Below are 288,358 nucleotides of genomic sequence, written 5' to 3'. Positions count from 1 at the left end.
ATTAAAAAGAGTAAAAAACGTCATGAGGTTGCAAAGAGTGGTAAAGGACGTGGCAGTTTGGTTACCCTGATTTCAAAAACAACAGTAAACTCTCTGATAGATATTATTTCCTCATTAATAAAAGAGGGTATTGCTGAAGAAATAAGAGAAGCAGAAATGTTCTCAATACAGCTGGATACAACACAGGACATAAATGTTGTAGACCAGTGCTCTATTATAGTCAGATATGTCACCGATGTTGTCCACAAACGTCTTGTGGCTGTTGTTAATTGCACAACGACAACTGGAAAGGCATTGTGTCAGCTAGTTTGCACTGTACTTGAATCCATGCACATTAGCGTTGCAAATTGTGTTGGTAACTCAACAGATGGATCCTCCAATATGCAAGGACAGTATAATGGGTTCACAGCATGGCTGAGTAAAGAAGCACCTGGTCAGATTCATGTCTGGTGCTACGCGCATGTACTTAACCTTGTTATAAGTGATGTCACTAAAACCTCAGTATCTGCAATTTCACTGTTTGGGCTGTTAAATTTGTGTGCCGTATTTCTCAGAGATTCATACCTTCGAATGAATGTGTGGCGAGACAAAAATATTGAATCACGGTTTCGCTCCATCTCTATAATTGGAGAAACAAGATGGTGGGCAAAAGATGTAGCACTCAAAAAAATCTTTGTTCTATACAATGACCCAAGCAAATCTGTGTACATTGAGGTTCTTCAAACTATGGAAGAGATATCCACATCAGATAACTTCAATGATGAGATCAGATACAAAGCCATTTCATTTCTAAAGTCACTAGTTACATTTGATACCATTTTGACTGCACAGATGTATCTATTTATTTTTCATAACACCACTCCTTTATCGCTGTACTTGCAAACACAAGGTCTGGACGTACTGCAGGCATATCGAATGGTGACTGAAACCATTGGCTCCCTACAGCAACATGATCGGGATTTCAGCAGCATAATGGATGCTACAAATACATTCATCAATTGGGCACAAGAAAAATTGGTTCAGTGTGACAGCGAAATTTTGATTCAAGTTGACTTCCCAGAGGTTCGGGTACGCAGGAAGAAGATGATGCCCGGCGAAACTGCGACTGATGAACCCATCAGGTCAGCTACTGATAAATACAGGATAGAAGTTTATAATGCTGCAATGGACAAAGTAGTTACCAGCCTTCAAAGTCGATTCACAACTCATGGCCAGTTGTTTGCAGATTTGGCATGCCTGGACCCCAGAAACTTTAGAGACATCCTCCAGAACTTTCCACAAAATGCTCTTCAACGACTAAGTGGCTTGTTAACTAGATTTGATCCAGAAGCATCTGTTGAAAAACTGCAGCATGAGTTGCTTGATTTTGCATCTAAGTGGAGCAGACTAAAACTCAGTCTTGAAGAAGAGTACAGTATCATCCAAGAAGTTGAAGATGAGCAAGACTTAGACACACATTATCTCAACTTTGATGATGAGATAGTACAGTCCGCAAATGTTGGGCAAAAAAAGTATAAGTGTAAGACTTGCAGGGACTCTATTGCTTGCTGCTATAGTTTATTATTGCGTTATAACCTGTACAGTAAAGCCTACACTTCTCTTTTTAATGCCTATAAGTTGGCATTGACTCTTTCCTCCTCTCAGGTGGCTTGTGAAAGATCTTTTTCTAAGCTCAAGTACATTTTGAATAGGCTGCGTAATTCTCTCTCACAGTCACGTTTGGAAGCCTTTATGCTTATGTCTGTTGAAAAAGATGCTTTAATGCGAATAAGCAATGAGAAAATCATTGATCTTTTTGCCTCCAAAAGCAAATTGATGCAAGGGATGTTAACACTTTAAAATGTGAGCTCAAGTTACCACATTTCTAAGCTGAGCACTTCTAATACAATATTTTCTTTGATGGTTGCACTCTTGACATGAAAACCATTTGACTTTTGCACGTTACCGTCAATATTTTGAGGGCCATTTATAAATATGAAACAATGCAGTGCAATAACCAGAGTTGACCTCCTTGCGTTGGCTCTCTTTGAGCCTGCTTTACACCACGCACACACCTTTGTACCATAGTAAAAGCCTGTGAGCATTATGTCTACTGTCTAGCATAGGCTTTGCACTGAAACAACAAGTAATATCCATCCAATACAAAACTGTATTTATGCAGTACTTTACAGCATACATGCATTCTTGGAAAACCTCAAGAAGGCGTCAGCTTTTGTTTTAAATCCAGGTCTACCTTTGTTAGTAGGTAGGACTTTACATCAAAATCCCATGGGTGGTTGCTTGGGGACTTGCTCCGACATCTCATCTGCGAAACACCCTCTTGACACAAATGAATGCAAAGTGCAATTGAATATAACACTTGTTTGAGAAGAAGTATGTTGTTATGTTTTATAGTATATAAAATCATATTAAGGATTTGCTACTACAAGCAGGTCATGTTAGCTGTTTACAATGTCAATATACCTAGTCATAATGTTGTGCACTGTTTCACTTTACATGAGATCCTTTATTTAAGCACTGTTTACAAAACTCAGGATATAAAAATCATTTAATGTTTGCACATTGTCTTGTACACTTTTTACTCTGAACCTTTGCACACTTGTTTGAAGTTCAGTGTGTTTTTAAATGTTTTTATCCTATTTCATATGAAGAATAAATTGGTTATATTTAAATTCATGTTCAATGCTTGACATTTCATTTTTTAGTGTTCACTGTAGCAATGTCTGTGATTTATGATTGGGTATCCTGGTGCTCTATAAGGTAATCATTTACTATGCTTTAAAAGTTAATACAATCTAATATGTAATGAAAAATGTGTTGAACAATGCTTTGTTTTGGCCTTTCTGTCTCCCAAATTTTCTTGGGGGGGTTGAAGCTCCCCCTGGTCGTTGCTTACAGCGCTTGCTCCCTACACACCATATGGGGGTTGGTCTCACTTTTACTTTGTTCTCTCTGATTCACTACTTGTGTCTATTTTTGATGCTCTCTGAAAGAATGCCTATGAATACATATGACTGGGTGGGTAACCTGATGTTCTTTAAGGTCATCATCTACTGTTTACTGTGCTTTGAAAGTTGATACAATTTGAATATGTAATGAAAAATATGCTGTAAAATTCACCATTTTGGTCTGTCGTTTTTCAAAATTTTCTTGGGGGGAGAACCCAAACCCCCCTAGTGGCCGTCGGGCTCGCTCGCTACGCTCGCTCGCTACGCGCTGGACGGGGGCTGGTCTGCTACGCGCCGGACGGGGGCTGGTCTTGCAAAATTTGCCAGGGCTGCTTTCAGTTCCCAGTCCGGCCCTGCCTGGGAACCATGGACAAACTGTATCAAAGAAGGTACACCGTCACAATCATGGAAAAAAGTTCCTTCAGGTCTGTACCCATGGTGGATGGTGGGATCCAAAGTGCATCGTGGGAGTGCCATCTAAGAATAATTGTTTGTTGGAATTAGGGATAGTGGGACACTTTTGTCTTGCCATCAGAAAGAGAGCATCTTAGAATGAGCTCTATCTTTGGTAGATTTATGCTACTTGACCCATTGATTGTGGCGAGACTTCTTAGGAAGACTCCACAAGCTGACACCTTTAACCTTCCTTTTGAAAATGCTTTTTTAGGGATGTCACCTTAGTGTTAGAGTAGGGATACATTTAATGCTTTTTAATCATCAACCCTCGATGCAGGGGAATTTGGACTCATGCTTCCTGATTTTCTGTATTCTACTTTTTGAATGAATTGTGCTACTTATGCTGCACAATTCAAATGGGATGTGGGGATTTGGCTTTGTGCTGATTCCTCCGTATTTCTATACTCTTGTGTTGAGGTGTCTATAAGTTCAGTTATTTTTGGCTTTGTGATAAATTAACTAAACTTAAATAGTTGTCTGTAAGTTATTATGTATCCATAGGAATTATCAGGTAATTGATCAATTTCTTGACGACTTCCCTCCCCTTTACACTTTCATGCTGTGAAAAATAAAAATCAGAGTGTTACTCTATAACAGTCTAGCACTTATGGGCCCGGCCCTTTTAATGCTTACTGTTTGATTGAGCACAAGCATGGGAAAAGAAGGAGTTTACGCCAATAGATAGCCAAAATTTCAGAGCGAGCATGACCTTCACAAAGCCATCTGCTTTAGTGGGCTAGTTGGGAAGCTAATCTCAGGCCAGAAGTGCAGTGAGCATTGTTGCTTGGGTACACAGGACTGTGAATATCAGACAGATGAGGTTGCATTCAAGGACAGGGCGGAAGGAGGTGGGTATGAGATGAATCTGGTGGTAAAGATTCGGGTACCTGGGGTGGAAACCATATAGGTGATAGAGGCAGCAATGCAGCAACCTGCTAGGTGAACCAGTGGGAGGAGCACAAAGAGGTGTCGGTGGAGACAGCAATAGAGAAAACACTAAAAAGTAACAATATTTAGTTTTAAAAAATTGACTATACTAAAGGATATTGGCATTGTTTAATTTGTGCCAGTGGGTGCGAGTGGCTATACCTGCACTCAGTTTAGGGGACTGGGACTCTCTTTGGCAGCCCAGAAGTGGGAAACAACCATTACAACCATTGGTGATATCCGGAGGAGGCAGGTACGCCCGGGGAGCAAAAGATCTTCCCTACGGATGTAAAATCAGAGGGCCCCTCAAGACTTCCTTAATGAAGCGGATTGGGATCTACACCACCTCTTCCAGGGTCCCCTATCACGTTAAGCTACTAAGGCGAACGCTCAGCTAAACTTTGAAGTCTGAGCCCTTTGATGATAAAAAGAAAATATGTAATGCAACGTATTCTTTGAGTTTCAGATATTATTGTAAATGCTTATATCTTTTCCTGTCCACTGTTTTGTATTGTTTTTCACTCGTAAGTTTACTATGATGCTTGCTATTGTCGCAATCGGGATTGCTATATCTCTGTTAAGCGCTTTGACACCCTAAAGGGGCATGTTCGCTCGATATAAAACAAAAATTAATAGATTACCTCGCGGTCATTTAAACACATGTCATTACAACGCGGTTAACACAATGCAGATACCATTACAATGCATTACCATTACAATGCAAACTTTTACTACATATATACCTGTACAACACAGATGCCATTACACGCATTATCATTACAACGCAAACATTTACCACACATATACCTGTACAACGCATGCTTTCACAACAAATTTAATTGTAAAGGCATGATTGATAAAGACATATGCATTTTAAATAAGTATTAGGTAAGTGTGTGTTCTTAGGGCTTAGGGTGGTTATAGGTTTTTATGCAGCAAGGGTATTTTTAGGGTTTAGGGGGGTAAGGGTTTTTGGGTGGCAAGGGTATTTTTAGGGTCTTGGGCGAGTGTGGATTTTTGGATGTTGGGGTAATTTTAGGGTTTAGGGTGGGTGTGGATTCTTGGGCAGTAAGGGTATTTTTAGGGTTTAGGGTGGGTATGGGTTTTTGGGTGGCAAGGGTATTTTTAGGGTCGAGGATGTGTATGGGATCTTGAGTGGCAAGGGTATTTTTAGGGTTTAGGGCGGGTTTAGGGTGGGTATGGGTTCATGGGTGGCAAGGGTGTTTTTAGGGTTTATGGTGGGTATGGGTTTTTGAGTGACAAGGGTATTTTTAGGGATTAGAGTGGTTATGGGTTCCTGGGCGGCAAGGGTATTGTTAGGGTTTAGGGTGGGTATGGGTTTTTGGGTGGCAATGGGATTTTTAGGATTTTGGGTGGGTAAGGGTTTTTGGGCGGGTATATGGATGTATATGTATATATATTTATATATATATATATATATATATATACACATATATATATATATATGTATATATATATATATATATATATATATATATATATATATATACATATATATAGATTCACTGAAAAAACCATAGGTTATAGACCATATATAGTTAGGAATTAGCATTTAAAAAACCTTATTTTACTCACACAAAACCATTGACATTCCATATATAGTTAGTTGCACTAACTATATATCGCGCACCCGCAATCCACTGCTGATCATGTCACATATTACATCATTCATGACATGGTCAGTGACATCACTGATGACATCACTGATGACATCTCAAATGACATCACTGATGACGTCACTGATGACAACATCCAGTGACTGTATGTTTCTGTAAAGTTAAAATATGTCTTACATATTGAAGAATGAGTGGATGTATAAGTGTCTGGATGAAGTATTTAGTAGGTGCATGACTGACTGTATGAGTGAGTGATTAAATGTGTCTCACTGAATGCATGGGTTAGTGACTAAACTGTCTTAATTTGTGCATCATTATGTCTGTTGTGATGTAAACTGCTGCATGTGTTGATCATTAGCTATACGAGAGGCTATATGTGTTATTAATTGGTTGCCCAAGTATTTCTATGGGAGATTGAGTTTGTGTGGGGGTGGCTGGAAGGTGTGTGACTCTATGCATAGATGTGTGAGCAGTTTATTCACTAGGTGTATGAGTTCAAGACTGCATGTGGAAACAGCTACATGGGCAGTTGACTGTGTGCATGAGTGTATTGATGAGTGAATGGATATCTCAATGCTACATGTCATAGTAAGTACATATGTTAAACACAGTACATGTGAGAGTTGGCATATATAAATAACTGTGCATGAGAGCCACTGAATGAGTGAGTGGTTGTATCGATCATTGTGAACTTGTATCAGGGATTGTATAAGAGAGTAAATATGTGTTAGTATATGTTTCAATAAGTAAGGTGTGTTTAACTGTATAGTTGAAGAAATGGAGGTGAGATTGTTTCTTTGCATGACTGACTGGGTGTGTGAGTAACTCCATGGATGAGTGGCAGTGTGTGAGTGTCTGTATACACTGAGTGTATCTAAGGTTATATTAGAGTCTGAAGAGGTTTATCGTATTAGCGAAAGAATGATGTCAAATGAGATGTCATCAGTGATGTCATCAGTGATGTCATTTGAGATGTCATCAGTGATGTCATCAGTGATGTCACTGACCATGTCATGAATGATGTAATATGTGACATGATCAGCAGTGGATTGCGGGTGCGCGATATATAGTTAGTGCAACTAACTATATATGGAATTTCAATGGTTTTGTGTGAGTAAAATAAGGTTTTTTAAATGCTAATTCCTAACTATATATGGTCTATAACCTATGGTTTTTTCAGTGAATTTCAATGGTTTTTTAATAGCAAATATCATAAGCTGTCGAATGTCAAGTACGTGGTAAGTAAAAACATTTTCGTGTTTATGCACACTGATCTGCTTTGAATGCTGCCCCCCACCCCTCATTTCTATTAGGAGTACTCTCTCTTTGCAGATAGTGAAGGGTAGTTAACGCAGGCCTTTGCCCCCGTTGCCCCCGTTGTAATCCGTCGTGCCTGCTTCTCTCTCCATTTGATTGATTGTTCTCTTTGGTTCATTCTCTATTTACAAACAAGCACAGAGTCGCAATACTCTGTTTAGTCTTTGCAGATAGCGAAAAATCGTGTAAAAAAACAAAAGGAATCGAGCAAAATCAGTAGGCCACTAATGGGATCTCTTTTTGACCTCCCTAAAATAGAAACATTAGGAACAACCTGTTGATAATACCAATGTGTATGTACATAAGCGGCGTTCATTTGTGTTCACAGTACCCCTTGTTGATTGTTTGAATCGAGCATTGAATTGTTCGAAGTTGATTCTCTTAAGAATCTTCTCTGCCTGCAAACGAGGAAGAATAGGAATATTCTCTCTCCCTTTGCAGATAGTGAAGGGTAGGTAACGCAAACCTTTAACACGTCGTGCCTATTTCGTTCCTCATTGATTGATTGTTTCCCCAAACATTGACTGTTTGGGAATTGGTTCTTTTTGGAGGTATTCCCTGTTTGCAAATATACGTAGGAAAATCTTTGCAAATAGTGAAAGGGTACGTAATGCGGACCTTTCTCCCCCGTTGTAGTCTGTCATGCCTATCTACTCCCCACTGATTGATGCACCTGTTTCACCCGGACCATTTACTAGAGATACGTCATCTGGCCCGACCAGAGAGCACCCCTAGTGAAAAGGACATATGCAATAATAACGAAGTGATCACTGTATCCTGTTAACAGAAACTTTAGCATGAAACAACCTGGAAAGAAAAGAATAGGAAAACGAAAATCAGTAGGCCACTGATGAACATGAACTTTTATTAAACAACGAACAAAGAAACGATAACATAACGTAATGATAAAACCTATTAATGTCCTAGAAACAAGAAAACGTTAACATATGCCAGTGGTGAGAGACCAGAAAAACAGTAAGAGAAACCAAATCACCCCTCGCTGTCCCACCGCCTGCCACGCCAAAAAAATCGATAGACTAGGGAAAATGCAAGTCAGTAGAACATCCGCCCCCACTCTGGAAACTTCCAAGGTGGGGCAGGGTTGCGGCTACGCCCAGCCGGGAGCAGCCCATATAAGGCGGGTCCTGCTGCCACGCCTCGGCCAGGAGATCCTAACGTAGGGTGTAGCCGGAGGAGAGGCCGAGGCCAGCGGGACCCGGCCAGGGGATTGCCTTTACAACGCTGAAGAGTTGCAGGGGGGGGAATATCTCCTCGACCCTCCCCTCTCTCTCCCAGTCCGGCCGCGGTGGCCCTTGACAGTTTCAGGTAGTCCCGCCACATGCTCTTCCGGTCCGGCCACCAACGGTCGGGGGGCCGAGGCCGACGGGATCCAGCTGCAGCCGATAAACCAAGGAACCCGTTCATGGGGCCAGAGCCAGGGGCGTCCGGCCGACATCCACCGGAAGCCCGGCCCGAAGACGGACGGGACACTTCTTCTGTCTTGAATAATGGCTGCGACAACACTGGGGGGGGATGTCTTGCACATGCCTCCGACCCCCCCCCTCGTCCTCATCGCCTGGTCCGGCCATAACAAATCTCAAGCGAGATGCCGTGGGGTGCACTGGGAGGGAGAGACGATGCGAACAGGCCTCTCCTGCCTCCCCAGGTGGAGGCTTCCCAGCTGCACCCTCAGCGCTCCAGGCGCCCGGAAAAGGGTTCTTCCACTGTGGCCATGCTGCAACGTCTCGCCCGGCAGGGTGGAGCCCGTCCGCTCATTTGACCCCGCGATCGCCAGTAGCTACCGAACTCTCAAAATGGCGGTCGACCTGGCAAGAGCGGGCCCAGCATAAAGAAATGGCCCGGTCACTGGTTGACTCCACCACCGTAGTCCTCCACGACCTTGAAGATTCTAGAGGAGCCGCGGGAGTCTCCGACCCCCGATGGGGAATGACTGCCATGATCGCCCGTGGAGTGACGAAACTGTATCCGCGGGACGTCGGCGCTCCCATGCTGGCGCCAGCCTCACTTTGAATTACTAGAATCCTGCAGACCTCAGTTCCGGTGAAAGCACAGTGTGACCCGGTAGGAAAAATTGTTGCACCCCCTCCCCTTTTTGACTGATAGTTCAAACCACCGATCCTTTCCTTTGCCCTTTTAATGGAACTTTGGACTGCCTCCCCCTCTTTTACATTTTCTAGAGAAAACAAAACATTAACCACTACATTAGCATAGCAGTTGACACCAGAACTGTTTTCAAATTGAAAACCAACAACATCTTCAACAGAATCCTTTTTGTTTCTGCTGTGACCCTGCTACAGCACAGGCATTGTCCCCAGCAGTAATTCTGCAATGCCGGTAAGAATAGCTGTGGTGCCTACTGGACTCACTCACCCCCGCGGCGCCCCACGCCGTTATTTGCTGGGCGGCAACTTGCTAGACATCACTTTCGTGCCATCTAGATTTCAGCGCGTTCTGCTGCCTTGGAACTATTCGCACAACAGACTGCTACTGACGACCCACCCCCAGGCAACATCTTCTGAATTTTCATAATTTGAAAGAACTAGTAACATGTCCTCATCAGGAATTCAAAAGAAATTGCCACGGTCTCTTCGTTGTTTAAATGTTTTTACTGTTTTTGTTTTGTTGTATATATTTATATGTTATTAAAGTTTTATATTCCTACTACTTTGTTGGAGTGCTATATATTTTTAATGTGACACATAATTGTAAAAACTTTGATGTACAAAGAGTCATTCCTGGAATCTTCCGCTTCAGGCTCGGTCCCCTCCCCAATCACAATACAGGATGGTTTTCAGATAGTAGGAACACGTGTGGTGTGACGGATCTCATCGGGTGTGGGCCTTGATCTACTATAACTCCTTTAAAGAGGGGTGATTCTTTACAGCTGGAGCCATAAACTACATCTGCAGGGCTAGGTGATAGCCTGGACAATCGGACACAGAGGAAGAGGAGTGTCAGAGGGTGCGGTAGTGAATAGGGCGAAAGGGAGGTGTCGGGCGGGCACAGAGTGTGATTTTCAGGGAAGAGCAGCGCAGATGGGGGGAGGTTTATTGCCGATGCATAAGACAGAGAGCGGGGGTGACCAGTGCCTGGGGAAGATGCTTGCGAGGGTGGGGAGCCATGCTACGAATCGACAGCGTGCAGAGAGTGGGTCTGGTCAAGGCATCTAAAATGGCTGCCGTGCACGACAAAAGTGTGGCATTTCAAAAAAGGCAAGATGGCGCAGACAATGTTTTTCAACACTTCCTCATTTCCTTCGAATCGAACGTTAACAGACGTTGGTGCATATTACCAAAGTTAAGCGATATTTATCGCTAACGATGCTTACCAACGAATTTTTTACCGCTAAGCATCGTCAGAAATTATCGAAGATAAACCTTGCTATTATCAAGGTTTATCGCAAATGCGATAATAAACGGCCGCAATGCATGAATATCGCTAAAAAGTCAGCGATATTCATGCATTACCGAGCTAATGCTCTTAGCCATGTTATCCACCTCCCATTGGATAACATGGCTAAGAACTGCTCAGGGCAGGTGTTAGCTTTTGGAGATAATCGCGCTTAGCGCGAATATCTCCAAAAGTTGGTAATAGGAGATAGATATCTTGCATGTTGTAATGCAAATTATTGTGGTATATGGAACTCATACCATAATCTCTCAGGAAAGCAGAAACTGATCCTTTTGGGACCGCCTAAAAAGGCCTAGGGGGTGAGGGGTACTCTACTTTGCCCCCTTTTCACGTTCCGAACTATTTTATTTTACTCTCTTCTGTAATTACACAAAATAGCAGCGATAAGATGCATCGGAGACACACAGTGAGAGAAAGGAGGCCGGAGATGAAGAAGAGATGTCAAATACACATTGGAGATAATATAGTGGCAGAAGAGAAGTAAATATGAGTAAACTTACCATGTAACATAAAAATGTTGCACTCTATACTATAAGTCTCATTTTATACTACAATCACTTCGCTACAACCTCATAAATTAAAAATAAAAATGAATAATGTCTCAAACAATTTTTGATTTCTAAATATAAATTTATTCTTCAGAATTTTCTAAATTTGAAAGAACTAGTAACATGTCCTCATCAGCAATTTCCTCATGAAAAGTCTGCAATGATGATTCTTCTAACTCTATGGTCTCCAAACATTCGATAAATTCGCCATCAACAGATTGATCAAAAAAATCATTCAAGTCATCTCCTCCTTGTGACAATATTTCATTATTGGTGCTGTCAATTTCAATCAATGTAGTGGAATCATTCAAGTCATCTCCTCGTGACAATATTTCATTATTGGTGCTCTCAATTTTAATCAATGTAGTGGAATCATTCAAGTCATCTCCTCCTTGTGACAATATTTCATTATTGGTGCTGTCCATTTCAATCAATCTAATGGAATCATACAAGTCATCTCCTCCTTGTGACAATATTTAATTATTGGTGCTCTCAATTTCAATCAATGTAGTGGAATCATTCAAGTCATCTCCTTGTGACAATATTTCATTATTGGTGCTGTCCATTTCAATCAATCTAATGGAATCATACAAGTCATCTCCTCCTTGTGACAATATTTCATTATTGGTGCTCTCAATTTCAATCAATGTAGTGGACAATTCAAAAGAAATTGCCACGGTCTCTTCATTGTGAGCCATTTTATTTTGAAATTGCTTGCTGTAAATTGCAGAAAAAAATAATCACTTTCATTTATCGTTTTTAGTAATACATAATATAAAACTAACTTTATCAAGTATTTAGTATAACAGAAGGACTGCAAATAAATAACAGAAAATATTTTTCAAATTATCTTCAAGTGTACAACATAGTTCCCCTTACAAATTAACAACTCACCTTTTTAAAAGTAGGAGAAGTGTTAGTACTGTGTAAATCAAACACCAGAAATTCACCACCAAAAATTCCTCACAAATGTACCTCAGACAGTAGTATCACAAAATGGCTGTGGTTTCCTCTCATTTGACATATATACATAACCAATTAACTTTCATCACACACAAATACAAAACCAAAGTAACATTTTAATTGGTTCTAAATTTCAACACTTTCAAATGTGTTTTCCCCATGCAATTTTCCATAGGATATTTACATACGTCTACAGCCTGAATGGCTGAACGGAATTACACCAAACTTGGCAAAATGGTACATCAAACCTAAGAGGTCAGGAAGGATCTACTATGCCCCCTTATGGTCATTTCCCCCTTCGCTTTGGCCTCCTCTTGTCTCTCAATCCTACCGAGAGACAAGATGGCGGCCGCTACGGACTGTTTGGAATGTTGACAGACGCCGGAGAACCAATCAGCTTCGCAAAGCTCCGTAACGCGAAAAGTACGCGAAGCGGAGCGCTGTTACAGATATATATCTTTTTTTGAACGTTAATTTCTCAAAATCCACTGCAGCACATATATTGAGACCTAGCAAAGGCACATCGGGCTACCAGTCCCTAATATTTTGCCAAGTTTCGTGCAAATCCATTCAGCCGTTCGATTATTATTATTATTTTTTTTTTTTGCCCCGCGGGGCCCTTTTAAAACCTCCACATCAAACCTAGGGGGTCAGCGAGGATCTACTATGCCCCCTTATGGTCATTTGCCCCTTCGCTTTGGCCTCCTCTTGTCTCTCGATCCTACCGAGAGACAAGATGGCGGCCGCTACGGACTGTTTGGAATGTTTACAGACGCCGGAGAACCAATCAGCTTCGCTTCACAAAGCTCCGTTGCGCGAAAAGTACGCGTACTGGAGCGCTGCCCGGTCCGCTGTTACAGATATATATCTTTTTTTAAACGTTAATTTCTCAAAATCCACTGTAGCACATATATTGAGACCTACAAAAGGCACATCGGGCTACCAGTCCCTACAATTTTGCCAAGTTTCGTGCAAATCCATTCAGCCGTTCGGGCTAAAAGTGAGGCCAACCGCCCTATGGAAAACTCAATGTTAAAAACACGTTTTGGGACCCCCCTTTTTTCTCGACCCCCCCTGGACGAACCCCCCCCCAATTTTCAGGGGCTGCTCAGAAACAAAATGTGCCATTTTCCTGAAAATTTCAGCCAATTCCGTCCACAAACGCCAAAGTTATTAGACATAGAATTTTCAAAAATCCCATAGAGAAAAAATCCTAACTATATATACCTACTGGCGACCGCCAGTAGGTAATATACAAACACACAAATATATTTAAAAAACATATATATATATAAATAAATACATGTGTGTAAATATATGCACAAATGTATTTATTTATATATATGTTCAATATTTGCCGGTAACTCCTTTGGTTAATTCTGGGATTGGTTGTCCCGAGAAGATTTACTCCCGTGATTGATGGCATGGCATTTATGCTGACATTTGACATTGGTGTACATTGCAACCTTGGATTGTGAGCTATCAGCGTCCCGTTTCTATGCTCTAAGATCTGCTATAAAAATGTAGCATTTCATAGTGTTTTCAGGAGTCTATACGGCATGTAATATGGAGGTCATAGAGAGCCGTGCGGTGACGCCGTGATAAGTGGCAATCTTCAGTTTGCGTTTGAATTTGTCTCTATGGAACTAGCAATATGACTTTCAGCAGTATGGTTTTTTCTATACAATGTTATCTTATTTTATAAGTTCAGGTGTTACGAGAGAAAGTGCATTGGTGCCACATTTACATTTGTTCAAAAATATTCCCACTTGAATGTTTAATGCACAATGTCTATCACGCTTGCCAGTATGATGGTAATTTTCAGGATCTGTTTAGGATATGCACTACGCATGTTATATATAATCTAGCATGCGCTTTACCGATATTGTGAACGTGTGCCTTACCGATATTGTGAGCATGGTATGAGCAGTATATATCTTGTGCCTTACATTGTGTGAACTTACCTGACAGTGTATCCTATATGTTTACTATTTACTCAAGTGGGAGGGAGTTTATAACAAGTGAGCTAGATGGCGCCAAGCATATTGACAAAGCCACGTCTCTTCTTTTATCTCAAGGGTTGAGGGAATCCTGAACAATTAAATTGATGCCGTATCCACACAGCCTCTTGTCTGTGCCTTCTTCTATTGAGTTTTCTGTGGGAGTTGGAAGGAGTGTTCATATATATAAAATCAATCCATAAATCAATTAATCAATCATAGCATTTGTAAAGCGCACTACTTACCCATGAGGGTCTCAAGGCGCTGGGGGGGGGGGGAATGCTGCTACTGCTCAAACAGCCAGGTCTTGAGGAGTCTTCTGAAGGTCAGCAAGTCTTGGGTCTGCTGTAGGTGTATGGGGAGGGTGTTCCAGGTCTTGGCAGCGAGGTAGGAGAATGATCTGCTGCTGGAGGTCACTCTTCGGATACGGGGGACTGTGGCGAGGGCGGTGGAGCGGAGCTGGTGGGTGGGGGTGTAGAAGCTGAGTTGTTTGTTGAGGTACGCTGGTCCGGTGTTATGGAGTGCCTTGTGCGCGTGGGTGAGGAGCTTGAAGGTTATCCTCTTGTTGATGGGGAGCCAGTGCAGGTCTCTCAAGTGGGGTGTGATGTGGCTGCAGCGAGGGATGTCAAGGATCAGGCGTGCAGAGGCATTCTGGATGAGTTGAAGTTGTTTCAGGAGTTTAGCAGAGGCTCCTGCGTAGAGGGCATTTCCATAGTCCAGCCTGCTGCTGACGAGGGCCTGGGTGACCGTTCTTTTCATTTCAGTGGGGATCCACTTGTAGATCTTGCGGAGCATGCAGAGGGTGTTGAAGCAGGAGGAGGAGACGGTGTTGACCTGCTTAGTCATGGAGAGGGTGGAGTCGAGGTTGACCCCTAGATTATGTGCGTGGTCGGTGGGTGTTGGAGCTGTTCCCAGTGCGGTCGGCCACCAGGCGTCATCCCTCGCTGAGGGGGTGGTTCCGAGGATGAGGACCTCTGTCTTGTCCGAGTTCAGCTTCAGTCGGCTGTTCCTCATCTATTCGGCGACGGCCTTCATTCCTTCGTGGAGGTTGGTTTTGGCGGTGTGGGGGTCCTTGGTGAGGGAGAGGATCAGCTGGATGTCATCGGTGTAAGAGATGATTTTGAGGTTGTGCAGTCGGGCGACATGGGTGAGTGGTGCCATGTAGATGTTGAACAGTGTTGGGCTGAGGGATGAGCCCTGGAGTACGCGGTAGATGATCTCGGTGTCTTCGGAGCGGAAGAGGGGGAGGGGGACACTTTGTGGAATGACTTTGGGGAATCATTATTGACAATACTTTGTCGATGAAACAGCAGGCAAATAAAGTGTCTGGCCTCTGCTTCACCATAATAAAATGGTTAAAGAAAATCATTTGGATGTTGCCCCAAAACACTCAAAAAACCGTAGTAAATGCTTTAATAACATCACGTATTGATTACGGAAACATACTCTACTTGAGCTCAAACTTAGCAGTGATCAAACGACTCCAATTGATCCAAAACGCTGCGGCACGACTCTTGTGCAGGATCCCTAAGTTTGACAGAATATCTAAACATCTGAATGATTTACACTGGCTCAGGATAGAACATCGGATCAGCTTTAAAACCCTGACCTTTATGTTTAAAACTAAAACCAAAACTGCACCCGGCTACTTACAAGCCTTGGCCTCTCCCTATCTGCCTACAAGAAATCTTCGATCGCAAACAGCAGCGAATTTCGCCGTCCCGAGATTCAAATTACAAAGAACAGGAGGGCGTTCTTTTGCTGTGAAAGGACCCACCTTATGGAACTCGCTCCCCCCGTACATCCGGAAAGAAGAAAGCTATACTAAATTCCGGAAACATGTAAAAACCTGGTTGTTCCAGAAACAACTGTAGTAATACCAAAAATTCAGCATCACCCCTTCAATCTAATCGAATGTCACAGGCGCCGGGAAACCCTTTTTGGGTAGCTGTAGCGCCATACAAATGTAAAAAATAAATAAATAAATTTGTGTTCTGCCGGAGAGAAAGGAGGTGGTCCAGTCCAGGGACTTCTCTTGGATCCCGGCGTCTTGGAGGCGTGTGGTAGCAGACCGTGTCGAAGGCGGCTGACGGGTCCAGGAGGATGAGGGAGGCAGTTTCTCCATTGTCTAGCCGGGTCCTGATGTCATCAGTGGCGTCAATGAGGGCAGTTTCAGTGCTGTGGTTGCTGCGGAACCCACATTAGGATGGGTCCAGGATGCTGTTCTCCTCGAGGCAGTGGGTCAGTTGTTTGTTGACGATCTTCTCGATGACCTTCGTCGGGAACGGAATCAGGGAGATGGGCCAGAAGTTCTAGAGGTCCTTGGGGTCCGCCTTGGGTTTCTTGAGTAAGGCGTTGATCTCAGCATGCTTCCAGCTCTCTGGGAAGGTTGCAGTCTTGAAGGAAATGTTGATTGCTTTCCGGAGGTGGGGTGCGATGGCGGTGCTGGCTTTGTTGAAGATGTGGTGTGGGCAAGGGTCTGACGGAGATCCTGAGTGGATGGTGTTCATGGTCTTAATGGTGTCATCGTCGTTTATGTTGGTCCAGGAGAGAAGGTGGTTGGTGTGGATGTTGGTTGTGGGGGCGGAGGTCTCAGTGGTTGTCAGGGCGGTTGTGGTGTTGAAGCTGTCATGGATGTCAGCGATCTTGCGATGGAAGAAGGTGGCAAGCGAGTCGCACGGGTCTTCCGAAGGTGGGATGTCGTTGGTGTTGGAGCTGGGGTTGGAGAGTTTCTTCACGATGTTGAAGAGCTCTTTGCTATTGTGTGCGTTGTTGTCTAGGCGGTCTTTGAAGGAGGCCCTTTTGGCGGATCTGATGAGGTGGTGGTGTTTGCGGGTGGAGTTCTTGTGGGCTGCATAGTTGTCTGGTGTTTGTACATGGTGTGATTTCTTCTCTAGCTTTCGGCAGGTTTGCTTGGAGGCCTGGAGGTCTTCAGTGAACCAGCTGGCTTTCTTGCTGTTGTGGCTGTTGGAGGGTTTCTTGACCAGGGCGAGGGTGTTGGCACAGTCATTGATCCACTGTCTGAGGTTGGCTGTGTTGGGTTCGGCGGGGTCAGCGGGGTCAGAGGGGGGCTTTGGGCAAGGGTGGTGGTTAACTGGTCTTCGGTGACTTTGCTCCAGCAGCAGCGATGGGTGTGGCACTCAGGGACCCTCAGGATTGAAAGCGACTTAATCCCCCAATTTAAAACATTCCAGGGGGCACATTTGCACACTTATTTTGTTAGGCCCGCCCCCTCCCTGCACCACTGTGCAAACCCGCCTCAGGCCCATTGTAAATTGGGGGATTAATTCCCCTTGAGCCTGAGGGTCCCTGGGGGCCAACTAGCCCACCAGCTACCTCCAGTAAATGCCACAGAGCTGCGTTGCAGAGAGATGTAAAAAGGGGCGTGACCTTGGAACACCTCTCTGCACCACAGCTCTGTGGCGCATACTGTAGATACCTGATGGACTAGTTGGCCACCAGGGACCCTCAGTGTTCAAGAGGACTTAATCCCCCAATTTATAACGTGCCAAGGGGCACTATTGCACACTTGTTTTGTTAGGCCCTGCCCCCTCCCTGCAACACTGTGCAAACGTGCCCCATGCGAGTTGTAAATTGGGGGATTAAGTCCCCTTGAGTCCTGAGGGTCCCTGGGAGCCAACTAGCCCACCAGGTACCTCCAGTAAGCGCCACAGAGCTGCGTTGCAGAGAGATGTAAAAAGGGTCGTGGCCTCGGAACACCTCTCTGCAACGCAGCTCTGTGGCGCATACTGGAGGTACCGGATGGGCTAGTTGGCCCCCAGGGACCCCCAGTATTGAAGGGGAATTAATTCCCCAATTTGCAATGTGCTAGGGAGCACGTTTGCTGAGTGCTGCAGGGAGAGGGCGGGCCTCCGGCGTGATGCCGGCTTTTTTTTAAATTAATTTTTCGTAGAAGGGGGGGCTGTGTGGCCCCATCCCCAGGGCCTGGCCCATTTTTCACTAGCGTTTTATTTTGTTAAACGGGAAGGGGGCAGCGCGGCCCCCCTCCTGAGGCCAATTTCGGCCCGGTGACCCCATCCCCGGGGCATGGCCAAATCTTTTATTTTTTAAAAATATTTTTTAAGGAGGGGGGCTGCATGGCCCCCCTCCTGAGGCCTCTATTGGCCCTGGGGACCCCCTGGGCTGTGCCTCTTATTTTTTTTATTTATTGTTATTTGTTTATTGATGAAGGGGGCCGCATGGCCTGCCTCCTGGGCCACTTCTGGCCCCGGGGACCCCTTCCCCTAGGGCCGGCCCTGCTGTGTTGGGGAACGTGGGGGTCACCCAATTCCTCCACGGTAACCACATTGCTTTTTGAGCAAGGGGAACTGCTAACATGCAGCTCCCCTTGCTCAAAAGCAATTCTGCTTTGCTTCTTTGAAGTGAGAGCAGGTTTCCCTGCTCTCACTTCAAGGAAGCAAAGCAGCGTTTGGTATGGCAGGGTGGGTGCTGTGCTCCTGCCCTGCCATTGCAAACAGCAGTGTCCTGAAGGTAGGCATCCTGGGACACTGCAGGAGCCGGCCCTGGGGGTCACTAGGGCCATCAAGGGCTCCTGGAGGAGGGCCGCGCAACGTTTAAAGCCTCGGGGATGCACGTGTCTACAACAAAGTAGCAAGTGATCAAGTGGTTCTAGCTATTTCAACAAATCCTGATGCAATTCCAACTATTTACAGAACTGCCTCTGGCTATTTCATTAACTTTGATACGTTTTCTGAGGATCTCAGCGAACCTGAAACGACGCCAGCAAAAGAACTTTCAAAGTACAAGCAACTGACTTTTTTCATCACCTTAAAAATACTTATCTGATTTCACCATGGATTGAACTATGGATTGTTTTGGGAATATTCTTCTTTCTACCATGGTTATCTCAGGTATTAACTCTGGGTATGCTGATAAATGGAAGATATATAAAAATGGATACAGCAAGTACACAAGTTAACTTACTTCTCCAGCCACACAAATCATCCCATCGTGAACAGAGAGACTTGTCAGCAGTGAACATCACAGCCGTTCCTATACCTGATGGTATAGCTTGGGACAGAACTGATTATATCATTTTTGGCACATCGGAGCTGTTAAAGATTCCACACTTATTCAAGATTTCATTAAGTGACTTTATTACCTCTAGTACCTTTTCTGATGGTTGGGACTTCGAGACTGTTAATAACATGATGTCTGATCTAGAAATGTCAGCAGTATTCACAAATCATGAATATTTAAAAGGTTCATCAGACTATGAACAAATGTATTGTTATAACCATTATGGTCATCATTTCTTGCCCAAATATACAATGCCTAGAAATGAATATATGTATAATCCATGGGAACATTGTTCTACACCTTCAAAGGGTAGCTCAAAAACATTTGCAATGAAATGTCCATATTTTTCAGGGTTCAATGTATCAAATGCAGAATAATTTTACTTTAAAAATGTGAACAGAACAGGAATAAAAACTATGTTGACGAATACAAAACAGATTTATTCTGCAGTCTTTTATGCCCAACTATCTAGTCATGATTTTGACTTTATGAAAGACAACATTGAGACAAAAACTGTCTAGAGTTCAAAAGATTGGCAAGTGCAGGGGGAAGAAGCTTTGTTTAGAGCCTGTATCATCCCTGAGCAAATTATGTTTTTGAATGACACTATCCAACAAACGTCTTGCCTTGGGTTAGCCAAGATCAAGGACATGAACACACCGACCATACCAACACCTGCTAGTAATAGCTCTACACGGGGGGAGGTCGACGTACATAATATTTTGCATCACAACAGATCAGATCCAGATTGGGACAAATGGTTGCTCTGGCCCATAGACACAAATAACTGTCAAGATCGATTCCTGAACAGAACTCAAGGTTTCAAAGTCAATAGGCCAGACCCAAGATATTTTCAAAGACAGCATCCTGGAGTAATAACAACATACAGTGTAGGGAAGCTATGCCTTGATTGGCTACAGAAAGCTACACTAAAGGATGTAAAACACCACTTATCTTTACTTAAAGATGGTTGCAGACCTTAGGGAATTCTTGCAAGGACCAAGAAAACTGCGTCAAAAACATTTCATATATGCCGGCATCTATGCTGCATATAACGAAGTATGGAAGATTACGCAAGCAGAGACTGCAGAACGAATATGAGAAATTGATTGTATTAATTTAGAGAAATCTCTCTCTGTAGTTGACAATGGGTTTACAACTCTGTCGTCCAGGATATATTCATTCGACAGCATAGTATCTTCTGCCATAGACATCATGGAACAAGACTAGGTCATGTTGCAACATGGTCAGTCTTAACTATGTTCTATCATGCACTTGGGTTGGACGGTCCAAAACTTGCGTTCAGGATATGTGTCTTGGCGTTTAATCAATACTACGTCACTGTGTTCATAATTTAATCTCACTGATAAACAGATTAAACTGGCACAGAGGGGAGCAGACTATACGGTGCTGAGCATGGAAAAACTGGAGAGATTACCATTCACAATGGCAGAAAAAACAGCTACTGAATGGATAATACATGGTAAAATCACTCTGCCTGTTACAATTTTCCATTTTCAGTATTGCCTAAAACACATACCAGCAGGCAAATATGAAAGGTTGGGTAAAGAATACATCAAGAAATCCTGGGATTTACCATACACACACAAATGTTGGAGTTGGGGACCTAGTGAGTAAGTTTTAATTTCACCTACACACGGTTTTGCATGCACATCACCAGTATTGTAGCAATTCAGAAAAACCAGGTAAAATTTGACATCCCTTGAAACCTCTAATTATAGAGCCCCGGCAGCATATTAGATTCTAAATCCAAATATATCTTTCTCCTTCTCAGATGTCCCCCACACTGTAGGTCCTGAAGAGACCCTATATCCGTATTAGGGTCGAAACACCGTTGACAATTAAGAAAAGCGAACCTTTGAAAATAGCACTCTATGACTGTATAGATGTTATGCAATATGATGAAAGAAAGTGGTCGCTTTTATGAACAAAAATCTATCTGAAACCTTGCACATAAAACTTTTTCACAAATGTTATCCTAATGCTTTGGTTCATATTTTTCACTTGGGACACTTTTACACAACTGTAAATATTTGTCATTATATGTCTGAATTTATTCATCATAACTGTATATAGACTTTTTCAATACAACCTATTGAACAAGCACATCAGTGTATCTGCAATTCTTTCTATCTGACATCTCACATAACCCCAGTCTTTATATGCGATTTATGCTTTCTTCTCTGAAATTATCATTGAGTATCTATTCCACGGGAACCACTGTTTCTCTTAGAATACTTCATTACCCTGATTCCATTGTGAGTAGGGTTACCTTGTCCTTCTTTACATCATCAGAATTGGTTAGCCGCTAGGGGACAACACAGAGCATGGGCCGTTACCGGTTCAAGCAGAGTATCGAAATCCGTAGGCATGACTGATGGGAGTGTTAGACAGATGTCTAGCACGCATTCTTCACCGCAAAGCAGCCAGCGTAGAAGAGGCAAGATGCAATCTTGTCAGATTGGTCTGAATGACAGAAACCATGTGGTATTTAACTCTCGTAGATGAGGTAGACCTAGAATTTGAACGATGTGCTCACAACACTTAATCTCCAATAGAGCTCTTTCTATGGTGCTTGGAATGGCACTGGTAATTTGCTTGCCATATCGTAGCATTAGGAGCAAAAATAGTATCCCTGCAACAAGTCTAAAAAGCAGTTGAGTATCTATTCCACAGGAACCACTGTTTCTCTTGGAATACCAATTCTGATGATGGCATTCATTGAGATCTTACAGACGCAAATTGCTACTGCTGAGGAATGAGAGGAAACAACAGGCATGCAGGTAACATCCAATACGCACATTGCTGATGCGACCAATGCTGAAGGTGATGCTTCACATCTATGTGCGGTTAATCTTCTCAACGAGGTAATCCAACTTTCACCTACAATGATAGATGACTTTTCGTCTACAAACATAGAAGATTTCATGTTTTCTCCAGGCCCTAACACTGACTTTTGATTTTGGCACAAAGTGTTCTGAGAGACTTTGAATTTGACCTTCATTTTTTTTTTTTAAACAAAGAACTTTTCTATGATTAATTTTATTTTTCCAAATTTGTATTTTTTTCATTTTTGGCACAAGTAATCTGCTTATAGTAGAACTATTCATAGAGAACAAGAATTCTTTGAATACTTCCAAGAGACAATATATGACATTGTCAACAACTGAAATAATGATGTAATCTGTAATGAAATGGTTTCAGCCTTTTTTTCTTCTGTATTTACGAGCCATTTCATAAATGTATATATATACATATTGCTTTAATATGAACAGCACCATTGCATTTTATGCATTGCAACAGCCAATGCATTTTTACAATGTAGTTTTAAGACATGTACTTAGCCATCCATATGTTTTAGATATGTGTAACATGTTTAGAATATAGCAGTGTCGTACATACGAAAGTGGAGTGGGTGTTATGTATCGATTTAGATTCCATATCTAGATTTCCCGATTCATGCCCTAAGATAGGTCAAATTCACATTGCCCTTCTTTAGGCATGGAAATCCAACCCTTATTTAAGCATAGCTCATGCTAACCAAATACAGACATGGCTACTTACATCCGTTCATCTACGTCACAACGAGTTCACGTCACAACGAGTTCAAGGAAAAACAGACTCTTTAGAAATGGGACTTTCCCCTTGCTTGGATATTGATTTCTCTAAGAACTCATTAACTATGCATGAACATCTATTCCTTAGGGGTTCATTCATGACGTTCATATGCCCGACATTTACGTCAATACCGGCATTCCTAAACACCTTCAAGGTATAAATATACCTTCACTTGCTATGGCAAGGCACGGTGCGGTTCGACTACCTACTTGCATGCGGCTCGCCACAGCAAGTCCCGATGGAAGCCAGTTTCCAACAGACACACTGACCAGACGCTGTCATCCTCCTAGCCGAGAATCCGGGGAGTAAGAGATCGAGTCCCAGAGAAGAGATACCAACTGCTTTCATTTTAAGGTATGGAGCTGATTAGAACCTAGAGGGACTGTTGGCAACTATAGTTAAACTAAACTATAGCAAACTCTTGGCATAACTAAACCAGACTAAGACAGCACCTACTTCTTCCCTCGTACTAGATTTAGGTTAGGTACACTGGGGTAGGATTATTTTAGAAGCACCAGATGAGTTATTTATGTATATCTTTTATGAATATATGTCATAGCTACAGAACATGCTATTACAGTATTATTTCATCTTACTGCTAACGCTGTACATTTTATACTTTGCATTCTGTCTTACGATTGTAGCAGCTCAAATCTCTTGCATGAGAAATAAGACTGTTAAATAAACCTTTTTATTGAAACGCCCATCTCTCTATTTCTGTGCAACTCTGTAGAAACGAAGCATGCACGATTGACTGAGTGAAGCGGTTATCTATTGTTTCCACGACTCTGAAGATATCGTTCCAATTCTAAGGGAAACAAAGTTGTCATGTTTATGCGGTTGTCAGAAACTAATCCCTTCTTGTTCACTCGAGAAAGTTTCTAGTGACCTCTGAGTTAGCTGGCAACACACAAGTAATTAAGTTCAATGTACTCGATAGAGACATACTGACCTTAGTCCTATGTCAAATCTAAAGTGTATATTCGTCCAATGCGCAGAGCCTATTAGGGATATAGGAACTACACTACAAGATGTTCTTACTGCATGTTCGTCGAATCCATAGCCTCTCTGCAGCGTGCACATATCAATTATAAATATGAGGAGATTGTATTCACAAATCTATGAAAATGTGTGTGTAGGAATCACAAAGCTTTTGAAATATGGGAAGAAACAAAGAAATCTAGGGATAAGAATGCCTCCTGAACCTCAGTTGTTTGGAAAATCTTTCACTTGCTTTGCTTATTTACTGTAATCTAGATGTGGCATTCTCTATGAAGGCAGTGGAGCAGTGAGTGGTTGCAGTGATGGAAGTAAGTGGTACCAATGGAGGGGCATGTTTGATGGCCTCTTAAGAAGGAGTTTAAGCAGCGCTGTTGTTTTACAAATTAAGTACTGAATATCGGTGACCCAGTGGTAAAATAAGATTATGAGTGGGACCATGAAAGCCCCCTCAGAAAAGAGGTACTACCTGGGAAATTGAGAAGGTTTGTGAGGAAGTGGATTATTAGTTAGGGTGGTTGGGCTTCTTACAGCTTTTGTGTCCCTGTAGCTTAATAGAAGGTCAGCCAACTGATTCTTGGAGTACATTTCTCAGTCCTAGGTACAAATAGGAGTAAGTCCAGCCCTTAGAGTTCTCCTTGCAGGTCACAACAGCAGGAACAGTCCTTCATCTGTCTTCCACAGGTCAAAAAGTTTTCTTAAGACGTTACCCAGGATGCGACATTTAGGGCTGACCTTAGCTTGTGGTTGGGGATGAATCTTGGCTCCTCCCAAGATATTAGAGAAAGGTTCTCAGGGGTAACCCTACTCATTTTTGTTGAAGTTCTTGTGTGGCCTACTGCAAACAACCCCACAGTGCTCTCTCTGCCCAAATCCAACCAGGCAGAACCTTTCTTCCCTTATGCATAGCTCCTGTGCCTACTACAGAGGTGTGTTCAGGGAAACAAACAAACCCTCTTATGTGGCCACTCAAAAACGGTTCGAGCAGCAGCTTCTCTCGCACTGGAATTGGTGCTTAGCTGGCTAGAAGGACAATAGCGAGTCATTCCCAGATGTGAGCTACATCTACCTGTAACAGGGTAGGCCCCTTTGAAGACATTTAAGTTTCTGAGTGGAGTCCAGATGGTCATCCTGCCTCAGAGTGGAGGCCTTTTGTCTCAAGGAGCCATTCAGCCCCTTAGTTACAACTGGAAGCTCAGGCAAATTAGCTTCTACAGGATTTAGTGAGGCTAAAGGTAACTTTCCAAAAGTACATTGTGTGTAATATTTGTTAGAAATCCAACATTATCAATCAACTAGATTAGTAATAAATATTTGTAAACGTCCAAGGATGAACTTTTTATTTGGTTACGAGGCAGAGACACCCGTACTTTAATAAAGTATCTCAATGCTTTTCTATAGAACAGCTAACCCTACCACAGTGAAAATAGTATTTAGGCATTTTCACTATAAGGACACGTTAAACATTAAACATTTACATGCCCTGATTTTAAATAGCATGCACCCTGCCTTATGGGCATTCAAGGCCTAGTTAGGGGTGACTGATTCATATTTAAAAGGAGGGTTTAGGCTTGATGTAAGGAGTGATTTTGACAGGTCGAATGTGCAGTTTAAACCTACACAGCCGGGTTACTGGTGTCAGGCCTCCAGTCATGGTTGGCATTGTCAGTTTTGTGGTGGCACAATATGTGCTGCTGTCCAATAGTGACATTTACTAGAGTCTAATACTAGGGACTAGTATCATGTATTTTAGATTTAGAGCCTGCCCTAGTGGGCTATATACCGGCTATTAAAGGTCAGCTACCACGTTAAAGGCCCGAGTCGAAGGTAGCGGACTATAATAGCCAGTATAGCCCTGCTACGAAGGACTATAAAGCAATTAGAACATTCTGTCAATAGAGGGCAGAATGTTCTAACAAATAAAACAAAGGCCTCTCTAGCTCGAGGGGATTTAAATCCCCTCGCGCTCCGAGAGGCCTTTGTAAAACATTGGAATGTTACTCTGCGGGCCTTTACCGGCCCGTAGAAGCAGGGAGAACTTCATTGTCTACAATGGAGCTCCCAACATTTCAATGTTCTAATAAGGACTTATAGGTAAGTTAAATATGCCATGTTAGAAATGGGGGTCTCTAGTTGGCAAGGGCTTGCACCTTTGTCCAAGTAGGGACCCTTCTTCCTAGCCAGGATAAGGGAGTTACACTCCTACAATAACCCCTGCTCACCCCCTAGGTAGCTTGGCGTGATCAGTTAGGCTTATCTTAGTGTGTAAAGCATTTGCACATAACCAACAGTATTACAATGTAAGCACTGCAAAAGGACACCACACCAGGTTAGAAAAATAGCCAATAATTTTATATACAAGACCAAAAACGATAAGAATCCACAATACAATACTTAAAGATCAACAGTTATAAAAAATATGCTTTAAAAACAGTTCCTTGATGTTGATTGCTCCGTCTGGGGCTATCACGGCGTCGTGAGCAAACAAATCCGAACAGTTCAGTCTGGTCACGGCATGGCGGACCAGCTACGGTGTCGGGAAGACCCGCAAACAGTACCTGTTAGAGATGCAGGGCGCCGAGGCCCTTGAAGTCACTGGCGTCGCAGGTCAAGCTCCTTTCTGTTGGGATCTGGAGTGCTGGCATCGGCAGGCATCGGGTGCTGCGGTGCAAAATGCAGCGGTGCAGCGTGCGGTTCCCTCAGGTCGCAGTGCAAGCAGCGGCTCGGTGGCGGCGTCAGATGGCATTGTCGGTGAGACCAGGTTCGCGATGCGAGGCGAAGGCGGTGCTCGTCACGGTGCTGGCAGTGGCGTTGTCGTTGCTGAAGCGTGTCTTTGGCTGACAAACAGGAGTCAATGGTGTTGGCATCGGTAGGCCAAGGCTGCGGTGCTGGATGAGGGCGGTGCGTAGTGTAACTTTACGAGCGGTGCCCTCGAACCACGGTGCAAGCAGCAGCATCGATTTTGGCCTGGAGGGGCGTCATCGAGGCCAAGTTGTCGTCGTGAAGCGGGGCGGGGCGGTGCGGAGTGTGGTGCCCACAGGTTGCGGTGCGAGCAACGGCTCAGTGGCGGCATCAGCAGTCATGATCGTTGAGACCAGGGTCACGGTGTGGCGTTGCAGCGGTGCTCTCAGCGGTGCCCAGGCTTCGGAGTGAATTGAGACGGTGCGGAGTACAGTGCCCACAGGCTGCAGTGCGAGCACCGGCACGGTGGTGGCATCAGCAGGCATTGTTGGTGAGACCAGGGTCGCGATGCAGCGTCGCGTCGGTGCCCTCTGTGGTGCCATCATGACACAGAGTCGACAGCGGCGTTGTAGATGTCGTCGAGTTACTTTTCCTCTGTTGCAGCACAAAACACACAGTCCCCAGTGCTGCGGGCAGAAGAGCTTGAAGTGTTTGCGGTTCCTGAGACTTCGTGAACAGGGGGCAAGCTCTACCTCAAGCCCTTGGAGAGACTCACAAATTAGGTTGCAGAAAGTCCAGTCCAGGCCTTTTACTGCCCAAGACAGAAGCAGCCACTGCTGGTCAGCCCAGCAAAGCACTCAGCAAAGCGGTTGTTCCTCCTTACAGCTTCTCCGGCTCTTCTTCTTGGCAGTCTTCTTGATCCAGATGAGTTCTGAAGTTCAGGGGTCTGGGCCCCTCAGTATCTGTATCCAGTTCTGCCTTCTTTGGTGTGAATTCCCTGCAGGTGGTGGAGACGGCATTGTCAGAGGCAGACCAGGTCCTTTGAGGTGCAAGGAAATCTCCTCCCTCTTCTCCCATCGCAGCCCAGTTCTATTCAGCCCTTTCCTGACCTACCTAGACTATCAAGAGCCACCCTTGCTTCCTAGCCATCTGTCATCCAAAACCCAGACAGGCAATCCACATTCCAGCAGAGGCTCACAGGGTGACTGAGCAAGAAAATACCTACTTCCTAAAAGTGGTATTTTCAAACACAGAATGTAAAAATCACCTTTACTAAAAGATGTCTTGTTAAATTCTGAGTTCAGGCGTACTAAATTTTATTTACCACCTAGTTCCCAGGGCTAGTTATGTTTATAAGATGTTATAAACAAACTTCCCATTCTGTTCTATGGGGAACAGGTAGCCTTGCAATAGTGAAAAACGAAATGGGTTGTAATTCACTATCAGAACATGCCACACACACCAGGGCATGTCCTACCTTTAACATACACTGCACCCTGCCCACAGGGGTACTTTGGGCCTACCTTAGGGGTGCCTGACATGTAAGAAAAGGGAAGGTCAGGGACTGGCCAGTGTGTGCAAGGGCCAAGTCAACATGACAGTTACAAACTGGGTGCAGACTCTGCAATGGCAGTTCTGAGGTACCTTTTCCGGGCTACTCACGTGGGTGGCACAATCTGTGCTGCAGGTGCACACGTAGCATTTGATTCCCAGGCCCTGGCACACTCAGTGCACTTTACTAGGGTCTGACAAGAAATACAAACAGCCAATCAGGGAAACACCAATCCATAACATACCACAGGAGCACTTTCTCGTTACCACTGATCAGTAGTGCGAAAAGTGAGCAGAACCACTAGGCCAGCAAAAATAGAGTCAAAACCGGGAGGGCAGAATGCAAAAACTCAGGGGGAAAACATCAAAAGATGCCAAGTCTAACATGCCAATTAGATGTATGTCAATTAAACATGCTTTTAGAGGTCAGAACACACACACTAGGCTGCAGTGTCCCAGTGTGCAGAGTCCAAAAACCAGTAGACATTTCTAGCACAAGTGGGGGTTACCGTGCACAAAGGGACATTTTCCTACAATATCACACCTGATTCCCTGTTATTCCTTAATCATCTCCAGAATATTACCTGGACATTGTGGCTGTTTTCAGCACTCCAAATCTTTGGATGAAATGAACTGGATTTGCGGTGCTCTCACTGACCTCTTAATTCCATTGAGATTGGAAATCCCATTACCGGATTAGCATTCATAATGAGGTCCTTTGTTTAAAACCTGTAAGATACTGAGGGCCTACTATTGAGCCATCTGTGACATTAGTTTTTCAGTGGACAACCATCATTTTTAATTTAGCAATGTCAAATATTTAAACAATAACTTGGCTTATAAAGTGGTATAGACAAATGTGAACATTGAGAATTATAGTGGTGTAATTGGTGTGCAAAAATATTAGTAACCTCTGAATAACATAGTCCCTCTAAAATCAATTAGAAAGCAAGTTCAATAAATATTGTCTCAACATTCTACAACAATTCCCTTGTAACATGTCGCCCTTGTATGTTGGCACATATTCCAAGAGTTAAACGGGCAAACTGCAGACTTGCAAAGGTGTTTTTCTGATACACCTTTTCAATCAATTTTTACAAGTGACATGTACATTTTCCAGTTTAAGGTGCCCCTGCACTCTCAGAAACCCGAAAGCGCAACTTTAAAATGTAGCATCACATGAAATTCAATTGCTCAAAACTTTAAGCATTTCAGTTGAAATGTCATACTGCAGGGCACGTTAACTTTGAAGGGAGACTCTTTTTAAATCCATTACTGAGCCATTTTTCTTTTTATTATAAATCCAATATGCTCATGGCACAAAGAGTCTCGATCTAACGTTATTTTTACCCTTAGATGAAGTCTCCCGAAGGTGAGATTGAGGCTCCTCAATGTTCTTTTCGAAGCAGAGAAAGGCATTGGATGCAGAGCTTGTAATTTTGAAGTTCCAGGGTTACATCGCTGCTGTTGCCAGTGGGATGCGAGGTAGATATCTCAAATTGAACTGTGAAAAGTTTGAGATTCTGGTCTTTGAAAACATATCTCCTCTGGACCTTAGGAGTCTTTGGCCCAATTAGCTTGTGGAACCCCCAATTTTCACATCTGTTGCCAAAAATCTAGGGATCAAATTTGATAAGGACTTATCATGTCAGCAAAAAGTGAGTGCCATTACGGTTTCTTTTTGTTTTCCAGTCCTTACATTTCTAAAAAAAAAAAAAAAAAAAAGACCCTTTAATTCTTCTTGTTCACAAGCATAAAGACATTGTACATGCCTTTATTATGGTCAAATTAGACTATGCGAATGTCTTATATTCGGGAGCACCCGTAGTACTGTTAAATAGCCTCTAGCTAGTGCAGAACGGGGCTACCGCCTAATCTTGAACTCATCAAAAAGGTAGTATATTTGTTTGGGCGTGAAGTAATGGACCTGGCTTTCAATCAACCAAAGAGATAAGTTTAAAGCTCTAATGACTACTGACAGAGTCCATTTTATTTACAGGAAAGATTCCGAAAATATGCTCCATATGGGGTATTTCGCCCATCCAATCTGGGATTCCTATGCACTCCGAAAGTCCGCTAAACTAGATTAGGTGAAAGATCTTTCTCCCATTGGGCGACCAGGTTGTGAAATTTCATTCCTGCTTGGAAATAGTATTTCATTCTGGCCTGAAGACCTTCCTCTTTAGATAGGTGTAGTCAGCATCTATTACTATGTTAGCTCAGCGCCGGGACGCTTCCCTTGGAAGCAGCTGTTCACACTCTACAAATCGCTTTTCTTTCATTCAATTCAGCAATGGATATATTGAGTGGCTTCAAACGTGTCCTCATCATATAATAAGATATAACGAACACATTTTTCTACTGACAATGCTCTACCCTTAATCTGCCTCAAAACACACTTGTCCCAAATCAGACAAATACTTGTAAATTGTGCATGTTATCAATTTACGAGTGTCTGAATTCTTTCCAATAATTTCCAACATTCAAGTGCATAATTTATGCCCATAGTAAATTGCCCATGCACGTGCAAAGAATGCTGACTTCCTCCTGTTTTCGTCATCGTCAATTGGGTCCTTTCTATGCATTGTTTACAGTCAGCAGCTTTTGGTTGTGGAAACTGGAATTTCATTTTCTTTTCATTTGCTCTCTCCTTGCTGCCTTCCTCAACCCCTCACCACCTAGGTAGTCACCTGAGTGCTGTCAACCTACCTACCTTACACCTCAGTTTCCCAATTTAAGTGGAATACCTTGTGTCTCCTCAGTAGTTAATTGTAAGAAATGAGGTTACTGGTTGGGGAGGGAAACTCCTTAAGCAGCAACCACAATTCTTCTTGGGGTGAGGTCGCAAGCAAACCCTAAATTAACCTGTGCACAACCCTTGGGTAGCTTTGCACAGAGCAGTCAGGCTTAACTCTGAAACAATGTAGAAAGTATTTGTGCAACACTTCAACCAGGAATATGTTGCTGGGATATGAGTATACCTTAAACAAATGAAAAGACAAGAGGCGTGTGACAAAACAGAAACAAGTTGGTTTAATTAAACACTGCAGCCGTTTTGGCCATCAATTTATACAGTTCATGAGGTACAATAAAACGATTTTCTTCATTTCAAAAAAGCATTTCAGTTCTATATCAATAAACACGTGCATCTCGGCCTTGTGGAGAACTAGTGTGGGCCAGTGTGTATGTTTGTCCAGATGCAGGGCGGGACTGACCTCCGGGCAGTTTGGAATGCTGCCAAGCTGCTGGCTTATTTTACTGCAGTGGGGCGGATTTCGTTCATGGAGATCTGCATGTGCTTCGAAATAATGAAAGCAAAGCTAATTTCGTTTAGTGCACGCAGGTCCCCATCAACGAAATCAGCCCCCAGCTCAGCAGCATTCCAAACTGCCCGGTAGCCAGTCCGGCCCTGTCCAGATGTCCGCAAAGAGGAGCGTGTGATCAGTACTTGTGGTGTGCGTGCTGCGTACTGATTAATTGAGTGTTTTTATCTACATTTGGTATCTAGCTTTGTGGTGATTCTGAGGAACATGTGCCTTTGTCCAAATGGGTTTTATTGGGGCCAATAATCTCAGACTTGTTTATGGTGCAACTATCTATATGTGGAATCAATCAGGACTTTCCCTGGGTGCGTGTTTGTCTTTGGTTAGACTGTTTGTCAGGAGTTCCCTGTGACCTGTTACTCGATAGGCATGGGTCGCAAGACCTGCCTGACTACGTATCTCTGACTTGGGGTTGATGGAGATGTCACCTTGCGTGAATCTGATAGCAATGATGTGAGTTCATTGGAGCTCCTAAAAATAATATGGCAGCCACTGGTATAATTTGTATCCACATTATCAACATTACGCATACAGCTGCCATTTTGTACATTGATATAGCTCGTACTAGTATTAACAAGGTTATGTTTCCTCTGATCTGAACGTGCACGGACATTGTTCTTATTCACCACAATAATATTATCGTATGAGAATACATCATTGCATACACTGGTTTAATTTTTGCTGACATCAGCGCTGCTGTGCGGGCACAAGTTACGGTATACATTGATTACAAAGATAAAGCAGGAGCGTTTATTATCTGGACATATATTATTGTTAATAGTTAAGAAAATTGCTATACCATGATCATCTCATCAATTTCTTATGCAATATTTCCATCATCAACAATATCTGCAATATGTACATTAAACCCAATCTGAATTTATGGGATTCGTTGTGAGTAATACACAGGAGTCACGTAGTTTTGATGAAAACTTTTCTTGATTTTTTTCTATTCTTTTGTAGATACGGACAAATAATCAGCCCAGCCAACGTGTTTCGTCCTTCCGTCCATCAAAGGGCGGCGTTGGTATGTCGTTTGATGCTGCATAGGTATTACTAGTCCTGCTGGCTGCACGAAGGTCAGGTCAAGCTTGGGTAGGACTTCCGGCTTATGGAATCAGAAGACTGCTGTACAACACTGCAAGGAAACCAGAGAGGGTGTGAGAGGTGCAAGGAAATAGTCTATGATTCCTGTTTTTCCACGGAGGTGTGAGCCTTTATGAGGAACTAAAAAGCAGCATTAAACCACATACCAACTCTGCCCTTTGATGGAGAATACTTCCTTTTGAAGTTCAACCCTGATTAACCACTTTTTGCACACACCCCAACGTCTATAGCGATCATCAAGTTCAATATATTCCAATGTTGTATCACCATAAGGTAGATGGCGCTCAACTGTTGTTTGGTAATGTTTATTAGTTTAATTATTTTCTATCTTGTTATTTGCAACCAGCACTTACACTTAAATTCAGAAAGGAGCTGGTTAAGTGGAAAGTAGAGCTGTAAATGGCCTCATTCCATCAGTGGGAGCTTGACCATCTAGTCCTTTACTCCATCTCTATAGCCTTTCAGTGACCAGAAAAGTAGGAGTTTGTGAGAAAGCTGGTCCTGAAAGTTACAGTACCGCTCACCAGGGGACATTCTACATGCTGGACCGGTGGTTTCTGTATGCCTTTCCCAAATCTCCCCTGCTTCCTAGGGTACTTCCAAAGAAGGGCATGGTAATTTCAGTGGCTGTCACACAATCTGCACCTTGACTCGGAGGTAGGGGTATTAGTGCACTGTGAATTTTGAATTTGAATATGCGCATGAATTGTTTCAAAATTGTACTCAATTGTCACTGACCTGGGTTGTGGGTAGGCATGCACTCCTTCTGCCTGATTGAAGGGAGCAATTGGGCGTTCTCTAATTGGCCGAAACGAGAAGCTTGTGTACGGTGGCCATTTTTCCTCTTGGGACAGCTAGAGTGGCCATTTTGTGGGTACCATACCAACTCTTCCACATGCATTTAAACAGAGTCGCTGTGCGGACGGGCCAACAGTGCACCAAAGGCAAGCCCATCTTCGCCCGTCACCATCCCGGAAGCATCCAGCACCAGTCACTATGTCGGAGCGAGCCCAACTGGTTTGCACCATCTCTCCTATAGTTCTATGCAACTCCATGACCTTGCAACTGCCGCTAGATGTATACCTTTTAGCCTTGACACTCTGGGACCTCTACGAAAACAATTCAACTCCTGTAATTTTAGCACTAAGTGTAGTGAGCAAGCCTCCTCGCATCATTCTGAGCGGTACCCTCCTTTTAAGGCAGCGTTGATTAATGCCTGCTCCCTCCCAAAGCATGCTACTAACATACACAACCTATTATGTGATGAATGTTTTGACGCATTGTTTGTAACGGAGACATGGCTCACTGACTCCTCGGGTTCTGACATTTGGTCAGCAGTTATTTATTGAATGCCACCTAAATGAGGAGATTAAGTCCAAGTCTTTTTATCTGTGCTTCTCCGCTTCCTCGCCTGACGAGATGGAAAACAACCTCTAAACCAGGTCTCTGGTTCCATTTATATCTCAGCAGAACCAGGGAAGTGGACTTTTTTAACTAGCATTTTGTTACATATGGTGCCCTAAACACGGGCAATACTGATGGAAAATCGGGATTGCCATATCGATTGTCTAATTGTCATAGTTGCATCTTACATGTGAAGCTCCATGCTTGGAATATTCATGCACATTGCACCACAGATAAGGTGGCAAGAAAGATATGTTACAAGGGCCACCCTCACACATACTGTGAGCAATATACACTTCTTAGTGCATTCCATAGTACTGTGCTGCTCAGCCGAGCGGTCTCACGGGCCTTGTTTTCTTATGCTGTTTGCTTACTTAGGTATTTTACTTTTCTCAGCCTCACTTTAGTCCAGTCTTTTCTGTTGCAATTACCTACATACTATGATAGGCAAAGCCATAATTCATGTGTTGGATAAAGTTACAAGTTTACGTTGTGGTGATTCTGCAGTTCTTAATCCCAGGCTTCCCTTATTTCCAATAACCTAATTTGAGACTTTTCAGTCAAAACAACCACAGCAATGTATTGCCTGTTTAAGAGAGGGAGTAGGAGAGGGTGTGGCTCGGGTTCCACAATGCTCTATATTCACAGCTTTAAAAAGCCGCTCCCAGTCCCGCCGCTCACTGGGCGCTAGAATAGCCAGGGGCTGGGAATTAGAGGCCAGTCAGTCTTGAAATAAAAGAAGCACCATAATGTAGCTTCGTACTTATTAACGTGACTGTATTTATTTGGTTTGAGAGCAGTACATATTATTTTGTTCTAGTTTGGTTGAACGTTGAATGGAGGATAGAAGACTGTTATGTTTGGGAGACTCCGCACACTTCCTTTCATTAAACCCCTATAGCTACGGTGCAAGTAACCACTTAGGGCTTTATTTATGAGGCCTTGCCTCACTTTTACACTGCCAGGGCATCACTTTTTGTGACGCACCATTGGTGTAACAATTGCGCTATGTTGCATCATATTTACAAAGTGACGCATCTAGGGAGATGCGTCACTTTGTAAACCCCTGCGCCACATTATACCTGCGCCAGGTATAATGTATGCAAGACAGGGTTGTACAAGTGGCGCAGTGAAATCTATGAGATTTCACTGCGCCACTTCTAGGACTCAAATGCGTCAATATCTTACGCCTGCCTCATGGCAGGCGTAAGACTGACGCAGACAAACTGAACATGGGACTTGTCCATGTATAATGACCCACTGCTGGAGTTGCGTCACTTTTGTGACACATTCCAGCAATGCGTCATTTTTGCGCCTACAGATACGTCAGAAATACTGACGTATCTGTACCTCCTTGCGCCATGATGCATCATACTGTAAATGTGACGCATCATTGGTGTTGCAAGGAGGGCGCAAAGAAAAGTAACGTATCGCTGTTTTCATGCAGCGATGCGTCACTTTTCATAAAGGAGACCCTTAGTCTTTAATGTGCATCCTTTTCTTGTAAGAAATAATCTTTTGTCATACTAAAAATCACCATTTCGCATGTAAACTGGCCTAAAAAAGAGGTTGTGAACACTCACCCATCCTCTCCTTCTTGGAGGGCCATTTCACCGTGATTTCTACCAGGGGCAGCTATCTGGAGGAGGCGTAGGGGGGATAATAGTTGACCTGGTCTGGCCTTGGCATCAGAATAGACAACAGGTGCTCATATGTTTTGGGCTAAAAGATCCAGATATTAGTAAAAATAAAGTTTGGCTGAGAGTTCATGAATGTTCCGATTTCTGCTTCACTCTGCACTTACTTTAGTCTCCACTGGATGGTAAAGATTACTTACTTGAGGACATTCATAATAACAGGAAACAAAGAAGGATTTTTATTCTGCTGTCTGAAAGGATTACGGTCGCTTTGTTCTTGTTATTCCTGAAGTCTGAACTTAGAGCATTGACTACTGCATTTCGCTAAATGATACAATAGACTAAAAGCAAACTCGGCATCAACCAGTGGCCGTGAACCTCCTAGAAGAATGCTACAGAGAGAAAAGTCCCTAAGTTCAACATTTCTGACATCTTTAGTGTTCTGTCGTTTGTGTATATTGTTATGTATAATTCTAAAGCATAAATCAGACGTGCAAAAGCGGTGGACAGCAGCATTAAACACAAATTGCTTAAATGCTTGTAAAATGTTCGACGTTTAATCAAGATAGAAAGTGCTGGACTACCAGTAATGTGTATTACTGAGAGCCCTACTTTTCCTCTTCACACGTTTTTATTATCTAGTTGATCCGCCCAAAAATAAGCGGTTGTCATGTCCTGTTTCTTTCTTTCGATGCCTCCCCCACCGCAGCGGCCTTATGGCGCAAGGGGGCAGAAGAAGAGGAATCCACCCTCTGAGTAGCAAACAGGGTAATAAAGATGAACATCGGAGAGGCGCTCATCCCTCTAGGTAGCATGGGAAGAGCAGGACTCTGTCAAGGAATGACCCCCTCATCCCATTTTTTATTAGTAAACAAAAACAAAAAGCGAAAGCCTATCAAAAGCACCACCTGAGCCACTGACGTGCAATCATTCATGAACATAACAATAATGTAATGCAGAAAACAGGACTGGGGAACAGGGTGCAGAGTGCCTACATGCTGCTGTCACTGGAGGCTTAGGTTCAAGGGGTCCCACATCTTCTGCATCGGAGATCTTCAAGCTGGGGACTGGATCAGCTGGAAGGGAGGGGGGGCGAATTGATCTCGGAGGGATCGTCAGGCACTAGAATAGAGGAGCATCATGTTGAAAAAGGTGTTTTAAAATAGTGATCGTGAGCCAGTCTATAAAGAGCTATTATGTTGTGTCGTAATAATCAGGAGCTCAGATTGTTATTACAGCTATTTATTGATTATTATGTTGTACATTTACGAAGCCACCACTGCCCTGCTCTCTCAGGAGCAGGGCAGTGGAAAATTCTACATAAATTACGCTATACATAGTGGAATTACAAACTTTTAGCTACATCGTTTGTTACCAGTCGATGCTGGGAGTAGGTGTCAAAGGGGGTGGGGGGGCTCTAAATAAACTTCAAAGCTCCTCCCCACATTTCTGATAAAGGATCAAACTTTGGCCACTTTTACACAGAGATTACGCTGACCGTAGCATGATGGCAATCATGTATTTGATAACATTTTAGAAGGGAATAGCTTAACCTGACTGCAATGTTTGATTGTTAAATATGTTTAGTGCTGTCAATTTTATAGAATAATTGTGAAAAAATATGTTTGTCATTCGATGCGGCTATAATTATTTTTACATAATAGGGGCTTTATAGACCATTGTGGTTACTGAAGAAAGGTCCGCATGGGCAGGTGCCTTAAACCAATTAGAGGCCACAACAAAGGCCAGTTGCAGAAGCTTTTCCATTTTCTTGTAGTTCTTACTAATTTGTAGTATCTGCATATTTGTTGGACAAAATAAACTAAGGGCTTGGTGTCTAGGCTATTCGATACACCCCGCGGGATATGTTGGCCTAGAGAGCAGATACCTCACAGTGCCACCGTAAGCCCCACCCTAACCTTCCAGGGAGCAAATTTTGTGGCAACCACTGAACTTGACAACCCCGACTCTTTAGGGATCGTGGAAACCGTACAGAGCTTTTTGCTCAGTCACTCGTGGTCACTTATTCTCAGAGAAGTATACAGAGAATACACAGTGGGACCTTTTTTCAAGAGTTTTATTGAACCACTGGTATTCTTTTATTAAATACGTGTGCTGGAATGATTAATAGGCTGAAGCAGATAAATGTGATTACAAGCACCAAAAGCGTAAATAGTAGGTATAGTTCTACTATGGTGCTAAAACAGTGTTTATATGCAGACATATTAAACAAGGTAGTAATCTAGCTTACTCCTACTATGCGAACCCTACTTTAAGTGTTCCTAGAATATGTGTAGGTGTAGAGCCAAGAATCCCCCCAAGAGATGATCCAACCCCATCACCTGATGGGACAGAATGAAGGGCCTATATTGGTCACAAACTGGACACCTCTCACAAGATGGTAGAACACTGCATGGAGAAGTTTCAGCATGCAAGGACCCTCGTTGTCAGCTGAAGTGCCTCCTCTCCTAATCTATCGGATGCTAATCTTTTATAATAGAATGCAGCCCTGTGATGCACATATAGATTAGTAATGTTATGGATATGTAGATAGCCCTGTCGTACTTTGGATGAAGATAGAGATGACATTTGTACATAATGTGAGAAGAGACCTTGCACATAATGTTCAGGGCATTGTGATAATGTTGTGCAAAGCTAGGTGTGTAAACAAGTTTCAGAGATACAAATCCAACATTGTTGCACACACAAGTATTTGCTATGGGTCACTGTTGAAAAATAGGACTATGTAAGAAATAAGCTTCTTCACTACATGGGCCTAACCCGGGAATATAACACCATTACTTCTAATATATCAATCCTCCCCTCCCGACTTGCACCCAACAGAACTGCAAGTCTTGGAGCATGGACTGCAAAGTGTAGGCTGGACAGTTATCAGTATGCAAAGAAAATTTGGCAGCAGAATCAATGCTCTTCAGAGATGACTTCACATTCTTGATGACAGTGATAGCAAGAGAGGCCTCCTCTGAGACTACTATAGTGTGCCTAAAAAGAACAGTCAGTCTGGAATTCCGTCCTCACAATGCAAGGAAAAGAGGATGGTTGTGGCACCATAAGACCTGTGCCAGACCCCCACTTCTACTAGTTTGTTCACCAGAAAAACCTACATGGTGTTACCTCTCATTCTCATAATTACTCATAAGAGCTCCTGTTTTAAAACCTTCTTGATTGCTTCACTCATCTGAATTAGTTGGGCCTTGTACCTCCATCTTGCACTTGTCTTCATCCCTCATAGTCACCTTTTTACTTCTCATTCTACCACTATTTTCCTTTTCAGCGCCCCCCACAATAAATTGTCCAGAATCCATAATTCCTTACTACTCTTCTCAAAGGCCAAACCCTACCATCAGTCTTTAAGTTTTGCCGGTGGATGAAGGTGGGGCAGCACCGCCACTCATTATAGGGGTCCGGCACTTATTTTTCTTCATGAGATATTGACAGAGAGCAAGAGATAAATACACACACAAAGGTGTAAGAGAAAGACAAAACAAGTCACAAAGGGAATAAAGCAGGGACTGACAAGAATGAGATAAAGATGCAGCAGTGTCTGGTAGTGGATTAAAGAGGTCGGGGACCAGCTTTGGTATTCAGCATTCCTGTTTTTAAGAGTACCATACGAGCAGAGCTTTGGGCATCAGCAATCATTCTTTTACAATACAAGCACCGCCTACCATCTTGTAAGTACACAGAATTACATACAATCACTATATCTACTTGGAGTTCCAAGACCTAACATCGGCTTTATGTACAAATCCTCATTCTTTAATTCTGACCCACTGTTTTTATGTATGTACATAAGCATATGGTATTAATATGGTGCAAGCATAGCTTAAAGGCAGCGGAATGCTGTACAGGGTCAAAGACATAGTCAATGTGTGATTGGAGAAGTAGTTGGTTAATGTACTACTACTGCATTCTGATGTTGTGTTCGTTAAAGAGGTGAGTCTTGAGATCTTTCATAAAATTGGGCAGGGATATTGTTGAAAATCCTAGCTTGTCTTGTTGCTTCTTGTTTGCAATCCTTTGTCCCTGGTATGGTGAACTTGTCAATCAGGCAGGAAGGAGTGCCGGTCATGATGGCATCTACAGGCTGTTAGGCGTTTTGATCACTGGTTTACATGTGTTACTAGTGGGAGCCAACCCACAAAATGTCCTTCACTCAATACAATTGCACAACACACCACACCACATACGGGAGAGGGAACATGGCAGTCATTTAGCGGCAGATAGCAGAGGCTTCAGGTATCGGTAGTCCTCCCCACATGCATTCAGATGGCAAACAAGGAATTTATATACAAAAACTAAAGCAACCACACGTAAGGAACAATTTGGAGGCAGGAAACCTTGCATCTTCACCAATTTTAGACACAGCTACGGCAACAACAGATTTGGAGGTGGCGGCAGCGGATGCGGAACCAACTGGCCGGGATGTGCAGGATCTCTGTAGGTTCTGCGCAGCACTAGAGCTCGGGAGAGGGCGGAGAGCGCTTGCGCACATTCCTGCCCGGGGGAGCTGGGTCAGAGGCAGCACAAATGCAGTAGGCTCTTCCAGGGACGCAGGAGGTGTCCAGAAGGAGTCTGAAAGTGCCGCTATTGACACAGGTGGGGAAAAAATCTCTGCAGGAAAGTGGGAAGGAATAACGGGGGAACTGTTACCCCAGGAAAATTGCCAGCAAAACATCTGAAGACAAATGTAAGCAGGAAAGGTAAAATTGCCTGGGGAGAGCAAGGTAACAGTCAGAGGCTAAATTCAAACAGAAACGCAAAGGGGGAGACGATAGCCAGTATTCTACAGCAAGGCAGATATTCCGTAAGAAGCACAGTCACAGGGGGTTCATTAACTGATTGTAAAAACACGCAAGATAACTCAGCCTAGGATATTTTTAAGAACAAAAAAAAAGTTATAAATAATAGGATAGATCAGGTAGAGGCTGAGGATGAAGGGTGGGTAAGCAAAAATGATAACACTAAAACATCCAGATATTTCTCCCTCTACAAATTCCTTTGTGGTCTTCGAAGGACTAGGTGGAGACTATCTGTAGCCCCAGCAGGTTCCAAGTATTGGTGGATGATCCTCAGACCCTGGAACGGGCACTCTTGTGTGCATATGGTGGATAGTTTGAGTCAGGATAGAAGTATGAGTCTCTCTCCCACCCAGGCTGAGGTACAGAAGGATTTGCAACTAGGTAGTAGTGGCCAGAGTCAGATGTCAACCCAAGATTTGAGCGTCGGACCGTCAAATCATACAGCAACTCATTCAGTCTCAGACCTGATTCAGCTGCTGACAACAGAAGTCAGGAGCATATTTGAGACCTCAGAAATAAATCAGGCAGAGATTAGGTGAGCATGTGAAAAATTGGATAAGAAATTAGATGACTTTCCCACTAGAACTTCAGTACTTGAAATAACTGTGAAGGAACTAACTTCCCAAATTGAGGGAAATAAGAAGGAGATCTTATTGTTAAAGGAAAATGGAGTGGCTATTCAAGAAAAGTTGGAATCCCTTGAAAATAACCAAAGTAGAAATAATCTCAGTCTGCTAAAAAAAATCCCGAGGGGGCAGATGGGGGATAACAAGGTCAGACTGATTTAAACAGGAACGCAAGTCAACTGTACAACGCAAGACCTCATGGCAGACATTCAGAGAGTCCATAGAGCCCTGTTTAGGTTAACACCAAACAAGACAAAACTGAGGAAAATCTTAATTCATTTTCACACATATAAGATAAAAGAAGGGGCATATTAGCAGGAACCCCGTTAAAATGATCGCCGTTTTAGCGGCAGGAAACTGCCGCTAAAACAGCGATAATGGGCTTGCTAATATGCGTTATATGTGCTGGACATCTTCAAATTCAAATTCAAAATTTCTTTATTCGACTGTAGAAAAAAACAGTCATAAAAGTACAGAGAAAAGCACATATATATACAGTTCATTAGTTAAAAAGAATTCAATTTAAAACAATGGATCACATAGTAGCCTATCACAGCTCATACAAATGTGAATGTTCAGTTTATCAGAGACTTATATACATAAATAAAACGGGGCAGGTAGAGGTTATCCTTCCATACTTTTTCTAAATTTCAGGGCTGCTTTTAGGAAATTGCATACGTATAAAGTGCTTTCACAGTGCAGCATTTTAAGGTAAATTAGTGCAGGCCTTAATTGCACAAAATTCAGTTTTTTAAAAAGAGGTTTTAAAAACATTTTCCGTGGTAACGTATAGTAGGAGCATATAAATAAAAAGTGTGCCAAATCTTGCGGAGACTTATTGTCGCAGCCGCAAGCTGGCAACACTTGTCCCCTATGGGCTCCACTGGGCACGGCTAGCAACAGGTGAAATAAATCAAAACGAAATCTGGTCAATAAAAAGCGCTCGTATCTGGAAAGGGCCCAGGATAGATATGGTTCTGTTTTAATGCATGATTTAGTTAAAACATAACTCATCACACTACCCTTCTTCAATTCGGCCTCTTCCCTAGCCAACTGTCGGATCATTAAAAAAGTGCTCTTTACAGATGTTACATCACGCTTAGATACTAACTGTGGTGTTATAAAAAGATCCATCCTGCCCAGATCACGAAGACAATTACGAATATATTTTATCCAGGGTATCTTAAATTTCCCATCCCAATCCAGTGCTTCAGATAAAATGTCTTGGGTAAAAGGTATTTCATTGCTCATCCAACAGTTTAGCCAGCACAAGAGGGGTTTTACCGCAATTTTGTCCTCTAAGTAGGGCATGCCCAGTTCCTCGTGAGTGGAGAAGTTAGCCGTGCTCTTCGGTAAACATAACATTTGTTTTAAAAAGTTATTTTCAATAGTTGCAAGATCGGACACTGGTAAGAAACCCCAGAGGTCACTCCCATAGCAGGCTACTGATATACTTTTTGCTTGGTATAGTTTCATTAGTGCTACCACTGGAGTGTTACCCATTTTACGAGCAAAATCAGTTATTGCAACATTGGTCCTTATTAGATCTCCTCTCTTTTTCTTTAATGCGGGTCCCCATGTAAGTTTACTGTCAAACATTAAACCAAGATATGAGAAGGATGATGTAGTAGGTATTTTTTCCCCATTGACAGAAAATGGGTAGGACTTTTTGGACCCGGATCCTACCTTCATGACATATGACTTGGCATTGTTAATAGACAGTCCGCGTGAGTTCATAAATTGAAAGAAAGAATCTAATAAAGTTTGGAGGCCAAGTGCAGTTCTGGAGATAAGGACGGCGTCGTCAGCGTAGAGTAGGACAGGAACGCCCTTTTTCCTTATGTATGGGTAGTCCGTATTTGTTTTTAAAAGATGCTCCTCTAAATCGTTAATATAAAGATTAAAAAGAAAAGGCGCTTAAATACAGCCCTGTCTAACCCCCCGATTTATTTTGAAGTCTCTGGTTACTTTTAAGTCTTTAGTGTACCGCACATTTGCTTGTGTGTCGCTGTGGAGGTCGGCCAGGAAGTTGATTAGGTTTTTTTCAACCCCCAATTTCAGCAAGACGTCCCAAAGTTTACATCTGTCAACGGAATCAAAGGCCGAAGAGAGGTCCATAAAGGCCATATTTAGTGTGCCATTTCTGGCCAAAGTATATTTACCGCTAATTAAGTACAGGTTCAGGCATTGGGATATTGTAGAGTGCCCTGGCCTGAAGCCATATTGTACCGGTGACATAACTTTGTTGTTTTTGGCCCATACGGTCAACCTGTTTAGGATAATCCCACCAACAACCTTGGCGACTGAATTGATCAGAGAAATTGGCCTATAACAAGCAGCGTTGTTTCTGTCTCCTTTCTTGTACACGGGTACAATGGTTGAGGCACCCCAAGACTTTGGTGCCCCAGTAGCGGCTCCAGCATTAATGACCGCCGTAAGGATTGGGGCCCAGAAGGAGACATCGGATTTAAATAGATCTGGTGGAAGGCCGTCTGGGCCCGGAGCCTTGTTACTAGTTAGACTACGGATCCCCCTTTCCACTTCCTTGTCTGAAAACACCAGCAGAGCTTCTTCAGGAAATTTGGGAGCTTGTGTTGGCCGGGTGTCATTGCTCTGAAAAATTAGGCTAAAATGGGAGATCCACTCATTTTCAGGAATAGCAGTTCCGATGCTAGCAGCATTAGGGTCGTCGAACATCGGTTTGTTGATTATGCTCCAGAACTTGGAGCTGTTGCCCAGAATTGATGGATCAAGTAAGGATTCCCATATGTTCACCTTTATGGCCTTTTTACGGGATGCCAAGGCAGATTTATAATCAGAGCGCAGGATTTTGATTAATGTGGGGTCCCTTGGTTTATTCTTAAGAGCCGTTTTCAATTGCCGACAAGCTCTTGAGCAGGTATGATCAAACCATCTTGGCTGTTGATTATTTAGTCCCTTTGATGGTACGGAGAGTAAGTGATCAACTCTTCTGGACATCTAAACTGGGCTTCTATTGGAATTCTATAACGCATATTAGCAAGCTCATTATCACAGTTTTAGCTGCAGTTTTCTGCCGCTAAAACTGCGATAATTTTAACGAGGTTCTTGCTAATATTCCCCGAAATCCTTATTAAAGCTTTAAAAATGAAGTCCCTAATGGTGGATATAATTAGCCTCGCAATTAGATCAGATGTATCATCGATTACTGTAAACCAACAATGGGAATTAGGGAAACTGCTTGACCCATAGAAGAAGCTAGGTGCCACTGCGCAGTTAAAATTCCCCGCAACATTGCAGGTGATGCATAATAATAAAATGCAGTCTTTTCGGCAGGTAGATGATGCAGAGAAATTTCTACAATTCATTTCAGATTTGGGGACAAACTAAAAAAAAGAAAAAAAGAAGCTGGGTTTGGAAATTACATTTTTTTCTGCATTTTTGTTCCTATTTCAGATATTTGTAGGCTAGGTAACAAAAAAAAGGAAATGCACACGGTAAAAAGTTGTAAGGCATCATTTATTCTTCCAACTTCAGGGGGGAATAGACTTAGGTCTAGGTCAGGGAGGAAGAAAAAGGAGGGTTCTCGAGGGTGGGTGACACAGTAGGTTTTGGGAGGGGTAGGGTTAGGGGTCACGGGGTGGAGAGCAGTGGGAACATTTTATAATAAATATGTCCGGTTCGCCTTAGCATAGTTTCTTTTGCCGCCCTCTATGTAGAAAGAACATGGCACAGTTGATGTGTTATCAGAGTGCCCAGTTGGAGAGCCTATCTTAGAATGTGAATGGGTTAAGGGTCAAATACAGGAGGGAAAAGATTCTACAATACCTAAAAGATGTCCTGGCGCAGATTTTAATGTTGAAGGAAATGCATCTGACAGACATAGAAATGAGAAGTCTTTTTAAATCTAGAGGTTGGGCTCAAGAGCTTATCCGTACCACCCAACAGATAACCATGAAAGGAGTGGCAATTCTTGTTAAGAGAATCCCACTTATTACAATAGAAGATAGCAGAGTAGACAGGGCGCGTAGATGGGTAATAGCCAGAATTAGGTACTATCAAAAATGTACTCTGGCTGGGTATTATGGACCGAATATAGAAGACCCTAGTTCTTTAAGAGGACTCTTCATCGAATTATTAAGCTTTTCTGCTCCCATTATTTTAGCAGGGTATTTCATTGTGGTGTTGGATCATGATTTGGATCGCTCATCGAAGAGTAGAGAAATCCTGAATAGTAAGATGCTGTCTTTATTAAAGTCGTCTATGAAATGGCTAAGTTGGTTGGATATATGGAGAGATAAAATGGGTACTAAAAGGGGTTTTACTTTCAATAATAGGAAATTTGGCCATCAATCAAGATTAGGTTTTTTCTTGATAGATCAAGGTCTGAAACGATGGGAAAAAGATACTAAACATTTAGGTATACATTTATCAGACTACTCAGCAGTAACCCTAGTTTTGGATTTGGTTTTGCTAGCTAAGTTAACACAGAGGAGGTGGACAATGGACTGTATTTTATTGTTAGACACATCAGTGATTGAGAAACTGAGACTGAGGAATATTTTGCAATGAATCTTGGGGTCGTATGGGATTCGTATACAGCTTTTTTAAGGGGTTATATAACATCTCTGCAGGTACTTAAACAGAAGAAATACAGAGGAGAAGTAGGAGAAATAGAAAGGAATTTTCAGAGGCTGAACAGCTATCAGCTGCGGGGGTTAAGTAGGAATCAGAATCCATTCAATCATTGCTTCAGACTCTCAGGTTGAATTTAGCTGGGGTGATTGAAGAGAGACTAAGGAAAAGATGGCAAGTGAGTAAACTTGCACATTTTGAATATGGGGAAGGGTGTGATAAATTCTTAGCCTGGAAAACCAAGAATGATCAGGCAAGGGGCATTAGAGATGGAGCTACTGGGCCAGCCTGTATGAGACAACCAGTCAAGCAGAAATTTACATATCACAGAGCGCAGGCATGAGGGGCGTTCTTCTGGGATCTCCGTAAGTAGCGGCAGCCTGGATACTTGGTGCCTCACAAATTCAAATGGTTATAGGGGTCCCACTGCTACATACACTCAACAGCATTCGGCGTTCTGTCACCTTAGTTGCATTTTTTGCTTCCATCGTTTCTATGGTACTAACCTTACTCTTAGAGGTTTTACAGCAATAGGTTACACCATGTTCTGTATCATCCTTGGCTTCTTTATTCCATACTGGCTGTTTCCAGAAGTCCGTCCTGCAGAGATTGGATGCTTTGCAGTTTGTAGAAGGTCTTCAGGCATTCTCTGAGTCTGTCACAGAGTACCAAAATTGAACATCTGATAAGCTTTGCTTCAGGTGCGAGAGAAAACTTGGTTTTGTGACATTCCTATTTGAGTTTTTTTATACTTTTTTAATTGCTGCATGTTTCATATGTACTTTACTCATAATTTAAGAGTAGCAATCAGACTTGTGGCTGTTCCCACTGGTGTTTACTCTATATCTACACCCCTATTTTCCTCGACTTACGACATACTTTCTGTAACAGATAGGGAGAGAGGAGGATTATTATTGGAGTCATCTCATTGCTGGTTTATCATATCCCAACAGAGCCTTGTCATCACACTCTTGTATTGTAATCATGCATTTCGTACCTTTAATGCTCAAAAGCCATGCCTTCCTGAATTTTTCTTTTGACCCCTCAACTCTTTATGATTAATTGATCCAGCAATTAACTAATAACAACTTATTTTTGCATACCACCTCATCCCACCCTTAGTAAGAAATATTACTATTACCTAAGTAATAAGAATAAGACGTTCTTTTCTTCAACAACAAGTCCCCCTTGCAATCGGCTCTGTGGTGGCCGACCAAACTTAATCCTCCCCCGACACCGGTCAGGACTGCCCGGAACTTAGGTTTTAAATTGGATACCGCACTCTCAGGGAAGGAGCACATTGCGCAGGTGTCAGCAGTGTGTTTTTGGAAACTCAAGACCCTGCGCAGATTCTTGCATTTTCTCCTGGTAGACTGTCGGAAAACAGTCATCCCTGCAGTTATAACATCACGCCTAGACTATGTTAATAGTCTATTCATTGGACTTCCGGAATATTTAATGGGCAGGTTTCAGATTAATCAAAATGCGGCAGCCAGACTTGTTCCGATAAGGCATAGCATCTCCCCTCATCTGGTGAGTTTGCATTGGCTGCCTATAAAGAAAAGAGTCCTTTTTAAGACACTGATTTTGGTTCATCGGGTTCTGCATGATGTCGGCCCAAAGTATTTGAAAGCTAGAATTCAGATGCACGTGCAATCAAGGACATTACATTCCAATCATCAGAACTTCCTGAAGATCCCCAGATTCTCAAAAGTTAGAATGGGCGGGCGGGCTTTCTCAGTACGTGCCCCTTCGCTCTGGAACTCGATGCCTGAAGAGCTTAGGAAAATTCCTAAGGAATTGGCCTTCAGAAAAGCTCTGAAAACATGGTTGTTTTGTTTCGATTATGCTGGTCTCCCGCTCTTTGTGGGGTCTTCGGTCTTTGCAGTTGTGACTAGCGCCGGGACACTTCCGTTGAAGGTAGCTGTGTGCTATATAAATGACTATAATAATAATAATAAGTAATGGTACTGAGTTTTCCAACCTTGAAAGAATGGTATCCTGTGTCAAAATGTTAACTCATGGCCTCCACAACATCACTTTTGACTAGGGCAAGCAATCTAATTTAGCCATTCTGCTGAGTACTAGGACGTATTAATTGAAATGTGGAGTACACAGCTGTTTAAAATTCAGTTTTGCTATAATCCCACCCAGGTTATTTCTAAAAATTCTGTTAAATCATCTCATAACAATTGAATAGTCAAGTGAATCTCACCTTTTCAACTATATGGAATCTTTCCACTGACACATAATATTCAAGATAACAGAGGGATGTCAAGGTGCGCTCACTAATATACATCTTTGTGGATTATTTTATTTTAATTTCAGTATGTTGCACATCACTCTGCACTTGGATACCCACTCTCTCCTCAACATTCTGGGCCAAATCTGAATGCGCCTTGAACTATCAAATGGCCCTCCACACCCACTTCTGTCTATTTACTGGAAGTTTTCAACATTACTAGGAAATATTTTACATGACACATTTCTATTGGTGTAACACCAGCAAAGTCAAAACAGCTCGTTACCATAACGTAGTAGGACACTTTGCTAATACTAGGAGAGAACTGAGAGTGTTTGTGACTTGTTAACTGCCTCACAAATTGGATACCCACTCGCTAATTTCACTATAAATTGTTCATTGGTCTTTATTTAAATATCAATATGCCTTTCGTGTCCCATTTGTATCACTTTATCCATTATTGAAATGTGTGGAATTATCTTCCCATCTCTCCATTTAATCGACTTTTCCTAAAACAATTGCTCCGAAAAATAAGTGGCTTTTTCTGTGACATAATGTTCTTGAGCTATCCCTGCGGTGGGTACATCCTCGCGTTCTTCAATAATTCATCACTGTACCCAAGATTCAATTGGTCACGCCGCAGGGAAGTCTGCCTTTCAACTGTCCTTTGCCAAATAGTTACCAGGCACCGATTGGGCTGAAAGGGGTTTAGCCTTTCCCCCTCCCCGTCCTTGTCTCAGCCCGGACTGCCCAGTTTCAGCTTCTAGGACACACGCACAGTCCTTCACCTGCTGAGGTCTCGCCTGGGCAGGGGGTGCAATCTCAGCCTCAATCAAGTACATAGGGCTTCAAAAGACGATTTATTGTTTCAGAGGCTTTGTGTTTTTCACAATCTCTCAGCACCCTGCATTGCCCCTAGGGATATTCCATTTCCTACCCAGTGCATTAAATGGGAAAAAATAAGTAATCACAGAGGGTAGTGGTGGATATAGTGTCGTACTTCAAGAGAGATGTAATCAGATGCAGGTACATATTAGGTAATTTCAATTTTTACTTTTTAGCCCGACAATTTTGGTAGGTGCCACTTAGGGTAAGAAACCCCACTACCCAGGGTATCAGTAAGAACAAGATATGTGGTGACTTGTTCGAAAAATATGCAAGAGACAGAACCCCGGCACCATAAATATTTCGTATATAATTATCAGATAAATTATTACCTCAATAGAAACACCAAAATGTAATGAGAGAAACGTTCTGTCACAGGAATTATGCATACAAAACAGTGATTTATTTCCTCAGAAACACCACATAAATAATTTTTCAAACAGTCTTGGCATTTACAAAGGATAGATTCTGTAATCTCAGTAGAAATCTTGTTTCTTGTCTTTGTAGCACGACAACAGCCAACGTGCGTTTCGTCACCACCGTGACTTCCTCAAGGCTTATGTAGTATCGTCATGGGAGCCAGCAGAATTGCCTCAGTTTAACTTCAGAAATCTCGAACTATTGGTAATCCTTTGTCGAAACTAATAGTATAAGAAGGATGCTTATTACTATTATCTCAAATCCTGTCTAGTTTAGCTCTGTCCTAGACACTGAAGGTTGACGTGGATACTATGCTAGGCTGTTGAGACAGACTATAAACTTGTAATTCTTCCAGTTTGTGTTGTAATATGGATTTTGAACTCGGATCTCAAGTATATAGTGAAGATACTAATAGAAAACTTTCAAAAAACACAAGTTCAGATCTGTATTATGGTTGTTCGTCCGACAAAGGAAAAAGGTTCAGTTCTTAGGTATATCTTGGTCAGACCCGGTGAAACTCGTGAAGCCGTAGTCTTGTCTTAAGATACAGTCAAGAAGTGAGAAGATTCCAGTATTTCAGGTACTGTGATAAGACCCTCTGTAAACTCAAAAGCGGTAAGCACAGCAGAATCTGTCCAACCGTCCCCCATAATGCCCGAAAAGTGCAGACGCGTCCGGTTTAGAACAGCGTGATAACCCGGAAATACGTGCAGGTACTCATTAAATTGAGCTAGGGTCGTGGCTAGTAGGCGGAGTTAGAGGCGGAGTGAGACATGATGATACAAAAACAATTCTATTGAGTATTCATTTGGTGGCCTTGCATTGCCCTAGATAATGGTTTCAAACTTTCCATTTGTGTAAATTAACAGCTAAAACCCTGAATGAGCCAAGCCATCAACAGGACTTTTTTGCACTTTCAGGCTAATAATCAGTGTGCTCTAAGAGGAGAGAGACTCTGGCACTTACACTGGTTGCAGGACAGAACAAAACGTGAGAAATGTACAAATCTAAACAAAACGTGTTAGCTCGTTACACAAAATGAAGGAATAACACCAAATGTTCATGTTTCCTTGTGTAAAAAAATATATTTGCAGCTTCTTAACCACATCGACGCTGATGACGAGCTCAGCTCGTCATGAGGTACACCTCTCGTTCAGCTCGTCATGAACCGCGGGTTTTTAAAAACTTCAGCGCACAGCGGAAAAATGCGCCGCAGCGATACGGTTAATATCATAATATTTTATTTATTTATTTATTTTAGGCTTCTTTTTTTGTCAACCTTTATTTTTGACATTTTATAACATATTACAAAAAGACAACACGTCCAGCACGATGATGATATATTACGAATCATTCAACAATTGTTATCTTTCAGTGATTGGGAATGCAAACCCCACAGACACTTAACGATTATACAGAGGTATTGTGTGAGCATGAAGAGGCACATAGCAGAAAATAGGACATATTAGTGGCATATACAGTATAGAGAGATCGCAGATCTCTGTGAAACCTACAAGCACTTCAATTGTTGTTACGTTCACCTGTGTCCCCAACAATAGATCAACTGTCAACCGTGGGACAATCATTAATGATTGTGTGCTTCCCCATCCTCACCTTCCCTGACCACTGTCTGGTCTTCGCCATCCACAGCTGTCTTTCCCCGTTGTAGCATGTATGCTTGTAATTGTCCCCATATATCCTTAGGTCTAGAGGCGATGGGTTGAGTCTCTGCATAGATTCCACCCTGTTCCTGGCAGTATACCATATCTTGCATCCATTCCTTAAAGTTCGGGGCTCTCCCCCTCCCCCAACGACATGCAAGCCTCCGTTTAGCCAGCAGTAGAGCGACATCTACACATTTTTTTGCTGCCTTTTGGTATATGTGCTGTATGACCAAGTAATAAGATCAGGGGATCCTTATCAAAGCTGAAGTCCAGCATGTGTTCCAGGGCGTCATGTACCTGCTCCCAATATTGCCATACTTTTGGGCTTTCCCAAGCAAGGTGCAAAAAAACAGCCCCTGGTTGTCTACATCGCTCACAGCAGTCTGTGTCAGCTACTTTAAACCTGTATTTCCTGGCAGGGGTGTAATATATTCTTTGCAGGAACTTATAGTGGATAACCTTAAATCGACAGCTTGAGGTGATGTGTCCTTGTGACCGCACAGCAATATTCCCATTGCCTATCAGTGATCTTTCTCCCTAAATCATCGCCCCAGTGCCTCCTGGCCGTCCCCACCACCCCTTGAGTGTGTGCTCGGAGACTACTGTAGATGCCTGACACCAAGTGTGCGCCGTCAGTGCTGCATAGTATAACATTCAGGGGAGGAACAACGTCAGGCTCCCGCGGATAGTCTGAAAGTAGCGTTTTCATTCCCTCTCGTAGCCGTATATAGTAGAAAATCTCCAGAGGGCTAGGGGTAATGTCGCCCAAAAAAAGTTCCCTAGAGCGAAATACCCCGTTAAAGAACAGATCCCCCCCACAAAGTTATTTGAAGGCGCTTGCACATATTTTGAAAAATAAGTTCTTGTAGCACAACTAATCTGGGACGATAGGTAAGGGGCATACGTGGTGCATATAGCAAGGGAACTTGCAATTTACGCAGTATCCTCTGCCATGCATCGATCGTGCAAGACACCGTGGTTGGTGGCGTCTCCAGCACGCTAACTGGGCCATAACAATTCCATTCAGGGGCAAAGGTTGAGCATCCAGTCCTCCACCGCAAGCTGCGACATATATCGTGTAGGTGTAACCCAATGGTATACGTAGTGTGCCTGAGCACTGAGATAGTATGTCTCAAAATCCGGGATTTCAAATCCCCCCTTACTATACGGCTGTGTCATAACAGTCCACTTAAGCCTCGGTTGTCGCCCTTCTCAAACTAGCCTAATCAGTTCCGATTTCAAAGTTTGGAAAAAAAGACTCCCGAATGGTACGGTATATTGAAGAAGAAATACAAGAAACGAGGCAATACAACCATTTTGATAAGGGAGGCTCTGCCAGCCAGCGACAAAGGCAAAGTGATCCAGCGCGGGATATTATCCGTTAATTTCGTCATGGCCGCACCAAAAAATTATCCGTAACGTCTCTTCCCTGTCTCTGGAGACCTGGATCCCCATGTACTTTAGGTCAGAGTGGCACCACTCAAGAGGAAAATCTATGGGGAATTCGGACACCACAGGGGTCAATGGGAAAAACTGGGACTTGCCCCAATTTATAGCTACTCCCGACAGACTGCCAAAAACCAAAAATTTACGTTGCAGGGCGTTCAGTTTATGGTGAGAATCTGTGACATACAGCGTCACATCGTCCGCGTAAAGCGATACAGAGATCTGCCGCTGGAAGCATCGGAATGCACTATCCTGATGTAACTGCCTTAGTCGACATGCCAGTGGTTCTATCGCAATGGCGAAAAGGAGGGAAGCTAGCGGACATCCCTGCCGGGTGCCCCTGGTTATGGGCAACGATGCAGAGAGATGACCATTTACAAGTACTTTCGCGGTAGGCCTATTGTATAATAACTGTACCCAGGCTAGGAAGACAGGAGGGAAGCCCATCTTCTGCAAGACAGTAAAAAGATATCGCCACTCCACTGAATCAAACGCCTTTGAGGCATCCAAAAACACAGCAGCAAGCGGGAATCCCGGTGCTACCGTTTGTATGAGGGAAAAAAGAGTACGCAGGTTATGACTGGTCGCCTTAGACGAGACGAATCCCGATTGATCCGGGAGTATTATTTGGGTTATGAGCAAGGACAGCCGTGTGGCCAATACTTTGGCCAAGATTTTCGCGTCACAATTAATTAAGGATCTTTGCCCGTATTCAGGAGGGACGTGATCACTACTTCACGCATGGATTGTGGGAAAATACCCACCTCCATGGAGTCCTCAAATACTTCTCGCAATACCGGCGCCATGATATCAATGTAACATTCATAAAACTCTGCCGGTATCCCGTCTAATCCCGGCGCCTTCCCATTTTTCAGGGACATGATCGTTTCCCTAATCTCATCCAACTCCAGAGGGGCACTCAAAAACTTCCTGTGAACATCGCTCAACCAACACAGGACCACCTCTCTCAGGAAGCCATCTAGATCTACATCCCCTGAGACCTGTGTGGAATATAAGTGCTCATAATGCATGGTGAGGACCTCCATAATTTTTGCATTATCCCTACATGCCTCCCCTTCCTGGTTAGTAATTTCAAGGATAGTATTATTACCTCGGACATTCCGTATGACCTCAGATAAAGCTCTCCCTGGCCGTTCTCCCTCACCATATTTCCGAACCACCCAATATTTGCATCAAAATTTCGTCTCACGCAGCGCCTCCTCCTCATACTCTGACAGTTTGACTCTAAACTCTTGTTGCGCAGCAGCCTTGTCCTCCCACTGCATTCTCCTCTCTAGCCCTTTCAGGTCACCCTCCAGTTTATGTAACGTACGCTGAATGTCTCGTAACACCCCAAAACCTTTAGCTATACAACACCCGCGGACTGTGACCTTGAAGGCCTCCCACACAATCTCGACGCTGTTGACAGTGCCCTTATTACGTGGAAAGAAGTCAATTATGTCTCCCCGTAACTCCTCCCTAAATGCTGCTTCTAAAAGAGCAGTGGGTTGCAGCCGCCAGGCAGGTCTGGGACAGTCACATCCAGGCACCGTCAATGCAACAAGCACAGGACAGTGGTCCGAGTAGGTTCGGGCCAGATGCTTCGCAGCAGTCATACCAACAACCAGGCCTCTGGACAAAAAACAATAATCTAGCCGCGCCCATGTGAGGTGAAGTGCGTGCCCTCCTGTCTCGTGGGATGCATGTGTCTCCAGCTGTCGACCAATGACCCCTCCTCCACAATACCTCGCACCGCCTCTCTTGCTTTATTATTATTATTATATTGTGCAAGGCCATCCGCTCTGTCTCATGCAGGTACCAGCACCACGTTAACCACTTGGGAGCTAGTAAACAAACCTCCCCAGTGCTGCGCTGTCCATTATCCGGTGCTGAACTGGACGTCCAGCGGTCGCACGCAGCACTGGGGAGGTAGTGCCCGTGACGACCGTTGGCCGACGGCAGCACTTAAGGGGTTAAAGTCGCCCCCCAAATAACGTGTGTGGAGCCAATATCCAGGATCTTGCCCCATACCATTGAGAAAAATTCTGGTGTGTCAGTGTAAGGAGCATAGCAATTGGTAACTGTCACATCTCCCAGCCTCCCCCATATTATCACGTAACGCCCAGAATTGTCAACCATTTGACCAAAGAGTATGAATGGGACAGAACGCTTAATCAATATGGCAACACCCCTAGCGTAGGAGGAATAGGAAGAGAAAAACCTGTCTCCCGCCCACCTGCTGGCAAAGGAAGGACTAGTCTGTGGGGGGATGTGCGTTTCCTGTAACAATACTATTTGTGTCTTGTGCCAGTCTAAATAAGACAGTACCTGTCTACATTTTCTTGCATCTTTAAGACCTCTAATATTCCATGATATTACCGTTAGTACATTGTTAGTTGGCTCGCCAGTCATGAACAGTTACACTGCATAGAAAGTAATTCAACAAAGTCCGTGAAGGTTCTGCCATTCCCCACCCACCAGAATTATCTGCAGTCTCATCTCGTGCATTCGTGCAAACCGTGTCATAACGAACTTCACCCCACACCCCCCACCCACTGAAGCATCCCAAACATGCCAGCTTATCTCCTCCCTGCCCACCCATTCTGATCAACTCAACCAGCTTACATCGCCATGGGGGCATGCCCATTGGGGTATTACGCCAGGTAGCGCGCTCAAACCTTGCCTCTAGGCAGGAAATCGACGAGACTCGTCATCATCCCACCCCAGACAAGGGTGTCCGGGTCAATGCAAGGCTGTGTTACACAGACCATTAAGTGTAAAATTAACTATCAAATCAGTATCCTGAAGCATTAAACATTAACAGTATGATAGGAGACTGACATCAGGCATGCAGCACAGTATCAATTAACTCTCATGTCTGGTAATGCACTAATCAAGCATATTTCAGTGTGGTCCACACATGCGAGCACAGTCAATCACTCCACTTCAGAGAGCTGTCCTCATCCTCCTGTGATGCAGTATGGGTCTTCTGGTTTCGCAGTGATTTCAGAAACATTTCAACGGATTGTGGTGACATGCGGATTGTCTGCTTCCCTTGGTATGTGTTAGAACTGGGATTTCTGGTTGGCTAAGGCTGACGCCAAAGCCAGGCAGAAACCACCATTCTAGTCAGGGCAAGGGAGTCACACGCCAAGATAACCCCTGCTCACCCCCTTGGTAGCTTGGCAAGAGCAGACAGGCTTATCCCGGAGGCAATGTGTAAAGCATTTGCGCAAGCACACAACAGCAACAACATCCTAGGCACACCACAAAAGGAACTCCACACAAGGGTATATAAAAATAACTTCTGTATTGTCAAAAACACATCAGACAGTATTTACACAATATACATTGTGCCAACTGGCACGGGCAATATTCACAAGGGATTATTTACAGGACAGGGCCACATGGACCACTGTCAGAATCAGCACTTAGTAGAAATAGCACTTCTACAACTTAGAATAAGTGTAGCACAAAATAACAATTATAGATCACAACCAGTAACTACTGGTAAAGGTAGGTACACACTACGCAATACTAATAACCATAGGCCTAGATCACGCATGGACACATAACCTCTCTAGTATAACATACTAGGCAAAGTAAACTCCTAAGCATTAACACATTTAGAAGTCTAACACAAGCATAAAGGCAAAGCACATTACGCAGCAATCATATTTAGGCCTAACCAGTAAAAATACAGTAGGCAATCTCCTCACTAGTCTAAACACATTAAACTCTGTCTCCTAAGAATAAATCACATTTAGGAGCGTAAGCATAAAAGCATTACACATGACGCATAAAAATAGATTCAGAGGTGTAGGGAAGGAAACACATGCTGCAAACACATTCAGAGGTGTAAGGAACAATGCACATGATGCATCAAAACACATTCAGAGGTGCAGCACAGGAAAACACAATTGTGCAAAACTTACATAAGCCACCACCTGCGGCAGTCCCTAGGCCAACTGGCCTTTCTAGGGCTAGGATGCCCTGTGTCCCATAGTCAGGGGCCTAAACGTGGCAGCTGCCCACGAAGTGCTGGGCAGCTGTGTAGATAATGATGGGGCCAACGTGGGAGCCTCCCAGCCTCTGCACAATTGACTGGGCCCTCAGGAGCCTCACAGGCTCCAAGTAAACAAATGCCCCCACGAGCCTCTCAGGGCTCAAACAACAAATGCCCCCAGGATTTGGTGGAGTCCCTCCCGGGGGACTTGAACTACAATACTGCCCCCGGGAGCCTTCGGGGCTCTGAAAACAAATGTGCGGCTTGAGCCTCTCGGGGCTCTGAACACAAAGGTGCGGCTTGAGCCTCTCGGGGCTCTGAATTCAAAGAAAATGCCCCCTGAGATGCTGGAGTCCCTCGCTGGGGACTCGAACTCACACAATGACCCTGGGCAGGTGGCGAGTATAAGGGGGAGCGACCCGCTGTCTCGCGGGGCCGCTCTCTCTCACCACAGACAAATGCCCCCACGAACCTCTCTGGGCCCGCAAAACAACTATGCCGCCAGGAGCCTCTCTGGGCTTCCACGAAGAATGCCCCCCTGAAGCCTTGTGGCTCCAAACAACAACAATGCGCCCGAGATCGCTCTACTGGGATGGGCGGACACCGGCAATGTGTCCCGACGCCCCCCTCTCCTCGGCAACACTCACCGGGTCTGGCGGCAGCTGGGGAAGGACAGCTCCCGCTCCTCGGGACTCTCCGATGCTGCGGCTCCTCTGTCAGGCGGTGAGGCGGCGGGGCAGGACTTCCGCCTTTTCACAGCAGTCCTTCCAGGTCGCCACTGGCAGCGCGGCAGCCTTCCCCCAGCACACACAGGCGGCGCCACGACTAATGATGGATGGGCACCCTCGAGGCAGCAATCCAGCGGAACAATGCCGGGTGGGTACCGTCCTTAGCAAATAAAGCGCTCCCAGGCGCTAGCGGGCAAAAAAGCGCTTCCAGGTGCTTCAAGGGGAATACAGCGCTCTCAAGCACTACAACAGCAAAATAAAGCGCTCCCAGCGCTAAAGGCAGAAATAAAGCGCCACCAGGCGCTAGGGGTGAAAGAAAAGCGCTCCCAGCGCTAGGGACAAGGCAGAGCGCTCCCAAGCGCCACAGGGAACAAAGAGTCCAGCAACAAAGTCCCCCAGGGGTCCATGACACCAACAGTCCAGGGGCTGGGCAGGGCCCAGGGAGGCAAGCCTTCCCCTGGGCCCAAGCAGCTGCACGCCCCCGGCAGATTCCAGTCAGAAACAAGAACACTTTGTAAGGGGACACAGCCCCTTTTTATACAACAAAAACCTTTGTCTGAAGGTGCAGGGTGGGAGAGAAACCAGTCGCAGCTGGTTTTGGAGTACTTTGTTTTCCCCAGCCACCCTTTCCATTCAACAGTCAGGCTAGGGTCATCAGTCGCACCACAGGGGGTGGAGACAGCATTGTGAGGGGAAAGCCCAGCCCTATTCAGGTCCCAGGTGCACCCCTCCCCTCACATCAGCATGCTAATCTCAACACTCACCACTGGGCAGACCCATCCAGACTCCTGGAGCCAGGCTCCAGCCAATCACATGTCAGCACACTCACTACACACGCACACCCATGTCTAGAAGTGGCACTTCCACACTAGACACATTCATGCCGCATTCATCATTACGCAGCATTCAATCTCACGAGTTCGCACATACCAAACTCGACCCTGCACTCCCCACACATCAGGAACTACCATGGTCACACATATTCCCCATGCATTCCTATGGGAGGGCAGGTCACTCTCACACATACACAGAGAGCTCACGCACTTTACATTGTACCACAGTGAAAAAGTGCGCAGAGGCCTAAAATCACCAACACCAGGTTACAGAAATAGGCCAGGAAAAAGCAAAAGGTTTCGGGGTGAACCTGCCAAAAAGGGCCAGGTCCAACAGTATGTCAATCTTAACCTCGCAGGATATAGTGGTGCATAGTCTACCTGTGCCTGTCGAAGCTTCTGCTTCACAACATTGAATTTCTTTCGTTCCTCCTGTACCCGCATCGTGAAGTCAGGGAAGACAGTGAACGTGACTCCCTCATAAGTGAGCTATTTCTTTTCGCGGGCCACCTTTAAGACAACACCCCTATCCCTGTAATTCAAGAGACGGGCAATGATGGGCCTAGGAGGAGTCCCAGGAGGCGGCCGCGGACCAAGGGATCTATGCACTCTCTCAACAATAAATTGCGAGGAAAGCAGCCCTTCTCCTGTCGTCGCCGTCAACATCTTCTCGCTGTATAGTTCCAGGCGGCCCGTGTTGGTGCTTTCCGATACCCTTAATATACGTTTATTATTCCGCCTACTGCGGGCTTCAATGTCCTCATTCTTTGCATAAATTACACGCATGAGTTTGTCCATCTGCGTCATCGCTTTCTTCAGTTGTTCAGCGATGTCCTCACTATCAGAAATCCTCTGTTCCGCCTCTTTCAGTCGGTTTTCATGAGCTTCCATCTTGTGAACTATAGAGTCCATTCGAGTAGAGAGCGTGTCCACTTTATCTACGATCGTGGCGAACCCCTGCCGCATTTCCGTTAGTATAGTCTGCATGTCAGACTGGGGAGCAACGGTGGTATCTGTCGTGGGCTCCGCCCCCTCCTGCTCAACTCCCGTTTGTACCTGCTTCGCCCCTCTTTTCATCTCAAATGTGAGGCGTGGTTGTCTCGCATCCGGTTTCCCCATTATATCGCTCTGTGGCGCCAAGGGGGATCCCCATGGCGAATGTCAGAGGATGAGTCTAGGGGCCAACAGCCCTGGGCAGCCCGCAGTGGAAGGTACAAGGGAAACGCTGCTCAAACAAGGACAAGTCCAGAGGAAGCTAGGCGCAGAACATCAGCAGCACCCACACCTTTGATGCACAGTTCTGGCATCCCCGCCGCACCGCAGTCTCACACGCAGCACTGTATTCTTCACTGGGAACCGGGCCTAGGTTTAGGGCAACTGGGGTCCAAAGGTTCCTATGCAATCAAGTAGCGCACTGTGATCTCTTCAGCCGTCACCACTAACATGGCCCATAGCAATGTGTTTATGCGAGCAAGCAGAGCTCCGCTGCAGCTGGTTCTAACCCCCCCCCCCCCGGGCCATTCAGAAATAACTGGCCCTCCGAAACCTAGCCGTCGCTAGAGGGTGCCCTATACAATGTCTGGTGTCAGGAGACTATCCTTTCTGGCCGTCAAGCAGGCCACAACACCACCCCCAGCGGGGTGCCCCAGACCCACGTCCCCACCAGCAGCGCCAATGACAGTCCGCCCGTCAGTTGTCCCATGCCTACAGCGCCATCGCCGCCATCTTGTCGCACAATTTGCAGCGATCGCCGCTATCTGAGGTCGGAGCCTGTAATTCGACCACACTATGCTGCCAGTGGTCGTCCGCTCGCTATGGCAGGCAACCGTTTTATTCACGGTTCGCTGTGTTCAGCAATGCAGGCGTGCTCATCTGCGCGGCCCGCACACCACGTGTGGTCCCCGGCGCTCGCGTGAGCCTCCCTGCCACCAGCGAGCTTCACACCGGAGCGCGGCGTGTTCCGCGGGAAGTCAGCAGCGCACCGTTCTCTGGCTGAGAGAGGAGTGGGGGAGCAGGATTCACTCCGCTGCTGCCCAAGGTCGTTCTCCGTGCATCAGCATGGGTTTCAGGCCGCTCAGAGGACTGGTAGCATAGGATAATTGGAGGATTTGACACTGGACCAAGGGAGCCTCACGTCTCCGCGGCCATTCCGTTAGTGCGCCACCTAGCGCCCCAATATCATAATAATTTTAATATTCCTACTAGTTTGCATTTTGCGCAATCCTTAAATATTCAAGAGTGCACACACACAAACAAGCATTACACGCATTTCTTTTCACATTCCTCCTGATTCTGTTTCTCTCAAACATACACTCTCTGTTTTCACATCTCTTACCTCGAAATCCCTTCTGCACACACTTCTATCCAATTTGTAGCTAATTCTGTCCAACTCCTTGCCCCAATTGTATTCTATCACTCTCTCTACCATCACTCCTTCTTTTTCTAATCTGCTGTCTCCGCACATCTCTATCTCTTTCAATAACCATCTGGATCTCTTCCTTATCTCTATCTGCACTTAGCCCTTCTGCCTCTCTAGCTTTTCCTTCTTTAAACTCACCACTCCTTCCCCCTCACTCTTCACCTTCACTCACCCCCATTTTCCCTCCTCTCCCCTTGGGAGAAAGCCCCACGGCTGGAGAGCTTCACCACCATCAAGGACTGAATGTCCCAGCAGGCGGGCTGGTGGGGGCTATTGAATATTTGTACTTCCTTCAATATGGCTACTTGGTGTCAGAAGTCCTTTATTTGTGTTTCTACCTTCCCAACCTCCCATAGTACCTGAGAGTGTTCTATCTTGTATGTGAAGGTCCCAGCCTTGGCTGTTGATGGTCTGGTCAGCTGTGAGGTTACCAGACCATCAACTGCCAAGGCTGGAATATTAGGTACTATGGGAGGTTGGGAAGATAGGAAGCACTAAGAAAGGACTACTGACACCAAGTAGCCATATTGAATGAAATACAAATATACAACAGGGGTCAATTCCCAGGGGCAAGTGAGTCAGGAGAAAGACAGTCAGACCCCAGTGGGGGCCAAGTGGTGAAAATCAATTTTCGTACCAGTGTTGCTCCATAGACCCAGCATCGACGCCTGGCAAGGGGGCGGTGAGGACAAAGAGAGCTTCCATCTGGGTAGGAAGGGAGCAAAGGCCCTCTTGTCCCTGTGGCAGGCCTCCCAGTGGGATGTTCAGGCCCCATCGGGCAGCTTGCCACAGCTGCATAATACAAACAGGCGGCAACAACCAACATGCTGCCAAAAAAACGGCACACACCAGTCCAGTGTCCACCTTATCAATCCGACCCTGAGTATCGGTACTCTCCTTGACAGATGGGAAGTGCCAGTACTCGGCTGGGTACGTTTAAGAAGTGCCGATACTCAGTACCGATGAGTTCCGGCCTATTTAAAGTACTGTTCCTACCAGAGTGGGAGAATACATTACCAGAAAAGAAACTAGGCATATGGAAGGGACTGACAGTTTACTGCACGGTCAGTAAATTATCTATTTGATAAAACCTAAAATCCTGACTGACACCATTATAATAATACACTAAATTACATATGAACCACCCACTTGTCAACAGGCAGCCATATAGTGAGTTACTCAGAGTTTCTGGGTATAGATCATCAGTGGCTCAGCAGGAGGCGGTACAGGGGGAGGGCGGTCCTCCCCAGGTGGCATGAATGTTGGGGACAGCAGCCTCCCTCAGCCTTAACCTGTCATCTCGAGGTGCATTTGCCAGCCCCTACTCTTCAATCGGCCCACCGAGAGGCGGCAAATGGAAAAAAATCACTCCAGCCCCCTGCCACCCGCTCTTTGATGCGGACACAGCAGGGTGGCTAACACCGGAGCCCAACACTGTCAGCAAAGTGCTAGCTATGCCACTGTAGATCATACTGCTTTCAAACCACTCACCTGTCACTTGAATAGTTCACTCTTCACTCTCACCGCTTATCCTATACTCAAAATGGCACATCACTCACTCTGCAATTGGACCACTCACCCTATACTTACTCCTTTAACCCTGAACTCACTTGGGCAAAACACTTACCCTGCATTTATATTGGCACTACACTCATCTGCAGCTGCAGTCCTTGCAGGTAACAGCGGTGGGGCCGGGTAAGGGGGGATTTCGAGGGACGATGCAGAGGAAAATTTAATTATTTCTTTAATTTTCCCTCAACATCATCCCTCGAAATCCCCCCTTACCCGGCCCCACTGCTGATACCTGCACGAACTGAGGCTGCTCATCTGTCACTCACAGAGATCAATCACCCTTCAATCTCACTGCTCACCCTGCACTGACACATGTGCAATCTACGTAACTTACCCTGCACTCAAAAGGGCACATGGCTTACACTACTCACCCTGCACTCACAAGGCCAGTCCACTCACCCATCCCTCACACAGCTTACCTTTCACTCCCAGCGATCACCCAGACCTCACATGGGCAAAATCATCTACCAGCACACCCCCTGCCCTCAAATGGACAGACCACCTACCCTACACGCACACCACCCATTCCGCTCGCAAATGGGCACAAAGATCTGCTGACATTAACAGAGTGACTCTGTTCACCCTGCACACTTTCTGCTCACCCTGATCTCTCATCACTCACCCTGCACTCAATCTGATATAGGCATATCACTAACCCTGCACTCACACAACACATTGTGCACTCATGTGGGCACAAAGATCTGCTGGAACTTACAGGGAGACACCGCCCACTCTGCACTTTTGCTGCTCACCCTGCTCTCTTACCACTCACCTTACACTCAATCTTATATGAGCACATCACTAACCCTGCACTCACACCACTCATCCTGCACTTGCATCAAATAATGCAATCACACAGGCACTCTATTCACCCATCATTCATGCAGCACACCCTTAAATCTCTCGGCTCATCCTGTACTCACACGGGCACAGTGTAGCTATACCTGCACTCATGCTGCTCACCCTGTAATCTTACCACTTACCTTGCACTCAAACTCAAATGGGGACATTGTTCACCCTGTACTGACATCACTTAACTAGCACTCACTCCTCTCACCTACACTCACAGGTCACCAGGCACTCGTATGGTCACACAGGTCACCCTGCACTCACATGGGCTCTGCTCTCACTCTACAATCATGTAACTCAACCTGCACTCACATGGGCCCATCTCTTACTCTGCACGTGTGCAACTCAACCAGCACTCACATTTGCCCACCTCTCACTCTGCACTCATGCAACTCACCCTGAACTCCAATGGGACCACCGCTCACTCTGCATTTGAGCAACTCAAACTATACTCACATGGGCCCACCTTTCACTTTTCACTTGTGCAACTCAACCGCACTCACATGGGCACACTTTACCCTCTGCGCTCACACCTCTCATTACTCACCAGCACTTACATAAGCATACTGCTTACACTGGACACACAAAATTACCAAGTACTTGTAAACATATGCACATTTCTACAAACCTACAAATACCTGCTCTGTCCATATATTTATATGCTAATTTAGTTCTGCCTACAACTATAAAGCTGGTACAAGAGGGGAAAATGGACTGAGGCTGTGGGATGTTGTGAGAAGGAAGCTCAGGCTGAGGTTTTGAGATATGGTTCAGGATTGGAGATAAGTCTGAGGCTGTGGGAATGAGCTGGGAGTGAGTATTGAAGAGGTAGAGAAAACAGGCAAAGGCTGCAGGAGGGAGAATGAAGTGAAAACTACTATGGGCTAGATGTAGGTAATTCCCATTTACAGACTCTTAAATACCGAATTTTACCGATTCGGTATTTAAGAGTCTGTAAATGGGAAGGGGGCAGATGTAGGTAATTCCGAAATCAGGAATACCGAATCTGTAAGATTCGGTATTTACCGATTCGATAAATACCGAATCGGTATTGCCCATTGATTCCTATGGGCCTTGAAGCCCATAGGAATCAATGGGCAATACCAATTCGGTAAATACCGAATCGGTAAATACCGAATCCTGCAAGGGTGCAGGGGGTGTCACTTTGACACCCTCTAGCACCCCAAGTACAGGCTTGTGTGACATGTGGCACACATACTTGCCCTAAGGGCATGTCTGTGTGTCACATTGCAAAGGTGTGCATGCACAGATGTGCATGCACACCTGAAATCGGTATTTTACCATACAATAGTATTGTGTGGTAAAATACCGACTCTTAAGGGCCTGTGGCGCTGTAAACTGTGCCACCTACATTTGGAATTACAGAATCGGTATATTTACCGATTCGGTAATTTTACCGAATCGGTAAATATACCGATTCTGTAATTTTCAGCCCTCTACATCTGAAAACCCTAATACCGGTAGGAAACAGCCAAAATCGGCCGTTTCCGGCCAGTATTAGGGCTCCTACATCTGGCCCTAAGAGTGAAGCACTGCAATTGAGGCTGTGGTCTGGTGTGGGGATTGACTGGGGACTGAAGGTTTAGGGCGCATTGTGGGTCGGGAAGAGAGCACAGGCTACAGAGATACTTTTTATTCCAACGCCTGGTCCTATTGCCTTAGACAAAGGCCTACTTTGTTTTGCTGCTGTGAAGCCAATAAGTAGATCAGCATTTGGGCCCCATTAGCCTACATGAAGGTAGTGCTCTGTAGTGGGTGATACCATTGTGGACAGCCATCTGGGCCATGAGCACGTGTGCCAACTTCTGTATGGCACTGGGATTCAAGGCCCAGAAATATTTCAGCTTCAGGGTTGAGGGTTGAGAATGCATACAAAAGCCTAGGCTTGGTATGGCACGGCTTGGGAACACAGGTGCCAGCAGTGAATATTTTTGTTTATCTTCTCTATTCAGACACGGCCCATTGGTGCTGCTACTGATCCAGAGCCCCTATAGAAAATCTGTCTCAACAATGCTACCCAACACCATAATACTCACCATTAATCACAAATCACTCATGTAGGCCCATAAACTAACGAGACTAGATTTGGGCAACTGAATCATGTGACTTAATAAGTCAGATCTATTTACACTATTATATACAACTGCAGGTTATCATTTCTTACCATGGTTTTTAAACATATATCATTTTATTAAGCCACAAAGGTAAATGGAACAGCTAATGGTAACTAGACCATGAATAAACAAGACCAGCTTGTCGTTTCAAAAATCTAATTTATTAACTTTATTGTTCAAAGAAAGAGCATTTTTAATAAGTAATCTTTATTTTATTAGCATTAATGAAAATCAATCATTTATTAAAAATAAGGCACATTAGTCTGACACTTTAATGGCGAATCAGTATGATTAAAGTCAATAACAATTTCCATTCCCTAAATTCTATGTCCCTGTCTAAAACTCGCTCCACCTAAAAAGGAAAGTCATTAAAGCCTGTTATCCTTACGTGCGTAAAAAGTCCAACAGCACGACACGCCCTTCAGGAATCGGAAAGCGAGAAGCTCCCTCCTGCCCATAAGGCCAAGTTTTATACGTTTCTGCCTAGCTAATCTCACTAAAAAGTATATTTTTCTCTGCCATCCAGTGTCCTCATTGGCTGACTGAAGTCAGCTCATATGGTGTCATCACCTTTCTCCAAGAATTGATCAGGCTTTTCTTTGAGTCCATTGTCTCTTATTCCCAAGTCACGCAGCTTCCTTAAAATGAAACATTTCACGAGTCACAGGCCGTGACTTCCTTAGCTTGGCAAACTTCGCTGCTTCCTGTCCTTGAATCAGTCCTTCCAAGAGCACATATAATACAATTTTCATTTGAGTTTGCAAATACTTTTCAACGTGGTAAAAGTTTCCATGCAGGGCTCTTGCTCTCTCTGGACAGGACTTAACAATGTCATCAATGTGCCTTTAGGCCTCACTCGTAAACTATTATTTAAACAAACACAAGACATCAATTAATTAGAGAATTAAAACCCATTCTGTTACCCACCCCCATTGCTAATTATTAACCCATTAATTTACGTTATCTAGCTGTGCGCACAATGCTGCAATTTTATCAACCTTCTTCTTTTAGGCCGCAGGCTTCTCCACGAACTTTGCCACATAAAGACGAAAAGACATACATAGCACACATAATAAGCACATGCCATTAGTTAAACAGCTGCATTTAATACTGACAAAGATAATAGACAAGGTTAGTTTATTATTTTCAACGCACTTGCTTTTGCAACATAGAGCGCATGAGTTAGTCCCTCGTGTATATGCATTTTAAAACTAAGTTGGTTAGTACTTTTCATCTCATGCTTATTAATACGGTTATGGTTTTATGGAAGTTTAACTTTGCGAGTCAAAACAAAATATTGTATCCAATAAGCTTTATTCGATTTTTAAATTAAAAATCATGAAAGCATCAACAATACAGAAATAATAACAAAAAAACCATAAACATTTCATTTCATAGACACAGTAAAAAGCCATCATTCAACAATTATTGTGCAAGATTCAGTTACCATTAAAAAACTTAAGAGTTTGTCCTATGTAATGTAAGGGGAGCTCGGGTAAAAATCATACAGATCCCAAATGCGAATTGTGCCTTGACTTTCATTGGGGGTACAAACTCGTAAAAAGGGGGCAACATTGGTGTTTTTAAATTTAATTAGTACCAGATCCCCAGCAATGCATTTGGGCAGCGTCCCTAACCATCCCACCCTCCTGACACTCAAGATACCCCCGTCTAGCCCCGGCGGCAACGGTCTATTCTTTTTTAGCCAATAGGTGGCCTTATTTAGCAAATCCTGCTGGGTTTCGCGTGTTCCCTGGGTGAGGGCAGGGACCCCAGAGAGGACAGACACATACGGGGCGGCCTCAGGGGGCAGGTTGATATGTGGCATTCTTGCCAAGGCGGATCTAGCCACTGAATGGGTTTTTGGTGCAGGTTTGACAAATACTTTGGGGCCTATTTGAGTAGGTGTGCGTGATGGCTGTATTTGGGTGGCCCCATTGCCAGATTTATACATTTCGGGGGCGGTGGTAGGGTTAGGACAGACGCATGTGGCCATAATAGTAGCTGGAAGCGGGTGCTTTCTTATTACTGACTCAATATTGGTCAGCCTTTCCCCTAAATCATTCATTTTTGTGACCAAGGGAGAGATGGTGGCAACCAGCAGTTGCTCAATTTTGGCCAATAAAGTCGTATTGAGAGACAAAAGAGGGTCCTCTGGTTTGTCCGCGGCCGGGTCCTCGATAAATGCTATTGGATTAGCAGGTGATGGTATAACATTGGTGCACAGTATTTGTGTACTTGTATTGTTCCCAAAGTTAGTTTCGATGTCATACTTCCATCTATTGTAGGAACCCAGGGGCGCGGCATTTACTTGGTTATGAGCTTTATCAGCGGGGCCATTTGCTTTAAGACAAAAAGAATCCACAGTTGGGGAGGTTATAAGATCAGGGGCGTACTTTGTACCGCACAGGGCGTTGAGTTCCTCCCATATGGACATCGTGTTTATAATAGTTTAGAGAAATGCCAAACACAAATAAAAATCAAATAATATTGAAGCACGATACCTCCCTCTGTGATGGAACAAAGTGGGGTGGCCCGTCCCGTCCTCCTCAGGTCCTCTGAGGGCCACAGAGGGCCCGCCCTTTGCCCGGGCTTAGCCCCGGGCGCTGACCCGCGCGCGATCCCGCGACGCGGGGGCTCGCGCTGGCCTTATGCGCACCTCTGGGGCGGGACAGGATGCGCGCCCTCCTTGGCGCAGGTAATGCTGGGGGATGTAGTCCCCGAAAGTCCGCCTCGCCGCGATGGCCGGGAGGCGGCTGGCAAACGGAGGCAGCAGGAAACAAAAGAACCCGGTGAGTGTCAGTGGCCCAAGCAATGGCCTCCCAGACCTCCCAGGTCGGCGATTATGGCAAGTCCCCCCGCTCCCCCGGGGCTCGCGCTGGCCTTATGCGCACCTCCAGGGGCGGGACAGGATGCGCGCCCTCCTTGGCGCAGGTAATGCTGGGGGATGTAGTCCCCGAAAGTCCGCCTCGCCGCGATGGCCGGGAGGCGGCTGGCAAACGGAGGCAGCAGGAAACAAAAGCACCCGGTGAGTGTCAGTGGCCCAAGCAATGGCCTCCCAGACCTCCCAGGTCGGCGATTATGGCAAGTCTCCCCGCTCCCCCGGGGCTCGCGCTGGCCTTATGCGCACCTCCGGGGGCGGGACAGGATGCGCGCCCTCCTTGGCGCAGGTAATGCTTGGGGATGTAGTCCCCGAAAGTCCGCCTCGCCGCGATGGCCGGGAGGCGGCTGGCAAACGGAGGCAGCAGGAAACAAAAGCACCCGGTGAGTGTCAGTGGCCCAAGCAATGGCCTCCCAGACCTCCCAGGTCGGCGATTATGGCAAGTCCCCCCAACAAAATATTATTCTGAACCTCGCTCCATCAGCTCCCTCATCTGGTGATTTTAAAATCACCAAACTATACCCAATAATTTAGCAACATTTTAACCCTTGAACATGTTTTGGACAATCACAGTATCAGGGTTTCTAAACTTTTGTATCAGCTGTTTGTTTGTAACTCTCATATTGTGACCTACGAAACTCTTCTAATTCTATTACTTTTTCCTGTTCCTTTCTAAGCTTATAGATTCTCTTCTTTTCCCTTAGATATTTCTTTCTTTTGTGTAACATGCAACTAATTTTTAACAAAAGAATCACAAAAACTATAGCTAATAAAGGATACAATATTTTGCCTAAAATGGAACTACCAATCTCTTGAAACCAGTTTCTGATTGCTGCAAATCTTTTGCTCAAACGTTCTGAAAAATCTTCATCTTCTAAGGGTTCAATTTCTGTATGTAATTCTGTAATATTTTTGATATACATCTCAATGTTTTGACTCTTGTCTGGAATGTATGTACAGCAATGCTGGACATGCAAAATTCCACAAACTCCTCCCTCCTTAGCTAGCAGAATGTCAAGGGCAAGACGGTTCTGCATAACCATCGTTCTCATAGAAATAAGTTCAGTATTGACTAATTGGAATCCACTAGCAGTATCAGTAGACAATCTGTCAACAATAGTAGATATTTTTCTAATTTTGACTGCATTCAAGGGTATACCCACAAAAGGTGTGACAGCACCAAAAATATCTCCCCAAATTTCTGTAAAACTTTCCCTTTTAAATCTACGCAGATGATCGCCAATTTCAAATGAATCTTCTGAATTTCTGTCTACATGAAAAATTTTGGGGAAAACTAAACCAACATAACGAGTCCCATACCAGTGGTCTGGGAGATTGTGGTAGGCTTTGTCTCCACACACAAAGTAAATTCCAGGAAAAATTGGATCTTTACCACCTTTAAATCCCCAACCACCTAAGATTTGATAAGTGTCTTCACATTGGCCAGCACCAACAAAATAATTATCAAATAATGTGTTATCTCTTCGAATACAAAGCTTGCCACTAACAGGTTTATCTATATGAATAGCAACATTTTCAATTCTACCATTTAGCTTTTCATCCTCAATCTGCCAAAACTTAGATTTGGTTTGTTTCAACATTTCATTTCGCTTATAAATCGCTCTTCTCTCTTCAACTAAATTTAAGAAAGATTTCTCTTCAGCCCTCAATTTGCATGTTAAGTTATTTTTAAAAGCATATTCATAAGTAAGTTCATTAGTTCCAATGAAAAATTCCGTCATCTGTTTAGCATGTTTATGTTTATTCAAGCTTCGATCAACTTTTAAGTTTGCAAAAATGTCGTCATAGTTGGAGTAATAGTACTCCAGACGACCTGTCTGATAAAATAAACTAGCTATAACACTGCAAGTAATGCCATAAGTAAGGGGAAGCATATTGTAGGTAACCCCCTCAGAAAAAGAAGCAGGTAGTTTCACACAAATGTAACAATCCTGACATCCATAACCTTAACATAATCAGATAATAGTCTTGAAAAAGTATTACTAGAAAAATCACCAACAGATCTATCTTGGTGGATCTCTGGTTTGTGCTCAATAACTCTGTTAGATTTGCCTAATACATTATGATTATCTTGCTTAGCCACAACTTTACTTGTCATATTAACTTTGTGTTCTTCTTTATCAATCCCTAAAGGAAAAATGACAGCTAAAATTAACCAAACCAAAACTATTAAAATCACACAAATAGAAGACATTTTACAGCATCTCCTTAAAATAGAACATCTCGAATTTTTGTTAGTATAAGGCATCTTTACTTTGACACAAGAGCCTTACAAAAAAAATCAAAATCAAAAATTATAAAATTAAAATTAAAATACACCCAGTTTTTTTTTTTTTAAAGAACACCCTACTTTCTAACAGCTTTTTTTCGACCTTGCATCTTACATCAATGTGTTTTTTCCAGCTAACACAATTTCTTTGACTTTGTGTCACCTAACACAATTTCTTCAGCCTTATGCCAAGTACAAATTCCAATTTAATATAATAACAAAATCAGTCATTATCACTTGTATCATCTAAATCTTCTTGACTACTGCTATTCACTTCAACTACTGGTGGGATGATGATGTAGGTCCACTCAGGCGACTTGTATTTCTGATTAGGCCTTACTACTCTTTTTGCTCTGCTTATAATCACTTCTATTTTCTTTCCTGCTTGAATTTTCTTATCTGTATCTCCTTTTTGACTTGAGATTTAATTAATCTGCTCCTTTGATCTGTTTACTAATTTGAATTTTAGACCCTCATTTTCATCAGGCCAGTTATCTCCTTTTCTTGATAATTTCTTCTTTGGTTCAGATTGATTACACTCTGCTCTCCAAGCTCTTTTCCTTGAACCTTTCACTTTGGATTCATCATTACTTTCATCTGATTTAGTGTCTGAGATTTCAATTATAAATCTAGGTTCTTCTTTACTCGGCAGTTTCACTCTGTTAGGAACATCATCCTTACAGCTGGTACTCGGAATTTCGTCTTCTTCTTCTTCTTCAATTACTTCCAACTACCCAGTTTCAGAACTTCCGTTCCTGCCTTCAGAGCTTCCAATCTGCTTTTCAATACTTTCCTGATCTTTAATCACTTCAGACTCCTTTTCTGCTTCTTTTTCTAGCAGATCTTCATCATCTTCAGAGTCTTGTATCACAATTATTTCTTCAGTATCTTCATTCAACGCCTCATTCGCAATTGAATTTTCCAGATGTCGACCTAATTGTCGATCTTCAGAATCTGGATCTCTTTCAGGTTCTTCTTCAGAATCTGAATCAGTTGTAGTGTCACCTTCTTCAGGACTATCAGGTGGAGGTACACGAATGGTGTGACTGGCATAAATCCACCTTTTCAAACCTCTACACTTAACTGCATTTGTTGTAAGAAGTATTACCTGTCTTGCCTTTTGCCACCTGGGAACTAGACAGTTTCTTCTTCGGTGAACTTTCGTCCTCCCCCAGTCACCTGGTAACAGATCATGAGCTTGTTCCTTCTCTCTTGTTATCACTTCATTTCCCACCTGATGAAACACAGAAGTCACGACGTCAGAAAGGTTCTTGCAATATTCCAGAATGACGCAATCGTTAATACTCATTAGTTTACCAACTGGTACAAATGCTTGTCTCATTACTCTGCCCATGAGTATTTCATGTGGACTTAGACCTGTCGTTTTATCTGAAGTACTTCTTAAAGACATCAAAACAAGTGGAAGTGCATCAGTCCACTTCATTCCTGTAGCTAGGCACATTTTTGCTATTCTATTTTTGATTGTGCCATTTACTTGCTCAACAACACCTGATGCTTCTGGTCTGTAAGCGCAGTGTAGCTTTTGCTTTATGTTCAGTGCTTCACAAACCAATTTTAACAATCTGTTTTCAAAATGTGTTCCACGATCAGTCTCGACCGTCACTGGAAAACCGTACCTTGGTATGATTTCCCTCAAAAGCCATCTAGCCACAGTAACTGAATCATTGTGACGTGTTGGGAACGCTTCCACCCATCTCGAAAACAGACAGATAATCACAAGGACATATCTCAACTTGTTATGAGGTGGCATGTCAATGAAATCCATTTGCAATCTGGTAAAAGGACCACCCTTCCGTCCTATGGTTCCCATGCTCACAACTGTTTTTCTGTTTGGGTTGATCTGTTGACAGATTAAACATCTCTGACAAAAAGATTCTGCAATTAGTCTGAACTTTGGATTGTACCATGTTTGCCTAAATAACCTAATCATTGAGTCTCTTCCAATGTGTCCTGGACCATGATACATTCTGGCCGTATCAGCAATCATGCTATCTGGCATAACTGGTCTGTCATCTTTGTAAACCCAACTTTCATCTTCCTCTCGCTGTCTGCAACCTGCTTTTAACCATGTGTCTTTTTCCTCATCATCTGCCTGATCTTGTAACTCTTTTACTCCTTGCCATGTCTCAACTACAGATGTTAGCATAATGAGTTCAAAACATGTTCATTGTCTTTTTCCCGATTAATTGACATATTATTTTTCGCACAAAACCTCGCGATCTCATCAGCATATGCATTTCCCTTATTCATATAGTCCTCGCCCTTCTTGTGTGCTGTACATTTCACGACAGCAATTTTCTTTGGTAACTGAATGCCATCAATCAATCTCTTGATCAATTTTGCATTCCTGATAGGAGTTCCCGCAGAAGTTAAATAACCTCTTTGAGACCAGAGCTGGCCATAGTCATGGACTACGCCATATCCATACTGACTATCAGTCACTATGGTAACTTTTAATTATTTTGCTCTTTCGCATGCACGAATCAAAGCAATCAATTCTGCTACTTGAGCTGAACGAATTCCTTCTAGACATGAAGCTTCAACTACGTCTGCAACTGTGCAGACAGAATATGCTGCTCTCAGAACACCTTCATCTGTCCTTAGGCATGAACCATCAACAAAATAAACAAAATCTGATTCAGTTAACGGGACATCTTTAATGTCCTGCCTGGGTTTTGTACAGTATTCTAAAACATCCAAGCATTCATGATCAATATCATTTTCATTTCTGATTTCTGTTACAGTACCATCAGGCAATAATGTGGAAGGATTTAAATTCACACATCTCGCAATCGAGACATTATCTGATCCCAGAATAATTTTCTCATATTTAGTCAACCTGTTACTTGTTAAATGCTGTGTTTTACTTTTGGTAAGAAGAATTTCAACTGAATGTGGTACATATACTTTTACAGGAAATTCCATAATTATTCCCTCACTCTGTTCAAGACTTACACTTGTTGCAGCTACTGCTTTTAAGCAGCCTGGTAATGCTTTTGCAACACTATCAAGAACTGCTGAGAAATAAGCTATTGGCTTTCTCAGTTTTCCATGTCTTTGAATTAGAACTGACAATGCACATCCTTCCCTCTCACTGCAATACAGCTCAAATTCTTTTTCGTAGTCTGGCATACCTAAAGCAGGTGCTTCACACAAACTTTTCTTTAACAGCTCAAAAGCTTCTAACTCAGTATCTGTTAGGATAATCGGGTCTTTTATATCTGCTTTTGTCAGTCTCTGCAATGGTTTTGCAATTACAGAAAATCCACTAATCCATTGGCGACAAATACCAACCATTCCTAAAAACATTCTGGCCTGTCTTTGTGTTTTTGGAGGTTGCATTCCCTGAATCATTTTAATTCTTTCAATTGTCACTTGCCTGATTCCTTTTGCAATTCTGTGACCAAGGTATTTTACTTCTTGTTTACAAAACTGTAATTTTGCAGGAGACACTTTATGTCCCTCATCTGCCAAATGATTTAAAAGAGTAATGGTATCTGTTACACAGTTATCTCGTGTTTTTGCAGCCACAAGGAGATCATCAATATATTACACTAATGTCGATTTTCCAGGTAAATCTAAATTTTCCAAGGATTTCTTTAGCAATTGATTAAAGATTGATGAACTCTCTGTATACCCTTGAGAGATACGACACCATGCTAGAATACGGTCCTGGAACCTGAACGCAAAAATTTGCTGGCTTTCTGTATGCAATGGAACAGTAAAGAATGCATTGCAAAGGTCTATAACTGTATACCATTCTGCATCATGCGGAATCTGATAAAGAATTACCGCTGGGTTTGGTACAACCGGGCAACATGGAACAACTATTTGATTAACCTTTCTCAGGTCTTGAACTATCCTGTAAGTTCTGTTTGGTTTTTTAATTCCCATAATCGGTGAATTACATGGACTACTCTCAATTTCTTTCAGAACACCTTGTTTTATAAATTTGTCAATTACAGGAATAACACCCTCAATAGTTTCTGCTTTCATTTTATACTGAGGAATGTTTGGAAAATCTACTCTTTGCTTTACTGTTATTTTTACTGGATCTACATTTTTCATCAAACCCATTTCACTTCCTGATAAATCCCAAATTTCAGCATTGACTGTCTCTTTTAATTCTTCAGGTAGATTATTTTTATCAAATGCAGGAAACAATTTACTTTCCTCTGCTTCAACCATTAACATCGTTAACTTATATAGCCCATCTTCTTCTAGAGTTTGAAGCTCAATATCATCCAGTGAGCAATATATTTTGCAGTTCATCTTACAGAGTATGTCCCTTCCTAACAGGTTTACAGGACTGTTGTTACAAACAACAAATCTATGTTTATCTTTAAATTCCCCAATTTCATCTTTAACTGGGTCTGTTAAATCTGTTTTAATTTGCTGATTAGCTACACCAACGACCTGGATTTTCTCACCCGAGAGCGGCAGCTTTTCTATTTCCACTGATCTAACAGTAGAACAGGTAGCACCAGTGCCCACAAGAAAAGTGATTTCTACATCATTCACTTTACCATTTACAAATGGACCAGCCTGATCTACCTCAAGAGTGGCTCCAAGCACACACTCTTCCTCCTCTCTCAGGCACCGTCATAAGTAATCGTCAGAATCACTCCCTCCATTTTCATTCAACAAATATTGTTGAGCAACATTTGACACATTCACTCTTGGTGATCTGTTTACCTGTTCACCTCCACAGAATCCCGTTTCTGTATTGTATCTCTGCACATTAACACAGTTTGGAAGTGGCGGTTGTGGAATCTGACTCTGCTGATACACTACCTGTCGCTGTAGCTGTTGCTGCAGATTTATCTCATTCTGCATCTGTGGATTTAATGATGCATTTTTAAAATTTCTGGGCGGATTCTAACCTTCGCGCTTCCAGTGTCCAATTTCGCAGCAATTAAAACATTGGAGTTTCTGTTTTAACTCTTCAATATTTCCCATCAATTTTGGCTTATTAAAGTTACCTTTAAATTTCCCCTGATTCTGATTAACATTTTTATTTTCCAATGTTGCTATCTTTTGTTCAGCCACTTTTACCTGTGCCCACATAGCTTTCTCTTTCAGCTTTTTCTGTTTAGCATCTATTTCATCACTGCAATATTTTGCTTTTCTCAAAATGTCATCAACTGAAAGTGATTGCCAACCAACTATTCCAGATCTTATCATTTCACCAATTTCAGGTCTTAAGTCATAAACAAATCTGTAAATAAAATGGCTCATATCTTTCTCACTTAATTTTTCATAACCACTGTATTGTTTAAATACCAGTAGCAATCTTTCATAAAATGAATGTACTGATTCTTTTGGTTCCTGATTTGTCCTGTCAATTTTAACCCAATCTACTTCTTTTGGGGGAATCTTATTTTTCAACCACACAATTACCTTGTCATACAGATCCATAACATCTTTTGAAGGAGCACCTGTTACTCTATCTCAAGCAGGTTCATCTTTGGGCCAACCTGTAGAAATCTTACATTCTGTCCAAAGATCCGATGGAACAACAATGTCAAAGAATCCATCAAGATCAATCCACAGAACTTTTGAAACTTTAACAAATCTGTCTACATGTCGATACCATTCCACAGGTTTTTCTCTCAGCCGAGGGAAATCATTTGTAAACAGTAAAATGTCCTGTCTTGACCAAGGAACATGTACATATCCACCACCAGCTATTTCTCTCATTGGAAATTCAGTTATTACTTCTCCTCTTTCTCGTCTGTCTTCCTCTCTTTTCTTTGTCCATTTTACTCTCCACTTACTTAATTCACCTAATCTTTTTAGAAACACAATTAATTATTTTTCATGGGTAATTCTTCCTGTGGTATTCATGTTTTCAATATCTTTTTCAGAGAAATCCACCCTGTAATGTTTCTGCACATTTTTCTGTCTACTCAAATCTATTTCTAATTCAGCAGCCATTTCTTCTAAATGATCATACTTATTTTTCGTTTTCCATTGAATGCTTCTGCAAATGAACAATAATTCTTCATCCTGATATAACTTCAAACTTTCAGGTCCAATTGTGCCAATAATTAATTCCTCCAAATCTGCTTTTAGTTTTGCAACATCAAGTAATTTAAATTCTAAGCTTTGTGGAGAATGCGTTAAATCTATTGTATTTATGCTCTTTTCCGGAGTTCCAGAATCAGAATCTGCACCAGATGGAGTTTTATTTGACAAACTTTGATTAAAAGTTAAGTCAGGCATCATAATTTTATCTCTGTGAATTTCTGATAAATCTGAATAAAATATTTCAGCCACTTTCTGAATTTCTGCATTTAATGGAATAGTTAAAGCTGAATGTCTATTTTCTCTTTGATCAAATACTGGTTGAACAGGCCCAATCGTTACTGGTACTGTTACTGCTTCCATGCCTTTGGTTAACTGCTGAATTAATTCATCTTTTGATCGGAAATATTCTGAAGTATTTGGCATTTCCTCACATCTTTCTGTTCTCATTACATTTCTTGGGGTTTCATTTCTGTGAACTGGGGTTTCAACATAATTTCTGTTTCCACCAGATATACTAGAATTAGTTCTTGTTTCTACTCTTTCAGGAGTTTTTGCACTATTCGGATTTGTTCTGGGTGATGTTTCATCAATAATTTCCCTAGGAGGAGCACTTGGGGTAGTTCCTGGAGGAACTCTCGGGGAAGACCATGAACAAGCTGCTGGTTGATAAGGAGGTGGTTTCGATTTTGAAATGTAAATCTCTTCTAAAACTGGATCTTCTAATTCACTTTCTTCTACATTATTATTTTTCTTTTGGGCACTCTTTTGTTCAGTTGCCTCACCGAATCTCGCTGGATACAGACCATCACACATATCTCCCTGTCTCCATCGACACATTCTATCTTGATGTGTTTCCCTATTTAAATCTATTCCTCCATATCTTGATATTCCTTTACATTCTTGTTGTAATTCAAACATCTCATCCTCCCATTCAACTAAAGCTTCAAATTGAGTAGGTCTAGGTCTTGGTACAAGAGCAGTCATTTTTTCTCCTAAGTTTTTCAAAACCTTAATGTTAAACGATCCATCTTCCGGCCATGCTAATACACCATCATTTTTGGTATATTCCATCCAAGTCTCTATCCAGAGACAAGTATGATAACCATATTCACCTAACATATAAGCTGCGGGTGTTTTGTACTTATGAATTAATCTTCCTCCTCGCGTTTCAATTTTCTTGTCAGGTTTTAATTTATTTTTCAATTTCTGAAATCATGAAAGCTTCTTTTTCTCTTTCATGAAGTAATAATCCATGTTTTTAAACAATTCCGCTTACTTCGGAATCGATTGTAATATTTCCTTGTTGTTCCGCAAAACCAACCAATCCGTGCGCGAAACTCACCAACTAGCCAATCAGGTTAAGCTACGACAGTATTCTGCTCAACCAATAGAATAGCTGCTTTTCAGGATACGCCAATCAGCTGTAAGCCTGCCTAGTCACATGAGCCAATCAGTGCGCAGTTACTGTGACGTATGCTAGCCAATCACAGCGCTACACTAGATACGTATACTGCAGCTGCAGCTTCTCTGCTCTCGCTCCACTGTGACAAACCCCTCCTTTACAAAATATTTTCACAGCGCCATTTTAAACAAATCTTTTCAATGAACTTCAGTTAGTAACTCCAGAAAAAACAAACCATTTGTCTGTTTCGCTAAATAAAGTGATAGCTTTTTCAGTCATTCAGATATTCTTTTGCTTGGAATAGACAACACTATTCTCGCAGAATATTTACATTCGTTGATAAAGTAAGGCTACTCTACCCTTCTAACAGGTAATAACAAACTCGTTTCTCTCTGAATGCACATATAGTAGCAATTCAAAGTTTCACTCGATCGTATATTACAAAATCATTTACGCACATTCAAACAGAGAAATCCCTAACCATGTATACATAAATCTTGGTAGGACTTTAACCAACCATAGAAATCCTCACTCACCAGTAAGATAGACAACTCTTCCTTACCCTTCACTCAAGCTTGGATAAAATCTACTACTTTTTTAACAGTGAGTTTTAAAACAGACTCTAACTCCCTATACTCGAAAGCTACAATTTCATAGACTATCCTCACTATACATTCTACCTTACACGCCTAAAAATCCCTAAACTTGTGCTGTACGACCACAACACTAGTGATATATGACAATACCACCATTTTGAAACAGAACAAATGCACTGTGCAACTTCACATGTTACACTACTCTTGCCAGCACATCTAGGAATTTTCACACTGCTGGTAAAAACCTTTCGACTACATATAACAACCAAACAAACTCAACATATGTTAAACAACAATCCTATGTAATTACCATGTAGCATGACAGTTACCATAGCAACCATCCTCTGCTACCAAGGAATTGATCCAGCGCCCGTATAGAAAATCTGTCTCAACAACGCTACCCAACACCATAATACTCACCATTAATCACAAATCACTCATGTAGGCCCATAAACTAACGAGACTAGATTTGGGCAACTGAATCATGTGACATAATAAATCAGATCTATTTACACTATTATATACAACTGCAGTTTATCATTTCTTACCATGGTTTTTAAACATATATCATTTTATTAAGCCACAAAGGTAAATGGATCAGCTAATAGTAACTAGACCATGAATAAACACGACCAGCTTGTCGTTTCAAAAATCTAATTTATTAACTTTATTGTTCAAAGAAAGAGCATTTTTAATAAGTAATCTTTATTTTATTAGCATTAATGAAAATCAATCATTTATTAAAAATAAGGCACATTAGTCTGACACTTTAATGGCGAATCAGTATGAATTAAAGTCAATAACAATTTCCATTCCCTAAATTCTATTTCCCCGTCTAAAACTCGCTCCACCTAAAAAGGAAAGTCATTAAAGCCTGTTATCCTTACGTGAGCAAAAAGTCCAACAGCACGACACGCCCTTCAGGAATCGCAAAGCGAGAAGCGCCCTCCTGCCCATAAGGCCAAGTTTTATACTTTTCTGCCTAGCTAATCTCACTAAAAAGTATATTTTTCTCTGCCATCCAGTGTCCTCATTGGCTGACTGATGTCAGCTCATATGGTGTCATCACCTTTCTCCAAGCCTTGATCAGGCTTTTCTTTGAGTCCATTGTCTCTTATTCTCAAGTCACGCAGCTTCCCTAAAATGAAAGATTTCACGAGTCACAGGCCGTGACTTCCTTAGCTTGGCATACTTCACCGCTTCCTGTCCTTGAATCAGTCCTTCCAAGAGCACATATAATACAATTTTCATTTGAGTTTGCAAATACTTTTCAACGTGGTAAAAGTTTCCATGCAGGGCTCTTGCTCTCTCTGGACAGGACTGAACAACGTCATCTTTCAATGTGCCTTTAGGCCTCACTCGAAAACTATTATTTAAACAAACACAAGACATCAATTAATTAGAGAATTAAAACCCATTCTGTTGCCCACCCCCATTGCTAATTATTAACCCATTAATTTATGTTATCTAGCTGTGCACACAATGCTGCAATTTTATCAACCTTCTTCTTTTAGGCCGCAGGATTTTCCATGAACTTTGCCACATAAAGACGAAAAGACATAACGTAAGCACACATAATAAGCACATGCCATTAGTTAAACAGCTGCATTTAATACTGACAAAGATAATAGACAAGGTTAGTTTATTATTTTCAATGCACTTGCTTTTGCAACATAGAGCACATGAGTTAGTCCCTCGTGTTTTCTCGTGTATATGCATTTTAAAACTAAGTTGGTTAGTACTTTTCATCTCATGCTTATTAATACGGTTATGGTTTTATGGAAGTTTAACTTTGCGAGTCAAAACAAAATATTATTCTGAACCTCGCTCCATCACTACACAGGGGGTCTAGAGAATGGGTGGGGTTTGCAGGTGTTGCTGTGATATTGGCCAAACAGCTCCTGGGGGCTGTTACTGGGGTGGACAGTCCAGTTTTTAGCAAGCTCCATTGTTTTATGTGGCCTTAGCATACGGGAGGTCATTTTAGACATACGTGGTGAACCCCTGGCAAAGTTTGAAAACTACGGGGTCTCCTCCCGGCACACTATGAAAGTACTAGAATATTTCATGAGAGTTCTTTCATGGTGTATGTCTTTTTATCAAGTTTATAACAAAAATGCTTTGAAATGCACAACTTGATCCCATTCATTTCAAAAGTAAATCAATGTTATGGGTTTTCCATGTTGAAAATACCAACAAGGAACACACAGGTCTCTATTATCCCGGACATTACAACATAATTGTTATGGCACACAGCACAATCCACTAGAATTACAGAAACACCACACGTTCACCATCAGGGCCACAAATACCATCACCATTTTATGGACCCCTATACCCTATGACTGCATCATCCAGTGACCTATGCTTATATTCCTGTGAAATCAGTGTAACTCCTCGGTATCTCCACAGCGCAAAGAAACCTGTTGGTGTACATGCGCAATACAAATACCCATGTAACATAACATAACATAACGTATAGGGCCCAATGTTTTCAGATTTTATTTTTCTGTGGATACCTTCAAACCTGTAATAGGTTTCTCCAAACTCATGCACTTGTGTAGACCTTTTTTCCAACTCTGTAGAGAGGGAGTGTTTGAGTTCTTTCACTGTTGAATCATGCCCATATTTGCAACACAAAGCCTCAACCATGAGTACCATTTTATATCTGTTCAAGTCCAATTTTGATTCATATGAAGGATGGTCGTCTTGGGGTAAGTGTGCAAATCCCATGACCCCAAATTAAAAAAAAAAGATCAGAAGGGAAATCTCGGGGAGAGCCCCCACTCCTCCCAAATCTGCCAAGAAGAAGTCTGTATATTACTTTTTCTTGCTGGAATTAGGGGTACGTATCACAGTGAGCATGTCATGACGCTTCTGCCAGTCATACAGCTGCTGGCTCATTGAGCAAAAGTCCTAGCCAATTTTATTAAGCATGGTAGAGGGGTCTTCCCCTTGCAAACTGATCTATAAATTTTGTTAGGTGAGGAAACATACCCCAGGAGTCAACAGGAGTGCAACATGCACTATTTTGTGGTGTCAGCAGACAACTTCTGCCTAATTGAATACACTACTCCAGGTAACCAATATGTGGATAGAGTTAAAGCCCCTCTGACCGGCGTGCTTCTAAAACTTTGTTGATCACATAAGGTCTGGCAACGCCTAGGCTGTGAAGCACGATCTAAAAAGTAAATTTCGAAATCTCAGATGTTCTGAAACACACCTGTTAACTAAGGTACTTAAAAAAAAGCCCACCGCAACACTATGCAAGTACTTCAAATTTCACAGACTAACACATAGTTATGTCATGCGATGCAGTGCTGGTGACTATTCAGGAGCATAACAACAATTTTTTTCAAAAAAACCTTGTTTTCAATTCTTTCCTTTAATTCCTTTAGTGCCCTTAACGCTACACAGTTTCTACCTGCACCCATAGGGCCCTTAATCCCCATTGAAATTTAAGTACTAAGTGAATACCAGTGACTTTTTAGTAGAAGTTATGTTCCTGCATTTATATTTTCCTAAATTAATTTCCCTTCTCTTGTGATCTGTTCATCCTTCCGTGTTTAGTCAACCCCTGTAAATTTGACTTTGAGTGGATACTAAACTAATGTAAATTTGTGTTTAAATTTATAATCATTGTACTAAATATATATTCTTTACAATCAATTCCCATATCTAAACTGAGCACATCTCCGGCAATAGCCACTTTTCGGCCTTTAAATTGTGACCAACATGGATGTTTCATTTTCTTTTCTTCTGAAGGAAACTCCACAGTAGGTAGCACAGAAAGTTGATTGGAGCCAGGAGACAGTGAGACCTGTCCTATACCCTGGAGATCTTATCTGAATCCTGAAGAGCTGACCATTAGCCTGTAGAGTAGACAATGGTCAAGAGACATGAACATTAAACATGAGATATGAACGGGCAGAGCTAATAAGGTGCCTTGAATCACAAACAACACAAGAGTTCACAGGAAAAATCATCATGCAACCAAAGTAACTGGAGAGGTACTACCTTTGGGCATCCTGAGGACTCACTGCTGGCCCCTGTTGTATGCATGGCACATCTACATAACTTCCAACCATATAGACAGAGCCCCACCGCGTCATTTTCTCTCTGTATGCTGCAGCATTCAGAGAGAACAGGGAGAGTGGGCGGTGTTTCTCGAGGGCAGGGGGGAGTGGCTTGCCCACTGTTGGTAATACTGACTGTTTGGGCGGCCTAAGGCTGCCCAAACAGTCAGTATTAACAACAGTGGGCAAGCCACTCCCCCCTGCCCTCGAGAAACACCGCCCACCACCAACCAGGAACTTCAGCTTCCTCACCGTGCGAGAAGGCAGAAACAAATGGTAGTTATTATGGTAATAACTACCATTTGTTTCTGCCTTCTCGCACGGCGAGAAAGCAGGGGGCCGGCGCTCAAACGCCCCCATAGAGGAGCCGCCACTGTAAAATAATCAGTTGCTCACCTTTCGCCTCATGACCACACAAGACATCATCAAGGCTGTAAAAGCTTGTAGGCCTGCACGATCTCTGTCAGACCCATGTCCTGCTCATATATTCAAGAGCATCCTCATGAATAGCTCTGCAGCAATTCTGTATAGAACTACCAACAACTCTTTGGATAAATGTACCTTCCAAAACAAACTCTAAGGGCCAGATGTACAAAAGCTTTCTGCATCTCTTAAAGGGCTGATTCCCTATTTCTGCCCATTATGAAATGCAAAACAGCCTTTTCCAATGTACAAAGTTATTTAGGGAATTGCAGAACGTGATTTCCACCCAGTAGATATCGCTAAATAGGGTGATATTCAGAGGAGTGATATATGGCAGACTTATGTACCATGATATATAGTGGTTTATGTGAGCCTAAATACTTATAAGTCTTTGATATTGTGCACTAACTGTTAAGTTTATGACAATTGCCTTATGGTAAAGTGATTTAAGATCTATGCATTATTATGACAAATGCCTTGTTGGCAAAGTGATTTGTGTGATTGTGGTCTAATGTGTTTTATGTATAATACAAAGAATATTTTTATATAACCTTCTGTGGAGTCTCGTGTGTTGTGCCTAGTGTGTCACAGGTGTGTGGGTTTTGCGCAAACGATTTATACATTGCCTCAGTGATAAGTCTGACTGCTCTGCTAAGCTACCAATGGGGTGAGCAGGGGATATCATTGATGTGTAGCTCCCTTACGCTGACTAGAGTGGTGAGTTCTGCCTGGCTTAGGTGCATACCCTAGCCAACCAGAAACCTCATTTCTAACACTAAGGTTAACATATGTTCATTATTGATATACCTGTTCCATTCTTCTCTAGAAATGCCTGGAATGGTGACTGAAAGTATGGATTACTCTAAATTGCTTTTTTCGAATTAATCATATTGTAAGGGCAACCAGGAAAGGCAATCTGCCACTACGTTCTTGTTACCAGGGGTATACTCCATATTATAAAAGTACTCTTCCAGCCACAATAACCAATTTGGCTATATGAGTGTGGGCGTGGGAGGGGAGGTGGAAATGGGTGCGGTAACAGTAACAGGCTGGAGACCAGAATACTTCTTCAAACTGGGTTTTATTTTCAGAGTACGCCGGGTTCGAAAGGTGAGCCTCTCTCTAGCAAACTCCAGCTTGTCCATGTAAATGTAGTTGAGCTTATATAGCGCACAGCTACCCGCAGTGGGTTTTTCGGCGCTTGCTTAGGGAACCCTTCCTGATATTCCCCTGTGAGATAGCAGGGTATCCACAAGGTGAAAGTCAGGCATCCCGCCGAGAGGGGCCGTTGTGGAGATTAAGCAAGCTATTGCCCAGAGTCGCAGAGTGTGAACCCATGAGTCGCGGAGGCACTGGGCGAGAATTATCGAATCCGTGGAATTTTTAGTCCAAGACCCGCCGAGGCAGGGAATTGAACCCTGGTCCAGGACCGATCTCAGCTTCCGGGTCTGCCGCCTCTAACCCCTGAGCCACACTTCTCCACTGTCCATGGTGGCGGAGTCTCTTGGCCGAGGTAGCTCATGGCAGATGTCTTCTCCTCCTTTTCCGGTACGCCGTCTCCGGACCCCAAGGAAAAAGGAGACCAACAGAGGGAAGCCGTTAGTATGTTGCCTGATACCGGCTTGCCCGCGTTAGGACCGAGTGGGTGTGATGGAGCACCCGTGGTATGTACAAGACTAACATGCTCGTGTTCTGGAAGGAGGAGTGGCGTGAGGAACGTGGGATGGGTAAGGAGGGGTGGAGGGTATAGGAAAGGACACGGGAAAGGCACACACAGGGGAATCTACAATATTTACAAAGGGGCGCTCTTTTTCCCCACCCAGGTTGCCCAACGCCGCCGTACCTGAGAAAGCCACACTCCTCCCTCGGGAGTGTGGCACGGCGGTTCACGGGGTCGTTGGCCTCCTGGCTCTCCTCCGCTCTCGATTCTCTTGTCCTCTCCATTTTCTCCTCGCTTCTCCTTTGGTCCCTCTTCTCTGCTTCCTTCTCCGACCTCCGGGGTGATGTCACACGCCGCATACAGGACTTCCTGCCCTTTCACCAGTCTGGAGCCTCCGACGTCAGCCGGGGGCGGAGTCTCGTCTCGGTCATCATACGCCCAGTTAAAGGCGCCGGGGTCATATTCACCGTCCTGTTCCAAAAGGCTTTCCCATTCTGCCCTCGAAGAGTCAGTCTGCGGGGAAGGAGGGGAGTTAGGGTCAGGGGTCCACCAGTCCTCAAGGCCTCCCGCCCCGACCCTGTTACAATGAGGTGTGGTGCGTTCTATCCCTTTTGATGAAAAAATAAAGAAGGCAAGTGATTTGTGGTTTGTGTTCAAAGTAAATGGCAAACCCCATAAAAATATGTAAAGTGGAGTGTGGTCCAATAACAGACTAGGGGTTCCCTATCAACAGTGGAGTAATTTTGCTCAGAGTCCTTGAAGGTGCGAGATTCAAATGCCACAATTACCTCCTTCTCTTCCACTTTTTGTGTTAGAGTGGCCCCTAGTCCCCTGGTGCTAGAATCAGTTGTCAAGATAGTCTTGCGGTGGGCATCAAAATGCCCTAAAATGGGGGGCTACCACAAAAGATTGATTACATTTGTTAAATGCATTTTGACACTCTTCGCTCCAATTAAACTAAACCCCCTTTTTTAAGAGGTCCCTCAGTGGTAATACCTGGTCGGCAACGTTTTTTTAAATTAATTTAGACATAAATTCAGCTAATCCAGGGAAGGATTTGAGTTCATCCGTAGAAGTCAGTAGAGGGGCTTTCCTGATTGTCTCAATCAAGTTAATCTTAGATTTGATCTGATCCCTAGATATTGTATGGCCTAAGTTGTCAAACAGAATTTACTCCAATTTACAAATTTAATGGTTAACTATCCTGTGCGCTTTGAATACTTTCCACAATGTGTCATTATGATCTTCGTTTAAGTTTCCATAAACCGAAATGTCACCTTGAAAGCACAATACCCTACTTATTTGGTCTAAAACATGTTGCAGAATCCATTGAAACATCGCCACAGTGGATGCTATGTCAGAGGGCATTCTGAAATAGCGATAAGTGGCAATTGAGATAATAAAGGATGTTAGAGATCTGGAATCGAGGTGGAGTTCCACCTGATGAAAAGCAGAGGATAGGTCAATTACTGTGAAATAATTGGCACTACCCATGAGACTTAGCATTTCATTAATACGTGGATGGGGCAACATATATACTCATATATTAGTATCTGGTATTGATAATTTGCCTGTGTGAAGGTAGTAACCATCCAATATGGCATTGTTTGGTTTCTGTGTCCAATTTCCGGGATTGTATTTTTTCAGTGCGTTTTTGACAGCATCCATAAAGGTGTCTGCATATGTTGTGGCCACAATTTTACTAGATTAAATTATACTGGGAGGGATATTGGTATTATTAGATTCTCAAGGATGTCCCAATATGGATAGGATATCTGATTCCAACTGCTTGGTTCCAAGTCGTTACGTAATACGGAAGTCAAAATCACTGAAGGAGTGAAGCCAGCACATGTGTCATGGAGTGGAGGCCTTTACAGAACTAAAGAACTGTCATTTTTGTGGTCTGTGTGTTTGGCTCCTAGTAAATGGTGTTGCCATTCTGCAAACACAGACTTAATTGCTAATAGCTCCTTTTTTGCTAATGTATAATTGTGTTCAGAAGGAAGTAGTTTTCATGAGTAATAATCCAGGGAACAGAGATGGCCTGTCTGTGGGTCCTTCTGAGACAACTCACCACCCCAGGACAAACTGTGAAGCGTCCACCTCCAAAAAAAATGGTTGATCTGGGTCTGGATGGCATAATAAGGGTGCTGACATGAAGGTTTTTTTAAGGTGTGGAATGCCAGCTCTGCAACCTTTGACAAAACAAATGATTGTCCTTTCCCTAGTAATGTGGCAATGGGAACCACTATTTCTGACAATCGTGGTATAAATCGTCTATAAAATTAGCAGAGCCAAGGATTCTTTGGACGCCCTTGACTGAGATTGGAGTTGGTCAAGTGAGAATAGCATCAACCTTTTAGGGACCATGGTAGTCCCTGTTAGAAACTCCGCTGATGTTGCATGGAAAGCACACTTCACTAGTGGTCCTCTATTCACCCCCCTTCTTTTATGCGTATCAGGTGATAAGCACCATGTAAATCTGGTTTTCTGTAGATGGTAGGACCAATGACCTGATCTAGGAGGACTGTTATGAGGGGCAAGGGATGCTGGTTTTTTTTTGTGGCTTTGTTCACAGTTCTATAGTTGATGCAGGCCCGTAATTCCCCACTTTTTTGTATTAAACAGAGGGTGAGGAAATAGGCAAGGTTGAATGCTGATGAACCCCAGTTCGAGTAGTTCATTTAGGTATTTACATAAGTGCTCTCAGGTTCGGTTAAAGAATATATCCTGCTACAAGATAGGAGCAAGATCTATGCAGCAGTCATAAACCCTGTGTGGGGTAATTGAGTTCCCTTAACCGGGTCAAAAATATCCTGGAAATCTTGGTATTCCCATGGTAGTTGACCAGATTGGGGATCGTGGGTTATAGCAAAGTGAAGTGGTATCACCAGATGTTGGTCTTCCTGATAGCGAGTAGTCATATTAATCGGGGATCTAGGATAATGGTTCTTGACACCCAATTTATTTTGGGATTATGATACTCGAGCCAAGGTATGCCAAGAATAACATAAAATGTCGGGTTGTCAATGAGGTAAAAGGTTGTCTCCTCTATGTGCCTGTTGACACAAACTAGAGTCAATGGGCTGGTGTGGAACCGAATCAAGCCAGAAGACAACACAAAGCTATCCACAGTACACACTGGCTCTGCCTTGGCTACATGTGGAACACAGAAGATGATGGACGGAATGTTGCACAATGGCAAAACATTCACCCCCAGTCACAGATCTGGGTTTAATCCATCGTTATTTTGCTCACTAAGCCACCCCAGGTCAGACATGCCCATATGCAAATCAGTCTTGAACCCTGTGCCTCATGGGAACAGTCCAGCCCGAACTGCCAAGCCATGTCTTCCAAGGACCGGAATCAAGCATCCTAGGACCGTTTTCTGGCTATCAGCGTCTTCAGCCAGGATAGCTTGACTCCAGTGACGTAGTGAGCACGGGACCCACGTCTGGGCATACCCTTCCCACATAGGGTGAACAGCAAAACACACAAGATGATGGACGGAATCTTGCACAATGGCAAAACATTCACCCCCAGTCACAGATCTGGGTTTAATCCATCGTTATGTTGCTCACCAAGCCACCCCAGTTCAGACATGGCCACATGTGGAACAGCCAATTTAACTTCAAAATTTGAGTCAAAGAAATTCCTAGCGGCTTCTGAGTCAATGAGCACTGACAAGACTTGCCGGTTTTGTGGTGACAAGAGGACAGTTACTCTGATAGTCATGTGTCTGGGAACACGGGTTAGCATGTTTGTGAAGTATTGGGAGATCTAAAAGTTGAGTTCTCGTGGAGAAGTGGCCTCTTTACTTTCTGAGGGAGTTAGAACAACCAAATCAATGATTTCTGCGCAATCTCAGGTAAGTCAGCTGTATGTGATAATCTATCTTTAGGATCACCTCTCATGCCTGTTTAGAAGAATGATGTGCATTTCTCCTCTGGTCAATGGGTTTCAGTTATTAGACTATTAAAAGTAGTGATATAAGTTAAGAGGTCTTTGGAACCCTTCCGTAAATGTAACAGCTCATTATCACTTGATTGTATGAAAACATGTTTAGCAAACAAACATTTCATGGCTGCCTTGAATGAAGTAGAAATTATACAAAATTTGATAGTTTACCTCTATGTGGGGAATACACAAATTGGCCGCAACTCCACCTAGTTAAGAAATCACAAAGGCAACATTTTCTGCAAACATTATAAATGCTTAAGGGTTAGATAAGAAATGCAGCTGACACTGACTCATGAACTATCCCCAATATTCCCTTCGGGGTTAGCTAACAGTATTGGACTTGTAGTTGTGATTGTAACATGCAAGTTTTGATCTGAGTGATTGGTGCTTAGGGATGTGCTGAGATGATTGTAATGTGCTCCAAACGTAGGGGGGCTGTTTTGTGGTGTGTCAGCTCTGTGTGAAGGGTTTGCGACATGTTAAAGCCCCCCGAATCCCAGATTTTCTGCCATGAGCTTTTACATCTCTTCATGAAGGATCTGAATTATAGTAGTTAACTGTTCTTTCTAATAGGGGGTCTCAGGTAAGGCTTGCTCCAAGGGATCCATGTTGTCACTCACCCAAAGGGAACAATGTATTGTGTGGCTTACCCTCCTGTTGCGAGCCACTTACTTGAACTCCAGGGGTGACGATATTCCCCAAATCACAGTGAGAACTAATGAGGTAGCAATGACCTACACACTGCCTTCCTTAGGTTCCCAAGGGGAAGAGGATGGGATAAGAGAGAAAAAAAAGAAAATACCAGATCTGTAATGACTCAGATTTAACTGCTTCAGATTCTGTTGGTTCAGGAGGACGTGGATTCTAAGTTCAGGATATGGGTTCCCTCAGACAGCTTAGGAGTTTTCCCGGGATGCTTATGTTCTGCAATGACATTCACTCATTAGATATGATACAATTTCAAAAATGCAGAATAACCTGTGCTAGGTTTTTACATATTAATACAAATAAGTGCATAAAACACAATAACTGTCTCTGAGACAGGTCTTCTTTTGAAGTATACAAGGTTGCTTTTCACAGAGAACAGAGTCTGAATAGCATAACAGGACTTATAGAATACATACATCTGCAAGAATGTGTCCAGTGATTGGTGTTCAGAATATAAATGTAACTGTCTCTTATGGTTCTGCAAGACTGAGTCTAAGTGTCACTGTTTTTTAAAGCTGCCTATGTCTCAACACTTCATTTGGTATGGCACAGCTATTACTGATAATATGTCTTTTCTGTAATGGAAACGATCAGAGTCACGCATTTAGTTCGAACGTATGATTTCCAGACAAAAATAGATGCGCTGCTTGTACTAAAATCCTTGCGTGTAATATAATGATAGCTTTTATCTCGTCTTTGTAGCGTGCAGTCTCAGTGCATTGAGCGCAATGTGCGATAGCTTGCCCTAATCCAGAGGTTACATTTGTCTTGAGCTTTGTTTTTAGGTAATGTGGGGATTCTGCAGATGGTGGTGCAGCGGATGAGGTGAGGAGACCTTCCGAAGGGTTGGGGACTTAGAAGAATTCTGCCTTGGCTCCTGGATCTGGGAAGGTGCTGATGGGAGCCACTTAAGTGCTACCGAAGAACTAACCAGGCTAAGGAATAGGTTCCTTTACAAAGCGGTTTAAATAGCTGCAGTTGTGAGTGAAGAGAAACATGCATGTGTCTTGCCGCAGTGGTGTGTCTTGCTATGGCGGTGTGGAATCCATCACGTTGTTAATTTTGGCCATTTGCACATTGAGCAATTATGGTAATTCAGGTAGTTTGCATGAGTTCATGTGCATACAATATTCCAAAGCTGAACCACGGGAAGATTAACATGTCATCATGCAGTTCTCTTTGGGAGCAAGCACATGTTGGGGTTCTGCTGAATACCTACCACTGCCACCAGGGTTATAAGCACAGATGTACAATAATATGCATAAAGCGTACCAATGCGACGAGGGTTACCATAGGTGATCAAGCACAGATGTGCAGTAATACACATAAAGTGATGCCTAACACTACCACCGATGTTACAATAAATGATCAAATAATCATGATGTGCATAGAAAATAACATGGCACAGACATGCATATTCATAGTACCATGGCACAGACATGCCACTGGCAAGGAGTGTGTAACCGTGCAATGGCACAAAAGACTTGATGCAATGCGATGCTGATAATTCGCAAGTTGGCTACAGACAACAGATTAGCCCAGATGAACGTTTTACCATCTCAGATTAGCACTAAGAGTTCCATTCTCAGTGGAGGTGGCAACAGGTAGATTGTCACGAGAGGCTGCCGGAGTTGCTCGAAGAGCAGACCAGGTGTCGCAGGCAGGCATTGCTGGAGCTTCAAATTGGTGGTCCTTGTGAGCAGTCAATGCTTTAGCACAAAGAGGCAACTGTTGGAGTTTCGAGTTGAAAGTCGGTGCACGCGGGAGATCTGGGTGTGAATGGGTCTGTTCATGGTTGCAAAGAGACCATTAATACAGCTCTCTAAAGCCGCACCAATTGTCCAGGACCTGAAGGTCACCACTTGGAGGTCAGGAACTCACTGCAGCTAGGTCCAGGTGCTAGACAGGATGTTGAGGAGCCTTTTATGTCCCTGAGGCTCAGCTCAGGAGGCCAGAAAACTAGCCATTGGTGTCACTCTGGTCGCCCTGGGTTTAATATGATGTTGCAGGTCCAATTCTCTTTTCCCCCGGCAAGAGGATAGCAGGGCAGCAGCCTAGCAGTTCAGCAAAGCAGCAGTCCAGTAGTGCAGCAGGCCAGCAGTCCTTCTTCCTGGCAGAGTTGACAAGTCCAGAACTGCACTGAAGAGTTGGGGTCTGAGGTCCCCTTTTTATACCCCGGCGCCCTCCTTCTGGAAAGTGGGAAAAGCTTTGAGACAGTTGCTTTGAAGTGCATGGAATTTCCTGACTCCCCTGCCCTGGCTCGAAGCTGGCTGCAGAGACAATGTGGTGGTGATGAGGCTTTTGAGTGAGGGCAGAGCACCCCCTATGCAGTTGCACATTGGGCTATGCTCAGCTCCGCCACCTCAAACTGTCACAAGATGGCCCATTAAGGCACCCCCAATCCCTCTATTGCATGACTGTCTGGGAGGAATTCACAAAGTCTACTTGTCAGGTACACCCATTCATGCAACCCACGACAAGCTACAGACACAAAAGGGCTATGGGCATAAAATGCCAACTTTCTAAAAGTGGCATTTTAAAAATTGTAATCAATAACCTGACTTTACCATATATTAGGATTTTTCTTTACAATTCCAAGGAAACCAAACAAGAGATAGCTACCTGCTCCCAATTAGAAATTTCAACCTATTAAATGTAATAAGGAATTCCCAATGCTATCCTACGGGAGGGATAGGCCACACAGAATAGAAAAATTAATTTAGAACTTTTTCACTACCAGCACATATAAAACTTAAAAGTGTCCAATCTTTTAATTACACAGCACCATGCCTTATGAGCTACCCAACACACATGTCATAAAAGAGGAGTTTAAGGCTTGGCAAGGGGGTTTAAATGCCAAGTCAACAATGCAGTTTAAAAACTGCACTCAGGCTGCAGTGGCAGGCCTGGGACATGTTTAAGGTGCTACTTGGGTGGGTGGACACTCAGTGCTGCAGGCCCACTAACAGCATTTAATTTACAGGCCCTAGGTATATGTTATTACCACTCTATAAAGGAAGTACATTTTATATGCCAATTGGGTATAAGCTACTTAAACCATGTTTTAGGGGAGAGAGCACAAGCACTTTAGCACTGTTTAGCAGTGGTAAAGTGTAATGTCCTAAAGCCAACAAAAACAAATTCAGCAAAAAGAATTGGAGGGCAAAGGCTAAATGTTTGGGGGTGACCCTTCAGAGCGGGCCAGGTCCAACAGACTTTTTAACAGATACCTTAATGGTAGCAGGCATACCCAGTACACTAGTTCCCAAAAATGGGGTACAATTCACCTCTCTGGAAATGAAAGGTTTCCGCCTGAATGTCCATATAAAACGTCAAAACAGGGCTGTACTGCCCTATGGCTAATGGCTTTGTGGAATGAGTATGTCATATGATCAAATAGTGTGTGCACCTATCGTTTGCATCTAGTGAGCCAACAGATCAGTCTTAACAAAATATGCTTACCATCCTGGACCTAACTCTGCAACACGATTATCCCCTTTCATGTCACTCACAGGAACACACCCAGGATCTAAATTTATACCCAGTTGGTTGAATGGGGATTGGAGCAGCACAATTTTAGGCTCCACTGTCTATGTATCATTTACATGCATTTATGTGTGATTCATATATTCAATGTGTGCCTGAAAATCAATAATTTACATTGCATTTTATCAAGAATGTTATACGGTCATGATTTATTAGTCTATTAAGAAGCTATACTAAGTTGAATAATGATTAACATGATTGTGTCTACTGAATATATGGATTAATACTAGTGTAATGTGCTTCCATTTTGTTTTGAGCTAACTTAGCCTGACGTTTGGGCCTCAGCTGTGTATTCTCACATATTAAAGTTGATAGTGTGCTGTTTTTGATTCCTCTGCAGGTGTGTGTTGTTGGGTTCTTCCTTAGCTAGGGAAAGGTTTATTGTTATGTATTAGACTGGTTTGCCTGGGAGGAAAAAGCTGGTAGTAGACATGAAGAGATGATGGCGAGAGGAGGCTCTTGTAACCAGCATGCTAGGAAGACCTAACTCTCTAATTGTGTCAGAGTGGTAATTTGGGGAGTTTACCAGTTCCTGGCAAATGCTGCCACAGAATTAGTGTTGGACCATGAGAATGAGATATGGATGTTCGGAACCTTCAATTGTGCTTTTAATTAGTATTTCATAGTTAGTTAGAGTCAGACTTTCCCTTGACTTAGGTGAATACCCAACAGATAGGTCTACTCTCTTCTGAGTGGAAATCTTTATGCTAGACACTCTTTCGTTTCCTCCAGAGCAACCTGGGTAGTTTTTTCGACACAAACATATGTTTACTCAATTTATGCTTAAACAAAAGCATTAGGTTCTAAGGAGGTCATACAAGCAAAGATTATCTACCACCTGCACTTATGAAATAAGTTGCTCTCTGCAAGCAAGTTGTTCTGGTCAATAATTAATGGTCTCCAAAATAGTGACAACAGGGTTAGCAGGGCAAACATTACAGAAAATACCTGGGTGAATTATATCTCTAACTTGTATGGCACACGAGTGGTAACCTCTCCTGAGTATAGGTCCCTTTGGAACAATAAATCATCTGAGAAACTTGGAGTAAAAATGTGAAGCACCCGCCATTAAAACAGGCGAAATTCCATCAATGTATCCAGCATGGTTGACATATTATCCCCACTTATGATTGAGTCACTAAATAAAGAAGAAACATCAGTACTCCTAAAACGGATTAGATCAAATGGGGTGCTGGAACCAATAGCCTCCCAAATGCCTTCTTTAGGGCAAATCCAGATCTGTGGGCAGATGTGGGCAGAGATCCTGAATCTACTCTACGAAAGCAGACCTCCTGAATTTCCTACAAACTATCAGATAATAGCTTTGACAGACATTGAGGCAAAAGTTTTCGCCTTTCATCTTTTTGAGAAACTGGAAGAATGGTCAGGTACAAAGCACTTTAATCAAAAGAACCAATCTGGATTTCGTAAGGGCTAGTCCACAATTGCAAATTTATGCCCTAATGTTGATGGCCAAGAGTGCTATTTCCAGGAAGCAAAATCTGCAAATTTGCATTGTCGATTTAAAAGCAGCATTTGACACAGTTCCCCAAGCCTTGCTATGGAAAACGTTCTCTGCCTGGTGTGTGACCAGAATTATTTGATCTTATCATCCTTCTTTATACAAACACCTGAGTTCAGGTCAAGCTGGGTGATGGAACCTGTCTTAAACTAAGAACTGAAACTTCTACTGGCTTAAAGCAAGGGTGTATGCTTGCTCCATGTTTATTTAACCTTTTCATGGTGTATCTTGACCAACATCTAGAAACAAGAAACCAACGCTCCCCTAAATATGTAAATAGCCACCCAAAATATTTACAATATGATCTCGATACTCTACTACTCAGTCAGACACCTATAGGCTTTCAGAGATTCATCAATTACCTTAAAGAATATTTTTCACTTAATCATGTTGAACTGAAAATTAAGAAAACCAAAATCATGTCAATTGGGTCATCTACAGCCTGATCTCAATTCTGGCATACAAGGGGAAAGCCAATCAAACCGGTTAAGTTATAAGTATCTCGCCATTTTGTTTTATATTAACATCTCTTTTAAGGACATTTCGATCTATTAAGAGCTAAGACAGCCTCCTCTATGTTTTATTTTAAGACACTTTAAACCAAATCAATGTGTGCCACTTATGATTATCTGGTGAAAATGATGGCTGCTAAACTAATTCCAACATTAGCTTATGCTCAGTTATCTTTAGAATGAAGGACCCTAAATTACTGGATCTGTTGCTAACTAAGTCTATAAAATCCATCTTTATCAATCCCAAGAACATTGGTCATGCAGAAATTCGGTTGGAGTTCGGTCTCCACGCGCAGGCTCTAGTGCGCAGGCCACCTTTTTATAATGTTTACATTATTTGTTTTTATCTAGACCTGGTTCCTTACTGAATGTGTGCCGGAGGAAAGTAGTAATTTACTTCTGACAGAATTTAGCTGCAAATGCCTAGTGTCACACAACAATGGACCGGAAATTAAAGAATGGATAATTATTACTAAGGTTTTTGAGAATGATTTGCACATGCCTAATATTGCGTGTTAGCTTAGATTTGTTAAAAATTTCGTTTTGTCATATTGGTATCTAGCAGGCTGTTGGTAACATGTTTTTTTCTTTTCTTTATTTTTTGAAGCGCTATAGATGGAGATATCCCAACTATATGCATCCTGAGTTGCAAGTTGTATTATACATGTATAGTTGTTCATGAGATCATTTTATTAATTTGTTTACAATGATTATAATGATTTTAATTAATCAGACAATAAACTCTAGATGTAATGTGATCAACCTAAGCATACTTAATAATATTGTTGTTCCTTGTTGTCCTGTTATAGCCAATCCAGCATCAATACGATTCCAGATTCCATGTGAAGCTGAGTGGTTCACTATTGTCGACCTGTGCCCTGCTTTCTTCTCCATTCCGTTGCATGAAGAAAGTCAATATATTTTTTTCTTCAGATTTCAAAATAGGGTTTTCTCATGGTTTCGAGTTTCTCAAGTGTATATTGAGTGTCTCTCAATCTTTAATAAGATTATAAAGAAGTTCCTTGAATCCCTAAATTTGCCATGTAACTCGGTTCATGTGCAATACATTAACAACCTTCTGGTTGTGTAAGATTCACAAGAAGCCTGTCAACAACATACTATTGCTTTGTTGTATGACTTGGCGGAATATGGATTATATGGAAGTAAAGTACAGTCAGAAAGAAGTCCAATGCCTGGGACATCATAATGAAAAAGGAGCAAGGAAGGTGTCAACGGAAGGTTATCAGCCATATTGAAATTGAACCCACCACTACACAGCGGGAAGGTAGGATGTTTTTTGGGAATGATGGGCTACTGCAGACAGTGGATACCCAAGGTTTCTTTAGAGGCCAAACTTCTACAGAATTGGATACATAAAGATGTGCCTGATTCGCTATAATGGGACAACAACTGTTTTATTGAATTCCTAGAGCTGAGAGAAAGTCCCTTTCTTACCTCAGTACTTGGAATGCCAGATTATAACAAAGCTTTTACACTCTTTTGCAGTGAGAGAGAGGGGTGCAGTTTCTCAAAGCTTATACGAATGCATGAAGATGCTTGAAGAACAGCGTCATATTTTGTTGATGCTCTTGATCCTGTTGCTGCAGGACTGCCCAGATATCTAAAAGCTGTCATGGCAGTAGGTGTCAGCATTGAAAGGTGTGAAAGTACAATTATTGGACATCCTCTTACTGTGATGGCCCCTTATTCAGTGGAGATTTTACTGCACTGCGCCCAAATTCAGGGCCACACGTATGATGTTTGTGGTGCAGGGCAGCGCAACAAGTCACCTTGCTGTACTGCTCTGCATCACAGGGAAAGGGCAGGAATGTGCTTCATTAATAATGTATTTTTCCCTTGCACTGATGCTGTTTTTGCAGCCTAGTACCAACGCAGGCACCCTTGCATGTGTCAGTGTTTTAGGCTGGATTGTTCTAGTGCAGGAAGAGATACCGTCCTGCACAAATACAATCCTGAGAGGCTTTTCCTCTCTCTATGTGTGCTGTAGGATTCAGCACACATAGAAAGAGGAAATCATGAGGAGAAATAAACATATTTCTCCTCATTACGCCTCCCCTGGGATGACATTTGTTTTTGGCGCATTCCCAAGCTTACAAGGTCTTGTAAATCTGGGAATGTGTCACAAACCATGGGAGTTGCATGGGAACACCTGCACAATGCTCATGGAATGTATACCCAGAGCAAAGTAACACAATGCAGCTCTTTGCGCTGTGTTACGTTTCTCCATATTTTTGGAGCCACACCAAGTGGCTTAGCGTGGCTCAAAAAATATGACTTAAGGTTTGCATCACTCTTGCGCCACATTGCGTGGTGCAAAGGGACGCAAAAATTATGGCCCTTAGTATCTGACAAATAGCCAATTAATAAAGTACAAACAAGATATATTGGTGCCTGAAAAAATCACTTTAAAGATGTGCTCATCACTGAAACCTGCTACATTGTTACCAATGCCAGAAAATGAATTGATTGATGGAGAGGATGAGCACGATTGTCTTAATGTCACAGAATTGTGGACCAAGTCTAGAACTGATATGAAAGATGAACCCCTTGAAGAGCCAGACTATATATTGTGTGTGGTTGGCTCCTACCTAAGGGATGATGGAGGGAATTTGAGAGCTGCATACATGGCCTGCACTGTCGAAGGTGTAGTGGAGACTTCACAGCTCTGTGGTGTTACTTCAGCACAAGTAGCAGTTAGCCACTCTTGCAGAAACCTGCAGTGTCTCAGACTAACTGAGGGTGACTATTTTCACTGACAGTCAGGATCATTTTGGTGCCGTCCATGATTTTGGACAGGTCTGGTCACAGAGGGGTTTTATGACCTCTTCAGGACCCTCCATGAGAAACGGGGAATATGTTATTTGATTGTTATGGGTGATACAGATACCTAGGGAATTGCAGTGGTTAATTGTGCTGCACACTGGAGTGGAAATGAATATGTGATAGCTGGTAACCAGTATACTGACCAAGTCGCCCGGTACTGCGGTCAAGGGTCCTGTGCATTTTATGTAGAATACAGAAAGGAATATGAAAATGAGACCAGCTTAAATCTCTTCTTGACTGTAGCCAATACTTGGGAAGAGTTTAAAAGGTTGCAGGAGGAAGTGCCAGAGACAGACAGAAAAGCAGGCATGGGTCAGACCAGGATCTGCTAAGAATGAGGATGAGATTTGGATGTCGACAGATGGAAGACCTGTGTTGCATGATAGACTGTTGACCCAAACTGCTATTCATTTTCATGGTCCTGCACACATAGGAGGGACACTATCTTTAGATTGTTTTGCAAGAATTGGTTTAATCCCCAGTTGGGGTTAATGACTGAGAATGTATTACACTAATGTGTTGTGTGTTGGCAGAGGAATGTAGGGAGAAGACCCCCTGTGACAATGAGCCACACAGAGAGATCAGGAGGTCCATTTAATAGGATGCAGTTGGATTTTTTTAAATGGCTGTGTGAAATGGGCTAAGATAGGTTTTAGTTATTGTGTGTATTTTCTCCTGATGGGTTGAAGCATATACAACTAGGATACATGGCAGTCTCACTGTAGCAAAGCTGTTGTTGAGGGAATTAATACCCCACTTTGGGTTCCTAACTTCTCTGGATTCAGACCGAGGGACACACTTCAACAATGAGGTCCTGAAACTGTTATGTGCAGCGTTAAAGGTCAAACAAACATTACACTGTAGTTATCAACCTGAGACTTCTGGCATCTTAGAAGAGGTCAATGGAACTTCGAAGTACTGATTAGCGAGAGAGTGTGTGTCTACATCTTTAAAATGACTTGGAGGCATATCAGCAAGGGCCTGCGATAATTATCACTCAGCGCTCTTAGCGCGAGGATAATTACACAGGCTAACACTGGATTCTATCGTGGAGATAATGTGCTATCAGCAACGCTTATCTCCCAAGCGATAGAAATCCATGCGTTAGCCAAAAAACAGTGCGATTATCGCTGGAAATCCAGCGATAATCGCACTGTGACAGGCGATACCTTGCTGATAGGGCAGGGTGGACTGGGGTTAGGGATTCACTTGATAATTGGAGAAATGTCGGTTAGTGACATTTCTCCAGTTATTTTGGGACGGAACTCCCACTTTGCATCTCATTAGAGATGCAAAGGTGGGCGTTACGGAAAAGGGCCCTGAGGCAAGGATTCACGCTATAGTGTGACCTTGCTGCTAAGGTGATAAAATTATCGCTGCTTTTCATCTGAAAACGGACGCAAAAGCTGCAATAATTTCTTAGCCCGCCTTGCTGATATGCCCCAAAATGCTTTGCCTTTAGTGTTGATGCGTCTCTGCGGTACTCCTAATGAGAGAACAGGACTGACACCCATGAAATTACTATGGGTCAAGCTTTGAGACTGCCTGCCGTGCCTGCAAATGGACTTGTAGCTATTACACATGATATGATTCTTGACTACTACAAAGGACTTGCTGATGTGGTGCATTCTGTTTCTCACCAGGTTGGAGTTGGAAACACTCTTCTACACCATAAGCAGTGCCATTACCTTAGTCCTGCAGACTGGGTATTAGGAAGAAACATGTAAAAAAAAACCTGTCTAGAGCCTCACTTCAAAGGTCCTTTTTAAGTCATCATAGTGACTAACACAGCCGGTAAGTGTGGGAGCTAACCCAGCTGGGTTTATCCATCACATACCCAAGTGGGTGGAGTGCCCACTCAATGATGTGAATGTGCCAATACTAGAAGTGCAGTCAGAACCTCCTGATTCCCTTAAGGTCCCAGAGGGGGCAGAGAGAGCAATTTAGAGCCTCAGGATCTGCCAGTGAACCGGGACTCCAAGGTGGTGCAAGAAATAGTTGAGGCGAACCTTGTCTCAACAGTGGCTGAAGCTAGAACAAAGAAGACACTTGGTTGTTGGCACAGGTGGAGAATGACCCTCATCCTGGCAAAGGGCCGAGTGATGTGACAATCAGAAGTCAAGTTCAAGATGAATGGCCAAGGAGAGACCATGACTGTCTATCAAATGCATACCACAAACTGTCACAGATGAAACCAAATCTAGCGAGTTGGGGGACTGTGAGGACAAACAGGAGATCGTAAACAGCATCAGTGCAAGAGATATTGTACACACTATAAAAGTGATGACATTGGCCAAGATTTTTATGATCCGGGTAGTAACAGTGCAACTCTGACAAAGCCTTCATTAACTGAATGAAACCTATCATGGAGTTTCCTTATTGATTTTGATTTCCTAACTGATAACAGAAAACAACAAACTGTGTCACTGTTTAAATCCTTTTGGAACTGAACTTTGACATTTTCCATGAACCTTGATCTACTAATAAAGTTTTCTGTCAGTGAATTAGGAAAAGTCCCTAGGGCCAAGGCTGCAGAAGAAGAGTAGGGCTTTAATTTCCAGATGAAGACAGATTGGAGATAGGATGACTCACGAAGACTGCTGTATATAAGGCTAACAGCATTACATCATTGAAAACAGTTTTGGGATTGGCACAAGTAAAAATGTCACAGAAACTCTGTTTGCTGCTATTTCTACTAAGCGTGGGTGTAAAAACCGTTCCGCTCGCGGATTTCGCAGATTTTCGGCAAATTCGCAATCCGCGAACTCTCGCGAATTTGCTGAAAATTCGCAAATCCGCGCGAAGCGGATTTTTTTGCTTGGTCGCACTTGCTAAATAGAATACTATACAATTTTGCGGCGTGCAGCATTCACTTACCGTCATTCAGCGTTTGAAGAGTTGTTTTTCTCCATGTTTGCGTGTGCTGTGCCATTTTGGATCTTGCTGCGGGATCCCGCGGGAGTTTGTCGACCACGATTACGTCATCGCGGCTTGCCAACTTGCACAGCGAGAGTTTGTCAACGCGAGTACGTCATAAAGGCCCGTGATCACGCATCGCGGGAGTAAACACTTGCAAAAACGTAGATGCGGCGGGCAGCAAAAATCTCGCAATTGCGAGATTGCAAAATTTGCAATTTCGCACAAGAAATTCACCAGCAGAATGAAAATGATGATTTTTATCAGAATAAGTCCTCAGGTTGACATTTGCCGGCACTTTTTTTTTTTGCAAGGAGTCCATTTTGGGGGGGGGGGGGGTGGGAGGAAGAAAGTGCCCCACAGTCTCCAACGTCCTGTTCCTGTCCAGCAGGCTCCTCCCAGTGCCTTCTTCATGTGCTGGTCAATTTGATTTGGATCTTGACCTGGAAGGATTACTTTTTGTGGATGCTGCTGGATATTTGGATTTGAGGCCTTTTTGACTTTCTTTGGATCACTTTTGGATTAGAAATTTCACAAGTAAGTTGATGTTGTTTGTTTGGGGCATTACAGTTGCTGCAACTACAATTTTGGAACTTTTTCAGAACATTAAATAAAATTTGTTGTGGGTAGCCACAGTATCCAGTAGGACCAGGGTTAGTTATGGTTGCATGATACAACTGTTTTGTTGAATTTCAACATAATTTAGGGCATGGATGGCATTGGATTGTGGTGATTTTTGTGTGTTTTTCGATTTTTTGGCTGTTGTTGGGGCCTTTTGCCCAGGGGTACTCACTCAGTGGTGCATGGGTCTAGTCTTTCTGTGGGGTGTCTTGAATGTAAACATCATGGAGGGCATGTATGGCATTGGATTGTGGTGATTTTTGTGTGTTTTTCGATTTTTGGGGGTGTTGATGAGGCATGGCCATGTGGGTGGGGGCCATTTTGAGGCCTCGTCCAGGGCCATGTGGTGGGGGTGAAGGGGCCATTTTGAATCCAGGTTTTGTGCTTTGTGCCATAGGCCTGCATCCAATGTGCCTTGCTTTCATCCATTATGCCCAGGGGTACTCACTCAGTGGTGCATGGGCCTAGTCTTTCTGTGGGGTGTCTTGAATGTAAACATCATGGAGGGCATGGATGGCATTGGATTGTGGTGATGTTTGTGTGTTTTTCGAATTTTTGGGCTGTTGGGGCCTTTTGCCCAGGGGTACTCACTCAGTGGTGCATGGGCCTAGTCTTTCTGTGGGGTGTCTTGAATGTAAACATCATGGAGGGCATGGATGGCATTGGATTGTGGTGATTTTTGTGTGTTTTTCGATTTTTGGGGGTGTTGATGGGGCCTTTTGCCCAGGGGTACTCACTCAGTGGTGCATGGGCCTAGTCTTTCTGTGGGGTGTCTTGAATGTAAACATCATGGAGGGCATGGATGGCATTGGATTGTGGTGATTTTGTGTGTTTTTCGATTTTTGGGGGTGTTGATGGGGCATGGCCATGTGGGTGGGGGCCATTTTGAGGCCTGGTCCAGGGCCATGTGGTGGGGGTGAAGGGGCCATTTTGAATCCAGGCAGTGTGCTTTGTGCCATAGGCCTGCATTCAATGTGCCTTGCTTTAATCCATTATGCCCAGAGGTACTCACTCAGTGGTGCATGGGCCTAGTCTTTCTGTGTGGATTCTTTAATGTAAGCATCATGGATGGCATTGGATTGTGGTGATTTTTGTGTGTTTTTCGATTTTTGGGGGTGTTGATGGGGCCTTTTGCCCAGGGGTACTCACTCAGTGGGGCATGGGCCTAGTCTTTCTGTGGGGTGTCTTGAATGTAAACATCATGGAGGGCATGGATGGCATTGAATTGTGGTGATTTTTGTGTGTTTTTCGATTTTTGGGGGTGTTGATGGGGCATGGCCATGTGGATGGGGGCCATTTTGAGGCCTGGTCCAGGGCCATGTGGTAGGGGTGAAGGGGCCATTTTGAATCCAGGCAGTGTGCTTTGTGCCATAGGCCTGCATCCAATGTGCCTTGCTTTCATCCATTATGCCCAGGGGTGCTCACTCAGTGGTGCATGGGCCTAGTCTTTCTGTGTGGTTTCTTTAATGTAAGCATCATGGAGGGCATGGATGGCATTGGATTGTGGTGATTTTTGTGTGTTTTTCGATTTTGGGGGGTGTTGATGGGGCCTTTTGCCCAGGAGTACTCACTCAGTGGTGCATGGGCCTAGTCTTTCTGTGGGGTGTCTTGAATGTAAACATCATGGAGGGCATGGATGGCATTGGATTGCGGTGATTTTTGTGTGTTTTCGATTTTTGGGGGTGTTGATGGGGCATGGCCATGTGGGTGGGGGCCATTTTGAGGCCTGGTCCAGGCAGGGCCTGGCCATGTGGGTGGGGGTCTAGGGGCAATTTTGAAGCCAGGCAGTGTGCTTTGTGGTGTCATAGGCCTGCACCCAGTCTGCCATGCTTTCATCCATTATGCCCAGGGGTACTCTGTCAGTGGTGCATTTTATTGGTCTTTCCATTTTGGGGGGGTGGGTATAATAAAAATGCTTACTTGCAAACTATTAATTGAAGCGCTATATATGCAACATTTATTTAACTGATGTTCCTCTGGCTTTGTTTGCTTTTAGGTGCAGAAACACGAATCATCAGCCTCATTGTTCCTCATCAGTGCCAGGAAGAAGTCCTGCTGCGGTGTGTGCAGCACAACGTCACGTGTGGCCACAGACAACTCTGCAACTTGTGCAACTGCGGCCTGCTGTTCTGACATCTGAAGAAGATGGCCCCAAAAAAAGTTGCCCGTAGCTCCTCTAGCAAGAAAGTTGTCAGTAAGGAGCAGAAGAAGCAACTGGCACCACTTACCAAGGAGACTGGTGTGACGACCGCCACATTTTTTTGGGAAAAAAAGTACGCCTGCAGCAGCAGCGGGGGCTGCTGGGGACCAAGCTGGAGCAGCACCTCCGCTCCATTGGGCTCAGTGCCACCACCACCACGCCAACTTAGGTCCAAGCCCTTGAGTGCTGCAGAGGCAGCCAGTATAGTTGTTCAATCACCATCGACCAGTGATGTTGGCTCATCGCAAGAAAGTAGCAGCATCCCTCAATCAACACAGGTTGTTGTAACTCATCTGACGAGTGTTCAACAACCACAGCCGCAACAACAACCACATGTGCAAGTTCAAGCCCAAGTACATGTGGAAGGAGAGGCGGCGCAAGGAGAGGAGCAAGCAGAGGTGCATGGAGCGGCACAAGTGCCCACAATAGTTGTTCCTCCCGAAGTAGGGGCACATCAGAAAATCGACATTCAAGCCGAGGTATCACATGAGGAAGCCACTCCTCCTGATGATTCATTGTCTTCCAGATCCCCAGCAAGGAAAAGATCAAGGATGGTGTCTACTTCTTCTTCAAGCCCCCTTCCTTCTGATGATATGGATGAAACTTGGGAACCACCACGGCCGTCTGAGAGTGAGGCACACCATGATCTGACAAAGGTAGCTAAGCGTAAAAGGAAGGGCCCCAAAAGTCTCAGAGTTATGGAGTGTGATGATGACACTGAACAAGACGTGGCGTATACTCCTGCTGATGAAGACTCTCACGACGACGACGCAGTCATCATAGGCGTCACTCCAGCCTCAGCGGGCATGCAGCAAACAGACATTTTTACCCTATCCCGAAATGCTGCTGAGCGTGATGATGGCGACGTGGCAATGGGACCACCACGAATGCCGTTAACTAGTACACCACCACCTACAGCTTCCATATTTTCTCGCCAGAAGCGACCTCCATCCACTTCGACCTCCATTTCCTCAATTAGTGGTGCTGTAAGTGCACAACGTACTAAATTTCGGCAACACACATCCTCCAGTTCATCTGGCATTAGCAGAATTCCCAGTATCGCCTCCTCCGCTTCCCACAGACATTTGAATTCCGCAGTTTGGGACTTCTTTAGTGTTAGCCCAACAAGGGAAAACATAGCCATTTGTACCATTTGTAAGGTTCGAGTTAGTCGTGGTAAGCTTGGTACCAACTATGGTACCGGAGGCCAGAGAGGTCATCTTGAGAGACAGCACACTGTCAAATGGCATGCGCACCTAAGGGAGACCAAGGATGCCCGAATTGCAAGTCAACAAATTGTATCCGTTGATGTTTTATCTGCTGATGACGAGGAGGAAGAAGAAGCTTCAAACATTTCTTCACTTACACCCAGTACCCCTGTCAGCAGCAGATCTATGAGCCACACTAAGAGTGTGGGAGAGAGTGAGACACCAACGCGAAAAAGTTCACCACGGAGCGTAACTGGGTCGCAGAAGTCATCATCATCCCGTAAAATGGTGCGGCCCACCATTATAAGCATGTTGTTTTCAGAAGCGCCATATGAACGCAACCACCCAATGGCGCGTCTGTATAACAGTAAGCTGGCTAAAATGCTAGCGCTGGACCTACTCCCTTTTTCTTTTGTGGAAGGGGTGGATTTTCTTGAAATGGTGACAACGCTCTGCCCTAAATGGAAGGTCCCTAGCCGGTTCTATTTTGCCAGAGTTGCGGTTCCAGCACTACATGAAGATGTGCTGGAGGTGATTGGGGCAGCTTTGCAGAAGAGTGCTGTTCACACTATACATCTGACAACAGACATGTGGAGCAGTTGCGCAGCCACTGATTACATGTGCATCACTGCACACTGGGTCTCTTTTTCAGGGGTTAAAGCAAAGATAAATGTAGGTGTTGACGAGGACAAAGTTTATAAAGCTGCTCGGAAACATGCAACAATAGCCATGTTTGCCATGGAGAAAAGTCATACAGCAGAAAACATTTTGCATGAGTTTAACACAAAGGTCTTTGAATGGCTGTCGCCAAGAAAACGCATGATTGGTTATGTTTCCACGGATAATGGCGCCAATGTAGTTAAGGCCATGGATATGGGTAACTATTTCAGAGTGCCGTGTCTGGCGCACTGTATAAACCTGGTTGTTAAAAAATTCTTGAGTGAAGAAAGTCCAGTCTCCGAGTTACTGACCACCTGCCGAAGAATGTGCACACATTTCAACCATTCTTTTAAGGGCCCGAAGCAGCAGAGGTGCCTGCAACATGAACGTAAATTGCCAGTGAAAGCACTCATCCAGGAGGTGGTAACACGTTGGAACTCAACCTTCTACATGCTTGAGCGTTTGTATGAGCAGTATGCGGTAGTCGATCAGTATTTCTTTAAACTGGGCACACCTATGATGGACATGAGGATACAGGTGGAGCAATAGCACCTAGTTAAAAGCCTGACAGACATGCTTCGTCCTTTTGAGGTCTTCACGCGTGCAGTCAGCAGGGAGGACTGTAATTTGGGAAAAGCTATCCCATTGTTGAGCATGCTAGAGCACCAACTGAAGGCGGTGTGTTCTAAGTTTGAAAAAGATGGAAAGGAAGAAGCATTTGAGTTGGCGGAGAAGTTATTACACCGCCTACTTGGCGATGGTCGTCTTGAAATAATCAAGACAGAACAGCATTACATTTGTGCTACTATTCTGGATCCACGGTACAAAAAGGCAGTGGCAGGCAGAGTATTCTTTCCTTTTGATGACGCAGATGTTACAAAGTACAAACATTGGCTAGCTGTGTCAGCCACTCGGTTTGAAAGAGAACGGCAGGAAATTGAAGGAAAAGGCAGTACATCAGCATCAGCAGGCTGTCCGCAGTCAAAAAAATCCACTTCTGCATTTGTGGCTGTGGCAGAAGTGAGTGGCTTTCCCTCTCAGCCGTTAACGACACCAGCAACAGTATCATCTGCACCAGACACAACAGTAATATTGGGTGATGAAGAGGATTGGCTAACTCAGCTTGGGTTTGCTACTGAAATGGTCCCAGAAAAAAGTAAGCAAAGTGGAGGAACCCGGGAGAACCTTGAGTTGATGGTGCAGGCCTATCTGAATGACTCAACAGAGGTCCATCTTTCTCATGACCCATTGTCGTATTGGCATGGGAAAACAGTAGTGTGGCCAGAGATCACCAACCTGGCTATAAATTACTTGTCTTGCCCACTCGCAAGCGTGTCTTCTGAACATGTTTTCAGGGCTGCCGGTGGCATTGTAACTTCCAAAAGGACCCGCCTCTTGCCCAAAAATGTGGAGAGGTTAAAAATGATCAAGATGAATCAGCACCTCATACCACCAGATTACAAAATACGAGAATGCATGCAGGAAGAAGATGAGGAGGACACCAACTTAGATGAGGGAAGTTCTTCTCTGTTAAGTGACATACTCTCGTATAAATTCGCAGAGTTTGAGGACGAGCCCTTCTTCCCTGACACGAGCCCTGAAAATGAGTCAATGAATCACTAACTTTCTTTTTCGTCCTTATTCACTTTTATTCCTGTGTGTCTGTCTTTCTTTTTTTTACAAAATCTATATAAAAAAACTTTAATCACCTAATCACAAAAACAAGCCCATCAGCATAACTGTCTTCACTTATTTGCTTATTGATTTGAAGGTGCCGCAGTCTGCATTCCTCATGTTCACCAGTTCACAAGAACATGCTCCTCTATCCTCCTCCTCCTCCAGACTCCTATTTCCCTCAAAGCAGATGGCTAGATTACGCCCAATGAAGAAAGACTCTGCACTTGTGGGGGTGTTCTACATCTTTGCGGGTGAGTTGACGGGTCTGGGGCCATTGCTGGGAAGGTCTAATACCGGCTAAAAGTGGTTTGGAGAAAATCGGATCAGAAAAAGATTTTGCGCTTTTTATCACTTGCCTGTCTTTGGGGTGCTGTTTGGCGGGTTTTTAGGTTGTTGTGGGTGGGTTTTGGGGTCTGGGAGCACTGCTGGCACAGTCTAATGTTGATTGCATTTGTTTTTCAGAATATCCATGGTGGAAAAGGGGTGTTAGGGCCTAGCTGCAGAGCGCATTTGGACTGAATTCCAGGTAGGCCCAAAGTTTTTTAAGTGTGGCTTTTCCCGGGTTTTTCCTTTTGGCTTGTTGGGGGCGTTAAACTTGTTTTCACCCAGGTTGACAGTTCTGGAGCCATTGCTGGAAAGGTCTAATACCCGAAAGAAAGTGTTTTGGAGACAATCCCTGGGGAAAAAGTTTTTTGCATTTTCTGGGATTTCGCTCACTCTACCGTTTTCGGGGGGCTGTTTGTGGGGGTTCCTGGTGTTTGTGGGGGGGTTTGCGAGTCTTGGAGCAATGCTGGGTATGGATACTTTTGCTTGCTTGCAAGTGGTTTCAATACAATCCATGGTGGGTAAGGGGGGATTTGGGCCTACTTAACTTTCCAAGTACGTTTTGTCACCATTTTCTACTAGGCCTCGTTTTTGGAGATCTGATTGGGGGTCTTCGACATTTTTGCGACTGGGTTTAGTAAGGGTCTGGGAGCACTGCTGGGAAGGTCTAATTTTGCTCTAAAACACAGTTTACAGTACACCTAGCTTGAGGGGAAGGATCCGCTAAATTAATTTGACCATACATATTTGTCCTTCAAAAGGAGACTCAGACAGAGTAGGCACTTTCAAAAATATTGTACTGTCTATTAGGAAACTCAAAGTGTGACTTTTTGCAATACACAGCGTACATACCTTATATTTATTTGTCAGTGGTGTTCTAATATCACTTCCTGTTTTTCCATCAATAATTACAGGCCGGGTTTCAGCCTGTGCAATGGGAAAAAAAGGATGAAGTCAGGCTTCACATTAGCGAGCCGCAATTCAGCATCCGCCAGGCAGGCAGTGGACAGGGTGTCTTCTGGTCACCAACATTGATGGACGGAGCGTCAGATGGAATGGAGGAGTCCCGCTAATAAGAGAAATGGTTGGATGCATGCAACTTACCAAATTCAACAGGACAACTACAAAAACATGCAGATACAGTATCCGTTCTTTTCTAATTATCTTTTAAGTAATGTTATTGCTGTGAACTTCTATGAGTGTGACTCTGCATTTCTTTGATCTCTGCTTCTAAATTCATCCCTACAGCCATTCTATAGGTTTTACTTCTGCTATTTTTTAAACCTAATTTAATGTAATCAGTGTTTCTCTGAGTGCAGAGATAGGCAAGTGAAAAACGCATAATTATTACTGCAGCCCTGTACTGTCGCATTCTTTCATTCACGGTTGTCGAAAGTACTACTTATTTTTCAGTACCGTAACCATGCATGCAGTAGTGCATGCACTTCCTTTATGTCACTTACAAGATTTATGGCTAGCTTTGTACCCAAAGATTTGTTTATCTTTAATTATTGTTTGTCCATGCTGTGCTTTTTTTTTCTTCTCTCAACAAAACTTTCCCAAAAAACCCCATTCCCATCCATTTTCCAAACCCTAACCCTCTTCCCCCGGGCTGTGTGGTTTTGATTGATGTGTGACTAAATGACAGCAATAATTCCACACACTTGCTGGGGAGGATAAGGTCATAGCAACAGGCTGGTGAAGGAATCCGAGGATATATTCTTACTCAGCTTGACACTGAGTCACTATTGGCAAATGAAAGCAGATTTTCATTTGTGCCATCAACTAGATTGGTCATCAAGAACATCCTCCTCCTAGAAGTGGCAAATTAATATTACGCTGCTGTGTCCTTCACCTTCAGTACTATTTCTTGTAGTAGTAGCCAATGTCAAAGAAATTCAACGCATGTACTTTCAATACTTTACCATTTGTTCGGCTACATTGTGGCACTGTTCTAGTGTACTGTCACCTGCTATATTCTCTATCGTACCGTTCTAATGCTACGGTAAGGACAAACAAGGTTTCATTTTCTTTTTTTTCAGATGCTGCAACTGCCACTGTGTAACACCACAAGTACCACCGCAATGATGACATTTCATCCGCCCAGGATTGCCAACCTTAATCGCCATTTCCCGTGCAGCCAGCCCTGTGCCTAGCCCTATTTCCAAACACAAATTACAGGTAAGATAAGCATTTGGGGGGAGGTAGTATAATGGAGTATTAGGAGAGACAATAGACTGAAGGTCCTAGAACTATTGAATCCACTTACTCTGTGACAGGCACTTAGTTTTGAAAACATTTGGGCAATTACTAGTACTTACCCAACTTGAATCAAGATGCCACTTAAGTTTCAGGAAGACAAACTTACTGTTAAACCCCCAGCCACCAGCCTCAAAAGCAGTAAAAAACACGTATGCTAAGATAAAGTTTAAAGTATATTTATATATCCCTAACATAAATAATCTCCGGCAAGACCCAACCCACCCCCCCTCCCAAACCCCAACGAATGTCCGTGAAAACCCAACTCCCAATTCCCCCCCCCCCAGAAGTCTTTAAAAAAGGGGCAAGGGACAGTCTCCTCCTCCTACTGCTGGCTGCTGCTGTTGACTTTTCGGGCCCGGTCTGCATGCTCCTTGCGGAGGGTCTCCAGCAGGGTTTTGGTGTTGAGGAGCTCCTGCTCGAGGTAGGACACCCTCAGTGAAAGGCGGTGCGCGCGTGCCTTGCACCTGCTGTGGGGGGCAGCTGATTTCTTTGCTACTCGGCGGTGGTGGGTGGCTGCGGTACCCCAGCTCCGTACCGCTGGAGACCTGCTGCGCTGACTGGCTGACCCAGGGAGCGCGGAGGAGGATGCACGTGTCGCCGTGGATGTTGTCGACGTACTGTGCGTGTCCTCCTCCTCCTGGGCCACCAGCCGCCGATATTCGGCGACAGTGGCCTCCAGCTTCCGTTGCCGGGCCCTGTTAGCCAGCTCCTTCCGTGTTGGTTTGGAAGGAGCATCTATATGAAGAAAGAAAGACATAGTCTGTAACCAATGCTCTTTAAGATTAACACAAAATGATTCAGCAGAAAGTTGTGTCACAGTAGAACTAGCAACTTGCAAGCGCAGTACATAACTATTATGGCCAGTATCTATCTAACCTCCCACTTCTTCATCCTTGCTCTAACATTAGTGGGAGTTTAAGGAATCAATTCTACGAGCACTATGGACTCACTCCATTAGAGTCGACTATGACAGTACACCAGTCTTATTCTTCTTCTTCTCTCTTGTTTAGCAAAATTGGTACGTTAACTTCTGCAAGCCGGCATAATTCCAGCGCAGTCAACTTGCACCCGAGAAAAACAGACGCCCGCCATGATGAGTGAGACATACTTGCGTTACTGTACCAGTCCAGTACATGCAGGTGGTGATGCTCTTACTTTTCTATTACGGTGGCACTGAGAATACTCTGTTACAAGGGCTACTGCTTAATTAATTTAACTTTCACCCTACAGTGCCAATGAATACTAGAAAAGGAAAATGAAGAAGATAAATAATCTGATTATCTATCACTGCACATGGTATGTATTTGCTTACATATGGGATGACGTTAGGTGCTTTGCTTTTTATTAAGTGAACAGTGATACATCCACACATGAATGACCGAGTTCTACTAAACTTATTAACAGAGGTAGTAAGTGGCCATCGTAATAGCCGGATATATGCTGTGCTTGCAATACAAACTACTGCTACTATTCATGGTAGTATTCGGACAAAATTACAACTTCTTTCCCTTGCCTTTCCTACACTGGGACGGACGTGCGGGTGCGGTGTTACATGCTCTTCAAAGTAACACTTAGTTCATCCAGTGACCGTCTACTCTCTCTAGATACACATATGCTATCTAAGAGTCAGATAGTACCATGATCCAGGCATCCATCCATTCAAACTATATGTCAATCATTCTTCTTCATGTCTCTCATCTGGACAAACCTTACGTTTTCTCACGGGAAAACAACCTTTTCATTTTATTTGGGAAAACGCAAGCCATACATCCGTGCTTGACTTGCATTTGAGTTTCAACCAAAGCATATATTGCGCACACATACAGTTTCTGTTTCACCCACCCAGGCTGTTCTCCTTCCACCCATCCTTGCTTCATCCTTCACCCAGCCATGCATCATATTCCTTCCCAGCCACCTCGGGCACCAATCAAACACGTATCATTCTTCTTTGTCAGTCATCATTACTTTTAACTTGCTCGTCCTTCCACACTTACTTACACCCTTCTTTCGCTTTTCGTTCATCCCATCCATCAAGTTCATCTCAGATCTGATTTGGATTCTCGAAAAAAAAATCACCGCTGAGTTGAAGTAAATTTAGAGGAGGCTACTACCTGGTTGATAAAAAACTTTGTTCTAAATTTGAAAGTCTGCTTAACAGTATAGTAACTTAATTGTAGAACATATATACTACACCCGTGCAGAGAGCACACTGTGCAGTCTGCAATCTCAATAAGTAAGGAATATAAGAGCTTACCACTCTCCGCCACTACCGTGGCAACCCGCACAGCAGTTTCGTCCGGCACTTGCACCGCCTCCTCACCAGAACTGTCCTCCACCTCCGTGCTGGGCCCAGCACCAGATGTTCCAGCTAAAAAGTACATTTAAGAATGTTAGATGTCATAGACATACACCACTCACTAGTATTTAGTCTAGGAATGAAGAAATGTGAATACAGAAACCAATTTCATAATTTGTGACTGTCTACTCTAAAGTAAAAATGTCCCTTTTTCCAGGGAAGGGTGTTGTCTTGCTGCACTTTTTGGCACAACTGATGAATGCTTGCTTTTTAACACGCACCATTTTTCTCATAACAGACAGAAGCTTCACTTCTAAGAACAAATCATCATCACTAGGACGGAGTGACCAACGATTCAGCACCAAAAAGAAAAATTAAAGTTCAAAGTCAAACCAGGTGAGGGCTCGGCTCGCCCACAATAAATGTGTGAAATAAATCACTAAGCACTTTTCCATTTTTAATCAACTGTTTATGTTTTATGACAAGCTTGATTTTAATAAATATTTTTACTTTTAATAAAGCTTTAAAACTTAAATAGAATCTGTGGTTTTTGGTCAAGAGTGACTGAGCAAAAGGTTTTGCAATTTCCAAGCATGAGTCCGTGCCTCTGACACTTCTGGACTCTGACACTGTACTTTTGCCCTGCGTTGGATAATCATCATTGGGGATCAATCATCGATGAATTTGGGAGCTAAATGACTCTGCCACACTATCTAGTCAGTAAGGAGATTGGGGGTTCTTCAAAGTCTGATATCACTGAGATATGTGGAAAGTCTACCTGCGCCTATTATAATTGATAAACAATGCACTATTTAATGTCCATAGTTCTGTTTGTGCAGATTTGTCCCTGCAACATTAGTAGTATGGATTGTCCTCCTATCCAAACCAAAAGTAAAGTAGTATCTTATTCTTTCTTGGTGGTCATTCACCTTTTTATTGTTGGTAATTGTCAAAGCATAAACATTTAGAAGACTTGAAAAGACATTATGGACAATCCCAAAGGACTGCACTCAGTGCATAGAGCTATTGCTGACTAGAATGGGAGTTTCGTTTAACACCTTTTGCCAACTGTGCAATCTTAGTTAGCTACACAGACAGACTAATAAGAATAATCTAGTAATACCACAGGGAGTCATAGTAGAGGCAGGATAAGAATTTAGATACAGTCTACAAGAAGATCAAAGACGATTTAGAAAAAATCAAATGAGGAACGTTAGGAAAAAATAGGTACTCTATATTAAAATTAAAACTTACCTGGTCCAGCAAAGGAGCCCTCGCCTGACCGATCCTGGCCTTGAACAGCAGCAGCAGCCGATGACCCCTCCTCCTCTGTCCTCTTGCCCCTGGGGGGAGCTGATGTACAACATGAAAGAAAGAAAGACCCGAAAACATGGATGATTGTTGTCAACCAAATAAAACATTTCAAAAGAACAATAACAAAATATTTTGGCGAAATAGCAAATAGACAACTATTCCACGGGATATATTGACCTATCTCAGAGATTGACAGAGGATACAGAAAGCATGCCCAGAACCATAGCAATGAATGAAAAACAAGATGGCCGCGCCCGTTGACGACCGCGTGGGTAAGTTTGCGCGAGATTTCCCCCGCGATCACACGCGAACATGTACTAGCGAGCCGCACACTTTGCGAGATTACACACAGCGCCCGGAAACGGAATTACATCACGCAAACAAGATGGCCGCGCCCATGTACGACCGCTAGGGTAACTTCGCAAACGTTGCGCTACAAGAGGCTTGCGAACACGCAAAAAATCACGTAAACAAACACACCGCAAAAAAAACAAATCGTGTATTCGCACAAATTCACGGCTTCCGAAATCGATCTCGCCCGAATTCGCGCCCCGCGAATTGCGCGAAATTGCAGAAAAACGATTTTTGCAAAACTGAAAGCACACAGCAGGTGCAAAAGTTCAATCTTGTGGTCTACTACGATATTAGTATTGCTTGATTTGCATACCGTCGACTTGGAAAGTTATGTAACTTACTAAACAAACTACTAAAAAGGTTCGCATAGGACTGGCAGGCAGCAGTCCGCAGCACGCAAAGTGACAGACAAACTCCATCGTGATTGCGGATCAGCGACAACACTAAAAAGTTTCCTACTACATTAACCAGTCATTAAAATACGCAAACTATCAATCCAACACCACTATTTCTTCTTATTGCCAGGTGTACAAAGGAAGGACTGGACTTGAGTCTGTAGGAGCAGATTTACAAGCCCCTTGCGGCTCTTTTGCTCCATTGTTGCGTGACTTTTGTGACGCAGCGGCAGAACAAAAGAGGCGCCATGGTGCGGCGTATATTAACAACGTGACGCATATGGGAGATGCATCACGTTGTAAAGCCCTGCGTCATCAGGGGGCGTTCCGGCGCAAGGGAGGGCGTTCCTGCGCAGGAACGCATCCTAAAAGTGGCTGAGGGAAATCTACAAGATTTCAATCAGTCACTTTTAGGACAATGATGCGCGAGTCAAACCCTGCGCCTGCTTGAAGCAGACGTACGGCTTGATGCAGCATTGGGGAGATAGGGCACCCCAGAGCATTGCTGGAGCTGAGCCATCATTGCGACGCAACTCCAGCAATGCGCCGCCTTTACGCCACAGATGTGTAACGCTTCTGTGATGTTTTGGGCCCATGGTGCGCCGCATTGTAAATACGGCACACCATGGGTGGTGGTGGCGTGGCGCACAATTACTGGCGCTTCCCTGCTACTTTGCAGGGATGCGCCGGTAATTGAAAATCTGACCCTTAGTGTCTAGCATTACGCAGTTCTTTACACTACACTCATACATAATTTCTCAGACCAATGAAATGAACACAAAATAGAAAACAAATAAGCATAGTAGCAACGCTACTGAGAAGGAGAGCAGTGCATCTGAAATGCACAGAAGATTTTGAAATATAATTTACCTACAATGTAATCGGCAGCATTATTGCTCTTGGTAAAAAACAAAAATTTGCAATATCATAATACACAGAGCGGGAGAAAACAGAGTAGTGATGAAATAGCTAGAAATAGCTACTACTACTCACCAAGCCCGGGGATCTCGATGCCGAGCACGTCCAGCAAGTCGCGTTCCCGGTCCAGGAGATCCGTCCAGCGGTGGGTGGCCTGGTTGTAGGTGCGCCAGACCCCAGAGTGTTCAAACATGGCCCGGCACACCTTCTCCCACCGCTTCCAGCGCCCGTAGCCGATAGCGATCTTGCCACCTCCCATGATGGTCCTGGGGAGGCGGCGCTGGACATAAAAGACTAGTGCGGCCACCTCCTCCGCACTAAAAATCTCCCTAGCTATAAGTTGCACCCCCCTCAAACGCCCGCACGGGAGCCGGGCACGGGGTGCAGGACCCTTCCCCTTCACGGGCTGCTTCCCGGCTCCATTTACCATGGTCTGGGCAGAAAGGAAGGTAAATAATAAAGAAGAAATAGAATAGGGAAGAAGAAAAGAGTTAAAAAAAGTAGTTTAAAATTAACCAAAAGTAGCAGAAAACACAAAAATATAGAGCTAGAAAAATAGAGGGATAGATAATAAGTAAAATAGATTAAAAAAAACTTCAAACAAGCAAAGAATGGCAGAGATTGACAGAGGATACAGAAAGCATGCCCAGAACCATAGCAATGAATGAAAAACAAGATGGCCGCGCCCGTTCACGACCACGTGGGTAAGTTTGCGCGAGATTTCCCCCGCGATCACACGCGAACATGTACTAGCGAGCCGCACACTTTGCGAGATTACACACAGCGCCCGGAAACGGAATTACGTCACGCAAACAAGATGGCCGCGCCCATGTACGACCGCTAGGGTAACTTCGCAAACGTTGCGCTACAAGAGGCTTGCGAAAACGCAAAAAATCACGTAAACAAACACACCGCAAAAAAAACAAATCATGCATTCGCACAAATTCACGGCTTCCGAAATCGATCTCGCCCGAATTCGCGCCCCGCGAATTGCGCGAAATTGCAGAAAAACGATTTTTGCAAAACTGAAAGCACACAGCAGGTGCAAAAGTTCAATCTTATCATTAGTTACCATTCCCTCTAGTGCTTCCTAAGGGGCCCCTTCAGAGTTCAGTTGCCTACTTGCAGCTATTCTATGACCCTGCTCTGACCCTCACAGCAGGCTTAGAGAATAGCTACAAGTATTCCACAAAGGTCCTGCTAAAAAAAATTAGACTGCAACAGAAAGCAATTACAGATAAGGAAGCAGGTGCCAGACTGGAAGTTCAAATTCAGTGACACATTAATCAATCAGCCCCTAATTCATTCATGTCAGTTGAGGCAGGGCAGGTGTGCTTTTCCCCCCATAATCTACAGTGATGAAACAGAGGGTGGCATGGGTGAGCCAGCGGGTGGCAGTGGTGAAACAGAGGGTGGCAGTGGTGAAACAGAGGGTGCTGTCATGAACCAGACGTAGAAACAACATGGTCGCGACCCTTGCTACCCAACAAGTAAGTTTGCGTTTGCGAACTGGTAAAAAACCCTTGCGAAACGGCAGAAACACTTGCGAACCCAAAAAAAAATCCGCGAAATTTGCGAGAGTTCGCGGATTTTGCGGATTGCGAATCCGTAAATACGCAATTTTGCGGATTGCCAATTCGCTAAATCCGCCCATACTTCATTTCTACTCTAACAGTCTGATTGTAGAGTCCTGATAGGCATAGGCTGATAATAGCTAGAGCATTAATCATTATCATAGTGTTAACTGCTTTGTTTATAGGAGTAAGTTCCCGAGCTCCTATAGATCCACCCCTACTCCAATCACACCTGTTTCTTATATAGAGAGATTTGTAAATTGTAATTTTAAGTTGCTTCATAAAGATGCTTCGAGGGGGATTGCTCCTCCATTGCATATTTTAGGCTGCTTTATGAATATATTGATACTATATATATGAAGAATCGGCAAGTATATACTCAAATGCCTGCTTCAGTAACTGAAGGTATTACATACCATCATATTACACTCACGTATAGGCTCACCTGTAATATCTTACTTAGGCTTTTATATTACCAGGGACACTTTGAATATTCATTTTTGAAATATGACTTAGCCTTTTCAGAAGTCCCAATGTACAAACATTTGAATCCACACCCTAATGCAAATGAGATGAAACAGTTTGGAGTTTCTTTCAATCTGTAACCAAGCTTGAAGCTGCTTATGCCCTTAGGCAGAATGTAAACTGTTCCGTTACTGTAACTGAAAAAAAAAATCATTGACAAATTGGACAAGAAGGGGGGGTCATATATTGAATGTGTGTCAGATGTTCATTCATTTGCATTTCATTTTAACAAGAATGTTATTAGGTCATGACTTATTAGTCTTTTGGGAAGCTATATTAAGTGTAATAATAGTTAGCATATTTTAATGTACCTATATTTAATAATAATTGTTTGATTGCTAAGGATGAATGCTATTGTACACTGTGCATTCCACATTGCCATGTATATTTATTTATTTCTGTTTTAAAGTTGCTGCATTTTGCTTTTTTTAAACTTTGTGCTTTGATGGTTTTATAACCGAATAAAGTATGGATATGTGGTACTATTGTAATTTGCTTCCATTATGATTTATAGCTAACTTAGCCTGACTTTTGTGCAATAGCTTAGTATTCTCACATATTACAGTTGCTAGGCTGCTGTTTTCTTTCCTATGCAGGTATGTTATCGGGTTCTTCGTTAGCTCAAGAAAGGTTTATTGTTAAGTATTAGACTGCTAGTGTGAGGCCTGGGAGGAGAAATCTGGCAGCAGATGTGAAGAGATGATGGTGAGAGGAGCCTCATGTTCCTGGAGTGCTAGGATGATGCAGCTCTCTAACGGATTAGCAGATGTGTACCTAATTGAGTGAGAGTGGGAATTTGGGGAGTTTACTAGTTCCGGCAAATGCTCCATGGGATTGGTTTTGGACAGTGAGAGTGAGATATGGATGTTCTGAAACCTTCAATTGTTCTTTTAATTAATTTTCCATAGTCAGTTAGAGATAGACTGTCCCCCGACTTATAAGAAAGTCAACCTTTCTGTTTTGTACTGCCATGCGGGAAAGCATTATGCTAGACACTCTTCCATTTCCTCTGAACTTCTACTGAGGTTCACATGGTTTTGACAGCTTCTTTCCTTTCTATTTAAAAATCCCCAACTTTTCTTATTCTATATATTTGGACAGAGTGGGCCCGAATCACAAAAGTAATCTGAGACAAAATCCTAACTTTACAACTTTCGGTATTCACAAAGTGCATTTAGGAGTAGTTAAAATAGGAATCTTAACTTTACTACTCCTAAATGCCCTTCGTGAATACCGAAAGTCGTAAAGTTAGGATTTTGTCTCGGATTACTTTTGTAAATCGGGCCAGTGGGTTTAATCATGGAGCACCTTATTTGAATATTTTGCATTCTTTACCTTTTGTTTGTTACTATACTGAACTTCATAATACTTAAATTCAAGTAGTAGAGTACCTGAATATGTTAGTGTATTGACATCTTTTCTGAAAAACTTCTTGATTTACTGATTGATGATTGACTGTTAATTTGGGAAATGAACCTTTGGGGTTAAAATACCATCCTCTCTGTCATCATTGGGAAGCTCTTTGGTTCACTGAAATTGAGAAGCATTTCCAATGTTAGCTCCTGTCCATACAACCAGTGGGGGATATTTGTTTAATGATTTTACCAAGAGATTGAGGTTGAAATATCACAGGGCCATCAGGGTGAACTGGTGGGGGTACAGAGAGAGGAGAGGAACGCACACATTGTCCAACATAAGCAAATATATAAAATGTTATGAAACAATGGGGTGACAAATTGTAAATGGTATGTGGGAGATACAGTAGTGGTCAAATCAACCATCCCACACAAAGGTAAACACAATGACTTCTTTGAAAGTAAGTCAGTTCAAAAGAAACATAGTGGCCTTGGAGGGTGGAAGGACATGGAGCATTGATAGACTGGTTATACCATTCCCAGTGTAATAAATGCTCTTGTTCCACATGAGATGGAAGGAGGTAGGACATATGCTCAAAGAACCACATATATATCTAAATTACATAAAGAATGCACAGTGATGCAATTTCTTATCTTATGTTTTCACCTTTCTGTGGAGTTCTGTCCCATAACTATGGACTACAAATTTTGTTCTTCTTTATTTATTTGAAGGAGATATGTGGTAAATTAGATTTCATGATTAGGATGTTATCAATTCTATATCTATTAGGTTGTATAATATAGTAATCCAAGTTGTTTTCCCCTTCTTATAAAACCCCGTTATCCATTGCCTTGGTGCGTTCAAAGGAGTGACAGTTGGGATTCTGAAGAGAGATCTGCTGTGAGAAGAGGGCTTAAGAAGCTCATGTATGCTACTTGGAATTATCAATAAATCATTTCTCAACCTTTATTTTTTGTTTGAATCGGTTTATTAAAGTTTATGTTTTTGTACATATATCACTTTGGCAATGCAGATGAGAAGTATTACAGCAGTTTGTTGGACATACAACAATGAAAGTCTAATAAGCAGGCAAGATGGTGGCTGCTGGCTCGGCTGAGTAGGCTGGTGTCAGGACTCCACTGGTGAATCCCTCCCGTATAGCTGCTGCCTCGACCCTACCTCGGAGACGATTTCTTTTTTGTCAAATTAGAGGAGAAATGAACTCTATTTGCTGCTCTGATTTATACGTTGCTACTTCGCACTAATATGATAAACAGACTCCTTCAGCTTCAGGCAAAACTTACTGCTAAGACATTCTGGCTTTGGGCACGCTCAACTTTCAGCTCCTGCTCGTTCGTCTGGGCATATTTCTCACAAGTTTCTCACACCGCGGCCGTCATGGCCCCAAAAACAGCTTCCAAGAATGCTTCAGCTACTGTGAAGACCCGCGGCTCTACTCGCATCATTAGTCCTGGCAATGTTGGCGGGAAGGAGCCGCGAGCTGTCAGCAGGAGTGTGGCGGAAGCTGCAGGATCCGACGGCACGCCGCAGGTAGCTTCGGCGGCTTCTTTGAAGGACAAACAGACTCTTCCCGAGATTTTGCGGCATCAGTCCTTGAAAGGAAAAGTGCCCCAGGACGCTGGCGGCGAAAAGCAGAAGCCTGTAGATCCAGCAAAACCGACTAAACAGGGAGACATCGCCAGCTTGCGTGTTGTAGAATTCCGCCTGCCTGAGGACCCTTTTTGTGGATTCAGCTGCGCTATCCCAGCGCAAGGAACCTTTTCCCTGTTGCCTCCCGGTCCCCCCCGCCGCCGCTCACCATTTCAACTAGCGGCCACCGAGCGGGGGGACTACGGTGCCCACAAGCCCTTGCGACATTGTCCCGCCTCCCAGAGACTATCACAGCGCCCGGAGGTGCATTAAAAGCCCGCGCTTCCGTAGTAGAGCGGGAGACATCGCCAGCTTGCTTGTTGTAGAATTCCGCCTGCCTGAGGACCCTTTATTGTGGATTCAGTTGCGCTATCCCAGCGCAAGGAACCTTTTCCCTGTTGCCTCCCGGTCCCTCCGCTGCCGCTCACCATTTCAACTAGCGGCCGCCAAGCGGGGGGACTACAGTGCCCACAAGCCCTTGCGACATTGTCCCACCTCCCTGAGACGATCACAGCACCCGGAGGCGAATTAAAAGCCCGCACTTCCTCCACGTCGCGGGACGCGTGCGGGCGGCGCCGGGCTAAGCTGGGGCAAATGGCGGGCCCGTTTGAGACCGTGCAAGACCGGACCGGGCCCCCTCCCTAAGTCCTGCGTTTGTCCGATTCGTAATCTTATATGATTATCATAGGAAATTGCTAGGTTTACCTATTTTCCAATTAACAGTGTGTTTTGCTATTTCGCATTGGTTTAGCATTTCATTATGACTACTAGAGGATCCTGGAGTAAAAAGGCAGCGGGAGGGGACAAACTTACTGGCCCACTAGACAATTTTATTATTAGGGCAAACTCGTTTATAGACCAAGGGATCACTCTTATGGAGCGTAGAGTGTCCCAAGATTTAGCCTTGGCAAAGAGGTCATCCTTGGGTCTTATTGCAGCAGCCAGAACTCCAGAGCAGGTTAGAGAATTAGGTCCTCTCTAGACTCATGTTGAAGTCCATAGTGTCCCAAACAAGGTAGATTTGTCCGTTTCTCAATTGTTAACCGATTCACAATTAGGCTTGGCCTTGGAAAAGACGCCAGATCTAGCTATTAATCTAACGCCAGACGACAATAGCAGTAGGCAGTCAAGGGCAAGGAGGGAGGGTGCCATACCAAAGAAAAAAAAGGGAAAAAACAAGAGTACAGGAAAGACCGGGAGACATCTGAAGTAGCCAATAATCAAAGGGTGGAATCGGATCAACTTGTATCAAGGGTGCATGGCCAACCTCATTTAGTAATTGGGGAAGTTGGTTCAGCAAGTGTTGAGGCTTCAGCCATTCTTGTTGGAGATTCTAATAATGAAGAAGATGATGGGCTACTTCTAACAAGAATGGGTGACCTTCTCAAACTCTATCTTTCTCCTTTAGAGTCTAGATTGTCACACATAGGAAAACAGTTGGGTGAATTATTATGTGCATTGACTAAGAACCCACCGAATCATGTGGCCCCTAATAGCGGGGCGAATAAATCCAACCAATCAAATAAACCGAAAAACAACAAACCTGCAGGGCCACCAGTTAAAATAACACCTACTCCAGTGGTTCCTGCAAAACCGAAGACCCCGTAGACACAAAAATGACAGATAAATCAAAAAACCCTAATACACACCTTAGCCAGGAAGAAAAATCATTCAGGGCTCTGTCTGTGCCTCCAACTGGGGATTGGAATAGGGGAACAGTAGAGGGCAGACGTGCTATTAATCTGCCGGCTGAGGCGAGCCCCTATGTGGTGGTCATGACGGGGGTCCCTGAGCTGGCCGATTATATGGAGGAATCGACCTGGGTATTAAGGAATAAGGTTCAACACTGGTTAAATAACAACAGACCGCTCCCGCAAAATTGGCTGAGTAAGATCCTAATGGTACGCAGGGTACATTGGATAGGGAAGGAGAGGAAAACTACCCAGGGTGATTGCATTGTGGTAAATTTTGAGGACCCCCATACGGGTGGCCACATTTTCTCATGGAGAACGCAAGGTAGAAATGAAGGCATCAAAACTACTAACAGATTTAGCTGTCTGGAGATGGTAGATTGACTGCCACCGGCTACTGGATCTTTACCTGGGTACTGGGAGGGGTCCACTAAGCCAAACAAGAAGACTAACAGGGAATTCAAACAGACGACCCTTAGTTACTTAAAAAACATTCCCGAGGGAAAGAATAAAGCCAAAGTAGCAATACCCATCAATCTATGTCTCACAGCTCAGGGTACGTTGAGGTCAGGTACCTCAGAGAACACCTACCATGAGGAGGTTGAAGTGCCAGTTATGAGATCGGTAAAACTGAATGAGTGGAATACTAAAGATCTGTTGTCATGGAATGTGGCGGGACTTTCAACCAAATTGTATAATAAAGAATGGTTGGATTATGTAAATAAATGTAATATCATCTGTGCCCAAGAAACATGGGAAGCTGACCCAACAAATTTTAATCTTGAGGGGTATAAGCTGTTTGGGACCCCGGCTGTTAGATCTAGGGCAGGTAGAGCAAAAGGAGGTCTCGTTCTGTGGGCGCATCTGACTCTAGATGGAACCTGGATCGATCTAAACTGGAAATCAGATTGTATGCTTGCAGTTCAGTATAAAAACAGGGATCTTAACCTGATCATAGTTAATTTTTACAATGCAGGGGGCTGTAGAGTGGAGGAGCTGGAGGATCAACTAGGAATCCAGATAGAGAAGATGAATAATGTCCTCGCTCCTTTACTTCTAATTGCAGGTGATTTTAACTGCCATTTATGTCCTTGGCTGATTACTTTTACGGAAAATTGGGCATCGAGTAATTTAGTGGAGGGTGCCCACTTTGACCACACAATAGAGGGAGCAAATCTCAATGGGTTGATGAATAACCTTGACCTGTCCCACTCTATGGATCTTTTATTTCCCAACCCCAACAGTGGGGTCAATTCAACCTTTGAAGGTAGAGGATGCAGATCATATATTGACTTTGTTATTGTTTCCCGTTTACTTAAAGAGAGAGTTTTAAAATTTAACATTGACTGTAGTGGTTTTAGCGACCACAATCCCCTTACAGTGAACATTGCAGTGTCAAAGGTGAACAGAGAAACTAGGAAGAGACCTCTAGACGTTAGGGAGATGGTCACAGACCAAGGCAGAAGACTAAAATGGGCTAAAATGGACAGCGGAAGTTTTTATAAGTCCTTAGTTTCCAAAGGGAAACAGCAGTTGGAGGTATGCCTAAACCCGGAGATTAAAGGGCCACAGGTGGTGGAGGCATTTGAGGAGATGGGTAGGCTAGTGGATTGCTTAATGCACGTAACAGGGAATGGGAAGGAAGCCCATAGCCAGAGATGGTTTGATAGGGGATGCTCTTTGGCCCAGAGAAAGCTTAGAGCGGCCCTTACACAGATACCCAAAGATGGTGTCAAGGTTACGCTCTGTAGAGCACTTTATAAGCAAGAAGTTAGGCGCCGTAAGTTAGCTCTTCAAACTGAAACGTGGGAAGATCTACAAGAGGCCGCGGAAAAACGTTATCTTACCAGGTTTTGGCAAATAAATAACAAACGCTGCTTTCAAGATGGGAATAGTCCCAGCATTGCCTCAAATGTATTACCAGCACAATGGGTGGAACATTTTAGCGCTTTATATAACAGAGGGACCATACTGGAAGGTGCACTAGATGACTACAGGGACATTGCAGCAGGGAGGATTGAATTTACCTTAAAAGAGGTTGAGGGGTGTATAAAGGGCCTTACACGCAACAAAGCCCCTGGTCCTGATGGGATCCCGCCAGACCTCTTTTTAAGCAACATAGAATTATGGGGCCCGGTAGTCACTAGAGTTATAAATGAGGCTATAGTATCGGGTTTACCCCGCTCTTGGTCAACAGCGATAATAGTACCAATTTTTAAGAAAGGTAGCAGAGATAGCCCCCAATGTTACAGGCCCATTTCTTTAATTGATGTTACGGCTAAAGTAATGGGCAGGGCTATCCTGAACCGCTTAATGGACTGGGAAGAAGAAAATGGTATCCTCACAGAAGTGCAGTAAGGCTTCAGGGCCGGGAAGTCTACGACAGACCAGTGTCTTAATTTATATTTACTGGTCACTAAATATACAGTTGCCAGACAGGAGAAAGTTTATCTAGCCTTCATGGATCTGGCAGCAGCTTTCGATTGTGTAAATCGATCGAAGCTGTGGGCTATGTTGTTGGATCTGGGGGTTGATGTAGGCCTCATTTCTATTTTGAGGAACCTTCATCAGAATACCTCCGCAACAGTGAGGTATAACCTGGAGGGGGACCAGACAGACTCCTTTAAATGTACGAGTGGGGTTAGGCAAGGGTGCATACTTGCACCCTTTCTATTTTCAATTTACATTAATGGGCTTGAACGTTTTTTACTGAATCTGAAAGCAGATACGCCCAGAATAGGAAACAAATCTGTTCCAGTGCTGCTTTATGCGGACGATGCAGTCCTGCTGGCCCGAACACCAGTAGGACTGCAACGTCTGATTGACGGGTTTGTGGAGTTTATGTCTAGCCTTGACCTATCTGTTAACCTGACAAAATCATATATAATGCAGCTGGGCTCAAAACATAAAGGCAAACATTTTAATTACAAAATAGGCGCTACAAGTCTGGCAAAAGTGCAGACTTTTTTATATTTGGGCATTTTATTTGACACAAATTTGAATTTTAAACTACTGATCGAAGAGCATGGTAGCAAACTGGTAGCGAGTTCAGGAGCGGTTATGAATTTTGGGCGCAGATTGGGTCGCTGGGCTCCCGAACAAATGCTGACCATGTACAATTCGATCACCGTTGCGAAGGTTGTGTACGGGGCAGAGTTATGGGGAATGGCAAATGCAACCAGTTTACAGACCAAGGAAAATAAATACTTAAGGAGGGTGCTTAAAGTCCCCAAATCTGTACCATCATATATAGCACATGAGGAACTTGGCTGTAAGTACCTGGAGGACAGGGTGATCATTAGACCCCTCATGGCCTGGTTAAAACTATGGGCCAATCAGGATGCCAATTTGTCGCGACTGATTATCACAGATTGTTTGGGGAGTGAGAAAAGTATGTCTATTCCCTGGCTAAAGTATGTGAAAGGGGCTTTGGAGAGCTTTGGATGTGGAAATTTGTTCTCAAACCCCCAGAGCATTACTGTCATGAGTGAGGTTATCACTAACCTGTTCAGCCGGATACAGCAGGAGCGATGAGAAGCTAGTTCACTCCCTCCCTGATTTGGAACCACCTAGGAGTATTACAAACACCCGCCAGATGCCACCATAGTTGGGGAAGGGGTAAAAAGGGACAAAGGAAACAAAAAAGTAGCAGCAGCCAAATGACGTGGTACGAGTACCGGCGTGGAGTTGTGTAGACCTCTCTCCCTGCAGTGACTCAGTGTATCCTGCATAAAGATATAAGCATACACACATAAATATACAGACAACACTGGCAGTGCTCTATCAATGATTTATGTGTCTGTGATACACTTACAATTATAACTGCTGCCAGCGCTTCTTTACAAAAAGGCGCAAAAAGGAAAAAAGAAAGAAAAGAAAGCAAATGGAGTTCGTATCACTTCGTTAGCAGTGATAACTATGAGGCATAATAGATAATTCGAGATTTCTTAACCACTATGCACTTATCTGTCACCAGTCTGTCCTCTGGTACTCTTGTAATACGACTCGATGAACGTTTCTTTGTAGAATCCACAGTGTAGATCAATCCAATGCTACAATGTACAACTAATCCGAGCCCTCAACAGGTCAAAGGGCTATGAGATTCATTACCTCGTAGCAGAGGCTTAAAGGTCACGTACTTATTGCGGAGGATGTTGCTCCATTCTATCCAGAGGCTACGTTGAGGCCAAGTGCCCCTGGTGTTTTGCGCACAACACACAAAGGCTCTTGCGCTTCTTATGTGCGGCAAAGGATAGTGCCCCCAGCACGGGGGTTGTTAGATATACTTTGCGCCGTCCGGCGCTTGAAAACAATAAAAGGCGCCCCAGGTGCGAGGAACAATCAGGGATTCCAGGACCTCGAGGAGCGAGGAAAATCACACAGCACCCCTGAGGCAAGTAACAACTGAAGACTTCCGCGCTGTCCGGTGCTCGAAAACAAAAGGGCGCCCCAGACGCGAGGAACTGCAGATCTGAAAGTCGGCTTCTTCCTTCAGGTGACAAGCACCGTTCCCCTGGCAGGAAGCGAGTAAGAGAAAGAAAGAAAGGAAGATAGGACTAACACCATCCCTAGATTTCTGGGAGATGTAGTTCATTCATTCAACCATGTTTCCCACTATCTGGCCCTTCTTCGGGTAAGAATCGTGACAATTACAAAACAAGATTCTGCAAGAGTAAATGAGAAGATCTCCAAACTCACCACCAGTTCACGAGAAAGGAGGGAAAGGAATAAGCACACTGTACAGGCTTATATGACAGTGAAACCCTCTAGTGGGATGGAGCCTTACCTCCCTTGTATACAACCCGCACAATAGGTTTTTAATAACGCATTTTAGACTCAACTTGCTTCATCACCTTTTATCTGAACCTGCGGGATTCACCAATGCAGTTGAGTCAAAGGGTCCCTGTGGCTGCGATCATCGATCTACACAGGATACCCATCATTTTGTATTATTATGTCCATTTTATCATGCACCTAGACATTGCTTTTTAATACATCTTTTTAAAAAAGCTAATTTAAGATCAGCAAGAGAAGCCCTTGTCTTTTTAAAGGAGTCTAGAGATCCCCTGACATTTTTCTGTGTGATACATTTTTTAAGGATTTCAGAAAGATTAAGGTCCACTAAATGAATTTGATTTTTTTGACACTGCTAAGAATGGAGAAAATGTGGAGGTGGATGAACATTGCATATTGATTAGTTTATTCCTGCTCCCTTTTTTAATTAAATGTTTTTATAGTATGAATAATGTACTTTTATGGTGTTGTTGAAATGCAGAATAAAGGAATTTGAAAGAAAGACTTAACATTCTGCTGTAAGGTCGGGGGAGGGAGTGCTCGCTCACTCATCGTACACCTCCGTTTCCAGTCGCGATTAGGTCAGTAGCACAGCTACCATTCCATGCGATCAAAGAATTGATTCTGCTCTATCAGCAATCACTCCAAGTATTTTGCCAAGCCTCTCAAATAATGCAGTTTTGATGTGGGGGTGAGGAGTCTATGGGTACGGCAAGAAACAAGGAAAGCTGTTCTGGTTCTTGCACTCCAGAACGATGTATGCTGGGACCTGTAGTCCAATTAAATACCCAAGTTCCTAACCACTTGATATCGGAAAGTGTTTCTCTGGATCTGTCAGGATCGTGGGTTCTGTGACTAGTAGGGTGCCTGGAAAGCTTCACAAAGGTCGACATTATGTGAGGAAGTATTTGCGCTGGAGGAGGAATCATATAGTCTCCAAACTCATGTTCAGACAATGTATTCACTGGTTACTTGACTAGCGCAACATGGATGCCAAAGAGCCAGGGATCGGTGTTTCGCGGCTGCGGTCTAGTGGCTGTAGTCGCGCGACCTCAGAACCGATAAGCTCCGCTGATTCATTTTAACCTGCGCACTTCAACTGACTTCGCACCATGAAGCGTGCGTGTGTATTGAAGTCTGCGTTCTGAGGTATTCTAGAATTAGTTTTTGAGAATTAAAAAGCGAAGAGATAATTTCTTGAACACCGCACTGATCTTCTGTTTGCTGTATCGCATGCGCAACGTGGGAGCACCGACATTTACAGCCATTCCAGTGACGGTGTGAAGAGCATTTGTTTTCAGGTATTTTTTGGACTTAGTTAAAAAGACTTCTGTAGCTAATATCAGTCACAAGTGAAGACAACACAAAAAGACATTCAAATTTCCAATGTATTAGTAGCTGAGGAACTCGAAAAAATTTTGTAACTATCATTCTCGTCAGTTGAAAATACTAGTTGTTCTTTGTACGCTCTAGGACAACAGAGACTACATCAATATATACATATCGAACATTGGGGTGAGTTTCTTATAACAAAAATAGCATAGTGAGTATAGTGTTGTACTGATGGGAATAGAAATAACGTATGGTGTATTTACAGATACTGCGACAGACTAAACACAAGCTCAACGGTCTCTTGCAGCATCCACGAGAGGGAAGCTAAAGCCCAGGTCAAAAAGGTATCAATTGTCGGAATAACCTGGTTAGAGAATTAAAAACTGTGTAGAGTGGTGTTCTAAGGTTTTGTCGTTTATGCAGGTGCAGAGCGACTACATCCAGTAGCTGTCACCGAAGACCAGTGAACAGAGGTTAATCGACCAGGCAGTCTCTCTCTCTATCCACTTCCCCTTTCCCCCCTGCTTCAGCGGTCGCCACGAGTTTTCTGGGGGCTTCTGGGGTGGAGGGGCATTGGGATGATCGTTGCCTTCGGTGGACCAGGTGCGAGCCTTCTGACAGGATCCTGCCTCTGAAATTATTGGTTATTCAAAGGAATCTGAGGGGACTGAAGGAACTGAAGGAAATGACAAGTTCTATTCTATGTCAGACCACTCTGTGTCATCAGTGGAGGAGGGGGAAGAAATAGAATGGTCTGACTACGATAGTGAATCTGGGGACTGGCGTTTGAGTGAGGCGTCGAAAGACGAGACTGCATTTAAGGGTGCCAGCACAGTTCGTAAAGCTACGAAGCTGAAAGCTCATGCACTGACAATGTCGGATAGTGGCCCGGGCTCGGGCTCTTCTTCATCAGAGTTGCAGGATTATTCTTTGTCAGCACAGCGTGGCTCAGCTAATGCAGGTGACTTTATTATGCTCACAGGGGGCAAAATGGGCGCCTCACTCTCACCAGAGCCTCTGAAGGAAATGACCCTATCTATTACTTATCAGACTATCATGGCTCACCGTTAGGAGACAAGACAGGAGAGCTCTAGAACGCAGGGGGCCTGTCGCAGGATGCAAAATTCAATTCGCAGAGTGGCAAAAACTTGCTCTGATTTTGCTGCTAGGATTGTCGAGGCTGAGGAGCGTATATGTACTCTGGAAGACGCAATGGCTGTTCAGAAGGGGCTTGCGGATGTGATTAAAGACGAACGGGAGGATATTCTTTGGAAACTGACCGACCTAGAAAATAGGACCAGAAGGAACAATCTGAGGATTTTAGGAATTGATGAAGGCAAGGAAGGTCAAGATATTTGCCAGTTTGTTGTGGAGTTATTTACTGAAGCCTTCCCAGAGGTCACGCAATGGGACTGGCAGTTGGAAGTTCAGGGGGCGCATCGCTTTCCGTTTAAGAAGAAGAAGCGGACCTCTGGAGATAAGCCACGAGCAATCCTTGTTTGTTTGAACAATTTTTTGGCCCGGGAGAAAATCTACGATCTTGCTAGACAGACAGGAGAAGGTCGGGGAAGGGTTGCAAATTTTTTGTCAGACCAGATTTTTGTCCAGTCACTGTCGAGCAGAGGTGGCAGCTCCGAATCGTATTACCCCATTCCAGGCTAAGAGGGCGCAGGTTTTTTTGCTCTTCCCCTCAAAGCTGGTTAGTAATTTTTCAGGAGCAAACCAAGTATTTTCTCTCCGAGATTCAGGCGAAGGAGTTTTTGGACTCTACCAAATTAACATTCTGTTTTTTTTTTCTTTTTGTTGTGTATCAAGGTTGGGGCTAATCATTGATAATGATATAGTATACTGAGGGCTGGTCTGATTTCTTTCTGTTGATTTTGTATTTGGTACTTTCTCTGTTATGTGATCAGCTCATGCCCTCAGATGATGTCTGAGAGGCAGGGGGGTAGGATCCAGGGGAGAGTGGGGGTACCAACCTAAACCATCACAAGGACTTTGGTCCTGTTGCCACACAAGGGGGATGAGGGGAGTGGGTTGGGGTGGTGGAGGGGGTTTGGGGTGGGTCTAGGGGTTGTGGGTGGGTGGTGAGGGGAGCTTGTTGGGTGTGTTAGGTGAGTCTTTTTCTGGTTTTTCCCAGTCATGGAAGCGGTATTTGCTTTGGTGGCAACAGATTTCTTCTTTCCATTTTCTGGATGATGATGACGATGATTAAAATACTGATTAAAAATGTGTTCTATATCAGTGGAAAGCAGGACTTAAACTTTTTTATGAATAGAGCAGAACTGATTGCGACTTAGCTCTTGGAATATTTGTGGGCTGAATTATGGGAAAAAGCGTGGGGTGCTCTCTAAGATTGTTCAAACTGTGCAAGTTGATATACTGTGTCTGCAAGAGACCCACATACCATGGGGGAGGCGTGAATCTCTAAAATTGCCTGGCTATGACCTTATTGCCTGCTCCCGCCAGACTTCCATGATCCGGGGTGTGGCTATTCTGTTGAAGAAAGGAGTAGGTTGCTGTAAGAAAGTCAAAGAGGATAAGGCAGGTAGGTGGGTGATCGCTGAAATTGTTATAACCAGAAGGTCCTTATCGGTCTGTTCAATTTATGTCCCTAACGTAGATGAACGGAAGTCTTTAGACATTTAAATATTGAATTAGCAACATGCCCACACCCAATGCTTTTTTGTGGGGACTTCAATAGTAATCTGGTAAATCAATTCAATTTAGTAATTGATTGTAACTATTCTGGCAGGAAACCTCTGGTTTTTAAGGCCCTTCAGACTCTAATATTAGAGAAAGGTTTGACTGATGCCTGCCACTGTCATAATCAGGATAAAGATGGGTATACATATTACTCTGCCCCTCACAATAAAATGGTTTGCTTAGATTATGTTTTTGCTACTGATCAGTATGTAGGGGCAGTCACCATACCTATCTTGCCAAGGACTCTGTCAGACCACAATGCATTAGTGTTGGAATGTCCTTGGGAGCGTCCTATTAAATACCCTAGATCCTGGACATTTGAGAGAAAGCTTCTTTTGGATCTGTCATATCGGGATTATATGGAACGTTGGATTACTGAGTTCATAAATATTAATAGGGGAACTGCTTCAGACTGTATTGTCTGGGATTCGTTTAAAGCTGCATTACGGGGGAGACAAAAAGTGTTTCAGCCTATCGCTGGAAGAAGATGCAGGCGCAGATCAAAAGACCGTTTGAGGAGGTACTGGTGGCAGAATTGGAGTTAGTAGCCAATATTCACCTCAGTTGAGGCACTGATCAGAGTCAGAAGGCGGTCGCTGTATTAAAATCTAAAATTCTGGAGTCTTTTTGCCAGGATCTATCTGCTAAATACGTGCAGTATTGCACATTGATGTATGAACTTGGCGAAAATTCTGGCAGGGTCCTTGCTAAAAGGCTACAACAGAAAACTGTTGCAAATCGTATACTTCACATCCTGGACTAGCAAGGCTGTATTCAGGATACTCAAGTGGGTGTAATGGATGTTTTTAAGAATTTCTATGCCTTGCTGTATTCTGAGGAATCTGCTGTTTCTCAAAGCGAGAACTTTGTAGATGACTTTCTTCAGACTTTACATACTCTGGTGGTCACGCCAGAGCAGAATGAATTACTTTCCGCCCCAATTACTTGGGAGGAGGCTGAAGTGGCAATTAAAACTCTGGCTAATGGGAAGGCTGCTGGCCCCGATTCTATTCCTTTAGAATTTTATAAGCTGTTCTCTTCATTGGTTAGTCAGGATATGTTGTCAGTATTTAGGGCTGCACAGGGTGGTGTTATACCTGATTCTTGGCGGCAAACTACAGTGGTATTATTTAAAAAGAAAGGCAAACCGGAGTTAAACCCTTCTTCTTATCGGCCAATATCACTTATTAATACTGACAGTAAAATATATTCTAGGATTCTATCTATCAGACTTGCTCAGGTTATTGTCCCTCTGGTTTCACTCCGTCAGCATGGGTTTATCCCGGGTAGGGACACAGAGGTCCATGTCCGACGAGTTATTGCGCTTTTGGGTTGGGCTCAGACCACGGGGTCCCCCCTAGGTGTGATCCTGTTGGATGCCGAAAAGGCATTTGAAAGGGTCTCCTGGGGGTTCCTGTGGTCTGTGCTCCGTTGGAAGGGGTTCAGCCCTGAGTTTATTCAAGCCCTCCAGTCACTTTACATTTCTCCATTTGCCACAATCCACATTTCAGGGCAGGAGTCAGGGTGCATTAACATCAGCAGGGGAACCAGACAAGTATGCCCCTGCTCGCCCCTGCTCTTTGCCCTGTACATCGAGCCGTTATTTAGTATAATAGAGGAAAGCCAAGATTTTCATCCAGCCAGGGTTCAGGGGGTAGAGTATAAGGCATTGGCTTATGTTATGTTATGTTTTGTTAGAAATGTTTATATAGCGCAGGCTGCCCCAGCCAAGGGGCATCCCGGCGCTAGCTGTCTATGTCCAAAGGAGACGGCTGAAGGTATAGACTGCAGGTGATATAACATAACTAACGAAAGAGGTGAGTTTTTATAGCTTTTCTGAAGGATAGGAGATCCTTCATCCCACGAATCTGGGCTGGGAGTTCATTCCAGAGCTTTGCTGCAAGGTATCTGAATGAGCGACCGCCCATCCGACTTAATTTGATGCAGGGTATATTGGCCAGGTTCTGTCCCTCCGACCGTAGAGTGCGTCGAGGAACGAAGGATGAGAGGAGTGGACATAGCATGGGGGGGAAGCAAGTTTCAGAATTTTGAAAGCAAGGCATAGGGTTTTAAAATGAATCCTCTTTTCTACAGGGAGCCAGTGTAGACTCTTGATGGTAGTAGTGACAGATTTGTGGTGGGGAAGGCCTGTCAGAGCTCTTGCGGCGGGCATTTTGGACTCACTGCAATCTGGCTTTCTCGGCTATGTTAGTTCCTAACAGCAAGGAGCTAGCGTAGTCCAACCGCGAGAGAACAGCTGATTGTACCACCAGTTGGCGGGTGTGGTGGTCAAAGTATTTTAAGATAGGCCGTAGGTTTCGTAAAATTCCAAAACAAGTGGCCGACACTTTTTTTGTATGATGGATAAAGTTCAAGGCAGAATCCACCCATACTCCTAAGTTTTTTTACCACATTTTTGGGCACAGGTGGTTGATCCAGAGTCTCAGGCCACCAATTATTCCCCCAGGCCGTTGTATCTTTACCTAACAGCAGGACCTCCGTCTTGCCGGCGTTGAGTTGGAGGTAGTTTGATGACATCCAGCTGGTGATGTCTGCGAGAGTCTGTTTAAAATTCTGCGCACTCAGGCCGCTCTCGTCTTTTAATGCTACCACCAGCTGGGTATCGTCGGCGTAGGACACAAGTGAAAGCCCGCGCTTCCTGGCTACCTCTGCCAGAGGAAGGACATAAACATTGAACAAGGTGGGGCTGAGGGCAGACCCATGAGGTACTCCCTGTCCAACGGGACATTCCTTGGAGAGATACGGTGGAATAGAGACCCTGAAGGATCTGTCTGACAGGGAAGCCTTGAACCATCTAAGGGCCTGACCAGATACCCCTACTTCCTCTAGTCTGGACATCAGCACCTTGTGGGAAACCGTATCAAAGGCAGCACTGAGATCTAAAAGAATCAGTGCTGCCGTTCCTCCTGAGTCTAGTATAGTCCGGAGATGTTCAATAACACTCAGGAGGGCTGTTTCGGTGCTGTGCCCGGCCCGGAAGCCATGTTGAGACCTGTCTAGAATGGACCAAAAAGTTGGTCAAGGTGGAGTTAACATGGGCTTCCGCCATTTTGGCTGGCCAAGGAAGTAGAGAGATGGGCCTGAAGTTTTCAGGTAAGTTAGGGTCAAGTGTGGGTTTCTTTATAATAGGAGAGACCCATGCTTGCTTCCAGCTGGCGGGAATACTGGCCGTGAGAAAAGACAAGTTGATAATGTCTCTAAGAGGGCCCAGTATTATCTCACCGGCTTCTCTGAATTGTTCAGGTTTCAGGGGATCTGCAGGAGAACCAGATTTGATTTTTTTACATAGTGCCAGAAAGTTTTCATGACTAAGTGCCGGAATGATGGAAAGTTTGGGCCTGTTAGGGTCTGCTGCGGGAGTAGGTTGGGAAGTAGTCGGAAAGGAGTTGTAAATTTTCTTGATTTTGTCCATGAAAAAAGTGGCCAAGTTATCGCATAATGCGGGTGAGGTGTTAGGGTTATTTACTGTTTTTTTAGCACTGAGCTCTTTCAAAATTCTAAAAATAGTTTTCTGGCGGTTGTGGATTTCAGTAGAGTAGCATGCTGCTCTTATCCTACATATATTGCGGTGGTAGCTTTTTTGTAGCTGGACATACAAGGTCTTGAACGTAGGATCATAGTCCCTTCTCCATCTGCGTTCTGCTATTTTTAACTCCTTTCTTTGTAAAATAAGCTCGTCATTAAACCATTGGCTGGGTTCATGAGATCGTGACTTGATCCACTTCGCTGGGATTAACGTATCTAAGGCTCTGTTGATCCAGTCGCAAAGAATGTCATACCCTAAATTAGGATCCTCACTAAGAGTGGGGGGGTCCGTAGTGAGGAGAGCGTGGAGTTCCTCAAGACGTAGCTTTTTCCATGGTCTTTTCCTAACCTGCTGAGCGGGGTTAATGTATGAGTTGTCCCCAATGGACAGTACCATGATCACTAAGTAGTGTTCTGTCCATGTCATGGGAATAGGCGATTCTACATTCGTATTAGTAAGGTTGGAGAAGATCGGGTCTAGGAGGTGCCCTCCGCTGTGCGTGGGACCACTCACCAGTTGGCATAGCTGTAAGGCGGCTAAGTCAGGTTAAGTTAAGGTGTTGATCTTATTATCGTGGTGATATCAAAATGGATATTTAGGTCCCCGATGATAGAGAAATTAGCGGTTCCAATAACCAGGAAGCATACATTCTCAAGGAGAGATAGTATGAAGTTTGCGTTAGCTCCCGGAGGTCTGTAAATCAGAAGACCCGCAAGGGTAAGTTGGGGGTTAATTTTGATATTGTATCGGGCGCATTCACAATCTTCAATTTCTAACCCAGTGAAGGTACAAGTGAGATGGGATTTACCCATCATCACTATCCCGCCACCCCTGGTGTGTCTATTTAGGGTATACGTTGTGTAACCCTTAGGGGTAGCTAGGTTGACAACTGAATCCATTTCATCCTTTAGCCACGTTTCTGTTAGGAATAGAATGTCTAGGGTGCGATTGGACAATAGGTTGTGAATTTCCAGGTAGTGTTTCTGCATGGACCTGACATTCAGTTGGCCTAGCCTAATATGTTGCATTGGGGCTCTAGTGCAAGACGGTGGTAGTGAGGGCGTTGGTAGGGAGAAGCCACAGGGACAGGTAAGGTGGGTTTTACTCCGTGAAAGGTTGAGTTTAGAGCAGCCACCTTTCAGACAATTAAGAGCTAATAAGTCGTGTCTAGAGTACATATGTTCACCTTTCTTAGTTTCTCCAGGGGCCTGGGCGTGGGGCGACGAACAGGCGCGGACGGGCAGGACTCAGGCGCGACTCCAGCGCAGGTCCGGCGCGTCCGCTGCACGCGTCCGCTACACGGAGGCATGTCCGTTTCTTTTATGCGCTGTGGACTAGAGCGCTGCAGCTTCAAACTTCCTCAAAGATGGCGGCCGCTGTGCTCCGGGTCCGTGTGACTCCCCGCCAAAATCGGCCGAGCACCGGGAGAACCAGCAGCAGATGCGGGGAACGGGGTCAGCTACTGCCTGGAGGTCTGGGGTAGGTAGAATCAAAGTGCAGTATTGCCTCTGAGTAAAGTGCAAATTAAGTAATCTAAGATGCAACGTTTTTACAAAGAGGAAGGTGAGAGCGAAATTCAAAGTGCTATACTACCTCTGAAAATTTGCAAATTATGTAATCTAAAATGCGGCGATTAAAAAAGAGGAAGGTGATAGCGAAATTCTAAATGACCAGACACGCAGGTACACAACACAACCTCCCGGCTTTCCGCCTCAGGAGGGACAACACACAGCAAGACGCGAGCTTGACTGGGGGCTCTTTTATGCGCTGTGGACTAGAGCGCTGCAGTTTCCAACTTCCCCCAAGATGACGGCCGCAGTGCTCCGGGTCCGTGTGACTCAGCGTCAAAATCGGCCGAGCACCGAGAGAACCAGCAGCAGATGCGGGGCACGGGGTCAGCTACTGCCTGGAGGTCTGGGGTAGGTAGAATCAAAGTGCAGTATTGCCTCTGAGTAAAGTGCAAATTAAGTAATCTAAAATGCGGCGTTTTTACAAAGAGGAAGGTGAGAGCGAAATTCAAAGTGCAATATTTCCTCTGAAAATGTGTAAATTATGTAATCTAAAATGCGGCGATTTAAAAAGAGGAAGGTGATGGCGAAATTCTAAATGACCAGACACGCAGGTACACAACACAACCTCCCGGCTTTCCGCCTCAGGAGGGACAACACACATGACATTGTGGTTATAACTAATGATGTTGGATCTGCCTTTCCTGCTTTAGAGACGCTGGCTGCACAATTCGGTGCTCTTTCCGGATATAAGCTAAACATTACAAAAACCCAGGTCATTCATTCGGAAAGCATGCCCCTCTCTGATGTGTCTGTCGTAACGGAAGCAACGTATCGTGGGGTACAAATTTCGTCTGTAGTTACTGACATTCCGGATCTAAATCTTCTCCCGCTATCGACTCTCTTAACACTAAGTTGGAGAGGCTTGATCACCGGCACCCGTCATTGTTCGGTCGCTGCAACGTTTTGAAAATGTTAATCCTTCTGAAGTTTTTATACTTTTTTAGGACAATCCCTCTGGTGATGCCTTATAAAACATTGGCTAGGGCTGAGAGGATTTGTCTTCGATTTCTCTGGAGCTGTCGACGGGCACAAAGGGCGGTGAAGTGGACTTGTCTTCCCAGGGAACATGGGGGGTGGGCGGTCCCTAATATTTTATATTATTACTGGTCTGCTATGCTACAACACTTTGGTTCGCCATTGTTGGGGGATAGAGCTGATGTTCCTTTATGCACCATGCCACCTATATATGAGATAGCCCTGGGCGACGCCACCAAGGGTGTTCTAACATGGGTGCTTGAGCCAAGCTATTTTAAAAAGATAAGGTTTAAGGTTAGCTGGGCCATGTTCTCAGTCTGGCAGAAAATCCGTCATAAGCTCTGTATCTTGAAGATCAATTATTATACTCCCTTTAACGCTGCAAGTGTGCTTCCATCTATCTTTCAGGATAGTGTCACTTTTAAATGGCAGAGTATGGGTTTAAAAACTATTGGCGACTTGGGTTCTGATGGGCAGCTGGCCTCTTTTTCTTCTCTAAGGGAAAGGTTTCATTTGCACTCCAATGATTTTTATAAATATCTTCAGGTCAGCAGCTTCCTAGACAGACACTACCTTAACATCTTCACTCTTTATGATAAGATTGTTTTAATTGAACTCGTTAAAACAAGGGCCAGAATAGGAGCTATTTACCAATGTCTTTTATCAGATCTTCCCGATGACTTGGATGCTCAGAATAATAAGTGGTCGGATAAACTCGGTATCTGGGGAGTGGATTTGGGACCTGCTTTGGAGTTTGCTAGCTATGTCTTACTATCAGGCAGCTTGCTTACGCAAAGCTAAATGGCTATGTTTGATTTGTACCATACCCCGGCTAAGATTGCTAAATGGGGGGGGAGAAAGGGAGACTCCTGTTCTAGGTGTAGACTACAAGCTGCAGACGCAATTAATATGTTCGATTCATGTCTAAATTTGAGTAACTTTCTTGAAGATATTGAGGCCTTTATTAACGAGGTGCTTAATATTCCGGTGGAGATCTCTCCGGGTCTAGTTGTATTGGGGTGCGAATATCCTGGAGCTTCCGAGAGATCAAGATATACTAGAGCATTTCTGTTTATAGCTATGGTAATGATACGGCTTTGTATAACTTCACAGTGGCTAAGTCCGGTGGCTCCTACTTTCTTTAACTGGAGAGCTAAGATGCTACCTTGGTACAATTTGGAGTCCTCTGTGTATCTGTTAAGGGGGAGAAGACGACATCAGCTGGCCTCTAAGATCTGGGCCCCTTTAGAGCATTGGTCTATGCTTTGAAATAACTCAGTCCTTTTTCTCAATTAAGTTTTTTATGTTTTATAATCGGAATTGATTTAATTTTGGGTATCTTTTCTACTGTTTTCAAGTTATTTTTTTCTTTCTGCTGTTATTGTTGCCTGATGTAGATCTCTGTGTTTATGAACATTGTATCCATGACTTGGTATATTCTTGTGTTATGCATTTTTTGAATAACAATAAATAAAGTTTAAAAAAAAGAAAGTCTATAAAGGACTGGTGACATTTCTTTTATACATCGGCTACCAGAACAGCTGTCCACCAGTCAAGACAGCGTGTGCCAATGCTTGGAGGCCTATAGATCTATTTGCCATTGAACATGCACTCATCTCCAGATCAGACCCACCATCCGCCCGGTGGTTCCCAAATACAAATGGTAGCGTGAAAAAGCTTTGCATCTAGACATAATTGGCAGCAGGCCCAGATTCAAGCATTATATTAAATAAGCAACAAGCAACTGGAATACCAAAGAACTTTGTGCATCCCTGTGAATTTTCACCCATTTGCCTACTGGCCAGATGCAGCCCCTTTATCAGTGAAGCGGAAATACATGGTGTCGTCTTTTGTCTCCAATTATAACAATCAGGTGTCCATGCAAGTACCTTAGAGTGTGCCTGATACTGAGCATCCCAATGTGGGAGGGCAGGGTATCTCAGAGTTTGTTATTGATAAATGTGTGCGAGCCAGGCTGGCAGAGATTGAGTATTGACAAGCAACCCTTGGGTTAGAGTGATACAACATTCCTCATATGAGCACCACAGGGAGCTGGAAGCGGAAGGAAGTGGTATAAATAATAGGTAACAGGGTAAAGTCAGCTCATCCGCTGCGGCTTCGGCCCCATCCCATCCAAGCCACGTGGCCACCATCCCATAAGGGTGTTTGTCTGCAGCCTTTATCTATTGATGCTCAAGAGACATTGAATGCCCGATGTGGTCTGTAAGAGGTGCAGAAAGGGGGGGGGTTCTTAAATCTTTTCTCAACCTTTATGTACATTACAACATGGGATTCACCAGTATCTTAACGGACAGTCCATTATACCCCTTTGTGCTTACCTCAGTGAGAGTTGATAGTGTACTCAGGTTAGAATGAAATATTTCATTCCATATCTTCCTCAATACATTGGCACAGAGGTATTCTTGGCTCATAGACCCTTGTCGAAGCAGTGCCCGTCCAGAGACAGTTCCATGAATAGTTGAAGGATTATGACATTGGAACTGGTGCAAAGAGATAGAGAGTGTATGTGAACAAGAAAATGTTGCCTGCAACAGCTCACACTGATGGTCAGCGCACATAGGGTTTCACAAGGAAGCTCAAGTCATGTTTAGTAAATACTGTGTGCAATGAACAATGGTCTTCCGGGCAATACCTCCCAAGGTTCTCGAAACATGTGGTCTGCAAAAACTTACTGTAACATCTAAAGTACAGTTCGCTCCTTGCTTCCAGGCCAACACATTGCTTACAAATTGGTATTGGTACATTGCAGCTGAGGGACGTGTAGTTTTTGGATTATTCAGGCTCCTGCTTGTACACAGTAAATCCAGATTTGAGGTAGATCTAACTATGCGGTGAAATAAGGAATGAGAACTAATTCTTGTGCTAAATGGCTAACAAGTAAGAACAGGTATTGGCAAGGGCTATAAGTCTGGCTTTAATGATCCAACACATGTAAACACAGGTATCCACAACTGTTGTTTACAAATGTGATGCGGCACAAATGCTGTTTACCAGCCCTTTTTGGTTTTGCCAATGCAGGTAAAAAAGATTGTTCTCTGTCTTGAATAAATATAGGAGATAATCAATTAAATTTGTTAGACAATGTGATGTTTGAGTGTATTTTTCAAATGTAATACAGTCCCTCATGCATGCTAATGAAAGCCCTTCCTAGAAGGCAGAGTGATACTCCAAGCATTGAACGCTATAAAGTGAGAGATTGATGCTCCTCTATGTTGAGTCAAAATACTATATTTGTAAATCAGAATTCTCCATCGAGTAGCTTGTGAGCTACTGGTAGCTCTCAAGCTACTTGTGAATAACTCTCCTATTAACAGCAAAGCCTACTAAACTAACAATGTGTGCTTTATATGTGTATCGAAATGTAAAAGTGTGTATGTGAGATGAAAAATTATGCATTTTCAATACCCATAATTTCCATTATATATTTAAAGCTGATATTTGAATGATAAATCATGCAGCATTGCAGGGGTATTACAGCTGTGGCTTTAAATATTACCCTTATAGAGGCATTCCAAATTGACAAAGCATTTTTTGACATTACTCTTGCCAATCCTGCACTGAGATTATCAGGGCAAGTAATCTTGCAAAGGATGGCCACTAATATGATCTTGACTGTAGAACACTGATAATATTAGTGGCTCGAGATGATTTTAATTGAACATAAGTTGCTCTTATACTGTTGTATATGTTAGACCTGGTACCATTGGTATGAGTCTCCCTTCCATTATTTGCTGTTGTCTCTTATGTTTTTGATATGTTTTGCTGGTTAGATGCTTTGAGCACTGTGCCACTGCTATTCAGTGACACATTGCAAGTGCTTCCTATTGTAAATTAGTATAATGGATTAATGACTCCCTGATGGGCTTATTTGATTTAATTGTCAGACCCTAGTACAGTGCACCATGTGTGCCCAGGGCCTGTAGATAAAATGCTGCTAGTGGGCTTGCAGCACTGATTGTGCCACCCACAGAAGCAGCTGGTAAAGTGTGTTTCAGGCCTGCCATTGTAGAGCCTGTGTGCTGCCACGTCAACTTGGTAAGTGCACCCACTTACCAGTGCCTAAACCGTACCTTTTCTACATGCTAGCCACCCTTAAGGTAGGCCCTAGGGCAGGGTGCATTGTATGTGAAAGGTAGGACATGCCCTGATGTGTGTAGCATGTCCTGATAGTGAATTACAGCCAATTTCGTTTTTCACCTTTGCAAGGCTACCTGTCCCACAGGCCAGAATGGGCAGTTTGGTTATAACATCCTATAACCCTAACTGACCCAGGGAACATGGTAGAAAAAACGGATTTAGTATGCCTGAACTCAGAATGATAAAATACATTTTTTGGTAAAGTTGGTTTTAACATTCTGTGTTTGAAAATACCACTTTTGGAAAGTAGGTATTTTCTTGCCTAAACCATTCAGCCTGCCTCTGTTAGGTTGTGTATTGCATGTCTGGTTTGTGAGTGACAGGGGCTGAGGGGGCTCCAGGAGGCAGGGTGAATAGGCCTATCTGGATTGGGAATGGTGTAAGGAGTAGCACCTGGGCCATAATAAGGCTGTGCCAGCCTTCCACAATGCTGGCTCCACCTCCTGTGGTGTGTCTGATGATCCTGGCCCACACTGACAAAAGAAGAAGTTGTGCACTGGCAGATGGCACCTAGAACTGGTTTGGACTAGGTACAGACACTCTCTGCCTTCAGAGACAAAGGATTTGTGTGTATAAAAAGGGGGACCCAGACCCCAGAACTTTAGATCACTTCTGGACATTAAGACGGACCTTTTACCAAGGAGAAGAACTAGAGAACCTGTAGGAGTTTTTGACTTCCCCGGTGCCAGTGTGTTGCTTTCTGGGGTTGGCCTGCAGTGGTTTCTTTGTGAACAAAACACACAAGGTAGGGGAGGGCCTGAGGGGAATCGTGTTTATAGACTATTTTGGTACCTTGTCCCCCAACTTAGCAATGAACAACACGAAAGATACCAGAAGTCTGCATACAGGAGCCTAAATAGTGCTCACTCTGTAAAACAAAACCAAAAGGTTAATGTTCAGGTCATAACAATCCTAATTGATCTGTGACCGCAGGAGAAGAAGAAAGATCAGAAAAGTAGCCTCAAAGGTGCTAGAAAAAATCCCCATCAGCCCGCTCAATAGCGGAGTATCGTCATCTGGGTAGTATGGTTGACAAATGTGGTATCCAGAGTGCCCTTCCTTAGGAACAACCCAAGGCTAGCAAAACTTGGACCATCACGTTGACCCTCAACCAACAGGGATGCAGACTGAAAGGGTTAAGTTGCAGTGCTCAGAAAATTGTGAAAAAGGAAAAGAACCAAAACTCTAAATCCAAGTGTTCTAAAAATACCTACCTTGATGTCATGGGAAAAACTTTATTGGGTCTGACCATCAAGGTGGTATGGTTAAAAGCAGAGTGAAAAATAGCATGCAAGGAATTGCTATTCACCATGAATCTTATTTGGTCGACATGTTTCAGCCTACATAGGCTTTCTTCAGGACCTATGATGCACTACTGCAACATCAACTTACTGCGTCAAAGAAACTAATAAGTGGTTCAAACTCCTCTATAGTAGGGAGTTGGGTGTCTTCTCCTGCATGTGAAACAATTGAAAAAGAAACAAATGGCAATCATTATTGCTATTACCAAAGGAGCTACTAAGTGTCTCGTACACTATGAATTCCTATGTTAATCCACTCACCCAAATTGTAGGGAGGAATAACCTCACCTCACCTGGCACTTGCTCACAGTGAAGGAGGCCACGCACTAAAAAGGAAAGAAGAGAAGAGAATAGGGAACATACGTTTAATTTCAAGATCAAACAAAGGGGGAATTGCCTCAATCCTTGAGAAAAAGTTTAGACTCTAATGGCCAACTACAGGTGGCAACTAGAGGGGGTAAAGGACAGCGATAACACACCTTAACATGAGGGCATACTATTTAAGTCCTAAGGGTAGGAGATGTAATACAGGGTGACAAACACTTCGTCTGCCCACTTGTGAACAAGGACCCATGTAGTCAATGCCTCCCATCAGGCCACCCACTCAACAGATCAAGGTCAGAGCCTGCACCCAGATCAAAGTTTCCACACAATTGAATTGCAAGAATGTAAAACAAAGAACACCATTCCAAAAGAAATTCCCTGGTGTCCCGATTGTCAGCGAAGAAAGGGCAGGGTCCTGAACTGTCCAATGACTACGCCTCCTCCTAACCATTAGAAATCCGTAAGAAACTCGAAAAAGAACGCGAGAGACCAGTGTCCTCACCTCTCCGTCGTTGCCTCGCTCTGGGAAGTGAGCCGAGGGGGAGGTGAGGACATCGTGTGTCAAGCAGGAAGAAATATCGTGGCTTCGGACGTGAAAGAAAACCGTTCGTTTCCATCGCGTCCAATAAGAAGGTCAGCCAACTTATGTGACTCTCAATAGAGAGAACTGAGCCCTGATTGGATGCCCTGCTAAAAGGAGCCCCGCTATTGGTTTGTTTGGGGCCAATCGGATAGCTGCGCTTGTTTTATTTATGTTGTCTCAAATAACCGCATCGGGTCATATCGAAATGCGGATCCCTACACACATAGACTGAACGGTTGCCCGTTACCTACTCTTGTGGTGTGACTGATCTTATACGGAGTGAAAAACCCCCTGTTATACGAGGACCGAGCGCCTTCCGCGGCCCATGCGAACATAGCTACACCCTGATTGAGTGACTGGGTCCGTACACTACAGCCATTCGATAGCAGTGGGCCAGTCAAAATGACCGGATACATTGTTTACATGTTATATATACAGCACTTTAAGTATGTATAGCAATATCAAATATATAAGCGATCATGAATTTGACAAATGCCGCTGTATTCAATAAGACTACCCATGTATTGATCCCTATGATGGTCAGACCGTTAGATGTAGATATACAATCGATCTATATGTTTGGAAAAGGTAATTTTGTGCACCTTCCGGGTCAATCAGACGTGAGATCGCCTGATCAATCAAAAACATACTGGGCCGAGCTCAATGGGGCTCATACCTGTTCGGTCATGAAACCTACCGTATGTCCGTCCAGTATTAACGGTAAACGGTTGGTTATATGAAAGCTCACTGGGTGTTGTTTGAAAAAGTGGTATGCTCAACAACCCGAGCAAAATATGAATGTTCAAGTGTTCACAGCGTCACATAGACCCCGTCAATTATCAATCTGTGTAGGCCATATTATATATCAAACGTGTGAAGGCCAACTGAGTACAAAGAGCCAGAGAGCAGAGTAGATTCACTCTCTATTTTCTGGGACACAGGACCAATTTGGTTACATTGAAATATCCAGGACTCAAAGATTAAAGAATCCCATGCGTAGTATTACAGAGGTGGAAAACTGAAGACAGGTACTCAGAGTTGTAACCACGGGATATCATCATTAAGCCCCTCCGTGTCACTCTTCAGTTTGAACACCCATCTCTGCTCCCTTCTGAGTAGAAACTGGGAGATGTCTGTTATGTGATTAGGTATGTGTGGTTGTTCAAGGATCACCCACTCCAGGTCGTTTGCCTGATGTTTGGCTTGGAGGAAATGGGATGTGAGCCGAGTGGCTTGTTTACTGCGTCTAATCGTGCTCTTATGTTCCTGGACGCGTAATTTTATTTTCCTCGTTGTCATCCCTATGTATCTTAACCCACACGGGCACGTGATTTGGTATATAACTCTCTCGCTATTGCAATTTGTATGGCGTTTGAGTATCCATGGTCGAGAGGTACCTATATCCACTGATGAGGTCTTCTTAGTCTGTGGACAAACTGAGCAGTTTCCACAAGGGTAAAGACCCTGTACAGGTGGAAGATTCCACAGAGTGGATGTAGATTCATCTGCCAATCGTTGTGGTCTGGTGTGGACCAACTCGTCCTTCAAATTCGTTCCTCTTTTGAACGAAAAGAGTGGTAAGGGAATCTTATCACCAGAACTGTTCAGAATCTTCCACTTCTGCCTGACAATCTTCTGTAGTTTCGACGAAGAAGTGTTGAAAGTCGTAACACAAACCAATTGATTCAAAGGTGGCTTCTCTACCGGTGCCTCTAACAGGGACTCACGATGGTTATTTGAGGCCCGTTTGCATGATGTCCTGATCAGGCGACTAGGGTATTGTCGCAGCTTTAATCTAGTAGAAAGGTCCTTAGCTTGAACTCGGAAATCTGACAAGTCTGAACAGTTTCTCCTCACTCTCAAAAACTGTCCAAAAGGGAGGTTTTCCCTTAGTGAGCGGGGATGATGACTATCAAACCTTAAAAGAGAGTTCCGCGCCATGGGCTTCCTGTAAAGGGAGCTGGCCAAGTGACCATCATGTGGAAAGATCTCTAAATCCAAGAATGGTAGTTGTACTTTACTGTGTTCCAGGGTGAACCTTAGGAAAGGATTAAGGCCATTGAGCCAAACATGGAAGGCTGACAAGGAATGTTCATCGCCACGCCAAACCACCAAGATGTCGTCTATGTACCTTTTCCACACCACCAACTGTTGGTGGTGTGGGTTGGTGGTACTCAATATATGCTGGGTTTCAAAACTGTGCATATAGAGATTCGCCAGACTCGACGCAAACTTGCTGCCCATTGAGGTCCCAGATGTCTGTAGATATAAGGAATCCTCAAAAGCAAAAAAGTTCTCCGTCATCGCGATCCTGGCCAGTTCTGTTATAAAATGGACAGGCGTCACACTGTCCGGGGGAGATTCTTCCAGGAGTTCTTGAATAGTTTGTAACGTCTCTCTCTGGGGTATACAAGTGTACAGTGATTCTACATCAAAGCTAGCTAAGATGTCAGAATCCGTATTGAAATCTACCCCTGGCAACAAGCGAAGGACATCCTGGTGGCTAAGTTTCCTACCATCCCTTACTTCTACACACTACCAAAGGTTCATAAGCCGACCAGACCTCCCCCGGGTCGGCCGATCATTTCTGGGATCGGTTCTCTCTTAGAACCTTTGTCATCATTTGTGGATGTTTTCTTACACCCTCTGGTTAAGAAAATGCCGTCATACCTTCAGGACACCAAGGATGTCCTTCGCTTGTTGCCAGGGGTAGATTTCAATACGGATTCTGACATCTTAGCTAGCTTTGATGTAGAATCACTGTACACTTGTATACCCCAGAGAGAGACGTTACAAACTATTCAAGAACTCCTGGAAGAATCTCCCCCGGACAGTGTGACGCCTGTCCATTTTATAACAGAACTGGCCAGGATCGCGATGACGGAGAACTTTTTTGCTTTTGAGGATTCCTTATATCTACAGACATCTGGGACCTCAATGGGCAGCAAGTTTGCGCCGAGTCTGGCGAATCTCTATATGCACAGTTTTGAAACCCAGCATATATTGAGTACCACCAACCCACACCACCAACAGTTGGTGGTGTGGAAAAGGTACATAGACGACATCTTGGTGGTTTGGCGTGGCGATGAACATTCCTTGTCAGCCTTCCATGTTTGGCTCAATGGCCTTAATCCTTTCCTAAGGTTCACCCTGGAACACAGTAAAGTACAACTACCATTCTTGGATTTAGAGATCTTTCCACATGATGGTCACTTGGCCAGCTCCCTTTACAGGAAGCCCATGGCGCGGAACTCTCTTTTAAGGTTTGATAGTCATCATCCCCGCTCACTAAGGGAAAACCTCCCTTTTGGACAGTTTTTGAGAGTGAGGAGAAACTGTTCAGACTTGTCAGATTTCCGAGTTCAGCTAAGGACCTTTCTACTAGATTAAAGCTGCGACAATACCCTAGTCGCCTGATCAGGACATCATGCAAACGGGCCTCAAATAACCATCGCGAGTCCCTGTTAGAGGCACCGGTAGAGAAGCCACCTTTGAATCAATTGGTTTGTGTTACGACTTTCAACACTTCTTCGTCGAAACTACAGAAGATTGTCAGGCAGAAGTGGAAGATTCTGAACAGTTCTGGTGATAAGATTCCCTTACCACTCTTTTCGTTCAAAAGAGGAACGAATTTGAAGGACGAGTTGGTCCACACCAGACCACAACGATTGGCAGATGAATCTACATCCACTCTGTGGAATCTTCCACCTGTACAGGGTCATTACCCTTGTGGAAACTGCTCAGTTTGTCCACAGACTAAGAAGACCTCATCAGTGGATATAGGTACCTCTCGACCATGGATACTCAAACGCCATACAAATTGCAATAGCGAGAGAGTTATATACCAAATCACGTGCCCGTGTGGGTTAAGATACATAGGGATGACAACGAGGAAAATAAAATTACGCGTCCAGGAACATAAGAGCACGATTAGACGCAGTAAACAAGCCACTCGGCTCACATCCCATTTCCTCCAAGCCAAACATCAGGCAAACGACCTGGAGTGGGTGATCCTTGAACAACCACACATACCTAATCACATAACAGACATCTCCCAGTTTCTACTCAGAAGGGAGCAGAGATGGGTGTTCAAACTGAAGAGTGACACAGAGGGGCTTAATGATGATATCCCGTGGTTACAACTCTGAGTACCTGTCTTCAGTTTTCCACCTCTGTAATACTACGCATGGGATTCTTTAATCTTTGAGTCCTGGATATTTCAATGTAACCAAATTGGTCCTGTGTCCCAGAAAATAGAGAGTGAATCTACTCTGCTCTCTGGCTCTTTGTACTCAGTTGGCCTTCACACGTTTGATATATAATATGGCCTACACAGATTGATAATTGACGGGGTCTATGTGACGCTGTGAACACTTGAACATTCATATTTTGCTCGGGTTGTTGAGCATACCACTTTTTCAAACAACACCCAGTGAGCTTTCATATAACCAACCGTTTACCGTTAATACTGGACGGACATACGGTAGGTTTCATGACCGAACAGGTATGAGCCCCATTGAGCTCGGCCCAGTATGTTTTTGATTGATCAGGCGATCTCACGTCTGATTGACCCGGAAGGTGCACAAAATTACCTTTTCCAAACATATAGATCGATTGTATATCTACATCTAACGGTCTGACCATCATAGGGATCAATACATGGGTAGTCTTATTGAATACAGCGGCATTTGTCAAATTCATGATCGCTTATATATTTGATATTGCTATACATACTTAAAGTGCTGTATATATAACATGTAAACAATGTATCCGGTCATTTTGACTGGCCCACTGCTATCGAATGGCTGTAGTGTACGGACCCAGTCACCCAATCAGGGTGTAGCTATGTTCGCATGGGCCGCGGAAGGCGCTCGGTCCTCGTATAACAGGGGGTTTTTCACTCCGTATAAGATCAGTCACACCACAAGAGTAGGTAACGGGCAACCGTTCAGTCTATGTGTGTAGGGATCTGCATTTCGATATGACCCGATGCGGTTATTTGAGACAACATAAATAAAACAAGCGCAGCTATCCGATTGGCCCCAAACAAACCAATAGCGGGGCTCCTTTTAGCAGGGCATCCAATCAGGGCTCAGTTCTCTCTATTGAGAGTCACATAAGTTGGCTGACCTTCTTATTGGACGCGATAGAAACGAACGGTTTTCTTTCACGTCCGCAGCCACGATATTTCTTCCTGCTTGACACACGATGTCCTCACCTCCCCCTCGGCTCACTTCCCAGAGCGAGGCAACGACGGAGAGGTGAGGACACTGGTCTCTCGCGTTCTTTTTCGAGTTTCTTACGGATTTCTAATGGTTAGGAGGAGGCGTAGTCATTGGACAGTTCAGGACCCTGCCCTTTCTTCGCTGACAATCGGGACACCAGGGAATTTCTTTTGGAATGGTGTTCTTTGTTTTACATTCTTGCAATTCAATTGTGTGGAAACTTTGATCTGGGTGCAGGCTCTGACCTTGATCTGTTGAGTGGGTGGCCTGATGGGAGGCATTGACTACATGGGTCCTTGTTCACAAGTGGGCAGACGAAGTGTTTGTCACCCTGTATTACATCTCCTACCCTTAGGACTTAAATAGTATGCCCTCATGTTAAGGTGTGTTATCGCTGTCCTTTACCCCCTCTGGTTGCCACCTGTAGTTGGCCATTAGAGTCTAAACTTTTTCTCAAGGATTGAGGCAATTCCCCCTTTGTTTGATCTTGAAATGAAACGTATGTTCCCTATTCTCTTCTCTTCTTTCCTTTTTAGTGCGTGGCCTCCTTCACTGTGAGCAAGTGCCAGGTGAGGTGAGGTTATTCCTCCCTACAATTTGGGTGAGTGGATTAACATAGGAATTCATAGTGTACTAGACACTTAGTAGCTCCTTTGGTAATAGCAATAATGATTGCCATTTGTTTCTTTTTCAATTGTTTCACATGCAGGAGAAGACACCCAACTCCCTACTATAGAGGAGTTTGAACCACTTATTAGTTTCTTTGACGCAGTAAGTTGATGTTGCAGTAGTGCATCATAGGTCCTGAAGAAAGCCTATGTAGGCTGAAACATGTCGACCAAATAAGATTCATGGTGAATAGCAATTCCTTGCATGCTATTTTTCACTCTGCTTTTAACCATACCACCTTGATGGTCAGACCCAATAAAGTTTTTCCCATGACATCAAGGTAGGTATTTTTAGAACACTTGGATTTAGAGTTTTGGTTCTTTTCCTTTTTCACAATTTTCTGAGCACTGCAACTTAACCCTTTCAGTCTGCATCTCTGTTGGTTGAGGGTCAACGTGATGGTCCAAGTTTTGCTAGCCTTGGGTTGTTCCTAAGGAAGGGCACTCTGGATACCACATTTGTCAACCATACTACCCAGATGACGATACTCCGCTATTGAGCGGGCTGATGGGGATTTTTTCTAGCACCTTTGAGGCTACTTTTCTGATCTTTCTTCTTCTCCTGCGGTCACACATCAATTAGGATTGTTATGACCTGAACATTAACCTTTTGGTTTTGTTTTACAGAGTGAGCACTATTTAGGCTCCTGTATGCAGACTTCTGGTATCTTTCGTGTTGTTCGTGGTTTCTTTGTGGCCAAGAAAAGGAGAAAGACTTTTATTTGCAACTTTCATCATCTTCAAGAAGAATCTCCAAGGGCTTGAACTGTGCTTGCCTCCTGTTGAAGTCTCAGGGATACAAGACTTCACCACCAGCTCGCCCTGAATTTCCTTTCGGGGAATTCTGTCCGCAGAAGCCTGCGTGTTGATGGGAGCTGGAAGTGCGACTCAACGAGAAGAAGCGTGTCGCATCTGCAGCTTTTGCATCATCCAAGAAGTATGTCGCCAAAGCAAGGGTCGCCATCGCATCACCAGAGAAACGTATTTCCATTGCAGCTGTGTGTCATCGCATCACTGGAGAAGCATGTCGCTATCGCAAGGGTCGCTGTCGCAACACCTGAGAAGCATGTCACAGGGTCTGTCCCTGCTCTAAAGCTACAGAGCCGCCACACGGCCATCGGGCGTGCAAGCATCATCTTCACGTTGTCGCATCAAGTGCGCCATCTTTCTCATCACAGCGGATCGTCGCATCGCATCAAGGCGCCATCTTGTCGCATCACAACCGGGATGCATCACGAGATCTTCGCATCACCTCCTCTCCGGTAAGGAACAGACGCATCTCCTACTTTGCGCAAGCACTGAGGAACAGACGCATCGCCTCCCCCCAAGCAAGGAACCGACGCATTGTTCTCCTTGTGAACCTTTTTTTTAATCTTCCGTAACACATCCAAAGGTACTTTGTGAGAAACGTGTCACATTTACCATCTAAAAATGAACTAAGCTATTTCTACCACCTTAAAGTCATTTTCTTAATACTGTATTGCAGATTTTTGTCTTATAGGTCTTGTGTTAAGTCTACATAAAGAATACTTATTTTTTATAAAACCTGTGTTGTGTCCATCTGTAGTGTTTTCACTGTATTACTGTATGTGTTAACAAGTGCTTTACACACTGCCACTGAAATAAGCCTTCCTGCTCATGCCATGCTACCACAGGGTTGAGCAGGGGTTAATTTAGGAGTGTAGGAGTGTAGCCCCACTTACTCTGACTAGAAGCAAGGGTCTCTATATTGACAAAGGTTCAAGCCATTGCCAACTAGAGACCCCCAGTTCTAACAGTATATATTAAGGAATTGGTAATAATACATCCTCAATAGAGCTGCACAATCAAGTCAGACCTAAAATGAATGTGAGACAGAAATGTGATTATGGTAACAAGAACGATGGGAAGCAGAAAACCAGAAACATGAAAGAAGAAAGAATTTCATAGTCTCGTTGTGGCTGGTTCAGTCATATAGAACAGCGGTTCTTAACATTTTGAAATCTATAGACCCAAATTGATAATCCCTGGAATCAGGTGACACCCCCTGAATACATGCTGGAAATACCCACTAAGTAATTACAGGAAGCCAGGGCCCATGGTCTAAGCAGTTTCTACATTTTCCATCATCTAAATAGTTCACAAAAATACAGCAACAATAATACATCATAAACATGTTGAAAACTTTTGTTGAGCTCACAAACAAATATATACATGTTTTAGTTTTAATGGGAAGGGTGGCTATTTTTTAAATGTATTGTTTATTTCTAAAAGACGAAGGTCATATGCTAGACTCTAGCATAACACTTAGTTTTGCTTGCTCCTAATGCATATTTTGTTTTTAATGGCACTTCAGCTGTCATACATGCTCCATATCATGTTCTGTTGGCTGTACTTGCATTCCTCCAATAAATGCTTCAAATATACAGAGTGTTTTTAAATTTCACTTTTACATTTAGTTGTTTTTTCATGTATAGTTCATTAGTCCGTGTTGCAGGGTGCACAGACCACAGGTTAAGAACCCCTGATATAGAAGATATTCCACAGTAAGATTCAGTAAAAATGTGGAACAATTTCACACAATTTTTCAAACAGAGAAAAGAAGATGGGAAAAATAGGTAGGAAGTGGGCATATTACAGGATGGCCATCTGGACCAGAGCGTGTGTATAATGGGATGGAGAAAGGTCTCCTGCATGTATATGGGAAGAGTGCATCTCTGAGTTGATAGCCCCATAGCAAGCTGTAGTATTTTTTTACCCCCACCTCAGCTCACATGGAGATCATGAATGTGCGCTGAAGTCTTCCCATGACATTGAGTGAGACCCAGAGCTCGGCTCTGTGATAGGAAGTGTACACGAAGTGCATCTCTGTTTTATAGGAGAGTCACTCATGTCAGCTCCCAAGGCTGTAGAGGACTGACAGTGGTGAAAGCAAAGAGATTATTGTGCAGGACAGGTCTTTTTTCCCTGTTACCCGCATGGGGAGAGCATCCTTCTGACCTCCACCATGTATTTAAAAGTGTTCTGCAGTCACCTATAAAAGGGATCTTCTCCCATTCATGAGGTGTATGGAAGTTGAATGAGCATGCACTACAGGTGTGTCTATGTATGCGTGCATATCACCTACTGGCGGTCGCCAGTAGGTAGTTATAGTTAGGACCTAGCTACCATAGGAAATCCGCAACATTCTATTGGGAATAACTTTGGAGCCGGTTGAGAAATTTGCGTGTAATTTTCCAAACTTTTGGCCAGCTCCACTCCGCTACTTCCCTGTAAGTTTCGGGGGGATTCGTGAAGTGGGGGCCGTGATAAAAGGGGGGTCCCAAAACATGTTTTCCCCATGTTAATTTCCATAGGACGTTCTGACACGGCTACAGCCCGAACCGCTGAACGGAATTATGCCAAACTTTGCCAAATTGTAGGGACTGGTACGCAGAAGTGCCTTTGCTATATTTGGTGAAAATTGCTCCAGTGGTTTTTTCGAAAATTAACTTCAAAAACACATATATATCTATAGGCGTGCTCCGAGCGCTCACCGGTACGTGTACCGGGGAGCGCACCCGGCGCGCCACGAGAGTGCGCGAGCGGAAAGCTGATTGGCTGTCGGATGTCTGTCAACATTCTAAACAGTCTGGAGAGTCCGCCATCTTGTGTCTGGGTAGAATCGAGACACAAGAGATGAAAATAAAAAGGGGCAAATAATTAAAAGGGGGCAGGGTAGACACCCCCTAACCTCCTAGGTTTTCTGAGGGGGGCCTAGTAGGACAAAAAAACTATTTTATTTTTTTTGAAATTTTCGTGGGGTGAGCGCTGGGTGCGTTCCCGTGTACGCTCACCGGTACGCACACCCTGAGCGCACCACAGGGAAAAACAGTGTAAAAAAATAATTTAGAGTGCTTAGAGGTAGGGTAGCTCTGAAAAGAGCAGTTGTGTTATGTGGGTGTTTTTTGTACCTACAAGTAGGTACCGATGCAGAGTCTAAAATTTAAGAGAAAGACTGTGTAACCCTCATCTGAGAAATGTACACCGTGTCCACTGTAGATATCTTGCATGTTGTAATGCAAGTTTTTGTGGTATATGGAACTCATACCATAGTCTCTCAGGAAAGTAGGAACAGATCCTTTTGGGACCGCCTGAAAAAGCCTAGGGGGTGAGGGGTAGTCTACTTTGCCTCCTTTTCACGTTCTGAACTATTATATTTCTCTCTCTTCTGTAACTACACAAAATGGCGGCGATAGGGTGCATGAGAGACAGACAGTGAGAGAAAGGAGGCTGGAGATGAAGAAGAGATGTCAAATACACATTGGAGATAATATAGTGGGAGAAGGGAAGTAAATATGAGTAAACTTACTATGTAACAAAAAAATGTTGCACTCTATACTATAAGTTTCATTTTATACTACAATCACTTCACCACTACCTCATAAATTAGAAATAAAAATGAATAATGTCTCAAACAATTTTAAATTTCTAAATATAAATGTATTCTTCTGAATTTTCATAATTTAAAAGAACTATTAACAAGTCCTCATCAGGAATTTCGTCTTCATTCATATTATCAGGAATCTCCTCATGAAAAGTCTGCAATGATGATTTTTGTAACTCTATGGTCTCCAAACATTCGATAAATTTGCCATCAAGAGATTGATCCCAAAAATCATTCAAGTCATCTCCTCCTTGTGAAAATAGTTCATTATTGGTGTTGTCAATTTCAATAAATGTAGTGGATAATTCAAAAGAAATTTCCACGGTCTCATCATTGTGATCCATTCTTGCTGTAAATTGCAGAAAAAAATAATCACTTTCATTTATCGTTTTTAGTAATACATAATATAAAACTAACTTTATCAAGTATTTAGTTCTTTAAAATTAATTGGGCAGTGTATAGTATCAGGCAGGAACTAGAAATATAAAGCACTGCATGTGATGAAGCCTATCTTAATGCATAACTATTACAGAAGGACTGAAAATAACTAACAGAATTTTTTTTTTCAAATTATCTTAAAGTGTACAACATAGTTCCCCTTACAAATTAACAACTCACCTTTTTGAAAGTAGGAGAAGAGTTAGTACTGTGTAAATCAAACACCACAAATTGAGCACCAAAAATTCCTCACAAATGTACCTCAGACAGTAGTATCACAAAATGGCAGTGTTTTCCTCTCATTTTAGATATATACATAACCAATGAAACTTCATCACACACAAATACAAAACCAAAGTAACATTTTGATTGGTTCTAAATTTCAACTCTTTCAAATGTGTTTTCCCCATGCATTTTTCCATAGGACATTTAGACACGGCTACAGCCTGAATGGCTGAACGGAATTACATCAAACTTGGCAAAATGGTAGGGACTGGTAGGTAGTAGGGCCTTTTCCATATTTGTTTAAAATTGCTCCAGTGTTTTTTATGAAAAGCAACTTCAAAAACACATATATATCAATAAGCGCACTTCGAGCGCTTACCGGTACGCGTACCGGGGTGCGCACCCGGCGCGCCACGGGAGTGCGCGAGCGGAAAGTTTATTGGTTCTCAGATGTCTCTCAACATTCCAAACAGTCCGGAGAGTCCGCCATCTTGTGTCTCGGTAGAATCGAGACACAAGAGATGAAAATAAAAAGGGGGAAATGATTAAAAGGCGGCAGGGCAGACACCCCCTGATCCCCTAGGTTTTCTGAGGGGGCCTAGAAGGACCCTGAAGGGCAAAAAAACTTTTTTTTTATTTTTTATTTTAGTGGGGTGAGCGCTGGGTGCGTTCCCGTGTACGTTCACCGGTACGCGCACCTTGAGCGTACCACGGGGAAAAACATTGTAAAAAATTAGAGTAAAAAAATAATTTAGAGTGCTTAGAGGTAGGGTAGCTCTGAAAAGAGCTGTTGTGTTATGTGGGTGTTTTTGTACCCACAAGTAGGTACCAATGCAGAGTCTCAAATTCAAGAGGAAGACTCTATTCCCCTCATCTGTAAAATGTACACCATCTCTCCTATAGATGCCTTGCATGTTGTAACGCAAGTTGTTGTGGTATATGGAACCCATACCATAGTCTCTGAGGAAAGCAGAAACAGTTTTATTCACATGTTTCCTTGCTTTTTCAATCTGTGGACAAAATTGGTTGGACCAGTTCCATTTTTGCCTTTGGCATATATTAGAAAATACCAAGGCAGTTTTTGGAAAAAGTGACATCAATTGCCCAAAGATGTCCTTTAAAAGCATTTCCAGACCAACCTCAGTCAAAGTGCCCAAGTCATTGCCACCACAGTGCACAATTATGAGGTCAGGGTGTGGTAGATGCATAAAGGATTTTATCAATGGTATCAATTGGTGACTTCTTAATCCTCTCTATCCAATCCACACAATGTCCACATTTGGTAAATCAAGGTTGTAAATACCTCTGTTACTTGTAAATGTTTCACTCCAGTAGACAAAGCTATGACCCACAAACCAGACTTTTGGCATTTTGAAGGTAGATGTGCTTCTATTCAGATGAGTTGTGGAAATGAAATGGCAGTTTGAAAGTAGGAATTATGAAAAAAAGTGGTTGAGATTCAGTGCACTTGAAAAACAAGAAATGATTGGTGCTTTCTTAAAATTCACCACTGAAAATTAGGAGGCATGCTTTTTTTTAAAATAAGTCATTTTAATGGTTGAGAAAAGGTCATTTAAAGAAACATTGCAAATGATTAGCTAGTACATTGAGAGGTCAAACACCCTTGCTGGATTCTTTTGCAACATACTATGATGAACTTTTGAACTGTATGCTGGGTTAGGTGGGAGTTACCATGGTAACAGGGTGAATGAGCACTGGGGGGATGGGTGAATATTATGTGAGTTTCAAAGTGTTGAAATGTACAACCAATTAAAATGTGCAGTTTGGTTTTGAATTTGTGTGGGAAGAATTTTGATTGGTTATGTACAAGAATATGGGTCTGAAATGAGAGGGAATCTGTGCCATTATTCTAAGGCTGCAGTGACAGAAGCATTATTCAGAGATTCTGCTTAAGAAAATCTGGTGTGTGTGACTGACACTGTTCTATATCTTCCAAAGCATTTTTAAAGGTAAGTAATGATTCTTTTAATAAAGATAGACTGCTGCATGTACTATGGGGAAGATTAAGAAGCATATTGTGCTTCTTTATTCTTGCATTGTGTGTCATGTTTTTTTGTAATGCTGTTTAAAAATTGAATGGTGCATATTTCAACAGCCAGAATTCAAACTTGCTGGTACCTCGGCTTTCTTCATCTCCAAAACTGTTCTCCCCCCAAGTATCGGGGAATGAAGATCAAGCGAGAAGAGTCAACCTGGAGACAAGTTTTGCTTGGGAGGTATCCCCCAGCCAAGTACCATTGAGTGAAGAAAGGGGAAATAACTCAAATGTGCAGAACACCGGGAAAACCAGAAGCCACATAATCCCAGAGAGAAATAGCCAACATGACCCTGACCTCTCAATTGCCCCTACCACCTCAATGATGGATCTTCTATTAATGCTGCAAAAAACTCTGCAAGGGATACTTGAAGTCTCATTGCTGAACAATGGAGTTCTGAATGCCCAAAAGCAACACCTAAAGAAGATAGAGGACGAGTTGTCTGGAATCAAAGGCCAAATGCCTACCCTGATAAGTCCAGTAGGAACCCCCCGAGCTACGGAACAAAGCTCGGAAAATAGTCGGATGGAGCTCCCAGATAATGTCTATATCTCTAGGCGCCCAATGTTAATAAGAAGGAGATGCGACCTTGTAAGAACTTACACCAAAGGTAGAGCGGGAAAAAAGCAGGCCACACAGGTAGGGCCAAAGGAGAAGTTGAAGAAAAAAGAAACCGGAGATACACTAAACATTATGGCTCGGGCCTTCGTCCCGACCAGACCCTTGGAAATAGAAACATTAAGGAAGGTTCAAACCATACAAGAAAAGAGTAAGAAAGGCAAGGACCCAAAAGGGACAGTACAAAAGAAAAAACTCATAGGCCAGAGAATAACCCCCTTATTAAAAAGTCAAAGGCAAATCCCTCTGAGACACAGGAACCCGGAAGAAATTTCCCTGCCACAAGAGACAGAAACGGCAGTAACAGGGCAGAAAGGGCCAAGACAGAAAACTTTAGAACCCCCAGTGAAAGGATATGACCAGGGGAATAATAAATGGGTCTACATAGAACCAGCAGAAGAAGGCCAAAGGGGTAAGAAGACAAGGAAAATAAAACCCCTAAATAGATCACAAATTTTGTCGATCTTCTCAAAATGTGGAAGCCTAAGTGGGATCAACACAAAAGATTTAAGACAGGTGGGCTTTATAGACAGCACCACAGGTGGGGAAATAACAAAAGTATTGTTACACTCAGACCTAGTAAGAAAGGCAATTCTGAGGGCAGCCAGTGAGATTCTCCAAGAAGGAGTAAAGGTTCTGACGGAAAAAGAGCTAAGGGGAAAAGTACTTACAGGAAGGGAATTCCTAAGCTGCCACGCAGGTCTGGGAAAGAGACAGGTGAAAATGCACCAGGGTAAAGAGGAAGGGGATAACCGTCTAAAGGTGGTGATAAATAATACTGTGAAAGAGGATTGGTGGAGCAATTGGAGCCAATGTAGTTATCTAGGGGACTTAAGCGAGTGCGATTTGGTGGGAAGTGAGGTAGTCGGGGGACTGAGCGACATAGAATAGGAGAGAGGGTCGCCGACTGCCCTAAGTCTCTTAACGTGGAACATAAACGGGCTAGGCAATGATTTAAAAAGGGAACAGTTAAAGCTTCGTATAAACGAAGTATCAATTGCCTGCCTACAAGAGACTTGGGCATGCGGCGAAACCCCCATCTTCGAGGGATATTATCAACTAAATCGTCCGGCAACGAGACAAAGATTTGGTCGCCCCTCGGGGGGAATAATGACGCTTATCTCAACGAAGGTACTAAGATATGTGACAATATTAAATGTAAAGTGTAAATGGTTATTGGCATGTAGAATTAACCATCTCTGTCTGGATAAGTCATATGCAAAGATAATTGTTGTAAATGTATATATACAATGGGACAAGGCAGAGGACTATGCAAGAGAGATGGGAAACTTCAAGCAGGACGTAGATCATATTTTCGAAAGGTACACTTCAGACAAATTGTTAATTTTAGGGGATTTTAACCATAAACTATACCCAGGAAAGACCGATCGTTGGTGCACAGAACTACTAGACGCCTATGGAATAACATATGCAAAGTTTCCAACATGTGACCCCTCAAAGCTGGATTGGGAATTGGTCAATTACTTGGGGGAAAAGGGACTCTTCTGCCTAAATGGCAGATTTAAATCAGACTGCCCGGCAAAGAAGACTTTTAAAAAAGGCCGGCAAAATTCTCCAATCGACTATGTCTTTATGCCAGCATGGAACTTCCACCTAGTGCAGGACTTTAATGTACTGAATGGTGAAGGTAGTGACCACAACTTGCTTTTGGTAAGCTTAAAATGGGGAAGGCTGGAACCAAGGGAAAAGGTGATTCACCAAGAATTAGATTATCCAAAAAGGGCAACAACCAGAGTAACTGAAGATTATGTGGAAAAGCTAAAATCATTCCAACAAAAGATAGAAATGGTAAATCTAGAAAACTGAAATCTAAAATGGTACGAGGAGAAAATTGCCCAATTAGTTGAATGTCTTAGGATAGAACTAAAAAAGAATAAAAGTAAAGGCCAAACAAACCGTGACAGCCGCTTGAAATGGTTCTCAATGGACTGCCAAATTAAAAAAAGGGAAATAAGGGCAGAAGCTAGAAAACAGAGGAAAGAATTTAACCTAGAGAGGAAAAAACATATAATCTCTCTAAAAAGAGAGCTTAAGAAGATGGCCCTAGATGCAAAAATTGAGTACAAAGAGAAATGCTGGGGAGAGCTGCTAGAATCAATTGAAAATAAAAATTTGAGACAATTTTGGAAATTGATAAAAGCAGCATCGTCTCCACCTGCAGGAGAAATGATATGCGTAGTAAGTGAGGCAGCCTGGGACAAATATATAAGGGAATTGTATGAAGCAAGATTAGTCTCAGGAGTAAGAGCTCTACCAGGGTGGCAGGAAATCTCAGACGAATTTAAATCAGATTTCACAGAAGACCACATTGGAGAAATAATCAAGAAGCTGAACCTAACTAGAGCAGCAGGGCCGGATAACCTCCCAGCTATAATCCTAAAATACCAAACAAAATGGTGGGCACAGTTTTTTGCAAACCTCTTCCAATTAATCCTAACAGAGGGAAAAATGCCATCAAACTGGAAGGTGGCAATAATCAGGCCTATCCATAAAAAGGGTAGCCCAGGGGAACCGAAAAATTACAGATTGATAAATCTCCTGGACATAGGGGCAAAAGTCTTCTCAAAACTTGTCCTTAACAGACTGAATGCCTGGGTGGAAGAGTACTCAATAATACCAATTGAACAGGGAGGGTTTAGAGCAGGTCATTCAACAATAGATCACTGCTTCTCCCTATGGGCAATGGCGAGGAAGTCGTCGGAACAGAATGGAAAACTCTGTTGCTGCTTCGTCGACTTCCGAGCCGCATTTGACTCGGTAGACCGGGACTGCCTCTGGGAAATACTAACTAAAAAAAATATCCCAAGAGATTTGTTGACGGTATTAAAAGAATTGCACCGGGAAAATTGGGCCCAAGTCATCAGGGATACTGAGGGGACATTAACGCCAAAAATCCCCATTGGAAATGGCCTGCGGCAAGGCTGCGTACTGGCCCCCCAGTTATTCTCCATCTTTCTAGCCGAATTACCGAAATACCTTGAAGTAAAGGGTAGCGCCAGTCCAAGAATGGACGGCAAAAAGGTGTCGTGTCTGCTATATGCAGATGATCTAGTGATAGTGGATCAAACAGAAATTGGCCTCCAAAGGAAACTGAATTCTTTTAATGAATATTGCAAAAAAGTTGTTTTTAAAGGTAAACCTAGACAAAACAAAAGTCTTATGCTTTGGGGAAAAAAGCGATTAAGTTTAATTGGTTTTTAGGGGATCTTAAATTGGAATCCGTAAATGAATACAGATATCTAGGTGTGTGGTTCGATAAGAAATTAAATTGGCAAACACACCTTGAAGCCCAAAAAACGAAGTCACAAACTTCAATTGCTGGTTTAAAAATGTTTAACCGGGATTATGGGGATAAGTCTCATCGGCCATTATTGAAAGCATTTAATGCGATGATCCCACCACAAGTCCTCTATGGAGCGGAGGTCCTTTATTTGAGCGGTAAGGGAGCCTGGGACATAGAGGAAGGAAAATGCATGAAAAAGCTCTTATCCCTACCCCAATTGGCAATGGTCCAAGCCATAAGAACAGAGTTAGGAACAACAGCTTGGGGAGTTCAGACGCAATGTGCAGTAATTCGGTTCTGGAAACGCCTAGAAAACGACCAAAAAATTGCACATTGGTGCCGTAACGAAATACAACAAAGTGACCTAAAATGGGCCAAATTGTGTAAGAAGAGAATGTTACAGGCCTGCGAAGATATAAAAGTGGATATGTCTAGTGAGGCGCTAACTATAGAGTGCTCAAAACAAGAATTACGTACTAATGGACAAATGTCTACAAGAAGTATGGATAGAGAATATCTAGGGAAAAAAATATCAGTGGATTTCATGATGAAGGCATGGGCAAAGGAATCCTGGTTCCCTTATTTGGATCTATTGCCTAACACGTGGTTTAGACAAGAGATCCTAAGATTACGTATTGGGATCAACCCATGGTTATCAAATAAAGAATCTAAGACCAAAATGTTGGACCCTAATGGGCACTGTAAATGCAGGCTGGGCACAAAAGGGGACATAGTGCACTTTCTGTTAGACTGTTTAAATAATTTAGAACAGCGTAAACTTTGGCTGCGCCCAATATTTACAAAATATGATATAAAGAACAGGCGACAAGCACTTGAGCTAATAACATAACTTCCAAACATTGATATCGCAATTGCACTTGGGAAATTTTTAAAAAGTGTACATAGGGTAATAATAAATCAGTAAATATTAATGTTTTAAATAGAATTGTCTAGAGAAAATTGGTTTTATGAGTTTTATAAGAGAAACTATTGGAATTGCTGAAAAAATGTGTACCTGCTATCAATTGTTATCTGTCTGGGGGAAGTCCATTTACACTGATTTTAAAGGATTGAAATCTAATGATAATTTTGTATGAATATTGATGATTGCTGCTATTTTATTGTAAGTAAGCACTGTGTATGGTTTAAAGATTACGATCTAAATAAACTAAACTTTTGACTTTGACCTTGAACTTTTGACCTTGATGGTGCATATTGGAAATGTATTTTGGAAATGAGTTAGGTTTCTGCTTTGTTTTTGTAGTGGTCATTTAAATGGGCTGTGCTTTGTGTCAAAAATGATTTACTATGTAAAATGTTTTCTGGTAAAATGTCTGGCTTTTACATTTTGGTCAAGGTTCACACTGAGTGTCTGTTGGAAATAAGGAATTACATTTTTACATTTTTCAATAATGTCACCTGTGCCTTCTAACAGTTTGCCTCTCTTAGCTTAAAGGGTAGTCTGTGTCTGTGTCTCATGTCACTTTGCACGTGCATAATCTCTCACTTTCTGTGTGTCATTTCTCTCTTTGTGTGTGTGTCATGACATATGTCTCATGTGCCTAAGATCACACTGTGAGTCATGCTTGATTTAAAATGGATCTGGGTGAATAATATGCTTAGTTGATGTCTTTAAAAATATGGAAGTACATGTTTTTTTAATGTCAGTTAGGCTTCAGTATATGTACTAGTAGGGAATCTTAGGCAGCATGCCTGTTAGGCCTCTTACTTCAGAAATAGGTTCTAAGCTGTGCAATCAAGATCCAGGGTGTGCCTTTGAAATGAAAAAGGTATGTTATGTCTTGCTTATATATATGTGGTCTGTTTCTTGCCAGTAGAGACAGTGAGTTATTATTAGCACAAACACACATATTGCATGCAGAGACAGACCTGGTAGATTACGTGTAACATCCTGGTCATGTGCCTAGGATCACACTGAGTCAAGCTTGATTTTAAATGAATCTGGGTGAATAATATGCTTAGTTGATGTCTTTAAAAATATGGAAGTACATGTTTTTTTAAAGTCAGGTAGGTTTTAGTATATGTACTAGTAGGGAATCTTAGGCAGCATGTCTGTTAGGCCTCTTACTTCAGAAATAGGCTCTAAGCTGTGCAATCAAGATCCAGGGTGTGACTTTGAAATGAAAAAGGAATGTTATGTCTTGCTTATATATATGTGGTCTGTTTCTTGCCAGTAGAGACAGTGAGTTACTATTAGCACAAACACACATTGCATGCAGAGACATACATGGTAGATTACATGTAACATCCTGGTCATGTGCCTAAGATCACAATGTGAGTCAATCTTGATTCACCCATTAGTGTGATCTTAGGCACATGACTAGGATGTAACATGTAATCTACCATGTCTGAAAAAAACATGTACTTCCATATTTTTAAAGACATCAACTAAGCATAATATTCACCCAGATCCATTTAAAATCAAGCTTGACTCACAGTGTTCTGCAAACCTATACTTTTAAGAGGAACGTCAAAGAAGACATCAATAAAGGTGTATATGCTGTAATTGGATGTGAAGGCTGTCTGGTGAAACAAAGAAAAGGCCATTTGATTAATCATCGAAAATTGAGTTGTGAATCTCCAGACAAAAGGGAATTGTATTACTTAGCTCTTTTGCAACTCTTTAAGCTTTGGCGTACAGAAGAGGAACTGCTTGGAGATTTTCTTACTTATGAAGATTCATTCAATGCAACCAAGGATACCATAGAATGTCCTGTTTTTTCAAATTATCTGCAAATGTTGGACGAGGAAATACAGCAAGAAGCTACAATTGCAGCAGAGATTGCTAGAGACAGTTCTCAAGACAGTCAGAGTTCTGCTTCATTGAGTCAGGATCCACTAGGAGGACCAATTATACAAAATGAAGCTGCCACTGCCATGGATGAAGTTGAAAGAGCCATGGAACAAGCTCAGGAGGATGTAGTTAACTTAGAAGATTTGGAAAAAGAACTAAACGTTGAGCAGAGACAAATATATGACAAAGTCACAGAACACATTGAGCATGGTTTATCTCATGAGGAAAAAGAGTGCTCATGTACATCATTTATACCTGTCCGACTGTACGTGAATGGTGAAGCAGGAACTGGAAAAAGTTTTCTGATTAAAGCAATTGCAACGTATCTGCAGAAAAGAACGGAGTCATCGCTATCTTGTGTTGTTACCGCTCCAACTGGGTTGGCAGCACACAACATTAAAGGGATTACGTTACATCGCTTATTGATGCTGCCAGTAGAGCATGATAATAAATTACAATACCACAAGCTATCTGGAGAAGTTTGTTGTGAAGTTTCAAGAGTCCTAAAGAAAATGAAACTTCTTATCATTGATGAAGTAAGCATGGTATCAAATGTAATGCTTGCTTTTGTGCATTTAAGAATGCAAGAAATTCTTAAAACAGAGTATGATGTGTTATTTGGAGGCAAACACATCATTGTTTTTGGAGATCTACGCCAGCTAACTCCAGTGAAAGTACAGCCAGTGTTTAAAATGCTTACACATGAAGATACCAGGAAGTGCTTAGGAAGCATTGGAAATGTTAACATATGGTTAAATTTCAAATATGCAGAACTGCTTCAAAATATGCGACAGACAAAGGATGAAGATTATAAAAATATTCTACAAGATGTAAGAATTGGAAAACTAACTGAGCATGGCAAAGAAGCTTTACATGGACGATTAATTTCAAATTTGTTTCCAAATGAAAATATTCTCCCAGAGAATATTTTTATGAAAATTCCTGAAAAAAAATCTGTCATATGCTTGATGCCAACTCTGCAAGAATGTTCAATCTTCAACAACAAAATGTTAAAGTTAGAAAATCAAGAGATTGTGAAACTGTAAGCTATTGATCAAATTGAACATGAAGGAGCAACTATTATTTTTTCAGAAAGTTGAAATCAAAATTGGATTCTTTAGAGAAGACAATATCTAAAACTGCTGGTTTGGAAAAGACTCTGTATGCATCTTTAAATTGTCGTATAATTTTACGACGTAATTTACATGTGGAAAGAGGTTTAGTAAATGGAGCAATGGGTCATGTTGTTGATTTAGTGAATTATCGAAATAGAGATGGAATTGAATTTATAAAAATTAAATTTGATGGTATTGAAGAAGTACAACAAATCAGTCGTTGTTCTGCCCGATTTTTGCTTGTGAAAGATTTATATGTCCGTAGAAAACAGTTTCCTGTTTCTTTGGCATATGCAGTGACTATTCATAAATCTCAAGGTTTAAGTGTAGATAGTGCTTTGGTGAATATTGGAAGTTCTGTGTTCAAGGAGGGTATGGCATATGTTGCTTTATCTCGAGTCAGAACTTTATCTGGATTGTACTTTATTGATTTTGATGAGACAAAGATTAATGCAGATCTAAATTGTGTAAAAGAATTTGATTGGTTAAGAAGAGAGTATGCTCCAAATTTACCTCAATATCCTCTATTTGAAAAGCGTGTGGTAGGCCGAAAAAGAAGAAATGAGAAAAATTGTAGTGAAGTTGTACCAAAAAGAAAAAAGTAGATGAACCAGTAATTGTAAGCAGAAAGGAAAAGGATTCAGTCAAAGATGTTGTTGGATTTCAGTTTGAAAACAGTTCTGGTGTCAACTGCTATGCTAATGTAGTGGTTAATGTTGTTGTTTTTCTCCAAACTGTACAAGAACAGATTGCTGAAAATCGAGATCAAAGATTTTGTTGTTCGTGGAATTCTGTGTTTGAGAAATGTAGAAGTGATAGAACAAAAATACAAAGTGTTTCTGAAATTCGAAATGTTTTAGGCATATGTTCTGGTCTAAATCAATTGTCACAGAATATTCAGCAAGATTGTCAGGAATTTCTAATGTATATGCTTGTTGTATTGCAAGATGAAGGTGTAGGTGTAGAAAATCTTTTTGGCCTTTCTTATAAATGGCAACATGACTGCGACAATTGTTCCTTTTCAAGTAGTACTACAATAGACACTGAAAGATTTATATATTTGACTTTACCAGATTGCCAATCAGTGTCTTTTAATAATCTAGTTAGAGAAGCAAATCAAAACATGGTCTGTACTCGATGTAAATCTGCAATGCTATCAACATTATTTATACAAAGATATGGACAGTATGTAATTTTAATGTTCCAACGATGTAGACCTGATGGAACTAAATTGACAACTTTAATTAAAAATGTTGTGGCTTCTCAATTATCAATTTCAGAAAGAACCTTTGCAACTGCAGCAATTATTTACCATTATGGTCCTTCAACAATATCAGGACATTGCACAGCTTATTTAAAATGTCAAAAAGGCTAGAGTAATTATAATGATACTCAATTGACTTTAAAACAACGTTTGCCTTATGACTTACAAAATTCTTACCTAGTATTCTTACAATCGAAATTTTAGGGAAGGTAATTGGCCTATGAAGATTGGAGCAGTTAGTAAAATTTAGTTTGTTGTTCAAAATTACTTTCCGAGTGAGAGTGATGAAGATAATAAAAAACATGTAGTTGTCATAGAGGTAGTATAAGTGTATCACGTAGTGTTTGATGTGAGTATTGTAGGAAATATTAATGAAAAGTAAGCGAGGAGTTGGAAATAAAACTATTGTTTCATAATGTAAAAGATGTTGGAGCTTTTCTTTCAGAAACTCGGGTAAATGGGAGATTAAGAATACTCGTGAGTAATTTCCAAAGAAAAGGACTTTCCATATACTATTTGGCCTCGTGGAAAAGTACGTGGATCAAAAGTGACTTAAGATAAGTTTTTTCGAAATTTTACATTATTTATTGAAACGTTGTACGGGTTTTTTAAACACAATCATTTTGATTGTGTATTTTTTTGCCCGCTGTCATATGATGAGTAGTATTGAAGTCACTGTTTTAAGTGAAATTCAATATATTCTGAGAACAGCAAAAATAAACCATATAACATGTTGTACAAATTATTTTGTATTTTGTATTATCAAATATATATTATTCTCCCCTTGTGTTATGCTCACTCACCTTTTTCCACCCTCTATCACTCCTCTTAACTCACCCTCACTGGCCTTCTCTCACTCTCCCTCACCTCCCTTTCCTTATTCCACTTCCCTCACTTATCCTCATTCTCCATTTCTTCACTGCCTTTCCCTCTCTCCCATCCACCACTTTCCTGCTCTCAGTCACTCTACTTCACTCCCCTTCCCCTTCCTCTTCTTTCCTTTCTTTGCTCCCTGAATAATTCCCGTTCTCTCACTAACCTTACTCCACTTCACTCACTCCTTCTTTCACTCCCTCTGTCCTCTCACATCCTCACTCCCCTTCCCTCACTCCCTCTCTCTTAGCCTCACTCTCTCAGTCCCCTCACTCTCTCACTCCTCTTCCATCACGCTCACTCCCTATAACTCACCCACACTCCCTCACTTACCTTTCTTTGCTCCCTTACTCAGTTCTTTTCTCTCACTCTTTCCTTCACTACCTCTATGTCCTCACTCCCTCAGTCCCCTTGTCTTACAATCACTCGCCTTTATCCACCCTCTATCACTCCTCTTTCCTCAACCTCACTGCCCTTCTTTCAGTCTACTTCACCCCCGTTCCCTTACTCCACTTCCCTCAGTTATTTTTATTCCTCACGTTTACTGCCCTTTCCCTAACTCCCCTCCCACACTCAACTTCTTTCAGTCTCCCTTCTTCACTTCCCTTCCCCTCTCTTTTTTTCCTTTGCTCCCTCACTCATTCTTCTTCCTTTACTCATCTTACTCAAATTCTCCCACTCCTTAAGTCACTACCTCTGTCCTCTCACTTCCTCAGTCCCCTTCCCTCAGTCCCTCTTTTTTAGCCTTACTTTCTCTGTCCCTTCAGTCTCTCACTTCTCTTTTGTCTCGCTCACTCCCTATAACTCACCCACACTCTCTCACTTACCTTTCTTTGCTCTCTCACTCAGTCTCTTTCTGTCTCTCTTTCTTTCACTACCTCTATGTCCTCACTCCTTCACTCTCCTTGTCTCATTCTCACTTGCCTTTATCCTCCCTCTATCTTCCCTCTTTCCTCAACCTCACTGCTTTTCACTCACCCTCCATCACCCTTGTTCCCTTACTCTGGTTCCCTCAGTTATCCTCATTCATCATCCTTAACACCCCTTCCTCTTTCTCTCCTCAAGCACTCATCTTTTCCCAGTCCCTTTGCTTCACTTCTCTTCCCCTTCTTTCCTTCCTTTGCTCCCTCAGTCATTCCCCTTCCCTCACTCACCTAACTCCCCTTTACTCACTCTTTTTCTCACTCCCTCTATTCTCTCATATTCTCACTTGTCTTCCCTCACTCCCTCTCTGTTACCCTTATTCCCATTGTCCCCTCACTGTCTTACGACCCTACATTCACCCTCACTCACCCTCCATTCCTCAATGTCATGAATCCACCATCAATCACTCCTGCTTCCCTGTCACTCACGCCCCTTTCTTTACTCCCCTTTCTTTCTTTAGTTTTCCTAATGCACATTCCTTTAGTATCTTACTCACTTTCACTTCATTTCTCTCTCCTTCTCTTGTTCTCTGTCACTGAATGTATCCATGACATTATCCTCCTAGTAATTTGCTCTCCCTCTATTTCTTTTTCACACTTTCTAACTTTCACCATTCCTTTGTTTTCCTTTCTGAGTCCTTCACTCCTACTTTATCTCTTACTACCGTTTTATGACTTTTAATCTCCTGCTTTCTCTCTTGTATTGTAAAATACATATTATAAATATTATAACTTACTTTTTTTTCTCTTCCACAGATATTAAATTTACTCAAAATATGTAATTAAGTTTACATTACATATAAGGTAAGTTTGACATACACAATTTAGTTTCTTAACACTCTTTTCCTTAACCTCACTACTCTTCTCTCACCCACCCACACCCCCGTTCCCTCACTGCGCTTCCCTCACTTATTCTCAATCCCCATGTTTACTCCCCTTTTCCTTACTCCCCTCTCACACTCACCTTCTTTCCGACCTTCTCCTTCATTTCTCTTCCCTTCCTTCGCTCCTTCACTCTTTTCCCTTCCCTTACTCTCCTTACTCCACTTCACTAACTCCTTCTCTTACTCCCTCTGTCCTCTTACTGCTATACTCCCCTTCCCTCATTCTCTCTCTGTTAGCCTCATTCTCTACGTCCTCTTAGTCTCTCACTCCTCTTCTGTCACGCTCACTCCCTATAACTCAGCCACACTCCCACACTCACTTTCTTTCAGTTCTCCTGTTTCACTTCCCTTCCTCTCTCTTCCCTTCCTTCGCTCCTTCACTCTTTTCCCTTCCGTTACTCTCCTTACTCCACTTCACTAACTCCTTCTCTCATTACCTCTGTCGTCTTACTTCCTCACTCCCCTTCCCTCATGCTCTCTCTCTTACCCCATTCTCTCTGTCCTCTTAGTCTCTCACTCCTCTTCTGTCACGCTCACTCCCTATAACTCAGCCACACTCCCTCACGTATCTTTCTTTGCTCCCTCACTCAGTCCCTTACTGTCACTCTTTCCTTCAATACCTCTATCCCCTCACTTCCTCACTCCCTTTGTCTTACCCTCACTCACTTTTATCCACCCTCTTTCATCCCTCTTTACTCATACTCTCTGCCGTTCTTTCACTCCCATTCTCTTAGTCTGGTTCCCTCGCTACCCCTCATTCCCTATCTTCCTCTCCTTTTCCCTTTACTTCCATCCCCCACTCACCTTCTCTCAGTACCTATGCTTAAGCCCTCTTCCCCTCTATTCCCTTCATTCGCTCACTCACTCATTCCCCTTACCTCACTCACCTTACTCCACTTCACTCACTCTTTCTCTCACTACCTCTGTCCTGTCACATCCTCATTCTCCTTCCCTGAGTCCCTCTCTCTTAGCTTCACTACCTCCATCCCCTCACTCTCTCACTCCTCTTCCGTCACGCTTACTCCCTATAACTCACCCACACTCCCTCACTTATCTTTCTTTGTTCTCTCACTCAGTCATTTCAGTCTCTCTTTCACTACCTGAGTCCTCACTCCTTCACTCCCCTTGTCTCATGCTCACTTGCCTTTATCCTCCCTCTATCTTCCCTCTTTCCTCAACCTCACTACTCTTCACTCACCCTCCCTCACCCTTGTTCCCTAACTCCGGTTCCCTCAGTTAGCCTCATTCATCATCCTTAACTCCCCTTCCTCTTTCTCTCCACAAGCACTCACGTTTTCCCAGTCCCTTTGCTTCACTTCTCTTCCCCTTCTTTCTTTACTTTGCTCCCTCAGTCATTCCCCTTGCCTCACTCACCTAACTCCCCTTTACTCACTCTTTTTCTCACTCCCTCTATTCTCTCATATTCTCACTTGTCTTCCCTCACTCCCTCTCTGTTACCCTCACTCCTATTGTCCCCTCACTGTCTTACGACCCTACATTCACCCTCACTCACCTTCCATCCCTCAATGTCATGAATCCACCATCACTCACTCCTACTTCCCTGTCACTCACTCTCCTTTCTTTCCTCCCCTTTCTTTCTTTAGTGTTCATAATGCACATTCCTTTAGTATCTTACGCAATTTCACTTCATTTCTCTCTCCTTCTCTTGTTCTCTGTCACTGAATGTATCCATGTCATTATCCTCTTAGTAATTTGCTCTCCCTCTATTTCTTTTTCACTCTCTCTGACCTTCACCATTCTTTTGTTTTCCTTTCTGAGTCCTTCACTCCTACTTTATCTCTTACTACCCTTTTATGACTTTTAATCTCCTGCTTTCTCTCTTGTATTGTGAAATATATATTATAAATATCATAACTTACTTTTTGTTCTCTTCCAAAGATATTAAATTTACTGAAAATGTGTAATTAAGTTTACATTACTTATAAGGTAAGTTTGACGTACAAAATTTAGTTTCTCAAAACTCTTTTCCTTAACCTCACTACTCTTCTCTCACTCACCCACACCCCTGTTCCCTTACTGCACTTCCCTCACTTATTCTCAATCCCCATGTTTACTCCCCTTTTCCTCACTCCCATCCCACACTCACCTTCTTTCAGACCTTCTCCTTCATTTATCTTCCTTTCCTTCGCTCCTTCACTCTTTTCCCTTCCCTTACTCTCCTTACTCTACTTCACTAACTCCTTCTCTTACTCCCTTTGTCCTCTTACTTCTATACTCCCCTTCACTCATTCTCTCTCCGTTAGCCTCATTCTCTTCGTCCTCTTAGTCTCTCACTCCTCTTCTGTGGAGAAGTGTGGCTCAATGGTTAGAGCAGGCAGACCTTGATGCAGAGCTCTGGCCAGGGACCAGGGTTCGATTCCCGCCTCGGCGGGTCTCTGGCTCATTAATTCCCCTGACTGGATATTCTCGCCTCAGAGCCTGTTCTGATCATGGGTCCCACGCTGCAACTCTGGGCAATAGCTTGCTTAGTCTCCACAACGGCCCCAAAAGCGCTGGGATGCCTGGCTGCACCTGGGGGGTGCCCAGGAGTGGACATTTCCCAGAAAAGCCAGGAAGGGTTCCTAAGCGGTATACGGACAGCGCCGGGACACCTCCGGTGGAGGTAGCTGTGCGCTTTACAAATTCCGACATTTACATTCTGTCACGCTCACTCCCTATAACTCAGACACACTCCCTCACTCACTTTCTTTCAGATCTCCTGTTTTACTTCCCTTCCTGTCTCTTCCCTTCCTTCGCTCCTTCACTCTTTTGCCTTCTGTTACTCTCCTTACTCCACTTCAGTAACTCCTTCTCTCAATCCCTCTGTCCTCTTACTTACTCACTCCCCTTCCTCACTCTCTCTCTGTTACCCCCATTCTCTCCGTCCTCTTAGTCTCTCACTCCTCTTCTGTTACGCTCACTCCCTATAACTCAGACACACTCCCTCACTTATCTTTCTTTGCTCCCTCACACAGTCCTCTTCTCTCACTCTTTCCTTCACTTCCTCTGTCTCCTCACTCCCTCACTCCCCTTGTCTCACACTCACTTGCCTTTATCCACTCTCTATCACCACTTTTTCCTCAAACTCACTGCTTTTCTGTTACCCTTCCTCACCCCCGTTCCCTTACTCCGCTTTCCTCACTTATCCTCATTCCCCTTGTTCACTCCCCTTCCCCTCACTCACCTGCCACACTCACCTTCTTTCAATCCCCCTACTTCACTTCCCTTCCCCTCTCGTCCCTTTCTTTGCTCCCTCACTCATTTTCCTTTCCTCTCTCACTGCACTCCACTTCACTCACTCCTTTTGAATTTGTAAAGAATACAGCTCTTTTTGGAGAATTGGAGGTAGTTCTAAAAAGAACTGTTTTTTTTCTTCTTTTTTAGGTTTTTTTTTTTTTTTTTTTTACTTTTTCCGAACGTTTTTAAAAAATGTTGGTATTTTTTTCTGAACAAAATCAAAAATAGGGAATGCCAAACTGCTCAACAGGTGCAGAAAAAAGGGGAAAAATTGGGGCTGAGGAGGGCAGCGATGTTCTTCCCTTTTTACGTACAATTAGCAGAATACTCAGCTCTCCGTAACAAAGCAGTTCGTCACACTGCTTACATCTAATGGTGATGTCAGTAAAAACAGGCTGAATGTTGGAAATAAGCTCCACTGCTCTTCCTCTCCCCGATGATGTTGCTCCTCCGGTGGAAGTTGAGGCGCCATCTCTCAGGGGATTACGTGCCAGGTCCCTGACACTGTCCCGGGCATAGTTCTGGGGGTGCCTCCTTTGCACATGCCTGATCATTGTTGAGTTGCCAAAACTATATTTTTTGGTGCGGTCACCACGAGAAAGAACAGTGTGGCAAATCTTACACTCCACCTTAGGAGCATTTACCTACTTGTCCCCTGGTGGAATTGAAAAAAAATTCCATATGAAGTGCTCCTTCACTTTTGGCTGAGGATGGTCCTCCTGGAGAAACTCATCAGAGTCCTCACTGCTGCTTGGTGGTCTTGCAGCCATTCTTTCCACTGAATTGAAGAGCAGAAGGGAATAGGTCTTGCTGTCTCCAAAGTGAAAGAGGTAGTGAAGGAAATGGGTGGGGTTTTCATTAGCTGTAAAAAAAAAACCTGTTAACAACCAATGAAAAGTGTTATTTTAAGGTCACATGACTTGACGCGCTTACGCTGCGCTCACCGGAGTGCTTCCGGGGGCGCTTACGCGGCACGAACGTAGGCGCTTCCGGCGTGCTTACGCGGCGCGCCTGAATGACGTTTTTCTGGCTTTTCGGAAATGCGTTTAAAATTAAAATATGGTTATTTAAAATCAAAAATACTACTTTTATAAGTATGCCACTGAATATCTTGCATTATTATTTACTTTAAATACATACTTTTTTTTCCACACGCGGGAATAGCGCTCTCGCTGCGCTCTTGGGTGCGCTTACCGGTGCGCGCACCCTGAGCACTCCAAGACAAAATGATTAAAAAAAACACATGAAAAATACATTGACAAATTAATTTTAGGAAAAAAATATATATATATTTAATAATTAATAGTTATAAAAAACAGCTACTAAAAAACGTAATAATTCACTTTAAAAATCGTAGGTTACACACTCAATATAGCAAGGAATTAGCTTTTAAAAAACCTTTGAAATTCACTAAAAAAAACATAGGTTTCACAATCGTTATAGTTAGGAATTAGCATTTAAAAAACCTTTGAAATTCACTGAAAAAAACATAGGTTTCACACCAGTTATAGTTAGCTGAACATTTTACTCATACAAAACCATTGAAATTCCCACATTATAGTTAGTTGGACTCACTACAACTTCAGTTTAATGCTGGTAAGACGGAGGTCCTTCACTCCTACTTTATCTCTTACTACCCTTTTATGACTTTTAATCTCCTGCTTTCTCTCTTGTATTGTGAAATATATATTATAAATATCATAACTTACTTTTTTTTCTCTTCCAAAGATATTAAATTTACTGAAAACCCTGGGGGGTTTTGTGCTGTTTCTGCTCACTATATCCCTTGTGCATGGGTTGTAGTTTAGTGCTGAGCACATATTAAATTCAGTACATTGGGATATTCACAAAGGTAAACTTACGTGCTAGTGCATGTACATCTGTACGTTTAAATGTACACTTTGAGTAGCTTTACTACTTTTGGCTATTCAAAATTTATGAGTGTAAAGTTACTCAAAAGTGTAGCCTTACATGTCAGTAATTAAAAAAAAGTCATGTACAACCATAAATTCACTACTAATAGTGACGTTACAACTCTATTTAACATTCTGTCCACATGAGTGAGACCTCCTCATTTGCGACAGACAGTTTCCCATGGAACGTATGGGGAAAATGTGAAAAGGTCGTTCGAGTTTTAAAAAATGACATTTGAAAGTTAATGTAAATTAGTTTTATATGTAAATTAAATGTAGAACTTTTTTTAATTGTTTTGGCACTCTTAACTACACTTTAAATTACAAATGTAATTAATTAAATTATATCATATTAACTTAAAATAATTAGGGCCAGATGTACGACCCTTTTTTGCGGTCGCAAATGGGAGAACCTCCCATTTGCGGTCACAAAAAAGGGTAATAGCATGTACAAATGCTATTTTATGAATCACTGACTCGAAAAATAGCATTTGCGACTCTTCCTATTAGGAAGGGGCGGCCCTTCCTAATAACGAGTCAACATGCTATGTACTAGTGTTTTGCAACCGCATTTGCGGCTGCAAAACACTCACAGTTTACCACCTACTTCAAGTAGGTGGTAAACCACTCGCACAGGGTGAGTATGTTGAAAAATATTTTTTAGGAGCAGGCAGTGGTTCCAAGGACCACTGCCTGTCCTTAAAAAATTAAACTGAAAAGTTTCATTTTTCGTTTAAGGGAAAAGGGCTGCATTAAAAAAAAGACTGCTTTATTAAAAAAGCAGTCCCAGACATGGTGGTCTGCTGAGCCTAGCAGGCTCCCTGGGAGGGCCGGTCATTCCCAATGGGCTTGCAAATTGTGAGAGGCTCATTAATATTCATGAACCTTGCAATTTGTGACCCCCATCGAGAATCTCAAACAGTGTTAAACACACTGTTGTACATGCAAAATAGCACTTCGTAAATTGCCAGTCGCAAATGACTCCCAGTTTGCGATGTGCTATTTTGCAGGTCGTACATCTAGCCCTTAGTTTTTAATGTATTCAGCAAAAGGATACTCACCTAAAGTAAAATGCTTGTTCTCATTTAATATGTATTAAAAGTTACTACAAGGAATGTATAGACATAATTTAAATCAATTTGTTTTTAAGCTACATTTAATTTTGTATATTAAAAAAGTGTATTAAAATATTTTAAATAATATTTATTTTTAATTTAATATAATGCATTTTCAACAATATAATAAATGTATGTGTGCAAAAAGTTTAAATATATTAATTTACTTTAGCATTAGTTTCTATGGGTTTCAATGTAAGTCTTACCTTCTATATTTTCAATGGGAGGGTGTTGCAGTACCTGGAGTGGCCATGGGTGATGCTGGACTTACTTGAGCTCTGATCTGGAGTATATTTACAAATATTTTGGAATCTTTTTGGCTGTAGTAACTTGAGATGTGCAGTTTGAGCATAGTAAGGGACTTAGGGCCAGATGTAGGTAAAATTATTTTACCACCTCTTAAATACCGAATCATACCGATTCGGTATTTAAGAAGTGGTAAAATATAAGTACCGAGATGTAGGTAAATACAGATGTGCATTTACCGAATCGGTAAAATTCGGTATTTACCGATTCGGTAAATACCGACCGGTAAATGCCCATTCATTCCTATGGGCTTTGAAGCCCATAGGAATGATTGGGCATTTACCGGTCGGTATTTACCGAATCGGTAAATACCGAATTTCACAAGGGTGCAGGGGGTGTCACTTTGACACCCTCTAGCACCCCCAAAACGGGTTCAGGTGCCATGTGGCAGGCATACCTGCCCTAAGGGCAGGTCTGCCTGTCATATGGCATAGGTGTGCATGCACACATGTGCATGCACACCTGAATCGGTATTTTACCATCAACTTGTATTTGATGGTAAAATACCGATTTTGTAGGGCTTGTGGGACTCAGAAGAGTCCCACCTACATCTCGATTTTACCGATTCTGTAAATATACCGGTCGGTAAATTTACCGACCGGTATATTTACAGATTCGGTAAAATTACCGAAATGGCCTATTTTCAGGCACCTACATCTCAAAAGCCAAATACCGGTCGGTAACGGCCGAATTCGGCCGTTACCGACCGGTATTTGGCGACCTACATCTGGCCCTTATTCTTTTGAGGGTGGGTGTATGTTTCTCCCTCAACCCATCCCTAACCATCCATCAACCCCTTCTTACTTCTCCCATAACCTCTACTATTTAGTAGTAAATATTCCCCATTTTCCAACCACTCCTGCCTGCCCCTCCCCATTTAATACTAAAACATATACCTATGTGCAAAGATCCCTGCAGTCAGGCGGAGATCTCGGCATATAAATGATAGGAGAGGTGGAAACCTCTGTATGTCGGCTTGGGAATAGTATTTTGTAGTATGTTCGTAGTACTATTGCAGTATTACTTAACATACTACAAAATGAATTTTCTGAATGGACCCCCCATTTAATTTTAGCTAAAGATACTGATACTACCAAACAAAAGTCTTTGCACTTTATTGTTTTGATGTAGTGAAGTACCTTTAAAGGGGATTTGGGCTGAGAAAATCCTATGAATGTGTGATGTCCTCAATTAACATTGGTAAATGTGTCCAGTTATCTTTAGATTAGAGTTAATAACTTGGAAATAAGGTTATCGTTGAAAGACACTTTATCTTCATTGTGGCCCAGCAGTTGCTCTAGATCAATAACTAAGTTCAGACTGTGATGGTTGGAATGGAATTTCCAGTAGTTAATGCCTCATTTCTGAATTGTAGACGTTTATGCATCTGGAAATACACACTGAAGTTTTTCCTCAGATTCAGAAGAAATGTCTAACTCTCCTCTTTGGCAGTGTTAAAAGAATCTTAGACACATTTTAAAATAAAAATTAATTTTGCATAATCCTCTTATGAAACATCAACCATAAACACTAAAAAGGCATTGTTTGAGAAAGTCAACTTTCCTCTATTCTCATAATCACGATGGAACGGTTTTATCTCACCAGAAGGGTGTGCTCAGTTTATCATTTTATTCTCAGATAAAAGTGCTGAAATCCATTGTGATATAGAAATGTGTTTCTCTCCTTTATAGAAGCAAGCTAACTTCTATATTGCCTCATGTATATGCAGACTGTCAAAAAACTAAATCTACCAAGGATATTGGGAAGTCTGACATCCATATCTTATGCAGTTGTCGCCATCTCGACTGGTATTATTAAGTTATATTTTCATCTTTTTTCATCAAGTCTATGTTAAAGCCATCAATTTTTCCCTATGTTGCTTAGAAGTTCTGGATGTCTTAAAGGTTTGGCAAGTTTTATGATTCCTAAACAGTTCCACTTTACTGGGAAGGATTCTTGAAATGATCGAACCAATAATGCTTAAATTGAAACAGAGTAGACATTTGGGTCACTACTAGCCTAGTTTTTATAATACTTAACTATGCCCTCCACATTGCAGATGGCCAAGATGGTTGTATTCTTGTTCTCATTGATAGTAGGGGGATATAGTCCTTTTTTCTAATGTCCAAACAACTATTATCAAATTGTCATGGTGAGAGCAACAAGTCAGACTCCAACATCTTGCTGTATATTGTCTCGGAAAGCTTTCGGACTCCTTGTAAAGTATGGAGCAGCTTTGAAAGCTATCTAAGAAGCTAGGCATCTTCTTCCCCAGTGTGCAAATGATAATTTGTACACAATCATTAATCACCCCAAACTCGGGGTGATTAATGATTGTGTAACTTAGTTTGACCTTCAACTCGAGCACCTGCTTTACTTTATCTAGGAGTGCTTCCTGTTGAAGCTGACTTTGTAGCTATTTTAGAATGGCTCTGGCAGCTTGCTGGCAGCTTGCCGGCGCCATTCTAAAATAGTTACAAAAGTCAGCTTCAACTTTTGACCCAATCCGTTCCGCTCGCGGATTTTGCAGGGAATTCGCAAATCTGGCGGATTGCGAATTTGCCGAAAATCCGCGAGCGGAACGGATTTTCCGCCCATGCTTAGTTCTGACCCTCTAAGTGGAGCTCCCCCTATTCTGGACCTATGGGAGTGGTGCTAAAGATACCCAGATGGACCAAATCCAAAAGTTAGAACTTACTACATTTTTGGCTAAAAACTGCTCTGAGAACCAGGAGGAGACCAGGACCAAACTGCTCGCCTATCCTCCCACGGTGCATTACTGGTCTAATTGACTTTTTAGCTTCTCCCAAAACGTTCTTCTCCATAGTAGTAAATCCCTTTCACCGGTCCTTCACCGAAGGAATAGCCAATCTTATGGAACTGCCTACGACTACATCCCGCTGGAGATTTTTGACTTTCATCTCGACTACTAAGTCCGGACGTAGACATCATCACTGCGGCTCCTACGTAAGACCATCTGACGATGACGCTCCCTCCTTGGACACCTCCTGCAGCCTTGCCCCACTGAACTTTACCTGGTCAGAACTTTTTCTGCAAGAATATTTCTAAGTTCGAAGGAAATCGCTGACCCGACCCAATCCACTTCTTGTATCAGAACAGCGCTCCATCGCAGTCGGTCATATTTATAAACTATGGCATGGTCTCAGACGACAATATGTCCGTGGTTGGTGCTTTGATCTTTTAGGTGCTAGTTTTCACTAAACACTTAAAAAATTCATAACTCTGGTTCTACTGATTGGATTTTTGTGATTTTGGTGTCAAATAATTAAAATTCACTCTATTTTTCTAAATTGGTTTGTGTTTTTTCTCTGGTTGTGTTTGTTTTTACTTTATTACTGTTTGTTTGCTGCATAAATACTTTGCCACACTGCCTCTAAATTACACCTGACTGCTTTTTGTGCCAAGGTACCTAGGGCTAAGCACAGGTTCATTTAGTGACTGTTTGTGGTTCAACTAGCAAATGATTGTGGCTGTTGCTTGATCAGGGCTCACATCTCAGTCAACCAACAACCCAGTTTCTAACAATTACAAAAATCTTTTGTCCATTCAGTGTCATCTTAAGGCTTTTTGGGGCCCCGACCAAGACATATTTAGGGCCCCCTTTTTCAAACAGCTATGCATTTCATTGCCCATTTTATTTAAATAGTTTAAAGGCTGCATGGTGACAACCAATATTGAATTATGAGTTACGCTTTCAGAGAACTAGAAAGAGGTAAAATAGAAATATCACTTTCCCTGGGGTCCCTTGGTCTATGCCTTAAAACACCTCTGAATCTAGTCCTTGAAAGTCAATGGGTTGCAGTTTACATGCTACTGTCAGGTTGTTTTCCCTGTTTCTTTCTTGGGTGAGTGAAATATTTCATTGTTAATGAACTTCATGCTAACATTTGCATGTGTGTAGTCTATTCATGTCTCTTCACATACTGCATGGCAATGCGTTACTTAACAAAAGAACTCTTGCAGGAGCAAAACTGAGTCCATTGGAGAAATCTGAAAATAATTGTGTATGTACCACCACACCAGTACAAAATAACCATTGTAAATACCTGTTCTATGGCTGAATCATTGTAAAGTGCAGAAGGTTGCATACTACACATTTTCCACTTGAGTGTATTGAAGTTAGCCTAGCATGTATTTACTTAGACCAAAGGTCTTCAATCTGTGGGGTGCGACCCCGAGGGGGGTATTGGAGTCCTGGGAAAGGTGTCGCAGATTCTGTCAGAGCGTGCAGTTCCTTGAAACGCGTAGTTTGCCTTAGTGGCGTTGGGCTGATTGAGGGTGCTCACGGCGGAGGCCTAATTCACACTGAGGGGTGAAAAACATCAAAGCCTCATTAACAAGTAAAAGGTATTTTAAAGACCTGTGAAGTACTCGGTGCGGCTGTGTGTGTGTCGTTGAAGCTGTCTCAGTCGAGGGGGGGGGGGCGGTGGGGTGGCTGGGGAAGGAGGCTGTAGCCCTTTGAGTTCAATGGACATTGCGCGCCTGGAGCTGTGGGTCCCCCCAGTAAAGCACGACGAAAGGTCCTCTCCCCCCTCCGACACGTCCCATTGGTTCAAGTCCCACAAGCCCTCATACCTGGCGCTTGTGCGGGAGAAATGTGCCTGAGAGTCTGTTCTTCACAGTGAGATGTTGTTACAGTCTGTCTGCCCCCCCGCCCACCCCTATCCGCCCCCAGCAGGGAGGCACAGAGATGCCCTCCCATGAGAGAGGAAGAAGAAGGAAGAAGAGGCAAAGAGATACTGACCCCCCGCCCCCATGACAGAGGCACAGAAAAGAAAGGTGGGTGGATGGATGGATGTAAGGGTGGATGGATGAAGGATGAATGTATGGATGGAAGGATGAAAGGGTGGATGGATGTATGGATAGAAGGATGAAAGGGTGGACGGATGAAGGATGGATGGATGTAAGGATGAAAGGGTGGATGGATGAAGGATGGATGGATGTGTGAAAAGGTAGGTGGATGAATGATGAGTGGATGGATGAAAGGGTGGATGGATGAAGGGTGGATGGATGAAGGGTGGATGGATGTATGAATGGAAGGATGAAAGGGTAGATGGATGAATGATGGATGTATGGATGGATAAAAAGTTGCATGGATGAATGATGGATGGATGTGTGGAAAGGTGGGTGGATGAATGATGGGTGAATGGATGGATGAAAGGGTGGATGGATGAAGGATGGATTTATGGATAGAAGGATGAAAGGGTGGATGGATGTATAGATGGAAGGATGAAAGGGTGGACGGATGAAGGATGGATGGATGGATGGATGAATAAAAGGTTGCATGGATGAATGATGCTTGGATGGATGTGTGAAAAGGTGGGGGGATGAATGAAGGGTGGATGGATGAAAGGGTGGGTGGATGAAGAATGGATGTATGGATGAAAGGGTGGGTGGATGGATGAAGGATGGATGTATGATGGAAGGATGAAAGGGTGGATGGATGTATGGATGGATGGATAAAAGGTAGCATGGATGAATGATGGATGGGTGTGTGAAAAGGTGGGTGGATGAATGATGGTGGGTGGATGGATGGAAGGGTGGATGGGTAAAGGATGGATGTATGGATGGAAGGATGAAAGGGTGGATGGATGAAGGATGGAAGGATGAAAGGGTGGATGGATGAAGAATGGATGGATGGATGTGTGAAAGTGTGGGTGGATGAATGATGGATGGATGTGATGAGGTCTAACAGGTGCATTTATGGTTGTCGATAGTTGTTGATGAATGATGCATGGATGGATGTGTGAAAAAGTGGGGGAATGAATGATGGGTGGATGGCGGGATGAAAGGGTGGGTGGATGAAGGATGGATGTATGAATGAAAGGGTACCAGTTTCTTGAAACTTTTGTCGGAATAGGGGTCCTTACGCCTAAAAAGGTTTTACAAAGGGGTCTCGGCATCAAAAAGTTTGAAGACCTCTGACTTAGACATTGATTCTGTTTGTGGCTTCTAAAGAGCTCAGTCACAACTATTTAGGATAACATGCTAGTAAATAAGCCAGGTATATTTAATTTAATTTTTTATGAATGTAATTAAAATAGCACAGACCTGACTACAGAATATAGCTTTGGAGACTGACATTGAATGCAGCACATACACACTGGCATCAGAGCTTTACATTTAAGAGTATAGAGAATATTTATTTTAAATATAGACTTATCTTACCTAATTTGATGCCAGGTAATGTATGGAGCTCTGAAGAATGAACAATTGATTTGGTCATGCTATGATTGTACATGTTCATCTGTAAATTACAAACAAATGTCTGCAACAAGACTCGATTCTCTAAAACATCTAACTCAAAGAAACAGGAACATACTGAAAACAAATAAGGGCTTGTGCTCCCTGCTTTGGAATTAGAAGTACAGCGACAGAACAAAGAAGCAAAATTAATCTTTAAGGAGCATTTTTAAAGAATTGTGTTTAACAGGGCCACTGAAAATATGCAATTTGGTGGCCGTCGTGTTATCCATTTCCAACATAATTCATCATATGCTGCATTACCTGCAATTTTTAACAAAAGCAATTGTTTGTAGCTCAAATGAATCAAAAGTTACTAAAAACACAGCAACACATGTTGCTGTGCAGCGGACGACCGTTCCGACAAGTTGACAAGTCACCTTTGAGTTGCTTATTGCTGTGTTTGGGTGTTATACTGGTACTAAAGTGATGAAACCTTTGCCCACACAGCAGTTGACTTCAAACTTTTTAATTCTGCACCCCCCCCCCCACTCCCCCCAGTGAAATAAAAAAGTAATCAGGCCCCCCTCAAAATCTTTCACAAACTGGAAATGTTTAAATAGGTCTAGACTGATTTAAACATTGCAGTTAAGTTCAGTTTTAATTGCAGTTAAGTTCTGTTACGGTTTTAAAAATGCAATCAAATACATGATTGCCAAACATACTTTTCTGAACAGTCGGTCCTTACTAACCTGTAGAAGTACCCACAGTGTAATTATTAGAGGTGGGGGTGGGGATTTTGAATAATAGTTAGAGTCCCATCCCTTTTGACACCTTCTGCCTGCCAGGATAGAAATGACAAAAGACGGTGACGAGTGATGTTACTTGGCCAAAGTGAGATAAGACATGGTTAGCCCTCGCAAGCATGGTGGCCAAAAGAAACATAGCCCGGCTCTGGGGGAGTGACCTGTTACCGACGGTGGAGGAATGGGAACGGGACCTGGATTGGTGCCAGAGGGCAGAGAAGGTTATTTATAGCAGTCGGGGCTGCCCCAAGAAATGGGAGAAGGTATGGCTGGCATGGAGACGATACAGGGGGGAATGGTTAAACACCCCAGACGGATCAGAACTGGGATAAGAAATGTCTGTTCACGGGAATCCCCCACTAGCTGGTATGTTTTGTGGAAATTCAGTGAATCACGCTCACTGCGGGACCAGCCGCCCGCTGACGCGAGAGACAATGGCCACGATGCAAGGAGAAGGGGGGGAAACAGGGGAAGGGGAGGGGTCCACAATGAGGGAGGGGGGCCTAGGCCGGGGGTTATGGGTGCCTAGATACAGAATGCTAAGTTCCATAGGGGGTGTGCTGGGGGGGTAGGCCAGAATTGATTACTCCAAAGGGTCTTATGCGATTGTAATGTGAACTTTGCCAATGAACTTCCACTGATATCTGATGTGCTTTGTGATGGAGCTGTTATGTTCTAATAAAAAGATTTTTAAAAAAAATGACAAAAGACGTTAGTGAAAGCTCATTACAGAGCGTTTACTGCCCTTCACTTTTCCCAGCACTGTTATCAGCATAATGCTTCTTTTGGCTAAAGGGTGACGACCGCCCCCATGCCACCTGATCACTTGGGGCCTCCCTATGGGGGGGCCTGCTCCCCAGTTTGAAGACCCCTGCCATACAGTGTTAACATGAACTAAAATAATGAAGTAATGCTATCACAAAATGTTTCGTATTCATTTGCATACTTTGCCTTTTCTTTATACAGTCAACCCTGTTGCATGATGTGCTCATAATTCCAGTGGTCGTTGGATACCTCCAGAATGCAGCGGCTTGTGGATGGGTACAGATTGAGTGTGTAGGAAAATTACTGCTGTCTGTGGTTATATAGGCTACAACCGGCACACAGGACCTAATATCGTATCTTTGCAATGTTTTCTCCATTTGCAGCCAACGGCATTTAATAACGTACTTTATTGAGGAGTGGGATGAACATGTTATAGATTTTTATCCAATATGATCCAATAACATAAATCAATATTAAACAAGAAGCCTTCAGCGCCACTGCTGCATTGGCTTTAAATTAAATAGAGACAGAGCATCGCACCATACATTCCAAGAAAGGCATGTCAGCATCTGTCACAGTAGAGTTTAGGATATTCGCAAGTCAGTAAAGGCATTTTCAAAAATATACCCAGTGAATTAATTGGATTTATCTTTTAGGAGATGTACTCCTACGTGTGTTTTATTCTGTCAGCCCTGAGCTATCATGCCTTTCTGAGGTGCTGGCTAGCCTTCTAAAACAACCCCATAATAAGCAGAACATTCATTAGACTATCTCAGTAACTAGCCAAAAGTTCACTTATTGACTGCTTTTAAAAAATATGATAGCTAATGTATATGTTTTGTGTCTTGCTTTAAGCCCCTCAGTATTTAAAGTTTAGTGCTGTATCATTGACAGTATCAATTTATTTTCCTATATTGGAGTAGGGTGTACATTATAAAGTACACACCTTTGCAACGTGGCCCACTAATGGCCTAACTGGGAACTAAAAGCAGCCCAGTCAAAAAGGTTCAAATCATTTGCTCCCATTCTCACCTCTCTTTCCATCCATTCATTCTATCTCTTTTTTTAATGTGCGGCGGTGGTAGTAAGCTAACTGTGTGCCTTCCCCCAAAAGGCTGTTTAAGTCTAAATGATGTAAAAGCTTGAAGAAACAGAAAAGGGCCATAGGGCATTAATGCAAGTGTTCTTAATGCACAGTATGAGTTGTCTATGAAAGTGCTTATGTAGAATGTTGTAAGTGAACATAAATTGATTCATGCACACACATTCCTTTTAGCATTACAATAATCCATTGACATAACTCCTTCAATTTCTCAAGGTTTCAGTTAATAACATAGGGTAAATCTTATAATCATTTTCATCTGTAACAAAATCCTCAACCAGCAGCAGTATATTTTATCATGTTTACAATGGCTACCTGAGTAACTCTGTAATATGGTACAATATTCCCATTGAGGGTTTATGGTGAACACGAGGCCAAAGGCCCTGTGGTTTGTAAATCCACACCGAATGGTCACCAGAATCCAATTGTAGGATCATATTACACTGTTACTCTTTATGTATTTTTCTACATTAACTGTTTATCTTTGTATAGTAAGCTTAAAAACACTGTTTTGTTCCAATTGCAGCTAACAATGGGCACTGGTTGGCATTAGACTGCTTAAGGTTTGTTTACCTTTCATGAATAAATAGTTAATGAAACAATGGCCAAAGGCGAGGGGCAGTGAATTTATGCAATGCAGTGTTTACAGTGATTGCTCTATAATAATTGATTTAGGGCATTTTTCACACACCTTGGAGAATGTGCAAATTTCTCCAACATTGTTCCTTCTAACTGAAATGGATGAAAATTATAGCACTTGTAACATTTCTTGACACATATTTTAGATAATCTTGCTGCCTAATTTGATACTCCTTGCCACATAATCCCAATAGCTTTGACAATAGTAAAGCTCTGCAGAATGGTGTGAGGGTTGCTAATATGATGATGACATTATATATGTACACACAAACCTGGGAAATGTGTCTTTATACAACTCCATTTTTGCAATAAAAGCAACCAAACATTAAAGTGACAGTATAGTTAATATATAACGAAGTTCCACGAGTGTTGCTCTCTTTAATCAATTCTAGAGAGCTTTTAAATCCAGAGCGCTTAACAACCTGCAAAGTCCAACCTGCTTACCAGACTTTGCTCCCTTGCAGCTCCTGCCGTGAGGGGAACGGCTGCGGGGCTCATCTCACCATCCAGAGCGCCGTGAGGGCAACGGCTGGGGACTCCATCCCCCAGGTGCCCCTGAGACCACCGGCGCACCGGTGACGTGCCTGACTGCGCCCGGAGGCGCTCAAAAGCAGAGGAGCGCCGAGCGCTCAGTGGGGGTCCAACCTGCTTACTGGACTTTGCTCCCTTGCAGCTCCTGCCGTGAGGTGAACGGCTGCGGGGCTCATCTCACCATCCAGAGCGCCGTGAGGGCAACGGCTGGGGACTCCATCCCCCAGGTGCCCCTGAGACCACCGGCGCACCGGTGACCTGCCTGACTGCGCCCGAGGCGCTTCAAAGCAGAGGAACGTCTCCCGCCACGCGCGCGGGTGACGCCCGGGTGTAGCCCGGGACAAGGGCGGGCCCTCTGTGGCCCTCAGTGGACAACAGAGGACGGGACGGGCCACCCCCCTTACCAGTGGTATACAATCCTGAAAGCTCTCGGAACTCAATAATAAGGTACTGTCATTTGCTCCTCCCTGTATTGTTTGCTGTGGGTTATTGAGCCAGCTGCCTCCCTTAAGAGTGTGAGTGATACATTTTCTCTTGTGCGGGACTATTCGCTTCCCCAAGTACTTTCTCCTGCACCTTACCGTTATTTAAGGGAGAACCCCTCGAAGCAAAATGAGTATCCAGGGCAAGAAATCTAAAACAACTGCTTCTCGCCCAAATATCAGACTTCAGGCCACAATGCCGCAATCCCTCCCAACACTGACGCCCATTGATGAAATGCTGCAACAAACCATAGGGGCGGTTACCAACGCAATCGAAAATACCGAAAGAAGACTCTCTTTCCCACCTACAATAAGCTCTAAAGACCATGTAGAAGATTGCTCGGTCATTGCCATCGATCCCACGATCATGGACTCTTATCTAACATCCACCTATACCGAGCTCCCCTGTGCACAGATTCCGGCTGAGACCTCAGTGGTTGATGATTCACCACCGGCCCCGGTTGAGCCCTCTATTAACTTCAACGATGATCAACCTTGTATTCTGACTTCCCCCTTTCCTGTGGCAAAATCCAAACTTGGTAGGGTGGGCTCCAAGAAAAAAAAGGATAGTCTTCCTAAGAATTTTGGGACTAAGAAACAGCCTAACCATAATTTCGTAACTCCATCTGAATACTCCCGGCATCCAACTACAGGGATACCTTGCTGGGTCACCAATATGGTGACGGATCTTCAGAATAGTTTAGAGCAAATTATCGCTTCCCACATCAAACCTCTGGTCTCAAAACTGGATAGACTATCTTCAATGTTAAACAATAGGACCACAGGGACAACGAAGCCACAAAACTCCCAAGGTAATTTGGCACCTCCTGCTTCAACCGGTGCCCCTACAAAGGCACCCTGTTCTGAAGCAGCTAAGTCCGCTGCTCCAGTGGCATCAAACAAAAAATTAGGACCAGCAACTAATGCTGCCAAGCTCACAAACCCCGCACCTCCTCCTACATCTGTAGCCAACCCACTAGGTCCTACCATATCTCCCGCTGTGGGCCAAACTGTCAAATCTAGTCAACACCTTAAGGAGGGTAAAAATACGGCACCAAAAAATGCTGCGCCTACATCGAGACCTCCCCCATTTACGGCAACTTTCAACCGATTGCCGTCTATAAACTTGCCCCCAGAAGCACAACCTTATGTAGTTGCCCTAGTGGGTGTTCCGCCCCTTAGTGAGGGGAAGAGAGAACAGGAGGTAGACTTACACAACAAGTGCATACAGTGGCTGAATTTAAATAGACCCTTACCTTCTAGCATTTCGGGTCATATATTGGCAGTGAGAAGAGTAGAATGGATTGGAAGGGGTCCCAAAACTGTGGCAGGGGGTGTTGTTACAATTAATTTTAGGGATTCCTCTGCTGTTGACCATATCTGTAGAACTTCTTTCCACAGAGAGTCCCAAATCTTTCCTCTACACTTGTCCTATTTCTATCCTACTCCAATCCATAAATCAACTTATCAAAGGGGACCACAGTATATTAGAATTCATCTCTCCCACCCGAACAAGATTCTTCACTGGCAGCCTTCTAGGGAGGGTTTTCTTCCACCCACCTCGATCTACCCATTACAAGCCCATTGGAACAGGTTTAGTGTCCTCGAGGAGGTGGACTGACTCACTCAGATTGGTTTGCCCCCACGAGAACATAATGAGGGTAATTTAGATGAGGGCGATGCAATACAGGAAAAGACACTATCCCCAGTTAGTTGTGAGGACCCCTGTCTTTATGTATCAGAGAGGGAGGAGACAAAGGCAGAACAGAGCCCGGATCAGGTATTACCTAGAGAACTAGGGGAAGAGAGGGACAAAGTAAAGGTTACGGAAGGAAATATAAAAATCCTCTTGTGGAATGTGGCAGGCTTAGAGAGCAAGCAACTTGTACCAGAGTGGTCCTCTTTAATGACCACACACGATATCTGCTTGATGCAAGAAACCTGGTCCTTTGAGGTGAGCGCCAGCCCAGACTTTGCAAGCTATGACATTCCTGCAGTTACCGGGGGGAAAGGCCGCCCCTCGGGTGGTCTTGCCATATGGGTAGGCATACACTTAGGCGTGCAGGCCACACAAGTGGACACAAACTCCCCAGATATCCAATGTGTGTTGCTAACATCTGTTGGTAAATCTACACTGGCTATTATTAACATCTACTCCAGGCCTACCGTGAATGGAAAAGAATCAAGTACTATCAAGGCACTCGATCACTTCCTCCAGACACTTGACCCCACAATTCCGATCATTCTTGGTGGCGACCTGAATTGCCAGTTTGAACCATTGGGTGGATCCGAGTTGTGTGAGGAGGATGAGGTCGACCTGCTCTGGCACATTCCAGCCCCAAGAATCACCCCAGTTAAGGCATGGACCTCGCTAGTATTACAAATCAAAGCCTTGACTCTTGCAATGTCTCTGCGGGCATGCAATGGAAGGGGCAATAATGAAAGTTCCGGCCAGCCCACATACAATAGGATAAACCGTAGCTCCACCATTGACTACCTTATGTTGGAAGCAAAACACTGGGACAAGTTTGAAGATTTTGGGGTTGTTCCTAAGAACGATAGTGACCATAATGCGCTGGTCCTAACGCTTAAACGGGGGATGTATTTTATCTGGTCAGTGGGACTAAGTCGCGTCGGAATAAAACACACCCCTGGCATAACCACGCTTGTAAAAACTCAAAGAAAGCCCTTCTTAAAGCAATTAAATCTAGAGATACCCTTAAAATTCGAGAATCCAGATTGCTGTACCAGAAGGTGCTTACTAGGGCAAAGAGCGAGTGGGAGGAATCTAGGTGGGATGAACTGAGACAGGCACTATTCCTAAAAGATTCCAAGACCTTCTGGTTAATTGTCACCTCTTCAGCGGCAGGCAAAAGAGATGCTGGGGTCTCGAATATTGCTCCTATAGTGTGGCAGGCACACTTCAAGTCACTTTATACAAGTCCTGAGATGGAGGAAACTGGGTGTCAGGGCCAGGATAGGCCGCCACAACCGGTTCTGGACCTTCGAGCCTGTGCGCCTTGGGACCTCCGGCACGAGAGCAGACTGCCGGGGGCCCCGGGGCCCGGGAGCCTGATTTCATGTACCTCTACGGCCCGGGACTTCCCGCACGAGAGTCGACTGCTGGGGGCCCGGGCTCAGGGACTTCTCCCTGTCAAAATCATAGCCCCAACCGAGCTCCTGAGATTCCTACGGCCCCAGACCCCCCGCACGAGTGTAGACTGCCGGGGGCCTTGGGTCCTGGGTTCCCGGTTTCTCGCACCTGCATGGCCCGGGACCTCCCGCACGAGTGTCGACTGCTGGGGGCCCCGAGCTCAGGGACTTTCCCCTGTCAAAATCATAGCCCCAACCGAGCTCCCGAGATTCCTATGGCCTCAGACCCCCCGCACAAGTGTAGACTGCCGGGGGCCTTGGGCCCTGGTCTCTCTATAGTGAGTCAGGATGCCCACAATAGGTTTCCCACTAATAGCCTAGTCCACATTACACTCAGGGAAGTTGAATTGGCAATTGAGAAACTGCTCCCGAATAAGGCTCCGGGTCTGGACAAGCTCCCTGGAGATCTTTTTCGTTCCCAGCCAAAAATGTGGCCCCATACCTGATGGTTCTGTTTAATGCTGTCTTACAGGGTTCCCCAGTACCTGAGACCTGGCTGGGAGCTGAGATTGTTCCAATCTTTAAAAAGGGCTGCCCACTCGCCCCATCAAACTACAGACCAATTAGTTTACTCGATATGACCCAGAAGTTGATGGGCCGAATTCTACTGGAGAGATTACTGGGCTGGATGGAGGAAAATAAAACTTTGACCACCCTTCAAGCCGGATTTAGATCAGGGGTCTTGACTTTGGACCAGATCTTTCGCCTGCAGGTCCTATACTGGAAAACTGCAAGAGTAGAGGGTGGCAGCCTCTACCTTGTTTTTGTGGACCTGCGGGCCGCATTCGATCTGGTTCCTAGGGAGAGGCTGTTGGAGGAACTTGGTCTCCCTCCTTACTCATTAGATGCCCTAATCCGACTTCATACCGGGAATTATGCCCAGGTGAGGTGTGGGAAAAACGGGGAATTATCTGACCGCTTCCCTGTTACCTGGGGCGTACGCCAGGGTTGCGTACTGGCACCTACAGTCTTCAGTTTGTATGTTAATGGCCTGATAGATAGACTTAATTGTGTCAGGGACAACGATGCCCCACGCCTGGCAACTGGTAGGGTGCCCGCTCTGATGTTCGCGGACGACACTTTGTTGTTGTCGCGGACATCATCGGGCATCCAGCGGGTTTTGGACGGTTTTGCCTCCTTTTGTGCCTCGCGGGGATTGGAGATCAACTTGGAAAAAAACAAGTTCATGATCTTCAACCCCCCGAGGCACACCCGTCCAAACCCCACACTGAATGGAACCCCACTTGAACGAGTCAAGACCTTTATATACCAGGGGGTGACTCTGACTGAGCATTTTACATGGGACCATCAAGCCTCCAAATCCTCTCTGAGACTTGCACAGATCATGGGTGGTGTAGGTAGACTCCATAACGCCTCAACCTTAAATCGGCTACCCCTGCCCTAGAGATATACAGAACACAGGTTAGGTCTGCTGCTTTGTATGCTGCTGAACTCTGGGGACATATCAATGCATGTAACTTAATGAAAGTAGAGCAGTCCTTTATGCGACATCTGTTTGGTCTCCCACAAAGCACACCCCTCCTACCATTACGTTTGGACCTGGGTTTGGAACCTATCTCTGACTTGGTGGCTGCACGTCCCCTGCTCTATTGGAGAAGGCTCTGGTCTGTCCCGGAGCTTGAACCCTTTAGAGCAGAATTTAACACTATTTGGGGACAGCTAAAGAGCAAGAATATACCATGGCAGGTACATGTGAAGACTCTCTTTTATCAAATTGGCCTTCCCCAACTGTGGGACACACCGGAGGACAGCTGTATGAGGATGCAAAGGACTGTACTGGTGGCAGCTGTAAAATCGTACAATCTTAAATTGTTACATTGCTCTACCTCCCTGGGCAGACTGTCAACTGAGTTCCTTACAATAAAAGTTGAATACAGGACGGAGGTGTTTCTGGATTTGGTGCAGCCTCCACTAGCAAGAAAACTGTACATCCAATTGAGGCACGGCTCCTTACCGGTAGGGGCACTGACATCCAGATGGGCAAAAACGACAAATGCCAACTGCCCTGCCTGTAATTATGCCAGAGAAGACATTGTACATATCCTTTTCTTCTGTCCAGCATATAGTGAAATTCGAAAATGCTGGATCATCCCATTATGCAAAAATCTTGGTTTCCGACACTGCTCACACGCTTGTAGAGTGCTAACTTATGACACTGCCTCTCCCATTGTTTTTGCCGTCTCCTGGTTTCTACTAGGCATGTGGCGGAGAAGAACAATTTTTATCTACAAGAAATAATGGATTGTTGTTTTTATCCTTTACTATTCCCTTGATAACCAAAGTTTAATAACTTTTTAATTCTAATGTATCTATGTTTTATTATTGTGCTTGTATATATTTTATTGCACTTTTATGGTCTCTGACCGAAATAAAGTTATCAAAGTATAGTTAATATCTGTTAAAACATAACATTTTAAACACAAAAATACTGAAATGTATCAGTTATAGTTAATTGGAAGTGACCTTTTTAAAATTCAGGAAAGGACTGTCGAGCACGAAGCTGGCACTAAGGAAGGTATTTGTCGAAACGCATTTGCCAGGTGCTGCGACTGTGAGTTTGCATTATTTGATGTGCCACACAGGACTATTAAATACCTTGCTGCAAGGAGACTCAAGTTGTGTCAGACCCGTCTTTGATCCGTGAAGGAGGTGGATATTGGGCAGGAGTCGGTACTGCTAAATGACACGCCTCTCGGTCTGGAGCACCACTGATAGCCGGCAACCTGTGGTAAGGAGTGCAGGAGGTTGCACACCGCAGCGCCCCCCCCCCCAGCCCCCATACCCCCCGCCCGGCCAAGATAGTTTGTAGCAATGGGGAGAGAGCAGCAGATTCACTGCTGAATGGGACTCTTTCCAGCAAGGAGGACTGCCACATACCCTGCTGTAGTAAGGAGAGGACAGCTCAACAGCTGACGCCAGTCGGGGCATAATCGTGTGCTTGAGTCGGTCACTGAATCAGTCTCGCGAAGTTGGCTGTTTTTTGCTTTATTTTCAGTAGGACTCTTGGCGCATTTGGCTGCATACTGGGCTTTAAAAACAGTGAGAGAGGGCAGTACCAACTGTGAAGAGATCTCTCAGTCCTCTCTCTATGGCTGCATCTCAGTGACCCAATGAGTTTCTTCATGACTGTTTTAAAATAACCCCACGGAAATTCAGGAAAGGACTGTCGAGCCCTAAGCTGGCACTGAGGAAGGCATTCGCTGAAACGCGTTTGCCAGGTGCTGCGACTGTGAGTGCGCGCTATTTGATGTGCCACACAGGGCTATTAAATACCTTGCTGCAAGGAGACTCAAGCTCTAAACATCCAGAGTTACAAGCAATAGGCTATAATCCCATATGAGAGCATCTACTTAATGGGTATTGTATTTTTGTCAGGACTCTATAACACAGTGATTAATTGATGCTGCAATACGAGTGCACATGTCATGTACTTCACCTGGTATGCTTAGTCTGTCACATATCAATCTGCCATGTCTGGCACAGTACTCACTACATCTCAGTAATTTCTTACTAGACAATGTTTGATAAACAAACTGTACATCACAATTGTATTGAGTCAGGCACTTGCCACTAATGATCTACACAGATTGATGAGTTATCAGGTTCATCGCCTCTTTTGGCAGCACTTCAGTCGCTATACATGCAATTGCATTTGTAACTTTATTGGTGACTTGAATGACACAGTTTACTCCTGATGCGGGTAGCCTCACTGGGGGCGGGAACTTAGAAACCAACGATCACGTGATCGAGAGTTTCTCCAAGAGACAGCGATATGGTCTGTCGGCACTGGATTTTAAAAGTATATAAGCAATTATGTTACTTTGTTTATGATTTAGAAGATAGATCATTAATCCGTGTTACACATTCTGTTTTTGCTTATTACATCGGACATTACACATTCCATCATTGAACATGTGTTTGTATGCTTGTTTTCTGTGGTTATTTTCACAGAGTTAAGTTATAACATTATAACAAGCACAATACATGCATTTTAAGTGATTTCTATGTGTTATTTCAATATATACGTGTTTTTTATGCGTCTTTGTATCATGGCTGCATCCTTCTCACGAAACAGTATGTCAGTCCCATTTTTCTTTCCATGTTATGTCCAGACACTGAGAACTACAAATATGAGGTGTTTGTTTTGCACTATCACGTGACCAAGCCACTCCGTGTGGTGAAACGCGTTGTGATTAAATTTCCATCAACTGTTCCTTGGACTGGCTGTGTCTTGTGTCCTGAGAGCGTGCTGAACATAGTGTATTGTTTTGTAATATATATATATATATATATATATACATTTTTTTTAATTAATTTTTTTACTGAAAAATTCAAAGGTTATAGTTATAGTTAGTCTCAGATTTCACACATACAAAACCATTGAAATTCAGTAGTTATAGTTTGCCTGAGCTAACTATAACTCACGCCCGAGCAATGCACTGCTTCTGACTTCACATATTACATCACTCATGACCTGGTCAGTGACATCTCTGATGACATCTCAAATGACATCACTGATTACATCATCAAGTGAGTGCCATTGTTTTTAAGAGTTTATGGGTGTTAAACATATATGCTAACACACTACAAACGTTAGATTAGCATACTGGTTGTACTACTAATGAGTGATGCTATCTTTAACATGTGTAATCTGAGTAGGTGTGACTGGGTGAGTGAGTGGCTGTATGGGTGTGTGAGTGCATGCATGATTGACTGTATGGGGGAGTGAGTAGATTTCTGACTAGGTCTGTAGGTGTGTCAATAGTTGTATGGATGTAGGAGTTGCTATCTATGTGGTTGTATGGGTGTGTGAGTGAGTGGTTCTGTGTGTGTGTGAGTAGGTGGGTGAGTGAGTGAGCGGGTGTGTCAGCAGCCGTATGGGTGAGTGAGTGGCTGTCTGAGTGACTGTATGGTTAAGTGAATGTTTTGTTAAGTGAATTGGTACTTGAGTGGTTGTATTGGAGAGTGAGTGTCTGTGTGAATAACTGAAAGGATGAGTGACCAGCTATGGGAGTGGTTGTGTGGATGTGTGTATCAATATGTAAGTGGTTATGTGGGTATATGAGTGAGTGTGAGCGCTTGTATGGGTAAAGGGTGTGTAGGTGAGTGAGTTGCGATGTTGAGAGGCTGTATGAGTGTGTGGGGTATACGTTATAGTTAGCTCAGGTAAGTATAACAACTGAATTTCAATTGTTTTATGTGAGTTAAATCTGAAACCAACTATGACATCCCTTTAACCTTTGTGTTTTTTCAGTAAATGTGTATGGTTGTTAGAATTATATTTCCAAACTATAATGACTCATCTTATTCCTCCCAACACTTACAAATGAACAAACATCTTGTACCCTGACCGTTGACCATATTACATGCTGTTGGTAATGGCTAACTGATAGTCCCTGGTTTGTTTGAAAAGACTTAATGGCGTTTACAAATGTTTTACCATGCATATGCATGGGCAGATTTCAGACGCTTTAGAAACATCCAGAAAATCTATCAGAACTAGCATCAAGCAACTGGAACAGATCACCTCAACGTGAATCTTTCAAAAGACAGCCCTCATCAAATTAATCCCCTGCACCTGCTCCTTGCTATAAGCAATTCGAACATGACCTTTGTTAACATTCTAAAACACCTTTTAGAAGACAGCCTCATCAAATTAATCATCTGCACCTGTTCCTTGCTATAAGCAATTAGAATGCGACCTTTGTGAACATTCTAAAACACCTTCTAGAAGACAGCCTCATTAAATTGATCATCTGCCCCTGTTCCTTGTTACAAACAACTAGAATGTTATCCTTATGAACGATCTAAAGTAGTCCTATTTAAAGATCGCCCACACTCTTCCCCTTCGATTAGCCTCTTCTTTTGCCACTTACCTGTTTCCCTGCTTCCAGGACTCTGTCTTGCCAGCTCCCATGATCCTCCCGATTCAACCTCACCGCAAAGAATGTCCCACATTAGTCTCACACCTGGATTGAAAAAAGAACAAGAAGAAAAGGAGAGCTCCAATAACAGATTTGATTTTACTACATGCTGAGCTCAGTCACAAATGTGTGCTGAAAACTAAGATAACCAGTGTTTTTGTTCAACTTAAACATTCTGGGTGCAGCTAACCCTGTCGAAATGTGCTTGTGGGTTTGATGCTGAAATCATACTCACTACAGTTTAGAAAACTTTGATGAAGGGGCCTCAATAGACCATCTAAATGAAAACAAAACAACAACAAAACTAAAGGTTGAAAGAGATTTGAAAAGCTTTCATGAGGTGATACCTTAAGAGATAGATTTAATACTAGACTAAAGCCTTATTATTTGTTTATGGGTACCATATCTGCCAGTACCATTCATCTAACAGATGTGAAGGCCTACTGCAGTGTTGCTGTTGAGTAGAGGAGCCACAGTATCATTGATTCTGCATGCTCTCTCCATCCCAACCCCCTTCCCACAGGCATTTGCTACCAAAGCAAGTCTCGGGAGAATTTGGGAACTAGCATCGCTGCCTCATTGGAATCATCTGGGATCCAGGTAGGTGGCTTATGATAGCACATTTGCAGAGTGGTGGAGAAAGAGTAAGAGGCCTCCGGCCAGCTCTCAGAAATCTTGCTGCGTGGAACTTACTGCTGGTAACAGGAGGGTTTCTTGGCCCCTAAGAACCCTTAGCATCTAAAGGGACTTTATCCCCCAACAAGTGGTGTGCCAGGAAGCATGTTTGCAGAGCGGTGGGGAAAGAGGGTGGGCCACAGATGAGCTTTCAATAATCTTGCTGTGTGGGACTTACTGAAAGTAACAGGAGTTGATGGCCCTCAGCAGCCAAGGGTCCTTGGGGCCATCCAATAGTGCACCAATAGTGCATCATGAGGCACGTTTACAGAGTGTTGGAGAAAGGGGGCGGGCCTCCCATGAGCTCTCAGCAATCCTGCTATTTGGGACTTCCTGGAGGGGTTCTTGGGCCCCAAGACCCTCAGCATATAAGTAGACCTCATCCCCAACCAGTAGTGCGCCAAGAGGGGCATTTGCAGGGTGGTGGAAAAAGGGGGCAGGCATCAAATAACCTCTCAGCAATCCCTGTGTAGAACATACTGGAGATAACAAGAGGCTTTGTTGGCCCTCAACCACCCCTCACCAACCAAGCGGACTTCATCCTCCAACAAGTTGTGCACCAGGAGGCCCCTTTGCAGAGTGGTTGAAAAAGGGGGCAGTGCCTCCTGTGACTTCCTCTGGGGCCTGCCTTTTTTTGTTAGGGGAGTGGCGCATCGTGGCTCCCCTCCCAGGGTCAATTTCGGCCCCAGGAACCGCATTCCCCGGGCCCAGCATTTTAGTTTATGTATTTTCATTAAATTTTTTTAGGAGAGGGGGCCATGCGGCCCGCCTCCCCGGGGGGACCCCATCCCCTGAGGCACAGCCTTTTAATTGATGTATTTTCTCATTTGAGGAGGAGGGCCACACAGCAATCCTCCCAGGACTGATTTTGGTCCCAGAGACCCAAACCCTGGGGCCCGGCCATGTCTCCTGGGTGCCCCCAGAGCACCCAGTGTGCTACGAGACCAAGGGGTAAACCGCAATGCGGAAGCCTGCATTACTTTCAGAGACAGAGAGATGCTAACCATGCAGCTCTCTGTGTCTGAAAGCAATTAGCCTGTTTCTCTGCTCACTTGACAGCAGACTCCCATCAAGCAAGAACATTTTCACTGCTCTAGCTTGGTGGAAGTGGAGTCTTTGCTGTGTCTTAGTGGGAGTGGTCAAAGCTCCTGCCAACAAGCCACAGCAAACAGCTATGTCCTGGGTGTGGGCTCCCCAGAACAAATCAAGAGCTGGCCCTGGGGATTAGCGGTCCTCAGGGCCATACATGGCTCCACGTGGGAGGCCCGGGTGTCTACCTCCATCATAAAACTTTGCCTGGGGAGGTGGCAGTCCTCAGGCCAAGGGTTCACAACGGAACCTCTACATTTATTTATTTCAGCCATGGGGAGGTGGCCGTTCCTGGGGCTGCGGGGGCCTGCATGGGCCCACACATTACTTTCATTTGACTTTCCCTCAGGAAGTGGCTGTCCCTTGGGCATGGTGGGCCCATTAGGCCCGCCTGCATATGTATTTTGATAGTGACCCGGAAAGTTGGCGGTCTCCAGGGCAGCTAGGGGGACAAGTGGACCCCCGCATTTATTTAAATGTTTGCCCCTGGGAGGTGGCAGTCCCCAGGATGTGGGAAGGGCTGTGCCGTCATCCCCCACATACTTATATGTAGCAATGCCCCAAGACCTGGCCAACCCAGGGGCTAGAGAAGCACGGGAAGCGTTTTTGAGAAGCAAGATGGCGGCCGCGTAGTTGGACGTGGAAATGAGCCCAATGGAGGTGTAGCAGCAGCAAGGAATCTCCCGACGCCGAGACCAATTACAAGGAGGAGGCTATTTCGCTGCGGGATGCTGACCGCCCTTACCTGTCACGGCTCTGAGAAACAACTTGCCTGGGCGCTGGTGCTTGCAGTGGCTGCTCTCTCGACTGGTCGAAAACTCCTCAGGTGCTCAGGAGGGCGGATCCAGGTGTTGTTGCGGCAGAGTAGAGCGGAGCTCAGGTCTGAGCCCAAAGGACGCCGTGGTGTTTGGTGCCCGCCGTATCAAAGTAGTAAGGGAGCAAAAGAAGCAATGGCCCCTAAAATGAATGCAGGGTCGAAAGCGGCATCGCTTAAGAAGAAAGCCATGCGGGAAGGAGCAGAGGTGGAGGGAAATGAGGACCTGAGGGGGGACCAAACGCCGGTGGAGCAACTGACAAAAAAGCAGCAGGTTGCTGCAAGGACTACACAGGCAGCCGCCTCAATTTTGGACCTGTTTAAAAAAGCCGGTAAGGAAAAGGTTAAGGAGGCAGAGGGGAGCACACCCGTTACGGCGGAGGTACGAGGCGAGTTGCATGGCGAGGGAAGCATGGGGGGGTCCCCCCCTTAACCCCCAGGAAGCCTCTGGCCCAGCTTTACCCCTGGCTCTACCCCTGGTGTTACCCCCGGCTAAGGACAGCATGCCAACCAAGGACTCCCCAGCTCTACCCCGGGCTGAGGACAATACGCTAGCAGGGTCTAAACCACAGGTTGAAAATGTCTTGGCACCCGTAGAAGTAATGGTAGGTAATCCTGATATGGCCGCGCAGGGCGGTATTATGGCTAATCCATTTGGAGTGTCAGAGCTGGGGGCCACAGCTAATACGGACATCCTGAGTGTCGAGTCAGGTTTGGCGGCGGGAGGGTCCTGTAACGAAAAAGAGCAAGATCCGAGCGAGTGCTTCTTTTCGGTCTCTGACGGGGTCGGCTGGTCAGAGGAGGAAGATGAACGGAGTTCCTGTCTGGATTCTGAGAGTGACCCCAAACTAGATCACCCCGCTACGGCATTGAGGCCTTTGGCAGTAGCAAAGGGACAGGGTCAGGGTCAAGGCTATCCCCATCGTGAACTTAGTTGGGACCATTCTTCCGCCATGCCTCTACAGGGGAGCCCTAGTGTGGAATTTACTCATACCTCACTTCTGGAGACAATCCACCAAGAGATAATTGCGCATAGGGAAGAAACACGCCAGGACAATCGCAAATCCCAGGCTGCAATGAGAAAAATGCAGGGCGTGGTCAGGAAGCTATCTAAGGCTTGCTCCAATACCGGGGATAGGGTTTCAAATTTGGAAGAGAGAGTGGTATCAACAGAGGCCGAGGTGGCCGTGGCCACCAGTAAGGTCAATGCACATTGTTATCAGGTGGAGGATCTTCAATGGAAACTGGAAGAGATGGAAAATAAGCTCCGTCGGAACAACCTGAGGGTCTTGGGAATCCCTGAAGGGGTCGAGGGATCCGTTATAAGGGCATATATCATCAAGCTCTTTGAGCAAGCCTTTCCCGAGCTTTCCAGTTGGAATTGGTCCACTGAACGGCAACGGGTGCATCGCACCCCATTTAAAATACGGCGGAACACTAAGGAGGGGGACAAACCCAGAGCAGTTGTGATATTTTTGGGCAATTTTATCCTGAGGCAGTCTATCGCAGAAAAGGCTAGACTGGATGCCAGGAGAAGCAGCGACGGAGTTTCATTTTTTGTTCGTCCGGACTACTACCTAACGACTGTAGAGCGAAGATGACGATTGAGGGAAATGATTAAGCCTTTTCAGGATAAGAAGATTCAAGCCTTCTTGATAAATCCAGCTCAGCTAAAAATAATCAACGAGGGAGGACAATATTTATTTCTTCAGAAATTAAAGCGAAGGAGTACCTTGACTCTCTGGGCAAATAGTCAAATAGGTCCTAATGTGTATTTATAGGGTGCACGTATCCTCCAGGAATTTAAAGGTCTGATGTGGGGTAGAAAATTGGTCGGGATATTATCTTGCTGTGAATTCTGTATTGTGTGGATCGTGGAATAGGGCTTTGTTGGATCTTTAGTTTTTTTTTGTTTTTTTTTTGCATTAGCATTAGTCCTCAACACTAACACTGCAAGATCATCACATGCACAGACCAGGTCTGAGCACTTCACAGAGTGGGGTTCAGGGGGGGTCTCAGGGTGGTGGGGGGAGAGGTGGGTAGGGGGGAGGGTGGAGGGTCAGAGGGGGTCAGGGGGAAAACAAGGAAAGGGGGGGAAATGGTGCACTTTGGAATATTCTGGTTTTTTTTCGAACAGTTTATGGATCTATTGAAGGATAGGTCGTATAAGGTTCAGGTCATTATTGGTGTACGAGCATACCTTCAGGATGGGGAGCATTAGAATATGTACAATAAATATAGGTGGGATGAACGATTGGAGGAAGCGTTAAAGATTGGCTCACTTAGTGAAATATAATAGAATTGACGTTCTTTGTCTCCAAGAGACTCATCTTCCTTGGGCCAAAAGGAATCTTATGTCTCTTAGTGGTTTTCAATTGGTGGCATGTTCAACTCAATCCTCGATGATCCGGGGAGTTGCAATACTAATAAGATCATCCCTGGGAGGGGCTAAATGGGTTAAGGCCGATAGTTATGGGAGATGGGTATTAGCGGAGCTGGAAATGGGCTTTACACTGTGTGTAGTCTACGGGTCAAATAAAGACGACCCAGAGATCTATGACCTCCTAGAAGTAGAGCTAGCCAGCTTGTCAAGTCCTGCAATATTGTGTGGAGATTTGAGTATCTCAGCAGACTGGGGTAATAATGTAACATACTTAGGACGGAAACCGAGAGTTTTTTGGGCTGTAACAGCTCTTATCAGCTCACATGGGTTGAAAGATGTTTGGGGGGGCTAAAGAACCGCAAACCCCAGGCTTCACATACTTCTCAAACCCCTGTCAGAAATACACCAAGCTGGACTACTTCTTTATTTTTTCATCAGAAATAAATAGGGTAAAAATAACGAAACTCCCGAAATTAATATCGGACCATAATCTGCTGGTATTGACTTATGAACATGATAGTGTAGGAAGGACAAGGACTAGTTGGACCTTTGAAAGGAGGTTATTGGCGGACAATAGGTTCGTACAACATCTTACGAAATGGGTTGTGGAATTTTTTGATGCTAACAGATATAGCTCATCACGTGACGGGGTCTGGGAGACATTTAAAGCAGCCTTAAGGGGCGAATCTATAGGTTGTTCGGCTAGATTGAGAAGAGAGGACAGGAGCGAGGTGGAGAGATTAACGGGGAAATTACTGGTAGCAGAGGAACAGCATATTAGTGTTATTGCCCATGGTGGGGGTAGTAGTGAGAGTCAGAGTGAGCTGCTGACGGTTAAAGCAGAGCTGCAGAAGATGGTAACCCAGAAGGCGATCTGGGAATACCAAACATCTAGGGCCAAGCGCTACGAAACAGGCGAACAGGCAGGTAGAGCTTTAGCGTTACGATGAAGACCGGAAAAAGCCAGGAACATAATCTCCAGTATTGAGGAAAATGGGAAAGAATATATGGAGGCTAAGGAGATATTACAGGTCTTCAATAATTTTTACTAAAGCCTGTATGACGAGGAAGATTGTGATGGACACCAGGAGGAGGAGTGTAGGGATAATGGCCCCGACTCGATGATTTAGCAAGAGAAGAGCTGGATAGGGATATCACGGGGAGCGAGATTACAGCCGCATTACAGGAGCTAGCCTCGGGTAAGGTGGCAGGTCCAGATGGGATCCCCCTGGAGGTGTACAAATGTATTGAATCTGAGATCACCCCACTGTTAGTGGATCTATTTAATGGTGTATTGTGCTCAGGAATGGTCCCAGATTCTTGGTGGGAAACTAATATAGTAGTCTTTCATAAGAAGGGGAAACCCAGGGAGAAACCGGGGTCTTACCGCCCTAGTTCACTGATCAACTCTGACACCAAACTTTATTCTAAGATCTGGGCTAAAAGGTTGGGCAGGATCATTGGCGGCCTCATCTCCCTGTGGCAGCATGAGTTCGTGCCTGGGCGCGGCACTACTGATCATACTAAGAGAGCTATAGCTTTATTCGATGCCTATGCTGCTGGGGGAGGGGAGATGGCCATAATCCTGCTCGACGCAGAGAAGGCCTTTGACCGGGTGGTCTGGGATTTTCTCTGGGGGATCTTGGCAGGGAGAGGATTAGGGGAGAAAACTATCACGGCTCTCAAAGCTATGTATAGAGATCCTGTGGCGCGAGTGGTGATCATGGGCGAGAGATCGGATAAGATAGTTATAAAGAGAGGCACGCGTCAAGAGTGTCTGAGTTTCCCCATCCTATTTTCACTCTATATCGACCCCCTTATTCAGAAGATATTGGGATGTCCAAGGATTAGTCCCGTGGTGTGTAATGGTTATGTAAATAAAATTTTGGCATACGCTGATGACCTGGCGGTTATCACTACTGATCCCCAGCAGGCGTTTCCAGCCCTGGCTCAAATGGCAAAGACGTTCGGTAGTAGATCGGGGTATCTATTAAATGAGTCGAAAACACAAATAATTTGTACTAAGAACATTGTTAAAACCAACATAAGATTTGTGGACTCTGCAATTTATCTAGGGGTGAGAATCAATGCCTCAATTGATAAAATTGTAGTCGAAAATTATCTCCCACTCATTAAATCTATTTAAGTGGACCTGAAAAATGACAATGTTCCCCAAAATATTGTACTTGTTTCGAGCCATACCCCTATTAATCGAGGAGGAAATAATTAAAAATCTGGAATCCATTTTTATAAGGTTCATCTGGCAGTATGGCAGGGTTAGGCGCTCCACCAACCTCATGTCACTTCCTAGGGAAAGGGGTGGGATGGCCCTTCCGAACCTGAGATTATACCACTGGACTTGTCTATTGACGCAGATGTCCATCCTCATTCAGGCTGAGGCGAATCTTGTTGTGGGAAATATAGATCCTCAGAGTCCCCCATCCATCTTTGAGCTGTTACTGGGGAGAAAGGCAATTGGTTTATTACAGTGTGAAATTGATCATAGATACTATAAGAAAGCCTGTCTTGAGATTCTGGAAGGGGCATGTGGGGTCTGGAGGTCTACCCTAAAGTTTCTTAATGTCCCTAAGGTAAACTCATACCTTCATTTATGCAAGTCCAGCCATTTTTCACAGTTGGGTGCAGACAGGAACCTCAAGGTCTGGAAGGGCCTCGGAATAAAGGCCCTGGGAGATATCAAGGGGGCCGATGGGATACTGGGGTTTGGCGCTCTGCAGCGGATGTTTGGTATCCCTTCTAACCATTGGTTATTGTATGGCCAAGTAGTACAATCCCTGAAGGCAGTAAGGCCTAAGCCCCCACCTCCGGTGGATATCCCTGTGTTGGATATATTAGCTAAAGGGTGCAAGAAGATAAAATTAATCTATAATCTTCTCCTGAGGGGAATTGTGGATGATATGGAGAAAACCGAATGTGCTCTGGCATCAAAATTGGGAAATCCCGATGCTGATTTGAACCTTGCCCTCAGTTTGAATTAAAAAAAAATTCGGTCTTCAAACCTGAGGGCCCAGCATTACAAAACTGTGTTTAACCTTTACCCTACGCCTGCTAAGCTATTTGCCTGGGGGGTGAGGGAGGATGATAATTTAATTTAATTTAATTGTGGGTTTATATAGCGCTAGGAATCGACTCCCGGAGGAGTATCTCCACACTTCGACCGCTGAGGAACCCGTCCTGGCTCACCCTGAGAGATGGTCCCTGATGGGTATCTCTAAGGTGCGACCAAGCATCCCCGGCGGTCTGGGGGGGCCGTTGTGAAGATGAGGCAAGCTGATGCCCAGAGTTGCCAAGTGTGGTTTCTGACTAGAGTAGGCACCGAGGCGAGAATTATCGAGTCCGCTGACCCTGGTCCACGACCCTGCAGCGTCGGGAATCGAACCCTGGTCCCGGGCCGTTCTCTGCTTACGGGTCTGCCGCCTCTAACCAGTGAGCCACACTTCTCCACATAGATGCCCCAGATGTAATGCGGGACAAGCAGATTTGTTACATCTGTTTTTTCACTGTGGTTCGTTAGTCCCAATCCGGGGTGAGATGGAAAAATTCTGGGAGGGGCTGCAAGGTCATAAGATCGATCTATCTCCTACCCTGATGTTATTGGGTACCGATGTCAGCCTGAAACTGGGGAAAGAGGAGGAAGCCTTGGTCTTTATCCCAGTAGCTGTACTTCGAATCTTAATCTCGGCGGGGTGGAAGGATACTACAGCTACCTCATTCCAAATGTGGCTCTGTAGATTATTGGGCATTCATAATATAGAGACCTGTCTTTATGAACAGAAGGGTAAAAAAACTCGGGACTTAGAAAGACGAATCTGGGCCCCGATCTCAAATTGGAGAGAGGCAAGAAGCTGAGTTGAAGATTTATTATACTATGTTTAAATCTGTACTTGATGCTGGAAACCTCCTTCTTCAATAACCACCATCAGTCTTCCTATATAAAGGACCCAGTTTATGGTTTTAAATGCTTTTACCATTAGCTTTGTGCTTTTTATCTCCCCGGAACCTGTATTTATGTCTTTTATTGCACCAGAAACTCCCAATAAAATCATTTTAAAACAAAAAAAGAGAGAAGCACGGGAAGCTGCAGATCCAGCACCTCTCCTGCAGATTTTTTTTTTTAAATTGCTTTTGTTGGGCTGCGGGGTCCCTGATGTGAACCACCTCCCAAGAGGCCTAGGGTAGTCAGAGTATTTCTACCCTGCTCCCTTTTCTTTTTTTAACTTTTTTTGTGGGACTCAGCTCAGGCCGTGTCCCAACATGGCTACCAACACTTCTTGGTTTGAATTGTTAGAAGCCAATCAGATATCAGCACAAGGACTGCGTCCCTATATATAAAATTAAGCTTTTCTCTTAATATTGCAAAAACTACTGCATGGATTTATGCCACTTTACAGAAATGTTGCTTTCTGGACCAACAGCTACCTTTCTGCCAAATTTGTTGTAATTCTGTTCAGCAGTTCGAGCTGTAGCCGTGACTAAAATCTCTATGGGAATCAACATGTGGAAAATGCATTTTGGGACCCCCCTTTTTCTCTCGTCTCCCGCTTGATGGATCAGTATGAAAATTGTAAGACGGCAGCTGAAGTGAGCATCATGCTAGTTTTGAAAATGTAGCGTTGATTAGTCAAATAACTCCAAAGTTATTGTTAAATGAAAAAATGCTCTTCCCATGAAAATTACGTCCTAACTTGATTGGTGTCCTATCCCTTCAGTGTATATGCTGACCAATACCTGATTCCATGCCCATTCGATGCAATTTCCCAGCAATAACAAATACATCTCCAATGACCTGATATTCTGGCTAATCTCCTTACGCCCTACATACCCACCCACCAGCTGCACTCCAAGAGTCAGCATCTGGCGGTTGTTCCTCGCGGCAAGAGAGTATGAGTAGGGTGATCCTTTTGCGCGCTCGCTCTGAAGCTGTGGAACTCCCTTCCTGTGAGTATCAGAAGTATCAAAAACCATGCGCTTTCCGTAAAGCCATAAGAAGATATCTTTTTCCTGCATTATCGGTTTCTCTGTGTGCTCTATAAAAATTTATAACATAACTTCTGATGTTTTTCTGTGATTTGTACAAGGATCAACGAACACGTATATAGAAAACACCCCTGAGATACTTGGGTATTAGACATTGTAAAGAGGCCATGGAATATTTGCAGTTGCTGCAAACTAACAAGGTATGGGTATGGGTATCTATAGGCTTATTGCATCTGCAGTAAAATACAGGAGTATAACTGAGAAATAGAGCACATCTGAGTGCTGGTGCTCTATATCACAGAGATTATTTTTAACATGTTTTTAAAAAAGGATTTTTAAATTGGCACTAATATACTGTTTGATTTGTAACTTAATATTATAACCTTACGCACGTTCTCTGCACTTTAAGTGAGTATTGTATGAACATTTTAACTATCTATATTTTATGATGATCTTTTATTTTTAAGCCCGATAAAGCTTTACTAATTGATGAGGCCCTAACTATAATTTCCTACTGGAGACTACCAGTAGGTAAAACATATATATATAATGTGTATATATATATACACATTATATACGCCAGTAGGTATATATAGTTATGATTTTTTTGAATAGGGATTTCTGAAAATTCTATGTTGAATAACTTTGGCGTTGATGGACGGAATTGGCTGAAAATTTCAGGAAAATGGCACATTTTGTTTCTGATCGTCCCCTGAAAGTTTGGGGGGGTTTCGTCAAGCGGGGGCCGAGAAAAAAGGGGGGTCCCAAAACGTGTTTTTAACATTGAGTTTTCATAGGGCGGTTGGACTCACTTTTAGCTCGAACGGCTGAATGGATTTCCACAAAACTTGGCAAAATTGTAGGGACTGGTAGCCCGATGTGCCTTTGCTATGTCTCAAGATATATGCTCCAGTGGTTTTTACGAAAATTAACTTTGAAAAATATATATTGGGCTACATTGGGCTATATATATGTTAGAGCCCAAATGTAGCCCAATGTAGCCCAATATAGCCCAATGTAGCCCAAAGATGGCCACCAGAGACAAAAAAAAACAAATGTAGCCCAAATATCAGCCAGATGTAGCCCAACTATAGCCCAGTGACAGAATGTCCCAGAGTGTTCTAAAGAACAACTAGAACGCTAACAGTCTTACTTATGACAAAAGTATGGCACACCTGAAGTCATCTTGATTGGAATAAAGTGGTAACACTTAATACATTTAATTTGAAAAGGAACAAAATGAGGGGTTTCATTTTGCCATAGAAATGTTATATATATATATATATATATATATATATATATATATATATATATATATATATATTACCTACTGGCGGTCGCCAGTAGGTACATATAGTTAGGATTTTTTTGAATAGGGATTTCTGAAAATTCTATGTTGAATAACTTTGGCGTTGATGGACGGAATTGGCTGAAATGTTCAGGAAAATGGCACATTTTGTTTCTGAGCGTCCCCTGAAAGTTTGGGGGGGTTTCGTCAAGCGGGGGCCGAGAAAAAAGGGGGGTACCAAAACGTGTTTTTAACATTGAGTTTTCCATAGGGCGGTTGGACTCACTTTTAGCTCGAACGGCTGAATGGATTTCTATGAAACTTGGCAAAATTGTAGAGACTGTTTGCCCGATGTGCCTTTGCTAGGTCTCAAGATATGTGCTCCAGTGGATTTTGAGAAATTAACGTTCAAAAAAATATATATATCTGTGACAGCGTCCCGGTTAGCGCCCCGGTTCGCGTACCAGACGCGTAACGGAACTTCGCGAGGAGAAGCGGATTGGCTCTCCGGTGACTGTCAACATTCTAAACAGTCCGGAGCGGCCACCATCTTGTCTCTCGGTAGGATCGAGAGACAAGAGGTGGAAATAAACGAAGGGGGAAATGAATGAAAGGGGGCAAGGTAGACCCCTCCTGACCCCCTAGGATTGATGTGGGAGCTATTAAAGGGCCCCGCGGGGCAAAAACTACTTTTTCGCGGTGAAAGCGCTACCCGGTGCGCGAACTGGGTAGCTCACCGGTAGCGTAACGGGAGTCCGCCATCTTGTGTTTCGGACGAATTTAGTCACAAGATGGAGGATAAACAATGTTGGGAATGGGTATAAGGGGGCACGGGAGACATATCCTGACCCCCTAGGTTTTCTGAGGGTGGCTGAGGAGGCCCATATATGTAAAAAAAAAAAAGCGTAACAAGGGGAAAACCAAGGGAAATATTAAAATAATATTTTAGAGTGCTTTGAGGTAGGGTAGCTCTGAATAGAGCTGTTGTGTTGTGTGGGTGATGTAAGTACCAACATGTAGGTACCAATGAAGAGACTAAAATTCAATGTACACCGTCTCCTCTGTAGATATTTTGTATGTTCTAATATGGGTTATTTAAATGTAAATGTGTGGAAAAGCACTTCATGCTTTAAAGCAATTGTATTTTTGAACGGATTGTTCTTTCCTCTTAGTCCCCCTCTTTGTTTTTTTTTTCCCACACTCTTCTTCAGCATGATAGTTGATAAATTCCTTCCCTCAAAAAATTTATATACATAAAAAAATTATATTAAATACATATAAAATATATTTTTCCTTTAAAAGAAGAATACATTTTACAGCTTTTGATATTTGCTATTAAAAAACCATTGAAATTCACTGAAAAAAACATAGGTTATAGACCATATATAGTTAGGAATTAGCATTTACAAAAACTTAAAAATTCACTGAAAAAACCATAGGTTATAGACCATATATAGTTAGGAATTAGCATTTACAAAACCTTATTTTACTCACACAAAACCATTGAAATTCGCATATATAGTTAGTTGCACTAACTATATATCGCGCACCCGCAATCCACTGCTGATCATGTCACATATTACATCATTCATGACATGGTCAGTGACATCACTGATGACATCACTGATGACATCTCAAATGACATCACTGATGACATCACTGATGACAACATCCAGTGACTGTATGTTTTTGTAAAGTTAAAATATGTCTTACATATTGAAGAATGAGTGGATGTATAAGTGTCTGGATGAAGGATTTAGTAGGTGCATGACTGACTGTATGAGTGAGTGATTAAATGTGTCTCACTGAGTGCATGGGTTAGTGACTAAACTGTCTTAATTTGTGCATCATTATGTCTGTTGTTCTGTAAACTGCTGCATGTGTTGATCAGTAGCTATATGAGTAACTATATGGGTTATTGATTGGTTGCCCAAGTATTTGTATGGGAGACTGAGAGTGTGTGGGTGGCTGGGAGGTGTATGACTTTGTGCATAGATGTGTGAGCAGTTGATTCACTAGATGTATGGGTTCAAAAATGCATGTGGAAACAGCTGTATGGGCGGTTGACTGTGTGCATGAGTGTATTGGTGAGTGAATGGATATCTCAGTGCTACATGTCAAAGTAAGTACATATGTAAAACACAGTACATGTGAGAGTTGACATATATAAATAACTGTGCATAAGAGCCAGTGAATGTGTGAGTGGCTGTATGGATCATTGTGAACTTGTATCAGGGATTGTATAAGAGAGTAAATATGTGTTAGTATATGTTTGAATAAGTAAGGTGTGTATAACTGTATAGTTGAGGAAATGGAGGTGTGATTGATTCTTTGCATGACTGACTAGGTGTGTGAGTAACTCCATGGATGAGTGACAGTCCGTGAGTGTCTGTTTACACTGAGTGTATCTAAGGTTATATTAGAGTCTGAAGAGGTTCATCGTATTATCACATGAATGATGTCATCAGTGATGTGATCAGTAATGTCAAATGAGATGTCATCAGTGATGTCATCAGTGATGTCATTTGAGATGTCATCAGTGATGTCATCAGTGATGTCATTTGAGATGTCATCAGTGATGTCATCAGTGATGTCATCAGTGATGTCATTTGAGATGTCATCAGTGATGTCATCAGTGATGTCATTTGAGATGTCATCAGCGATGTCATCAGTGATGTCATTTGAGATGTCATCAGTGATGTCACTGACCATGTCATGAATGATGTAATATGTGACATGATCAGCAGTGGATTGCGGGTGCGCGATATATAGTTAGTGCAACTAACTATATATGCGAATTTCAATGGTTTTGTGTGAGTAAAATAAGGTTTTGTAAATGCTAATTCCTAACTATATATGGTCTATAACCTATGGTTTTTTCAGTGAATATATATATATATATATATATATATATATATATATCACAATCCACAGCTTTGGCGAAGGCAATCCTGTTCCCACCACAGCTACATAGACACGGACCAGAGGTAAGTGCAAGTTTCTTCTTTATTTGTTGTGAACTGCCGCCATAACGTTTCGGCTCCTCCGAGCCTTGATCACATGACAATGTGGTTCTGGCTTACTACAGTTTTTAAAGTGACCGTGCATGATTAAAGTGCATCACATGACAGATCCCGCCATAGACAAAATATAGACATTGATTCTGCTTATTCTCAGTTACAACCGCCCATTGCATACTAAAAATATCAACAGCCTGATTTGAAAATTAGGTATCTCTTTTGGCCTAATTTATAAGCATGTGCAACTTTTCGCAAATAAATAAATAAATAAATAAATAGAGTGTAAACAATATTAGCAGTTAAATACTTTGTCACGATTAAAACAATCATTAAAACATGTATAAAAAACATATCTTAAAAGTATGTGACTGTTTGTGCAAAAAATCTAATTGTGCAAATCTGGCATATGAATTGTTTAAAGCCGGCTGCATCTTATGACCTGCCAATTGTACCATGGTCCCATGACCCTTTCTATGGGCCCTCAATTGTCGGGGTACCATATGAGCTCTATTTAGTGCGTGTTGCTGCTTGCTGCTAAACTGATCTATTTGGCCTTTTGCTCAATACAGCGTCATCATATTGATTATCAGTTCTGCTGTGATCTAAATTGATATTTACATTCATAATTGATCTGGCGGGACCGTACTTCGAAGTGACCTATCCAGCTGGACAGGGCAAGCATGTTTCACATAGAGCAACTATGCTACATTTAGACCATCATTCATCCTCCGGTGAGGAGTATGTAATTACGGGCTAAATCCCATGTTTTGTTCATGGACGGTCAATATACAACAATGACTTCTGTTCAACAAAATGGGAAAGGAAAATACAAACTGATAATCCTCATATGTCCCTGAGACTAATACATGCTGATGTACATCTGATGTAACACTATCTACTGGATCTGTTTTGTAAATGTGAAAAAAAGTGCCTAAAAGTGCAAAATGTCAAAATTTTAAAAACTCTTCTAACATCCATTAGGTTGTAATCATATTTAAATTCCCTTTTAGTTTCTGTACCTAGGACTCTTTCCTGTATTAGTACTGAATGTGATATATATTGTTGATTCTGTGGGAATAATTTCACCCCCCTGTTTCAAATCCTGATCAGCACCTGTGAGCTGAAACACCAGATGGTATTCTGTTTGAATCCTGGGATCTTATTAACAATATACACTGGCAAAGCATGTATCTGCCATCTTGTAACTCTCACTGTTTGGAAAAGGTACTCCCATTTGGACATTACTTCAGGGCTAATATTAATTCACCCGATTGGGTGAACAGACTGATGTAGCACCATGTCACTCCCACAAAATTGATAGCTTCATAAGTAAAACCATATAGCAATATAAATGGGAGATAAAGAGAAAAATCAAATGTCTAAAATTCATCCTGAAGACATTACAGATATTATTATTATGACCGCTTACTATTCATCCAACAGAATACAAGGGTACTCTATTCCCTACTGTATTTAATTGATAAGGCTCATTATGTTAGACATGTATGTAAATCTTCTGTGATGTTGAGGCCTCCGGGACTTTTGGAGTCTAGCTGTAAAATATATCTGGTTTCCAATTTCCGCAGCTTGGACTCCCTGTCCCCACCCCTTCTACTGGCATTGACTGCATCTATAACAAAGTATTTTAAACCTGAATTATCGCTGCAATGTCTTTCTTTAAAATGCCTTGCCACAGGATAGGTGTTGTCATGGTTAGCTATGGCCCGGAGATGTTGTAAAATACGTTTGTGTACTGCTAATTTAGTACTACCCACGTATTTTAACCCACATGGGCAAATAAAAACGTACACAGAAAATTCGGTTTTGCATGTGAGCACTTTGTTAATATGAAGTTCCTTGTTACTGAATACATCCTTGTAAGTTTTAACATTGATGCCATGAACACAGGATTTGCATGTCTTGCATTTGTAAAAACCACTGTTTGCATGAAGCCAGGATGTTTTTTCAATGACTTCCGGACTCGTGTTCACTAGGTGGTCTTTCATGGATGGTGCTCTACTGAAGGTTAATGATGCCTTTGCGGGGCGGTGTAGGACCTATCACAGGGTCATTTAAGACTATCGACCAATTGCAATTAATGATTCTGTAGATGTCAGTGTTGTTTGTTGTAACCAGTGATGAATCTAAAAGGGCCCGATTGTGTCTCAACTGGATTGGCCATGACCACCATGTTATCACTAACCCTCTCTGACGGTATGTGGTGAGGAGTTTGTGTCTGTCAGACTTCATAGATTTGGTAATAGCATTTTCTATGGTATTTTTAGAATATCCTCTCTCTAGAAATCTGAGTCTGCTCTCGTATTGTGCAACCTTCAGTTCCTGCTCATTACTGCACACCCTCCTGAGACGAAGCATCTCCCCGTAAGGGATGCTTGCTATTAAATGGGCCGCTTGCGCACAGGTGGCATGCAGAATCGTATTGCCAGCAGTACTTTTTCTATACAATCTGGTTTCCATCCTGTTATTGCTGATATAGACTTCAGTGCCGCTCGCAGCAGTTTCTGGATTCTTGCCGACCTTCACAGCCACTGGGAAGCTTATAGCGGGACTGCGAGGACCAGCAGCCCCGTCATCAACTACAGCTGCGCTCCTCTTCCTGCCTACTTAACTGCTAGCGGCCCCCGCTCCACGGGTGCCGCTCGCAGCAGTTTCTGGATTCTTGCCGACCTTTACAGCCACTGGGGAGCTTATAGCGGGACTGCAAGGACCAGCAGCGCAGTCATCAACTTCAGCTGCGCTACTCTTCCTGCCTACTTGACTGCTCACGGCCCCCGCCCCGCGGGACGCGCGCGGAGCGAAGCCCGGGCCAAGGGCGGGCCCGTTTGAGACCGGGAGAGGACGGGACAGGGCCCCTCTCCAACTTCTACTATCAAAGGTTAATGCATGACCAGCATTCTGCCATTTACCACTGATCTAACAAGGACTAATCACCCCAAGCGCTTAAAGGAGTAGGAGCTTCTACTCTTTTTCCTGCAATGACTACTTCTAAGACTGGGAGGGGCAGGAAGTCCATCACCGGTGGGTCAATCGTGGGCACTTTGGATCAGTTTCTCACGAGAGCCCATGAAATAGAGCTGACCGAAAGGAGACTATCAATGGACCCTGCCTTTGATAAACGGTCTTCCATGGGTAGACTGGCCCAGGTACTGTTGCCAAATCCCCAACAAAACAATGAATTTATTAGGCTAGACGGTAATGGCGAGTGCGAGGGGACCCAACCACCATAAGTTGCTGGAGGTTTGTCCACTTCATCTGCTAGTAGAGATGTAATATTGGTTACTCAAAGTGCCTCTAGCCATCATAACGAGCACCCTGGATCACCGATGCCAAGTGTAAAAACACGATCTGCACATAGCTCTAAATTGGGGGCAATTCAATCTGCAGTAGATCCAATTCCCAAAAGGAAGCATGGGGGCGCTCCTTTGAAAGGAAGAAAAGCAAAAATTCAGAAACCCAACAATGCAGGGGAGAGCATGATGCCAACACCTCTAAACAGTCCTGCCATATGCCAGCCTATTACCCAAGTGATTACACCCATAACGAGCCCTAGTGCTGCGTTCCCTACTGAGCTGGGATTCGACTTTTGGACCATATTGGAACTCATCTTTAACAAGGCATGTCTCCCTATTTATGATAGACTTAATATGATTTAAAACAGACTTGCATGCCTTGAACTATCGTTTGCTTCAGCTCAGTCACTAGACGGAAAACGAGTCAAAGGGGCGACTGAAATGCAAAAGAGATTGACTGGGCAAACTAACGAAGTTGATCACCATCTTGCCCCGCCGACTATGAACAATACAGTTGATACAACTTCCCCAGCTGTAGTGTTTAATGATCCTTTACCCTACACTAGCGATACAGCAGCGATCAATCAAACCATAATGAGTGGAAGGGCAGAGATAGGGGATGGCAGCAGGATTGAGAATCAACAACTCCGAGCGACTAGTAATACACCCCGTGATCTATTAACAAATAGTTTACCATGCTTAGATCTCCCTCCTGAGTCTGTACCGTATGTGGTGGTGCTTGAGGGGGTCCCAGCCCTGAGCCAGGGCAAAAGGGAGGTGTATACGGAGCTTAAAAACAAATGCATCCACTGGCTTAATTACAACAGGCCACCTCCCACTATGGTATCTGCTGAAATTCTGTTCGCTAGGCGAGTGGATTGTGTAGGGCCACGGAAAAAGTCTATCAAAGGAGATTGTGTTCTAATTAATTTTAGGAATAGAAGGGCTGTTGAACATATCTGCAATTGGGTTCCGGCATGTTCAGCCACGCAAATTCAATCCCTGCCCTTAACCTATTTTTACCCTGCCACCCACACTGACCACAGAAATGTGCTTATAGAAGGGGGGAGACAGGTCAGGAGGGATGAAGGGGGAATTGGATTGACCAACAGATATGATGCGTTGTCTGGTCCAATCTTATGCACAGGGTAAATGTGGCCTTGTTATATGATGACAAGTTAGCTTGGAGTAGGAATTTAATTGCTGGCAAGGCTAACACTCAGATTGGGACATTAGACCCCCAGCCTAATAGAATTCAAGCAAGTACAGAGGAAATGGAATTGGATTCTCCAGGTTGTGAGTTAACACCAACTCAATTGATGGGAGAAACAAAACTAACATTTGCTCTAGGGCCAAGTAATGAAAACAGGCAGCAATGTCAACCTGGTAGGATCGGCAATGCTGATGGCTCGTCCCATAATAATTGCTATACATCAATGTTATCTTGGAACATAGCGGGACTGGGATCCAAATTGGCTTCGCCTGACTGGTGTGACTTTATTGAAAAACATAACATTTGTCTCTTCCAAGAGACATGCTCGGTGGACCCTGTTTTTCGTATGGGCTATCTTAACTACCAGGTCCCTGCGATAAAGGTCGCCCGTTAGGGGGATTAGTGATTTGGGTTTGGCAGTCTTTAAGTTGTAAAGTACAACAACTTGCTGTATCAAATAATGATATTCTTGCAGTAAGATTAAGCTTACCCTCAGGTAGTTGCATAGATATTTATAACATATGCAAGAGGTCACCCGGGAGGGGGGGGCGAAAATCAGAGGTAATTTCAGCTCTAGATGATCTGATAGATGCTATGCCTAGCAACATATTGCCGCTTGTAGCGGGGGATTTCAACACGACATTCGAGCCATTAGGGCTAGAAGATCAGGGCCTCACGGAGGAGGAAGACACCAGATGGGGTATCCCCAACCTTGAGATAACACCTATAAAAAATGGACTGAGGTAGCCATACAACTGAAGGGGTTGTGTATGGGGAAACGACTGAGGGCTGCTAATGGCCGAACACCATCCGACAGGCAGGGTGCCAGTACATATGATAATGGCCACAAGTCAAGTCGCATAGACTATTTGCTAGTCAACATAAAACTGTGGCACCGCCTCAAAGATATGGTTGTAGCGGGATGTATAGAAAGTGACCATAATCCCCTCACTTCATCATGTAACATTTATGAGGGAGATGTTCCACCAGCAACCCATGGTGTAATAGCATCAGATCTTACTTTATCCAATGATATGCGCTACCTTAAATGGATCAAAATCATTGACCAGCCCGAAACCCTGGTCGCCATAAACAATGGTGTGAATAATGCATTAGTAGACCTGGGTGCCAGTACAAACAATTTGGACTTTCACTCCTTCATGATTGATATTCATGTTAAAACTCTTCGCTCGATTAAAGACATATTTTTGTAAATCGGGCTTAGGCAAGAGCAAGAAACATGGAGGGTGGTATAATGAGGCCTGTCGACAAGCTCGAGCTAAGCTGGGCTTAGCACTAAGAGTTAGGGACCATGGTAATGTAAGAGCTGCTCGGGACTGCTATAGGAAAGCTCAGATGGAGGCAAAAAAGCTATGGGACCAATGTAGATGGCAGGAACAAAAACAAGCATGTGAGGCCAAAAACCCAAAATTATTTTGGGATACTTATAAATGGGATAGGGGGGATGTCCAGACCCGCCACAGAATAATGTAGCCCAGTACATGTGGGTCGATCATTTTAAGCCCCAGTATGCCTGTTGCGCTGATGAAGGGAATAAAGGAACATTTCCACAAACATTTTACTCAGGTGTGGTTTTTACACCAGAGGAGGTTGATAGGGCGTTAGAAGCAGTCACAGAGGGAAGAGCTCCAGGCATAGACAGTATTCCAGCCGATGTCTTCCTAAATGATAAATCAATCTGGTGTCAATATATTGTTTATCTGGCCAATGCAATTGCCCATGAAGCGATTGTCTCTCCCTCATGGAAAGGGGCAGTGATTATCCTGGTGTAAAAGAAAGGAGATAAATCTGTTGCTGGCAATTACAGGCCTAGTAGCCTAATTGATTCGATGTAGAAGGTAATTGGTAGATTAGTTTTGAGTAAGGTGCAGATCTGGATGGAGGAATATAATATTTTGACCCCATTGCAGGCCGGTTTTCGTCCCCTAACAAGTACGATTGACCAAGTATTTCGCTTCATTACAATTTACTGGAGGACAGTGGTTTTAGGAAAAGGGGCATTGTATGCCGTGTTTGTTAATCTAAAGTCAGCTTTTGACTTAGTGCCGCGTAGCAAGCTATGGTGTGTCTTGGGGGAGATGGGGATGGCCCCGGAACTGCTGTCATTGATCGTCCGCTTACATGAGGACAATTTTGCCCGGGTACGATGGGGGTCACAGGGCGAAGTAACGGAAATCTTTTCCATTGAGAGAGGAGTGCGACAGGGATGTGTTTTGGCGCCCACCCTGTTTTCGCTCTTTATCAACGGAGTGGCAGACCATTTTTCCTTGACCTCCACGGATGCGCCGGTGCTGGCAGGTATTCGTATTCCTATCTCATGTTTTCGGACGATACTTTGATTATTTCCAAAACTCCAAGTGGCCTCCAGAGGGCTTTACAGCGGTTCAAAGAATTTTGTCTTCTTTGTGGTCTTGAAATTAATACTGCCAAGACCAAATTCATGTCTTTTAAGGAAAATAAGTCTTTTAGAGGTATTGTGTACATGAATGGACTCCCCTTGGAACAGGTTAATGCTTTTACTTATTTAGGTGTCACCTTGCAGAAGGATATGCGCTGGAAAAGCCAACTTGATCTGGACGTTTTAAAACATCACCAACAATCAGGGATTCTCATATCTAAATTTAAATCCTCACTTACTAAACCAATTAGTCCTGTACTAGATATTTATGGTATGAAGGTATTGAGTTCGGCCCTATATGGTGCCGAACTGTGGGGGTTTGAAAACTTAAAGCACTTAACTTTAGCGGAGAACGCATTTCTATGCAAAATTGCTGGTGTTCCACAAAGTACTCCCCTGTGGCTACTTCTTTTGGATCTAGGTAGGAAAGCAGTAGAAGATTCGGCCAAGCTTCGCCCCTTATTATTCTGGCGTAGAATATGGTGTACAGAGGAACTATCACATTATGCTCAGGGCCTTATGGATATAATTGAAGTAGACTCCTTCCATAAAATTAAATGGTTGAAGGAGATCAGATCTTTGCTAGCGAGATTGGGTATGATTGAATTATGGGATGACCCTTCTAATGCTGACCTTCCTTCAAAAAAGATCTTGAAGGAAAGATATTGAGAAATGGTTCTCTCATCAGCATGTTGTAAAGGACTCTCTACCCATCTTACAGGACGTTTTCTAGAATATAAGTCCTGGCCCGTTCTAGAGAAGTATTGGGATTTTATTGAGAAGCCCTATGATCGAAAATTGTATTTCCAGCTCAGGGTGGGCACCTTGCCAACAAGGCTATTTACTGGTAAATGGGCTGGAGCTACCAATGACAAATGCCCTAGGTGTCTGGATCAGCAGGAATCTGTAAGTCACATGTATGAAAGAACAGAATTGCGATTCTGAATCTGCAAATTTTAACGAATCGCACATTCAGAATCGCAAATCGATATGTATGAAAGAAATCGCTAATAAATAACGATTTCTTTAAAATCGCTATTTATTAGCGATTACCCCATATGCGATTCCTTAACATTTAGGAATCGCATAATATGCGAATTCGCATTAGAAAATCGCAATTTAGCGAAAAATCGCAAAAAAGACGATAAATCGCAATTTTGCGATTTTCTAGAATGTTCCAATCAGGAACTCTGGTGCAGCATGATGCCATCACAACCAGGAAGTGATTGACTACCCATGCTGCACCTGACTACCTGATTCAGAGGCAGAGTGAAGGTGTGTTTTGAACAGTGCAGTCACCTGGAGAACCATGGCTGAGAATGGAGCCACGCCTAGGCAGGAATCCCAGCAGCAGGAGAGTGAAAGCAGGAAAAGAAAACAAAAGTTTTCTGAGGCTGAATTGGAGGCACTGATCCATGAAATTTGACAAACAACGAATTACTGTTTGGAAGGAAATCCAGGGAGGTGCCAGAGAGTCGCAAAAGGAGGATCTGGGAAGACATACAGCACAAGGTGAATGCTGTGGGTGTGACACCCCGGAGTGTTGAGGACCTCCGAAAGCGATGGTATGACCTGCGGCTGCACTCCAAGGAAAAACTAGCTGCCAGGCTGGAGCAGTCCAGGGTAACAGGTGGTGGGACATCATCTGTTTCAGATTCCACACCCCTGGAGGAACTGGTGGAGGGGACCCTGCTACCAGAGAGTGTGGGAGGAGTGGCTGATTTGGACAGCTCTGACCAGCCAGCATCTGCAAAAGGTAAGAACCATGCCCTCACACCCTTAACACCCCCCAACACCCCCCAGCAGGTAGCCAGGGTCAAGATACAAGATAGGTAGTCCAGAGCAGGCACACAGGCAGACCCAGCAATGCATCATGGGAGATGTAGTCACATGTAAATCAAAGTTTAAAATTTGCAGTTAAAATAGTCAAACATGTATTCTGCCAGGCTTGAGACAAGACACCAATGTACTTGTTAGAGGTGTGAAAATTGTATTTATACAGTGCAAGTCAGTTAAGTTAATTAATGTGTGCTGTTCTGTCCACAGCACCATCTTCGACACAGCCCTCAGCCAGTGTGACAGTTACTGAGTCAGGAGAAGCAGGCCAAGATGTCGACAAAGAAGGGGAGGACAGCCCTGTGACCAGTCACAGACGTAGAAGGAGACACATAGTCAGACCTCTAGCGCCAATTCAGGATGACGCAGAAGAAAGTGTGGAAAATGTACCAAATGTGGACACACAGCCAGAGCGACAGGGACCATCAACACAACAGCATGTCCCACGGAGTGCAGCCAGGCGCAGACGACGCACGGCCAACCTCTTTGATGAGCGAGGCGATGAATCAGTGTATGCAGGACTGGAACTCAACATGTTGCAGGTGCAGCGCCTGCAGGCAAAAAACATAAAAATCTTACAAAGGGAGGTGAGGGAGGGCTTCCTTGCAATAAGGAATGACATGAAGGATAGCCTACAGGCCGTATGTGAAGAATTGCGTTCTGAGGGTAGTGCTAGGCTCAGAGGTTGGCAACGCCAAGACAGGTACACCCCGGCCATCAACCGCCTGGCGGCTACATGTATCATCCAGGCCAGGCGCAGCTTTGAGATGCAGCGGCAATTCAGCCATGCTGCACAAGACATAGCTAATGCGCTCACGCAAGTGACCACTGCTGTGGACGAGTTGCGCCAAGTACGCACAACTGGGTCGGGAGTACTGACTCCAAGCGAAGAAGACAATCAGTCAGTTAGGAGCAGCACCACCCCACCGCCAACCTTAGAGAGACGCCGTAGTGGCATAACCAATAGGGCTACACCTTCCACCGAACATTAGCCTGTGCATCATCCAACTTGTGAGGCACACCTTTACTGCTTTGAGCACTGTGAATGTAACATGTGCTAAATATATCTTGTTTGACTACTGTACCTTTTGAGTTGATACAAATCCTGCTATTAAGGATTAAAAACTACATTCACACTTACATGACTTGGCATTGTGTTGTTTGTTCTTACCTAGAAATAGTTGCGCATAATCTCATCACGCCTCTGGCGCCCAGCCGCTGCAACAGCTCTACCAGCTACCATACGTCCAGGTCCAGGCCCCTCCACATCAGAGGATCCTGAGTCACTCAGCTCCACTGGTGTCCCTTTTCTCGTGGCAATATTATGGAGCATGGCACAAACCACCACTATTTTACAGCACGTATTGGGGCTGTATTGGAGTGCACCTTCACTTTTAAGGCGGCACCGGAATCTTCTTTTCAGGATCCCAAATGTCCATTCGATGGTGCCTCTGGTAGCAATGTGTGCCCTGTTGTACCTGCGTTCACTTGCATTGTTGGGATTGAGGTAAGGAGTCAAGATGAAATGCCGTACTGCATAAGCACGGTCACCTGTGGATTAGATAAAAATATGTTAGCCTGTGACATGCACATGGTAGTTGGTATTAATGACCCCTATGTCTGAAGGTATTTACCGAGTAGGTATCCCTCGCCAAACTCCCCTCTTGAGAGTCTACGATATATCCCACTGTGTCGGAAGATGAATGCATCATGTGTGCTGCCAGGTTACTTTGCTACGATGTCTGTGATGATGTGTTGTGCATCACACACCACCTGAATGTTCAGTGAGTGGTAGCATTTACAGTTTCTGAAGATGTGTTCATTGCCTGAGGGGGGGATATAGCAACATGTGTCCCATCTATGCATCCTATCACGTGTGGGAAATGTGAGATTTGATAAAAGTCCTGCTTTGTCTGTGCTATTGCCTGTGGTGTGCTGGGGAAGTAAATGTGATGTGGCATCCTCTGAACCATGGCATCTAGGAAGGCATGGAAGAATCGCGATAGGGCACTTTGAGACACCCCTCCTGCTGAGGCAATCACCCCCTAAAAACGTCCAGATGCCAACAAGTGTAATGAACACAGGACCTGTATTTCTGTGGAGATGGCATTTGTCCTGCGTGGGGGTGTTCAAGGTAGGGTCTGAGTTCTGCTATTAAATCATTTATGCTGTCTTCCTCAAGCCTGTAATGTGTGTAGAGCTCCTCCTCAAGGCGCTGGGAGATGGTCACGCGCAAACGGAATATCCTCTCCTGCCGTAGCCTCCTCTGTGCAGCAGCTCTCAAACGCATCCTCCTTGCTATGATGTAAAGACCCGACATTGTGGGAAACAGTTTTTTGAATTCTGTTGCTGCTTAAATAGTTTGCACCTGTTTACCACCTGCTCCTACTTGGTGGTAATTGCGATTCTGTATTTTGCGAATTTCCCAAAATCGCTATTTGCGAATTTTTCATACATCTCATTGCGATTTATTTTTTGCAAAAATTGCTGATCTGCGATTTTTCTGCGATTTCCAATTTATGCGATTTTGCTTTTGCGATTTTTGCAAATTTGGAATTCGCTAATGTGCAATTTTGCTATTTATTCGCTGATTGGCACTTCTCGCAAACGGTGGAATCGCATTTTTTGCGATTCTTTATTTTCAATGCGTTTTGCATTCATACATGCCAATGAGCATTTTCGCGTTTGCAAACACAGAAATTCGGCGAGTTTCGGCCTTTGCGAATGCGAAAATGCTCGATACATATCGCCCATACTGTTCTTCTGCCCATTATATGCTGCACCACGTCGCATGTGGATAAAGTCCATCTGCAACTCAATGGGTATCAGAAGACATGCTGAGGCTTTGCGAATTTTATGTACTGATCCTACTCCACCTATAGCCATAGCCATGGCCAAATATTTGAGTTGGGCATGGTCTATTCGTTCAAAGGTCCTGCTTTTGGTTAGCTAGTAATTAGCCATTTGTACTATCTTCTAGTACTACGATGCTTATCTTGATGGTAGTCTCACATCCATTGTATTTAACAAGGTTGTATGAGCTCTCCTTGTTTATATTGGATACCTTGATATAGTAACGCCATCAAATCTACACAAAATATTATTGAAATGTGGTAGTAATGAATGTTAAAGTAAAATTAATTTTATCTCCAATTTTTAATAATGTATTCGATAGTTATTATAGGAATTTAATCATATTTTCACTATTTATATAAAATGACCAATTATGGATGTTTTTAGATTGAGTTGTATATTGATTTATGATGTTTGTTTTTAATGTTTGTGCTTTTATGACTTAACTGTCGAATAAAGCTTACATGATGACTTCAGTGTCTAGGAACGGGACTGCTGACTGGCTCATGGTTACAGTGAATTGTAAATGAATCTCATTGTTATTTATATCCTTCACAAATGCCTCAGCTTGTTCCCTTGTCCCCCTCCACACAACAAACAGGTCATCAATATATCGTAACCATTTCACAATATTCTCCTCCCATATTTCTTGGTACTTGACTTTGAGGACCAGTTCTTCCCAGCTGCCCATATGGAGACATGCGTAGCTTGGCAAAAAACTGGTGCCCTTTGCCACACCCTGCAACTGGCGGTATAGCAAATTGTTGTACATGAAGATATTGTTGGTTAAACAATGTTCCAACATCTGTGTAATCATTTCATTATGTTCTGTATGTTGTTCTGATCTCTGTGATAGATAATGCCTTACTGCCCTCAGACCGTCCTCATGTTTGATACTTGTGTAGAGCGCAGTGACATCTAATGCCAACATCCAAAGTCCATCTTCCGATGCAACTTGTTGTATTTTATAGAGAGAATCACCTGTATCTTGAACATAAGTTTCCAATGATTTGACATATGGTTTCAAGAAAAAATCAATGTATATTGATGTCCTTTCCAAAATTCCCCCCTTGGCTGATATAATGGGCCTACCAGGTGGCATGTCCTTGTTCTTGTGGACTTTGGGGATGAAGTACAGTGTGGGGGTCACCGGTTTCTCATTTTTAAGATATTTGAACTCATTTTCTGTGAGCATTTTTCTACTATGCCATTTAGCCAATTTCAAATAGTACTCTTTGTGTGCCAACTTCATAGCGGCTGCAATAGTGCGCTCATAACAATGTCTGTCATTAAGTTGGGAGTAGGCCTCCTTGTCGTAATTCAATCGGGTAAGTAATACGATATTCCCTCCTTTGTCACTTGCCCTTATGACTATGTCTTACTCTTGGCTTAATTTTGTGATTAGGGCCTCATATTGTTGCGATTGCTTGTTGTACTTCCGCTTTTGATTCTGTACTTTCTTCTGTAACTGTTTCAATTGATATGTTACATTGTCATGGAATACATCGACTGTATCTCGGGGCATGACAGGATTAGAAGTTGACACCGGCTTGAATGACGTAATGGCTGAAATTTGAGTCTTATTTTGCTCACCCATTTGTGTATTAATGTCTGATTCATGGGGTGTTACATATCCTGCCCCTTCTGTTTCCCAGAGTTCAAATAATTCACTAGTCACAGATATTTCAGATGATATTAGCTGCTCTTGATTAGTCACTTTGTCAGAAGCTTTCTTTTTTGTATTTAACATAAAGTGCTTGCGTAATTTTGGTTTCCGCACAGCTTTGTAAATATCGAGCCTTGTTGTTGCGTAATGAAAGTTATTAAGTGGCGCGTAGGATAGGCCCAATTTCAAAATATTTTCTTCCTCCCTTGTTAAATTGGCATCAGTCAGATTGATGATGGTTTGGTTGGTACTTAATTTTATTACTGGTTGTTGGGCGTCCATTGACCTCTGCCCCTCTTTTTGTTCTGAAACTTTGCACCTCTTCCTCGCCCTGAGGCTCTGCCTCCTCTTGTAGTTCGTGAACCTTAGTTGTAAATTTCTTTGAATCCTGGGCCGTAGGGTCTGCATCGCTTGTGGCACAAAAAACTGATCTCTTCTCCTGGTGAAGGCTTGGTCAATTGGCCCGATGCTCCCTGATTTCACATCTCTGACTGCGAGTCGCTCCCACCAAATGAAATCAAGTCAGATGCTGATGATTCAGTTGGATCCTTGCTCTTATTCATCCTCTTTGCATTATTATGTGTTTTGTTGGCAGAGGGCATCATATCTCCTGGCGAAATCGAAGATTTGACCCAGGTCGTAATTGTTGTGATCTCTTTGGAATTTGTAGGTCTTCCTTTCCATAATTTTGGCTTCCTCTTTTTTCAGTCTGGCCGTCATTTCACTCGCCAGCTTTGCTTTCTCTTCCGCCTGATCATTTTTGTCAAGCTCTTCATAGATTTCAGCGATCTCTTTAAGTAGCTGCGCCCTGTCAATGTCCACATATTTTATTAAAATTAATACCAGTCTGCGGGATGCCTCTAAGTTACTTTCTGCGCATTGCTTCATTAATTCCGGGTTGGGATTTTCGTAACTAGGTGCCATCAGTATTCGTAGACCCCTTGGAATCCGATTAACATCAATATAACTTTGTAGGGATTTAGATTCCCAACATTTACTTTGTTCGCTCCTGAGTTTCTTTTCCAGTATTTTGTATTTCTCTTTCTTAGTGCTGTTGAGGGTGTTGATGGGTGTTGTAGTTTGACTCCGGATGTTAGCTGGAATTGGGAGGCTGTCCGAAAACATGGTCATGGCGGCAGCCTCCCTTTCTTTCACATTGTTGGCTGACTTTTTTTTTGCACAACTTCATTTGTTGCTTTGACGGAAGGTGCAGGTTGAGATTCTTGTTACTCAAAAAAAAAAACCCGTCCTAACACAATGCCTCTCCTCCCCTGAGTACCTTTGTTTCCTAATGCCTTTGGAAGTCGGGAGATTCCTCCGTCTGCCTTGCATCCTCCGACCCGAGTCACGCCGGTCTCCTTTCCTTGCACGGCGTATCACGTACCGGCTCAAGGGGGTTGAACGCCGTTTTCCTTACGGAAATTTTCACATCCAAGAAAACCAGGATAGTGTTCCACTTTCGGCGTTATCCAGAAAACAGAGAGGGTCTCGTGTGGTGGCCGCGTGAAACTTAGCGGCCAAATATATCTCAAAATCCACAGCTTTGGCGAAGGCAATCCTGTTGTCACCACAGCTACGTAGACACGGACCAGAGGTAAGTGCAAGTTTCTTCTTTATTTGTTGTGAACTGCCGCCATAACGTTTCGGCTCCTCCGAGCCTTGATCACATGACAATGTGGTTCTGGCTTACTACAGTTTTTAAAGTGACCGTGCATGATTAAAGTGCATCACATGACAGATCCCGCCATAGACATAGACAAAATGTAGACATTGATTCTGCTTATTCTCAGTTACAACCGCCCATTGGATACTAAAAATATCAACAGCCTGATTTGAAAATTAAGTATCTCTTTTAGCCTAATTTATAAGCATGTGCAACTTTCCGCAAATAAATAAATAAATAGGGTGTAAACAATATTAGCAGTAAAATACTTTGTCACCATTAAAACAATCATTAAAACATGTATAAAAAACATATTTTAAAAGTATGTGACTGTTTGCGCAAAAAATGCAATTGTGCAAATCTGGCATATAAATTGTTAAAAGGGCAGCTGCATCTTATGACCTGCCAATTGCACCATGGTCCCATGACCCTTTCTATGGGCCCTCAATTGTCGGGGTACCATATGACCTCTATTTAGTGTGTGTTGCTGCTTGCTGCTAAACTGATCTTTTTGGCCTCTTGCTCAATACAGCGTCATCATATTGATTATCAGTTCTGCTGTGATCTAAATTGATCTTTACATTCAATATACATATACATATATATATATATATAATATATTCACTGAAAAAACCATAGGTTATAGACCATATATAGTTAGGAATTAGCATTTAAAAAACCTTATTTTACTCACACAAAACCATTGAAATTCCATATATAGTTAGTTGTACTAACTATATATCGCGCACCCGCAATCCACTGCTGATCATGTCACATATTACATCATTCATGACATGGTCAGTGACATCACTGATGACATCACTGATGACATCTCAAATGACATCACTGATGACATCTCAAATGACATCACTGATGACATCACTGATGACATCTCAAATGACATCACTGATGACATCTCAAATGACATCACTGATGACATCACTGATGACATCTCATTTGACATTACTGATCACATCACTGATGACATCATTCATGTGATAATACGATGAACCTCTTCAGACTCTAATATAACCTTAGATACACTCAGTGAAAACAGACACTCACAGACTGTCACTCATCCATGGAGTTACTCACACACCTAGTCAGTCATGCAAAGAATCAATCACACCTCCATTTCCTCAACTATACAGTTATACACACCTTACTTATTGAAACATATACTAACACATATTTACTCACTTATACAATCCTGGATACAAGTTCACAATGATCCATACAGCCACTCACACATTCACTGGCTCTTATGCACAGTTATTTATATATGTCAACTCTCACATGTACTGTGTTTTACATATGTACTTACTTTGACATGTAGCACTGAGATATCCATTCACTCACCAATGCACTCATGCACACAGTCAACCCCCCATACAGATGTTTCCACATGCACTTTTGAACCCATACACCTAGTGAATCAACTGCTCACACATCTATGCAGAGAGTCATACACCTCCCAGCCACCCATAAACACTCTCAGTCTCCCATACAAATACTTGGGCAACCAATCAATAACCCATATAGTTAATCATATAGCTACTGATCAACACATGCAGCAGTTTACAGAACAACAGACATAATGATGCACAAATTAAGACAGTTTAGTCACTAACCCATGCACTCAGTGAGACACATTTAATCACTCACTCATACAGTCAGTCATGCACCTACTGAATCCTTTGTTCAGACACTTATACATCCACTCATTCTTCAATATGTAAGACATATTTTAACTTTACAGAAACATACAGTCACTGGATGTTGTCATCAGTGATGTCATCAGTGATGTCATTTGAGATGTCATCAGTGATGTCATCATTGATGTCATTTGAGATGTCATCAGTGATGTCATCAGTGATGTCACTGACCATGTCATGAATGATGTAATATGTGACATGATCAGCAGTGGATTGCGGGTGCGCGATATATAGTTAGTACAACTAACTATATATGGAATTTCAATGGTTTTGTGTGAGTAAAATAAGGTTTTTTAAATGCTAATTCCTAACTATATATGGTCTATAACCTATGGTTTTTTCAGTGAATTTTCAAGGTTTTGTAAATGCTAATTCCTAACTATATATGGTCTATAACCTATGGTTTTTTCAGTGAATTTCATTGGTTTTTTTAAAAGCTAATATCTGTAGCTGTAAAATGTATTCTTCTTTAAATCCAAAAATATATTTTATATGTTTATTAATAATTATTTTTTTAATATTTTTTTTTCTTCGCTCCCGGTTCGCGAACCGGGAAGCTTCCCGTTAGCTCATCTTGATGCCGCGACCCAGTCCGCGAACCGGTAAATGTTCCGTTTGCGCAACTGCCGCGTTAGAAATCAACATCGTGACGCGTCGCGGAAGCGCGACGTATCACGTTGTCGCGTAATGCGTCTTATGACGCGCCGCGTTAGCGCACCCGGAAGTGCTCCGGTACGCGAACTGAGACGCGAAGCGCAGCTCCCCGGAAGCGATCCGCGGCGCGTCGCGAAAGCGCGACGTATCGCGTTGCCGCGTAATGCGTCTTAGGACGCGCCGCGTTAGCGCACCCGGAAGTGCTCCGGAGCGCGAACCGAGGCGCGAAGCGCAGCGACCCGGAAGCGATCCGGGGCGCGTTCCGCAGCGCGTAACTTAAGCGTAAGAGGTCATGTGACTTGTTAATAAAACTTTTCATTGGTTCATTTCACTTTTGGTTTCATAATGATGTAAGGCTAGGTCAGGTGACCTAAAAATAACACTTTTCATTGGTTTAGAACTATTGTTTTTCCCAAATGATGAAAACCCCTCCTTCTTTCCTCACTCTGACTTTCATCTTTGTGCGAGGAAGACCTTTTTTGATAGTTGAGCAATGGCTTCATTAGTTGCTTCAGCTGGTGCACCCCCACCACCACCTCCACCTCCTCATGGGAAGAGAGGACCACCTCCCCAGTTCATCAGCAACACAGAGGAGGAAGAGGATGAACTAGAGGAAGAGGAGACAGAAGGACCACAGTTCTTACAAGAGGTGCCCCGGGTTTCCCATCGGAAAGCCAGTTTTATTTGGCAGTTTTTTTCAATCCCTCGAGGGCAGAAGAAAGTAAATGCTAGGTATGTCACCTGCCTCATTTGTAAAGACCAGTTATCTAGAGGCACTGATAAAAAGTATAGCTTCGGTAACTATACCATGCATCGTCACATGAGCAGGTGGCATCCATTGAACTACAGCCAAGCAGAGATGCGTGACCTGCAGGATAACCCAACAACAACTCCTGTGGCCAGGTCAACATCACAGATATCGTTGACAGGAGCAGAGGCACGGGAAACCGTGCCAAACATTCAGGAGAACTTTGTTCATATCAAATTTACCTGTTTGTATTGCGGTGCATTGCTGTCATGTGGTAACATGAGCATTAACTTAATCAACCTAGCTTATGAAAATCACAATTGCCCTAACCGCCCCAGACAGTAAATTTTTTTTTGCTCCTGTTGAGCCCTTTTCAATGCCTGTTTTTTGTTGTTTCCCCTCCATCAAAAACAAAAAAAAAACATAAAACTGTTCAAAAAATACAAAAAAAACTAAAAATGTTCAGAAAAATAAAAAAATATATAAAACAACAAAAACATGAAAAAAAAGTTCTTTTCAGAACTACCTCCCCTTTCAAAAAAAAATTGCTAGAATGTTTAGCACTCTGGCAAGCTCTATTTCTTTTAGTTCGCTTCCCCGTTCGCTTCCCGGTTCGCGAACCGGGAGCGGACCAAAAAAAGAAAAAAAAAAAAAAAAAGAAGAGTAAGTATAAGGGAAGTAAACAGAGAGTAATGTTAAAAGAAAGACAGCTATAGGGAGTAAACCAGAGATACTGTTTAATAGATCTATTTACCGAAGAAAAGATGGAAGAGGGTATAATTGTGAAAAACAAAATAGATAAGGAAGTGAAAGAAAAAAAAGAGAGTAGAACAATAACAAAGAAGAGTTTCTTGGAGAATGTGAGTGAATGTTCAAAATAAGATTAAAACATGTGGAATAACAGAGAGAAAAAACAGAAAAGAAAAAATAACAGAAAAAGATTAATTGAAACAGCAAAGAAATGTAAATAACATAGAGCCATATCATCAACATAGGCAATAAAAGTTTTGCAGCTTTTATCGGCAGAAATGTGTCGCTAAAGCCGCTTTTGCGGCGGAAAACTGCTGCTAAAACCACTTTTGCAACAGTTTTCTGCCAATAAAAACAGCAATAATTTTATTGGCTGTGTTCATAATATGCCCCTCAGTGTGCTTCAACTACACAGAAAAAGCATAATGAACAAGTAGTGAAAGAGTGATCAGTCAAAGACACTAAGAGTAATAGAGACGGAGTGAGTGAACAAGAGTGAGGAACTATGAGAAGAGAGGGACTGAGAAAAGGAGTGGAAGGAGTAGAGTAAGTAGGTAATAGAGAAAGGAATGAGGGAAGTAGCAAAGGCAGGAAACTGAGGGTTAAAGAAATGAAGCTGTCGAACTACTAGTAGGTGAATGTGATAGAAATGTAACGAAAAGAGTACAAAACATTTACCTTATAATTGTCGTTAACTTACTCACTTTTTGTTTTTATACTTTCAATCTGTGAAAGAGAGAACAAACATTTGAAAAATATTAAAACATGTATTTAAAAATTAGAAAAGACAAGGGAAAAGATTGAAGGACAAACAGTTTTTCAACAACTTTGACACTTACAGAAGCTTCTGCTTCTCCAGGCCCCCTACACAGTCCTAAAGATATACATTTTAAACTAACAGTATCTTGATGCAGATGAAGTGAGGCCTATCTTAAAACATGGTGCATCTTTTGCACTGCTGTTGTCTCACAAAAGTGTCGCAAGACACTAACATTTTAAATGATTGTTTCAGGATGCCAATAAGATGTGTCCTATCCAGAGGTTTGTTTGAGGTGAGGCCTACTCAGGGTTCCAAATGAAATTTCGAGTTGTTGAAGAGAACAGAGGACATAATACATGTGAAGGCCTACCAATGAAGTAAGTCATGTCCACTTCACTCTTGAACAAAGGCCAGACCTCTTCTGTGTCCGTGGACAGACCTAAACTTCATCTGCACAATGTCATTCGTAAACTTAGGAAACACAGGTGATGTAATTGAAAAATGTGGAGTTTCTTTTCCTCATTTCACAATCACATCACCTGTGTTGCCTTTGGTTAGGTATCTCATAGTGCAGATGGAGTCTAGCATATCAAAGAGTACATAGAAGTTGAGCAGTATATACAACAATTTTGACATTTACAGAAGACTTAGCTTCTTATCTTGTTGGAGATGAAGTCAGGCCTGTCTTGCAACATGGTGCATCTTTTGCATCACTGCTGCATCGGTTTCATGTGGCACGGGTTTTTTACAGCATGACACATCTGCCTAGATGCATCAATTTGTAATTTTGTCGCCTCATAGCAAATCTTTTGCACCGCCGCTGCATCACAAAAGTGACGCACAGTGGCGCAAAAGAGGCATACACCTATCATAAATCTGTCCCTAACATTTGAAATGATTGATTCAGGATGACGATAAGGTGTGGCCTCTCCAGAGGTTTGTTTAAGGTGAGGCCTACTCAGGATTGCATATCAAATTTATGCTTGTTGAAGAATACAGAGGAGATAATACATGTGAAGGCCTACCAATGAAGTAAGTCATGTCCACTTCACTCTTGAACAAAGGCCAGACCTCTTCTGTGTCCGTGGACAGACCTAAACTTCATCTGCACAATGTCATTCGTAAACTTAGGAAACACAGGTGATGTAATTGAAAAATGTGGAGTTTCTTTTCCTCATTTCACAATCACATCACCTGTGTTGCCTTTGCTTAGGTATCTCATAGTGCAGATGTAGTGCAGCATATTAAACAGTACCCAGAAGTGCAGCACTGCATGCAACAACTTTGACACTTACAAAAGCTTCAGCTTCTGCATGCCCCCTACACAGTGCTAATTATATACATTTTAAACTGATGGTATCTTGCTGGAGATGAACTGAAACCTATCTTGCAACATGGTGCATCTTTTACACAAAAGTGACCCACAATGGAGCAAAAGAGGCGCACGGCCACCATAAATCTGACCCTAACATTTTAAATGATTGTTTCAAGATGCCAATAAGGTGTAACCTATCCACAGATTTGTTTCAGGTAAGTCCTACTCAGGGTTGCAGATGGAATTTAGGTTTGTTGAAGAATACAGAGGAGATAATACATGTGGAGGCCTACCAACGAAGTGAGTCATGTCCACTGCACTCTTGAACAAATGTCAGATCTCCTCTGTCTCCAGGAACAGGCATAAACCTCATCTACACAATGTGATGTGTAATGTTAGGAAACACAGGTAATATAATTGAAAAACGTGCAATTTTTTTTGCTCATTCCACAATCATATCACCTGTGTTTCCTTTGCTTAGGTATCTCATTGTGGAAATGTAGTCTATCATATGAAAGACTACGTAGAATATGAGCACTGTATGCAACAACTTTGACACTTACAGAAGCCTCTCCTTCTCCATGCCTCCTACACAGTTCTAAATGTACATCATAAATGCAAACAGTACAGAATTAATTATACATGTTAAATGGTTTATTTTTGCTGTTCTCAGAATGTATCAAATTTCACTAAAAACAGTGACTTGAAGGTATTCATCATATAACAGCGGGGGAAAAAAAACACAATCAAAATGATTGTGTTTAAAAAACCCATACAACATAACAAATCAGAATTCAGAACTCCTTAAAGTTAACTTACTTTCCATGACGTCGAAGGATGTCCTATGAACAGCTTACACTCTGTTGTGCTGTTATTACTTTCAGACTGCCACTTTCTGAAAGAAAACCTCCATCGTTTTGAAAAACATGTTACATACAATAAATGACTTCTTGCTCTCTACCACACGTTTCCACAAGGCCAAATCATGTCAGAGCCATTTATAACTCTTAGAATTCTTGTAAGCCAATCCCGTCATGTTGTATTTCCGCAACTTTCACAATTAAAATGTTGAAGATCATTTTCACAATCCTGGACTAGTAATATCTTCCCCTTCTTGCTCAGTCATGTTCTACATTTCCTATGACACTGATACTGCTTACTATGAAGCAGACTTACACTATCTCTATGACTACTACAATTATTTAATTCTCTACATCACTTTTAATCACAAAGCAATATAAAACAGTAGACAGCATTGCAGACTTACATTCCCTCTACTCCATGTTTTGATTGGCTGCTTCAATTTGCTTATAAAAAGAAACAGTTTTTCTGAATTCATTCAAAGTGCAGTTATTTCTCCATGACGTCCAGTGTTATGGTAAGAAGTTATGTCTCTGTACTACACTTATCCTCAAGGCCAAATCGTGTAGGAGCCATTAGAACTTCTTGAAATTCCTCAGAGCACATCCCGAGATTCTTTCCCTAAAATTTTGGTTTTAAAAACACCAGGTAAGAGTTTTTAAGGTCATACGGCAATTTTTTTTTTAAATTAAAACAGAATCATTGCAGAATGACCAGCCATTTCTAGACTTTAAATAAGCTGTGTAATGTCCTGATGTTATTGAAGGACCGTCATGATATATAATTGCTGCAGTTACAAAAGTCCTTCCTGATATTGACAACTGTGAAGCCACAAAATTTTTAATTAAAGTTGTCAATTTTGTTCCATCAGGCCTACATCGTTGGAACATTAAAATAACATACTGGACATATGTTCGTATAAATAATGTGGACATCATTTCAGATTTACATTGGCTACACTCCATGTTGTGATCAGCTGCTTTTACTAGTTTATTAAAAGAGACTGATTTACTGTCTGGCAAAGTTAAATATATAAATCTTTCTGAGTCTACACTAGTAGTACTTGATACCCTACAGTTCTCGCAGTCATGCTGCCATTGATAAGAAAGCCCAAACAGGTGATCTACATCTACACCTTCAGCATGCAATACATCAAGCATATACATTAAAAACTCCTGACAATCTTGCTGAATATTTTGAGAGAATTGTGTTTGGCCTGAACATCTGTCTAACAGATTTCGAATTTCAGACACACTTTCTATTTTTGTTCTATCAGTGCTACATTTCTCTAACACAGAATTTAACAAACTGCAAAATCTTTGATCAGAATTGACCACAATCTCTTCTTTTACATTTTCTAGAGAAAACAAAACATTAACCACTACATTAGCATAGCAGTTGACACCAGAACTGTTTTCAAATTGAAAACCAACAACATCTTCAACAGAATCCTTTTTGTTTCTGCTTATAATTTCAGGTTCATCGACTTTTCGTCTTTTTGCTACAACCTCCCCAGTATTGGTCACATTTCTTCGTTTCCGGCCTACCACACGTTTCTCAAACAAAGGATATTGAGGCAAATGTGGCGCATACTCTCTTCTTACCCTATTGTATTCCTTAACACAATCTAGATCCGCACAAATGTTTGTGACATCACACTCAATCAAGTACAATCCCGATAAAGTTCTAACTCGTGACAATGCCACATATGCCATACCCTCCTTGAACACAGAACTGCCAATATTCACCAATGCACTGTCTACACTTAAACCTTGCGATTTATGGATTGTCACCGCATATGCCAAGCAAACAGGAAACTGCTTACGGCGAACATATAAGTCTTTTACAAGCAAAAATCTAGCAGAACAACGACCAATTAGCTGTACTTCCTCAATGCCATCAAATTTAATTTTTAAAAATTCAATTCCATCTCTATTTCTGTATTTTACAAAATCAACAACATTACCCATTGATCCATTTACCAGACCTCTTTCAACATGTAAATTCCTTCTTAAAATTATACGGCAGTTCAAGCACACATTCAGAGTCTTTTCAAAACCTGCAGTTTTAGATATACTCTTCTCTAATGAATCCAATTTTGTTTTCAGATTCTCAGACAAAATAATTGTTGATCCCATATGCTCTACTCTGTCAATAGCTTCCAGTTTCACAATCTCTTGCTTTTCTAAATGCAACATTTTGTTGTTGAATTTGGCACATTCTGCAAGAGTTGGCATCAAACATATTCCAGATTTCTTCTCAGTAATTTTCTGAAAAATATTCTCAGGCACAACATCTTGTTCTGGATATAAATTTGACAGTAATCGTGCATGTAAAGCTTCTTTCCCATGCTCGGTCACTTTTCCAATTCTAACATCTTGTAGAATAGTCTTGTAAACTTCATCCTTCGCCTGACGCATATTTTCATGCAGTTCAGCATAATTGAAGTTTAACCATATATTGACGTTGCTAATGCTGCCTAGGCACTTCCTGGTATCTTCATGCGTGAGCATTTTGAACACAGGTTGCCCTTTCACTGGTGTCAGCTGCAGAAGATCTCCGAAAACAATGATGTGTTTGCCACCAAATAACACATCATACTCTGTTTTGAGAACTTCTTGCATTCTCAAATGCACAAAGGCAAGCATGACATTGGAAACCATGCTTACTTCGTCAATGATAAGAAGTTTCATTTTCCTCAAGATTCTTGAAACTTCAAAACAAGCATCTCCAGCTAGCTTGTGATATTGTAATTTGTTGTCATGCTCCACTGGCAGCATCAGTAAACGATGTAAAGTAATCCCTTTAATGTTATGTGCTGCCAGTCCAGTTGGAGCGGTGACAACACAAGACAGCGATGACTCTGTCCTTTCCTGCAAATAGCATGAAATTGCTTTAATGAGGAAACTTTTTCCAGTTCCCGCTTCTCCACTCACGTACAGTCGGACAGGCTTCAACGACGTACATGAGCACTCTTTCTTGTCATGACTTAATCCATGATCAATTTGCATGGTAACTTCGTCATATATTTTCCTCTGCTCAACGTTGAGTTGTCTTTCCAACTCTTCTAAGTTAACCGCATCCTCCTGAGCATGTGCCATGGCTCTTTCCACTTCATTCATAGCAGTGGCAGCTTCATTTTCGATAACAGGTCCTCCTAGTGGATCCTGACTCAATGAAGCAGAACTCTGACTGTCCTGAGAACTGTCTCTGGCAATCTCGGCTGCAATCATTGCTTCCTGCTCAATTTCCGCATTCAACATTTGTACATATTTGGGAAAAGCAGGACATTCTATGGTCTCCTTGGCGGCATTGAAAGAGTCTTCGTAACAGAGAAAATCTCCAAGCAGTTCCTCTTCTGCACGCCAAGGCTTGAAAAGTTGCAAAAGTGCTAAATAGAAAAACTCCTTTTTTTCAGGAGATTCGCCACTCAATTTTCGATGGTTTACCAAGTGGCATTTTCTTTGCTTGACCAGACATCCCTCACTTCCTATTACAGCATACACTCCTTTCTCAGTATCTTCTTTGATGTTCCTCTTGAATATGTAATTTTGAAGAACCTCATACAGACAAACATTCTCGAGGTGAATGCTTCGATTTGGATAATATGTATCCAACATGTTGGTCTTCAAAATGTCGGTACTGTTTGGCTCCTTTTCCGCCAAATACTCAATTTCCCGCACAGGTTTGAGAACTCGATTACGCGTTGCAGCAAGACCAAGACTCGCCCAAATGATACTCCTGGACTTGGCATAGAGACTTGCTGAAGACAACCGGTCAGAACATTCATACGCTCCGATTTCTCGATGCGACAACATCTTCAGACTGAAACTGTACAACTTCTTGCTGAGGCTCTTTTCATGGGAAATGTCCTCCCACATATCCTTCAATTCTGTCTTCTCTTTTTTGGTGATGTAAGACGTCACATACCGAGCCACAGCCATACAGTTATCAGCCACAAACTGTATATCCATGTTAGCATTCCACATGGACAAAATCACCGGGTTGTAGTCGTTGATGTACTTGGACTCTTCGTTCCTCTTCAAATTGTATGTGTTTTTAGGTGATTTCTTCATCACATTATGTCGCAGCGAAGACATCAAACTGTTTACTCTTCCTTTAGAAATCACCGGTCGTGGAAAGCCGAAACGACATTTGGTGTAGAACTTGTCCTTGTTTCGGAATTTACGACGACAGTACTTTCCACATCGATGGCTTTGGAAACGCAGAACTTTTTCTCTTAGGCTTTTCTTCTCCTTTGCGTTTGGAACAGCACACGTAGAATACTGTTGTATAAAACTCATCACTGAGTCTTCTGGATCCGTTCCAAATTTAGGTGCATCCTTGATCCACAGCAACATATGTATATGAGGAGCACCTCTTGCTTGGTACTCCTTTCTCCAGAAGAAATCCAACACCTCTCCAAGAGGTGGATTCTTCTTATTCATGATGAAAGACATCATAGCTTCAAATCTATGATTGAAGTACCTACATACATTGACTGGATCCAAAGAGCACAGTTCTCCGGGTGTCTTGAATTCGATGTTTTCTACGTTAGCATTTGCCTCTCGTAGAAATTCAAGTAAGTCTTCCCAGCCATACTCGGCACAGCTCAGAGTGAGGAACCATGTGGGAGTACCTAAGTTCCTCAGCATACATTTTAAATCACCATGACGACGGTACCAGTACTCATTAGTACCACGCTGACACGCCATGAGATTAATCAGGTGAGAATCCAAAATACTGTCTTGGACATTGACTTTATCCATAAAGTCACTTGCCGAGATGTTTTGCATGTGTATACCACTTTTCAAGATGTGGTTCACTGCATATGACAGTCCAGACAGATCGCTTTCAAACAGGAGATGAAACAAATAAGGAATGCATTGTCGAAACCTAGCATCTCCTGCATACAATCGCAAAGTCCGGTATTCAGAAGCAGGAATTTGATGAGGTCGCTCATCATATCTTCCTCCCTGACCTGTTGGAAAAAGCTGTGGGAAACACCGAGCTTCCAAACTTTCCTCCCAAACACTAATGGGACTCCCTTTGGCTTGTTTCATTTGAAACAACTCAATAGCATTCCCCATGACTTCCTTGGAATGCAAAGGATGAACACTATAATGTTCATATATTTCTTCACTAGTAGAAGTTTCTACTTTCTCAATTTGACCAGCACACAAATCGCTATCCTCTTCCTCACTTACTTCCTCTTCTGCAACATATACATTCTTATAGTATTTATTATTTTTTTTCAAATACAATGTTGCCTTTTTAACTTTCCTGACATCTACTAAATCTTGCCATATTTTCTTATTCTTTGTCGGAACCCCATTAACTAAGATAACCAGAGGTTCCTCGTCCACTTTTTCTACTCCAATTGTGTTAATGTTTTTCTTCAAATCTAGAGGTAAATAAACAACTCTTCCCTTTAATCCTCTCTGTAAATCTGATGGAGGCAATTTCCCTGTCTTTGGCTCCATTCTTACAATAGCCTGAAAGGGATGGATACTTTGAATCAAAATAGATTCATAAGTATTTAAATCCTTCAATTCAGAAGGAATCTCAATCAATTCCAGATTATTATGAACTGCTCTAGCAGGCATCTGGTTTTGATTTAATTTGCAACAACAATAAGTACACACACGTTGATCCAATCCCAAATCAAAACAATTTTCTACCATCAAGTATGTTGCGAAATCCTTCCATTCACTATTATTTTCCCTTTCACTTTTTGCATATAAATGCACTAACTTAGTCTGATTCTTATATTAAGTGCGTCGACAACACACACAAGTGAAATTTGGCCTCTCACTTGATTTGACCTGAAACGTGGCAATTTCCCTCTGGAAATTATCTGTACTGGAAACCTGTACACTATCTTCCACATTACCCGCTTCTTCTTGGTCAATTTCAACATTCTCCTCTTTATTTCCAAAGTAACAAAACTCAATTTCTTCACATATATTCTTCACATCTATTTCAGAACCATGCAAAAGAGCAGCACATAATTTTTTAAGCATAATTGCTGGACTCTTAGCATAATACAACATTCTAACTAATTTCCTCACTTTATTATGATGCACTGCTAGCATCCTGAAATGATGAAAAACACTCTGGCATACTCTCCTGGAAAGACAAGCCAGTGAATGACCATGCAAACCTGTCACTTCTCTCACTCTGCAAGGATCTAATTCTTGCAACAACCTTATTTTCTGCTTCAAACTTTTCTTATTAAATGACCGTACAAAATCACAAAGCAAATTGATGGAATCCTGTCGCACACTGCAAATACTACTACACTTCCAGGTGTACACAGGACCCTTAGCACGTCTTCCTAAAACCTCATTACCTAACACCTCTTCTGCCTCTGTTGTCACAAGTTTTTCTTTTTCAACTGGACAACCATCTTTCACTTCATAAGCACGCATGCACCAAATCATTATCCTGGAAATAACTCTCCTCATTAAAAAATGCCTCACAGCTTGAACTATGCATCCATTCTCCAGAAAAAACTTCACAAAAATTACTACGATTAACTATTCTCTTCCATCTACTATTTCTTTTGAAATCATAAATTGCCTTGTTTAGCTTCCTAATTCTATTGATTATCAAAATAAATAACTTACGTTTAATTTCAAATGCCTGATCAATAACTTTCTCAACTATTTTTTTTCTCTTATAAAAAACCACTTTCTGTTGACCTTTCTTAATATTTTTTAACAAATTGCCAATTATCCTGTTGCGGAACATTCGTTTACGAATGTCCCTAAACTGTTGTTTCCTTCTACTATCATGCACAGAGTTATCTCTTGCTCTAGCAGTAAAAATTTTCATTGGCCTTTCCTTTCCATTTAAATTGCTTCTCTTTTTCTGGACTGAAACATTTTCTGTAGTAATATTTTTTTTACTACAGATATTTCTTATGAATGTTTTTGTACTCTTACCCGGTGCTTTCTTGGTGACTTGACAAATCTTTTTGTTAGAGGACTGCTGCTTTTTTTCATTGACCTGCTGTCTTTGACGTTTTGCAGCCTTTCTCAGTCTTTCTTTGGTTGGCATGCTGAAATCTTGAAATGATCTGCAGTTGAATCTGTGGTAAAATATAATAAAAAATGTTATTAACCACTATTATCAAACAGTAAATCAATAACAGTCATCAAAAACTTAACACACTACTTGACATTTTTACATAGAAGATTTTTTAGTGCTTGGCAAATTTAGAATACAGAAATAGCAGAAAAGAAATGGAATTTATATTCATTTTACCTGTGCTGTTTTATATGTGAATCTGATCTAATTTTATGAGCATATTTTAATATTTTATTGAAGACACTACACATAACCTGTTTTTGAAGGTGTCTTTATTTTTAAATGAAACGGTTTACATTTTTACTTTTCATTTATTATAAATTTTTAAAATAAATGTTTATAGTTCCATAGGCTCAAGCACGTCAGCTTCCCATCCTATGTCATACAATTCTGACAAATCTGCATCCTCATCACGTTCTTCTTCATCCTCAGGTTTAAATCATCCAAGGGATCAACATCCACTGATGTTTCAATTACGAGTTCAATGATGAGGTCGAAATCAACTGATTGCTGATTGTCGCTCATGTTGATGTTGTCTTTATCTTTAAAGAAAGATAACAACAATGAGATGTTGCAGAGTAAGAGACAAATCTCAGAGATTATAATAGTAAAATTGTTTAACAAGAGTAATATTTTGCAGCTATTATTTAGCCATGTCCAGCGATGCTGAGGAGGTGAAGCCTATGTCCAATTTTTCAGTGAACAGGACTCATCTCTTCTTAACCTTGGATAAGCCTCACCGACTCTGTGTCCCCTGCACATACTTAAATGTAAAGGGGCAGATTTATGTTAACTGGCACATCCCCAGGGATGCACCAGTTAACGTGCACCGCTGCTCTGCCACCCATGGTGTGCCGCATTTACAATCAGATAGGACAAAGCTGCGTCAAAACCCTGCGCCTGCTTGAAGCAGGCATAGGTCTTGACGCAGCATTGTGGAGATGGGGCACCCCTGAGCCTTGCTGGAGCTGCATCGCACTTGCGATACAACTCCAGCAATGCGCCACCTTTACGGCACAGATGCGTCACGCATCTGTGCCGTTGTTGCCCCATGGTGCGCCGCATTGTAAATGCAGCACACCATGGGTGGCGGAACAGCGGCGCAGGATGACTGGCACATCCCTGGTGATGCGCCAGTCATCATAAATCTATCCCTAAGCTTCTTATCTTGTTGGAGATGAACCGCCATATGTATCATCAAACTATTTTGCATTTCCTAAATAGCGAATTTTAAGGAATCGCTATTTAGGAAATGCAAAACGGTATGTATGTACAAAATCGGTATTAAATAGCGATTCTTTACCATTCCTAATTTGCGATGAGCAAATTGCTAATTGCAAATTACCCATTCATTTCCATGGGCCAGGAGGCCCATAGGAATGAAGGTGCAATTTGCGATTAGCAATTAGCTAATCGCAAATTAGGAATTTTTCCAAGAGTGCAGGGGTGTCTCAAGAACACCCTGCTGCACCCCTAAAAAAGAAATTTGGGGGCATATGGCGCACATACATGCCCTAAGGGCATGTATGGGCGTCATATGGCACCTTTTGTTTTTTGGAAAAAAAGCTTTTTGAAAAGAATTTGCAAATTACCACCAACTAGAAGTTGGTGGTAATTTGCAAATCCTTAATGGCATTTTTTGCATATTTTTTGTTTGATACATTGCATTTAAGGAATCGCAAAATTTGCAAATCCTGAAGTGCAATCGCAAAATAAGGAATAGCAAATTTTGCTATTCCTTATTTTGCATCAAACTTGTTTGATACATACCATTTGTCTAATTAGCATTCGCAAAGGCCGAAATTCGCAGAATTTCGGCCTTTGCGAATGCTAATTAGCTTGATACATATGGCCCCAAGTGAGGCCTGTCTTGCAACATGGTGCATCTTTTGCATCACTGCTGCATCGGTTTCATGTGGCACGTTTTTTTTACAGCATGACACATCTGCCTAAATGCATCAATTTGTAATTTTGTCGCCTCATAGCAAATCTTTTGCACCGCCGCTGCATCACAAAAGTGACGCACAGTGGCGCAAAAGAGGCATACACCTATCATAAATCTGTCCCTAGCATTTTAAATGATTAATTCAGGATGACGATAAGGTGTGGCCTATCCAGAGGTTTGTTTAAGGTGAGGCCTACTCAGGGTTGCAGATCAAAGTTACGCTTGTTGAAGAATACAGAGGAGATAATACATGTAAAGGCCTACCAATGAAGTAAGTGATGTCCACTTCATTGCGCCAGTCATCATAAATCTATCCCTAAGCTTCTTATCTTGTTAGAGATGAACCGCCATATGTATCATCAAACTATTTTGCATTTCCTAAATAGCGAATTTTAAGGAATAAATAGCGATTCTTTACCATTCCTAATTTGCGATGAGCAAATTGCTAATTGCAAATTACCCATTCATTTCCATGGGCCAGGAGGCCCATAGGAATGAAGGTGCAATTTGCGATTAGCAATTAGCTAATCGCAAATTAGGAATTTTTCCAAGGGTGCAGGGGTGTCTCAAGAACACCCTGCTGCACCCCTGAAAAAGAAATTTGGGGGCATATGGCGCACATACATTTTAAAAACATTCCTTTACCTCAAAAACGATTTTCAAGTCATAATTTGAAAACACTGCCCACGGGGAAATGACTTAAAATGTCCTTAAGACACATGAAAGTGTTTTTTTAAAACCTTTGCAACTTTTTTGGGTCACTTTTAACATGGCTATGTAACTCAAACAATCAAAATCTAAATTTGCCAAGCACAGGTGGGAGCATATTTACAAGGAATTTGCACCACGGGGAAAGGTCTTTTAATTTAATATGGGAAAAATAACATCAGAGACACTAAAATGCCTTATAAAGAAGCATACACCATTATGTCCTTGTCATAAATTTTAAAAGCATTCCTTTACCTCAAAAACGATTTTCAAGTCATAATTTCAAAACACTGCACATGGGGAAATGACTTAAAATGTCCTTAAGACACATGAAAGCGTTTTTTTAAAGCCTTTGCAGCATTTTTGGGTCACTTTTAACATGGCTATGTAACTCAAACAATCAAAATCTAAATTTACCATGCACAGGTGGGAGCATATTTACAAGGAATTTGCTCCACGGGGAAAGGTCTTTTAATTTAATATGGGAAAAATAACATCAGAGACACTGAAATGCCTTATAAAGAAGCATACACCATTATGTCCTTGTCATAAATTTTAAAACCATTCCTTTTCCTCAAAAACGATTTTCAAGTCATAATTTGATAACACTCCACATGGGGAAATGACTTAAAATGTCCTTAAGACACATGAAAGCATTTTTTGATTGCCTTTGCAGCATGTTTGGGTCACTTTTAACATGGCTATGTAACGCAAACAATCAAAATCTAAATTTGCCATGCACAGGTGGGAGCATATTTACAAGGAATTTGCTCCACAGGGAAAGGTCTTACATTAAAATGGGAAAAATAACATCAGAGACACTCAAATGCCTTATAAAGAAGCATACACCATTATGTCCTTGTCATAAATTTTAAAACCATTCCTTTTCCTCAAAAACGATTTTCAAGTCATAATTTGAAAACACTCCACAGCTCCTATGCACAAAAACACCCTGTCAGTACTAATACTTCACATTTTCTCCAATTACAATTTCTCAAAGAAACAAAATCTATTTGTAAAACACTTGAGACAAAGCAACATTTTAAAAACACAACTTTCTTCATAATTTTCTCCTTAAAGCACACTATTCTCTATCTAAATTAAAGAAATCTTTTCTCACCTTAGCAAATAATTTATGAGTTTCAAAACAGTCTCAGAAACACACCAATTTGTCTTCAGCAGAGCAAAAGGTATGCACTCCAGAGTCTGCAGCTATCAAAAGCACAGAAATGCTGTAATTCTTCACACATATCTCTCATGTCACCCAATCAAAACTCTTCCCTCACTTTTTTCAAATCAAAACCCTTCCCCCCTCTGCCCTCTCTGCCTTTTTTGCATAGCAACCACCTCTTGGAAGACCTCTGGTGTTTGCAAGTTCACACAACAATGTTTCAATTGAACTCTGAACTCTCAGTGCACCTGCATATCCAGTGCAATCTTTCATTTAATGATTTTTTATTGACCATTCAAAATACATCTTTCAAAGAACTCATCCATGCACCCTAACTTTCTGTTTTCAGCAATCAAAATCAACCAATCACTGTTACTGCTTCATTAACACAGAAACTCCACAATTTATTTCATTTTAAACTCTTATTTTTTCAACTGCCATTTCATTGCCACACTTCATCTGACTGCAGCAGAACCTTCTCTCACCATGTTTTCTGTCTGGATTGTTGGACATAGTTACATCTATTGGGCTCAGAGGTATGCTGAGAACAGAAATTTACCTAACCTCAATTTACAAGATGTGGAAATTAAGTGGTTTGGCCACAGAGGATTAAAATGTCACCAATTGATACCATTGGTGAAAACCTTTATGCATTTGCCAAAACCTGACCTGTTAATTGTGCACTGTGGAGGTAATGATTTGGGCACTTTGACTGGGGTAGGTCTGGAAATGCTTTTAAAGGACACCTTTGAGCAATTGATGGCACTTTTTCCTCAAACTGCCTTGGTATATTCAAATATATGCCAAAGACAGAAATGGAGGTGGTCAAACCAATTTTGTCCACAAATTGAGAAGTCGAGGAAGCATGTAAAGAAATCTGTTTCAGCTTACATGAGAGACCATGGAATGGGCTCCATGTACAACAATAACTTGCGTTTCTACATGCAAGATATCTACAGAGGAGATGGAGTTCACTTCTCAGATGAGGGCAACAGAATTTTCATTCTGAATTTAAGACTGTGCATTGGTACCTACTTATAAGTACCTAAATGTACCATAAACCCAAAAGCTCTTCTCAGAGCTACCCTACATCTGATCACTCACAATTATTATTTTTCTCTAACTTTTTTCACTAATTTTCAACAAAGTACGCTCCCCGGGGCGCTACCCGGTACGCGAACCGGAAGCTAACCTCGCGAAATTTTTAAAAAAAATGTTTTTTTTCGCACATATAAGCCTCCTCAGCCACCCTCAGAAAACCTAGGGGGTCAAGATAAGTCTACCGTGCCCCCTCCTACCCATTCTGAACATTATTTGCCCTCCATCTTGTATCTTAAGTCGACCGAAACACAAAATGGTGGACTCCCGTTACGCTTCAGGTTCGCGTACCGGGGCGCTCGCCAGTTCGCGTACCGGGTCGCTCCCTGGGAAGCGCACCATCAAAAAAGGTGGGAAAGTAATTTACAGAAAAACGACTGGAGACACTCTCACCAAATATAGATTAGCTCAAACTACATACCAATCCCTATCATTTTCACAAATTTGATTGAAATTCCATTTAGCCATTTAGCCTGTAGACCTCTCTAAATACCGTGAGGTAAATTACTTCACAAAACACATCTGAAGTGTTGGAATTGACAACCAATGAAAATGTTACTTTCATTTTCTACTTTTTTTACCTGACATTTGATTCGTTATATACCTGAATATATTTAAAGGAAGAGAAGGGAACACAGCCATTTTGACTACTACTTCCTGGTGTACATTTCAATTGGATTTTCACTAATCACTTCAACTTCTTTGTAAAGGTAAGTTGTTATTTTAAAAACTGAAGTATATTGTGCACTATAAGTTAATATGGTAAACTTTTTCTGATAGTTATATACTATCCCTCTGTAGTAGTTATAGATTTAGATAGACTTCTCTGTTATAGTTATGGATGGAGTTAGGCTTCTCTTGTATAATTATGAATTTACTTACGTTAAATCACATACACTTTTTTATATTCCTACTTCCACTCTGATACTATACACTGCCCAAAGATAAATTCACTGATAAAAACTGCCTATCTAAAATTAATCCCAACAGTGCCCTATCTCTACTAATATATTTTTTTTATCCAAATTTCAGGCAAAATGGAAGGCGAACACAAAGTTTCATTTCAAATTGTCCTGCAAGAGAGCTGCCAAGAAATAATTGATCCAAATTATATAGAATTTATGGATGAAACTTGGGACCAAGAACTACTGCAATGTGTGCAAGCAGTAGATGACCTCCTTCAAAATGAGGACATTTTACACCCTCAGAGATTACAAACTATGTTCAATGAAAATAATGACATTTCAGACAGTGAAATGTTAGAAAGTTTATTAAATTTTGAAACACAATCACAATAATAAATAATTGCTTAAAAAATAAAGAAATTAAAAAATAATCAACAAAACCAACAATCAATTAACATACAGTATTTGAAAAGTCTATCATTCTTTTTTCCTTATAGTACGCTCCCCAGAATGCTTCCCGGTTCGCGAACCAGACGCTCCCCACGCAAAAAAAAAAAAAAAAAATTTTTTTTTTTTGCCCTGCGGGGCCCTTTTAAAGCCTCCACATCAAACCTAGGGGGTCAGGGAGGATCTACTATGCCCCCTTATGGTCATTTGCCCCTTTGTTTTGGCCTCCTCTTGTCTCTCGATCCTACCGAGAGACAAGATGGCGGCCGCTCCGGACTGTTTAGAATGTTGACAGACACCGGAGAGCCAATCAGCTTCACTTCGCGAAGTTCCGTTACGCGTCAAGTACGCGAACCGGAGCGCTGCCCAGAGCGCGCTTACAGATATATATCTTTTTTTGAACGTTAATTTCTCAAAATCCACTGGAGCACATATATTGAGACCTAGCAAAGGCACATCGGGCTAACAGTCCCTACAATTTTGCCAAGTTTGGTGCAAATCCATTCAGCCGTTCGGGCTAAAAGTGAGGCCAACCGCCCTATGGAAATTAACATGGGAAAAACACGTTTTAGGACCCCCCTTTTTTCTCGGCCCCCCCTTGACGAACCCCCCCCCAAATTTTTAGGGGCTGCTCAGAAACAAAATGTTCAATTTTCCTGAAAATTTCAGCCAATTCCGTCCACAAACGCCAAAGTTATTAGACATAGAATTTTCAAAAATCCCATAGGGAAAAAATCCTAACTATATATACCTACTGGCGACCGCCAGTAGGTAATATATATATATATATATATATATATATATATATGTATATGTATGTATATATATATATGGAAAACCGTGTTTACAATGCTGTCAATACTACACAGGTAGGTAACAACGCTGCCAGAATACCACAACTAGACCAAAAATACATGAAAATAGTCAAGGACGACCATAATTATGCCCGTGGCACTATTATGCCAGAAATGGGCACAATTATGTCAGAGATAACACCATAGACATTTGATGGTCCTTGACACCAGGCGTATACTGGCAGCCATTTACATTCTGGGAAAATGACTGGCCTACATTTACCTATTCCTGGCGTAATAATGGTCATGGCTGATATATGGTCTCTGCCTTGACCCTTATGGTTTCAAGCCTTGTCCCAATTGTGGCCCTACTATAATGGTGGGTATTATTGGCATAATACAGACATCCGTGTTTCTGGTCCAGGGAGGACCTCGATTGGCAGTTCGGTCTGGACTGTTCCCATGAGGCATATGGTCAAGACTGATTTGCGTATGGCTGGGTCTAACCTGCGGTGGCATGGTGAGCAAAAGAACGATGGATTTAACCCAGATCTCTTGACTGGGGGTGAATGTATAATTCATTCAGCATTCCGTTCAACATTTGTTTGTGTAGCACTTTTCACCCTAAGTGGGATGGGTATACCAATACGTGAGTCCCTTGCTCACTGTGCTACTGGATTCAAGCTAGCCTGGCTGATGAAGGATTACATACCCTGAAACTGGTCCCAGGATGCTTGTTTCTGGTCCAAGGAGGACCTGGCTTGGCACTTCGGTCTGGACTGTTCCCATGAGGCACAGGGTCAAACCTGATTTGTATATGGCTGGGTCTAAACTGGGGTGGCATGGTGAGCAAAAGAACAATGGATTTAACCCAGATCTCTTGACTAGGGGTGAATGTATGATTCATTCGGCATTCCGTCCATCATTTGTCTGTGTGAGCATCTGTGGCACAAGACTGTAATACCTGGGTATTCAAAGTAGTCTGTGCATATGAGGCATTTGTACATGGGAGTACTCAATGAAAATGAAAAGCTGATGTTTTGGGACCGTGTATTTCCTAGAATCTGAAAACTGATATTTTAAAGGCAGTTTTTGTTTTCAAAAATGGGTTTTCCCATGAGTTTGTTTGCCCACGGAAAGTGGTATTTGATAGAAAAATGTGCACTTTCAGAAACTGATGAATAATATTTCAAGCTGAGCTGGGGGTACCTACTGCTGTAATTATAAACTTTGTGCCATAGGGCATGTCTAGATTTGAATGTTACTTCATAAGTCAGGTGGAGGCATTTTATATTGATGAATGTTTTCCTGGCATTTCTGAGGGTAACTGCACCAGGAATACTTGGGTGGTAACTACTGATAATCCTGTTTAGGGTGGTCATACTGTAGTCACTATTTTACAGTTATAACATTTGCTAGTAGCTCAGTAATACTTTCCTTGAGCAGAAGTAGCTCTCACTACAGAAAAGGTTGGAGACCCCTGCTCAAGAGAATCACCATAAGTGTAGACAGTAAATGAGCATGAGGTCAATGAAACCATGCGGACATCACATCATGAACAATAAACAAAAAACCAAAGATTTCATCATACAGTAGACAGGTTACATAGTGCCCCACTACTCTTCATCCTCGGGCGCAGCCGTAGATTCACGTTTTCCCTGCTTGGCATGTACCATTACGGCCTTCCGGGAGGAGAAAATCTTGTTGTCATCCGCAGCACCTATGCAAAGCCGGTCTGAGTACAACATAGCGTAGGGGACCCCCTCATTTCTCAAAAACTGATTCACAGTGCCAAATTTGCTCCTGGCTGCCTGGACGGCAACTGTAAAATCAGGAAAAAAGTCCAATGTGTTGCCCTGATGAACAATAGTGCCCCTCTCTCTAGTCAGGCACAAGATGGTGTCACGGTCCCTATGATTCAAGACCCTGGCTATGACAGGGCGAGGAGGAGCCCCCGGAACCGGCCGTGCAGCTAAGGAGCAATGAGCACTCTCCACTACGAACATGCTGGACAGTTTCTCTGTGCCAAAGATATCCGAGATAAGGCGCTCAATAAAAGTATCTATCTTTCCCACATTTGTCGATTCCGGCAGCCCAGTGATACAGAGGTTATTGCGCCGGGACCGCGCATCTAAGTATTCGTTCTTTGCCTGGATAACTGATAATACGTTTTTCATGTTTAAAGTTTTGTCGGAGACCGTGGTCAAGCCATCCTCAGCCACGGAGACCCTTTGTTTCACTTCCCCCATGCCAGCATTCTGTTTCTCAATTTGAGATGACATGTGGTCAAGCCGATGGTTCACCGCAGCCATTGCGCCCTCAATAGATTGCAAAGTGTGCTGCATAGCTACAAATGTGGATTCTAGCGTGGGGGGGGTGTCCGTGTGTGCTTCTGCCTCAGTCAGAAGCAGCCTTCTGCAGAGTCTTGGGGACCCTTCGCGACTCGAAGGTAAGACGCGGCTGAGACTTATCCATCCTCCCCATAGTTGTGAATGGCGTCACAGTGCAATATATGGGAATTGACATGGGGAGAACAAGAGCAAATATGGGGCACGAGCTGGATCAGAAGTCCCACAGTAGAGTGAAGTTATTGGTGGCAGACTACCCCAGAGGCCTCAGGAGGTGTAGACGCAAGGCCTAAATCAGATCCAAAGGTTTCTCGCCACAGAAGTCCCCAGCTGCACAAACACCACTCTGTGCAATCCAACAAACAGGCTGTGTAGAACGTAGGATAGCGCAGGAGCGTGGCAGTGTAGAGCCCAATATACACCGCACAGAGGGCCTAGGAGCAGTGAAAAGCCTCGCAGTTAAGCCTGCCCCAAAGTCCGGTATACACTCAAATCTAGGCCGAGATTTGCGGCCTATCACCAATGCGGCATTAAGGAGACCCAGGGGCTGTAATATACGCAAAGCAATAAAGATTCCTCTGCCAGGAGTTAATCCTTGGGGACTCCAGACAGCTCTCATGAAGCGGGCACCTCCGTGATATCCCCGTCAGGCAGCGCGCCGATGTAAGTCCCGCTTTAGCCGCGGCTCGCAGGGGGCGACCTGTCACAAGGCCCGATCCCGCCTCTGCAGCCCAGGTCTCCGACAGGCCTCAACCCCACTCACCGCACCAGCGCTGACGGGCGCACAGAAACTCCAGCAGTCGTTCCGCCTCCTTCCAGGGGGGGGTCACACCAGTTTCCACAGGTCCGCCGTCCGGTCACCTCTCGGGCGTCACTGCCTGCAGCCTCACCACAGCAAATCTTTCCCCATCTGACATACACAAGTTGCACCAGTGTCGGGGATACTCTCCGAATCAAGAAGCTCACCAGGCGCCGCAGGTCTCAGCCCTCCGATGGGCGATGGGGACACAGCAGGGAGCAATGTGCGGAGGTCTCACACAGCAGAAAGGCCTACCATAGTTTAACGGCTGCCATTTTCTACGTCCCAGTGGCCGAATGAGTCAGGCGCTCGCTGCCTGCAAGAGGGGTCCCGCAGGGCTACAAACAGCAGGATAGAAGGCAGCCAGCAAGTAGAAGGTCACAAGTCCACCAGTGAGTGACAGGCACTCTGGATGAGGCAGATATTTGGCGGATAGTGGCTCGGCCAGGTAGAGCCTCACAGCAGTGCGGCCAACTTGCCTTGCGCACTCTAGCGCCCCCCAATGATGTGATCTCTGACCTCATTCAGTCATATGTCTGTCTCGTTTTAAGGACCTGCTGGACCATTCTGTAGGCCTCAACAAGCGTAAACCAAGGCCTGCAGGTAGGTAAGTAGGTGTCTCCCAATAAAAAGACCCTCATACACGTGTTTTTTATGATTTCTCGTAGCGGTATATGATGTGTCCCCGCTCTTTTTAACACGTGAGTGCATAATCCTTGGGTCAATTCTTTTGTGTGCACCCTACGCCAGGAGGCTTTACCTTTGGTTAGGGCAGTAGTGATCGTGGAAAAGTGGGTGGTGAGGTGTTGATATGTTAAAAATGCCCGGACAGCCAGAAATTGAACTTTAATGAGTCTGGATTCGGACAATTATAAAATTAATTTGTGCAGCTATGGAATTGGTTATGAATTCTAGCGAACTTAGATAGTGTGATAAAAAACGGTCGACATGTTTCAGCCTTTGTCGCCAATTGGTCAGTAGGCTTTCTTCAGGACCAGTAAGTGGTGAAGTGAATGAAAGTGAAAGAATCGGTAAAATTATTACCTGATTCTTCGGGTAGTAGAAGGTCGCATTGTACCTGTAAAGAAAAAGGGACGTACACACAACAACAAATGGGGGAAGGTGTAGGGAAGAACACACAATTATGTACAATTGTACATTCTCAAAATCACTAGATTTTGAAAAGAAACTAAAAAATGGCAATACTTTGCGCAGAATCACGGTCATTTCAGGCGTCAACTCTCCCATTCTCATGCTACAGCGAAGGAAAGTGATTTTGCTATACTGTAGTGCGGTGTCCTTAGCTTTAATTATCTCCGTGTCATAATAACCTCGTGAATACTGATACATTGTGCGATGACATGCTTATTCACAAAAACAAGTGATAATCATGTACTCATTTGTAGGTGGTCATTATGTTAGCCCTATATTGGTTCGATAGTGTCTCTGCAATAGTCTTGGTGATGTGCCAACCGTATGGACTGACTGACCGCGATGACATATTGGTCATGTTCCTGTGGTATGTTTAGTATACGGCGTGCTTAATTTATGCATGTATTTCTCATTTTATTGCCAGAAAGTGACAAGTGTCTATGCGGGCGTGCTTGAAGGGAATCGCGCTCGATGTATGGTGCTCCCTTCGTGTTCATGTTGTTGTAAAACTCTCATGTTGTTTAGAGAGTTACGATAGTTACGCTGAGTGCTTAGTCACGTGTTGACTTGTAAATTAACTGTATGGTAAATATTAGAGCATACCTCTACGGATTACAGGCTTTGCTTCTTCAGGGAAGTGGCGTACAGAGGGAGGTTGTACTGTTGGAGGTGAAGGAGTAAACCATTAGTTAAGGTGGAATATACTTGCGATTTGGCCTCAAAATGTTGGGCAGTCTTACATAATACCTCAGACCTTCGCCTCTGTTCTTGCAGCATGTGCTGTCTCTGCCACTCTTCACCCGGAAATGGTCACGGGTGTGGATCCGGTATGTTTATAATGCCGATTCATAGAGATAGACGAAATATGTTTGTCGTGACTATAAATGCGATGAATTGTCGCATCATGCAAAAGGTGTACTAATTAATGTTCCGAAATCAATTTGGGTTGACATAAAGTAATTTGGACTCGGAAGCATTATTTCGTCGAAATGTATGGGTCAAATTCATGGAAAGTGTGGAGTTACTACGTGCCTTACACTCCTTTTCGGATATATGTATAGAGATTGGTTGGCATCTGTAATTGTTAAAGTTAATTTATTGTCATAATGATTTCAAAAGTATTATTAAAATACTAATAATGAGGGGCTTCATTATGTGTGACCTGGAGGACATCGTTGACATTGTGAATGTTCACGGTTTTTTGGGCATCAAGTTTGCACTCATATGGTTAGTAGCACACTGTGTAGGGAGGTTTCAATACTTTGTATTGAGGCTCTTTTGTTGTTGTGGGGGCGAAGAAGTCATTAGGTGTGACGCAGATGGATTTGCATGGTTTGGATCATTTGTTAAGGGATAACCATGGAATGGAATCGTTAAGACCGGTAATGTCTGTCTTAAGCCTGTGTACCCAACGCTGCTCCTTTTCGAACAAGATTTTAGCTGCATTTCTGTCTATTGTGTCCAAGGTTTCAAGGATGACCCACTGTAGGTCATTAACAGTGTGACCTAATTCTTTGTAATGGGTGGACATCTTGGTGGTGGTTCTTTTGCAGTTCACATTGCTGCGGTGCTCATATAGTCGTTGTTTTGCTTTTCGGCAAGTCATGCCGATGTACCTCATCTGGCATGGGCAGGTGACCATGTAGATAACATGGCTTGTGTTGCAGTTAGTGTGTCGTTTTAACTTCCAATTGAAATTAGGGAGTAACTGCAATTCCTTCGTAGGTTTTGTGGTGTCACAGGCTAAGCAGGTGCCGCACGGGTAATGTCCTGTTACCGGAGCGGTGTTCCATATTCTTGGTTGTTCTTTCCTTTTCTTAGGCGGTGATCTGGTATGGACCAATAGGTCCTTGAGGTTTCGACTTCTTTTATTCGCAAATCGTGGTTTCGGCCAGTTCAAGTTGTTTGATGTTACAATTTTCCAATTTCTGTTGATTATCTTTTTCACCTGATTTGTGACTGGGCTCTAAGTGGTGACGCATGTGGTCCTTTCATCCTGTATCTTAGGGTGTGTTTCCAGTAGAGTTTCTCTTGGTTGATTGCGAGCCCGTTTCTTACAAGAGTTGATCACTTTTTTGGGGTACTGGCGGACCGTGAGCTTTTCACACAGATCTTTGGCTTGGTTCTTATAATCACATACTAAGCTACAGTTCCTCCTCAAGCGGAGGAACTGGCTGTACGGGAGGTTCTCCCGTAGTGGCCGTGGGTGAAAGCTTTGGAATGATAGTAAGCTGTTTTTGGCCGTAGGCTTGAAGAACGTCCTGGTTTGTAAAGTATTGTTTTCTGCAAAGATGGTTATATCCAGAAAATCCAAGGTTTTCTCACTGGCAATGTATGTGAATTTTAAACATTCATCTTGACTGTTTAGCCAGCAGTGAAAGTTCTTCAGGGTCTCATGGTCTCCTTTCCAAATTAGCAGGATGTCGTCTATATATCTCTTCCAAAAGAGAATATGACGAAGGAAGGGGTTGTTTTCGTTGTGAACAAAAGTATCTTCAAACGTGCTTACATATAGACCCGCCACACTTGGGGCGAAAGTGCTGCCCATAGAAGTTCCATGGCGTTGGAGAAAGAGGGTGTCTTTGTACAGAAAAAAGTTTTCTGTTAGGGCCAGTCTGCAACATTCAAGTACGAAATGCCTGGGGGTTTTATGAGGCCACTCAATTCCGAAAAGTATTGTTTCCAAAATGTCCAGAGTTTTTTGTTGCGGCAAACTTGTGTACAAGCTTTCTACATCTAGCCCTACTAAGAGCATTGTGTCTTCTGAATATTCAAAATTTGCTAGCATATTGAGGAGGTCTCTTGTATCTTTAAGGTACATGGGGGTTCTTTGGACCAGGGGTCTAAAATACTGGTCTGCAAATTCTGAGAGAGGTTCTAGGATTGAGTTAATCCCAGAGACAATTGGTCTCCCTGGGGGTGGCATCCTTCCCTTGTGCGTTTTCAGTAGGGAGTAAAAATACGGTGTTATTGGTGACTTGGTTTCCAGATAGTCTGCCTCTTTTTTGGACAGCCAGTTGTTGGCTTCTGCCTCCTCGATCATGAGGGAAATTGTCCTTTGTAGACGTGCCGTGGGGTCTGTTGTTAGGACTTCGTAGAATTTTGTGTCAGCAAGTAAATCTCGACATTGTTTGTCATATCCTTCTGTGGATAGCAGGACTATTCCCCCACCCTTGTCTGCTGGTTTTATTACAATCTCTTTGTTGTTCCTAAGTTCGGTAAGGGCCAGTTGTTCCGCCTTAGTGATGTTCTGAAAGGGTTTCTGGGGTTGTTGATTCAGTTTGTCCATATCTTTCATTAAAGACTGTTCAAAGGTACATATTTCGATCAGGACTTGTGAGTTGAGAGGGCAGAAGTTAGACTTGTTTCTCAAAGTTGTGTCTCCTTCTTGAGGCGGTGGTAATTCATCCTTGAAAAAAGCTTTTACTTTCAAGGTGCAGCAGAAGTCTGCTAGTTCACATTTCGTTTTGAAAATGTCGGTTTTTGGGGTAGGTACATAGCCTAGGCCTTTGTTTAGGACACTGATCTGGTTCTTCGTGAGGTTTTTGTTTGTCAAATTTATGACGAGGTCGTTGGACCTGGTCCCGTCTTGGCCTTGGTCACGCTCCTGGTTTGCTCCTGGTGTGCTACTAACCATATGAGTAAAAACTTAATGCCCAAAAAACCATGAACATTCACAATGTCAACGATGTCCTCCAGGACACACAGAATGAAGCCCCTCATTATTAGTATTTTAATAATACTTTTGAAATCATTATGACAATAAATTAAGTTTAACAATTACAGATGCCAACCAATCCCTATACATATATCCGAAAAGGAGTGTAAGGCACGTAGTAACTCCACACTTTCCATGAATTTGACCCATACATTTCGACGAAATAATGCTTCCGAGTCCAAATTACTTTATGACAACCCAAATTGATTTCGGAACATTAATTAGTACACCTTTTGCATAATGCGACAATTCATCGCATTTATAGTCACGACGAACATATTTCGTCTATCTCTATGAATCGGCATTATAAACATACCGGATCCACACCCGTGACCATTTCCGGGTGAAGAGTGGCAGAGACAGCACATGCTGCAAGAACGGAGGCGAAGGTCTGAGGTATTATGTAAGACTGCCCGACATTTTGAGGCCAAATCGCAAGTATATTCCACCTTAACTAATGGTTTACTCCTTCACCTCCAACAGTACAACCTCCCTCTGTACGCCACTTCCCTGAAGAAGCAAAGCCTGTAATCCGTAGAGGTATGCTCTAATATTTACCATACAGTTAATTTACAAGTCAACACGTGACTAAGCACTCAGCGTAACTATCGTAACTATCGTAACGCTCTAAACAACATGAGAGTCTTACAACAACACGAACACAAAGGGAGCACCATACATCGAGCGCGATTCCCTTCAAGCACGCCCGCATAGACACTTGTCACTTTCCGGGAATAAAATGAGAAATACATGCATAAATTAAGCACGCCCTATACTAAACATACCACAGGAACATGACCAATATGTCATCGCGGTCAGTCCATACGGTTAGCACATCACCAAGACTATTGCAGAGACACTATCGAACCAATACAGGGCTAACATAATGACCACCTACAAATGAGCACATGATTATCACTTGTTTTCGTGAATAAGCAAGTCATCGCACAATGTATCAGTATTCACGAGGTTATTATGACACAGCGATAATTAAAGCTAAGGGCACCGCACTACAGTATAGCAAAATCACTTTCCTTCGCTGTAGTATGAGAATGGGAGAGTTGACGCCTGAAATGACCGTGATTCTGTGCAAAGTATTGCAATTTTGTAGTTTCTTTTCAAAATCTATTGATTTTGAGAATGTACAATTGTACATAATTGTGTGTTCTCCCCTACCCCTTCCCCCATTTGTTGTTGTGTGTACGTCCCTTTTTCTTTACAGGTACAATGCGACCTTCTACTACCCGAAGAATCAGGTAATAATTTTACTGATTCTTTCACTTTCATTCACTTCACCACTTACTGATCCTGAAGAAAGCCTACTGACCAATTGGCGACAAAGGCTGAAACATGTCGACCGTTTTTTATCACACTATCTAAGAGCGCTAGAATTCATAACCAATTCCATAGCTGCACAAATTAATTTTATAATTGTCCGAATCCAGACTCATTAAAGTTCAATTTCTGGCTGTTCGGGCATTTTTAACATATCACCACCTCACCACTCACTTTTCCATGATCACTACTGCCCTAACCAAAGGTAAAGCCTCCTGGCGGAGGGTGCACACAAAAGAATTGACCCAAGGATTACGCACTCACGTGTTAAAAAGAGCGGGGACACATCATATACCGCTACGAGAAATCATAAAAAACGCGTGTATGAGGGTCTTTTTATTGGGAGACACCTACTTACCTACCTGCAGACATTGGTTTACACAGGACTAGTGATCCTTTCCCCTGTTGATTATGAATAACTAAATGGAGACTGAAAGGATCCGATCTCTCTCTCCCTCCTCCAATTGATTATACGGCCTCAACAAGCGGGCAGCGCTGCCCTACAGACATGTGTTGAGCGCAGTGCTGCGGGAGGGGTGGGGTGCATCAGCCTGGGTGCGCAGATGCGAACAAGCGATGTTGCCGTGCGTAATGATGTGATCTCTGACCTCATTCAGTCACATGTCTGTCTCATTTTAAGGACCTGCTAGACCGTACTGTAGGCGTGAGCCAGCGGGAAGCACTGCTCTACAGACACATGGTGTTGGCTTTTAGGGCACTGTAGTGAGCTCATTACTAAGTGTACATGCACACAGGCTTCCGCCTCTGCATTACACGGGCACATTATGCTTCTAGCATGCGCTCTGTTCCTTTGTATGTGAACATTGGTATAACATAATATTATTTAACCTTGTGTATTCTCGTGCAGTCCAACTCCTCTTTGAACCACGATTACCACTAACAGTTGGTAGATCAGACTTCAAAAACTAAGGATGTACTCAACTGGTGTGTTCCATTAAGCTTTCAATAAACCTTCATTTACCTCCAGACGTTTCCACCATTAAAATATTTCTCCCTTTCCAGACTCTGAATTGATTGTGGCAAAATGGGTGGAGCGAGTGCTCACCCTGTGATGATGCCCTCTGCATTCTGACACCTTCCATTGTGGTATCAAGACACCATCCCCGACCGGAGACCTGCTCTCCCACCCTACAAAGCTACCCCAGACTCAGAGCTTGCACCAACACGTTGTTGGGCACACCGATGGTGGCAGGTGAGCAGTGAAGCCTCGGTGCACAGGACCTGTAATTGAGCACAGTGTGGGGGAAGGTGCTAGGGTGAAGCACCCTGGGTGCACAGGTACAGGCAAGCGATGTACCCGTAGCTAATAATGTAATCTCTGGCCTCATTCATATGTTTCATTTTAAGGACATGCTGGACCACACTCGTTCTCGAAAACCCCAGGGTCCTAGACAAACTGGTGAAGGGAGGTAAACACTGAGGGCTGGGTGCAGTAGGCCGATGCTCTGTCTCCTCCTCCCTCTGTTCTTTTGGTTCTCCCTCCCCTTCTTCTTTCTACCCACTCCCTCTCCCTCCCATTCTCACTATCTTCTTTTCATTCAGACTACCTTTCTTTTCCTCTTCCACATGGCACACATACTTATGTTTCATTTTTGTCTTGCAGGTTCTGTACGCTGCATCCGGACGAGTCCCACCCACGTATTTCATGTTATACTGTTGTTTGTTCAAATAAAGTTGTGTTTCCATTTATTTGTGTTGTTTTAATAAAGGTTTTTTTTTCCAATAAATAAGTGAGTGCATAGGTCTTTTTCTGACAACACTTGTCTGTAGTTTATTGTGAAAATTGTCTGTTAATAGGAGGTTATGAGGAAAAACGTTTGTAATTTTGCGGTGCACCTACCAAATATAAATCAACAGACTATTACACAAATGAAGCGTGGGTAATTCTACAACTGCAAGGGTTCTATGAGTGTATCACTTTATAACACCATGAGTACTGCCCGTGTGATTCCAGAACCAATAAGGCACTGCCTAGGACCACCGAGGCTTCGGGGACTGCCGAGGCCCACCCTGCATATTTAAGTAAAGCCCCAGAGGATGGTGATCCTCGGACTTCAGTTGGCCTCAAAGCCCCAAAACAATTAGTAAACAATACCTGGGAAGGTTGCGAAACCCTAGGCTGCGAAAGTCTCTGTGCCCTCCTGCGCTTAATTTACATGTGACATTAAGATCCCCAGTCCTACAGGGACCACCCAATATAATAATAGGATTGGCCATGGAACATTACCCACCAGGGGCCTCATTTGAATGAACGGGTGAGACCCCATTTCGTTTTTTTTTTTCATTTATACCATCCGGATCCGCTCTATTAAAGCGATACAAGGTTTTCCTCCTCTCGCTTCAACGAGTCAAACAAGGATTTGCTATCACAGGGTGGAAGCCATGCACCCGCCCTCTAATAGCAAACATAAATCTACCGCGGATGCACACCCGGGGACATTGTATGAGCTGCCGCTGGGAGGTCGCGCTCCCTAGGACCATGATGCATTGGTTAGTATAAACGCACACTAACACTACTTACACACGTGTAGTACAGCGACCAGAGTGTAGTGAAGAGGCAGAGGAAGCACAAAATCTAAAAATATAAATCCTACCAGTGGTCGGATTACATAGTTCAATGAGCCGAAGACCCTGGGATGACTAGAAACAGCTACACGAATAAAACAGGTCTTCAGCACAACGCAAGCAACTTTGAAATATTGGCGAGTGCTGCCTTTTTTTTTACCTTCTCCCGCTCGTCGCAAAATGTATGTAGTGAAGAGGCAGACAGCAGTGGATTCGATAAGTAGATTTATTGCAGGAAAACAAGACATCTTAATCACCCACCAACGGGAGAAGACAGCAAGGCAACCGTCTTCTCCAGCACCGTGTACAAACCCCCCAAGGTTCCCCTCATGACAGCCCTACATTCTAACATTACATACTTACATTCTAGTAGAATTACATACTAACATTCTACTAAGACTTACATTGGAATACTACACAGAGCACATGAGTTTACAGCATTGAGCTCATGGTTTCATCCAGGAGTCTTGAGACCAGTAGGGGTGAGTAGTTCGCTTCACACTCCCTGTATTATATAAACGCAAACTAACACTACTTCCACAGTTATACTACAGTGCCCAGAGCACATCACTTTACAGCAATGAGCTCACGATTTCGGCTCACGGTTTAATCCCTGAGTCTTCAGACCATTAGGAGAAAGTACTTCGCTACCCACTCCCTATATACTATAAACGCATACTAACACTACTTACTACAGCGGCTAGTATCCTACAGCACCCAGAGTCCATCACTTTACAGCAATTAGCTCGGTTTCATCCCCGAGTCTTCACATCAGTAGGCGTGTGTACTTCGATTCCCGTATAGTATAAACACACGGTAGCGGTCAGTAGTTCGCGTCCCACTCCCTGTGTGCTATAAACGCCTACTAACACTACTTGCACACATATACAATAGCGCCCAGAGCCCATCCCTTTACAGCAATCACTTCGGTTTGATCCCCAAGTCGTCACACCGGTACTTCGCTTCCCGCTTCCGGCATAGTATAAACGCACAATAGCGGTTTGTAGTTCCCTGCCCTCTCCCTGTATGGTATAAACGTCTACTAACACTACTTGCAAATGTAGGCCAGAGCACATCACTTTACAGCAATGAGCTCACGGTTTAGGCTCTCGGTTTCATACCCGAGTGTAGCAGCATATCATCTCAGCACCATGTCACTCTGACCAACAATGCACTTTCAGACCCGTAGGAGTGACTACTTCGCTTCACACCCCCCCACAGAGGTTACAGTGCTCCTACCCTCCTTTCCTACTTTTTTCGCCCTCTTTTCGCCTTACTCCCTTCAACGGAATCACAAAATGGCGGCCAACACTTCCTAGCTGCAAACGCTTGCAGAGTTTGCAACCAATAAGCAGCAAGCTTGTGCTCATAACGCCTCAGCCAATCAGATGGCAGAATTACCAAATATCGATATCTCCCTGCCAAATTTGGGGTAATTCCGTTTTATCTCACCACCCCCCTTGATCAATCACCCCCAAACTTTCAACATAGGAGTGGATATGAACAAAAAATTTGTTTTGGAAATTTCATGAAGATTCATCAAACGACGCCAACGTTATAGGCAACCACCAGTAGAAAATATATATATAGATATATATGTATATATATCCCAATGTAAATTTGGCAAAACTCCAAGCCTCTTTTGACGGCAGGCAGCACGCCGGGATGCCACTCCCAAACATTCCAACAAAGGTCCAGTCTAGGAGAAATAAAACTCACTGGTGCCGTGGCCTCGGTGCAAGAAGACGGTGTTTATTTACAGCAACGGGTGCCCAACGCTTTTCGCAGTTAACCTCACTGCTTGATCACGGGTAAGTTACACAAGTGTAGTACAACCATTTAAAGGTGCAGGGTTCATTTCTGTTCGTCACAATAGATATAGTAAACAGACTATATAACACGTTTTTGATAGCATTTGCAAATCAAACGTGGTCTTTAACTTCCAGAACTTAGATCAGAATTCATAATGAAAATTTAAAAAAATGAATTTGTTAAAGATAAACAGAATTGTAATGCTCATATTACCCAAGTGGATTTCAAAGCGGACTGATTATCCTGAACATGATAAAGTTGCAAACCCACCACCGTGGGTGCTTGTGATTCATCATTTACATTTTTATGATTAGAATGAATGTACCTCATTTAAACCAAGTGGGTTAATGCTGCATATAAGTCTATCAATTCACCAATTCATTTTCTTCATTTCTGCAACAAAAACCAAATATAACTTATGATACCACACATATGAACCCCTTCATTTAAAACATAAATAAAAATCTTTTAAAAACTTATTAAAAGAAGGGCAGTAACGAATGGGTGCAGCTCTGGACTATTCATTTATCTCAAATGTATCGCCATCTCCTCATCATGATTCAAACCGAAGGGACTCTTTCTGTTATACTTGATAATCATTTGTGATTCCAGTTCTCTCAGTTCAAGAGTGCGGTTCCCACCCCTTTCTCTCGGTGGAATAGAATCCAACACACAGAACTTCAGAAGATTTTGGTTATGTTTGATACTGAAGTGGATACTGAAATGACAAACAGGATACTGTTTGTCATTTTTGGCAATCGCACGCAGATGTTCAAGAATACGCAATTTAACCCTGTTGATGGTACTCCCGATATAAAACAAATTGCAGGGGCATTTTAGTGCATACACTGCATAATCGGTATCACAGGAAAAAGGTCTATTGATCTTAAATGCTGCTTTCTCACTGCATAATTTTACCGTTTTGCAATTATGACTATATCTGCATGCTTTGCATTTTGTGCAAGTGAAGAATCCTTGTATAGGATTGGGCTTTCTGAATGATTACGGAACTCAAAAACATTGAAAAGAAAGGCTTTAAAGGCGAACAAAACCTATCCAAACGTCAAAGAGATGCCATCAAGACCCTTGAGGAACGCAGAGACATTGTGATAAAAAAAAACGGACAAGGAGGGAAACGTGGTAATTTGGCCACTGCAGATGTACTTGGATGAAGGACAAAAACAACTGTCTGATTGTACCAAATATTGTGTGGTGTCAAAAAGTGAATATGAGGCAGCAAACAATGAAGTGATGGAGAAACTAACTGGGTGGCAGGACCAGGGTATACTAGATCAGAATGAATACCTGTTTTTACACTGTAAAGATCCCAAAATCCCCATCCTATATCTTCTGCCCAAGATGCACAAAAATGCCACTACTCCACCAGGGAGACCTATAGTGGCTTCTTGAGGAAGCTCCCAAGAAAATATGTCGACCATTTTCTCCAGCCCTTTGTACAAGGGCTGCCCGCGTATATCAAAGACACTAGTGATGTTTTTTTGAAGAACATTAAGAAAATTGAGTGGAAGAAAGGATATCTGCTTGTAAGAATGGATGTGTGTAGCCTCTACACTAGCATCCCACAAAATGAAGGAGTGGATGCATGCAGACATTTCTTAAAAGGAAGGTCGTTATCATTTCTGTTACATACCGAAATGATTTTGGAAATGATAACAATTTGTCTAAAAAACAACTTTTTTCTTTTCTATAAAGTTCTGTACAAACAGACCCAGGGGACGGCAGAGGGAACCTGATTCGCCACCAGATTTTCAGGTCTATACCTCATCTGGTGGGAGGAGCAGGTTCTCCGGAACATCAGACAATATCATGACCATGTCCTCCTCTGGGCACGGTACATTGATGACATATTCTGCATCTGGGACGGAAATCAAGCCCAGGCAGACGAATTTGTGCGGACACTGAATCAAAACTGCTTTAACCTACCATTCACCAGCGAGACAATTGAAGAAAAAATTGAGTTTTTAGATCTCGAACTGAAAATTGTGAATAATAAAATTTGTAGCAAGTTACATAGAAAGAATACAGCTGGGAACAGTCTACTGCAAGCCCAAAGTTGCCACCCCAAAAATCTTATAAACAGCATCCCTTTTGGCGAACTATTGCATGCGAAATGCAATTGTAGTATAGAGGAAGATTACAGTAGGGAAGAATTGGTTATGACACAAAGATTTGAGGATCAAGGTTATAGCTCAGCTACTATCAAATCAGCTGTTGAGAAAGTAGCTACGTTACAAAGGGATGAGCTGTTTGACGTAAAAGAAGCAGAACAAGCAAATAAATCAGTTAAGGTTCATAACCACGTACCATAACCAGGCATGGGACGTACGTAAATGTTTGATGACATTTTGGGAGATGTTCAAAACAGATGAGGATCTGCATGACAACATTGGCAATTATCCATCAATGACATTTAGAAAAAATAAATCATTGAAGGATACACTAATGACTAGCAGTATTAAAGAGACCAGAAAGCCCAATCCTATACAAGGATTCTTCACTTGCACTAAATGCAAAGCATGCAGATATAGTCAGAATTGCAAAACGGTAAAATTATGCAGTGAGAAATAAGAATTTAAGAGCAATGGACATTTTACCTGTGATACCGATTATGCACTAAAATGCACCTGCAATTTGTTTTATATCGAGAGTACCATCAACAGTGTTACATTGCGTATTCTTGAACATCTGCATGCGATTGCCAAAAATGACAAACAGTATCCTGTGGCCCGCCACTTCAGTATTGAACATAAATAAAATCAAAATCTTCTGAAGTTCTGTGTGTTGGATTCTATTCCACCGAGAGAAAGGGGAGGGAACCACACTCTTGAACTGAGAAACTGGAATCAAAAATGATTACCAAGTATAACGCAATGAGTCCCTTCGGTTTGAATCTTGATGAGGAGATGTCAATACATTTGAGATAAATGAATAGTCCAGAGTTGCACCCATTCGTTACTGCCCTTCTTTTAATAAGTTTTTTAAAGGTTTTTGTTTATGTTTTAAATGAAGGGGTTCATATGTTTGGTAACATAAGTTATGTTTGTTTTTTGTTGCAGAAATGAAGAAAATGAATTGGAGTTGTGGTCGATTCCAGGGAAAGAATAAGAGACTTTAGCTCACTAGAGCATGATTTCTATTGGTGAATTGATAGGCTTTTATGCAGCATTAACCCACTTGGGTTAAATGAGATACATTCATTCTAATCATAAAAATGTAAATGATGAATCAGAAGCACCCACGGTGGTAGGGCAGCAACTTTATCATGTTCAGGATAATGAGTCTGCTTTGAAATCCAATTGGGTAATATGAGCATTACCATTCTGTCTATCTTTACCAAATTCATTGTTTTAAATTTTCATTATGAATTCTGATCTAAGTTGGAAGTTAAAGACCACGTATGATTTGCAAATGCTATAAAAAAACTTGTTATATAGTCTGTTTACTATATCTATTGTGACAAACAGAAATGAACCCTGCACCTTTAAATGGTTGTACTACACTTGTGTAACTTACCCGTGATCAAGCAGTGAGGTCAATTGAGAAACGCGTTAGGCACCCGTTGCTGTAAATAAACACCGTCTTCTTGCGTATTCATTTTAAATGTTTTTATTAATTTTTTCATAGAAGACAAAACAGAGGCACATAGTGCTAACTCAAAGCCAGCAAGAGTATATCCACAGTTCAAATTTCAAAGTGAGACATAACATTTCACATCCCGGTACCCAGTGCAGTTTCATACAATAAATACCTCTACTGAACAACATATCGGGTTCTAGCACAATGACATTGGTGACAGGCAGTATCAGGATTATAATAATCAAAGTTAGCGTGGACAGTACATTACAACTCCATACATTCTACACCCATGTCCAGTGCATAGCAAGTAATGTACCCCCTTACATTGACATATGCATAAAGGCGCAGTCACCCCCTGTATTATCAAGCGGAGGTCTCTGAACCTCTTATCTGCCCTTCAGCACAACCTAGCTCTTGTAGTTCCTGCTCCTCAACTGTCCGTGACCACTCCAAATATGGTTCCCATATGTCCCTTGGGCGGGATGCGGACGGCATCTGCTCCCAAAAGAGCTTCAATTGTGTATGACCATAAGTCACATCCAGTAGCCAAGCCTTGAATTGCGGCACAAGTTTTCTACCCCAGCGCATAGCAACTTGTCTACGAGTGTATAACAGCAAAAGAGCATGCAGTTTACGTCTCTTGGGCACCGTGTCTCGCACGTATCCCAAAAGGCCTAACAGTGGGGAAGGCTGATCAGTTCTGCCAATTATCTGATTGACTGCGCTAAAGATCTTGCTCCAGTATTCATGCAGGTGCGGGCAGTTCCATGCCACATGCAGGAAGGTTGCCCTATCTACCCCACATCTCCAACACCTAGCATCCTCCCTCAACTTCATGCGGTGTAAACCAACCAGAGTCCGGTAATATCTATGTAAAAACTTGAAGTAGATCAATCGCGAACGGTAGTTAGGAGGCAAGTCCGTCAGCTGACCACAACAATACCCCCATTGTTCGTCTGTGATTTGTGGGTACAGTTCCCCATTCCAAAGTTCCATGGATTTCGGCTTTACAACAGGATAGGAGGAATGCATAAAAGTGTAAATCCTCGTAATCAGTTTTTTAGTCAACCTTGACCCAAGTATATTTTCCAGTGGTAACATGATTGGGGGTGCCTCAGGGAACTCCGGGTACAGTGCACGACACGCAGTGAGCATCTGGTGATATAGAAATCGTTCAGAAAAAGGCACAGTACACTCTTCGGTGTGTAGTGAGGGGGGGGTCGAAAACTCCCATCTGGATAGAGGTCAGCAAAGGTGTCCAGTTTCAGTGCAGTCTTCAGGGACTTACCGACACCTCCCGTCATGCAGGCCAGCACAGGATTGTTATCAAGCACCATTGATGGCGCATATAGTGTCTCCATCCCCGCCCGTTTCTGTAGTTCTCTTCACGCCCAACATACCGTCCCAGCAGTATCAACATCTTCTCTGGGCCTGCTACAGTGCGATACAACACCACATTCAGCGGTGTTGGTGCCACCGCGTCTCTCACGGGCCGCAACATGGGGCTGAAATGGGATATCATGGACCCAGAAATGAAGGAACTGCGCCTGTGCGCACAGAGCATACAAGTGCATATCAGGTGCTCCCAGCCCACCCTGTTTTAGGGGAAGAGTCAAGAGATCCCAGGACACTCTAGCCTGCCCACCTGCCCACACCAAGGAAAGCAACAGTGTACGTAACAATGCAAAAAAGTGTTCAGTAAGTGGCACATTAACGAACAGATAGAGAAATTTAGGCAGTATAACCATCTTTGCCAGTGCTACTCTGCCCGCCACAGATAGAGGCAATGCAGACCAAAGAGCCACTTTTCCTTCCAGCCAAGCATACGCTCTCCCAAAATTCAGTGTCCATAGGTCTTGCAAGTTTCGGCTAAGCCACACCCCTAGATATTTAATTTCTGAAGCCTCCCATCGGAGGGGGAACTCGGAACGGATCTCCCTTGTGCCATCTGTGAGCGGAAATATTACAGACTTAGACCAATGTATAGCAATGCCCGCAAGTCCCCCAAATCTGATAAATTCCCTCAGCACCGGATCAAGGTTAACCTCCGGGTCTAAAATATAAAGGGTAACATCGTCAGCATATAGAGAGATCACAAGACTGCGTGCACTAAATCCTATACCTCTGGCAATGTGGTGTTGTCTTATCCGTGCAGCCAGTGGCTCCATAGCAATGGCAAATAACGGTGACAGTGGACATCCCTGTCTCATGCCCCTCGATTTCCGGAAGGGATCTGACACCATGCCATTAACCTGGACTCGCACTCTAGGTTCCTCATATAGCAGTTTTATTCTGTTAATAAATAGGGGCTGAATCCCATACGTTGGAGAATCAAAAAGAGGTACAGCCACTCCAAGGAATCAAATGCCTTGGTGGCATCGAGAAAATTCACCGTAGCCTGAACACTAGGATGTAAATAATGAATGACGGAGAATAGCGTCCTTAGGTTGTGCGACGTTGCCCTCCCTGGAATAAAACCCGACTGGTCAGGCAATGCTATCATTGGCAACAGTGGTTGGAGGCAGTTTGCCAATAATTTAGCAAAGATCTTGACATCCACGTTGATTAAAGATAGTGGCCTGTAGAAATCTAGCTCATTTTCAGCCTTGTCAGGTTTTAATAAAGTAAAAATCATAGCCTCCCTCATTGACGGCAATAAAATTCCAGTCTCCAGCGCCTCCTCATAGACTGCTATTAGTTTAGGAGCTAACGCTTCAGCGTAAGCCTTATAGAAGGCAGTCGTCAGGCCATCCGGACCTGGGGCCTTATTTAAGGGCAAACTTTTGATCACCTGTAGTACGTCCTCTTTCGTTATGGGGAGATCCATATATACTCTATGTGTATCATTGAACCATGCCAATGCAATGGAATCTAGAAATTCCGCCATGTTATCAGGGTCAACCATTCCCATCGTGCTGTACAAATTGAAATAGAATTCCTGAAACGCTTTCAGTATGTGCTCCTGGCCCCTAACAGTTCCTCCCTTCCCGCTATTAATTTCATGCACAAATGAGGTCCCTTTTATCGGCCTAATCATATTTGCTAACGTGCGCCCCAGGATATCGACTTCACCATATCGCCTTGCCTCAGCATACTTTCCAAGGAATTTCACCTCTCTATTTGCCTCTTCCTCGAATTCTAAAAGCTTGACTTTTAAAAGGCCCGCTGTCTTAACTCCAGCTCTCCAGAACAGTTGATCTTCCAGCTGTTTGATCTCACCTTCCAATTTAGCTGATGACCTTCAGCACCCCTGCCTATCTTGCAATACACTTCCCACGTATAACAACTTTAAAGGCGTCCCAAAGAATAGCCACAGTATCTACCGATCCCTCTTTCATTTCAAAATATTGCTCAATATCCGTACTAATCTCTTCTTTGAATGCTTCATCCAACAAAGCATTTTGAGGCAGTCTCCAAGTAAAAGCCCGGGACGGGGCACAAGGCAAAGCCAAACGAAGGAGGCAGGGAGCATGATCCATTAGTGAACGCGCCATATGGGCTACCTCCACCGTCGAGGATGCAACATACCTCGACACCATTCAAAAGTCCAATCTGGACCATGATTGGTGCTGGGCGGATATACATATACCCTCCCACAGATTGTGGTGTCTGTCCCTCCAGATATCCAGCAGCCCCCCATCCAGCATGATATCATGTAGAGCTGCTCTCGCTTGTAGGTGCAGTGACCTAGCCGTCCCTACCCTATCAATTTCGTCCGATAGTATGGCATTAAAACCTCCTCCCGAGATCACCGTTTAACAATCAATAGCTCTAATTTTTTACCATATCTGACGGAAAAAATCCGGGGAGTCCATATTGGGACCATATACTGCAGCCAACGTTATCACCTCCCCGCCCAGACTTCCATTCAAAAGAACAAAGCGCCCCTCTGGGTCTATATGTATATGCAAACATTTCCAATCAATACCTCTCTTAATAAGGATAGCGACTCCCCTTACATAAATAGAATACATTTCAGAGTAGATTTCCCCCCATCTGTTGTGTTTGAGTCTCTGCGATGGCGTAACATTCAAGTGCGTTTCTTGCAAGAAACATATATCGATAGCATGTCTCGTTAAGTATGCATGCACTAGCCTCGCTTTTCTGCAGTCATTCAAACCCCAAACGTTCCAGGTGACAATGTTCAAAATAGTATCTTTAGATGTCATTGCAGTAGAGTATATGTACAAAAACGTCCTTTCCACTTACATCTGTGCACCAGCATCGCTTCTTTGCCATGTATATAGTTCTGACCTTGTGGCTTAAAAAAACAACAACACCCCACATCCCTTTCCACCCCCTCCCACACCAAGCCCCCAAACAGGTTGTAGTGTATCCCTCCCATGTGCAACAGAAATTAACATCAACATTTCCTAGGGAACCTTCCCAGGGGGGCGAGGGTATACCGGCTTACACCCCCACTTTCAAGTAGTCAGCCCTCATCGTGCATCACTCCAATTCGCAAATGTAACTATATCAAGGCTTTACCTGAGGTGGAGGTACTTCAGCTAAGTATGCGCAGATATGGCACAGAAAAACAAGATCATCTTTAGGCAGGCAGACATCCACGGCCCACCCTTTTAGATAGTAAACAGCAGCCCCAACAGATATACCTTAACTCTAAATAACATAGCATCAGGTTTAACTGGTTCAGTCATTGTCACTTAGCCTGCCAGCATCGGATCCATCCGCAGCTCCTTTCCTTTTGGCACCTTTTCCAGCCACATGTTTGGTGAATTTCAGCACCGATTTTGCATCTGTAAAGAAGTGCGCTGTGCAATCATGAGAAACCTTCAATGTTGCTGGATATAGAAGAGAGTATGGGATTTTCGCTTGTAATAGGAGACACTTAACTGGTAGGAATTGTTTTCTCGCAGCCTGCACCAGCAGGGTGAAATCAGGATAAAAAGAGATATTGTTCCCCTGGTGAGTGATCTGACCTTTCTCTCGTGCCAACCGCAATATCGTGTCCCTATCTTGGTAGTTCAGCAATTTTATCAGAATGGGACACAGCGTACTTCCCACCGGTGGTTTCGGGCCCTGTGTTCTGTGCGCTCGCTCCACCGTGAACACGGTCGAAAGGTGCGGGTCAAATAGAGCGTGTAAAAAGTCTGACATGTAGGTCTCCATTTTAAACATTGCAGTTGTTTCCGGTATTCCTGTGACTCTCAGGTTACTTCTACGTGAACGCGCTTCTAAATCATCGTTTTAATCGCGTATGACTCCCAGCAGCTTATCCATGTGGAGCAGTTGCTCCTTGGTTTCCGTTTGAAATTCATGGAACTTCACCTGTCTGTTTTCGAGGCCGTCCAGTCTTGTCTTATGCCCCAACACTTGAGACTTCACTGCGTCAAGTTGCTGAGTCAGTGTATCTAGCTTAGAATCAATGCTTTTGAGGCTAGAGTGCATTTCTATTACAGGGTCTTCACATCCTCGTCTTCTGTCGCACTCTGCGTATCCATCTCAGCACCACCCTGCGCACCCGTATCCGTTTTGTTCTGTCTGGTCGACCTCCGCGAGTCAAATGTGATCTTAGGGTCTTGTTTGCCCATATTATCTGCAGGCTAGAGCTTCCTTCCGCAGTATGCCCTATCGTGTGCAGGGACAAGCGCAAGGGCAGCAAAATGATTGAGACACACCTGTATCACCTCAAGCGTTCAGCGCACCCACTTCTCCACTCACCACATGTCCCGCAAGTCCCGGGCCGAGTGCACGTGGTCAGTCCCTTTGTATTAATCCAGGCCAGGTGGGCCAAAGATAAGCACCAAATTAACATCGGGTTGTCGCCTATCTCGCCACACAAGGACAGGTGATTGATAGAATATCGCCTTAGCTCCAGTCTCCTTTTAACACCCCCAGTTATTGCAGCATCGTGTTGCGACCAAGTGTGGGGGGAGGGTCATTACATCGCTGCCCATTCCACAATGTCCCGTGTAGCACAGCCCCACCACCGCAGTATGTTCAACAGTCTAGATTGCCAGCGCAGAAGAGAATGTGGAAGCAGGTAATAATACTCCTTGGGCCAAGTAGAGTCCGTTGCCTGTATGCACAGTTAGTGCTGCGCCAAATTTTATCTGTGCAGCAATCCACCAGATCGTCTCTTTTAACCCCTTGTTCACGTGTAACAGTTCAAAGCCAGCCACATCAGCATATATATCGGGCACTTAGCTCTCACAGCCCACTTGCATTGCACTTTATCAGGTATCCAGCTTCAGGAGACCAAGCAGTGGGGCACCACCATTTTGTGTAGGGCCAGGCCTGGATGGAGTGCCAATATCCAATAATTAAAGTTAGACAGTCCCTGTGGACAGCAATTTTATACTTGCAGTGCGTAGATCGTGGTGCTGGGGCAGCGCGGTCCCTCGGTTGCAGGCACCACCTCGCGTGGTGTCACGCTCTCGGCAGCTTCCCGCAGCTGCGGCCTTCAGTCTCGTTCTCCGCCCCAAGCTCGATTTTAGCAGCGGGGCCACAGCACACGCCCACAGCTGGCGCAACGCTCCCCGGTCGTGTCCGACCGATCTCCGGATTTCGCCCAGCAGGGCTCCTCGCGCACCGCTGTTTCCGTCTGCGCGCTCCTCTCGGTCTCCCCCACCTTATAGAGCGGACAGCTCGGCAATTACGGCTGGTGATGCAGGATAAATGAGAGGATTAATCCCCCGGTCGGTGGAGCTCACTCAGATGGCGCCCATCTCGCAGCTCGGCTAGCCACGCCCCCAAATAGCGTATTCTTGAACATCTGCATGTGATTGCCAGTTTTGGGATGTTAAACTGGTACTAAAGAATAGCAACTAATGCCCAGACAGTGTTAACAAGTTTGCAAATGACAAAAGAATAAAGTAATACTATTTAAAAATGTGCAGCACAATTTGCCTTTTCTTACTGCATAATTTAAATAACCCTGCCACATATTTTTGATCCTACCTTGCCACATAATTCCAGTGGCCCTGGGCCTTGGATATGGGGACAGGTGTTCCTCCCGTTAGCAGGGCGATGTGGGAGCTGTACCCAGTTGTTGTCTGAGTTTTAAACTGTAACCTGGGGGCTGTACAGAGCCACTTCCTAACTTCATGGGAGGCCTATCCTGTCACTGCCAGACGTAGCTCACACCTGGGCCTGCCTGTCATTTGGCTTTCCAATCAGGCTGGCACCAAACCCAGTGGGGATATAGGAACTGACAAGAACTAGTTTGAGGGGTGGCCAAAGGATTGCCTCCGCCCACATGCTAGTACTGGGCATAAACGTGGACACACAGACCTCCTGTAAGGACACTCCTGTGCCTGTGTGGATCAGAAGGACTGCATTGTTGTCTTAAGAACCTAAAGGAAGACTGGACTTGCTTACCTTGAACCCAGGAAAACCAGAAGTGACTCAAAGAGTCAGTTGGCGGACCTTCTGTTTGAGCTCCAGAGACACAACAAGCTTCCAGAGGCCTCACTCCCTGCAACTGTCCAGCTGACCAGTTCCAACTGGACTTGCCATGGACTCTGCTTTTGGCGTCTGCTAGAGTGAATCCTAAAAAAGTTACGATTAGTATTAAATATGTATTCAGGGCATGAATGGAGATGAAACACCCGAAAACATGGTGGAGGTATTATAGGTAGGCATTTCTACATTGGGAAAAATATTTCCATTAGGAAAACAACATTTTAAAGTGAAACTGGACTGTTACATTCATTTATGCATTATACACTTTCGCCACATTTTTCTGCTTCTATATGCCGCCAAACCATTGGAGAAGGAGGTCATGTTTCCACTACAACTTTTCATGGAGACAAGCCCCTCCCAAGGAGAGCAGAGGCCTGGTAGAAGGAGTGTTTGATACTCTATTGTTCAGCTGCCTTCAACAGTATAGACCATGTGCTCTTTCTAAAAACATTTAACATGGCTGAATTCAAAAGTCCTAAGCATTAATGTTTTAAATAATTTCTGCTGGGTAGCATCGGTAATCCTACCACCATTTCCTTCTGCTCCATAGCATTTTACATGGGGTGCCTCTCCAAAATCCATCTTCTTGTCCTTTCATGTATTAAATGTATCTGATATCTGCCCAGATGAAAGAACTGAAAGTGAGATAGCCTCTGATCTGTGGCAGCAGTCGGGGAAGCCTGCAGGAAAAAAATGCTTGCATATTTTATTTATTATTCAGGTTACGTATGACTGAGAATGGGCCATCCTGAAATGCATCAACACTGCTCTACTGCCCTCTGCAGGCAGTTTAAAAACAGGCATCTCACTGCTGCCTGTAGCTACTTTTCTTTTGCCACCAAATGTTAGTAACAGAGTAAAAGAGCGCACTGTCTGCAAGAATAGCAGGCTCTGGTATTGCACTCTCTAGCAAGGGACAGAATTTAGAACCATTTCCAAAATAGCGACAATGGGCCGGATCTTGAAACATTTTTGACTGGTGCTATTTCATATCACTGGTGGTAAGTTAAATATGTTCTTACTCCAAGCACCCTTTACCACCATATTGAAACAAGAGGGTTCTGGAGGTGGTAATGTGTGACAAGAATGTATGTACACTTTTGTTGCGTGGCAATTTGCTGTGGCGGGGAGTATTTTGTTTTTTTGTACTGCATTATTGCAATCTGAATTTGTTGTACTAACGTTATGTTCGGTTTTGATAGGTTTGTTTTTTGTGATGTGCCATGTGTTATTTTAATTATGTTATGTTCCTTCATATATGTTATGTTATGTTGATTGTTTACTTTGGATGTGTCAAATATCTTAATACCTATACTTCCAGCCAAAAGCTTCACGTCTTGAAAGTTCCTGTGACAAACAAATATTTAGAGCTAAGGTCGTAAAACAGTGCTCCTCCACCTCTTCAACTAATTAAGTCACCTGTCATCCCAAAATTGTGGCAAAGACTTAGGACCTGATTACAATCTCGGTGGAAGGGATAACCTATCACAAGGGTGGCGGATATCCAGTCCGCGGGAATCTAAATCCCATTATATCCTATGGGATTTAGATTTCTGTGAACAGGATATCCGTCACCATTGTGGAGGAGTAACCCATCTGCAGAGATCAAAATCAGGGCTTAAGATTTTTAGCTTAGCTCCCCCAGTGCTTACTTTAAGTGATACATCCCCAGGACTGGTATAACTCCCGGTTCCTCCTGTGCTAGACACAGGTGGCCACTGGTAATATGTCTAAGGGTACTTCACAAGAAAGATTGAGAGGAGGGTCCTAGGGAAAAGTTTATAGACCTGCAAAGGATTATATCCCCAATTCTATACTTGAACACATAATACAAAATCCTTGGGACTTTCGTGCAAGAGTGAATGGACAAAGACACTGACAAAATCACACAGACCTATCTGTGGGATGATCCCTTTTGAGGACGTAATCCCTCACCCACCAAAGGTGGCATGCTTCACAGTGGCGGCTGGTGACATTTGAAAGTGGTGAGGCGTTAAATTAATTGTGGAGCACAGCACGCGAGCGAGCGAGCCCGAACCACCTAAGGAGGGTTCATGGGGGTTTCCCCCCGAGAAAATTTTGAAAAATTTGAAGGCAAATGGTGCATTTTCAAGACTTTCGGAAGCCACTGTGTTAAACAGAAATAGGCCACTGCCTCCCCTCAAACTACCATCAGTTACATCTTTAACTCTGGATAAATATCTGCTCAATACCTCATTGATAATTTTTTAAATAAACAACTTAAAGGCAAGTCAAGAAAGGGGATTTCTCACAGGTTAACACTCCCACCCTGACATCCATCCATGCCATTACAAGGCCCTAACTTTGGCTGTGGCAAGTCTCCACACATTCATGTCAGTCAGGGATGTTATCATTTTAACAAGCTGCAGATACACACCTGACCAAACTGATCTTAAATCGCTAGAACTGGCAATGCTCTCTCCTAGACTGCAGGCAGGCTATAATTACTTATATCCAGTGGTAGAAATGCATTACAAGACTACTTGATCTGCCCAACCAGAGAACTCCACAGAATAAAATCTATCTTTACAGAGTGAATATCTTTGAAGCAAAACATTATGAGTAATCGACACCAAGGACCAAATATTTAAAAATGGACTATGGCCCAACGATTTACTAGCAAACTTTGTAAGCGCCTCAGCATGAATTAGCTAAGTGCACAGAGGGCCAACCTGCAAGAGCAAACATTACAGGGACCAAACTGGGAGAACACTGAGGTAACTAATTTTTGAGGAGTTTCTTGCATCATGGCCGAAGACACATTTTTAGGAGCAAATGGGAGAGAGGTCGGGGATAACATATTTCCAATTCAAATTGCACCAGTGCCCACCTTTCAGGGGTCAACAGTGCAGGGGCCCAACTTTTTTGCAAGCAGACAGAACTAGTGTCATAGTACCTGGCAATAAACTTGCACCTATTTACTTTTGCCTTCCTCCACACCCCTCAGTCATTGGTCAAACAGTCTTCTATTTTGTTCCAGTGTATTTTCCATTTTTTGCCCGTAACCTCAGTATGCTTCTAGAAACCCATCTTATGTACGTAGCCAGAGACCGTCCAACTCTTTCAACAGGAACCGCAATGAGGCACAAGCACAACACCTTAAATACCATCCTCAAACTCATCTATCTAGTCTTTTAATACACCCAGCACAGGCCTTTCCACTTGTATTTTGGAGATTAGTAGGCCTTTCTGAGCGCAGTTTAGTTGGAAGAAGGGATGCTACTGTCATTGACAGACAATCACAGCATCTGGGATACAGTTAAACCTACAGCAATATACTCGGCCACATTAATTACAACCCAGACTGCGCCAGCATGGCCCCAAGAGAGGCCTGGCTGTCAGATGCATTAAAGTTTACACATGCCCAGTACCTCATGAACCAGATCCGAAGCAGGTTATTAGAAAGCTTTTGAAACGTGTCAGAGAATTATTCAGCAGCAGCCGAGGTGGTGGTTTTTCAGTCACCTCATTAAAAATGCTTTAATTTTATCGGTGTATAAAATCACGTATTTATTGTATTCCTCATCATTCCCTACATTTCTACTAAATAAGAAAAAGAATAATAATTAAGAAAAAAGTGGCGGTAAATACAGGGCAAACACTTATTAGCTGAGAATTAGCAGGCACGATTATTTCTTCTTTTGAGGTAAGCACTGTTATGGAAATATACATTATCCCTGTTTTCAGAAATGTCAGTATAAATATTGAAGGCTACATGGTGGAAATCTCTACTAAAATGCTCTCGAGTGCCATGCATATTAAATTTAAAATAAATAGTAGCACAAAATGTAGTCAGTCTAATGCTAACATTTCCAAAGAAAGTAAAACATATGCACGAGGCAAATTGAATAAGGGCGAAACAAGGATGGAAAAACACGTAACAAAAGAGAGATAGAAAAAAGATGGGAAGTAAGGAACAAGGAATGAAGGGAGCACTTACACTCTGGCACTGATCAGCAGTGGCAGAGTGTCCAAAGCATCTAAACCAGCAAAAATGAAATCCAGCACAGCATCAAAAATACAGGAGGTAGAGGCAAAAAGATAGGGGGAAACCACACCAAAGATGCCAGGTCTAACACGTGGGCACCTCCATCCACCGTCCGCCCCTCATTTTCACAAACCAGAACAGGCTTTTTCTGATAAACAGATGGGTTGCTAGAGAGTGACACAATATGGTCAGCACAATAAACCTAGTTATTTTGGCATCTGTTATCACTAGACTTGAGAGGAGAGGTCCTAGACCTGGAACTAGATGCTTATTATAATTATACATTCTGACCACATCAATGCCCATCAACCCTTGATAGACAAAAGCAGAGGAGCATGTAAGTTCGGCAACGTAACTAAGGAAATGATTCCTTTATGCGCATGCTTTGTATTGTAATTGCATTTATATAGCGCTTACTACCCATGATGAGGCGTTGAAGCCCTTTTTTGGTGAGTAGCATGCTACTCGTGAACCCATAAAGGATTAGTGTTGAATTAGTATAGTGCAATATGAAAGTAATTTGAGTGGTGGATAGGTTAGTCAGTTATTTGGAATCAGAAGGATAGCAAAGGGATAGATGAAGGAAAAATGTTTTCATTTATATAGTGCTTGTTACCCCTGATGGGGTGTTGTAGAGCTTTTTTGGTGAGTAGCAAGTCACTACCCAGTACCACAGAAGACTTAACATGTCATTGCAGACATCTGTTACTTTTCATGCCATCCCAAGGCAGCAAACACTAAGCCAGATATTGGTGGATCAGAACAGCAAAAAGTGAAATCAAACATTAAAGGAAGATATGTATCTCATGGATAGAGCTCAAATAAATATTATGATCCAACTACCTCCTCTTTGGGGTTCACATATGGTCTACAGCATCAGCCCTTCACCAACAGAAGCAACATCATCTACCAACCTCCATTGTTCACTGGTGACATATAGAGTAATTCTTGTGTCATCAAAGCTTAGCAGATATACTATTAGAATATCATCCAAGGGTTTGCTTCAATTAAAAAAGATCTTATTAACCACCTTTAAAAGAAGGTTTCTGGCAAAGAGACTATGTTCAGGGTGTCAACACAAAATAGTCAAACACACAGCACCGCAGAATGAGGATTTTTCGTATCAACACACCTACTCTATGAATGTCTTGTGCTAAGCTCTTGGCTAACTAGCAGTGATTAATTTGTAAAAGAATAAGTGGCAGGCACAAAGTTTTGCTCAGAACCTTGCGACTGGTGCTACTGAATGGCGGGTCCCACCTACAACCACTGGCTTAAATTAAGCACTAATAATAAGTAAGTGAATGAGGTCTGTCAATATTTACCATAATGTGTGCAAACTAGTATGTGATCTCAAGCTACAAAGCATGCCTAAAAGTGAGTAGCAAGGCCCTTCTGTACAGCCCTGCTGGCATTGGGCTTGCGTTTACCTCACACTAGGAAGATGAAGCCTTTAGTTTTGATTCTTTGAAATGTACGTTGTAGTTAAGTTGAGAGAAACAGTGAACCCCAAGTCAAGATGATGTTTAGTGAAGAGAAGAAATCAGTGAACGGTGAATAATTTAAAATGATAGCAACCAAAGGTCTAGTCATGGAAAAAGGACTTGCAGATTTATTTGTATTACTAAAATCTAGAGCTCAGACATTCAGCTCAGTGATCTAAGAAGAGCACAGTGGAAAACTGAAAAGATAGCTTGATGGCATCATCAGTAGTGGTTTTGCTGCAGTCCTCAACAGTTTGTAAATTAATGAACTGTTGAAGACGGCAGCAAAACCACTACACGTTAATGAATTGGTGGGATTCACTTAGGATAAAGGCAATTCCCCCCCAACTTAAATTTATGCTCATACATTTGCTGTAGTTGAATGACACTAAATACATTTTTCACAGTGATGCAGTTACCAAGTGTGTTGAATTCAGAAAGGTGCATTAAGTCCTTTTTTACGTGCTAGAATGTGTCTTATATTTACAGAAAAAAACATCATCTAAAGTGAAATCGCAGGAAACTAAAGTCAACACTACTAAACAATGAAATGTTCCTATCTTCTAACTACACCCCTCAATCTAGACCCCACAGGATAAGGAAATAATCCTCGCAAACCATCCACAAGACTAATCAAGTTCCTGAAAACCTGCCCCATCATCACAAGCTGATGATTTATGACGGGCTTCTGTCTTTGCTTATCTAGGAGCAAGGTACTCACTGCATAAGTGTAATTATCCTTCAGATGCTTAGGCCTTTTAATGAATGACGCACAATTATTTACTGAATACTGACAGTTTCACTTTTACGATACATGTCCATATTCCCCATCCATGAGTAGCCCATGACCAGTTATTACCCAAATGAGCACAATGTGACATTTTCCAATTATCAGACTTCAAGAAATAACTTTCAAAGAACTGATGATTCACACACTGCCTGCCGAGCAACAAAACCTGGCGTGATATAATTTGCTGGTCCCTTTGGATATTATAAATATGGACCTGGTAAGGACACATTTCTAGGCCCGCTTTTTCCTTCGGTTCTTAGAGCCTAAATCATACAGCCCATTAAAACCCTCTCTAAGCCCCCACCCGCACTTGCCTGGGATACTAACTGCCAGCCTCTCTGGTCCGAGCAACTTTGCTGCTTGCTTTTAAGAAGTATTTACAACAAGGGGTGGTGAGGGACAGAGTCTCTGAATTAAGCAGAATACTCTCACCCAGTCAAGAGATCAGGGCTAGATCCAACACCGTTTTTTAGCTCATTGCACCATCCCAGTTTCAGAACCTGGCTGTATGCAAATTAGTCTGTCCCTGGCCCATTGCATCATGGGAACAGGGCAGACCAGACTACAAAAGCCAATTCTTACACTGGGAAGGAAACAAGCTTCCGGGGACCGGTTTCTGGCATTACAGCCGTCTTCGGCCCGGCTTGCTTGAATCCTGATGGTGCAATGAGCAAGGGACTCATGTCTGAGTATACCCTTCCACGCTTTGGGTGGACAAAAATATTTACAACAAGGGGTGGTGAGGGACAGAGTCTCTGAATAAAGCAGAATACTCTCACCCAGTCAAGAGATCAGGGCTAGATCCAACACCGTTTTTTAGCTCATTGCACCATCCCAGTTTCAGAACCTGGCTGTATGCAAATTAGTCTGTCCCTGGCCCAGTGCATCATGGGAACAGGGCAGACCAGACTACAAAAGCCAATTCTTACACTGGGAAGGAAACAAGCTTCCGGGGACCGGTTTCTGGCATTACAGCCGTCTTCGGCCCGGCTTGCTTGAATCCTGATGGTGCAATGAGCAAGGGACTCATGTCTGAGTATACCCTTCCACGCTTAGGGTGGACAAAAATATTTACAACAAGGGGTGGTGAGGGACAGAGTCTCTGAATTAAGCAGAATACTCTCACCCAGTCAAGAGATCAGGGCTAGATCCAACACCGTTTTTTAGCTCATTGCACCATCCCAGTTTCAGAACCTGGCTGTATGCAAATTAGTCTGTCCCTGGCCCAGTGCATCATGGGAACAGGGCAGACCAGACTACAAAAGCCAATTCTTACACTGGGAAGGAAACAAGCTTCCGGGGACCGGTTTCTGGCATTACAGCCGTCTTCGGCCCGGCTTGCTTGAATCCTGATGGTGCAATGAGCAAGGGACTCATGTCTGAGTATACCCTTCCACGCTTAGGGTGGACAAAAATATTTACAACAAGGGGTGGTGAGGGACAGAGTCTCTGAATTAAGCAGAATACTCTCACCCAGTCAAGAGATCAGGGCTAGATCCAACACCGTTTTTTAGCTCATTGCACCATCCCAGTTTCAGAACCTGGCTGTATGCAAATTAGTCTGTCCCTGGCCCAGTGCATCATGGGAACAGGGCAGACCAGACTACAAAAGCCAATTCTTACACTGGGAAGGAAACAAGCTTCCGGGGACCGGTTTCTGGCATTACAGCCGTCTTCGGCCCGGCTTGCTTGAATCCTGATGGTGCAATGAGCAAGGGACTCATGTCTGAGTATACCCTTCCACGCTTAGGGTGGACAAAAATATTTACAACAAGGGGTGGTGAGGGACAGAGTCTCTGAATTAAGCAGAATACTCTCACCCAGTCAAGAGATCAGGGCTAGATCCAACACCGTTTTTTAGCTCATTGCACCATCCCAGTTTCAGAACCTGGCTGTATGCAAATTAGTCTGTCCCTGGCCCAGTGCATCATGGGAACAGGGCAGACCAGACTACAAAAGCCAATTCTTACACTGGGAAGGAAACAAGCTTCAGGGGACCGGTTTCTGGCATTACAGCCGTCTTCGGCCCGGCTTGCTTGAATCCTGATGGTGCAATGAGCAAGGGACTCATGCCTGAGTATACCCTTCCACGCTTAGGGTGGACAAAAATATTTACAACAAGGGGTGGTGAGGGACAGAGTCTCTGAATTAAGCAGAATACTCTCACCCAGTCAAGAGATCAGGGCTAGATCCAACACCGTTTTTTAGCTCATTGCACCATCCCAGTTTCAGAACCTGGCTGTATGCAAATTAGTCTGTCCCTGGCCCAGTGCATCATGGGAACAGGGCAGACCAGACTACAAAAGCCAATTCTTACACTGGGAAGGAAACAAGCTTCCGGGGACCGGTTTCTGGCATTACAGCCGTCTTCGGCCCGGCTTGCTTGAATCCTGATGGTGCAATGAGCAAGGGACTCATGTCTGAGGGTCAGACTAATTTGCATGTAGCCAGGTTCTGAGCTGGGATGGTGCAGTGAGCTAAAAAACGGTGATGGATCAAGCCCTGATCTTTTGACTGGGTAGGAGTGTTCTGCTTAATTCAGATACTCTGTCCATCACCACCCCCTTTATGAATCGTTTTGGCCACCACAAGTGTGGAAGGGTATGCTCAGATGTGAGTCCCTTGCTCACTGCACCATCAGGATTCAAGCAAGCCGGGCCGAAGACGGCTGTAATGCCAGAAACCGGTCCCTGGAAGCTTGTTTCCTTTCCAGTAAAGAATTGGCTTGGTAGTTTGGTCTGCCCTGTTCCCATGATGCACTGGGCCAGGGTCAGACTAATTTGCATGTAGCCAGGTTCTGAGCTGGGATGGTGCAGTGAGCTAAAAAACGGTGATGGATCAAGCCCTGATCTTTTGACTGGGTAGGAGTGTTCTGCTTAATTCAGATACTCTGTCCATCACCACCCCCTTTATGAATCGTTTTGGCCACCACAAGTGTGGAAGGGTATGCTCAGATGTGAGTCCCTTGCTCACTGCACCATCAGGATTCAAGCAAGCCGGGCCGAAGACGGCTGTAATGCCAGAAACCGGTCCCTGGAAGCTTGTTTCCTTTCCAGTAAAGAATTGGCTTGGTAGTTTGGTCTGCCCTGTTCCCATGATGCACTGGGCCAGGGTCAGACTAATTTGCATGTAGCCAGGTTCTGAGCTGGGATGGTGCAGTGAGCTAAAAAACGGTGATGGATCAAGCCCTGATCTTTTGACTGGGTAGGAGTGTTCTGCTTAATTCAGATACTCTGTCCATCACCACCCCCTTTATGAATTGCTTTTAAGAAGAGCACGAGTGTTGCAGATCAGGTCGCCTCAGACAGCCTCGTGTCGTGAGCACCACAGGCCTTTCCCAGCTCTTCCCAGGGGGTGGGGCCATGGAGTCTTGCTCCCACCCCATGCTGACGTGGTAGAAAATGGGTAGGGTGCAGTGACGTACGTAGTGCACCCTCCCTGATTGACAAGCAGACTTGGAAACCCAGGGCTTCTGCTTAAAGCGCCCAGGCTGCTTGCAATCAGCGAGGCTGCATTACGTCATCAGAGGGCAGAGACTTCAATTGTTGGAAGCCACCGGGGGACGGGGCTGAAATAAGGCCAGCTCTTAAAATCCTGCGACGCCCCGCACATGCACTCTAACACCACATGTGCCTGGTTTTACCTGATCCTTGCGCAGAGCGAGGGTCGCAGGTGTAATGGATTTGGAATTCTTCTAAATAAAAAGGAAACCCTAATTGAAGCAGAAATGTAAGCGGGGCGGAGCCCTGCCGCCCTAATGAGAAAACTGCCCCTGATGCTTCATCATCTGGGATTCTCCTCTTGGTGAAAATTGTAGTTCCACCAAGGGCTACAACCCCCTCTTTGAGAGGGAGGAGATCAGGGATGTTTTAGTATCTACTCTACTAAGGATATTCTAAATCCACCATATGAGAGAGTATGGGTTTGCGGGAGGGCACAGAGCAACAAAAAAGTAAAGTATATTAAGTGATATTAAAACTAACTAGTGAGAGCAAATGAGTGCTTTATTTATGTGTTCTCACTGTCAGGATTAAAAACAGTGCACCTACGGTATGGATATAAACCGCATGTGTCAGACAAAATATAAGGTCAACATGTTTCAGCCGTGGTGACCCGCAAGGTATCAGGACTTTCGTCAGGACCTACGAAGATGCGGCTGCAAAAGAACATGTAAATAGTGAACAAAATATATAAAGTGATACTGAAATACGGAACCACTTGTGCATCCGGTTTCAGTTCAAAGAGTAATGATCGTACCTAATGAGAGCAAATACATAAACAATAAAAAAACCTCAGTGCCGCTGAACAAAAAACTGTTTAAAGACATACATGTGGGATCCTAAGTCACACCACAATACATGATGCAACTAGCATGTGAAATTGAAAGATCCAAATTTGCTTACCCGTTATGTCTGGGTAGAATACCTCACCTCTATCTGGTAACAGCTCAGGGAAGGGGGCATCGCTCTACAGAGAAATTTGAATATGCATATATTTACAATCACTTTACACTGAGTGCCAGTGGCATGAAAGCCTACCAACAACCAGGCGCAATTATTAAAAAAACTGATCCAGAAGAAACCCTCGTTACATGGAAAACAGACCAGGCAATGACGCCTGGTCTGTACTTGCTTAAAGTGCTATCATCAAGACATTAGATAGCTAACTGTTTACAAGGACTGTCCAAGATCTAACAAATTTTAGTAGATCTCTAGAGTTTAATACAATTAAACTCCCTGTGTATAACACTACCAGAGTATAATTGCAGTCCATCATTAGGCGAAAAAAAGTTTAAAGATACACTCGTTGTATCACGCTGTTTAAATGTGTCTGGGTTTGTTATTAAAGTGCAAGTAAACAAGAGTTAGCCTCGCTCAATCGTGCCTTCCTCATCTTAAAAAAACAAAGGAAGTAGTCTTCTAAGTGTTGGTCAAATCAGCACAGTTGACATAACCTTACACCCATAGCAAGCTATATATAAAACTGGCGTTATACCCGTACAGATACCTGTGCCACTAAACAAGGAAATCAGGACTTGGCAGCTTTAAATAAGACACCTATTTTTAAATACCCTTTACACAATACGCAGTTTATGTGCCTAACACTTACCTCTCCGTCGATACACTGGACCTGGTTGAAGCTGCAACCTGAGGTGAGTGTGAAGGGCCAGACGATTCTCTTAAATACTACCTCTAATGTTGAAGTGAATGCAGGTGTGCAACTAAGCACAGGCATGCCGGATGTTGTAGTTCGAAAGGCATGACAGCGCATACAGGCAGCACATGCGCATAGAGCAATAGAAGTATGTCATGATGAATGCACGGAGATAGTGGCGCATGACGGGAGTCATAGTTCAAGGCCTCTGATTGTGAAATGTGAAAACGGTTACTTAATTGTTCCCATAGTAAGCGTGATGCAGAAGCGTATTAAAAAAGTTATTTGTGCGGATTCAGAGCTGAGCATGTATACATCTTGTTCCCTACACTGGATTCACCGCCAAAGTCCTGTGAATGTAGGAGGTCCCCTCAGGGCTATAGTCTCATATTGGTATTACACAGCCCCTGCATGCATGCCTATGTACGACAATTGGGTCCAATAAACTCACGTAGTAGTCCATGTTTATGAAAAAATTTCATGAGTGAAGTAATATGTGAGGTCATAAGCAGTGCATTGTGAGGGCACAAGTTATAGTTAACTCAGCTAACTATAACGGCTGAATTTCTCTGGTTTTGTATGAGTACAATCTAACCCTAACTATAAAGTCCCTGTAACCTTTGGTCTTTTTGTGAATTTCTAATGTTTTTTAAATTCTATTTGCTAACTATTACCTCCTTGTAACCTTTGTTTTACTTCTATTGCGTTTTAAAGGTTTTTTAACTAGCAGTCACATTTGCAGAGTAGTGGGGAAAAAGGGCTGAACCTCCGACCAGCTCTCAGTTGCATAGGACTTACAGATGGTACCAAGTAGGCTTCTTGGCCCCCAAGGTCTCTGATAGGTAAAGTGGACTTCATCCCCCAACCAGTACTGCAACAGGTGCTGCATTTGTAGAGTGGTGGAGAAAGGAAGCCATGGCCTTCGAAGACCTCTTAGCAATCCTAATGTGTGGGACTTACTGGAGGTAACAGGAGGGGTAGCTGGTCCCCAAGGACGTCCTTGGGGGCCAACTACCCCTCCTATTACCTCCAGTAACTTCCACTCAGCAGGATTGCTGAGTTCTGATAGCCCCCTTTCTCTACCACTCATGCAAACAGGCCTCCCGGAGTGCTCTTGGTTGGGGATAAAGTCCCCTTTGCTGCTGAGGGAACTTAGGGGCCAACTAGCCCTCCTGTTACCTCCAGTAAGTCCCACTCAGCTGGAATGTTGAGAGGTGGTCAGAGACCACGCCTCCTTTCTCCACCACTCTGCAAACGCGCCTCCCTGAACACTACTATTTGGGGGATGAAGTCCCCTTGCCACTTGAGGGTTCCCCGGGGCCAACTAGTGCCCTGTTACCTCCAGTAGGAGGTGGTCAGAGGCCATGCCCCCTTTCTCCAACACTCTACAAATGCACCTCCTGGCACACTGCTGCTTGGGGGATGATATCCATTTTAGTCCTGAGGCCCTCAGGATGCAAGGGGACCTCATCACACCACTAGCAGTGAGCCGAGTGCTGCATTTGCAGAGTGGTGCGAAAAGGGATGTGGCCTCTGACCACCTGTCATCAATACCACTGTGTGGGGCTTACTGGAGGTAACAGGTGGCCTAGTTGGCCCATAAGGACCATCAGGAGCGAAAGGGACTTCATCCCCTAACCAAGAGCATTTTCAGTCGGATGTGCAGCAATTATTGGAAAATTTTATTTGATGCCATCATCAGTTGTTGACTGTCGTTTGCTCATTGAGAGTTTCATGATGTATTAAGATAGTGCAAGCTCATAGATGATTTAATTATGAATTTAATTATGAGTTCACATATACAACAGTTGATGAATTGTCAATAATCATGCATAGATAGGAGATTTTTGTAAAAATGTAGCGACAGTCGTCAGTGAGAATAATCATAGAACGAATACAAAAAAGGATGTATTATGGAATTTAATTTAATAATCATTAATGAATTTAAGCAAATGGAAATTAGAAGAATTATGAGTTAAATGTATATACTTTTTTCTCTTTTCTTCATTGCAAAAACCACTGTTAAGATGGCGCTGACAAATAAGTAATGTCACAGTCTGTTTTCTATGTTGATGAAATGATGCACCAGAAGTAAAACAAAGAAACAGGATATAATATCATTGAACAAATGGCACTGTACAGTTGGAAAAAGGCGTGAAGCCGAAACGTGTCCTGTGCTTTATCCCAGTTAAATAAAATAACCCAGTCTCACCTTTGATGAAGTGCGGTCCCTTCATTTTCTTCGGGGGTGAAGTCTGGATATATATATATATATATATATATATATATTACCTACTGGCGGTCGCCAGTAGGTATATATAGTTAGGATTTTTTCTCTATGGGATTTTTGAAAATTCTATGTCTAATAACTTTGGCGTTTGTGGACGGAATTGGCTGAAATTTTCAGGAAAATGGAACATTTTGTTTCTGAGCAGCCCCTGAAAATTTGGGGGGGGTTCGTCAAGGGGGGGCCGAGAAAAAAGGGGGGTCCCAAAACCTGTTTTTAACATTGAGTTTTCCATAGGGCGGTTGGCCTCACTTTTAGCCCGAACGGCTGAATGGATTTCCACAAAACTTGGCAAAATTGTAGGGACTGGTAGCCCGATGTGCCTTTGCTAGGTCTCAATATATGTGCTTCAGTGGATTTTGAGAAATTAACGTTCAAAAAAAGATATATATCTGTAACAGCGGACCGGGCAGCGCTCCGGTTCGCGGACTTTTCGCGGTACGGAGCTTTGTGAAGCGAAGCTGATTGGTTCTCCGGCGTCTGTGAACATTCCAAACAGTCCGTAGCGGCCGCCATCTTGTCTCTCGGTAGGATCGAGAGACAAGAGGAGGCCAAAGCGAAGGGGCAAATGACCATAAGGGGGCATAGTAGATCCTCGCTGACCCCCTAGGTTTGATGTGGAGGTTTTAAAAGGGCCCCGCGGGGCAAAAAAAAATAATAATAATAATAATCGAACGGCTGAATGGATTTGCACGAAACTTGGCAAAATATTAGGGACTGGTAGCCCGATGTGCCTTTGCTAGGTCTCAATATATGTGCTCCAGTGGATTTTGAGAAATTAACGTTCAAAAAAAGATATATATCTGTAACAGCGCTCCGCTTCGCGTACTTTTCGCGTTACGGAGCTTTGCGAAGCTGATTGGTTCTCCGGCGTCTGTAAACATTCCAAACAGTCCGTAGCGGCCGCCATCTTGTCTCTCGGTAGGATCGAGAGACAAGAGGAGGCCAAAGCGAAGGGGCAAATGACCATAAGGGGGCATAGTAGATCCTCCCTGACCCCCTAGGTTTGATGTGGAGGTTTTAAAAGGGCCCCGCGGGGCAAAAAAAAAAATAATAATAATAATCGAACGGCTGAATGGATTTGCACGAAACTTGGCAAAATTGTAGGGACTAGTAGCTCGATGTGCCTTTGCTAGGTCTCAATATATGTGCTTCAGTGGATTTTGAGAAATTAACGTTCAAAAAAAGATATATATCTGTAACAGCGCTCCGCTTCGCGGAGATAAAATTATCTCTGTATTACCTAGCTGTTGCTAACACCAGTTAGCGACCGCTAGTAGGAGATAGCGACCATCTTGGGCCCCACTTTGCATGTCAGTGATATTTATCACTAATGACATGCAAAGTGGGCATGCCAAGATGTTAGCGACTTGAAACAGTCGCTATCTCCTATTACCAACTTTTGGAGATATTCGTGCTAAGCGCGAATATCTCCAAAAGCTACCACCTGCCCTGAGCAGTTCTTAGCCATGTTATCCAATGGGAGGTGGATAACATGGCTAAGAGCATTAGCTCGGTAATGCATGAATATCGCTGAGTTTTCAGCGATATTAATGCATTGCGATCGTTTTTTATGGCATTTGCGATAAACCTTGATAATAGCAAGGTTTATCTGCGATAATTTCTGACGATGCTTAGCGGTAAAAAATTCGTTGCTAAGCATCGTTAGGGATAAATATCGCTTAACTTTGGTAATATGCCCCAACGTCTGTTAACGTTCGATTCGAAGGAAATCAGGAAGTGTTGAAAAACATTGTCTGCGCCATCTTGCCTTTTTTCAAATGCCACACTTTTGTCGTGCACGGCAGCCATTTTAGATGACTTGACCAGACCCACTCTCTGCACGCTGTCGATCCTTAGCATGGCTCCCCACCCTCGCAAGCATCTCCCCCAGGCACTGGTCACCCCCTGCTCTCTGTCTTATGCATGGGTAATAAACCTCCCCCCATCTGCGCTGTTCTTCCCTGAGAATCACACCCTGTGCCCGCCCGACACCTCCCTTTCGCCCTATTCACTACCGCACCCTCTGACACTCCGATTGTCCAGGCCGGTCCTAGGCTATCAGCTAGCCCTGCAGATGTAGTTTATGGCCCCAGCTGTAAAGAATCACCCCTCTTCAAAGGAGTTATAGTAGATCAAGGCCCACACTCGATGAGATCCGTCACAGCACACGCGTTCCTACTATCTGAAAACCATCCTGTATTGTGATTGGGGAGGGGACCGAGCCTGAAGCGGAAGATTCCAGGGATGACTCTTTGTACATCAAAGTTTTTACAATTATGTGTCACATTAAAAATATATAGCACTCCAACAAAGTAGTAAGATTATAAAACTTTAATAACTTATAAATATATACAACAAAACAAAAACAGTAAAAACATATAAACATTTTTAGGGAAAAACAACGTAGCGGTCGGCTGTGCGAATAGTCCCAACGCAGCACAACGTCCAGATTTCTGGACGGCACCCAGGTGATGTTGCCTGGGTGCCGCACTGATTTCGGCATCCGGCGTGGGGCGTCGCGGGGGGTGGGTCATCAGTAGCAAACTGTTGTGCGAATAGTTCCAAGGCAGCAGAACGATGGCACCAAGGTGATGTCCAGTAAGTTGCCGCACTGGTTTTGGTATCCTACAATGCTGCTCCGAATAACGGCGTGGGGCGCCCCGGGGGGGGGGGGGAGGCGGCGTGAACGGGCCTCTCCAGGTGGAGTCTCGTCTGTTGTAGTGGGGCGCCCCTTTACCGTTTCAGTTGCCATTCCGTCCGCTTTTGGTCCACTGTGTCAAAATCCGCAATTCAGCTGAGTTGCGCCCACTCTTGCGGTGCAGCGATAGGCGGCTGCCACAGGACTCTCAAAATGGCGGCAGGCTCTTTTCTTTTTGGGCCTGGTCCACTGAAATGGCCCTGGGACACCTTGGAAATCGGACGACTGTCTGCTAGGTCTTGGACCCCATTCTCGAAAGCGTCCCCTCCGCCTTGAGGATTCAACAAAAGTTTTGGGGGCCCCCGACTCCTGCAGGCTTCTGGTGGGGAGCGGCTGCCATGATTGCTCGCGGAATGACCACGACGGAGCCACGAGATGGTGGTGCTTTCATGCTGACGCCAGCTTCAGTCTGAAACATCCAGAAACAAGGTGGGGCTTTCATCGTTTGGGAAAAAAAAAAGTTTTCATCCAATGAAAAGTGTTATTTTTAGGTCATATGATCAAGCCTTCCATCATTAGGAAACCAAAAGTAAAATGAACCAATGAAAAGTTTTCTAAACAAGTCACATGACCTGTTATGCGGCATAGGGTATAAAATGCGGAGAAAATACGTTGGCACGTGAGGCGGCGTCAGTAGCGGACCGATGTGCGAATAGGCCGAAGGCAACACAACGCGCCAAGATCCGGATGGCACCGAGGTGGTGTCCAGCAAGTTGCAGCACTGGTGTGGCCATCCTACAAAGCTGAAAGTCGGCGTGGGGCGCCCCGTTGGCCTGTGAGTTCGCGTCAGTAGCGGACCGATGTGCGAATAGGCCGAAGGCAGCACAACGCGCCAAGATCCGGATGGCACCGAGGTGGTGTCTAGTAAGTTGCCGCACTGGTGTGGCCATCCTACAATGTTGAAAGTCGGCGTGGGGCGCCCCGTTTTGGCACGTGAGGCGGTGTCAGTAGCGGACCGATGTGCGAATAGGCCGAAGGCAACACAACGCGCCAAGATCCGGATGGCACCGAGGTGGTGTCCAGCAAGTTGCAGCACTGGTGTGGCCATCCTACAATGCTGAAAGTCGGCGTGGGGCGCCCCGTTGGCCTGTGAGTTCGCGTCAGTAGCGGACCGATGTGCGAATAGGCCGAAGGCAGCACAACGCGCCAAGATCCGGATGGCACCGAGGTGGTGTCTAGTAAGTTGCCGCACTGGTGTGGCCATCCTACAATGTTGAAAGTCGGCGTGGGGCGCCCCGTTGGCCTGTGAGATGGCGTCAGTAGCGGACCGATGTGCGAATGGGGCCAAAGGCAGCGCAACAATATTTTCGGAATAGAAGACACCACAAGGCGCTGAGATGCCAACATCCGGATGGCACCGAGGTGGTGTCTAGCAAGTTGTGGCACTGGTGTGGCCATCCTACAATGGTAAAAGTCGGCGTGGGGCGCCCTGTTGGCCTGTGAGATGGTGTCAGTAGCGGACCGATGTGCGAATGGGGCCAAAGGCAGCGCAACAATATTTTCTGACTAGAAGACACCACAAGGCGCTGAGATGCCAAAATCCGGATGGCACCGAGGTGATGTCTAGCAAGTTGCTGTACTGGTGTGGCCATCCTACAATGCTGAAACTCGGCGTGGGGCGCCCCATTAGCCTGTGAGATGGCGTCAGTAGCGGACCGATGTGCGAATGGGGCCAAAGGCAGCGCAACAATATTTTCTGAATAGAAGACACCACAAGGCGCTGAGATGCCAAGATCCGGATGGCACCGAGGTGGTGTCTAGTAAGGTGCACTGGTGTGGCCATCCTACAATGCTGAAAGTCGGCGTGGGGCGCCCCGTTGGCCTGTGAGATGGCGGCAGTAGCGGACCGATGTGCGAATGGGGCCAAAGGCAGCGCAACAATATTTTTGGAATAGAAGACACCAGAAGGCGCTGAGATTCGGTTAGCACCGAGGTGGTGTCTAGCAAGCTATGCAGCTGAGTTGCGTGTGCACTTGCGGCGAATAGGTCGAAGGCAGCACAACAATGTTTTCTGAATAGAAGACACCACAAGGCGCTGAGATTCGGTTACCACCGAGGTGGTGTCTAGCAAGTTGCTGCACTGGTGTGGCCATCCTACAATACTGCTCCGAATAACGGCGTGGGGTGCCCGAAGGGGGGGGGGCGGCGTGAACGGGCCTTCCTAGGTGGAGGCTCGTCTGCTGTAGTGGGGTGCCCCTTTACCGTTTCAGTTGCCATTCAGCTGAGTTTTGGCCGCTCTTGATGCTACAGCGACAGGCGGCTGCAACAGGACTCTCAAAATGGCGGCCTGTTCTTTGGATTTGGGCCTGGTCCACTAAAATGGCCCTGGGACACCTTAGAACTCGGACGCTCGATTTTTTTTTCCTTTCCTCTACATGCAAAAAAAGGTAAATGCCCGGTACGTTATACGCTTCATCTGCCACGATGTACTCTCCAGAGGAACCAAAAAAAAATATAGTTATGGTAACTATACCATGCATCGTCATATGGAGAGGTGGCACCAATTAATTATAGTGCTGCATAAAAGAGAGATTTGGAGGAGAACCCCCGACCTGCCAGTACATTCACCAAAGAAGTGGCACTGACAGCATCAGAGGCAAGGGAAACGGTCCCAAATATTTAGAAGAACTTTGCAAAGATTAAAATGACATGTTTAGATTGTGGCAAATTAATTTCATGTGGACAGTTGAGTGTTACTCTATAAATACAGCATATGAACATCATCATAGTCGATGGTTGGTAGAGACATTTTGACTATATCCTGGACCTGCCCGTCCTCGCCCAAAATGGCGCCGGAATAAATGGGACTCGTAACTCCTTGTTGTGTACTGGTTGCAGAACCTTGAAATCACGAGATACGTATGCAATTTTGAAGCACATGGCGGGCGGGGACGAGAATTGATTGAGTATTTCGACATCCCTATTGATATTAAGTTCTGATGTGTTATTGATTACTGTACTATTGAAAGTTCGAATTAACGTCACGCATGGTACTTGCCCGCAAATGTATATCTAGATAATTTTATTGTAACTGGCCCTGTCGTATTTTAATTATAAAATGTACGTCCACCGATTCCGCAACTGTTAGACACCTTAGTTCTTGCAACCTAATGGCCCGCCCGTTACGTTCCTCTACAGTGTAAATGTCTACTCATCATATACGATTACAGTTTGCTCCGTGGCCGGCCCACGTGGTTATAGGCTCGTATTTGTATAATGAAATTTTCACAATAAAGGTTTTTAAAAGAAAACATGGTAGTAGTATATACATTGGTAAAGTTTTTAATAATAGTCACTGTTTTAGAATCATTAAAAGGCAAGTGAAATAAAGCAGACCAATCACATGAAGGGTAAAAGGTATAATACGCAGGAACGCAGTAAAG

Source organism: Lissotriton helveticus, chromosome 4_1 (genome assembly GCF_964261635.1).
Source record: "Lissotriton helveticus chromosome 4_1, aLisHel1.1, whole genome shotgun sequence".
NCBI classification, from domain to species: Eukaryota; Metazoa; Chordata; class Amphibia; order Caudata; family Salamandridae; genus Lissotriton; species Lissotriton helveticus.
Note: the sequence above shows the minus strand (reverse complement) of the source record.